The following is a 288,358-nucleotide window of genomic DNA, read 5'->3' on the forward strand; positions in this document are numbered from 1 at the left end:
GTGGTTCAGGATGAACACAGCCGGCATGCTGCACTGGAAGTAAAGGACAGGGGGAGGGAGGAACGGAGTTCTAATTCTCCCGCAGATGAAGCTACTGGAGAGAAAGCTGTAGCTTTGAATGTTGTCCAGTGTTACAATTGCGGACAGGCTGGGCATCTTCAGCGGAACTGTAAGAAGCCACGTCAGCCAAAAGGAGCGAAGGGCCGCTCAGCAAAGCCTGAGGCGTCAGGCAAAGGTCATACCAAGCCTATGGTGGAACCTGCGAAGGCTTTGATGGCGAAAGGAACCATGCCAGATGTTGGGAACGCGTTTATTATCGACACTGCAGCGACGGTTCATATGTCTCCACACAAAGAACTCTTTTCAACGTTTAAGAAGCAAAGCTTCACTGTGACACAGGCCAACGGTCAGGAGCTGGAAGCGACCGGAAAAGGGACTGTCTATCTTAAGAGTCTGAACTTGACAATAAACAATGTTTACTTGGTTCCTGAATTGAAGTTCAATCTGCTGAGTGTTTCGCAGATTGCAAAGAGAGGACTGAGACTGTCCTACGATGCTGAGAGCTGCAAGATCTACAAAGATGGAGAGTTCTTTCTTTCGGCCAGAGAGAAAGATGGACTATATTTGTTGACTTTTGCACAAAGTGATTACATGGAATGTAATTCATCTGTGTCTAACCTAGTTTCTCTTGCAGGTGTGAGCAAGAAGGTGACCGGGGTCAACAGAGCATTTCAGCGGGTGTATGCTGATGTGATTGGTCCTCTAGAACCATCTAGAGGCAATGCAAGATTTTATCTTGTGTGTGTGGATCATTTCTCTAACTATGTCTGGGTTTATGTGTTGAGAAAGCCACAGGAAGCCTTGGAGAGGTTTCAGGAGTTTTGTGACAAGGTTAAGAGTATGCATGATGCTAACATTGATTGTCTATTCACAGATGAGAAGCAGATTTTTCTTTTACAGGATTTCCAGAGGTTCCTGCAGAAGAAGGGGATCAGACACAAGATTGCTGTTTCAGCGGAAGCGTGGAACAGGGGTGTCTGTGTACGGGTGAACAGAGAATTGCAAAAGGGGATGGAAGCGCAATTGCTTAGTTCACATCTGCCACATGAGTACTGGGCCGAGTCTCTAATGTCGTTCTGTTATACGAAGATGAGAAAGGTTTCAAAAGAGTTGGGAAGTTCTCCTTTTGAGAAACTGTTCCACAGAAAACCTTCTGTTGCCCATTTCAAGGTTTTTGGGTCTCATGTGAGAACAGAAGCTCCAGGTGGAGTAAAGAATGCTAGAGGCATTTTTGTGGGGTATGAAAAGGGTCTCTACAGAGTAATTTTGTCTGAATCTGGTCAGGTGATTCTCACAAAATTTCTAGAGAGTGCTCCTGAACAGGAGAGAGTGATAGTACACACATTTCCCACTGAGGACGATTCAGATGATGATGATTTTACTGATTACAGCTGTACTGAAAGTGATGACACTGATAGCTCGGAGAGCTCAGTTGTCACAGTCATTGAGAGGAAGTCTCACACAATGGATAGGCCTTCACAACTGAAGGATGAACCACTGTTTACCATTGGAACTGGTTCTCCAAAGAGTCCTGAGACTGGACCAGTGAGCAGAGAGGATCAGCACCTCATACGTAGGTCTGAGAGAGTTACAAAGGGTCAACCACCCAAGAGGTACTCAAAAGAGTTTGCTAACTTAGCTGTTGCATGTGTTGCTGTTGTAAACAACCGAGGACAGGTTGGAGCTGTGTCTAAGTCAGAGACAAAGACACAACAGAGAGTTGCTAGCCAAGGTAATGCAGATGCACTCATTCCTTGGAAACCAGACAACCAGAGAGGTACACTGGGGAAACCAGTGGCGGGGAGTTCCAAGGGTGGAACTGAAACAACAGGGGAGTGTTATGTGTATAACAACTGTTTGTTTTCTTCTCTGGATCACGCTTTGTTTGCCGCAACACGCATTGATTCTTTTGGGGGAGGATGTTACGAAAAAGCAGCAATGCAGAAGCGAGCTCCAGGTGGCTGGAATGGTAAACAGGAAACTGATGTTATTGGATTGTACCGTGGGAACCAGGGACAGTCTGTTCAGAGCTCTGAGCACCGGATGTTAGCTCAGAGTGGCACATGACCCTGTACTGGAAGTACATGGGTGGAGTTTTTTCTCTCTCTGCAGTTGGAATCAGACTGTACAGACATGTTTTCTCTGTACTGGTGAAAGACAGGAATAAAGACATGTAAATATATTTCTGTCTGTCTCTTTCCCCCTCCCTGGGAGAGGAGGGGGAGGAATGGTGTGTTCTTCTTTCACGTTGGGAAGAATCGCCGAGGGAGACCTCCCTTGATCCTGCCGGGAGTCGCTGGCAGGGGAGGTCAATAAGGATTCAAGCCGGGCACCTGGAGGGTGGCCAAATTCCTCTGGACTAAGAGCTGGGACTGGCTCTGGTGGCTTTAAATCCGACACAAACATCAAAGGAATCACAAGTAATTTGGGTGGCCTCATGCCCTAATGGACAGAGGACAGTTCTCTATTGAAGAAGTCCTCTATTTCAAGAGTAGTCAACGTCATGATCTCTGGATGTTGTTGACCTACAATTCCCCTTCTCCCTAACCACTGACCATGCTGCTGATGGGAGCTGTAGTTCAGAAGATCTGGAGCACACCATTTTTGTTACCTCTGCTTTAAATGAAAGACTCTCTGGTCCTAGTCCAATCTAAAGAAGGAAGATCAAGAGGAGCCTTCTGCATCAGAAGTTATCATCTAGACAGCAGGCATGTAGGTCAACTGGTTACCGTTTTCCCCTTGGTGAGATGTATAAAATTATGATTTCTATAAGTGCATCTATGCATATATAACAGAATACATGAATTTATGCAAATCTACATCCTCTTTTTTTTTTTTTTTTGGTGATCCATAAGTTCCTACCAGGTACGTCGACTGAGCTCCAAGAGTCAAAGAGGTGGGTCTACGTTTAATAATAATAAAATGAAATAAACACCAGCTACAGAACTTTCTCCAAATCCCTCTGTGTGGATTCCAGGAATTTGCCAGTCATTACGCCTTGCAAATTATTTGGCACGAGTCTCGTTCTCGGTGAATTGTGCTCTTTTGTGCTCTTCGATGTTCTGTCAGCTTCCAGGAAAAGACATCTTTGATTTGGCTAGGTTTGAAACAGAGGTTTGGGCCACGCATGAAAGGATCCCATCAGAAAATTAGATATAAATCTCATTTACGTGGCAAAAAGGGCAAACCTCTCACCCGGTTAAAGAAAGGGAGAAAAGGGGAGTGCCAACAAAGCTCTTAACATTTGGCGGCTGCTATTCCTTCATTTTTATTTTATTTTAAGAGAATGTGTTGACTTCAGGCCCTTCTTCTGAAGAAAGGAACGCCAGGTAAGAGTGCCTGGCCAACACTTAACTCCCCTCTTCCCCCACCTTCCTCTTCTTCTGCTGCTGCTGTGAAAATGCAGACTTTTTGCTGCTACTGTATATTGCTAAAATAAATGGCGAAGGAAGAATCAGCTACTTAATGGCAGGCCCAGAACCTGCAAGGCCAAAAAGTATTCCTTACCCCCAACAAAACAGCCATTCTCACTTTGCACAGAGCACCCAAGAAGGTGAGAGCTCTGTAACATGAACAAAGAGGATGATTGAAATATACTCGGAATCAAGAGTGCTCTTTATTCAGCTCATAGTGGTGAGGAGGAATGGAAATTCCCCCGAAATGTCTGCTTTATATACATTATTTACACAATGGGCTGCACGTGATTGGCTAATTCCAGGATTCTGCCATGGGCCAATCAGGTTGTGGATTCACTTCCACCTGGAGCTGGATTGGGTAGCTCCTGTGGACCAATCATACTGCTGCATTGTTCTAGGACCAATCAGACTGCTGCATTTTGGATCCTATTCAACTCAGTACATAACAATGATAAAATTCATTTCCTGCCATTCCTCCCAGAGATGTCCTGGGTAAAACTAAAGGTAAAGGACCCCTGACAGTTAAGTCCAATCGCAGACGACTCTGGGGTTGCGGCACTCATCTCACTTTACAGGCCGAGGGAGCCGGCGTTTGTCCACAGACAGTTTTTCCAGGTCATGTGGCCAGCATGACTAAGCCGCTTCTGGTGCAACAGAACACCGAAACCAGAGCAGCGCATGGAAACGCTGTTTACCTTCCCTCTGCAGCGGTACCTATTTATTTACTTGTACTTTTTTTGGCATATTTTCGAACTGCTAGGTTGGCAGGAGCTGAGATTGAGCAACAGGAGCTCATGCCGTCATGAGGATTTGAACCACCAGCCTTCTGATCAGCAAGCCCAAGAGGCTCAGTGGTTTAGACCACAGTGCCACCTGCATCCCGGTGTCCAGGGTAAGGTAAAGGGACCCCTGACCATTAGGTCCAGTCGCGGACGACTCTGGAGGTGCGGTGCTCATCTCGCTTTATTGGCCGAGGGAGCCACCGTACAGCTTCTGGGTCATGTGGCCAGCATAACTATGCCACTTCTGGCAAACCAAAGCAGCACATGGAAACACCGTTTACCTTCCCACCGGAGTGGTACCTATTTATCTACTTGCACTTTGATGTGCTTTCGAACTGCTAGGTTGGCAGGAGGATGTCCAGGGTAGCAAACATCAAATCAGAAATTCTCCTGGACACCACACACATAATAGAACCAAGGGCATACTGAAGTCTATTCCTTGGCTACAATGAAGTGTTTCTTTCAGATCTAATTTCAGCAGGTGGAGGGGTTCATGAAAGGATCCTAGGGTGCAAGGAAAGGCCAACGTGAACACAAAGGTGCCATGTGGCAACAACTTGGGCAATGTGGGTGGGCGACAAAAATTTTTTCGCTCCGGGTACCACCTGACCTCACTACGTCTGTGGTGGCAGTGTTGTTTCTCAAAAGGAGTGCCCCTATAAGCTTGTGTTCTTCCATCTTGGGTCTCCAAATGTTGCAGGACTACAGCCCCCATCATCCAAGACTATTGGGGATGATGGGCCTTGCAGTCCAACAACATATGAAGAACGCTGCTCTAAGCCTTCTGCGACAGGCTTCAGAGGGTTCTTGCGTGGTCAAACACAAGCAAGTCGCTGCCTTGGCAACAGCAGAGATAAATTTGGAAAGTATACTTTTTCAACGTGAGATCTGGATCTTAGGCACTAGCACGGTGCAGAATGTCCGACCTTCTCCTGAAGTTTGTGTGAAACAAAGGCAGATGCATTATGTTTATTAATGTGTGTCTCCTCAGTAGGATCTGAAAAGCCAAGGAGACCACCTCCATGCTTGGATGACATCAGGGGTATAACCTGCAAACAATTACCGGAGTGCTTCTACCACTTTTGGCAGGAACCCAATAGCTCTATCTAAACATACAGGGTGATTTAGAGGACCTTTGTCGGACTACAAACTAACTAGACCTCACATTTTAGAAAACCATAAACATCCCAACCCTAGCTGATTCAATGCAAGCAACACTTTATTTAAGACCACAGTCATGGGCAGGAATGGCCATTATGGGGTCATCCATCTTGTCTTTTTGTATGAACAGAAGTTTCAGAACAGTTACAAATTATGCACTCACGTGCATGTAGTGTGCCTAAAAAAGAAGAAGTCATCATGTTCCATGCATCAAACACTTTGCCCACCAGAGAGATCCTCGCCCAACCCTTTTCTGCTTAAATATGGGCCCTGGCATCATCCTGATGTAGGGAATTAAGGAGACACTGAGATTCCTCTATAAGTGTGGCTGTAATGTCCCCATGGGACGCAGCTGGCGCTGTGGGTTAAACGACAGAGCCTAGGACTTGCCGATCAGAAGGTCGGCGGTTCGAATCCCCACGACAGGGTGAGCTCCCATTGCTCGGTCCCTGCTCCTGCCAACCTAGCAGTTCGAAAGCACGTCAAAGTGCAAGTAGATAAATAGGTACCGCTCCAGCGGGAAGGTAAACGGAGTTTCCGTGCGCTGCTCTGGTTCGCCAGTAGCAGCTTGGTCATGCTGGCCACATGACCTGGAAGCTGTACGCTGGCTCCCTCGGCCAATAAAGCGAGATGAGCGCCACAAACCCAGAGTCGGCCAAAACTGGACCTAATGGTCAGGGGTCCCTTTACCTTTAATATCCCCAAAGTTTCACTGTTATCCGTGCATCAGGGATGAGGAACCTTTGGCCCTCCAAATGTTGTTGGAACTACACACACAAAGTAAACCTGCATCCCAGAACCATAGCTGTCAACTCTTCCCTTTTCTTGTGAGGAATCCTATTCTGAATAAGGGAATTTCCCTTTAAAAAAGGAAAAAGTTGACAGCTATGCCCAGAACCCCTTCCAAGTTGTGAGCATCCACATCTCCTTCATTGCTTCAACCGCAACCCATAACTTAAATGTAGAGGTAAAGGACCCCTGACAGTTTCGTCCAGTCGCGAACAACTCTGGGGTTGCGGTGCTCATCTCGCTTTACAGGCCGAGGGAGCCGGCGTTTGTCCGCAGACAGTTTTTCCGGGTCATGTGGCGAGCAAGACTAAGCCACTTCTGGTGCAACGGAACACCAAAACCAGAGCAGCGCACGGAAATGCCGTTTACCTTCCCGCTGCAGCAGTATCTATTTATCTACTTGCACTGGTGTGCTTTTGAACTGCTAGGTTGGCAGGAGCTGGGACCGAGCAACGGGAGCTCACCCCGTCGCATGGATTCGAACCGCCGGCCTTCTGATCGGCAAGCCCAAGAGGCTCAGTGGTTTAGACCACAGCGCCACCCGCACCCCTAACCCATAACTTAGGGGTCGCTTTTATGCAAAAGCTGTCTGCCCCACCCACAAAACAGTGCTTGTGCCGGATCTGAATTCCGCTGAAACCTTCTGCCCCACAAATCCCGCTGAGATGCATGGGAGCTGCCATCACAGGCACATTTGCCTGGCTTGCGGAACTCAGTGGGGCTCACAATACAATTCCGTTCTTGCCTCTTCAGAAGCAAGTGTCCTCCTGAACAGTCCCCATCCATTTCAGTGGGTCATACCCTGAAGAGCATCCCAGTAGATGGAGCCTTTAATCTGTTTTCTACCCATTTCTCTTCTCCCTCCCCTCCTCCTCTTTTTCCTCCAGCAGAAAACGGCATAATGAACTAGCATTTCATTTGAATATAGTTTATTAATGACACAAAACACTAATCTATTAATCAATTGAAAAACAAGTTGGTAAAAGGAAGGAAAAGGTTTGGGGGTTTTTTTGTGCGCGCGTGCATATGCTTTATTTTATTTTAATTTTCCTTCTTTTTTATAGAAACAGGAACACACACACATCTGAAAAAAAGGGGCCCATTATCTCTACGGGTTTCTCGGCTGAAGTTAAAAATCTGAAAATGATTTCTCATTAATATGCAAAATTATTCAAATGAGGCAGTAATTAACCATCTACTCAGTAGAAAACCTTTTCATGATAATTTATGATAAACTCGGTTGCAGCTTTGATTGAGGCTGAGAAGCCAGCGTGCATACAAAAAAGCACCTGAAAAAAAAATATTTTTAAACACCTAACTTATTGCTCAGCTAATTACATGGTAACCATGTTCGCAGTTTATTTCAAAGGCAGGCCTATGGGCAAATAGAATGCGGGCGGAACATCCTTCCTAGCCTGTCCTACATTTCATCAGAGAGCTGAGTTTTCTTTTACATCTCGCTGCGCAATCTCCCTCGGCATAAAGGGAATTTGCACACGCAGGCATGGCCCTGGACTTCTGTGGCTCCCGTGGATTCCTGTTTCGCTCGTCAGGATCCAGGCAGCTCAAGCCATTTTGGTACCATGAATGGAAATGAATTCCAGCCACACATCTTATTGTATGCAAGGGAGAGGGGGCCAAGCATGTTTCTTTCTTGGGTGGGGTCCAAAATGCAAACTACAGTCAAATCTCGGTTGTCAAACGTAATCCGTTCCAGAAGGCCATCCGACTTCCAAAACGTATGGCAACCAAAAACTGAAAGCAGAAGCCTTAATAATAATAATAATAATAATAATAATAATAATAATAATAATAATAATTTTTATACCCCGCCCTCCCCAGCCAAGGCCAGGCTCAGGGCGGCTAACAAGCAATAATAAAAACAAGTTGAATGAATACAACTTAAAAACAAGATTAAAATACAACATAAAAATATTGAAACATTAAAATATTAAAATGCAGCCTCATCGCAGGAGGAGAAAGGAAAAAGAAAGAGGGGCAGGGAATCAAATTGGCTCCAAGCCAAAGGCCAGGCGGAACAACTCTGTCTTACAGGCCCTGTGGAAAGAAATCAGATCCCGCAGGGCCCTGGTCTCATGAGGCAGAGCGTTCCACCAGGCAGGAGCCAGTGTTGAAAAGGCCCTGGCACTGGTTGAGGCTAATCTAATTTCCTTAGGGCCCGGGACCTCTAGGGTGTTGCTATTTATGTTCGGCTTCTGGAAATCGTTTGAAATCCAGAGAAGTTACTTCTGGGTTTTCAGCATTTGGGAGCTGAAACGTTCCAAAATGGAGGCGTTCAGGAACCGAGTTTTGACTGTACCGTAATTCACCGCATTATGGTTGCAGATTTTATGCCTTTGTTTTCAGAAAAAAGGGGATTGTAACCATTATGTGGTGAATTACGGGGGCGGAGGTGGAGGAAGGGGTCGTGGGCAGAAGGCGGAGATGGTCGCTTGCCTGCTGCCGCTCCTTTTTTTCAAAAAAAATATTTTTATTGCTTTTTACATATATTTTCCAAATAAAACATAACATCTCTCATCTTGTGCTACATTTTGGCTACAAGCCTAGGACTTCCATCAACCACGCCTAGTGATTTTCGACCTTCATCTCTTCGTCTTGCATTTCCTTATCTTAACTATTACTTTTAATAATCCATACTTTAAAATCCATTCTCCTAATTTTTTTCTGTAATATTTCATATAGTTTACAAAAACTTCTTGTAATCCTACAAGCGTAGTCAGCTGATTACAATTGTTTATCAGATAGCCCACACATTTACTCCGATCCTTCAAGAATTTCTGGTCCCGCTGGTTTTGAATTCTCCCTGTCATCTTGTACAATTCTGTGTAGTCCATTCATTTCATCTGCCATTCCTCTTTCGTCGGCAATTCTTCCTGCTTCCATTTCTGTGCCAATAATACTCTTGCTGCCATTGTCGCATATGAAAACAGTTTTTTATCTTGCCTATTAATGTTCATTCCTACAATGCCAAGTAAAAATGCCTCTGGCTTTTTTTATAAATGTATATTTCAACATCTTTTTCATCTCATTATAAATTATTTCCCAGAAACCTTTCACCTTTTTACATTCCCAACACAGATGATACCTTCTTTTTCCGTACATTTCCTACATTTGTTACTTATTTTATACATTTTAGCTAATTCCACTGGTGTAATATACCATCTGTACATCATTTTCATAATATTTTCTTTCAAGGCATTGCGTGCAGTAAATTTTATTCCTTCTTTCTACAATTTCTCCCAGTCTTTTAACTGTATACAGTGGTACCTTCGGGTTACATACGTTTCAGGTTACATACGCTTCAGGTTACAGACTCCGCTAACCCAGAAATAATACCTTGGGTTAAGAACTGTGCTTCAGGATAAGAACAGAAATCGTGCTCTGGCGGCGCGGCGGCAGCGGGAGGCCCCATTAGCTAAAGTGGTGCTTCAGGTTAAGAACAGTTTCAGGTTAAGAACGGACCTCTGGAACGAATTAAGTACTTAACCCGAGGTACCACTGTATTATAACCAAAATCTTTGGCCCAATGTATCATAACTGACCCTGCTGCTCCTTCTTGGCTGGGATCTCCTGGGCTGTGAGTCCAAGGCTGCAACAGCAGCCGCTCAGGACAGGCAAGCCATTGGGGGCCTGGACTCAGGCTCTTGCTACTTTAGGAGCCACCAGGAGCCCCCCGTGCCGACCCCCAGCTCGCCTGGCTCTAGGAGAGGCGGCTGCACTGGACCTCCATGCCGTGCTTCCAAGAAGGGGCCAAGTCAGTCTGGGTGCTCATGGCCAAAATAGCAAGGTACGAGGGATCTTGGATCCCTTATGTTTATCCAGTGTGGCTGGAGGAGGAAAGGAAGGGGCCTGAGGCTTGGTGGAATCTCAGAAGTTGCAATGTGTCAGGTGTGGAAAGTCCTCCCCTCCCTTCACTGGGAGCCAGCGTGGTGCAGTGGTTAAGTGCGGTGGACTCGTAATCTGGTGAACCGGGTTCGCTTCCCCGCTCCTCCACATGCAGCTGCTGGGTGACCTTGGTCTAGTCATACTTCCCTGACGTCTCTCAGCCTCACTCACCTCACAGAGTGTTTGTTGTGGGGGAGGAAGGGAAAGGAGAATGTTAACCGCTTTGAGACTCCTTTGGGTAGTGATAAAGCGGGATATCAAATCCAAACTCTTCTTCTTTTCACATTGCTAAAACGACTACCAGTTAACGGTGGGGTTATTGTGACTACCAAGCAAAGCTGCCAGAACAGTTCAATACCCTATCAAAGGGATGGAGCCACTGGCATGCAATCAGTGGACTTGGGGGACTACGCTAGTGTCCTGGTAAATGAAAGCATTGAAGTATTAAATCCTGGTGCCCAAAGCCTGGGAAGCTTATGCCCGGCTTAGGAAGGGAGGCGCGATGTTTGTGTGCATTACGTCAGGACATCGCGGTGCCACTGCCTCTCTCGTAACACTGGAACTCGTCAGCATCCAACGAAGCGGAATAGTTAAAGTGTGGAACTGTTGATATTTTCACCCCCTCCCATTGCGAGAATCTCCTGATATGATATTTCAGAAAGGGGGGGGGCAGAAACTGCTCTTCGCTTCTTCCGCTCCTGCCTGACTCTGTGGGGAGTCTGTGTGTTATCTATGTAGAGATTAGATGGCTGAGTGAGAGCTATAACACTCATGCAAGCCAGTAGCTCTTTAGTTTTTAGTTTGCAGTAGCTATTAGAAATAAAAGAAAACTTATGCTTCACAGCTTTCTTCCGTGTTGTTCATACTCTGTTATGTACTGAGTTGAATTGGATCCAAAATGCAGCAGCCTGATTGGTCCTAGAACAATAGGATCCAAAATGCAGCAGTCTGATTGGTCCTAGAACAATAGGATTCAGAATGCAGCAGTCTGATTGGTCCTAGAACAATGCAGCAGTATGATTGGTCTGCAGGAGCCACCCAATCCAGCTCCAGATGGAAGTGAATCCACAACCTGATTGGCCTACAGGAGAATTCCAGAATTAGCCAATCACGTGCAGCCCACTGTGTAAATAATGTATATAAAGCAGATACTTTGAGGGGACTTTCATTCATTCCTCCTCACCACTATGAGCTGAATAAAGAGCATGAAATCCACACTCGACTCTGAGTATATTTCACTCTGCTGAGTTTGGTGCTCACAATGGACAGTTGTGGGTCCAGTGCACTTAGACCTGCTTTCCAGGAGTGGAAGGTCTCTGGAAGTGCTCCAGTTGCCTAGCCCAGTTGGGGCAGTACCAGTTACTGAGCCCAGTCGTTGTCATCAGGCATCCTGCCAGGAACTTGGCGCCCACAGGAGGCAGTGACAGCAACCAACCAAGTTGGCTTTAGTACAGGGCTCGGCAAATTCATGGAGGAGAGGGCTATTGGCTGCTAGCAACCACAATGGCTATGCTCTGCCTCCAAGGTCCGAGGCAGTAATGCTCCCAAACGCATGGAGGAGAATTGGGGGGGGAGTAGAATGAGTTGGCTTTGCCTCTTGTTATCTCTGGCGCCACCTACTGTTGGCCTCCCTGCCTTCTGTCATGGCTGCCAGCTATTCTCTACCTCCATGCTTGCAGGCCAGTATGGTTGCAGGCCATGGTTGCAGGCCATGGTTGCGAGAGCCAGTGTGGTATAGTGGTTAAGAGTGGTAGTCTCGCAATCTGGTGAACCGGGTTCGCTTCCCCGCTCCTCCACATGCAGCTGCTGGGTGACCTTGGGCTAGTCACACTTCTTTGAAGTCTCTCAGCCCCACTCACCTCACAGGGTGTTTGTTGTGGGGGAGGAAGGGAAAGGAGAATGTTAGCCACTTTGAGACTCCTTAAAGGGAGTGAAAGGCGCGATATCAAATCCAAACTCTTCCAAACTCTTCAGGCAATATGGCCTCTGAATACGAGTTTCTGTTGCACTCATGTGCAACTTCAAGTTTCCACAAGACATCTGTGGTTCTTTTAGGGAGGGTGTGTGTGTGTTGGTGTATTTTAGTTCTTTGTTGTTGTTTTCAGCTGAAAGGGAAAAGTGCATGTAAAAGGTAGGAATGAAAGACTCAGAGGTCCATGAAGCCCCTATGGGCTCATTACAGATACTAGATACCATTCTGGTATAATTATATCCTTGTGCTATGAACAATCATTCTTAATGCAATTTCTTTTCTTCTTTTTTTAAAAGAAAAATGTAAACCACTCATTGTTAAACGCATCTCCTGTTTCCCCCTAAAACTATAACTTAATTGGGCACTCTTTGACCCCAATATCAGATAAGTAAGCACATTTGGGTTTTTAAAAACCCCTTTCTTTTCTAAAGAGGATCCAGGGAGATGCCAAGGTTAATGTGTTGTGTATGTGATGTCATGAAGGATGTGCTTTCATTTGTTTTTTCCAGCGAAGAAGTTCAGGGTTGGGGATGTCCTTCTGTTAGACGCTGGGGAATTTTTAGAACTTTTAACTCTTTGTGGGAAAGGACAGAACTGGAGGTGACTTTCTCCCCCTTTTTGCCATAACAGGAAGGACGCAAGTTGTAGGTTGTAGCGACTGCTGTCGTGTTTGAATAAATATTAGTCCATGAAGAACTTTCCGTGAGTGCAGATATCAAGACCGTTGGGGAGGGAAAACAGGAAGCGATTCCAGTTTTTCTTCCCTGACTTTCAAGTTAGGCACCCAGGACAAGGATTGTTTTGTTGCCTCCATGATGACAAAGCAGTGACAAAGTTTGACCCAACTTACAGGGAGCCAGCATGGTGCTTTCCAAATTACCATTGGCCATGCTGCTTGGGGATGGTGGAATTTGGAGTCCCAACAACATCTCGAAGGCACAACTTTGTCTATCCCTGATCTAACGGCTCCTTAAAAATGTCCCTGGATGGTGAACCAGTTTTACCACCTCCTTAGACATCAACTTCCCTTGCTAAAACTGATATTAAAAGGGAGGTCTCTCAACTGGAAACAGAGTTGTCTTCCTCCCCCTCTCCTAATCTCCCACCTAAATCTACCTCCCTATAATTTAAAACCATTGTTTGTTTTCTTTTATCATGGCCTCCATCTATTAAAAGTCATTGTTATTAGGCATTTATCTTGTGTTTGTCTCTTTGGGAAAATAACCTGACGTGAACCATACAAATGGCATCCCAATTTCCATGAGCATTTTTTAAAACACTTGGCCCATTGTTTGAGCGGTGGCCTCACAACAAAACCTCGCATCGTTTCCCCTCCCACCCACCCCTAATCAGCGCGCCGTGTAATTGTTTTGTTTAGGAAAAATATTCCCCAGCTCGCCTTCTTGTTCCAAACAATTTTGCTCCTCTATGCCGCATTTGCCATCCACTGATCTAATACCTATATTTACAATCTGAATCTTTTGAAACAGACCCCATTGTTCGTCATTATTTATTATGCTTCCCATTGTTTCCAGATGGTGCAAAGGAACAATGCCTTCATTCGCTCTTCTGGAGGAAGGAGAAGGAAAAAAAGATGAACCCAAATTAATGGCAATATTGGGCCCTTCTATTTCCCCCATGAGGGAGTCGCAAAAGTTTTGCACTTCCTCCCCTTTTGTTATCTGCACGGAGTACAACAAGTTGCTTGATCAACAGCAGCACACCTGCCAGGCTAATCAGCAGATTCAAGCCTGGCTCTTGTGTTCAGTTCCAACACAATTAGGGCATCATTAGAGAAAAGGGGGTGGAATTAGGTTCAGCTTGCACTTCTATAGATGAATCTACCTTTCCCGAAACAATATGTGAAGTGGAACCCAGTCATTTAGCTGTGACTTCGACATTTCTGCGTTGTTGAACCAGATGAACCTCAGACCCTCCAAGCGTTTTGGGAGGACAGTCCTGGATTTACAGAAGCCGTCCATGTTTCTGATTGGATCCCCTCTTTATTTTCGACTCTCTGGGGCGCAGGAATTTAACCTTAATTATTTACAATTTTTGTTTAACCCGCAAGAAAGAAGGGCTTTTTCACTGGCTAGGTTCCATTCTAATCCTTCTAACCTCCTTTGGTAGGTTTGCGGGTATGGCAGAAGGAGATAGGATCTGCCCATGCAATGCCACTTGGTGGAAACTCTAGCTCACATGGTCCTTAAATGTAAAAAGTATGACGATCTCCACCAACAACTTCTAGACCTTCTATGTATTCCAACATGGAACCCAGAGACAGAGGTTATATACTTCTTATTACAGGGGAGAGACCAGGAGCTCACCAAGACAGTGGCTAAGTTACATCTTTCGGCAGGGCCTGCAAGACAGAGCTGTTCCACCAGGCCTTTAGCCAAGGCACAGCCTGACCCCCTCCTTTGGTAATCCTCACAGAACTCTAGCCCAATGGTTGCCATTAATTTGATTTTGAACTGATTTTAGAATGAATTGGTTTTAGAATGCTGTGTTACTTTTATTGTTGTTAGCCGCTCTGAGCCCAGCCTCGGCTGGAGAGGGCGGGATATAAATAAAATTTTATTATTATTTTATTAAAAACAAAAATGGAGCCCTCTCTGCCCAGTAGCAGCAGCAGTAGCACTCCTTTGTGGAGCCTGTCAGGTCCCCCCGAAGCCAGGTGGAGAGAAGCGGAGCAGGTCCCTTCAGGCCCCCAGCAGGTCAGTCCTGGGCAGCAGCCTTAGCCTGCCAGTGGAACGATGGGGGTCCCGAAAAGTCACCTTTCCCGTCACTGACCAGACCCAAACCTCCTTCGCTCCAATGAGGACGTGGCCTCCTGGGTCCTCAGACCACACACCACGGAACCATGAGTCAAACAGGACTCGCTGCTCCGATGTACGTGGTAAAGGTAAAGGGACCCCTGACCAATAGGTCCAGTCGTGACCGACTCTGGGGTTGCGGCGCTCATCTCACTTTATTGGCCGAGGGAGCTGGCATACAGATTCCGGGTCATGTGGCCCGAGTCATGTGGCAAACCAGAGCAGCGCATGGAAACGTTGTTTACCTTCCCACCGGAGCAGTACTTATTTATCTACTTGCACTTTGACATGTTTTCAAACTGCTAGGTTGGCAGGAGCAGGGACCGAGCAACGGGAGCTCACCCCATCACGGAGATTCGAACCGCCGACCTTCTGATCGGCAAGCCCAAGGCTCTGTGGTTTAACCCACTGCGCCACCCGCGTCCCGATGTACGTGGTACATGTTCATTTATAATAATAATATAATAATAATTTATTATTTATACCCCGCCCATCTGGCTGGGCTTCCCCAGCCACTCTGGGCGGCTTTCAACAAAATATTAAAATACAGTAATGCATCAAACATTAAAAGCTTCCCTAGCCTTTCCAGAAGTTTTAGAACTCACAGCAACTTTGGGGGTTTTCTTCCTTGTCAGCTGTGAAAATGTGAAATGGTTGAGGCAGAAAATATGTGAGATAGGCAAGGGAGCCTGAAGTTATCCTGCGTCTCCACCCCCCGCCCCCTTTCCTTTATTATAAAGTCATTTTTTTTCAAATCACCTTTCTGACACATTTGTCCATATTGATTAGATGCTTTTGGAATGACATTGTCTGACCTGTCGAAATCTATCAATTGCTCTTCGGCTGAAGTCTAATTCCCAGGCTTCTCCGGCATCTAACAGCAAAGTGTGGCTGTTATTCATGAAGGCGTCTCTTCTCTCTCACTCCCTCTCCCCCTTTGCTGAAAAAAGATCGATATTCATATGCATATTAAATCTGCATTAGCGTTGTTGTTCAATGTACTTCTTTAGCTGGCTGTTCCCTATAACTTCTCCCCCTCTCCTCTCCCCCCCAGCACTAAACCTATCGCTGAAAGCATTTCAGGAATACATATCTGATACTATATTCCCAAGATGTTTGGGCAAATTATTAGGAACTTGTTGCTTGTTAGGATAAATGCTTATCCCCAATGGTTTTCATTGAGTTTTCAATTGGTGCACTGCAAACTCAACTATGAAATACGTTTTTGTCCATTTAATGTCTCTCTCTTTCTCTCTCGCTTTAAAAAAACACACAAGAAAAACCCTGTTTTGTAGGGAAAGGACGCCTTAATTGTTCCCAAGACATTGGATAATCCACTTCTGATGGGGCTTAAGGTTGAACTAATAGAGAAGCAAGTTACAGCTTAGCTGCGCTGGGTTTTAATTGAGTAATGAACCAGAGTATCCTGAAGTTCAAAACTTGTCAAGATGGGCAGATCATTGCATTAGAAGTTGGAGTAAGTTTCTTAAACTAATTTTCTTCTCTTCTGTTTCTTTCTTCTCTTTCTTTCCTTTCCTTTCTTTTAAAACCAATACATTATTACCCTGGAAATAGAGAATTCTCTGAGCTGACCGAAGGCTTCCCGGCTTAACAGGAAGAAAGGGAAATGGCTAGTGCTGATTTGGAAAGGTTCAAGGGGACATCTCACATTGAGCTGGATGTTTGTCTCCCTTTTCCCCTGAAGTCCGGAGGAAGATGCGTCTTTTGAAACGAGCAAGAAAAGATCAACAAACAGATACGATAGCACCAAAGTACGAGAAAGCTCCACAATTAGGTTGTTGTTAATAATATAATAATAATAAATTTTATTTATACCCTCCCTCCCTGGCCAGAGCCAGGCTCAGGGCGACTAACACCAGTAAAATTACAGTAAAAACATAATAGGGGGGAAAAACAATTTAAAATACAGGTTAATTTAAATTGCAGCCTCATTTTAAAAGTAGCCCATAGATCAAAACCATAAGGGGAGGGAAAACATAAGGGTCAGACGGAGTCCAGACCAAAGGCCAGGCAGAACAGCTCTGTCTTGCAGGGCCTGCGGAAAGATGTCAAGTCCCGCAGGGCCCTAGTCTCTTGTGACAGAGCGTTCCACCAAGTCGGGGCCAGTACTGAAAAGGCCCCGGCCCTAGTTGAGACCAATCTAACCACCTTGAGACTTGGGACCTCCCAAATGTTGTCATTTGTGGACCTCAAGGGGCATACCAGGAGAGGCGGTCCCATAGGTACATGGGTCCTAGGCCGCATAGGGCATTAAAGGTCAAAACCAGCACCTAAAACCTGACTCTGTTCTCCACCGGGAGCCAGTGCAGTTGGTAAAGCACTGGATGAATGTGTTAGGCAGAAAGCCTCAGACAAGACATAGACCTCAATAGCCCAATGTTGGGTGTATTTGGACCACTTGGCCATTGGGGGGCGGGTAGGGCAGTGGTGTTTCCCTGACCTCCCATCTTTAGCGCCGGGAAGGAAAGCGGTCAGGTCAACACTGTCCAAAAAACCCAAAAGGATCACTGAATTAGCCCGGCAGGTATGTTGGCACTTCACCAGCTCACCCTTCTTGTTACGTACTGAACTTGGATCCTAGAACAATAGGCAGGTAGGATCCTAGAAGGCAGCAACCTGATTGGTCTGCAGGAGCCACCCAATCCTGCACCAGGAGGAAGTGAATCGGCAACCTGATTGACCTGCCGGAACAGTCCAATCAGGCTCCAGGAGGGGAGTTGAATCAGCCAATCACATGGGACCCATTGTGTAAGAGGGGTGTTCCAGGGCAAATTAGCTATGCCTTGTTGTCCATGTTAGAATTCCTGCTCCATGATTGCAATCATGGGGTTTTTGTCTTTCACATGACGGTATATGTTTTGACTCCACAGAGTGGGAAGTGATGGAGACAGGATGTTTGTGTTACTGTGTTCCGTGAAGTGGGACTATTGTCCTTTGTTCTTTCTCTCTTTGCTGTCTGATGCTAGAGAGAGAGGGAACCATGTTGCAGTGCTCCGTGTGTGTTTATATGTAAATAAAGTAGATTAGCCAAAATGCTGAGTTGTGTCACACGAGATGTGCAAACTCTGCAGATCCCTAAGTGTGCCGGTGTCGGTTGGCATCGGTCGCTGTGATGTTCGGGCTGAAGAAAGCTTTTGAAGCCCGCGAACAAGCCACCAGGAGGGAGGGAACATGCCAGTCGGGCATGTGTCTCTGCCAGGGTCCTACTCGAGTGTAGGCTGAACTCCATAGCTGTGGACTGCCCAGAAGGCCAAAGGGTCACAGGATACATTGTCCATGCTACTATATAATTACAGAGTTGGAAGGGATCTCAAAAGTCCAATCCCCTTCAATGCAGGAATCTCAGATAAAGCATCCATGACAGATGGCTGTCCATACAACGGTTGGCTTGATGCCTCTGTGTCAGGAACTGCTGCCCTATGTGGTAAGCCATGTAACTGCAAGCTCTTGGGAAAGAACTTCCCAGATCCAACCTCCTGGACTAAACATTTGCCCTTCATGGCAGGAAGCAGTATAAAGGACTTCCTTTTCCAAATGAGCACCACGGTCTACCTGAGCTCTAACGTCATAGAATTATAGAGTTGCATGTCTGGAGGATGAAGCTATCAGTGGCTAATAGCTATATTGGCCATGTTCTATGCCCACTGTCAGACACATTGTGCCTCTGAGTACCAGCTGCTTGGAACCACAAGTGGGAAGAACGCTGTTGACTCAGGTCCTACTTGTGGGCTTCCTGTGAGTTGCTCACTGTGAAAACAGGATACTGGACTAGATGGGCCTGATCCAAGAAAGCTCTTCTTATGGTCTGGTCTCACTCTTGGCTCCTGCCTTTGGGCTTGTTCTTTTGTCCTACTTCCTGATCTTGATAGCTCCATGGCAGCCCTGGAGAACCTTTGACCATCCAGTACAAATCCCACCAACCCTAGCAAGTGTGGTCAATGGTCAAGAATTATGGAAGTTGTAGTGAGAGCCAGTGTGGTGTAGTGGTTAAGAGCGGTAGACTTGTAATTTGGTGAACCGGGTTCGCTTCCCTGCTCCTCCACATGCAGCTGCTGGGTGACCTTGGGCCAGTCACACTTCTCTGAAGTCTCTAAGCCCCACTCACCTCACAGAGTGTTTGTTGTGGGGGAGGAAGGGAAAGGAGATTGTTAGCCGCTTTGAGACTCCTTTGGGTAGTGATAAAGCGGGATATCAAATCCAGACTCTTCTAGTTTAGTTACATTGGGAGGACCACAGCTGCCCTATAATCCTGATGCCAGGTTCATGCCCAACCCTCCAAGCACATTATCAGGGCAACTTTTCTTTGGAAAAAATGAACACTATTTAAGGAGTTGTCTCTGTGATCAGTTAGTTAAGGATACTGCCTCTGCCCTTGCAGAGATAAGAAGGAAAGTCATCAGGAAAGACACTTCTGAGACACCCCAGGACAATGTGGAACAAACAATGGATACTGCATGACTTCATTTGTCCAAATGGGCTTGGAGGACATCCAAAATGTTCAGGTAATCAAATGCTCCAATAAAGGTAAGTGCTATTTACACAGGGGTTACGCTGACCCTAAGGCTACGTGGGTGACACACAGTGAATTTGGATAACTAGATGCTTTGGATCTGTGGTGAGGGCTGCCAGGTCAAAATTTCAAAGATAAGCAACATTATGGAGCCATGGTGTCCTTTTGGACGAGTTCTCTGGTGCATTCTTATATCCTCCTGTGCTATTGCAGGTGTTCCTTTAGAACAGGGTTGAAGAGTCTATGGGCCTATAGATGTTTCTGAACTACAACTCCCATCATTCCTGAGTGTCAACTGGCTGGGGCTGATGGGCACTGGAGTATATATCTCCCAATCCCTGCTTTTGAAAAACGAATGTAAGCGCTGCCTGGCACTGATACCTCCTAGCGGAGTCTAATAGTTTACTTGCATTTTGACCCCCATATTTCTTCTATCTTCCACCAAAGTCAAGGTGGTGCACACTCAGACATTATCTGATATATTTATTGTTGCCATGACTGTGCTTTTTATACCCGGTTATTTATTGATCTATCATATCATCAACCCTTGCGTATAAGGCCCTCCATCCCTAGTATCACGTCCATAATTTGAGGTTGCACCACAATCTCACTTCCTCCCCCTGCCCACCCAAGGCCTCTAGTTCATGGGTAGGCAAACTAAGGTCCGGGGGCTGGATCCGGCCCAATCGCCTTCTAAATCCAGCCCGTGGATGGTCCAGGAATCAGCATGCTTTTAGAGAGTAGAATGTGTCCTTTTATTTAAAATGCATCTCTGGGTTATTTGTGGGGCATAGGAATTTGTTCATTTTTTTCTTCAAAATATAGTCCGGTCCCCACAAGGTCTGAGGGACAGTGGACCGGACCCCTTCTGAGAAAGTTTGCTGACCCCTGTGTTACGTCAGAATCATTCTACTCTCCATCAACATGATATCAGTTTTTGAAAAGCCTACGGTTGATGGGTTAATTGCCCTCTTACCCATGCACATGGCATCACTGATCTTCCTGGTGGCTGGTACAGTGGTACCTCGGGTTAAGTACTTAATTCATTCTGGAGGTCCGTTCTTAACCTGAAACTGTTTTTAACCTGAGGTACAACTTTAGCTAATGGGGCCTCCCACTGCTGCCGCACCGCTGCCACACAATTTCTGTTCTCATCCTGAAACAAAGTTCTTAACCCGAGGTACTATTTCTGGGTTAGCAGAGTCTGTAACCTGAAGCGTCTGTAACCTGAGGTACCACTGTATGGTTTTTTATTTCTCTCTCCCTTCAGAACCACATCTCCAATGCATACGCCAATCCAGTTTTACTCTGGAGTTACAGTGCAAAGGTTTTCCTGCAAGCTCTCTATATGATCTAGGTACATACTGACCAGATCGAGACCTGCTTAACTTCAGCAAGCTGGTGGCTTCATGTGACTTCAGACGGTACCCAACAGTGCCTTCCTCCCCAGTCCCTCCAGGGGTTCAAATGGGGCCTGCAAGGCTGTTTTCCCCAAACCGCATCCAGCCACCCCCAACCTGATATCATATGTGGGGAAGGCAGCAATGCCAATGCACAGCTGGCAGCCTTAAAATGTTCTTCAATTTGAGCATTGGCAAGGGGAATCACTACACAGCACTATTATGAGCCCTTTGTGGTGCTCTGAAGCCCAATCATCTGATGTCATTGTGGCGTCAGGTGACTGACAGATAATAATAATAATATTTTTTTATTTATACACCCCAGGGCTCAGGGCAGATAACAACAAATTTAAAACACTTAATTGTTGCAACAAAAAAACAACATAAAATACAGTATAAAACATGAATAACAATAAATTCAGAATTCAAAAATCAATTTAGGGGGAAAATCCATCCAATAAACATTAGATGATCACCAGGGCTAGCTGGCTAAATTAGTCCTATTTGGGCCAGCGAGGAGACCAAGGGAGAATTAGCTGTGGGATTCCAGAGCGGGTAATCTTCATATAAAGGGGAAGGGGAGGGAAGGAAGGGGAATAAAAGATCAGGCTAAGTTCAAATTGAAAGCCAGGCGGAATAGCTCTGTCTTACAGGCCCTGTGGAAGGAAGTTAAATCCTGCAGATGGGGTGCCCTTTCTGATAAGGCTAGGATCTGATGGAGATCCAGTCTGTGGAGCCGAAAAGGTTCTCCACCTCTGGTGTTGGAAAATATTGGGCCAACTGTTCTGACTCAGTGTGACGGAGCTTTCTGCCTCCAAGCGGTTTGATCCTGTTAAATTTTAATTCTGAACCAGATCACTGCAAACTTGGTCAGCATCATGACATTGGATTGGACCAGCCACTGGTTGCCGCGGTGCGAGAATCGGCCCTCATAATCCATCATCAAGTACCACTCATTGCTTCATGAAATCATCTGAGTTTTATTTCCCAGCCCTGTCAACAGTACAGTTTTGCAGACCGTCATTGCAAAGTATTAAATATGGCTGTTTCCACTGACCGTCCCTTGAATTTTACAGTGTTTTCCTGAAGGCGCATTAAAAGAAAAAGGCTCCACTAATTTAAGCTTTTTAAAGTTCCCAATGTTTATCAAAGAATGAAACTATTTGAACTCTTATTTGATTGTAAATCCTGCTTGCCGTCTTGTTGCAGATGGGGGGCATAAAATATTCCGTCTCCCACCCCCGCTCCTCCTTTTGATGGCATAAATACTTCAGTGTCCTGCTGCTAAGATATATCAATCAAATCAAAGGTTCAAAAATGGGTTATTATCCAGGTGCGGGGATGAGTGCAAAAACCAAGGCTCTCTTTCGCAGTCAATCGGTAAAGAATGCCTTCACAGTCAATAACCGGCTGCTACAAGCACCTCGTGCAGAGTTATTACTGCAGAGTTCATAAAGTGGAACACAGCACTTCTGACAGAACTGAAAGAGGCTGCATTTTTGAGCATTTTTATGCTGGCTTATATTGCAAATAAAACAACAACAAACCTATGTAAAGATTGCGTTTTTGTGGAGGACACAGGGATGTCACTGTGCAGTGCAGTCTCTCCTTTTTGTTGTTGTTGTTGTTTAGTCGTTTAGTCATGTCCGACTCTTCGTGACCCCATGGACCAGAGCACACCAGGCACTCCTGTCTTCCACCGCCTCCCGCAGTTTAGTCAAACTCATTATGGTAGCTTCGAGAACACTATCCAACCATCTCGTCCTCTGTCACCCCCTTCTCCTTGTGCCCTCCATCTTTCCCCACATCAGGGTCTTTTCCAGGGAGTCTTCTCTTCTCATGAGGTGGCCAAAGTATTGGAGTCTCAGCTTCAGGATCTGTCCTTCCAGTGAGCACTCAGGGCTGATTTCCTTCAGAATGGATAGGTTTGATCTTCTTGCAGTCCATGGGACTCTCAAGAGTCTCCTCCAGCACCATAATTCAGAAGCATCAATTCTTTGGCGATCAGCCTTCTTTATGGTCCAGCTCTCACTTCCATACATCACTACTGGGAAAACCATAGCTTTTACTATACGGACCTTTGTTGGCAAGGTGATGTCTCTGCTTTTTAAGATGCTGTCTAGGTTTGTCACAGCTTTTCTCCCAAGAAGCAGGTGTCTTTTAATTTCGTGGCTGCTGTCACCATCTGCAGTGATCGTGGAGCCCAAGAAAGTAAAATCTCTCACTGCCTCCATTTCTTCCCCTTCTATTTGCCAGGAGGTGATGGGACCAGTGGCCATGATCTTCGTTTTTTTGATGTTGAGCTTCAGACCATATTTTGCGCTCTCCTCTTTCACCCTCATTAAGAAGTTCTTTAATTCCTCCTCACTTTCTGCCATCAAGGTTGTGTCATCTGCATATCTGAGGTTGTTGATATTTCTTCCGGCAATCTTAATTCTGGCTAGGGATTCATCCAGCCCAGCCTTTCGCATACCTAGACCCAAATCATGGGGCATATTTTTTTTCAGGAGGAAATCAAGTAGGGATACAGGCGAGCATCACTTTCCGTTCCATTCTCTGTGTTCCTTGCACGCAGTGCTGCTTCCGTTCTGCTGCAGTTTGTCTTCCGCCAAAAACTACGTTGCTCGTCTCACTGCGACAAAATTATGTACTATAATAATAATAATAATAATAATAATAATAATAATAATTTATTATTTATACCCTGCCCATCTGGCTGGGTTTCTCCAGCCACTCTGGGCAGCTTCCAACAAAAGATTAAAAATACATTAAAACATCAGTCATTTAAAACTTCCCTAAACATGACCCTATGCAACTGATCGTGTAAATGACATTGTTATTCCACCTTTTCCATTTCAGTGCCAGGGAAAACCCAGTGCAAATGGGGGGGTGGTGTAATCAATTTGCATATCATTTGCCTACCGAAAGAAACAACAACAGCAAATGGTATTATTTATGCATTTTGTGTTTTTTTATATTGCATTTTGATGCCATGAACTGAGATCCCTGAAACCTACAGATGGAGAGTGGCATACAAATGTAATTTATAATTTGGATTTATTTTCATTCCAGACATAATACAAATCTGTGAACATTGGTTTGCATTTTGGTCAAAACTGTCCAACGTTCCCAGGACCAAGCCAAGGTCTCACTTAATAAGAGTTTGGGAGTTTTTTTTACTCCGGGGCATGCTGCTATCACTAGCATCCAGTAAGCCTCTTTGCTTCAAATCTACTGTTTGAGTATCAGGGCTTTTGTTTTGAATTCCTTATTATTCTACAGTCTGTTGGCCTGGTGGTAGGAGTGTGGTGGCACGGAACATTCACAAACATTCCAACTGTGCAGGGAATGTTTATGTGGGAGAGAAGGGAAAGAGCAGCCCTGGAAGAAGCGCCTAGCTGCAGGCCACTTCTTGGTGAGACAGGTATGCACACGAGTAGCTGGGCTTTCCCTGCCTCTGCTTAAAAGCACAGAGAATAGCCAGGGCAGATGGTTGGAACTACGACCTACACCTGTGCAGTCTCAACTCATGGCTCCTGATCCTGGAAACTTGACCTCCCTGGCTGTATCCCTGAACAGAGCTTTGGGGAATCTTGAAGCTCCTCTTCTAAGTCAGTTTGGTCTTGGCCCCATCTCTGGCACCTAAGGGTGTCCAGACTAATCCTTGCTCTTCTCTTGCCACTGAATTTGCGCTGTCTGTCTCCTGGAATAAAGCTTAGCTTCTTACATACCTTCCAACATTTCTCTGATGAAAATAGAGAGGTCCTATTCCATTATTATTGTTATTGTTATATTTATACCCTGCCCATCTGACTGGGTTGCCCCAACCACTCTGAATTATATTATTATTATTATTATTATTATTATTATTATTATTATTATTATTATACAATCATACCTCAGGTTGCAATCACTGCGGGTTGCGCGTTTTTGGATTACGGACACACCGAACCTGGAAGTACCGGAATGAGTTACTTCCGGGTTTCGGCACTTGTGCATGCACAAAAACACGAAATCACGCTTTGTGAATGCACAGAAGCGCCAAATCATGTCACACACGTGAGCAGACACGGCACTGCAGGTTGCGAACGCTGCGGGTTGCGAACGTGCCTCCAACAAGGATCACGTTCTCAACCCAAGGTTCCACTGTAATAATAATAATAATAATAATAATAATAATAATATATTTATACCCCTGGCAGAATCCGAGACCTGGGAGAAGAGTTGGTGGAAGAAGACTGGAAGAAATTTAAAGACTACTTGCAGAAATACTGTAAAATTAATGAATGTTAAAATGATGTTGGATTGAAAATAAGTGGTATTAGCAACAAAATTAACAAGAATATGCAAAAATGAATTGATACTGGATGAAAATACAGAGTTATGAAATGTTAAGATACAGAGTTAAGGTAAATGAAAGAGGGTAAGGATTTGCTGACTTGATTATGTAAATGGGAATACAAAAAGGGGAGGTGTGAGGAGGTCAAAGAAATAAGCAAAGGAGTTTTAAAGTTATGAAAAACGGATGTGTTTTTAATTTTTTCTTATTTTTTCTTTGTCTTTTGTATGTTGTATTTTTTACTTTTCTTTTTTCTTTTTTCATGTATTTTTTTCTTTTTTCATGTATTTCCTTTTTTATGTGTTTTTGTATTCATGTTTTTGTAAAACTTTAATAAATATTTCTTTCAAAAAATATATATATATTTATACCCCGTCCTCCTTGTGCCCTCCATCTTTCCCAACATCAGGGTCTTTTCCAGGGAGTCTTCTCTTCTCATGAGGTGGCCAAAGTATTGGAGCCTCAGCTTCAGGATCTGTCCTTCCAGCGAGCACTCAGGGCTGATTTCCTTCAGAATGGAGAGGTTTGATCTTCTTGCAGTCCATGGGACTCTCAAGAGTCTCCTCCAGCACCATAATTCAAAAGCATCAATTCTTCGGCGATCAGCCTTCTTTATGGTCCAGCTCTCACTTCCATACATCACTACTAGTAGGAAGAGACAAGTAGCAAAAGGGGAAAGAAGCATTTAGACCCAAGTTGCATACCCCCCCACCCCTCATTCTCTCTCTCCAGGAAGTGAGTGATCAATGCCCCCCACCCCAAGCGAAATCACACCGGAGAGCAAAGAAAGCTCTCTCCCTGGTGTCCTACGCATTTCGCGACCACGTGGACAGTCTCCGCCTAAAAGCCGCATTTCCTTTGCATCCTAACTGGGGTGGCGTTAAATGGGGGCCGGGGGGGGTGTGCATTTGCTTGGGAGTGTGTGGAATTCCGAGCTGCCAGCGCTGTTATCTTCGCTATCAGTTTCCTCAATAAGGCCTAGTCCGGACCCAAAAGAGCCTGTGGATAAATTGTATTTTCCAAGGGTTAATTAAGCTGTCTTGAGCTTCTGCATGAAGCGGGGGGACAAACTGGCACTTGCAGCGTTTTCTGAAACCTGCTGTCGACATTACAGTCCCTGCTGCTTTTAGCTGTATCGATCGGATGCCTGACCTGTAAAATCCTTGATGGCAGAAAAGGCTGTGCGCTTACTGGAGCTTTCCATGGAAGCTCGAGGACAGCTTGTGTAGTCAAGTACAATTACCTGTCCCTCCAGGAGAGCCAATTAGTTCACAAAGAGCTGGAGCAGAACAAATGTTTTGTGTGTGATTTTAGAATCTTTACAGGGGTGGGAGGGAAGGGGGGGAGGGGACAGATCTTTGTTCTCCCCCGTCCTTTTGTCTCTAACGTTACGATTATTGTCCAACTTGCGTGACTCTCTGCCTGCGCACGGCGCGTGTGTCTGCCGATCCCTCGCTGAGAATTTATTGAGCACACAACTATTTAGACTCAGGCCTGGCAACCATCATAACAATATCAACAACTCCTGTTACGAGTAATAACAGCAAGAATGCGATGAAATTGCTGCAAATCTCTGGAGTAAAAGAAGAAGAAGAAGAAAGAAAGAACTCAGAACCAGGGAGTAGCTTGTGATTTTCAAAGTTCTCCCACGTCTCGCAAGACATCCGCAGGCCCCTAACTTTCCCACGCTGTTGACCTGGCTATTAGGATTAGGGTATATCAATGGCTCCTTAAGGAAGGAGTCTACCCTAATGCTCTGGGTGTCCATAGTGCTATTTCAGCTGGATATTAACAGCCTAAAGTGCTTAGGTCTGATTTGCTGAGCCTAGATGTCTTAGACTTTAAGACTTAAAATGTGGGAAACTCGCCAGGGGCTTTTGCTATAGGCAACAGCCAACGTAGCTTTCTGCTGATGCCCTGAGAGCCCTTCCCTTGCTTCCTCCACTGTGGATAGAGCCTTACTTGTTAAATAGCATTGTTTAATGTACATGTAAATATAATTGTTTAATGTAATTTAATAATCCTTACTCCCAGGTCAGGCGACAGGTACAGATTGCCATAGACATGACAAGAATAGCATCCAGGTGATGTACAGGTGGTATTTGACTCCTAGTAAGTTAGCAAAGTTGGGACGTGGGTGGTGCTGTGGTCTAAACCACAGAGCGTAGGGCTTGCCGATCGGAAGGTCAGCGGTTCAAATCCCTGTGATGGGGTGAGCTTCCATTGCTCAGTCCCAGTCCCAGCTCCTGCCAACCTAGCAGTTCGAAAGCACACCAAAAAGTGCAAGTAGATTAATAGGTACCGCTCCGGCAGGAATGTAAACGGTGTTTCCGTGCACGGCTCTGGTTTGCCAGAAGCGGCTTAGTCATGCTGGCCACATGACCCGGAAAAACTGTCTGCGGACAAAGGCCACCTCCCTTGGCCAGTAAAGCGAGATGAACGCCGCAACCGCAGAGTCGTTCAACTGGACTTAACTGTCGGGGTTCTTTACCTTTCTTTCATTTTAAGTTAGCAAAAATGTATAAGACACCTTTGACAATATGTGGTGGTCATGTAAAGTAATAAAAGCATTCTGGGAAATGATATGTAAGCAGATGGAAACACGAGCAGGATTTTAATAACACTTGTAACGCAGCAAGTATTATGGACAATATGGATAGGCTCAAAATACGGATTATGAAATAATATGCAGTTGAAAACATTGACAATAACACCCAAGGATGGGATTGGGGGGGGGGAGTCTATATTCAGATAAATCTCTAAATGTGGGTATTTATTTGGTATTGTTATAACTCTACACTAGTATAATCAACTAAAATTATTATTTTTTAAATGGCATCAGGGTCTGATTCAGGATGAAAGCTACGAAGATGTATCAATGAATGAGATTCTCTGCTCCTATGAGATTGGTCATTCTGTGTGTGTGTTTGTATGAGTTTTTTTAAAAAGTGATTTGGGACCCCAAGTCATTGAGTCCTGCAGGCTCAAATCAAAGACCTAGGTAGGCCAGCATCTTGTTCTCACCGGGGTCAGCTGGGTGCCTGTGGCGGAAGCCTGGAAGCAGGACATGAGTGCAACAGCATTAACAGCCCCCATTTGTGCTCTCCAGCAACTGGTCCCAGAGGCATCCTCAGCTAAATAGCTGGTCCCAGGCTTACATGAGATTCAGAACACAGCTATCTTTGGGTCAACACACATCTCTGAAATTTGTAACAGAAGCCCACTCTTTTTATAAACGTGCACTGAAATGCAAATTTAACAGAGGGAATGTGTGCCAAAATGCATTGTTTAGGGAGAAATTGATAGATATGCATGCCCCCACCAAATGTTCTATATTAGGGGAAGGGTGTATATACAAAAATATGCAAACGCTGTAAAATTGCGTTTTGAAAAAAATACATCCACACAAAAATGGATGCAAACTAGCATTGAACAGAAAGAAGCTGGGCCTTCCTTTTTTATATATATATAATATTTTTATTAAACAATTTTTATATTAATACAAACAAAACATACATAAACAGACAACAAACAATAACAGAACAAAAAACAAGTACCATTTCATATCCTAATTTCTTAAACCTTTCTTCTTCGACTTCCTCTTGCCTCCCGTTTCTGTATTCCAAATTCTAATCAATTGTTCAGCGAATCTTCCCTTATTTTACTATAAATTTAAGCTAATCATCCTTATTCTCTTTGTCTTAACCATTACTAATAGTAACCATTTATTTTAATCCAACATCATTCTAGCTGTCATTAATTTTGTAGTATTTCTTTAAATAGTCCTTGAACTTTTTCCACTCTTCTTCCGCCGCTTCTCTTCCCTGGTTTCGGATTCTGCTCGTCATTTCTGCCAGGCCCATGTAGTCCATCACCTTCATCTGCCATTCTTCCAGTGTGGGTAGATCCTGTGTCTTCCAGTACTTCGCAATGAGTATTCTAGCTGCTGTTGTGGCATACATAAAAAAGGTTGTATCTGTCTTTAGCACCCCCTGGCCGACAATACCCAAGAGAAAGGCCTCTGGTTTCTTGGGGAAAGTATATTTAAATACCTTTTTCAGTTCATTATAAATCATTTCCCAGAATGCCTTAATCTTCGGGCACGTCCACCAGAGGTGAAAGAATGTACCTTCCTTTTCTTTACATTTCCAACATTTAAAAGCTGGGCCTTCCCAGTATCTACTAAACAGACCTTTCGTGCAATCAAAAGTTATTCAGAAAACATGCAATGTGCTCTACATACCAAGTGAGGTGTTTTTATTTCACTCATCTAACAGCAGCAAAACAGCAGCAAAAAAAAACGAAGATCATGGCCACTGGTCCCATCACCTCCTGGCAAATAGAAGGGGAAGAAATGGAGGCAGTGAGAGATTTTACTTTCTTGGGCTCCATGATCACTGCAGATGGTGACAGCAGCCACGAAATTAAAAGACGCCTGCTTCTTGGGAGAAGGGCAATGACAGGCCTAGACAGCATCTTGAGAAGTAGAGACGTCACCTTGCCAACAAAGGTCCGTATAGTTAAAGCCATGGTTTTCCCAGTAGTGATGTATGGAAGTGAGAGCTGGACCATAAAGAAGGCTGATCGCCGAAGAATTGATGCTTTTGAATTATGGTGCTGGAGAAGACTCTTGAGAGTCCCATGGACTGCAAGAAGATCAAACGCATCCATTCTGAAGGAAATCTGCCCTGAGTTCTCACTGGAAGGACAGATCGTGAAGCTGAGGCTCCAGTACTTTGGCCACCTCATGAGAAGAGAAGACTCCCTGGAGAAGACACTGATGCTGGGAAAGATGGAGGGCACAAGGAGAAGGGGGCGACAGAGGATGAGATGGTTGGATAGTGTTCTCGAAGCCACAAACATGAGTCTGACCAAACTGCGGGAGGTAGTGGAGGACAGAGGTGCCTGGCGTGCTCTGGTCCATGGGGTCATGAAGAGTCGGACACGACTAAGCGACTAAACAACAAAAACAGCAGCCCTAGGACACTCTTGAGAGTCCCATGGACTGTAAGAAGATCAAACCTATCCATTCTGAAGGAAATCAGCCCTGAGTGCTCACTGGAAGGACAGATCGTGAAGCTGAGGCTCCAATACTTTGGCCACCTCATGAGAAGAGAAGACTCCCTGGAAAAGACCCCGACGTTGGGAAAGATGGAGGGCACAAGGAGAAGGGGACGACAGAGGACGAGATGGTTGGACAGTGTTCTCGAAGCTACCAACATGAGTCTGACCAAACTGCGGGAGGCAGTGGAAGACAGGAGTGCCTGGCGTGCTCTGGTCCATGGGGTCATGAAGAGTCGGACACGACTAAACGACTAAACAACAAAAACAGCAGCCCTTCCAAGGGGGAGGCTGTGTCAGGAGTGCATGCAGGAGCCAGGGCCTGTGACCAGTAGGGCTTTGCAGGACTGGGGCCTTCGTAAGTGTGTTCTGGAGAGGCAAGAAACAGGTGAGGCCACTTGGTAACTCACTGCACCTGGTGGCAAGAGCTGGGAAGGGATATAAGGTCAGCATTTCCCTTCGGCTCTTTGCCACAGCAACACGTTTCCTGCCTTGGTGCATGTGGCTTCTTGCTTCCTGATCCTCGGGCCTCAGCTTCCTGACTCCCTGCTTCTTGCTCCTCGGACCCTTGACTTCATGGCTCCTTGCTTCTTAATCCTTGGACCCTTGACTTCGTGACTCCTTGCTTCCTGACCCTCAGACCCCTGAATTCTGGACTCTCATTCCTGCTCCCACCCCACCACCTTGCCCCCGGTCCCGACGTCCTCAGCCAGGACTTCAATCGCCTGTAGACCAGACCGTGACAGGCTGTGGCTTCACAGAGTCTCTTCGCTGGGTGTGATGGCCAGTCAGGGTTGTGAACTTTGAGTTAGGTACAACATCTCCGCTCAACAGGCCACAGCAAAATACTAAAAGAATCAGGGCTCTGGAAAACCACTTCCTGTGGGCAAATGACTTAACGAGTAAGGGGGGAAATATAGAAAGTCATTTGTTAGATGAAGTGGCGAGGAAGGTAGATACAGAACTGGAAGCAAAGTTATGGCTATGTGCAAAAATAAAAATGGTAAAAGCGTGGGAATTTTTGGATCTTCGTTTAGTGAAGGAAAGGTTTGTAAAATAAGAAGTTATGAAATTATACTGCAATCCTAAGGATGATGTTGTTGTTTAGTCGTTTAGTCGTGTCCAACTCTTTGTGACCCCATGGACCAGAGCAGGCCAGGCACTCCTGTCTTCCACTGCCTCCTGCAGTTTGGTCAAACTCATGCTGGTAGCTTCGAGAACACTATCCAACCATCTCGTCCTGTCGTCCTGTTCTCCTTGTGCCCTCCATCTTTCCCAACATCGGGGTCTTTTCCAGGGAGTCTTCTCTTCTCATGAGGTGGCCAAAGTATTGGAGCCTCAGCTTCACGATCTGTCCTTCCAGTGAGCACTCAAGGCTGATTTCCTTCAGAATGGATAGGTTTGATCTTCTTGCAGTCCATGGGACTCTCAAGAGTCTCCTCCAGCACCATAATTCAAAAGCATCAATTCTTCGGCGATCAGCCTTCTTTATGGTCCAGCTCTCACTTCCATACATCACTACTGGGAAAACCATGGCTTTAACTATACGGACCTTTGTTGGCAAGGTGACGTCTCTACTTCTCAAGATGCTGTCTAGGCCTGTCATTGCCCTTCTCCCAAGAAGCAGGCGTCTTTTAATTTCGTGGCTGCTGTCACCATCTGCAGTGATCATGGAGCCCAAGAAAGTAAAATCTCTCACTGCCTCCATTTCTTCCCCTTCTATTTGCCAGGAGGTGATGGGACCAGTGGCCATGATCTTCGGTTTTTTGATGTTGAGCTTCAGACCATATTTTGCGCTCTCCTCTTTCACCCTCATTAAGAAGTTCTTTAATTCCTCCTCACTTTCTGCCATCAAGGTTGTGTCATTTGCATATCTGAGGTTGTTGATATTTCTTCCGGCAATCTTAATTCCGGCATGGGATTCATCCAGCCCAGCCTTTCGCATGATGAATTCTGCATATAAGTTAAATAAGCAGGGAGACAGTATACAGCTTTGTCGTACTCCTTTCCCAATTTTGAACCAATCAATAACCTTCAGTTCTCCAGGTTTTGCTGGAGCTGGTAGGCGCTTTGCTTCTGCTATCAGCACAGACTTCTAAAACAAGGAAGCAAATAACGCAAAATTGCATGTTGGTAGATGCATTTGGCAGACCTACAAAATGTAAACTTCGGTAGCAAAGGATTACGGGCAACATGGTCTCTCCTCACTGCCCTGTGGCCTGGACCAGTCAGACGATGAACTTTGCTTCCTCAAAGGCCTCGGAAAGAGTGATTTGTTGTCTTTGGGCTGATTCCCCTCAGACCACCGAAGAGATCAGTGAACCAAAGCCCACGAAAGCAGATAAACATGCCCTGTCTTTTGTTCAGCATCAAGATGTAATATCCAGCAGAAAGAGACGAGGGGAATGTTTCTGTTTACATCACTTGGTTCTCCAGAGAGCAAAGCCACTGTCAAAATCAGATGGGCCATTGTGTTTTCGCATAGAAGGCTGCCTCATATTAGGTCAGGCTTCGTTTGACCATATAGCCCAGTATTTATTTTATTTTATTTTTATTTATTAAATTTGTATACATACAACATAAAAGCACAATATAAAAAAACACAAACTACAACCGCCCTATACCCGTTGACTTCAAGGCGGTTCACAACATAAAATCACAATAAATAAAACAAACTACATAATAAAAATAGCAACAAAGACAACCCAATAATTCCCCCTTCCACAACACATATTTTATTTTGTTTACTAAATTCTCATTGCTTACTCTGATGCACAGCAGCTCTCCAGGGCAGATATTGGGGACCATACAATATTATATTATTATTATTATTATTATTATTATTATTATTATTATTATTATTATTTATTCCCTGCTCAAATGGCTGGGTCTCCCTATTCTGGGTAGCTTCCAGCAAAATATAAAAACATAAGAAAACATGAAACATTAAAAAAACTTCCCTATACAGGGTTGCCTTCAGATGTCTTCTAGAAGTCTGGTAGTTTTTTTTCTCTTTACATCTGATGGGAGGGCGTTCCACAGGGCGGGTGCCACTACTGAAAAGGCCCTCTGCCTGGTTCCCTGTAACCTCACTTCTCGCAGTGAGGGAACTGCCAGAAGGCCCTCGGAGCTAGACCTCAGTGTCCAGGCAAAATGATGGGGATGGAGATGCTCTTTCAGGGATACTGGACCAAGGGAAGTTTTTAATATTTAATGCTGTATTGTTTTTAACACTCGATTGAGAGCCGCCCAGAATGGCTGGGGAAACTCAGCCAGATGGGCGGGGTATAAAGAGGTCAGCCAAGTTCATCTAAATCTTTTTAATTACCTTACACCATCGCTATATATTGCTTGGTTATGGAGAACTCATCAGTGACACTGTTCATTATTCATATATCAGAGCTACTCTCTTTCTCTCTTTGTATTTATATATATAATAATTATAATAACTTAATTATTGTGATGGGGAATATATTAAATATGACTCACTTTTACTGCAGAATCGATTTCCTCCTGACCTCTGAATACATATTGATCTCTGTGATCTTTAAATGCAGTCCAAGGATTATTATATTAATGGCATATTAATAGGAAGCAGCCCTGACCATGCAGTATTAATATATTTGTATTCTTATGCCCCATCACAATTTTTAGCCATTTTTATCTAGCTAAAAAAATGAAATGTCGTCAGTGAAGCAGCTCAGCTATTTGCAAGAGCGTCAGGTGATACCGAGGACAGTCCTAACTGTTGATTATATTCTGGGGAATAATTCATGTTCATATGTAGCTGCATAGTTCTACAGTATACTTTCTGGATGCCCTATGATCATATTATAAAGTGGTTGTGTTTGGTGCTATAAATCAAGCATTGCCAGGAATTGTTTCTTTTTGTCTTCCAATTTATTTCTTTTTTTATAATATATTTATTAAGCTTTCCATTTGGTAATGTTAAATACATCCTTCTAAAACTCATTATTTGCTCATACGAGCTATCGACTTCCCTCCATCCCACCTCATGGTTTTCATAATTCCAGTTTTACATCATAGCATCTGTAATTTTGACATCCATTTCTTTTCTGACTAGATAACAGCAGATATAAAACATTGATTAAAATGCGACTTAAGGGCCAGCTTAGCCTAGCGGTTACTTCGACTCTACATATGAAGAATCACTAATTGCTTAACGACAGTTCGATACTCTGGCCTTTTTTTAAAAAAAAAAGTGACTTAAAAATAGCATAAAAAACAACATAAATACAGCATCAATGTCAATAAAATTCAAAAATTTCATGGGTCATTTGGGGGGGGGGACTCAGTCAGTAAACATCAAATGCTCACCAGGGCTAACTGGCCAAGTTGGTCCTACTAGGGACAGCATGGAGACCAGGGAAAAGTTTAAATGTGGAGTCCTAGAAGGATTTCTTCATAGAAGAGGAAAGGGAAAAGGGAATAGAGGATCGGGCTAATTCAAATTGAAGGCCAGGCGGAATAACTCTGTCTTACAGGCCCTGCGGAAGCAGATCAAGTCCTGCGGGGCCCTAGTCTCGTGGGACAGAGGATTCCACCAGGTTGGAGCCATCACTGAAAAGGCCCTGGCCCTGGTGGAGGATAGTCTGGCTTCCTTAGGGCCCGGGACCTTTAAGCTACTGTCATACCTCATGTTACGTTTGCTTCATGACACGTTTTTTCAGGTTGCATCCCGCGGCAACCCAGAAGTACCGAAAATAGTTACTTCCGGGTTTCGCCGCTCGTGCATGTGCAGACGCGCAAAATGACGTCATGCGCATGCGCAGAAGCGGCAAATTACAACCCGCGCGTGCGCAGACGCGCCACTGCAGGTTGCCTTCCTTTCATGTTGCGAACAGGCCTCCGGAACGGATTCTGTTCGCAACCAGAGGTACCACTGTATTATTATTCATAGACCTTAGGATCCTCTGCAGGACATACTGGGAGAGGCGGTCCTGTAAGTATGAGTGGTCAGTGTGTCAACTGGCCCCAGTTGAAGAATCATAGAGTCATAGAATTGTAGAGTTAGAAGGGACCCTGAAGGAAGGGTGTCGCTGGAAGTGCGCTATGTCTCCCTGTGCCCACGGATACCCACAGGACTCCATGGGGTGCTTGCAAAGCACAAGTCCACAACACACTCACACACCCTGCACCTGTCAGAAAGGTGCCTGCTTTGCTCCTGGGTCTACGAAACGAGTGTTTTATAGCGTAGTGTTTAAAAGGATTGATTGCTGCCTATATTTATTCCGTACAAATTCTCCAACATTTCGGCTCCCTCGGAGAGAGGGGCCAGCAGAAGGCCATCCTTTGAATTCCTGTTTGTGTTATTACCGTCTAATGAATTCGGTCCTACAGCAGGTGTCAAATCATATCCGTTGTTTTGCAATCGACTCTGAATAGAAGATGTATTGCTTCTGCAAATGAATCTAATATGAATCTAATGAGCAGTAATGAGCAACTGTTTTGTCATTATTGAGGCAACCACTGTGATACTAATAAACTCTCATTTCTGCTCTTTAGAAGGAAGCAGTGGCCGGGATTTATAACGTGGCCTTAATGTCCCCGAAGCCTGAGGCAAAAGACCGAAGTGAAACCCCCTAAACTGAGCATAATTTAGTCATTTTCGATCTGGCGGCCTTCTTCCTTCACCTTATTAAAATGAAGCTGGTTTTACGCCATCTGAGTGCTCTCCGGCTTGAAGGGGGAAGATGAAGGATGATTGTCTATTAAAGGAACATAAAGTTAAAGAGATGGGCATCCTGCCTTAATTTCATTTAATGTAAATATAATAATTGTCTGCCTCCGTACTCAATGGTCCTGTCTTAGTCGTAAAGCTAACGGCGCGAGAACCCTCGAGGCCTCTCGAAGCACCCGGGGTTGTCAAAGATGGAAGTTATGGGCCAGGGCAGGAGAACCAGAGATGGTCATGCGAGCAGAGTGTGGTCCTCCTCTCCTCCCACAGTGCTGGACAGTTGGTAAGAAAACCAGACCTGGATTCAGTGCCCACAGATTGTTCCTGGTTGGCCTTGCCAAGAAAGCCAAGAAGCCATTGGCTAGAGTAGTGGTGGTAGACTTCAGACACAGGGCCCAAGATGTGGCCCTCCAGACTTCTCTGTCTGGCCCTCAGAATTCTCCCCAGGCCACACCTGCTGTCCATCAGACCCCATACTTCACTGGCCCAGCTTCACACCCTGAGTGGTTTTGTCTGCCTGTCCTTGAATATTCATAGCTCTGTCCATCACTGGCATGTGGCCCCCAAGAGGTTGTCCATGGAGAAATATGGCCCTTGACTTCATCCCTGGCTAGAGCATAAAAAGTCCATCTATAAAATGTATAAAACTGATTCTTACACGACTGAATCAGTTAAGTGCTGGAGATGCAATGAGGCTGTGGGTACTTTCTATTATATGTGGTGGACTTGTAAAAGGCTAAAAGAGTATTGGGAAATAATTTGTAATGATTTGGAAAAAAAATGTTTAAAAGTACTTCCCCCCCCCCCAAAAAAAACCCAGAGTCCTTTTTGTTGCGGATAATTCAGATGGAAATTCCCAGGTATCAAAAAAGGCTATTAATGTATGCCACTATTATGGCCCGTGTTTTTGTTAGCCCAAAAATGGAAAACGAGTAAGGTCCCAACGAAAGAAGAATGGCAACTTAAACCGATGGAATACGTGCAGCTGGCAGACTTATAGAATAAGAGAACAAGAAGAATATATGTTTAAAGAAGACTGGAAAATGTTTACTGAATATATGAGTGAACATTGTGTACATTTCAAAACATTGGCAGCATTAAGATAAATTCAACAGTGTAAATAAGTTTTGACAGATGTAAAAATAGAAAACTGAATGGTTTAGTTTATGTAAAATATGCAGGGATCTATGGCATGCAAATTGAACCATGGAAGGAGAAGAAGGGAAGTCACTGATATTTTAAGGTTGTTCAAATGACTATTCTAAAATGTAAAATAGAAAAACTTAATAAAAATTATACAAAAGAGAGAGAGGAGCCCATATAGTTCAGCATTTTGTTCTCACATATTGAGAATATATTGTATCATATGCAGTGGATGGGACCAACAGCTCTTTTTATTTTTGGCTGCCCATGGCTGCCATTTTGTGCTGTCACCTGTGGCACTTTTATATGAGTACCAGTGCCTTTACATTTGCAAACATATATAGACCAACCATCATCGAGTCATAGAACTGCAGAGCTGGAAGGGTCCCAAAGGGTCATCTAGACCCAACCCCATGCAATGCAGGAATCACAGCTAAAGAATCCCTGACGAATGGCCAACCAACCTCTGGTTAAAAATCTCCAAGAATGGAAACTCCACCACCTTCTCAGGGAATCCGTTCCACTGTCAAAAAACCCTTACCATCAGAAAGGTCTTCCTGATATTTAATCAGAATCTCCTTTCTTGTAGCTTGAACCCATTGGTTCAGGTCCCAGCCTCCAGAGGAGAAAACAAACTTGCTCTACCCTACCCTTAAGACAGGATTTATGAGCAAAAAGAAAAAGGGAAGGCTTTCCCCATTTTCCTCCCTTATTGCAGAGGAATATTTGAGGTCACTGGGAGAGTCAAAATGGCTTCAGGATTGTTCTCCTGTACTATTTCAGACACATGGTTTATATACTTATGTGTCAGGAGTGCGTGCAGGAGCCGGGCCCTGTGACCAGTAGGGCTTCATAGGACTGGGGCCTTCCTAAGTTTGTTCTGGAGATGTAAGGTGTGGCTGCACAGGTGAGGCCGCTTGGTAACTCACTGCACCTGGTGGCAAGCGCTGGGAAGGGATATAAGGTCAGCATTTTCCCTTTGGATCTTTGCCACAGCAACTAGTTTCCTGCCTTGCTGCATTTGGCTTCTTGCTTCCTGATCCTCGGACCTCGGCTTCGTGACTCCTTGCTTCTTGACCCTTGGATCCTTGACTTCATGACTCCTTGCTTCTTGACCCTCAGACCCTTGACTTCATGACTCCCTGCTTCCTGACCCTCAGACCCCTGGCTTCTGGACTTTCGTTCCTGCTCCCACCCCGGTCCCGATCTTGCCCCCGGTCCCGATGTCCTCAGCCAGGATTTCGATAGCCTGTAGCCCGGACCATGACACTTATGTGTTTGCCTTCTAAATTTCTGAATATTTTATTTATATATTTGAGACCTTAAATTCATGACACTTATGTGTTTGCCTTCTAAATTTCTGAATATTTTACTTATATATTTGAGACCTTAAATTCTTATAACAGGAGGTTGAGGAGAATCAACTAGGACACATTTCCCATGCCTTTCTCCTGACGTTGGTCATCCTACTAGGTGACCCAAGCAGCTTCTGTGCCAAAACCAGGCCTAAACCCCAATAGACAATCAGTTTCCTCAGAGAGCACCTGGATCTGGTCCGTGACCACCCACTCATGAACCTTGCCCAAGAAGAGGAGATTGGCAATTGGCTGGTAATCACTAAAGACTTTTCGAATGCAGGGAGGGGTTTTTGATGAGTGGTTTGCAGAGATGGCCGACCCCCAAATTCCAACACTCGCCTGCTCTGCTTGTTTCCAAGTATAAATAATATAAAAGATAATGCACTAATGCCATGTGTGTGTTTTTTTTAAAGAGAGAGAAGGCAGCTGGGTACCCAGCATCACAGCCTGCAAGTAATGTCCCGAGAAGAGGTTCCAATGGTTTTTCGAAAGCTAAGTGCTAGCCCTCCATCAAAAATAATATTTCTGCTTGGTAAAGAGCTTTCTCCCTGTGCAATAAAAGGAGACTTACTGTAAAGATTTGTTCGGAAGGTTGAATGATTCTGCTCAGGGTACAGCTGTTTGTTTTACTGCACTATGCACTACATACACATTTAACTACTGAACGGAGAACATATTGCTGGCATTTAAGGTATTATTATAGACACAGTGGTGTAATTATGAGCGGAGGAACCAAAGGAAGGGGGAACACGGGGAGGTATTGCAATAACTACCTCCCAATAGCATGAATTAGAGATGTGTGAATACCAAAAAAACCCCTGCCTGCCTTAGATGTTCAAATGCAGTGAAATTCCAGCACATGGGTGCACAGTCATGCGATATTGCATTTGGTTTTAGAGGTCAACAGGGAGGAAAGTGATGAGCCAAACAGCAACAAGACATAAGGACATAAGTAGATCCCTGTTGGAATAGTCCAATGGCCTGTCTAGACCAGGATCACAGGGCCAACCCGATGCCTGTGGGAAACCCACAAGCAGAGCCCAAGAGCAGACACTCCAAGTGTCCCTATTTTCCAGGGACAGCCCAAGATTTACAGAAGCCGTCCTGGTTTCTGACTTGCTCCCATAATGGCCCGCTTTTCCTTAGGACATCCCTATTCTCATCAGAGAAATGTTGGAGGGTATGAAGTTATCTGACCCCCCAAGCCAAGGAGATAAGTAACTATATAACCTTTAGAAGACATCTGAAGGCAGCCCTGTATAGGGAAGTTTTTAATGAAAATATTATGGTTTTTATTTACGTTGGAAACCATCCAGAGTGGCTGGGGCAACCCAGTCAGAGGAGTGGGGTATATACAAATAAATGCTTTGAGGAACCACAAACTCAGGATGAAAGGGAGAAATAAGGTAGGGCATGTTTTGCAAATCCTGTGATCAACTCTCACCCAAAAAACCTATGTCCCTACTGTGGAAAGATCCAGAACTGGCCTCTATAGTCACTTACAGACACTTGTGGTAGACAATCTTACTTGGCTATGAGTGATTGCCAGAGAAGAAGAAGAAATGTTGTTGTTGTTGTTGTTGTTGTTGTAGTAGTTGTTGTTGTTGTATAAAGGTAAAGGGACCCTTGACCATTAGGTCCAGTTATGACCGACTCTGGGGTTGCGGTGCTCATCTCGCTTTATTAGCTGAGGGAGCCAGCATACAGCTTCCGGGTCATGTGGCCAGCATGACTAAACTGCTTCTGATGAACCAGAGCAGCGCATGGAAACGCCGTTTACCTTCCCGCTGGAGCGGTACCTATTTATCTACTTGCACTTTGACATGCTTTTGAACTGCTAGGTTGGCAGGAGCAGGGACCGAGCAACAAGAGCTCACCCCGTTGCGGGGATTCGAACCGCCGACCTTCTGATCAGCAAGTCCTAGGCTCTGTGGTTTAACCCACAGCTCCATCCGCATCCCTTCTTGTTGTTGTATAGGACATTCCTATTTTCATCGAAGAAATGCCGGAGGATATGTAAGAGCAACCAGCCATCTTCCCGCTTCTGATGCCCAGCAATTGGTATTCCACCACGGATTATTCCAACATGGAACCACTCTACATTGCAAAGGATTCTGGGAGGGGGAGGAGTCTCGAGTTGTACAAAGTTCTGATTGCACTTGTTTGGTTTTGCTGTCGCTCTGCGCTTATGGCTGTAATAAGATTCTAAATTAAGTTGTGTAATGTTCCTTTTTAATAGGGCTGTATAAATAACCCAACAAAATTTTTAATGAGTAGAGAGGACTATCATAATCTATCATTAATTTAATTATATAGACGATTTCCCCCCACCCACCCCCATATGCTTGTATTTTGGGAGTCGGTCCGCTAGACATGTGTGGAAGCTTCTGATTTTGAACAGTGTCAACCATCATCATTAGCAGTTTTATAGATCTTTAAAACCTTTTGTGGAATAAGAGACTGGGAATACATAATTCTGAAGCAATTTTCTTTGAGGTCGGTAAAATAATAAGCTACTGGCTGGTGATGGGGAGGTTTTCAAAATAATTTATTTCAGACATCTTCGGCAGTCATTTCTACCACCAACACCCCTTCCCCTTACAGATAAATATTTTTCCTCTTTGGTTTTTAAACTCTTATCAAAAAAAGAACATATCTGAACATTTGAAGTTGATTTATATCAGTTAGTCTATTACCCCAGAAGAGGTGGGATGGGTCATATCAGCTTGCTAATATTTACAAAAAGTGGAATGGAGGGCTGTAAGAAGGGAGGAGAGCAGTAGCAAATTGGCAAGGTGGCATTGCTTAACCAGCTTCCAGCATTAACAAAATTTACTGCATAAAAATGGAATTAAATTGTATAATGAAAACAGGCAATAAATACATTTTTTTTCTTGATTTTATTATTTCATCATTTTTCAAACTGCTTTGAGGTTTTTGTATTTATTTATTTATTTTACAATCAAGTGATGTATCGATTTTATGAAACAAACAAACAAACAAACAAACATGAGATTGCACTTTCCCAGCTAGAACTTCCCCACATTGGACAATCTCAGAAATAGCAGTGGTTGTTCGCTCACAATGGACTGGCAGCTCAACCTGAGAGGTTTGGTGGACCTAGCAAGGCCAGGTGTTCCTCACCGCTGCCAGAAAGCCGCTGCCAGCCAGAGCGGTTAACACTGGTCTAAAGGTAAAGGGACCCCTGACCATTAGGTCCAGTCGTGGCCAACTCTGGGGTTGTGGCGCTCATCTTGCTTTATTGGCCAAGGGAGCCGGCGTACAGGGAGACCGAGCAACAGGAGCTCACCCCGTCGCGGGGATTCGAACCGCCGACCTTCTGATCAGCAAGCCCTAGGCTCTGTGCTTTAACCCACAGCGCCACCCACGTCCCTCACTTTTCCTTAGGATGCCCTTATTTTCACTGGAGAAATGTTGGAGGGTATGGAGTTATCCAAACCTCAAGCTGTCTGAAGGCAATCCTGTACAGTGGTACCTTGGGTTATGAACTTAATTCGTTCCGGAGGTCCGTTCTTAACCCGAAACTGTTCTTAACCTGAGACGCACTTTCGCTAATGGGACCTCTTGCTGCTGCCACACCACCGGTGTGCGATTTCCGTTCTCATCCTGGGGCAAAGTTTGCAACCCGAGGTACTACTTCCGGGTTAGCAGAGTTTGTAACCTGAAGGGTTTGTAACCTGAGGTGTTTGTAACCCGAGGTACCACTGTATAGGGAAGGGATTTTTTTAAAAAAAAGTTTTATTATGTTTTTATATACAGTGGTACCTCGGGTTACATACACTTCAGGTTACATACGATTCAGGTTACAGACTCTGCTAACCCAGAAATAATACCTCGGGTTAAGAACTTTGCTTCAGGATGAGAACTGAAATCGTGCTTCAGCGGCGTGGCAGCAGCTGGAGGCCCCATTAGCTAAAGTGGTGCTTCAGGTTAAGAACAGTTTCAGGTTAAGAACAGACCTCTGGAACGAATTAAGTACGTAACCAGAGGTACCACTGTATGTTGGAAGCCGCCCAGAGTGGCTGGGGCAACCCAGTAAGATGTGTAGGGTATAATTAGTAAAATTATAATTACGGAATGGGATGTCCCTATTTTCATTGGAGAAATATTGGAGGGTAGGTAGACGTGCACCATAAATTGGTGACCAGGTGAAGAAACAGGTGCCTCTCAGAGGTTACTGCACTACAACTTCCATCATGCTGGTTAGGGCTGATGGAAGGCAAAATTCATCAGTATCCAAAGTGCCACAGGTTAGCCAGCCCTGCTGTGGGCTAATTTCAATATCAAGTGGCCCACTTTCGGCTGTGTATACACTACACCGTTAAGGCGCATTAGAAGAGCACCCTTTCCCTCCAAGATTTCTGGCCACTGTCATTTTACCCCTCACAGAGTTACGATTCCCAGCAACCCTTAACAGATTGCAGTGCCCAAAATTCTTTGAGGGAAGGGCTTTCTATGGGGTTCCAGGATATATTCAAGATTCACGGACACTCGCTCTCCTGCACACATTGCCCTGGAGTAAGTCTAAAATGCTGTGTGAAGAAAACTGGGGTGGTGGGGGCAGGAGCACAGTTTCTGGTCGGCCCCTCTCATCGAAGCCCTGCATACCACTGGTGGTTTTACTGCTGAGATATATATACCGTATTTTTCACCCTATAGGGCACACTGGCCCATAGGACGCACCTCATTTGGGGGGGGGGAATGAATAAAGAAAATTTATTTTTCCCCCCAAGCCATGGGGCTGGGGCGGGGGAAGCCTGAGCTTCCCCCGACCCCAGCCCCCAGAATAGGCTGCTATCCGCCCCCAGAATACGCAACTCTCGCCGGGTGCACAAGGCTTGTGGACACCTGCGCGAAGCACAGGGCGTCCTCCGGAGGGCGCCCCATGCTCCGCGCTGCAGGCTGCCGCCTGCAAGCGTTGCGCGCCCGGGGGAACTCCCGCCGGGCGCGCAAGGCTTGCGGATAGCTTCCTGAAGCCTGGAGAGCGAGAGGGGTCGGTGCACACCGACGCCTCTCGCTCTCTAGGCTTCAGCGAAAGCCTGCATTCGCCCCATAGGACGCACACACATTTCCCCTTCATTTTTGGAGGAGAAAAAGTGCGTCCTATAGGGCGAAAAATACGGTATATATAAAATCCCTGTTCAGCTTCAGCAGGTTCTGAATGGCTGTGAAGGTCAATGAGCAATGGGAATTCTGTCCTTACCTGATGCACAAACTGAGGCTAGTAAGGAGATCCCAAAGCCCAGATGCCTGTAGTGGCCTTTGGGGGTCTGGTGACCACTAGAGTTGCTTCGATCTATCCAATGCTTCCATCAATGGCAAAAAAATGTATGTATGAACTGGGGTTATCATTTAAATTTATACAGTGCCTTGAATACTGTGAACAATATTGCCCTGATTCAGCATTTACATTTTTCTTTGTCGAACTGAGACACGTTGCTGCTTAGATCCTCTTCCCTTTTTTATTTTATTTCATTTTATTCTCTTGGTGGGTTTTTGTTTTTTGGTTTTTTTTTTGGTCAAAGCAAACTGTAGCTAGGGATAAAACGGATGGCTCAATTATCTTGAAATCTTGCCGTTTCACACCTTAGATCTGCAACAGCGGTTGCTAGTCGACTTGCGACTTCTCACACTGTTGCCTGGTGTGACACCCCTGTGGTATTTAACACTGACATTTCAGCACCTCCTCTCCACATCCCTCCTTTTAGTCCGAGAGTGCTTAAAATATCATCGCTAAAATTACACAAGGGGGGGGGGGGGAGAGAGGAAGGGAGAGACATAACAACCTTGTACCAAGCACATCAGCAATACAACCGAGCAAAGCATGGAGCAATTCTCCCAGAAGCTGCAGCCGAGAGAAAGTTCTCTGTGTCCAAACAGAGATCTATCCGTGCTACGGATGGTACTTTTTTTCCTCCATCCCCGGTTCTCAGAAACTTTTCAGGCAATTACTTTCCCAGGTACCAGGGGGCCTTGATCGCCCAAAGGCCACACCACTCATTTCCGTCAATGTCTGGGGCGCGTTGACACCCATTTTGAAGTCCCCGGCAAGATTTCCTCTGTCTGGCCTCTTGATTGAGATCACGTAATTGCAATAATTAAGGAAGCTCACCTCTGGATATTATCAAAGTGACCCACCCAAACCTAAGTCCATATGGTTGGAAATAGCTAATGAGTCAGTTAATGTACTATGTCTAGGAGAATGTGGGCTCCGTAAGGATGGCACAGGAGTGTAATTTACCAAGGCGGTGACTGATTAAGGGTTTATTCCCCCCCTATTTCCGCGCCACCCCCTCCCCAAGTGGACAATTGTTAACGTTCTGTGACGCGCTGCGAGTTCAAACTCCTAAGCACTTCTTTCATGTGTGTTCACACATTTGCAGAAGGAAGTGAGTGTGACTGTAAACAGCACCTGTGACCTGGGCTTTTTAAAGATGTCTCAGTTGATTAATTGATTGGCTTGTGCATAAATTTGCATATGAATACCATGATCGTTCTGAAGGGGGTGGTGGAAACGGTTGTTCATTCATTGTGTTGCTTCAGAGAAAACATCCTTGCCCGTGCGAGTGGTGAAAACATAGAAACATGCCTTGGACATGGTCATACCCTAACCCCAGAGTCGTCCGCGACTGGACCTAATGGTCAGGGGTCCCTTTACCTTTTTTAAGGAAAAGTGGGGCATTCCGGCATCAAATCAGAAACCAGGACAGCTTCTCTAAATCAGGGATGTCCCTGGAAAATAGGGAAACTTGGGAGAATCTCATATACTGCACTGTTTAAAACGCTAGATTCTAAAACACTAAGGGAGACCAGGGAGAAAAAAGCCTGAGCAGAAACCTTTTAGGCAATTGAAATATCTGGATTTATGAATAACACTGAGATTCCTTCCCCACCTCGCAGCCTTATCCTCTCTGTAGGGAGAAGCCGTAACTCAATGCAAGCAGTAGCAGTGCTGCCATCCATTCTGCGCAGACCTTTGAGGTCTGCAGCTGACATTAGTGATGACCTAAAAGCCAGCATACTTCACTGATGACTACAGATTGTCATAAAGGCATAAGCGGCGCTGGAGGTCAGAGCTATTCTTCAACAGCAAAAGGGAAAAAAGGGAAAGGACCAGTCTCTTCAGAGAGGCAAGAGCTTTGCAGTATAAAAATAGTGGTGTTGCAAACAGGAAGAGCACAGACCGCAGGGTGTGGGGTGGAAAACTACAGGATTGCCGTTTTCTCTCATTTCGGCAAATGATTGGTTTGTGCTTGGATCTGCTCCTTTTTATAAAATGATAGGCTAGGCGTTCAGCTGCTTATCTCCTATTTAAGCTAGAAGGAGGTCTGAGTATAATCGAAGGGACAGCTGCATTTTCCTGCCTTGCCGGGGGTTAGACAAGAGGATACGCAGGGTCCCTTCCAACTCCACAATTCTATGATTCTATGACGCAGGAGCTGGTTGGTGGAACCATCAGTGTTGTGCTGGGCCCGCGGGTTAACCCAAGCCACGCGGTCCAGGTATAGTCCAGAATTCAAGGATTCCACGAGGAGTCAGTCCAACTGGTCCAAGGCAGGAAACCAGGCTAGGTCAGGAACAAGGTCTCAGGCAGGTTCCAGCAAGCAGCAATGTTGCTCCCACCACCTGGGGCATGGTCCGGCAGCCTTTTATCTCTGACGGGGTAATGGGCAGTCCTGATCCCCCGGTGACTCACCTCCCTGTCTCACCCAAAGGCGAGCACTCCTCCTGCGAGTACTCAGGTCTCTCCTTCTCTCAGACCTGAGTCTCTGCAGCTTGGGAGATGTCGGTGGGTTATTAGACCCAGAGGCCACCTCAGCCTCTCCTGACCGAACTGGTAGTGGAGCAGCTGCATGTGATTGCCCAGCTGGAAGCAATGAGGTAATCCCCACATCTGGAGCCAGGGCAGGCTCAGGCCCCTGACTTGGCCCAGCTGGTGCTTGTTGCAGGGGAACCTGTGCAGACTGGGACTCTTCAGAAGCAGGCCCCAGATTCGGTTCAGATGCCGTCTGAGGCAGAGGATCCGGTGCAGACTGAGACTCCTCCGGCTCCGAGTCCGAGCCCGAGTCCCAGGCCATCACAAGTGTACAGAACTGGAAGATTCAGGACAGATAAAACATGCAGTGCATGCAGCACATGGTTAAGCTACGGAACTCTCTCCCACTAGAGGCAGTCATGGCCACCAACTTGGATGGTTTCGAAAGAGGATTAGACAAATTTGTGGAGGAGAGGGCTACCAATGGCTACTAGCTACGGTGGCTCTACTCTGGCTGCACAGTTGAATGACAGAATGCAATACCACTTGCTGGAAACAGCAGGAGAATGAGCTCTTGCGCTCAGGTTTTGCTTCCTGGTTTCTCATAGGCATCTGATTGGCCCATATCTGATCAGGATGCAGGACTATATGGACCACTAACCTGGGCCAGTAGGCCCTCCTTAAGTTCTTAATTCACTGTCATGAATTATGTTAGAAAGCTTTAGAAGACTACAGTGGCACCTCTGGTTAAGAACTTAATTCGTTCTGGAGGTCCGTTCTTAACCTGAAACTGTTCTTAACCTGAGGTACCACTTTAGCTAATGGGGCCTCCTGCTGCCGCTGGAGCATGATTTCTGTTCTCATCCTGAAGCAAAGTTCTTAACCCGAGGTACTATTTCTGGGTTAGCAGAGTCTGTAACCTGAAGCATATGTAACCCGAGGTACCACTGTATTAGATGAATTCATGGAGGATAAGGTCCGTCTCAGAAACTACAACTGATCCAGAATGCGGCTGCTAGACTGGTGACCAGGCTGCTGGAACCATATAACCCTGGTTCTAAAGGATTGACATTGGCTCCCAGCACAATTCAAAGCCCTAAACAGCCTTGGCCCTGTATACCTGAAGGAGCGTCTCCACCCCCATCGTCCAGCCCAGACACTGAGGTCCATCTCCGAGGGCCTTCTGGTGATTCCCTCACTGTGAGAAGTGAAGTTACAGGGAATCAGGCAGAGGGCCTTCTTGGTAATGGCACCCGCCCTGTGGAACACCCTCCCTTCAGATGTCAAGGAGATAAACAACTTTCCGAAGACATCTGAAGGCAGCCCTGTATTGGGAAGTGTTTAATGTTTGATGCTTGCTGTGTTTTTATTACGTTGGAAGCTGCTCATATCCTCCTCCTCATCTGGGAAAGGGGTGGGAAAGGCCCTTGGCTCAGTGACAAAAGCATCTGCTTCACATATAGCAGGATCCAGATTCAATCCCTGGCATTTGCAGGTTTGGCAGGGAGAGATTCTGTCTGAAACCCTGGAGAGTCCCTGCCTGGTAGCTGATGTCTACAGTAGGTAGAGAGCAACAGTCAATCCTTGGAATGTGTACCTAGGTCTCTGGCCAGCAAGCATTACATTCATGTCCCTTTTTAGGTTTACACTAAAATCACCCAGAATGAATGCCAGAATGTGTGAAGTGGCTCTGATTTAAAGACTCATTGACTTCCCAACAGCCCTCAGAAAGCAACAGGAAAAAGAGAAGCGAAAGCAAAGGAGCAGGAATCGCCTGATAAAGCTTCTTTCCAAGTGACTCATTTGGGTAATGATGCAATGAAAGTTAACCACTTTCTGTTCCCCACTGATTTCCGCAGGAGACTGAAGCGTCTACTAAAAACAATGGGAATTTGCGCTTAACCCTGACCGGATCATGCCCAGAGCCAATGAAATATACTCAGAGTTGAGTGTGGATTTCATGCTCTTTATTCAGCTCATAGTAGTGAGGAATGGAAGTTCCCCCAAAATATCTGCTTTATATACATTATTTACACAATGGGCCGCACTTGATTGGCTAATTCCAGGATTCTGCTATAGGCCAATCAGGTTGCAGATTCACTTCCACCTGGAGCTGGATTGGTTTGGGTGGCTCCTGTGGACCAATCATACTGCTGCATTGTTCTAGGACCAATCAGAACTACTGCATTCTGAATTCTATTGTTCTAGGACCAATCAGACTTCTGCATTTTGGATCCTATTGTTCTAGGACCAATCAGACTTCTGCAATTTGGATCCTATTGTTCTAGGATCAATCAGACTGCTGCATTTTGGATCCTATTCAACTCAGCATATAATACCCAACAGTTTTGATGAGGAGCTTCTTCTATGTGCATTCGCCATCCTATCCATGTACTCCACCCCTTTCTTTTAACTATAGGCCTTGTTATCTCAACCCCCCCCCACCTTCTTCTTTCAAAGTCATGCCTGAAACCCTGGGAAGTTCAGTGCGACTTACTTCCAAGTAAGTCTGCTTAGGATGGCAAGTATGTGATGCAGCCCTCTGGCAAAGGCTGGTGTGCACATCTGCACGGTTGATGTTTAGGGACTCTGGGAAAGAAGACAATGAACAATAAAACCCTTGCAGAAACAAAAAACTACTGCACACACGCCCCCCAAGTCAAAATAGAAACACTGGTTTGGGATAGGAGGACTGTTTGGGGCAAAGGAAATAGAGAAAGAGGCGTCAGTCGGACCTACTACTGCATAAGTCCATCTTTTCCATAAACAACGCATTGGTCTTTGGAGCTAGAGTGGGCAAACGCAACAACAGAAAGAGTTGTTTAAGGGTTCGTGTGTTGGGACTAGGGTTGGAGCGATCCAGGTTCACATTGCTGTCTTGCTATATCTTCCAACATTTATCTGATGAAAATAGGGGCGTCCCATTCCAGAATGATAATTTCACTATTCATACCCCACATATCTGACTGGGTTGCCCCAGCCACTCTGGGCAGCTTCCAACATATATGAAAACATAACAAAACATTATTAAATAACAATCATAGAATCATAGAGTTGGAAGAGACCACAAGGGCCATCGAGTCCAACCCCCTGCCAAGCAGGAAACACCATCAGAACACTCCTGACATATGGTTGTCAAGCCTCTGCTTAAAGACCTCCAAAGAAGGAGACTCCACCACACTCCTTGGCAGCAAATTCCACTGTCGAACAGCTCTTACTGTCAGGAAGTTCTTCCTAATGTTTAGGTGGAATCTTCTTTCTTGTAGTTTGGATCCATTGCTCCGTGTCCGCTTCTCTGGAGCAGCAGAAAACAACCTTTCTCCCTCCTCTATGTGACATCCTTTTATATATTTGAACATGGCTATCATATCACCCCTTAACCTCCTCTTCTCCAGGCTAAACATGCCCAGCTCCCTTAGCCGTTCCTCATAAGGCATCATTTCCAGACCTTTGACCATTCTGGTTGCCCTCCTCTGGACACGTTCCAGTTTGTCAGTGTCCTTCTTGAACTGTGGTGCCCAGAACTGGACACAGTACTCCAGGTGAGGTCTGACCAGAGCAGAATACAGTGGCACTATTACTTCCCTTGATCTAGATGCTATACTCCTATTGATGCAGCCCAGAATTGCATTGGCTTTTTTAGCTGCCGCGTCACACTGTTGGCTCATGTCAAGTTTGTGGTCAACCAAGACTCCTAGATCCTTTTCACATGTAGTGCTCTCAATAAAATAATAAAACATCTGCCTGGTTCCCTGTAGCTTCACTTCTCGCAGTGAGGGAACCGCCAGAAGGCCCTCGGCGCTGGACCTCAGTGTCTGGGCAGTCCTGACCCGGAAGCTGTATGCCGGCTCCCTCGGCCAGTAAAGTGACATGAGCGCCGCAACCAGAGTTGTCCTCGACTGGACCTAACGGTCAGGGGTCCCTTTACCTTTACCTTCTGCCTGTGCAAATGGCTTTAGATACCTAATACAGTGGTACCTTGGGTTAAGTACTTAATTCATTCTGGAGGTCTGTTCTTAACCTGAAACTGTTCTTAACCTGAAGCACCACTTTAGCTAATGGGGCCTCCTGCTGCTGCCGCGCCGCCAGAGCACGATTTCTGTTCTTATCCTGAAGCAAAGTTCTTAACCTGAAGCACTATTTCTGGGTTAGCGGAGTGTGTAACCTGAAGCGTATGTAACCTGAAGCGTATGTAACCCGAGGTACCACTGTAAAGGTAAAGGGACCCCTGACCATTAGGTCCAGTCGCGGACGACTCTGAGGTTGCAGCGCTCATCTCGCTTTACTGGCCGAGGGAGCCGGCATACAGCTTCCGGATCATGTGACCAGCATGACTAAGCCGCTTCTGGCGAACCAGAGCAGCGCACAGCAACGCCGTTTACCTTCCTGCCGGAGCGGTACCTATTTATCTACTTGCACTTTTGTGCTTTCGAACTGCTAGGTTGGCAGGAGCAGGGACCGAGCAACAGGAGCTCACCCCGTTGCAGGGATTCGAACCGCCGACCTTCTGATCGGCAAGCCCTAGGCTCTGTGGTTTAACCCACAGCACCACCCGCGTCCCTCTTAGATACTTAATAGGTCCATAAATTACCATATAGAATACATTCAACACAAAAAAAACAGCGACAATCTGTTGTTGACAAAGGACAGCTGGACATATAAAGGACCCCATAACCTTCAGTAGCTTAGAGGCCCTCATCAAACCTGAATCCGGCCCTGGGGTTGGTCTGGATGACCCTCGTGCCCCCTTTCCAACTCCGCGATCGCCCCGCGTTGCTGCTTCTCTCTCGCGCGCGCGCTGGAGCCGGGCGTTTGTTTGCTGAGGAGGCGTGTCTGCCGCCTCCGCTTCTGATAGGCTGTTCTCGGGCGGGCGGGCGCTTGGACGCTCCTCCCTTCCCCTCCCCGCCCCGCCCAGCAGCCTGCCGGCCGGGACCTCCTTGGAGTCCGTCTTCCCGGACCACGTGACGTGGCCCCTTGGCGCGGGAGCCGCGCTCTGACCGGCCGCCGTCACGCTCGGCCTCTCATTCGCCCGGCGCCTCAGGAAGGAGAGGAAGGAAAGGAAGACGATACAAAGTTTCCAGCGGGGAGAGACTTTCCCGAGCCCCGGAGCCTTCTCCCGGCGGTAGGCTGAGGACTTGGCGGCCTCTCCCAAAAGATGGGGAAGTTGGGTGGGGTCCCCCTGAAAGTTTGGGGTGACTTGGAAGTTTGAGCTAAGCCAGGGCAGGGGGGAGGCAGGACCGCAATAACACCCCCCCACACCATAGAATGGTAGCGTCGGAAGCACTGCCGAATTTACGTACAGTATTTTAAGCTAAACATAAGATATTTACAGTTACAGATAGGTAGCCGTGTTGGTCTGCCATAGTCAAAACAAATTTTTTTCCCCTTCCAGTAGCACCTTAAAGTCCAACTAATTTAGTTCTTAGTATGAGCTTTCGTGTGCATGCACACTTCTTCAGATAAGCTCATACCAAGAACTAATTTAGTTGGTCTTTAAGGTGCTACTGGAAGGAAAAAATTTTTTTGTTATAACATATTTAGCCGCCCTGAGGCCGGTCTTGGCTGGGGAGGGCGGGGTATAAATATTATTATTATTATTATTATTATTATTATTATTATTATTAAACAAGCTATAGCTTAGGGCCCCCACTCTCTTGGGGGCCCCCAAAAAAATTAAAGGGGAAAAAAATCCTGGATGTACATTTCCATATATAAGATAAGAAGCAAATAGAATAGATGAACTTGATTCACATTCGCCATGGCAACATAAAACAAGCAATATATACAAATAAAAAGTGGGTAAAAGGGGCAGTCAAATGACCAAGGTTATCGTTCAGATAGTGGCCCTTAATCTCATTGCAGCCTCGATAAGAACAAATAGAATAAAACCTACATACAGGAGCCCCCTCCCCCCCAAAAAAAATCAAAGGTAAAAAAACTGGATGTACATTTCCAAAATATAAGATAAAAAACAAAATAAAACCTACATACAGTGTTTTGTGTTGTGTAGGTTCCTATGATGTAAGTAATGGACCTGCAATCATTTTAAGCTAGAGCTTAATTATTTCACTGTTAATATACTTAATTGTGCTTCAATTCAACAATGACTTTGATAAAATACATATTTTGTTATGTGCAAATGGCTTTAGATACTTATTAGGTCCATAAATTGCCATATAGCATATATTCAACACACAAAAACAAAACAGTGACAATTTGTTGCTGACAGAGGACAGCTGGACATATAAAGGGCCCCGTTACCTTCAGTAGTTTAGGGCCTCATCAAACCTAAATCCGGCCCTGAATGGTAGCGTCGGAAGGGACCCCAGGAGTAATCTAGCCTAACCCCCCCCCCAGCAAAGTTAAAAGACTCCCCAAGGGAGGGCCAGCCAACCTCCTGGTTTAAAAAAATCTCCAGTGAGGTGCTAAAATCCAAATAGAGCAGAAAAAAGACTATTTATGTATGCAACCACAGCTGCTCGGATGTTATTGGCCTGATAAATGGAAAGAAGTCCCTGCCAGAGAAGAATAGCAGATTTAAGTTGATGGATTATGCCGAAATGGCAAAAATGACCGGAAGAATCGGAAATTTTAAGAAGGAATGGGGGGGAATTGCTAATTTATCTTAAAAACCATTCTAAGCAGTTAAAATCGTTAGTTGGATTGGACTAACACATGTAGTTTAAAGTTGAATTTTGGATATCATAGAGACGTAAAGGATTTGGATTATTATAAAGGATGCAGGAGGAAATAATCAGCAGTAAGACCCACAAAGGGGAGGCGGCATTCTTTAGAATCTTGTTTTTATGCTGTTTCTTGGATATGTGATTGTAAAACGTGAATATGAAAAATGAAATACATATTATTTTTAAAGGGGGGTGACAGAGGAACCCCCGGCAAATTGGCTGTTCCAGCTAAGAAATAGTGGACTCCGTGTTCTGCTTCTCTACCCTCCTGTCCTCAGGCTCTTTGCAAATTTAGATTTTTTTTAATAATGCAAAAAAATTGCTGAGACTTTTGGGAAGCTGGAGTGAAATATTGCAGCAGTGGAGTGGTGGTTTCAGCCAGCCAGCCCCTTCCAGGGTACTCCATTCCATTCCTCCCCATGTTTCTTCCCCTCCCTTGGGAAAACACAGATATTCTGCATCCACTGGGCATGCTCTTTCAGCTGCTTGGGTGGTTCCCTTTTGAGTTTTCTTCTCACTCCCTTTTAGGGGTGGAATTCCCTTCAAAATTTAGTCTCCTCCCTCCATAGGTTCTGCGATGCATCCCTTTTGTGCAGGAGTGGCAGTGTTCACTTGGAGAATTGAGTTTGCTAGTACTGTAGCATGTAGCTAGGTGTGGCTCATGTATTGCAAAGACTCCTGGGAGATGAGTGGGGAGATGCTTGTTTTTTAAAAAAGTGACTGCAACTGCAGTCCTGTACTCACTTAGGGCAGATTCACGCCACACATTTAAAGCACCTGACTTCCCTCAAAGAACCATGGGAACTGTAGTTCCCTCTTGGAACTACAATTCCTGAATTATTAGTTAAGGATAATTAAAAGTAATAGAAAATTAAGAAACGCAGAAGTATGATAAAGAACGGAAAATCATCAGAGGTGTCAACGGAAGTCAAAATATTGCATAAGATGTGAAGATTATGTTGTATGACTGTTGGAACTGATAGGTTAAAAAATCAATAAAAATGTAAAAAAAAATTTTTTTTTAAAAAAGGAACTACAATTCCCAGTATGCTTAGCAAACCACAGTTCCCAGGATTCCTTAGCTGAAGTCATGTGCTTTAAATGTGCATTGAATGTGCTCTAAATGCATGATGTGCTTATGTCCTTAGCTGGGAGTAAGTTTTGAAGCATTCAGCATGACATCTGAGTACATATGCATAAGTGGGTGGGATTTTTTAAAGAAAAGATGTGTTTCTTTCTCCTCTTGGTTTTAATGTATTCTGTCAGGGTTTTGTCTGTCTGTTTGGTTTGTTTTAAGTCACTTTTCAAGGTAAAGCAACTAACAAATTTAAGAAATAAAAATAAAAAAGGCAGCCTGGGCCAAATAATAAATTATGATCATACACGTATAAGCCACTTACAACACATAACAGGTGTTTACTGCATGAGCAGTAAACAGCAATAGATAACAATAGACTACAATAACAGTTCTATTAATAGTTGATAAATGTCAATGAACATTATATCAGCAAATTAACAATTCATGAATGCTCCATTAAATAAGTGTTATTGTTTGGCTCCTTAAGTGAAGGTTGCAGTTGCCAAAATGGAATTTCTAGTTGTCATTTTGGGGCAAGACTGCTCTAAAGGCTTATTTTTCAAATGATGGACTGACTGTGATTGATTCTCAGTTAAACATCTGGCTAGTTCAGATGACAGCCTTGAGCTAGGTTAAGAGCTTTGAGAACTTAAATGAGAAAAGTCACTCGATCCAGAGACAGTCCACATTTATATTGGCCCATTCCACAGGGCGGGAAAAGCAATTCGGTTCTAGAAATTCATTCCAATTGTTCAGATAAAATATAACTGATAGAATTCTACAGGAAGGGGTATTAGTGTGTGAAAACAGTCCAGATCCAATGATCTCCCCAGACAGTGGAGATGCCACGTGCCATTACGTGGTCGCAGGTGGTCCGAAAGCCAGGTGCAAAATGTGCCTGGCACCTGGCTAATTTCGAACACTGGGTAGAGTGGGGCATTCAGGAACTAATATATAGATGAAAGAACTCTTCATATGTTCCTATGTATTCCTCCTTTTCTCCCATTCAGGTGTGATGCCTCCTAAAAGGCATGGAAAAAGCAACCTCCCCACCCCTCTTCAAGAAGGGGCAATACTGAAAGACACCGAAAAAAGAGAGTGGAGACTAGGTCGTATGATTGGCCAGGGAGGATTTGGCCTAATCTACCTAGGTAATGTATAGATCATCACCTGAGTCATTGCAATGTGCTGCCTTTGCTGTTGGTGATTTCTGTGTGTTTGTGTTCCATCCTTATACAGTGGTACCTTGCAAGACGAATGCCTCGCAAGACAAAAAAACTCGCAAGACGAAAGGGTTTTTTGAGCTGCTTCGCAAGACGATTTCCCCTATGGGCTTGCTTCACAAGACGGAAACGTTTTGCAAGTTTGTTTCCTTTTTCTTAACACCGTTAATACAGTTGCGACTTGACTTCGAGGAGCAACTCATAGAACGCGGTGTGGTAGCCTTTTTTGAGGTTTTTAAAGACTTTGGTGATTTTTGAAGCTTTTCCAAAACTTTCCCGACACCGTGCTTCGCAAGACGGAAAAAATCGCAAGGCGACAAAACTCGCGGAACGAATTAATTTCGTCTTGCGAGGCACCACTGTAATTGTTAGTTCTTCAATCTCTGTGTTGGTTTCATCTCTTAACCAGTTCAATCTTGGTGTTGCTTTCAAACACAACTTTATAACCATAAGGCACAGTTTAGGGTACTTGAGAATTTTGCTGCTAAATCAGCCTTCCCATCCTGGTACCCTCCAGACATTTTGGATGACAACTTACGTTATCTCAGAGCACTGACAGTGCCTGATGGAAGCTGTAATTCAAAGAATATGGAGGACACCAGGCTGAGGATGGCCATCCTAGATTACCCTATTCCCATACAATTTTTAACCCAGCACAGATGCTGGTAATATGCAATTTCTGGGTTCTCATGACTACAACCCTAGATAGCAACACTGATGATATTCCTGACTCCTACAGCTTCAGAAACCACAATTTGACTTTCAGAGCTGACGTTAACCTTTAGGAGCAAAAGTGAATTTTTCTGGATGTTCCTCTTGGCACTGGAAGCTTAACTGGGCTACGCATGGTGTCTTCAGACACATCTCAGCTCCTGACCATCTGCTGTCCTGTTCCCGTGCCCATTCAGAAGGTGGCATGCCAGTTTCAACAGGGTCTAGATGCCAATTCCACAAGACAGCCAGTACCACAGTGCCAATTTAAAGTGAAACATATCCTTGCGGATTGTCCGTAATCCACCTAACAGCAAATTTTTCTGCATGTTCCTCTTTCTAACCCATTGGCTTGCATCCGTGCTGTTGGTTAACTGAATAAGGAACAAGGAACCTAAGAGACGGTGGCCAAATGAAATCGCTTCCACCTTGCGGGATAACGTCGGGAGTAGAAAAGGCTAAGGAGTAAACCCTGGAATGAAATCCCTAAGAAGGTTGATGGCACCTTGTACACCTCCTTGCAGCAACTCCTGCAGCCAAGCTGGTGCCTAACGTATTTCTCTGCTTTGGATCACATCAGCAAGGCCGGGAGGGGTCATCTGGGCAGCCCAGGGCCTCCATACACACTGCCCAGCCTGGGGAGGTCACTTCGGTGCTACTAATGCAGTGGTTTGACTTCACCCCCGGAGGCACACTCCATTGTCTCCCAAGACCAACAGATGCCAATAACAATAGATTGAATTTCACTTCGACATTGGCATCTGTCCGGATGCGCCCAAATAGTCATGTCACGCTGAAAGACTGACTGTTTTGTGGGGTTGAGAGATTTTGCAGCCAGGATCTGACTTGATTACATGCACGAAGGAGACAGTGAAGAAGATGGGTGCGCAGAAACATAGACCTATGAGAGAAGACATTACTAGACAATTACAGCCTTGATATCAGATAGCTCTGTCTGTATAGATCTTCTCTCAAAAGTAACATAATATTTCCCCTGAGCTCTGCAGGCCTCAAGCTTAAGTAGAACGCTTATCCACAGATTGAGCTTCAGTTAATGTCTTTCGTGCATGTTAAGACTTTCACAATCTTGTTGTTTTAGAAAGAGAAAGGTCTACTGGACCATATTTAAGTTGAGTTTGAAAACATTGCCATTTTTTAAAACTTTCTGGTTCTGAAATACCCCTTCCTAGCATGGCTATTGTGATGTTAGTGCAGTTGTTCCTCAAACTTTGGGTCCCCAGCTGTTGTTGCACTGCAACTCCCATCGTTCTTGACCACTGGACCTGCTAGCTAGGGATGATGGGAGTTGTAGTCCAACAACAGCTGGGGACCTAAGTTTGAGAAACACTCCAGTATGTAAACCTAGCAGAAGAATAATTTCTGAGGAAGACTGGTTAAAAAAACCCACCCTTCTTTCCCTGTGTATGTGCACGTACACAAATACACTTTCTTGAGGCCATCAGTGTTTGCAAAATGAGCATCTGTTGCCAAAACCTCCAGCAGCAGCAGTGAGATCAGCTGTGGACAGGAGTTGGGGAATTCTATTTAATTGCCAATAGGCATAGCTTTTTTGCTCTCCCCTAGTGTGCAAACTTTGCCTGCAAAAGCGGCTCCCTAAGATCTATGGCAGACACTTTTCTCCATTATATTCCAAGAGATGATTGCCACGAAAATGAACCGCTGTAAGTGAAAGCTGGCAGGCTCCAGCTGGCAGACCAAACCAGCAAGTTAACTTTGTCGGACTTCTGGGTGCTGTGGTGCCAGGCTGTCAGTGAGCGGGGAGGCGGAGAATGGCAATTTCCTCCAGAAATGTGCTCCAATGTTGCTGCTTGCTTATTAAAACTAATAAAAGCTGTGGGGGAGCGCCATAGCTCAGTGGCAAAGAACATGCTCTGCATGTAGAACATCCTGGGCTCAGTCTCTCTAGATAGGAGAGCAGAGGGAGACCAGTAGGAGTAGGCAGTTCAGGTTTAGGTGGGTTGAATAGCTGGTGCATATGGGTTTCGTTTGTGGAAAGGCTGTAGCTCACTAGTAGAACATCAGCTTTGCATGCAGAAGGTCGCAGGTTCAATCCCTAGGATCTCCAAGAAGTTCAGTTATGTTTGATTTCATGAAGAGTTGTTAAAGGGTTTTCATTCAGGTGAAGGAAAAAGAAACCTAGGCGTTAATGTACTGTGCAAAGGACCTGTGTTTGTACACACATGACCTCTGGCCTTGAAGTTGTTCTCCAGAGGTTGTCGGATGGGGTGACCAGCTTCTTAAGCCGTGTTGAAGGGAGGGAGGCAGCTTACACTGTAGCACCCAGCTGCTTGCAAGCTGGTTAATCACATTTCTATAGTAGAATAGGGATTTGGGTGGCGCTGTGGTCTAAACCACAGAGCCTAGGACTTGCCGATCAGAAGGTCAGCGGTTCGAAACTCCACGATGGGGTGAGCTCCCGTTGCTCGGTCCCGCCAACCTAGCAGTTCGAAAGCATGTCAAAGTGCAAGTAGATAAATAGGTACCACTCCGGCGGGAAGGTAAACTGCGTTTCCATGCACTGCTCTGGTTTGCCAGACGTGGCTTAGTCATGCTGGCCACATGACCCGGAAGCTGTACGCCGGCTCCCTCTGCCAGTAAAGCAAGATGAGCGCCGCAACCCCAGAGTCGTCCGCGACTGGACCTAACGGTCAGGGGTCCCTTTACCTTTTTATAGTAGAATCAGATTCTACTTCCGTTACCCCACCTCTCATGAGCTTGTTCTTCAGAGAAGTTTTGCACTGCAACCCCCATTAACCCCAAGCAGCATGTTCTAGCTAGGGCTGATATGATATGGTTTATGCCTTTAACATTAAGTGATGTAATCTTTAATGATTTCATCATGAAATATAATTGTAAAGAGAGAGTGTCAATTTAGCTTTAAAAGTTGGGAAAGAAAGTATGAGAAGAATAAGACAGAAAAAGTAAGAAGAGTTTCAGTTGCAGATTATTTGTCTTTTACCCTTATTTTACTGGAGAAAATGGTACAAGGTTTGAGTTTCTATTGCTCTGGCCTGCTATCTCATCTTATTCAGTGTTCTTAACCAGCTGATTTTTCCTTTTCCTTTTTTCCAGTTTTCAGTTCATAAAATGAAACTATCAGACGTAAGGTCTCATACAAAGTTATTGGTAAAGTCCAGTTAAGTTTGGTTTGTATGGAAGGTGCTAATCATTCAAAATCAATGATACTATCTTCAATTATCTTCAGTTCATTTTAATTTTATTGAAGAAATCATTATTCCTCAACAATCTGTTTTTCTTCCTTTAACGGACAAGTTTCTTCTTTATATTTCAAATAATGATTGGTTGTAAGGTTGTAATTTTGCCTTTATTAATTATAGTTAAAGGCTTTAACTCAATAGTTCTATCTCTTTCTTGATCAGTTCAGTCCCAGTTACATTTTCACAAAGATATTTTAAAGTCTCTTATTCTTAAGATAATTTAAATCAAGTCTTTAAAGTTAATTATAATTATAATATTTGCATAATGGCAGAAGCACTTAATGGTATGCAACAGTTTCATGTGAATTTGGACTTAGTCTCCAACTTCACTCAAGGACCAGTTCCTTTTTAGCATTGCCCTGAGTCCATGGTGTGGCCCTTCTGGGTGTTACTGGACCCTAAATCCCATATGCCCCGCGAAGGACCCTACAGTCTGCAAACAATAACATCTTGGAGGTCCCGGGCCTCAAGGAGGTTAGACTGGCCTCAACCAGAGCCAGGGCCTTTTCGGTCCTGGCCCCAGCCTGGTGGAACGCCCTGCCGCAAGAGACCAGGGCCCTGCGGGACTTGACATCTTTCTGCAGGGTCTGCAAGATGGAGCTGTTCCACCAGGACTTTGGTCGGGGCCCAGTCTGACCCCTCTCCTTCTAAAACACCCTATATATGAGGCCTCTCTAATGCCTCTCACCGGCTCATATAAATAGCTGAGCCTGGTGAGTACCTAAGGTTCCCAACCCCTACAGTCATAATTTGCCGGTTGACTCCTTATTTGATTTTAATCCGATTTTAAGCTATATTTCAGTCAATTGCTGAATTTTATGTTTTAATGTATTTATATTTTGATGTTAGCCACCCTGAGCCCAGTTATGGTTGGGGAGGGCGGGATGTAATTTATTATTGTTGTTGTTGTTGTTGTTGTTGTTGTTGTTATTAGGCATTTTTAAAAAAAAAAATTTTTTTTTACATTGATTTTTACATAAAATTTCCAAAAATCATACAAGATATTTTCTTACCTTATACAATGTTCTGGACTTACATCAACCACATCTGAAGATTTTTCTGTCTTTATCACTTAATCTGCATTTCATTAGTTTCACTATAACTTTTAATAGTCCTTCCCTAATAATTCTCTTCATACTTTTCTCTGCAATATTTCGCATAGTCCTCCTTACAAAACTTCTTGCAATCCTACTAGCGTAATTTGTTGATTACAATTGCTTTTCAAATAATTCACATATTTACTCAGTCCTCTGAGAATCTCTGATCCCACAGGTTTCAAATCCTTCCTGTCATCTTACCTAATTCTGCATAGTCCATTAATTTCGTCTGACATTCTTCTTTCATCGGTAATTCTTCTTGTTTCCATTTCTGTGCCAATAGTACTCTTGCTGTCGTTGTTGCATATAAAAACAGTTTATGATCCTGTCTGTTAATATCCACCCCTAGAATGCCGAGTAGAAATGCTTCTGGTTTTTTAATAAATGTATATTTCAATACCTTTTTCCATTCATATTATTATTATTATTATTTCCCCAAACCAGCATGGTCATCATCATCTGGATGGTCACAGGGTATCTCCACCCCTAGTTTAGCGGGTTAGACCACAGAGCCTAGGACTTGCCGACCAGAAGGTCGGCGGTTCAAATCCCCGCGATGGGGTGAGCTCCCGTTGCTTGGTCCCTGCTCCTGCCAACCTAGCAGTTTGAAAGCACGTCAAAGTGCAAGTAGATAAATAGGTACCACTCTGGAGGGAAGGTAAACGGCGTTTCCGGGCGCTGCTCTGGTTCTCCAGAAGTGGCTTGGTCATGCTGGCCACATGATCCGGAAGCTGTACGCCGGCTCCCTCGGCCAATAAAGCGAGATGAGGGCCGCAACTCCAGAGTCGGCCACGACTGGACCTAATGGTCAGGGGTCCCTTTACCTTTACCTTTCCAGCAGAGATCTTTAACCTTTGGCCATCAGGTTGTTCCTGAGCTCCAACTCCAATCATCCCCAGCCAGCGTGGCCAATAGTTAGGGATGATGCAGGTTGCAATATATGGAGTGCCACAGATTAGCCACCCCAACCCACAGCCTTAATGCCTCATTGCCCATCTTTGGGTGGAAAAATGGGGTACAAGTAGTGTAGTCCCCGTTCTGCTCCACAGAACCTGGAGAAGAACCACAATGGGGGCTGGGTGGGGAAGAAGACCCCAAAGTCATTTGGAAATCGATTGTTGCCCATGGCAGTTGATCATTCCTGCAGTGCAGCCGGAGCTAAATAGGGAATTTTGGCAGATTCAGTTTGTCATATTGCCACGCTGCATGGGGTGGAGAACCTTGCCCGCTTCTGCCCAGTCCTGTTCTTCCACCTAGAATTTGTGGTGACTTGGGTTCTGGTCTTTGCTCAGCCACTTGTTCAATGTTTGGCTTTGGAGCAAGTTGCTGATTTTTTTTTTTTTGCCTCATTTTCTCATCTGATGAAATGGGCGTATATAGGAATACAGTGGTGTATATAGGAATACAGTGGTGTATATAGGAATACAGTGGTACCTCAGGTTGAAGTAGCTTCAAGTTAAGTATTTTCGGGTTGTGCTCCACGGTGCGTTACTTCCGGGTTTCGCTGCTCACGCATGCGCAGACGCTCAAAATGACGTCACGCGCATGCGCCGAAGTGGCGAAACGCGACACGCACACACATAGACGTGCAGTCGCGTGTTACGTTTGCTTCAGTATGGGAACTGGGCTTCAGAACAGATCCCGTTCATATCCAGAGGTACCACTGTAACAATAATTGAAGTAATGTAGAAAACGGGTAAAGATCTACATGAGGTTCTTGTTATGCAGTAATAAGATATTTTCATTGTCGCTGTTGTTGTTATTATGTTTTTGATTTTATGATACTATTTGGGTTCTTTACCTTATTTGTGCATATTGCCCGGAGGTGTTTAGTTATTAATCTGTTTAGACAAGCATTTAAATCAATGGTGTTGTTTGTTATTATACAACACAGTCTGTATGGGACTTGTCATATTGTCTCTGTTGATGCTTAGCTTACATTCTGTTCATAGCTAGAGAGATCAATTCATCCGTAACCCACCTCTCTCTCTCTCTCTTTCCACCCCACCCACATTCTGTCCTGCAGCTTCCCCTCGCCTTGATGTTCCCGTAGAAGACAGTGCAGAGCATGTCATTAAAGTGGTAATTTTCATACCTTTTAAAAAATCAACTTCCTTGGCAAAGGGCTGTAAGTTACAGTAAGGTCCTCTCTATATGTCCTTTTCATTATGCATTTGTGATGATTTGCGCTCACGATGATGTTGGGGCGGTTATACTCGATCGTGCTTTCAGTAATGTTTGCGCCTGCAAATATCTTGGGGGTAGACAGACTGCTTTGTCTCATGCCCTGTAACTTCCTGCTGAAATCCTGTAACTTTGCATACCAGAAGAATCCCAGGGTTTGTTTGTTTGTTTTGTTCCTGGAGTGCCCCTCCAAATTGCAATAATGCAATAACACGGGGAAAGCACGACAGAACAACTAATAAAGCAGAATGATGTGTGGACAGCCCATTATAAATCCACCAGTGATGCACTGTTACTGCATTAATGACATGTTGCAGAATACTTCTGCAAACAAACCCCTGTCTGGAGGGACCTTAAGAGTGCAATGTATCTCAACAAGTGCTGAAATCTATCCTGCAGTTCCTCAATGTTGCTTTCCCTACATATGAGGCTTCTATTATTATTTTTGCCTCATTTTCAATGCAATTTCAGAATGTCCATAGGCCCTGTCCCTAACAGCACAGCATAATTTCCTGATGTACCTTCTAGTATTAATATATCCTTAAAGGTAAAGGTAAAGGGACCCCTGACCATTAGGTCCAGTCATGACCGACTCTGGGGTTGCGGCGCTCATCTCGCTTTATTGGCCGAGGGAGCCGGCGTACAGCTTCCAGGTCATGTGGCCAGCATGACTAAGCCGCTTCTGGCGAACCAGAGCAGCGCACGGAAACGCCGTTTACCTTCCCGCTGGAGCGGTACCTATTTATCTACTTGCACTTTGATGTGCTTTCGAACTGCTAGGTTGCAGGAGCAGGGACCGAGCAACGGGAGCTCACCCTGTTGCGGGGATTCGAACCGCTGACCTTCTGATTGGCAAGTCCTAGGCTCTGTGGTTTATCCCACAGCGCCACCCGCGTCCCAATATTCATCCTTACCGGAGTAATAATTCTTACTCTAGATTTACAGAATGGAGATGGCAGGTGCACCTCGGGGTGGAGGGCAGTTCCAAAACCTAGGAGCTGCCACGACGAATGCCCTCTCCTGGGCCACCCCATCACCCTGAACGGGGCACAGTGGAATTGCCAAAAGTCCCTCCTCTTCTTATCTCAACACCTGAGAGGGTTTGGAGGGAAGGAGCCCTGTGTAAACTTGCACAGGAGAACTTCCTCTTCCTTAAACTTGCACCCTCTGAATCTACTCCAGTGGGCTGGGAGGAGGTCCCCCTAGGGTAGACTTTGGGGGTACATGGGCAGAGTACAGTAAAGTCCTGCACTGGATGCAACCCCATTATCTATCCTCTTTATTCATTTTTCACAACTTTATCGCATCCTTCCTCTAAGGACATCACAGTGATATATAGGGTTCTTCACCACAACCACCAGCCTTCCCTTTTTCTTTCCAACAATCCGTGAGGTTAATTATATATAAAAAAAACAGCTTTGATGAAGCCTCCACAAAAAAACTCAACAACTCTGGTCAATTCAATGGGTAGATCACTGACAGTTTATTTATAGTTACAGAAAGGTAGCCGTGTTGGTCTGCCATAGTCAAAACAAAAAAAAATTTTCCCTTCCAGTAGCACCTTAAAGACCAACTAAGTTAGTTCTTGGTATGAGCTTTCAGTGTATCTGAAGAAGTGTGCATGCACACGAAAGCTCATACCAAGAACTAACTTAGTTGGTCTTTAAGGTGCTACTGGAAGGAAAAAAAAGTTTATTTATAGTGGGAGTAGATCGCAGTCTCTTGGAAGCTGGACATGCCTGGTCTAAAATATGTAACCGTATGAAGCTTTGTGGCCTGAGGGTTTTTAAAATTTTGGGGTGCCTCCAGCCATTGTTCAACTCTTGAGATGTTTAGCTGGTGATGTGATGTTTAGCTGGTGATATACAATGATGTTGAAAAACAGATATCGCCCAGCCCTAGTTGTGAGCGACATTCATTAACTGGATGCGTCCAATGCATTTGCTTCTTTGTTTTTTAATGCAGGAATACCTTGAAAATGGACCCTTGTTTTCTGAACTGAAATTCTACCAGCGAGCTGCAAAACAAGAGCATAGTAAGTGGAGTGGCAGACGAGTCGAAGCATTTGCGCACTTCTTACTGTGCAATAACGCTTTTCCAAATACAGAAGCGCACAGTCGTTGTCTTCCGCAAATGTGGTTGCATGTATTATTATTTCCATGCTGTTATTTTCTACTAACAGTTTCGAAACAGGTGTTCTTAACGTTATACACTTGGGATCTTTTGATGAAGGGCAGCGTATAAGTAGAATAAATAATAATAAATAAAAACCGTAAGCTCAACTATTGTTGTTTTTTTTAAAAAAAACCTTTAACAAGCAAGCGTATTTTTTAATAATAAAAGGAGACTTCTTTTTTTAAAAAAAATGTTCTTTACATTTTTGGCAGTCAAGAAGTGGATGAAGCTGAAACGATTGACATTTTTAGGAATTCCCTTCTTCTGGGGAGCTGGCCAGACTGAACATAATGGCAAAAGGTAAGGAAAGCGCATTCATGCGCATGCACACACACAATGTAAATGAATAAGAATCATTTTTGAGGGTGGGGAGTTAAGTTGTCCAATTCCTGAAAAGGAGGAGGAAGCTGTTTAGGTCAGTCGTAGACCTCATGGTTTGCAGCCTGCAGGTCCCAGCTGCTGTCCCCCTGGCCTCTCAGATTAGAAGGGTCTTGGGTAGCTCAACTACCAACTAGAGCAGTGGTGGGCAAACTTGGCCCTCCAGCTGTTTTTGGACTACAGTTCCCATCATCCCTGGCCACTGGTCCTGTTAGCTAGGGATGATGGGAGTTGTAGTCCAAAAACAGCTGGAGGGCCAAGTTTGCCCACCACTGAACTAGAGCATTAGACCAGTGATCTAATCTGCTAAAAGGCAGTTTAGTACAGTCCTAGTGCATGGACCTGTGTACACAGTCCTTCCCTTGATCTCTCGACCTGAGTCCCCGGTTTGAATTGCTGTGTGGTTTTAATAGGATTGTTTTATTGTGGCTGCTTATATTTTAATGTCTGTGTAAGGGGCTTTTATACTTTGTAGAAGCCTATTTTAACATTAAGTGGTACATAAAGAAACAAAAAGAAGAATACGTTTTGTTGCTTATATTACAAGGCAACAAACCATGACAATCTTATGCTTATGTCTCTCTGTGTGTGTTTTATATAGTTACAGATTTATGGTGATGGAAAGGTTAGGAGAGGATCTGCAAAGCATCTTTGAAAGAGGAGGACGAAAGTTCAGCAAGGGAATGGTTCTGCAGATTGGAGTCCGCATGGTGGGTATTGGGCCCTTAGCAGTGTGAAGCTTGAAGGAATTGTGTGTTGTCTAAACAGTCTCTAACAGATGCTTGTGTACTGTTAATCTGAAAGGAGCACCTGTAACGGGGAAGTTCTGCAATGTCATTGAGATGCAGATTGCTGTGCCATTTTCATAAGTTATCGTTAAAGGAATTACATATAGCTTCAGAAATATTGGCTTGTATCCAACCAAGTTCTACTCAGACCCGTTGATGTTAACCCAAGTTAGCCATGCCTGTCAACTTTAATGGGCCTTCTTTAATCAGGAGTAGCATTGAATACAACTCATTGCTTTCTTTTTCCATAGGCAGATTTAACTGAATGAAGTTGATACGAGTTACTGAGATGCATTTTCTTCATAACTTGTTGTTTATTCATTGATATTGGGGGGCTTGTGTATTGTGGTAGCTGGGGAGGCTGTACTGAGCCATAAACCTCGTACAGTGGTACCTCTGGTTACGAACTTAATTCATTTCGGAGGTCCGTTCTTAACCTGAAACCATTCTCAACCTGAGGTACCACTTTAGCTAATGGGGCCTTCCGCTGCCACCGTTGCGCAATTTCTGTTCTCATCCTGAGGTACTGCTTCCGGGTTAGCAGAGTCTGTAGCCTGAAGTGTTTGTAACCCGAGGTGTTTGTAACCTGAGGTACCACTGTAGATGGGTTTAGATCAAAATTTCAATGCTTCCCTCACCCCCACTTTCATCGCGAGTTAAGAAAATGACCTGCTTTTCCTCTTCAGCTTATTGCTTTCCGACTAAAACTGGCTGACCCACTGGCCTAATATCAGTATGACTCCTAGTTTCCTTTGTAATTTGTCTTTCCCCTCTCTCCTCCACTAGCTGGATGCTTTGGAATACATACATGAACATGAATACGTTCATGGGGACATTAAAGCAGGAAATTTGCTTTTGGGCTACAGAAATCCACATGAGGTAAGCATCATATTTTGCTTCACTGCTAAATTTGTTTTGGTGGGATGTGTGCTATAATTCATTGCTATAGTTCATGGTTTGTTTTGGTGGGGTGTGTGCTATACAGTCATACCTCTGGTTGCGAACGTGATCTGTGCGGGAGGCACATTCACAACCTGCAGCGCTCGCAGCCTGAAGTGCTGCGCATGCGCGTGATGCGATTCGGCGCTTCTGCGCATGTGCGAGCACTGGAAGTAACCCGTGCACAATTTCTGCTTCGATCCCATTCTGCATTCATTAAGAACATGATCTTTTAGTGTGGCAGCACCTGAACCTTGGAACTCCCTGCCTATGGATATCTGTCAGGCTCCTTCGCTGTACACTCTTTTTCTGGCACCTGCAGAAAACACTTTCATTTAGACAGCAAACCTACTCAGATGCTTAGAAAGCTGGTGCAAGTTTTAACCTGTTGTTAGTCTATTGTCCCTTTTAACTCTTCAGGTGTCTTAAATTATTGTTGCTCGTTTTTCTTAGTGATGGTTTTGTTATGTTATCTTTCTCCCCCTGTAAAACCGCTTTGAGGTTCTTTTATAATTTAGTGGTGTGTAAATTTTATGAAACAAATAAATAAAATTGTGACTGCAGTACAAGTAGGCAGTGCCTTTTTGTTTTAACTTAAGACAGTTTATATGGGACGCGGGTGGCGCTGTGGGTTACACCACAGAGCCTAGGACTTGCCGATCAGAAGGTTGGTGGTTCGAATCCCTGCGACGGGGTGAGCTCCCGTTGCTTGGTCCCTGCTCCTGCCAACCTAGCAGTTTGAAAGCACGTCAACGTGCAAGTAGATAAATAGGTATCGCTCCAGCGGGAAGGTAAACGGCGTTTCCGTGCGCTGCTCTGGTTTGCCAGAAGTGGCTTAGTCATGCTGGCCACATGACCCGGAAGCTGTATGCCAGCTCCCTCGGCCAATAAAGCGAGATGAGCACCGCAAGCCCAGAGTCGGCCACGACCGGACCTAATGGTCAGGGGTCCCTTTACATTTAAGACAGTTTATATATAATAATAAGAAAACATTTTAAGAGTTGAAAGTGCAGTATGCAGACGGGTTTTTAGAAATGCAGCACATGGACACTAAAGCAGTTTTGGGCGGCTCGGTTGCAGCTTTACACACACTGTGAGGACTTGCATTCAAAGTGGTCCCTGCAGCTTGAAATCCTTCGTTTGGCTCCCTATGCATGCCTTGGTCTTTGTGTCCATGCACAGGCCAGCTGGATGAGACTCCCTGTCTGCAAATGCCACTGTAGTGGATGCGAACTCCTTGCGCCCCAGGGACGAAAGCTTTGGAGAGTTCAGGTGTTGCATCTTGCAGCGCGGTTGATTGCCACTTCGCTGCTAATAATGCCGTCGTTGAGTTCTTGCAGTCCTAATTAAGTTGGCCTGCTAATACACTGCTGATCCAGATTTGTTGCTGAGCTAACAAAGCAATATATCTCGCCAGGTTTTACATGGCAGCTCTGTTGACTAAAACAATATACAGTGGTGCCTTGGTTCTCAAACGTCTTGGTACTCAAACAACTTGGAACCCAAACATTGCAAACCCGGAAATAAGTTGCAAACTTTTTTCGGAAGCCGAACAAGCTCCGTTTTGAGTGTTACACTTCTGATTTGAGTGCCACACTTCCGTTTTGAGTGTTACGCTGAGGTCTGTCTGTTTTTGGTATATATTTTGCATTTTTGTTTTTGCGGCTCTTTTTTGTGTGTGACTGTGTGGAACCCAGTTCAGCTACTGAATGATTGATTGTCTGACTGCAGTACGTTATTTATTGCTTTCATTTTATGGGTCAGTGATCTTGTTAGATAGTAAAATTCATGTTAAATTGCTGTTTTAGGGGTTGTTTTTAAAAGTCTGGGATGGATTAATCCATTTTTCATTACTTTCTATGGGAAAGTGTGCCCTGGTATTGGAACGCTTTGGTTTTCGAACGGACTTCTGGAACAGATTAAGTTTAAGAACCAAGGTACCACTGTATATGAAAGGATGAAATACATTCCATGTTTTTAATGCCTTCCCCTCAATATCTTCTTTCTATAGTTGTGATGCTTTTCTGACATTAAGTCCCCTGCTCGTGACGGTTTCTTTAGCTGTGATTCCTGCACTGCTAAGGGTGGGGATAGACAACCAAACTCTACAGTTTTATGATTCTAGGTTGTGTTTAGTATCATTTATAGGAGTTTAATTCTGACCATGATTGCTCTTTGGGATCCTTAAAGGTAAAGGTAAAGGGACCCCTGACCATTAGGTTCAGTCGTGACTGACTCTGGGGTTGCGGCGCTCATCTCGCTTTATTGTCCGAGGGAGCCGGCATACAACGTCCGGGTCATGTGGCCAGCATGACTAAGCCGCTTCTGGAGAACCAGAGCAGCACACGGAAACGCCGTTTACCTTCCCGCTGGAGCGGTACCTATTTATCTACTTGCACTTTGATGTGCTTTTGAACTGCTAGGTGGGCAGGAGCAGGGACCGAGCAACGGGAGCTCACCCCGCCGCGGGGATTCGAACCGCCGACCTTCTGATCGGCAAGTCCTAGGCTCTGTGGTTTAACCCACAGCGCCACCCTTGTCCCTTAGTTTGTGATAATTCTGTTGGGAGTTGAACCTGCTTTTGATGTTGTCGTTTAGTGCCTATATTTGCATGCACTGCCTAAAGGCTCCCAAATTCGGCAGCAGTTAAGTGCATGACTTTAGACTCTGATTTGCCAGCTTTGCCAGTTCAGACATTACACTAAACCCCAGGGTGAGGAAGGGAAAGTCCTAAGGGCCAGATTCTTTCATAGGACAACATGCTAGGGATAAGTGAGGCCAGATGCAAAAGTGCGGGAGGAAGGCAGTATGCCCCACAGTAGCCAGAGGTTTCCGTCCTGGCAGGTGAGAATCATAGAATCGTAGAATTGGAAGGGACCCTGAGGATCATCTAGTCCAACCCCCTGCAATGCAGGAGTATGTGGTTGTCCCATACAGGGATCAAACCTGCAACCTTGGTGCTATCAGCTCTGTGCTCTAACCAACTGAGCTTTCCAGTTTAGAAGCACAATGTTCAATGACACATTCCTGCCAGGCAAAACATCACTCAAAGCAGCTGGTGAGGGCTGCGGGAGAGTCCCAGGGGCCACATGGAGCTCTGCATTTGGCCCCTGGGTTTGTGGTTCCCCATCCCTGCACTAAGACATACAGTGGTACCTCTGGTTGCAAACGGGATCTGTTCCGGAGGCCCGTTCGCAACATGAAAAGAGCGCAACCTGAAGTGCCGTATCTGCGCAGGTGCGCAGCGCGCTTTGGCGCTTGTGCACATGTGCGAGCGGCAAAACCCGGAAGTAACCCTTTCCGGTACTTCCGGGTCGCCATGGGACGTAACCTGAAAGAACGTAACGTGAAGCAAACATAACATGAGGTATGACTGCAGTTAATTCCAATCCAGGTTTAAGAAAAGCTTTCTTACAATCGCCTTGAGGGCTTTTTCTTTCTTGTTTTACAGTTAAGTGGTATGTTAAATTTTTTGAAAGAACCAAGAAAGTTTGTGTTGAATTTTATTTATTTCTGCTGGAAATTTCCATTCCAGAATATCTGCTTTTATACCATATAGAAGCGTTTTATAATGATTTTTGTCTGAAATGTTCCCAGCATTATAGGCAATGCGGAGCGCACACACAGCAGCAACAATGGGGGGGTGTAAAGCAAGTAATTATTTGTTTACTCGTATGGGAGTGAGAAAGGCAAGCAAATAAAACCAGCCCTCTCCTTTTCCTTTGACCTCCTAAATGATGTGTTGGGAATTGTAAGACGATCGGAATCTGCTGACCTCCGGAAGGTCAGCTTGCTGCTGATTTCATTCACTTGCAGGGAAGCGTTAGGCCATTGAGTGAATCTTCAGGGCAAAAGAGCCTCTCTTTTTATCAATAAGCCTCTTAACGTTTTGAGGGTTGTTGCAGTGCATCAGGAGAGGGTGCTGAGCCTTCTGCCCTGGAAACAGCCTTCAAAGCTTTCCTTGGACTGCTGTGTATTTTTCAGTTCCGTGTAGCTGCTAAGGATCAGGTGTGAAGCATGTACTTTATGCCTTGAGCCATCAGATAATTACAATAAGATTTAATTGAAATCTGAATCGATGAATAAATAAAATACTTGAAACATCCACAGCAGTTGCTCATCCAGCGTTTCCTTGGAAATATTCAAGGAATGTGGTTCCTCAAATCATCTGACCTGCTGCTTTCCTTGACCAAACTGCTCTTACAGTGAGGAAGAGCTTCCTCACTTTTGACCAAAATTCTGTCTCCCTGTCTCGTTACATCTGTGACTTTTTGTCTTAAGGTTGGTGGAATCTTTCTTCTTTCAGAGTTTATTTTATGGCATCCTTTCTGTCCCGTTAAAAGTTGCTTAAACTACTTTGGAAAGTGCTCTAAAGCATGGGTAGGCAAACTAGGGCCCGGGGGCCGGATCCGGCCCAATCGCCTTCTCAATCCGGCTCGTGGACGATCCAGAAATCAGTGTGTTTTCACATGAGTAGAATGTGTCCTTTTATTTAAAATACATCATTGGGTTATTTGTGGGGCCTGCCTGGTGTTTTTACATGAGTAGAATGTGTGCTTTTATTTAAAATGCATCTCTGGGTTATTTGTGGGGCATAGGAATTCGTTCATATTTCCCCCCCCCCCACAATATAGTCCGGCCCCCCACAAGGTCTGAAGGTCAGTGGACCGGCCCCCTGCTGAAAAAGTTTGCTGTCCCTTACTCTAAGGTGTGTGTTTTCCCCCCTCTTCATTTAAGCAGTGTCAGAATTGCAGTTGGCTAGCCACAGTTCGTGATTTCCAAATAATAAAATAAAGCATATCTCTCTGTGCCTAGATGGAGGCAATATTTGGGCAAGGCTGCCTCTTACATTGCTAAGCTCAATGACAAGGGAATGCCAGCCAGTTCCACTTAAGTCGCCTCTTCCGTCACAGTGACTTGACGCATTATTGTCTTTCCAGCTCGGCTAGGTTGGATAGCAAGTAGCATGAATCTGCTAGAGGATACAGGAGGAAATAAGAGTCGGTCAACCTAACAAAACTTTATGCCTTGTCCCAGATTTCCAAACGCCGCCTCCAGTCTTTAATCTTTGTATTGCAGTTTGTACAGGTCGTCAGGTGAGAAATATAATCAGTATAATCTTTAAAAGCTGTTGCCCCTGCAGGAACAGAAAGCCGCAGTCCTAGTGACACGCTCCAAATAGGTGCAGAAAATGCAGCAGCAAGAAACAGGGTCTCCCTCCCCTTTAAGACACAGACCAGCCATCCCAAGACTGTAAATCTGCCGGGGGCACAAACAGGAGTCAGTAATTTTAATAGAATCAGCTACCAGATAGCCTGGCTGCCTTTTTCGTGTGTAGAAAAAGAGAAAAGGGAGACGGAAAAGAAAGAAGCCCATCAAGAGCAATATAATTAAATTAAGAGCAAGGTCAGGCTGGCGCTGTTAATATATATATATATTTTCCAGGGCAGGGATTTGCCTGCCAGGAAAGCACAAAACTAGTTAAAGAGTGATGCGGAAAGTAGTTTTTCCAACTTAGCAGCTTGCAAATTAATGCAGTGATTTTCTTAACGCTGGTGATGCTTCGAAGGTGTTGGTCGGGAGCACGAGGCTTAAGGGCAGTGGCTTCTTCTGCTGCTTAATATCCACTTATTATTGCCAAGCTTTTAACAGGTGCTTATTCTCTGAAGACTTTGGGCTTTTTCTTCGGTGGTGCTTTAACTCCATAATTTGTTTTTTTAACGTATCTTTTCACGTTTAGTCTAGCGCAGGGGGTGGCCTGTCCGGCAGGTGGGGAGTTGCACTCCCTTGAAAGGAGCAGGTCTGCATCTTGCAGGTGCTCCTGGATTCAGCACTGTCTCTGGAGGCTCAGGTGGCCACTGTACTCCATGCTCTGGGACGTGGGTGGTGCTGTGGGTTAAACCACAGAGCCTAGGACTTGCTGACCAGAAGGTCGGCAGTTCGAATCCCCGCGACGGGGTGAGCTCCCGTTGCTCGGTCCCTGCTCCTGCCAACCTAGCAGTTTGAAAGCATGTCAAAGTGCAAGTAGATAAATAGGTACCACTCTGGCGGGAAGGTAAACGGCATTTACGTCTGCTGCTCTGGTTTGCCAGAAGCGGCTTGGTCATGCTGGCCACATGACCCGGAAGCTGTATGCCGGCTCCCTCGGCCAGTAAAGAGAGATGAGCGCCGTAACCCCAGAGTTGGCCATGACTGGGATTAAAAGGACATTGATTCTTTAATTAGCCAAAGGCCTGGGAGAAGAGGAATGTTTTCGCCTGGTACCTCAAGTTACGTAATGAAGGTGCCAGGTGAGCCTCCCTGTTGAGATCATTCTACAAATGGAGAGCCACTTCAAAAGAAATGCCCTTTCCCATGTTGCCACCCTCTGGACCTCACATGGAGGAAACACACAAAGAAGGCCCTCAGAGGATGATTTCAGGGTCTGGGTAGGTTCATATGGGGAGAGGCGGTCTTTGAGGTATTGCGGTCCGGAGCCGTTTAAGGCTTTATCAGTCAAAAGCAGCTGTTTGAATTGGGCTAGGAAGCTAATTGGCAGCCAGTGCATTTGGGCCAGGATTGGTGTAATACGCTCACACCTTCTTGCCCCACTGAGCAACCTAGCAGCCAACTTCTGCACCAGCTGAAGTTTCCGAACCGTCTTCAGAGGCAGCTCCACGTATAACGCATTGCAGTAATCTAACCTAGAGTTTACCAAGTCAAATTGGCATGCTCTGTATGAAAGTTCATTAAACAAGTGCTCAGCAAGGCGGCTATCAGATTCTGAGAGCATAGCTGGGTTTGCTTGACACATCGCCCCAATGGGTTACCATTTTTTCCTTATTGCTGCCAGATTCAGACATGGCAAAACTGACAACCGGGGGGCCTTCTCTTTCAGGATTATTTGCGGTTCTTTCTTCGTGTGGCTGTTGGAAAACTTTCAAAAGCTTCTGTTGCAACTACAGAGAGATGTTCTCTCCTGGAGCCTTTTCGTCCCCCCGCCAGAAGGAAAAATTAGTATGTCGTATGCTTGGTGTTTGCAGAAAACTTCCCTCTTCCGTCCTTTTTCTGTAAGCACGGCTGTTCTGAACTTGTCGAAGGGCTGGCTGTTGAAAAGCACGATCTGTCGTGCCTGCGTGTGTGAGTGTGTTTAGTAAGGAGGAGACAGGGTCCCACAAGCAGCATGGAGACAGATAAAAGACATCTTGCACTTTATGATGTCTGAAGGCCCACCTGGAGAGAAGATAGCTTAGGAGCAAAACAGACAAAAATTCCTTTCTGCTCTGAAATAAGACTGGGTATGGAAGAGGCACGCAACTCAGGAAGGCGAGGGTAGCTCTTAGCAGCCCCTCGATGGACATATTTTATCCTGAGATGCCATTTGGCTTAATAAAATGCAGATCTGAGAGTCTCCTCAAGCCACCGTTTTCCTCCAGCTTAATTAGAAAGGTTATACTTTTTCCAGAGGACAAAAGCATCGTTCATTTCTCTCCTCTTGTCTTCCAGGTTTATCTTGCTGATTATGGACTCGCCTACAGATATTGTCCCGATGGGAACCACAAAGAGTATCGGGAAAATCCTAAGAAGGGCCATAATGGGACCATAGAGTTTACCAGCTTAGATGCTCACAAGGGAGTAGGTAGGTTGCGCTCTAACTCCCTCGGTCTTCCTTCACCCCTTCAAAAACATTTTGGGGGGGGGAGAAATGAGTAATTGGGCTGGTGTGAAGCGTACTTGGAGAAGCAGCAGGTTTATGGGGCTTCCTGTCCCCCTAAGTCAGTGTGGCAATCTGGAGTGCAGCAAGGGAGAAAGCATGATACAGAACAGTGGATTTTGAATAATGCTGTAAGGCGAAGAGAACTTCTTTTTTTCCTTTTTTTTTAAAGAAAGGAAATTACTGCCTTTAAGTAAACTTTGATGTCGTGCACTGTGAAGCTGTACAATCAGATCAGTAGTAGAGTGGAACTCTCTCACTCTTTTCCCCCTCACTGCTTCCAGCCTGACTTGGGAACAGGCCAAGTAATTCGTTCAGTCCGCTTTTTGCAGCAGATGAATCTGTTTTGACATCCCTGCTTGCAAATTTAGATGCGGGGAAAGGAGAATCGCGGGCATCCCCCTGGCCCTCCAGGCCTCTCTGTCTTGGCCATTGAGCCTCTCTTCAGGCCACGCCCCTCACTGGCCTTGATTGACACCATTCCTGAATAAATTTGCCTAGCTGGAGTGTGTGTCTTTAACCTCTGATGGTGATTCTTTCTTGCCGGGATGCGAGAATAGAGAGGCGGCAGAATGACTATGCATAGAAACCAGCCGACTGTATAAGGTGAAGCTTAAATTCAGGACTCGGCATTCTTTTGTCTCTGGCCCTCCAGAAGGTTATCCAGAATGGAATGTGGAAGATTCCCCCCTCATTATGTGCACCTCTAGATTTTGCAGTTCACCTTTGGTCCCTAAAAGAATGCAAAATAATAATGATAATTATGCATTTTGCTATACAGTGGTAGCTCGGGTTACATACGCTTCCGGTTAAATAAGCTTCAGGTTACATACTCCGCTAACCCAGAAATAGTACCTCGGGTTAAGAACTTTTCTTCAGGATGAGAATGGAAATTGTGCTCCGGTGGCACAGTGGCAGCAGGAGGCCCCATTAGCTAAAGTGGTACCTCAGGTTAAGAACAGTTTCAGGTTAAGAACGGACCTCCAGAACGAATTAAGTATGTAACCAGAGGTACCACTGTATAGGAAGCATGCCTACAAAATGTGTACAGTTTACCTACGGAATATTCGTGCATTCGTGCATCCACACACAAAATTGGGACTGGTCTGTAACTGAGTGCAAGCTAAATTAATTCAGCAGAGATTTAACTTTGCGGCTTCATCTGTAGCTTGTCTTTATTTTTCTACTCATATCAAAACACATAGGAACCCTCCTGCCTACATATCACCAGTTGGCCGAAGTCAGTGATCATTTTGGCCCTTTCCAACTATTTCCTGCCGTGCTCTCGGCAAGATGTCTCTCCTTGCTTCTGATTAAACTTCCCAAAGCTCATCATCTTTTCTCGTTATTTCGCAAGCTATGTGAAGTGTTAACTTTTTAAAAAATTCTTGCCCGCCCCTGCTCCCTCAAGCCCCCCCCCCCACAGTAGCCTTTCATATATCTTACTTATTTAAACTCACTTTGACGGTATTGGAAACACATTTGCAGGTAAATTACATACATAGTCCTTTTATTGGATATTGATTTCACTGCCTTGCATTCCAAGGCAGACTTAATTCAACAATTCCCTAATTAGTTAAAGTCATAACCTGTGTCTTGTATTCATTTACCATTAATTAAACCTCAGCTGTTTATTACACTGCAGTCCAAATTCAATAGCCGGCCCAAAGAGCCATAGAAAAAGAGAAAAAGGTCAATATCGAAAACATATGGCACTTGGGCGAGCCTGTCCGTCCCCCCAATGGCTGCATTGCTTGCAATCGATGGTGGTCAATGCAACACGACTTTCTTAGTTGCTATGTCAGCAAGACACAAAGTCAATTCTAATGTTATGCTAGTGTGGAAAAAATAAAAGTGATTATTGCCAAACTTTGACTACTGTTTAACTTGAGACTTTTGGGGGGGGGAGAGTAGGTGCTATTTAGGAGTTCTGTCTCAAATTCCTTCCCAATGTGCCAATAAGATTCCTCCTCTCTTTCTCCTACCAGCTTCAACCCCTCACCCCCACAAAAAACCCCTGCCTCTTCTATAAAGCTTTTAAATTTGATCTCCCCCACCCAAAGTCCATGGGTAGCAAACATGTGCTTTCCAGATGTTATCATATTGCCTTCCACAAATGCCTTGGGGCACGGAATTCAACAAAAGCAGCTAAGAAACAGTTGGGAACAAACATAGGAAGTAACATTGGATAAATTGTAAAGCAGTGCTGCTGAGTTAACACCCCTGGCAGAGACCTGTTCACGTGGCTGGAAAAGGTTGCCAGAACAGAAATGTCTTCAGTTGTTTCTGGTAAGTGTGGATAGCAGGCAGCTGTTGAATAGCGACAGGAATGCCGTTCCACAGAACAGGGGCACCCACAGTAAAGGCCCTGATCTCCTGTGGCTTCTGATCTTCAGGGAACCTTTAGGAGAATCTCTCCTGCTCTCATAGATGTTGTTGGGCTCAAATTTCCATCAGCTTCCACAAGCAGGGTCAGGGATGATGAAAGTTGGAGATAAGCAACATTTGGAGGGCTGGCTTACCCTTGCCTTAAAATAATAAAGATATTATTATTATTATTATTATTATTATTATTATTATTATTAATACAGGTCTTGTACCCCTGCCCATGTGACTTGGTTGCCCCAGCCACTCTGGGTGGCTTTGAACAGAATATAAAAGAACAACAAAACACCATACATTAAAAACTTCCCAATGCGGGGCTGCCTTCAGATGTCTTCGGAAAGTTGTCTAGTTACTTGTCTCCTTGACATCTGATGGGAAGGTGCTCCACAGGGCAGGTGCCACTACCAAGAAGGCCCTCTGCCTAGCTCCCTGTAGCTTCACTTCTCGCAGTGAGGGCCCTCAGAGCTGGACCTCAATGTTCGGACTGGGTGATGAGGGTGGAGACGCTCCTTCAGGTATACAGGGCCAAAGCTGTTTGGGGCTTTTAAGGACTTAAGTCAGTGTTGGTACATTTGCCAATATGCATACCTTGTATCAGGGGCCAGCAAACCTTTTCAGCAGGGAGCCGATTCACTGTCCCTGAGACCTTGGGGCGGACGGACAATATTTCGGGGGGGGGGGGAATTGAACAAATTCCTATGCCCCACAAATAACCCAGAGATGCATTTTAAATAAAAGGACACATTCTACTCACGTAAAAACATGCTGATTCCCAGACCGTCTGCGGGCCGGATTTAGAAGGCGATTGGGCCAGATCCGGCCCCCAGGCCTTATTTTGCCTACCCGTGCCTTCTATCCTGCTGTTAGCCTTGCCCCTGCCTTCCCTCTATCCCTCTTGTAAGCTCTTTTTAGAGAAATGCGGCACAGAAGTGAGATTACAGATATATGCCAATACTGTGTAATTTAGCTTGCAGCAGCTCTGTAGATCTTTCCCAGCTTTTTTATCTGCAAACTTTGTAGCTGGTGATAACCGGGCATCGATCCTGCATTCGAAAGATGCCTTGGACCACTGAGCTGTTGCCCGTTCTCCAAGGCTCCTCCTTCAAGCCTCATATACATTGATGGCTCTGTATAAACAATAATGTCCATACTTAAGAAAAAGTGACAGGCCTTTTCTTTCTCTCTCTTCCCTCCCACCCCACCTTCTGCCCACCAGAAGAGGGGACGTATGTGCACGTCGGCAAACGTTTGTGGTCGTTAATAGCTGCTGAACTGTTATCTTAAACTAATACTTTCTAACGAGTTTTACTTGGCACAAACAGCTATACGTTATTGCTTTTTCTATTAAAAGGACCATTGACCATGTAATGTAGAGGGCCTTGATAATTTGCCAGCACTGTTAAGACCTGCAGTCATTTAACGCTGGTCATTAGGAAAAATGAAATGGGACTCTTGCGCCTCTCTGGTGCTGAGACAATTGCACTGTTTGACCCGCTGGAAGCATTTCAGGAGGAAAGGGGCCATAATGGGCAAGCTTTTTCTGGCCCGTGCAACGGGACGAGGAGGGTGGAAATCTGTTAAGTCCACTGATGCTGTGAGACATGCGGCGACAGGCAAGCATGGCCTGTTCTGTAAAAGGCACCTGCATTAGTCTATGAAAGGAATTATCGGGTGAAAAACGGCTCCTGGACGGATGGCGTTTGAGTGCTCACTGTTTCCCTGGTTCAAGGGAATAGGGAATAGTTACTCCGCAGATGCTCAAATAGCTGAATTATGTTGTGAGTTGTAGTTGCGCAGCCTGAGTGCATTTGTGTAATGTGCTCCACCCCATGGGTTATGGGCTTTTTCTTTTTTGCATATGTGGGGGTAACTATTTTTGGCCAAGGGGAAGTGAGTTGATGAAGAGAGCAGACATTTCTGTGCTCATGAGGACTTGATCCGATGGATGGTGTGACGTTAACATATGAGAGTGCTGGAGGTGAAATAGTTAAACAGGTTACCCAATCAGAACCCGGGGGTGGAGTCAGAGGGACTATAAAATCAGCTCTGGGAGGGGCGAAGGGAGGAGTTCGTTGGGAGGTTGGTTGGAGTGGGAGTGAATTGGGATAGAGTCTGTGGGTAGGTTGAGTTAGTGTAGCGAAATAAGCTGAGTCAGGAACAGTTAGGAACTAGGAAGACAAGTAAATATCTGAGAGGTGGTTTAGTGAGTGAGAGCAGGTAGCGGAAGTTATAGGTCTGGATAGGCACCCCCTGATTGTAATTGACCGATACCGTTTATGAAACCACACGTTTGTTAAACTGCAAAAATATACAGAAGTTTATGTTCCAATTTAACCCTGACTGGACTCAGTATTGTACCAGGTAAGGCCTGGGTGGTGGCAGTGAGAAATAAAGTGGTGGCACAGGGATCAATAGACGGTGAAATGTCGAGGGACCCTGTGTGATTGCCACAGATGGATTAATAATAATAATAATTTTATTATTTATACCCCGCCCACCTGGCTGTGTTTCCCCAGCCATTCTGGGGTTCAAGTTACAAAAAAGGAGATTCTTTCCAAAGTTTCTGACAGTAAGAGCTGTTCGACAGTGGAATGGTCTCTCTTGGCAGGTGGTGGACTCTCCCTTCCTTGGAGGTTTTTAAGCAGAGGTTGGGTGGTCACCAATCATGGATGCTTCAGTTGAGATTCCTGCATTGCAGAGGGTTGGGCTGGATGACCCTCAGGGTCCCCTCCGAATGTACAATTCTAGGAGGCCTGGAACTAGGAGCGTGCATCAATCACAAGGTCTAGTTTAGACCCCCTTTTGGTGTTTTGGAAAACCGCACGCCTTAGTCCAAGGTGCTTTGTAAGTGGCCCATTTTGTCTCGAAATGCATCCAAGTCCATTTGTGATGATGATAGACTGTCATAACAAGGCTGTTTCCATTTCCCTTTCATCTCTGTCACGTGACGTGTGAAGGTCGCCTGCTACAGTGACTTGCTTGCCACAGCAGCAACACCAAAAGGGGGTTCTAAGACATAACCCTTCTTGGGTGCAGTGCCGTATCTCTGAACATGCACATGGGCTTCCCTGCCTCTGCGCCCCTTGCCTGCATTGCATCACTGGCTGCTCCTAAACCTGTGCATGTGATTTGCATATGAAAGGACCCAGATTTAATCCCTGGGATCTCTAGGGAAGTCCCCTGGAAAGCTGCTGTCAGTCAACACAGGTGAGCTAGGAGGCTCCACAGACTGGCTCTGCCACAGACTGCTTTTCTGCATTGCTACAAAATCTCCCCCCTCTGCATGCATAACTGGGGTTGTTTGTGTTCTTGTAACAGTTTCAGAAACTTCCTCTAGAGGGAAACAGTTGCTATCTGTACTTGTATTAATCCAAAATAACACCTTTTAAAACACAGCTCAAGCAAGAAAGTTAGTTTCAATTTTCAGTTACTTTTCCTCCTTTTTAAGATCAGAAGGGGACAGCTGAAAACATTGTATCTCTCTTACTCAGCTAGCTGTCAGCGGATGGTCTGTTCACAGTCAATGCGCATTTCAAAGTACGGCAGTCTTAGATTGTCCTATTTGCAGCCCGTTCCCAGGTTCTGAGCGGTGGAATTTTAGCTTCCTTCCCTCTCTCTTGCAGGTATATATAGTCCAAACTTCCCCCCCTCTTCTCCTGCTTCCAAGGGGGGGGGGTTCACTATTTTTTAATGTTGGAAAATTAGTCCTTTCCGATCGACTTTCCAAGACTTTAGCTTGCAGGCTCTTTGCTTTGATCTATTTACAAAAGCGGAAGGCGGACTTCCTGTTTGAGCCTCCCCGCTTCAGTACCAAATTAGGTCTTTTTCCCCTTTAAAAACTTCCAATTTATTCTACTCACGGGTAGTTGCTTTTAGAGTCAAATTGTCCACAGGAAAAAGTCAGCGCTTTCCGGCAACGGCTGTGCGGCTTCGCTCTGTGGAAAAAGCAGTCGATTCACAGCACCGCGCCACTCACCCCACTTCGCTCCGGAGCCCCGAAATCGGGTTTCCCCGCGAGTAGGGGAGGCGCAAAAGGTGCCCGCCGAATCCCACGTTCACAGGCTTCACCCGCCTGTGATTTTTGAAGGGTCTCCGCCTTCGCCATGGCGGCCAGACCCGGTTCCCACAGAGCAAATTCTTCCTAGTCAGAGGAATTCCGCCATTACCGATGGCACTAACCCACATGGGCTTCCCTGCCTCTGCGCCCCTTGCCTGCATTGCATCACTGGCTGCTCCTAAACCTGTGCATGTGATTTGCATATGAAAGGACCCAGATTTAATCCCTGGGATCTCTAGGGAAGTCCCCTGGAAAACTGCTGTCAGTCAACACAGGTGAGCTAGGAGGCTCCACGGACTGGCTCTGCCACAGACTGCTTTTCTGCGTTGCTACAAAATCTCCCCCCTCCGCATGCAGACTGGGGTTGTTTGTGTCTTGGTCTTAAACAGAATCACAGCCCACCTTGCGGCAGAAGTGATAAAATAGCTGTAAAGCCATAAAAATGCTATATGAGCGATAAACATTCGGCATTGGGGGCTCTTATTTCCTCCAAATTCAATTTTTTTGTGCTTGAAACCAGTGGTCTAAGCAACCGTATGATTGGCTTGGGTCTCTCTTCCCCCCACCCCAAATTTTAATCCCAGAATCTGCCCAGATCTTATGGAGCATTCGTTTTCTTTCCCGAAAACCGCGTTGTGCAAATAGTGTTGCCATCCTTGCTTGTTCCTTGATAATTAAAGAGAATTATACCTGCGTCAAGCATACCTCTTAAAAATTTGTTACATTGTTAGTAGTGTTAAAAAGTAATATTTGGATCAATGTGGCATATGGATTTTTGCAGATTTTCTACTCACTGAGGCATGCAGTCAATACCTAATTTCTCTGGAGATATACTGCGCTTAACATATCGAGCTTCTTTTAAATACTCTGGGCCCTGCACGCAGAGTGCATGAGACTGGTTTTAATTTGCCATCATTGATGAACATAAGAGGAATATGAACTGTCTGAATTAAATTTGTTCCAGTGTGTTTATTTGTAAGGGGGTGGCTGGCTTGGCTGGCTGGGGGGGTGGGGTGGGGAGGAAGAGTTCAGGTGCTGTCTCCTGTCCAATTGCTTTTAACAAGTAAATTACACAGCTGATGCTAAGAGGTTTGTTCCTTTCCTAAGAGAGGTGGAAATCTTCATCTCAATATGCTTTTTTTATTAATTCGACAAAGCGATGCTGAAGCACTTCTGCACAAGCGTTTTGCAGTGATACCGGGGCATTCTCTGGCATGGCACTTTAAATATGCAGAGAGGCTGCGGTGTGTGATGAGAGATGTGTTGTTGGACCTGAAGCCACATTCGCAGCAGAAATTTAAAGCACTGTGATACCACTTTAAACAGTTGCGGCTTCGCCCAAAGCATCCTGGGAACTGCAGGTTACGGGTTCTGAGCACTGTTAAGAGCAGGTGTAGGCAAACTCGGCCCTTCAGGTGTTTATGGGACTACAACTCCCATCATCCCTAGCTAACAGGACCAGTGGTCAGGGATGATGGGAGTTGTTGTCCCAAAGCATCTGGAAGGCCGAGTTTGCCTGTGCCTGTTTAAGAGACTCCTATTCCCCTCTCAGAGCTACAGTTCCCAGAGTCCCCCAGGAAAAGGGATGGACTGGGAAACCAGTCTGGGAGTTGTAGTTCTGTGTAGCCATCTCCTAACATCTCTCAGCACCCTTAACAAACTGTAATTCCCAGGATTCCTTAACAGTGGTTTAAAGTGGCATGCCGATTCGCCGAGCTTGTGAGACTCAACTGATAACGACAAGAAATAGAGCTTTTAAGTGGTCTTTGGGCCAGTTTCTTGCCATTAAAAGATTTAGCAGGCGCATTCCATTTCAGCTTGTAAAATGCACGCTGAAAACTTTTCAATTCCGTCTGCCCTACGCAGGCAATTAAGAGCACATCTTTCCACAACAGTTAACTGCCGTCTGTTTTTAGCTTTTTTATATGGCCTTGATTGTGTGGTTTCACGTACTGTCGCCGTAAACCGCTTTGATGTTTTAAAATGGAAAGCAGTCTAGAAATACCTTTATGAATAAGATTAATTCGGTACAGGGTTCAGATCCTCTTTTGGCCACAAACTTTGCGGCAGCATAATAATCCCAGTTAAGTGACCCGAGATTTATTAACGAGGATTTGATTTCGACGCCACTTTTCTGCCGCTAAGGAGACACAAAGTGGCTTGCAAGACCACGTAAAAAGCAAAGCAATGTAGAAGAGCAGCAAGAAAAGCACCAAGATGGCTGGTTTTGTTTGTTTTTTTTGGTTTGTTTTAAACCCAGTGCAGTGAATTTGCCATTTGTCATGGATGCTTTAGTTGAGGTTCCTGCATTGCAGGGGGTGAGGGAGTGGACTAGATGTCTCTCGAAGTCCCTTCCAACTCTACTGTTCTCTTCTTCTTCTTCTTCTTCTTTGCGATCATTTGTAGCCGAGTAAGATTGTCTTCCATAAACACGGTTTTAACAATGAGTCCGTAAGTGACTGTGGAGGCCAATTCTGGATCCACACGTCCTTCCATAGTGGGGACATTGGTTTCCGGTTGGGAGCTGATCACGGTGTGGATTTGCCAAGCGTGCCTTCCTCTTAGCACGTTTCTCACTTGCATCCTGAGTTTGAGTGTCTTCAAAGCCCATGACACCTTTGGTAAAGGCTGTTCTCCAATTGGTGCGCTTGCGGGCCAGTGTTTCCCAATTGTCAGTGTTTATACTACACTTTTTTTAGATTTGCCTTGAGACAGTCTTTAAACCTCTTTTGTTGACCACCAGCATTACACTTTCCATTTTAAAGTTTGGAATAGTGTAGTTGCTTTGGAAGATGATAAGCAGGCATACGTACAACATGACCAGTCCAACAAAGTTGATGTTGAAGAACATCAACTTCTACCATCAGCTTCAACTTCTACTATTCTGTGGTTCTGTGAAATGGATGAGACACAATGGTTTATTAGCTTGGGACATTATTATTATTATTATTATTATTATTATTATTATTATTATTTAATGGCATTTGAAATCTAGCGTGGTGCTGCAGTCTCCCACGTCCTTAATGCTGGCTAGATCCCACACTGCACCAATGATGTTTAAATGACAGAATCACATTGGGGTTGGATCTCTTAGAAAGTTCCCATGTTGACCTGGCACTGTGGCCCATTCTGCCAGAACCGCCACCTAGATCCTCCAGTTCCCCTTCACTTCAGCAGTAAGGAAGGTGAGCAGTTTTGGAAGGTGACCCTAACTCCAAAACTCTCTCTGGGAAGGTTTGAAGTGCTTTCCATACCAGACAAAACAGCTTTTTAGTATTTTATTTCCCTGGGCCATTTTAATTTCTGCGTTCACAAAGTGTTTTCATCCTGGCTGAGACATATGCTCTGTTGTTTAAACTAGCATATCTTTACGTAGTTTTTTTGCTGTGGATTTTCCATCTCTTGTGTTTTTGAAATGGTTAGCCACTTTGAGAAGTTTGGGCTGGGCGATACCTGGTTGCCAACTCTGTGATATGCCACCAGCTAAACATTGCAATACACTGATATATCACAGTGTCTGAAGTATGGATGGAGCTATGTAGAGACATGGGCTGGCTTCACAGTTTTCCTCACATAGTGATTTTTGCCATAGGACGCACGCAAACATCATGATTTGCAATATATTGCCAGGTCAAAAACTAGGAAACCGATGTCACGATATGGACTTGAGACCCCTTTTGGATGATATATCCCTAGTTTTGGCCAGATAAAGGAGGAGGATAGAATTATTTTGGCCATTGTGAGAACCACCATCCCCATTTAGCCTCCTTTCTGTCCTTGCAAAATCAACACAGCATGCATAGCAAATGTTGCTAGATGTGCCGCAATCTTAGACTGGAACTATTAGGCCTGATTCTGGCTTGGCAAAATGTAATCTTGCTTGTGACAGTGTAGGTGAAACCTGTTGAGACTAAAAGTCCTTTCGGGAATTATAGGGACAGAAGTGCCCAAACTGTATAGAAATTTATTCATGTATGCTGCTACAGCGGCAAGAATGTTACTTGCCCAAAAACGGAAAGAAGGAGGAAGTCCCAGGAAAAGAAGAATAGATACAAAAACCTGTGGAATATGCAGAAATGGCCAAAAAATAAGAAATCAAGATAACAAACTTTTTATAAAAGGATGGAAATGGTTTATTGAATATTTACAAATGAACTGTTAACAGATAAGAGCACTGGCAGGATTATTGTAATAATCTGCAGTTTTATAAGAGTATATATTTAAAGCAGATGAATAAATGAGCAAATTAAGTTAATTTGGATATGCAGGAAATATGAAGAATAAATTTAAGGAGCTGCAGAAAGAGGGGGAAGGAAGTCATGTTTTGAAATGTAAAAAAATGATTGTAAAATTGTTGAAATGTATAAAATGGAAAATCATAAAAAAGAGACTAAAAGTAGAAAACATAAGCATGCATTCTGAATGACCAGTCCCGATCAGAAACCATGTGGCTAGGTTTTGGACTAAGTCAAAACAAAAAAATTTTGGACTAAGATTACTGATCATTTGTTAAATAAAGGGCATTTGATCAGTTTTTGAGGAACTCCAGGAATCTCTCCTGCAGTTTGAAAACCTTGGAGTACATATTTCTTGTATTTTTAGCTAATATTTAACCAAAAAACCCAGCACGTCTTTCCTAACTCCTGTCCCCTTTCCTATGTATTCTTCCTTTAGAAATAAACCCAGAGTGGTTTTGAGCACCCTAGAAGAATATCTGTTGTTAAGACTGTTGCCAACATCAGGCTTCAGAGGAGCATGAATGGAGGAGGCTGCAGCTCGGGGAGGAAATCACATGAGGTCTTGAGTTCAGTTCTTGGCATCCAGGGTTAAAGAGTCCTAGCAGCAGATATTGGAAAGACCCCAGCTTGAGAGCATTGCAGAGTCTCTGCCAGTCATTGGGGACAATAGTAGGTTAAATGGGTCAAACATTGTAGTAGTTGTTTTAAAACCACCTGCCCCATGAAACTAGAACAATGGGGGTACTCCGTGCTTTGGCGGTTGTGGGTTAAATCAAAATAAAAATGAGTGCCATTTCTATTAATTATGCAAATGAAGCATGTTTGCCCTTTGAGGCTTGCAGAAGAATAATTACTCAGGATAAGGAAATGCACGCAAAGAGTTATGTGCGGCACTGAAGAACCACCACCATATCATCTCCTCCTGCCCACCTCCAAAAAAATCCCAGATCTGTTTTCTGAGGTATCACCAGGATATCAGCACACACTGAAACCTTTTATTTTTGTTTCATAGCTTTTGGTACTGGAAGCTGAGATTTTCAAGATGCCGATTATTTTATTTACCAAGAGGTTTAAAAAACAAAACAAAACAGGATGTGGTGCATAGTACCATCAAATTAAAACCCACGTTAAAGGTAAAGGTAAAGGGACCCATGACCATTAGGTCCAGTCTTGACCGACTCTGGGCTTGTGGCGCTCATCTCGCTTTATTGGCCGAGGGAGCCGGCGTTCATCTTCCGGGTCATGTGGCCAGCGTGACTAAGCCGCTTCTGGCGAACCAGAGCAGTGCACGGAAATGCTGTTTACCTTCCCGCCAGAGCGGTACCTATTTATCTACTTGCACTTTGACGTGCTTTCGAACTGCTAGGTTGGCAGGAGCAGGGATTGAGCAACGGGAGCTCACCCCGTCGCGGGGATTCGAACCACCGACCTTCTGATCGGCAAGCCCTAGGCTCTGGTTTTACCCACAGCGCCACCTGCGTCCCTAAAACCCACGTTACGCCCCTCTTAAAACGAGTGGTCAAAGTTAACCGGAGTGCAGCAATTAATAAAATGCAGATTGAAATGAAAACTTCTAAAAGTTTCCCCTTGAAAACTGAGGCTGCTGGGACCGTTCACATTTCCTGGGGGAAGGAATGTCGCAACTGCAAAGCCACATCCCCCTTTCCCATGGCCAGATTCTGCATTTGCAGGGAGGTCATTGAAGCTCTGCTGCTTCCTAGGAAACCATTAGACTACTAAACCTTGGTGTCTTCAGTTCCCACAGCCAATTGCCATCCCCCCCAATACCTCTCAGCACAGCTCTTGTTTCATTCTTCTAGAAATCATACATCGCCAACATGATTTGGCCACGGCTGTCAAACAAAAGAAAACTCTGCCCAATAGTGACGCTTCCCTAAAGCTTGCTATTCTCCTCTTAAGCCTGATCTGATTTTGCGTATGCATCGGCTATAAAATGTGCCAATTTATGGACATTTACTTAGCGCGTGCCATCTCCCCTTCCTGGACCGCTTCCACCCCACACAAATTTATTTTGCTTGGCTTAGAACGGTCACTGAAGAATTATGCCGTTAACAAGCAAAACAATTTTCAAATGCCTACTTTGCCCCCCTTCGTAGTTCTGGTTTGTCCACAGAGAAATTGAACTTAATCTGATTCTAAATGAGGGTTGGGTTTCTCCTTGGGAAAAATATAGGCCTGTAAAAGTGACGGATTATAGAGAGGAAGTGTTGGATTTTCCAGACATGAAATTATCAGAATTTTCACTTTGTTTACGACATCTTAAAAATGAAGCAACACGATCCTCAGTGAAATTTATCCTTTTTGAAATTGACAGGAAGCCCTCAGTAACACTGTCTCTGGATTTTTAACCAACCTTCCCCACCTAGTAACAGCATAATAATTTGCCAATATTTCTTTTAAAACAGTATAAATATTCTGCCCTCGCAATCTGATTTGAGGAGAAATGCAGCGAAAAAGAAATATGTGCACCTTTGTATAAAAAACTGCGTGGATTTTGATGTGGGGGTACAGATCAATGCGTTATGAAATGATTTGCTTAGAAATTGTAACTTTTTGTTATTTACTTTTAAATGAGGACCAGGTGAGTTTTATTCAAGGAAGCAGGCTGACAAATAACAGAAGGCGGCTGATAAAATGCCCTGCATTATAACTTGCTATTTGGTACTCATTCAGCTTAGTTGTCTCAAGGCATCCTTAATAATTTCCTCTCGCCCTCTCATCTTTGGCAGTTTGCATACTTATTTATTTTGTGTGTGTGTGTGCTCGCTAATGCACACAAGGACTAGAGTGAATAAAAGAATGGTGACCCTCTTCCTCTTTGCCAGGGAACAGGGAGCACAGAAAACATGCCAGCTTCCCAAATGTCTTAAACGTGCAAGTTTTAAATACATTTAAAAAACGCAAAGCAAAATGCATCGTGGGGAATCTCAATTTATTTTTTTAAAAGATTTCAAAGCAGCTTGGATATAGGTACACCGTGTGCAGAAGTGGAGGGAAATTGTGTCTCTGGGGTATTTTTCTCCTGAAGAAGAGTTGCAATAATTTAGCTACAGGATTTTAAATGGCTTAATGTTTCCTCCTGGCTTCGTGTCAAATTGCATCTTCAGTTGGGAGTAGAGGAGGAATATTTGTATGTTGTGAGCCACCCTGAGATCTATGGATGAAGGGTGGTATACAAATTTTAGTAATAATAATAATAATAATTAATAATAATAATGGCATAGAAAAATGGACTTTAAAGTTAATGGACTATTCAGGGCTGGTAAAACTAGCAGAAAATTAAGAAACCAACAGGACAGACTATTTATGAAGGAATGGAAGCCCTTTTTGGGATACCTGGAAAAAAATATCAGATGAAATCGCGAGCAGGATTTGAAATGGGAGGAGTGGAAGGAAAACGATAATATTTGAAATAAAAACATGTCTTGGGTGAAATGTTTATTAGAATGCCATTTGTGAATGGGATGGGGTTAAGAACAGCATGGAGGGAAAGGCAGGAAGTTAAAAGTTCAAAGACATTTGAAAGTTGGAATTCATATGTAAGGATTTTAAACTTTAATAAAAAACTGAAACACACACACACGTGCGTAGGTGGGGGAAGAACTGGATCATTATAATTCTGACAACTTTCATCCAGAGGATTTAGCTGTCGTTCCTCTGGGAAAAGACAAAAAAGGTACCAGAGCACCATTTTTGGAGAAAGTGGAGTGAGAATGATGAAGGAACCAACATAATTGGTTTGTGGGGCAGGAAAAGCTCTCTCTCTCTCTCTCTCTCTCTCTCTCTCTCTCTCTCTCTCTCTCTGTGTGTGTGTGTGTGTGTGTGTGTGTAGGGAGGAGTGCTGCCTGAACTCGAATGGAAATATTTTGCCCTACTGTGTTTTAATTACGGCGACTACGGCTCGAGAAACGACAACAGTATGGCAAGTGTTAAAAGACGAGGCCGGCTGGCTTTTATACAAGACGCGCCGAGCCTTTGGCTTTCGGACGCAGCCGAGGCTGGCGTAGGATGCAAACGACCCCCAGGAGGATAAAATGGCATCCAGCTAGATGGAAGGGCCTTTCATAATCCGATAGTCTAGCAGCAGTTAATATAGAGAGAACATGTTAAGAATTTATGTGCTTTCATCATATCAGAGAGAGGTGCGGGAGAGAGAAGAGGGGGATAACAGGGACGGTGGTCTCATAGAACTGGCCTTCCAAGAAGTCACCTCTTATAATTAAAAAGAGTGCTGAGGGGGTCTCTGCTGGAATTCCTGTAATGAAAGTTCATAATACAGAACCTGTTGGGTTAACAGCCGCATCCTCCGAGGGTCGTCATCCGTCTCTGGTACTCTCTTGCATCCCTCGCTAAACACGAGCTCTCCTGTTCTTAGAGCAGGATGCAAATAGGTCGAGAAAGCATTGCACCGTCAAAATAACCGAAACTGAAATTTGCACTGAAATTCAGTGCAAATGCACAATTCTTAATAATGGATTTTGTCAACGCATTCATTGCTAGTTTTCTCTCCCCTGGCTTCCCCCCTCCCTCTTTCTATTACATGGGTGCTTCCAGACTGTTGGCTGTGTTTAGCTGGGATTAAGTCGCATCCTGGCAAATTCAGTTTTCACAATCATAGTTCATTGAGAGGTCTTGCACAACATACCACCTCCTCCCCTCCCCAAAGATCGGACCTTTTGCAAGAAGTGATGCACCGAGAAGCAAAAATTGCTTGGTTGCAACATCACTTTACCGCCCATCGAAGAAATTGGGATGAATTTTTGTAAAATAGCCAATGCCATCTATTCTCCCTGAAGACAGACCTGGGTGAATGTTCCACAAACAGTATGCTTGAATGTGCCCTAAATCCAAGAGCAAGCTTCAAATATGCAGAATTCTCCTTTTGATCCCGCAATCTTTGTTTGAGAATGAAGCTTAAAACGGCCGTGGATGTCAGGGATCTCGGATTATAATGTGAGCCTGACTCTTTTCTTCCGTGCACATGACCTCTGCCCTTGGGAATAACCGTTCTGTCGTGCGATTTTCAGCTATCTGCCTGCAAATACGTGTTTCGGGTTTAATGTTGCTAGGAGAAAAGAGAGAGGGTGTGTGTGTGTTGCATGCATATGTTTAATTCAACTTGCCACTTAGGCCAGCCGCAGTTGACTGGGCCCCTTCAAACGGTTTGTGTCCGAGGCTTTGGAAATGAAAGCCAAGTTTGAATTTGGACAAGCAGTTTCGCTCGAAGAGCTAAGTGGGCTTTTATGATTTCAGCCGATGCGAGGGAACTTCCCTGCGCATCTTGCCGGAGTTCGTCTGCCCACTAGAGCGCACTGTTGCCTTGCCTTCCACCCGCAGACGCCTCTTGCTCGCTGGAGCAGGGAAGGCCATCTCTGTTTAGTCTGCTCTCGAAGGGTCTCCACATGACCAGTGTGGACCCCATGGACTTCCCGAAACATGTGTTAGCAATTTAGCAGCAGACATTTATTTCTTTGTTTTACTGCCTGGCTCTTGGAGAAAGTGTCGGTGCTGGGTTATGGGCTGTCTGGAGCATGTCAGAGGCCACGGGGATCAAGTTCATGTGACAGGCCAAGCTAAAGGGAAGGATGGAGTCTGAGGAGGTGAGGAAACTGACCCTCTCTCCTCTCCTCTCTCAGCAGCAACAAATCCTGGCCTGTCTGTGGGCCGCAGCCAAAATTTGGGGCCGTTTGGAGTTCGTGGGGCAGCTGAACAAACAGAACGCAATTCTGCCTGTTGCTCTGCTGCATCGAACTGCAGATTCAAGTTACTGCCGTTTCGATTTCTCCCCTTCCCTCCCTCACAAAAAAGGGGGACCAACTGAACATCACCCCCCCTGTCTCTTTCCATCCCCACCTTTTAAAAGTGCTCTTTTACATTCCTTCTCTCCCTCCCTTTCTCTTTCCTTTTAGCTCCATCCAGACGAGGAGACCTTGAAATTCTTGGCTTCTGCATGCTCCAGTGGATGTGTGGGAATCTGCCCTGGGAGTGGAATTTGAGGAACCCCGATGCTGTCCGGGATGCAAAAGCAAAGTAAAAACAAAAACAGAAGCATGATTTATTTAATACGTATTTTGGGGTATTCTCACCTCCCTCCAAAGCTCAGGGCAGGTTATGATGGTGAAATGGTTGCATCTGTAAAATGGGGGGAGGGAAGGATCACAGGGGCGTTTGCTTTGTGTGCAGAAGGTTCTGGGTTCGAATGCTGGCAGCTCCAGGTAAGGGAATGTCCTTTGTCTGAAACCCTGGAGGAGAGCTGTTGCCATTCAGTGCAGACAACATTGAGGGACCTGCTCCAGTGTTCCTAACTTAAAGAGATAAGTATTTCCTTCAACAATTCCACAAGTCTTAATCTCAGGATCGCGGGTTCAAAACCCACGCCGGGTAAAAAGATTCCGGCATTGCAGGGGGTTGGACTGGATGACCCTTGCGGTCCCTTTCCAACTCTACAATTCTGCAAAATAGCTCTCAAGTGGTCAGGAAACCAGAGAACAGTGGTGGCCACATTGGGTGTGCATTTCTGGAGAGTGTGGTGCGCATTCTCCCATTGCTAGACTTCCAGAAGACAAATATTAGTGCACTTCTGTTAATAAACGTACCCTCCCCACACTGCTAAACGTGCATTATCTAGAGTAACTCTTAATGTGATTTTGAGTAATTTAACTTTCAAGGAACCATGCTTAGGACTGCAACCTTATTTAATTTCCAGTATATGATTCAGTATATGAAAAGTGCCTTTTCTTTACATAACCACAGAGGTCTAGGAATGGGGAACAGCTGCGGGGGGTGAGGTCGGGGTTAAGGTATATTCCTTATTGCAGGGTGGGGAGGGTCACCTCTCTCTTGCATTGTGTATTCCAGTGGACAGCTGACCGTCTAAATGAGTTTATGATCAGAGCTGCCATTGCATGAGCCCTTTGTAGTCTTTGTAGAGAAAGGACACAAATCACCTGTAGCTGTTGCTCCACGGATATGGGCCAGTCTGTCCTGAGTCTTGCTCTGGCTAGCAGGCAGATGACAGTGATTTGTTATCAATTATTGGGGAGGAATCCGTAACTCGCCATGCATGATGTTGCAGGTTCAATTTCCAGCAGCTCCCTTCCCGCAACAACATGCAAATTGAAACACAGGCATCCCATTCTGGATCAGGCCCATCTGGTCCAGCATCCTGTTCTCAAAGTGGCCAAACAGATATTTCAGTGGGAAGCCTGCTATCAGGATCTGAATGCGACAGTGCCCTTCTCTACTTGTAATATTGCTTTCAAAAAATAATTGGTCGTCTTTTCTTTGTCTTTACTGACCCTTGTTTATATTTGTGAGACTTGTGAGTCCCATCAGGGAAAAAGGAGGGGTATAAATAAATACGTAATAAGAATAAAAATCTGGTTGGCCACTTTGAGAACAGGATCCTGAACTAGTTGCTAACGTTCTTAATTTCCAGCAATGCCCTTGCAAAAATGTGTACGTTAGACAAAATCGCATTCAGAACGAAAGGGGAACCTATGGGCACATGTGGTGGTCTTGCAAACTTGTGTGCAAATTTTGGGAAGGCGTCATGAAGGAAATTTCTGAAATAATAGGCGCACTGGTGCCTTTAAACCCAAAATTGCTTTTTTAAAATCCAACTTTGATGAGTCAAATATGGATTTAATTATGTAAACTACTTACAATCGTTGCTATTAGTAGCTGCTCGCATGACCATATCACAGGGCTGGAAGGATTTCTTGAGGCTTTTAATTTTTTTTTTTTACTTTATAGAACCAAATATTTAATGTTTATTCTCATTATTGAAAAATTGACTTATAAATTAAGAGTATCTTGAGGTGCAGATAAAGCTATGGATTTTGCCTCTGTTTGGTAGCCGTTTCTAACTTATATGACAGGCCAATCATGGGGATGGCAAGTTCCAATGAAATATGACCCTTTTTTGATATTCATAACATTTGCTTTGTATTTTTCTTTATCAGGTTGGTTTGTGTTGTAACATCTAAATCACTGTAGTCTCTTGAGAATGTACTTTGTTTTATGATGTATTGACTCTGTACTTTGGTGTGTGTGTGTGTGTGTGTTGTACTGTTTATCTTACTCTTTTATTTATTTATGTTATTTCATAATTCTTACCAGGTTGCTATTTTAACTATTATGAAGTTAAAATAGCAGTAAAAAGTCTTGATTATTTTTTTATGCATATTGGGAGAAATGCTGCCAAATTTTGGTTAGGACTATTTTTAATAATAATAATAATGCAGAAATGTCAGAAACTTGAATTTAAAATTTGGGGGGGAAACCAAGGAACTAAAACTGACAAATTTGTCAGTCTCTTCCAGCTTGTTTTTAAAAAAATGCTTTTTAAACACTTGTTTTTAAAAATGTAAAAATCTGGTGCAAGGTTAGAGCTGGAGAACTAGCTCCCTTGAAGTACGCAGTGCAAGGCTGGGCTCTGCCTATGGTTGATTTCTACATCTGCCCTCATTTGCTGAATTGACATCATTCTTCCTGAGAGTCTTTCTTTCAGACAGAATTTGATCAAGGTGTACAAATTGCCTATACAGTGGTACCTCGGGTTAAGTACTTAATTCGTTCCGGAGGTCCGTTCTTAACCTGAAACTGTTCTTAACCTGAGACACCACTTTAGCTAATGGGGCCTCCCGCTGCCGCCATTCCACCTGCTCATGATTTCTGTTCTCATCCTGAAGCAAAGTTCTTAACCCGAGGTACTGTTTCTGGGTTAGCGGAGTCTGTAACCTGAAGTGTATGTAACCTGAAGCGTATGTAATAGCCCCATTTGCAACCTGAGCAGAATGCAACCCATGTCTGTGCATCTGCGCGTCTGCGGGTCATGATTCGCTGCTTCTGCACATGCACGAGACATCATTTTGAGCGTCTGCGCATGCGCGAATGGCGAAACCCGGAAGTAACTCTTTCCGGTACTTCTGGGTCGCCACGGGACGCAACCAGAAAAGATTTAACCCGAAGCGTCTTTAACCCAAGATATGACTGGATTAATCCAAGGTATGACAAGGACACGGGTGGCGCTGTGGGTTAAACCACAGAGCCTAGGACTTGCCAATCAGAAGGTCGGCGGTTCGAATCCCCGCGACGGGGTGAGCTCCCGTTGCTCGGTCCCTGCTCCTGCCAACCTAGCAGTTCAAAAGCATGTCAAAGTACAAGTAGATAAATAGGTACCACTCTGGCGGGAAGGTAAACGGTGTTTCCGTGTGCTGCTCTGGTTCACCAGAAGAGGCTTAGTCATGCTGGCCATATGACCCGGAAGTTGTACTCTGGCTCCCTCGGCCAATAAAGCGAGATGAGCACCACAACCCCAGAGTCGGCCACGACTGGACCTAATGGTCAGGGGTCCCTTTACCTTTACCTATGACTGTATAAACCCCACTGTTTTCTCCAGCCGTGGCTGGCTGGCTGACTCGCGTGTTGCTTTCACAACAGCCCTGCAAAGATGAACAGGCTATGTCCCAGTGTAATCTAAGTCAGCTGTTCATAGCTGAATGAGGATTCGAACCCAGGTTTGCCTAGTCCCAACATGCTGTGCAGTGTATCACAGTGGCATGCTAGCTTGATTTGATGAAATTTGATCCAGCCTGCTCAATTCTGCCTTTTTTCCTTTCCTTTTCTTTTTTGTTGTTGTGGGATTTTGGCTACTTTGTTGCCGAAAGTCGGGTTTGTTTTTAAGCGTGGAATTACATACAGCCCTGCGTATGATCTTTAAGGAGGCGGAACTGGGCAAAGCAAAGAGAAATCTCTGTGAAATTTGCCTCTTTCTCTATGTGTCTCTCATATTTCCTATATGGCTACGATTTCAGCCTGTATATGAACCAGCCCAGGACATTTTAAGGGTTAAGAATCAAGGGGACCTTGTTGCCTAAAAGCAATGTTTAAAATCTGTCCATAAACTAAACTTTGGAACAAAGTATTATCTCTGCTCCACCACGGAGCAAATCATGTTAAAAGTCGTAGCTGAACAGCCCCTCTGGAAAGCAGAAGAAAGGTAGCTCACTTGTTCCATTGGCTCAAAGGGCATAGCTAGGTAGTTATAAAAATACGTACTGCTGTTCGTAGAAAAATCTCCAAGCAGTTTGCAACAAATTATGCATAAAACCACACAGTAAAACCATATAAAAAGTTAGAAATCAGAAATCAGCTAACTGTTGCAGAAAGGTGTGTTCCTAATTGCCCACAGAGGCCTGACAGAATAGAAAAGTTTCCAGAAAGCGTTTAAAAGCAGAGACGGAAAGTGGCTATTGAATCACTGTTGGCAGAGCATCCTATAATTCTGGGTCAATAACTGGGGGGTTAGTTTCTTATTGTCAAAGGAACCACGCCAACCTGGGGAACGGCCAGCGACACTCCTGCAGATGATCCCAGGGATCAAGCTCGGATATAAAGGCCATGAATATCTCTATAGCTTGATCAGGACCAAGGACTAGCAGTTAAATGGCATGAAATTAAGGAAGATCAAACCTCTCCATTCTGAAGGAAATCAGCCCTGAGTGCTCACTGGAAGGACAGATCCTGAAGCTGAGGCTCCAATACTTTGGCCACCTTATGAGAAGAGAAGACTCCCTGGAAAAGACCCTGATGTTGGGAAAGATGGAGGGCACAAGGAGAAGGGGAGGACAGAGGATGAGATGGTTGGACAGTGTTCTCGAAGCTACCAGCATGAGTTTGACCAAACTGCGGGAGGCAGTGGAAGACAGGAGTGCCTGGCGTGCTCTGGTCCAGGGGGTCACGAAGAGTCGGACACGACTAAACGACTAAACAACAACAGCCACAGTTCATGATTTCCAAATAATAAAATAAAGCATAACTCTCTTTGCCTAGATGGAGGCAATATCTGGGTAAGGCTGCCTCTTACATTGCTAAGCTCAATGACAAGGGAATGCCAGCCAGTTCCACTTAAGTCGCCTCTTCCATCACAGTGACTTGAGTCTCCTGCCCCTCGTAAGAATTATAGAGTTGGATTCGAGTCCTACCCTCTAGAGCAGGAGAAAACAAGCTTGTTCCCTCTTCCATGTGACAGTCCTTTGGATAATGGAAGAATATTTTATTGGGTGTTTTTCCCCATCATCTCTTTCGGGTGCTTTCAGGAAAGCATTTCATGAATGTAGGGAGGGGGAAGAAAACACAAACATTTAGCATTTCCCTTTTCCCCCTCGTCCTTTTCCTCCTCCACCCAGCATGCCTACTGTAATTAGCCCTGGTTAAATGCACTGCCTGTTGTCGCTCTTTTGCTCTTACTGGTGGGACTTGAGGAAGCTAATTGCTTGTGGCCCCACATAGCCGGTCGCTCGGCACACCGGCAACGCTGCGATGGAGGTGCTGCGAGTGGCGGAGGCAGCAAACTTTTAAGTAGGGCAAGTCACAACAGAGGTACACAATGGGGATAGCTGATCTGCAGAAATCAATCTGTGCATTCAGTTTGGCACTGGCTCTCTGCAGAGAGAGGGGGTGGGGGAGAGCGGGGTGAGCCTGCAGGCTGCAGATAATACAGATTGCATCTGTAAATGTTGACTTTGTACAGTATTGTTTAATATATATATTATTTCCCACCCCCCTCCTTTAGAACTTCTGATCATTAGAGTCCCTCGCAGACCACCCCTAGCGCCATTCAGCATCCGATCAATGTAATCCATCAAGCTTCTTTATTAATTCTCCAGCCAAGGATTAACCCCTTGGAGGGATGATACTTCCTTTCCCCCCTCCCCAAGACTCTGAACTAAATCCATATACACTATTGTGTGTGCGTCTTGCACTTCTTTTAATTTTTAAGAATGGGGTGGCTGAAGGAAGGGTTGCAGCTCAGTGGTACAGCACAAGATTTTATCATAGAGTTGGAAGGGAACCTCAGGATCAGCTAGTCCAACCCCCTGCAAGGCAGAAATATGCAGCTGATCAAACCTGCAACCTTGGCGTTATCAGCACCACGCTCTAACCAACTGAGCTATCCCCATGAGCAATAATGTCATCATAGAATTTCAGGTAACTGGACTGGAAAAGTCCTCTGTCAAAGGCAGGGGTAGCAAATGCTGTGTCTTAAGCATATGCCCCAAAGTTTTTAGGAAAGGTTCCCCAGAGTTGTTGGGCGCCTGGGGGGGGGGGCGGGAACCAACGCAAGCAGCAGAGGAGCACAGCCCAACAAACCAGCCGGAAGTGTCGGCATCTGAGCAAAGCCGGGCACCTCGTGATGTAAGCTGCATAATAATAATAATTTATTATTTGTACCCCGCCCATCTGGCTGGGTTTCCCCAGCCACTCTGGGCGGCTTCCAACAAAGATGAAAGATACACTAAAATGTCACATATTAAAAACTTCCCTGAACAGGGCTGCCTTCAGATGTCTTCTAAATGTCAGGTAGTTGTTTATCTCTTTGACATCTGATGGGAGGGCGTTCCATAGGGCAGGTGCCACTACCGAGAAGGCCCTCTGCCTGGTTCCCTGTAACCTCACTTCTCGCAATGAGGGAACCGCCAGAAGGCCCTTGGCGCTGGACCTCAGCGTCCGGGCAGAACGATGGGGGTGGAGACGCTCCTTCAGGTATACTGGGCCGAGGCTGTTTAGGGCTTTAAAGGTCAACACCAACACTTTGAATTGTGCTCAGAAATGTACTGTGTGGGCCTCCCCACAGGCGGGCCTCTCCATGGCCCTATGCCAATCCCAGGTGCGCAGGAGAGTGGAGGCGTCCGTCCGCCTCAGCACCTTGCTAGCTCACTTGCCCCCAAACTCGTGGCACAGAGCCTTCCGCAGCTGAAGAGCCCGCCGTGGCACTCCAACCGACGGGCTCGTCACCAGACTCAACTCAGGCCCTGGACTCTCGGCCTGGTGCCCCTGAGAGCCCGGCGCCCGAGTGCCCTGCACCCCTAGCGCCTATGGGTAAGACGGCCCTGCCTCCAGGTGTTGCCGATCTCTTAGCTCCCATCAGCCCCAACCAGCTTGTCCAGTGGTCAAGGATGAGGGGAACTGAAGGGCACCACATTCTTTTTTTTTTTTATAAAGATTTTTATTGGAGTTTTACAGAAAAGAAAGATAAAAATTCACAGAATAAAAAACCCTAGATTACAAAAAAAAGAAAGAAACACCAAAAATACAAAAAGAAAGCACAACTAATTAAGAAAAATTAAATTTAAACATAAAAAGTTAAAACCAATCCATTTTTCAAATAACCTCAATTTCATATGCTTATGTTCTTGACCTCCTCACGCCTCTCCCCTTTTGTATTCCCATTCAAATATTTAGTTCAGCAAATTCTTACCCTTTTTCAAATGTTAAACTTTATACCATAACATATACTATATCCATATTTTCAAGCATATCAATACCTATTTTTTTGCATAATCTTATTAACTTTTATCACTAATTACCACTTATTGCCAATCCAAGCACAGTTTTAGCATTCATTAATTTTATAATATTTCTGGAGATAGTCTTTGAATTTCTTCCAGTCTTCTTCCACCAACTCTTCTCCCAGGTCTCGAATTCTGCCAGTCATTTCCGCCAGTTCCATATACTCTATCAACTTCATCTGCCACTCTTCCAGGGTGGGTAGCTCTTGTGTCTTCCAATACTTTGCGATGAGAATTCTTGCCGCTGTTGTTGCATACATAAAGAAATTTCTGTCTTTCTTTGGCACCAATTGGCCCACCATGCCCAAGAGAAAGGCCTCTGGCTTCTTAAGGAATGTATATTTAAATATTTTTTTTCATTTCATTATATATCATCTCCCAGAAAGCCTTAGTCTTTGGGCATGTCCACCAAAGGTGAAAGAATGTTCCTTCACTTTCTTTGCACTTCCAACATTTATTGTCAGGCAAGTGGTAGATTTTTGCAAGCTTGACTGGTGTCATGTACCACCTGTATATCATTTTCATAATATTCTCTCTTAGGGCATTACATGCCGTAAATTTCATACCTGTGGTCCACAACCATTCCCAGTCAGCAAACATAATGTTATGACCAACATCTTGTGCCCATTTAATCATAGCAGATTTAACTGTTTCATCCTGTGTATTCCATTTTAGCAGCAAGTTATACATTCTTGAGAGTGTTTTAGTTTTGGATTCTAACAACTCAGTTTCCAATTTAGATTTTTCCACCTGGAAGCCTATTTTTTTTATCCAAGTTATAGACTTCTCTTATTTGAAAATAGTGCAGCCAATCTCGCACCTTATCTTTTAATTTCTCAAAACTCTGCAATTTCAGTTTATCTCCTTCTTGTTCCAATATTTCCCAATATTTCGGCCATTTGGCCTCCATATTGGACTTTTTCAATGCCTTTGCTTCCATTGGTGACAGCCACCTTGGGGTTTTATTCTCCAGTAAGTCTTTATATCTTAACCAGACATTAAACAATGCTTTCCTGACAATATGATTTTTAAATGCCTTATGAGCTTTAACCTTGTCGTACCACAAATATGCATGCCACCCAAAAACATTGTTAAAACCTTCTAAGTCCAAAATGTCTGTGTTTTCAAGAAGCAGCCATTCTTTCAGCCAGCAAAATGCGGCCGATTCATAATAAAGTTTCAGGTCTGGCAGGGCAAAACCACCTCTTTCTTTAACATCAGTTAATATTTTAAATTTTATTCTGGGCTTCTTGCCCTGCCAGACAAATCTAGAAATATCTCTCTGCCACTTCTTGAAACAGTCCATCTTATCCAAAATTTGCAAAGATTGAAACAGAAATAACATCCTTGGCAGTACATTCATCTTTATAGCCGCAATTCTACCCAACAAGGAAAGCTTCAAGTTTGACCATATCTCTAGATCTTTCTTCACTTCTAACCAACATTTCTCATAGTTATCTTTAAATAAGTTTAGGTTCTTAGCTGTCATATTAACCCCCAAATATTTAACTTTCTTTACTATTGTTAGGCCTGTCTCCTTCTGAAACCTATCTTTCTCAATCGGTGTTAAATTTTTCTCAAGAACTTTAGTTTTAAACTTATTCAACTTAAAACCAGCCATCTTCCCAAATTCTTGAATCACTTCCAAAACTCTTTTCGAACTAGATTCTGGCTCCTGTAATGTTAGAACTAAATCGTCTGCAAATGCTTTCAGTTTATATTGCTTAGCTCCGACCTGAATACCTTTTATCAAACGGTCCCTTCTAATCATATTCAATAATACCTCCAGGACAGTGATGAATAACAATGGGGAAATTGGGCATCCTTGTCGTGTGCCTTTCTCTATCTTAAATCCCTCTGTCACCATATTATTCACAATTAATTTAGCCTTTTGTTCTGAGTAAATTGCACTTATACCATTTTCAAACCCTTGGCCCACCCCCATCCCCTGAAGATTTTTCTTCATAAAATTCCAAGAAATATTGTCAAAGGCTTTCTCCGCATCTATAAAAATTAAAACTGCTTTAGTGTTTATATTCACTTGCAACTTCTCCAAAATGTTAATTATATTCCTCGTATTGTCCGACAAGTGTCTACCCGGGAGAAAGCCAGCTTGGTCTTTATGAATCTCTTCCAGTAGTACTTTCTTTAATCTATTTGCCAAAATGTCCGCAAATATTTTGTAATCCACATTAAGAAGGGATATGGGGCGGTAGTTCTTAAGTTGCGTCTTTTCAGACTCAGTTTTTGGTATAAGTGTAATATATGCTTCCTGCCACGACTCCGGCGCCTTTTTCCCCTCTAATATCTCATTGCACACCTCCGTTAGTGGTCGAATTAACCAATCTTTCAAAACTCTGTAGTATTTGGAGGTTAAACCGTCTGGTCCTGGAGATTTGCCCAGCTGCATATTCCGAATGGCGCCCTCCACTTCCTGTTCTGTAATTTTGTCACTCAACATTATCCTCTTTTCTTGAGAATTTTTTTGTAATCCATTTTTCCTCAGAAATTGGTCTAACTCAGTCTCTTTCTGTGGCCCTTGTGTATAAAGTTGTTTAAAAAATCTCTGGAAGCAGTTTCTAATTTCCAATGGGTTCTGTATAGTCTTTCCATTTACCTCCAAACTTGTAATAGTATTTAATTTCTGTCTTTTCTTCATCTGCCATGCAAGCAGTTTCCCACATTTGTTAGCCGATTCGAAAGACTTTTGTCTCATCTGTTTAATTTTCCATTCCACTTCCTGGTTTATCATTCTCATATATTGTACTTGATATAACTTAATTTCCCTCAGAATTTCTTGGGATTTTGGTTTCGCTCTTAATCTCTTCTCTCCTTCTTTTATTTTTTCCAAGATTTTATCTTTTTTCTCATTTTGGATTCTCTTCTTTATTGCATTCTGTTGAATCAGAAACCCCCTCATGACCGCTTTACCTGCGTCCCAGATTGTTCTTTTTTCCACCATAGTGTTTAAATTTATCTCAAAATAATCTTTCAATGTTTTTTGGGCCTTCTTAATCACCTCCTGGTCTCTAAACAGGGCGTCATTCATCCTCCATCTGAAGGAGCCGATTAGCGTTAGTTTCATCTCCATCTTTACTGCATTGTGGTCGGAGCAAGTTTTAGGGCAGATTTCCACTTTTCGAATCTTAGGTGCCAGTCCTCTAGTTATCCATATTTGATCAATTCTTGTCCATGTCATGTTGGCTTCAGAGAAGAATGTTCCCTCTCTTCCAAGGGGGTTCTTAGTTCTCCAAGTGTCAATCAGATCCATATTGTCAGTCATGAAGGGCACCACATTCTTAACCCCTGGTTTGGCAAAACGCTGCTCATCAGTCGACAGGACTAAGCTGAATTCCCCCACTGGGCAGGATCAGTGTGAGAGAGTGTCATGTACGTTGGCTGACCTCACTAGTGAAACACACTTCCTACGTTGCTGCTTGAGTTGAATATCGTCGTGGCTCTTTAGGTGCTGGTGTGCACAGCTTTATTTTTATGTCAAGGGGCTAAACTTTGAAGCAGAGCATGTGCTCTTGCTTTTCGTGAAGCATCCTGGACTTGGTTATCATTTTTTCCAACCTAAAGCAGTGCTTCCAAACCCGTTTAGCAAACAGATAGAGGTTTATTTCTCCCACTCTTACAATCTGGGGGAAAAAACATATCCTATGCAAATTAGGACCATTTGAATAACATAATTTGCCTCTGAGATTTTTAAGTTTACATCGGAACATCTTCTGATGCCCTAGAGGGTGATCTAATTTACCATGTTTCTTTTACTTGCATTTAGTAAGCAAAGTGCCAGGCTTGTCTAATGCGGTATTTGATATTGGCCTCTGTTCATTGTTACGAATGAATTTACGAAACAGGAGAAAAACTGGAAAAGAAAGATCTGGGGAAATCTCCATGCAGGCTTGCTTAGTCCACATCACTCCTCATGTTTCTAGAACCCAGGGCCATCCGATTATGCTAAATTCAGGACAAGGGAAGTTCTGTGCCACACAGCACACAGTTAAACTGGAATTGGCTGCCACAAGATGCAGTAATGCCCACTAACTTGGATAAGGTGAGACAAATACCTGAAGCTGTCAAAGGCTTCCGGCTGCAGTGGCTGTGTTCTACCTCCACCGAATGCTTCTTGCTTGAAATTGGGAGACTTATTTTGTGCTCAGGTCCTGCTTCCAAACTTTCCATACGTGTCTCGTTGGCTGCTGTGAGAACAGAATGCCGGATTCGAAAGCCCTTTGCTCTGATCCAGCAAAGGTCTTTTTTATGTTCGGTTTCAGTTCAGTACAGCGATAAGAAAAAGCTCCGCAGAGCCTCTTCAACCATTTTGTCCAAGGCTGCATGGAGTTTGGTCTCAGCCTTACAAAGACCCAACGTCCTGGGTCAGAATATCACCTGCACTCCACGCATCAGCATTAGTGACCACACGCTTAAGGTGGGAGACGATTTTGTCTCCATTGATGTAGTGCTGGACAAGCGTATTGGCAAAGCAGCTACAGCAATGGCTTGCCTCTCCAAAAGGGCATGGGAGAATGTGATGCTCACCACCAATGACATAAATTTCTGCTGGAAGCCGCCCAGATGAGCGGGGCATTATTATTATTATTATTATTATTATTATTATTATTATTATTATTATATTGTTTAGGTAACTCTGATCCCATAATTCCCAAGATAAAAGCTTCAGCTTCAGCTTCAGCTTCTTTTTCCTCTTCTTTACAAAGGTTAACTTCTTTTTCAATTCATTGTATATCATTTCCCAGTAATCCTTAACCTTATTACAAGACCACTACATATGGAAAAAGGTACCTTCTTTCCCTTTGCATTTCCAGCTCATAATTCAATTTTGATTTATACATTTGCCAATCTACTTGGTGCTTGATACCATCTGTATAATATTTTCCTATAGTTTTCTCTTAAATCATAACATGCTGTAAATTTTATGTCTGTGTTCCACAGTCTTTCCCATGCCTCCATCCAACACCTTGACTTTACCCCTGAAGGAACACTGTTCCAATGTCTCCCAAGGCAGACTGATGCCAACTGCAAAGCATTTTGGTCAACCAATGTTCCTATCATCCACACCACATATGGAAAGGCATAAGACTCTTGTATTTATCGCACTTTAGGACAGCCTTCCCCAACCTCGTGCCCTGCAGATATTTTGGACTACAGATTCCGTCTGCCTCAAATGGCATAGCCATCAACAAACAAACAAACCTGATCTGGTTTTCATGCTTACTCAAATCTGCTCTCACTATAATGTGTGAAATCTGTCATAGCCTTCCTGGCAAGCAGATGGGATAATCTAGGGCTAGGCTCTCGCCTCTCATTTCTGTTGCTCCCTCTTCTCTCTGTGCAGAATCCAGACTATACACTGGGAGTAGAAACTCAGGACAGGGGTGTCTGCTGCACGAACCAGTAAAGGTAAAGGGACCCCTGGCCATTAGGTCCAGTCGTGGCCAACTCTGGGGTTGCGGCGCTCATCTCGCTTTATTGGCCGAGGGAGCCGGCGTACAGCTTCCGGGTCATGTGGCCAGCATGACTAAGCCGCTTCTGGCAAACCAGAGCAGCGCATGGAAATGCCATTTACCTTCCCGCTGGAGTGGTACCTATTTATCTACTTGCACTTTTGGCGTGCTTTCGAACTGCTAGGTTGGCAGGAGCAGGGACCGAGCAACGGGAGCTCATCCTGTCGCATGGATTCGAACCGTGACCTTCTGATCGGCAAGTCCTAGGCTCTGTGGTTTAACCCACAGCGCCACCCGCGTCCCTTGCATGAACCAGTATCAAGTGCTAAAATGTCCCCTCTCCCCATTTTGCTCTCTGGCTGACTGATAAGGCCAGTAAGGAATGAAAGATGATTTAGGATTCTGAAATTTACATAGTGGGAACTGCTGTGTGTGTGTGTGTGTGTGTGTGTGTGCGCGCACACACACACACACACACACACACACACAGTGTCCACAAAATATACATGATGGAGCATTGGCACCCATGGCGAATTGACATTTCTGTAAACTTGTGCAGACCATTAGCAGACAAGTTGGTAAGCAAATTTTAGGAGATCCATGTTCTGAGGAGTTTTTGTGTCCCTTCGGAATGTCTTACCAAAAAGTGAAGGCCATTTGGACTTCCTAGCAAGAAATGGAACCTGCTATTGGTCCACCATCTCTTTCTTTAAAGTTTCATTTTTAATCTTTTTTTAAATTAAAGTTCCAAAAAAATGGCTATATAGTTTTTTTTAAGAAGCTAAAATCATCCTATGAACATAGGATGGGAAAAGTAATTATTTAATGTACTCATTTAGTCAATTTATATGCCGCTTAAAATCTCTTAAGTGGTTTATGGGCATTGTAAAGCTTTGCAGATGAAGATCAAATTGCAGCAAGTGCAATGAAATGTTACAAATAAAAAACAAGATGCAGTAAACACATTATTTTAAAAAAATCCAGCGTTTAAAACATTCCTTAGCGATTAGGGAAGGTGGGAGGACTTTTCCTATATCGTTTCAAGGGCAGTGGTAGCTCTGAAAACATGCTTTAAACACACACCTGTGAGTTCCAGTCAATTCCTCCCTCCTGGAGATGTGTTTTTGTGCTTGTGTATGTCCTTCAGATGTTAAAAGATGCTGTCAGGTTCTGTTCAAAATGTGGGCACCAACTTTTGCTGCAACCCTCCCTGACTCTTGTTGCTAACTGCAAAAAAAAAAAAGCATGCACAACTCTCTTTAGAAGTCCATTCGCTCACTGCCCAAGACAGCTTAATTTGGTGCTGCTTTGGAACTATTATTATTATTATTATTATTATTATTATTATTAACAACTTATCCATCTGTTGCCATTTTGCATTCACAATCTACTTTTGAGCAACAAGCACCAGCCTGGTGAACCGTGCTGAACTTTAGACGACCATTAATCTGTGGACTTGGGAGTAAAGAAAGCAAATTTATCTCAGGGCGGTGTGTGTTTGTGAGGGGATTCCTTTATTCCATTACCCTGCAAAACGTTTGGCAAGAGCTCTGGAAAGCGAAGACATGTCCTTGGCCGTAATTCTGCTCAGGCTATAGTGGTGCTTATAGTCACACGATGCATAGGGGGTTAACACAGTGGGTGGACAGGTCTCCCAAATTTCCAGCAGTCTCCAGCTTTCAAGAGGAGGCTGATCTGCTTAGCCTCCCCATCTCGTCCCTGACAACCTTCAGATTTTGCTGCCTTCTGATCTAACATTCTATGCCTCCTCACTTTTTCAGGCTCCTGGACGAACTCCCAGATTCAGTGACAAGATGGGCTCCCGCAGGAACAGACTGCAGTAAGTTGAGCCAATTGACCAATTGAAATCAACCTTCGAAGCCTGTTGTGGTTTGGAATGGTAGTGCCAGAAGGATTGCCACCTTCCAGACCAGGGGTGCGCAAGCTGTAGCCCTCCAGATGTTTCTGGACTACAACTCCCATCATTCCTGATCTCTGGCTGGGGCTGATGGGAATTGTAGTCCAGAAACATCTGATTGTGCGCCCCTGTTCCAAAGGAACCTGCTTCAATTCAAAACTACTCAAATTTAGCAGCAGCAGCAATTTCTTTGGCTCACATCGGAAGCATCTCTGAGTTGGAACAGGGAAGGAAAGGAAAGGTGTAGTCAACAGAGAATACAAGGATATTGTAGGCATCTGAGCAAAGTTTTGCATGGCAACACATTGCAAATTGTGAGCAATTTGTTTTCTTTACACCTAACTACCTTGGCTGTGGCCAGGACTTCATGAGGCTAGGCTAATATTCTAGATAAAAGGGCACTGTCTATGGACATCCAATCAAGTTGAATGTTGGAAGATTCAGGATATATTATTATTAATTAAATTCATCGAAAGATCACAGGGTGGTCTACAATATGAAAAACTCAAAAATGCATAATAAACAAAAACAATACCCCCCTTTCAGTTTAAAAGGTTGTTAACAGAGAACAACTTAAGGTCTATGTACAGAGGTTGCAATTGGGTTGAACCACAGGTACTACAGGTTACATGGAAAGGGGGAGGATGTTAGGATATAGTTCCATTCCACCTTAAAAGGGTCAGGAATGACTGTTGTGTATCACATGCCTGGGAGAAGAGGAATGCTTTTGCAACAAAGGACACCCCAGGGAGACGACTGTTGAGTTCAGATTCTGCTTGCAGGTTCCAACAGACATCTGTTTGGCCCCTGGGTGAACAGAATGCGTGGCTAGATGGTCCATTGGCCTGCTCCTATTTTGTTAGGATCTTATGCTCACAAGTGCTCTGCGTCTACCCTGAATGCTGCCTGCTTCCTTCTTTGATTTTTGTTTGAGCTACATTACTGACACAAGTCTGAAAATGAGTCTATGATGCATGCGTGTGTTACTTGAGCTTATGAAACCTAGATTGCGCTCCTAGGTACTTTGCATATCGCACATACCTCGCACCGACTCTTCTGCACTCAACAGAAAGATTAACACTACAGTCCTGTACTCAGCTCCATTACCCGGCTGGGGATTTGGTTTTTGAAGCTGTTAACAACTGCTTAAAAGCAGCAGCAGTAGTACTTTTCTACTCCGAAGTAAGTCCATTAAAGTCATTGTGCTTAGTCCCAAGAAGCTTATAGCATTACAGCCTAATCAGCTTCCCATGTTTTGGTTCGTGTTGCCAAGTTCATGTGTTAACACTAGTTTTCACGAGGTTTCACAATTGCCCGCCACCTTTCTAGCTGGTCACGCAAATGCAGTTGGGCATGGCCATCACAGAGCTGGTGACCTCCAAGTCATTTAAAAAGAAACACTTGCTAATATATGTCTGCGTATTTCAGCCAAGGAAAGATGGGGGTTTCTCAGTAGTATCTGGTTGACCATTTTGGAAAGTTTGACGTAGGCCAGAGAGGCTTTCGGTCTGATGCAGCAAAGCTCTTGTGTCCTTAAAAAAAGTCTGACCTCCAACAAATTGAATGTTGTGTTTCTATAGGTGAAATAGCCAGGTTTTTGAAAAATGCATCTGATTTAGCGTACAAGGAAAAGCCTGATTATGAAGCGCTAAAGAAAATCCTCCTAGATGGTCTGGAACACAAAGGAGTCTGCTGCAATGGGGCACTGAATTTTGCCGCTGCCAAAAGACCTCCGAATGAATGTGCTGCTAAGCACAAGAAAGTAAGTACATAGCCATTGGATTTGGTCAAGGCTGGATAAATATAACACATGTCCTGTTAAGGAATAGTTTCGTTTACAGCTAAATTTAACATGGGGAAAAGTGACGCTCGTGGAAGCAGTACGTATTTTTTTTAAAAATGCTACTTTTTGGAAGTTGAATCGCCAACAAAGGAAATATCACTATTTTTAAAAGCAACAGTAACTTAATGGGTGGAGCCAGAGATTCAGTATATAAGGATGAGTCTCCCCTTCTCTACCCAAGGAAGAAGCTGATGATGTAATATGTTAAAGTACATGTTTAAGGTTGCATCTAAAGACATAATCCCATGCAATGGGGCTTCCTCTCCCCACACACCCCTGTTCCCCCCAATATGCCCTAGAGTTTTTGGGGGAACCTCAGAACAGGTTTTTTTGTGGGGGGGGTGTGGCTGGGGCAAGGAGAGGAAGTACGCTTACAGATGTCCTTGTGCTAACAGGATGATTTGCTTGTCGATATCCAATGAAAGATTTGAGGGTTATGTTTAGAGGTTGGATGCCATCCTACAAGAGGGAAACTGTCCTAACTCCTTTTTGACTCACAGCTCTTTTCTTCCCTCCAAACCAGTGGTTCCCAACCTTTTTTTGGCCATGCCCCACCTAAGCATCTCTAAAATCCTGATGCCACCACCCCATGACATATAATTATTCAAAAAGTGAACTCCTATTCATGTGGAGGAAGCCTAAAAAGCCATTCACTATTAACAAATCATTATCGAATTGCCCCCCTTAAAAATCAAATTGCTGCCCTGTGGGGGGTATGTCCTACGTTGGGAACCACGGCTCCGAACAGTAAGACTTGTGCAAATTTCTTTGCTTCCTGTGCAGTGGGATAGTGCCAGAGCTGTTCACAAGGGACAGCTTTGGATGACAGCTGTCCCTTCAGAACGGATCAAAAGCCGAGTTGCCTTTATTGATGCAACCATTGTTCCCCTAAAATAACTTTGTTCTTTCTTTTTGCTCTGGCCTTCAAGAAGCTGCTTTCCTCAAATTTTGGCGCATGCTCGCTTTTTGAGACACACACGCTCTTCCCTTTCCGCCTCCCAGTCCTGTCAATATACAGTTAACCAACAAATAAATGCAAACCCCTTTGTTTTTAATAAACTTAGACCGGTGTAATTAGCAGTATTCACAGGGCCTGATTAGGAGCGTCGGCCGGGGATGTTAGTAGCCATATGAGCCCGCAGCCTTTGCTGACACAATATGGCAGGGTCAAGGCGGCGGTTCATTTTTAATATTCCTCGTGAACTTTGGACTGTCAGAATGGTACATGAGCCCAAAAAATGTGGGATGCAAACTAATGCAACTGATGGGCTGCGAGATGAATGGCGATTCAAATCCCGGCGCACAGATGGTTCTGATTTGCCGAGTTCTGTAGCTGCTGCAACTGAAGACATAAAATAGCCGCCTAGTCATAAATTAGCTCTTTGGAAGCCAAACCTTGGCACCAGAGCTTTACAACCTTCAATTAGTAGCGAAAGAAGTATTTGAATGACTCCAGTATTGACATCTGTAGGTCTGCATAGTAATCATTCCTAATAGAAGAGAATCTCTGTTTGAGGGGCTTTTGCATGGCTAATTAACTACCAGTGAGAATATGTAATTTTTTCATGATCTCCCGATTGTCACCTTTCTCTCATGATACAATTACATTTTATTGTAGCGAATGCCTTTGCAAACCCAATTGTCAGCACTATTTACATTGTGTAGAAAAGCAGAACAAAAGTTCATCTTTAATAAAAAGCTACTGGATTTTGATCTTGGTAATTACCAAGACTCTTTTTTCCCCCCCAGAGTTTTATAGACTTTGGTATTTTTTTTTTATCACTTTTACAACAAAGCAAAAAGCCATTTCTTTGACAGTAGTTTGCTTGCTGTTGTGGTCACCATTTAATCTATGCTAATTTGAGCGGTGGCTCTCTGTTTCTGCAATTTGTAGTTTTCTAAAGTTAATTGAAATATGTAAGTTTCTTTTTTTCCCCTTTTTCACAAAAGGCATCTGCTCTCTAAACTTCTGATGTTCGGCCAGTTTGATTTCCCCTCGCTCATTCTTAAATGTGCAGATTTAAGAACTAGTTATTACTGCCTATTACAGTCAGAACTACCTGCGTTAAATTGGGCTGTATATATTTCTGCTGCTAGATTGAAGGGGAAAGTGACTTGGGTTACCTCTTCTGCTTTAGACAACCATTTAGAACATTATAAAACAGCAGCAACAGCTGTAATTCAAAGTGCTCTCAGTAGTCCTAGGAATTTGCACAGATGTCCCTTCCCTGGGATTTTGACTTTCCCCCGAACTGTGGACCACTCCCCCTTACCAAGCCATTTTGCAAACTTTGGATATTTCCCTTCATTTCAAAACTGCTTTGCTGTGTGGTTGCTGTTTGATTTATTGATGCACAACGAATCTGGACTTAGAACTATGATGCTGATGGTATTTGTGGGTCCTAGCCAGTGGTTGCAATCCAGAAGTGTTTCTTCTTCTTCAAACACTTGACCCTCCTTTCCCAAATGTCACCTTAACAAGTCCACTGTTGGAGGCGGCACGCTTTTGAATTCCAGCTGCTGGAAGATGTTCAGATCCTGCTTGGAGTTCCCATAAGTACTTGAGGGGCCAGGATGCTAGATTAGGTGGAAACCACTGGCACAACCCAGCAGACTCTTTTTAGGTTCTTAAACTTCTGTTCACTTCAAAAGCAACTTGCCGGCCAACATTGGGAGATGCTACCCAAGAGAAAAGCTATGGTTTTCCCATTAGTGGTGTATGGAAGTGTGAGCTGGATCATAAAGAAGGCTGATCGCCAAAGAATTGATGCTTTTGAATTCTGGTGCTGGAGGAGACTCTTGAGAGTCCCATAGACTGCAAGAAGATCAAACCTCTCCATTCTAAGGAAATCAGCCCTGAGTGCTAACTGGAAGGACAGATCCTGAAGCTGAGGCTCCAATACTTTGGCCACCTCCTGAGAAGAGAAGATGCCCTGGGAAAGATGGAGGGCACAAGGAGAAGGGGACGACAGAGGATGAGAGGGTTGGACAGTGTTCTCGAAGTTAGCAGCATGAGTTTGACCAAACTGTGGGAGGCGGAGGAAGACAGGAGTGCCTGGCGTGCTCTGGTCCATGGGGTCACGAAGAGTCGGACACGACTAATCAACTAAACAACAACAACAACCCGAGAGAAACAAGCTTAACCTACCGTCTTGCCTCGATGAACTAGTTCTGTGATATGGATTTTGTGTGTTCCATTTCCTTAGGAAAAGTCAGTTTGTTGGTCCAGCACAAGCAGATTTGGCTTGCTGACGTGTAGTCACCGTTTATCATAAAGTTGTGGATTTAGGGCATCGAGACTGGTTTCCCTGTACAGGGTGCAGAGGCCAAGGGAGAGCCTTCTTGTCTCCGTCCCGAATCCTAATAATCACTGGACCTCAGGAAGGAGGCATGAAAGCTCTGACAGGGTCCTAGAGTCTTCCTGCCTCCTTCCTAAAGCCTAGTTAGCACTTGTCCAGCTTTGGGAAGGAGATGGGAGGGCTTTAGACCTCTTGTCAGAGACCGGTACCTCCCTTATCCGGCTTTGGAAGGCAGAACAAGGGCTGGGAAGCATCCAGTTTTGGACTCGCACAAAGGTCTGCCCCTGTCATAGCACATGCCAACAGGACCAGACGTTTTGGGGCTAGTTACTGCAAGTGTGGGATGTGGGTTAAACCACAGAGCCTAGGACTTGCCAATCAGAAGGTCGGCGGTTCAAATCCCCACGACGGGGTGAGCTTCCGTTGCTCGGTCCCTGCTCCTGCCAACCTAGCAGTTCGAAAGCACGTCAAAGTGCAAGTAGATAAATAGGTACCGCTCCGGTGGGAAGGTAAACGGTGTTTCCGTGTGCTGCTCTGGTTCACCAGAAGCGGCTTAGTCATGCCAGCCACATGACCTGGAAGCTGTACGCCGGCTCCCTCAGCTAATAAAGCGAGATGAGCACCGCAACCCCAGAGTTGGTCACGACTGGACCTAATGGTCAGGGGTCCCTTTACCGTTACGCTTTACTGCAAGTGTAACACAGCCATTTTGTTAAGACACGAAGGGCAGGGTGCCAGCAGGTCAACAGTTTCTCATTTCCCCTGGACAGGCTTTCTGCCCAATCAGGTGAATCATAGAATTGTAGAGTTGGAAGGGACCTTGAAGGATCATCTAGTCTCTGGCAATGCAAGAATATGCAGCTATCCCATCCGGGGATCGAACCTTCAACCTTGACGTTATCAGCACCAGGCTCTCACCAACTGAGCTATCCCGTGACAACCGGCCAGGACCCCTCATACCTGCTCTGTGTCCAGCTTCTGCTCAGGAAAACAAATAGGGGGTCATAGAAGAATATTTGGAAAAAGGACTATTCATCCCAATTATCCCAGTTCCAGGGCTCTGGAAAGATTAAGTTTTTGTACAGGCTGGGTTATGGAGAGTATCCCCTGAAACTCTACCAGGCCGCTGGACAAAGCAGTTTCTTTTCCCTTTTCCCCTCTTCCGTTTCCTCCAAAAGCGCAGAAATCTATTACGTTTTGTATTTAGCTTAAAACTTACCTTGGATATTGATGTCAAACAAGATGTTGCTGAACTTTGATTGCAAGAAAAGAGAGATCTGCAATAGTATTTGCTATTTGCAAGTGCATAACCCCATTTAAAGTCCACGAGCGACGAGTGTCAATTATCACAGCTTCTGTTCCTCAGACACAGGCAGAAGTATTTTTAATGGCCAATAACAAGGTCAGGGAGAGAACTGTGCTGTTTGCAGATGACTTGAACCTCGTCCCCATCATCCTCTGAGTTTTTCGTGGAGATTTCAAATATCCTCTTTCATTAGCATGAAATGCATATCTTGCATCATCTCAGATTTGAGAGCTGTTTCTGACTCGAGGGTATTCTAAAATATAGCGTGTTGTGAACCGTCGGCAAATAGGGAATAAAGGCAGGAAAGTCCATTTTCTGTGAAAAGCTTCAACTGCTTTTGAGTTTGAAAAGCATTGTACTTCACCCTCAATTCAGTTAACGATTGTGTAGGTGAAAATGGAGTAGCCATACAGAATACAGTGAAGGCGATAATCAGTTTGGATTCTGGGGGAGAAGGAGAGTGAATAATCTTGCATATATTGCCACATGATCAGATTAAAAATGGCTCCAAATTAGCCGGTACTGGAAGCATTTACCCGTTAATTGTTCAAAACTCCAAACTACAAAGCCAGAAATCCCAACATGTCTCTGGATGAATGGGAGACCACATACCTGATGTCAAGTACAGTAGTACCTCTGGTTACGTACTTAATTCGTTCCAGAGGTCCGTTCTTAACCTGAAACTGTTCTTAAACCGAGGTAACACATTAGCTAATGGGGCCTCTTGCTGCAGCACGAATTCTTTTTCTCATCCTGGGGCAAAGTTCTTAACCCAAGGTCCTACTTCCGCGTAGTCTGTAACCCGAAAGTGTTTGTAACCCGAGGTACCACTGTAGAGATATAATACATATGGGGAAGTGGGTGGCACTGAGGTCTAAACCACTGAGCCTCTTGGGCTTGCCGATCAGGTCGGCAGTTCGAATCTGTGCAATGGGGTTAGCTCCTATTGCTCTGTCCCAGCTCCTGCCAACCCTAGCAATTCAAAAGCACACCAGTGCAAGTAGATAAATAGGTACCACTGTGGCGGGAAGGTAAACGGCGTTTCCGTGCTCTCTGGCACTCGTCACGGTCCTCCGTGTGCCAGTAGTGTAGTCATGCTGGCCACATGACCCAGAAAACTCTATGGACAAACGACGGATCCCTCGGCCTGAAAGTGAGATGAGTGCTGCAACCCCATAGTTGCCTTTGACTGGACTTAACCATCCAGTCTTTACCTTTATAATACCTTCTTGTTGCCATTGACGCCTGTGCATTAGGAAGAAGTGGTGCAAGGGCTGCTCTGTATTCCCAGTGTGGAGCAGGCAAAGACTGAAGGATGTGATTGTAGTGGGAAAAGGCACCTAGTCACTTGGGCTGTTTAGATATTGAAATGTCTGTTGTGAAGCAGGCTATTCGTCATGATGCCAGAAGTTGTACTGATGGATGCAGGCACAGGTGTTTTTAAAGCTGGAATGCATGCGGAAGAGAGCAACCAGGATGATCAAGGGTCTGGAAACAAAGCTTTATGAGGAACAGTTTAAGGAGCTGGGCATGTTTAGCCCGGGAAAAGAGCCCACTGAGAGGAGATATGACAGCCATCTTCAAATATCTCAAGGGCTGCCACATGGAAGAGGGAACAAGCTTGCTTTCTTCTGCTTTGGAGAGTAGGACTCAAACCAATGGCTTCAAGTTACAAGAAAGGAGATTCTGACTAAACATCAGGAAGAATGTTCTGACAATAAGAGCTGTTTGACAGTGGAACAGACTCCCTTGGGACTCTCCTTCCTTGGAGGTTTTTTGGCTGGATGGGCATCTTTCATGGATGCTTTAGTTGAAATTCCTGCCTTGCAGGGGGTTGGACTAGATGACCCTCAGAGTCCCTTCCAACTCTACGACTCCATAAAAAGGGGATTGGACAAATTAACTTAGGGAAGGCCTGTCAATGGTTATTAGTCACTGTGGCTATAGACTCTACAGGTTCAGATGCAACCCCCCCCCTTTATTATCTACCCTTCACCCTAAGCTCCAGGGTATAATAAGGTAAAGGTAAAGGTACCCCTGCCCGTACGGGCCAGTCTTGACAGGCTGTAGGGTTGTGCGCCCATCTCACTCAAGAGGCCGGGGGCCAGCGCTGTCCAGAGACACTTCCGGGTCACGTGGCCAGCATCTGGCAAGCCAGCGCAGCACACGGAACGCCGTTTACCTTCCCACTGGTAAGCGGTCCCTATTTATCTACTTGCACCCGGGGGTGCTTTCGAACTGCTAGGTTGACAGGCGCTGGGACCGAGCAGCGGGAGCGCACCCCGCCGCGGGGATTCGAACCACCGACCTTTCGATCAGCAAGCCCTAGGCGCTGAGGCTTTTACCCACAGCGCCACCCGCGTCCCACAAGAATTTAAAACAAATTACAGCAGCCTTTCTCAACCTGTGGGTCCCCAGATGTTGTTGAACTACAACTCCCATCACCCCTAGCTAGCAAGGCCAGAGCTCAGGGATGATGGGAGTTGTAGTCCAACATCTGGGGACCCACAGGTTGAGAACTGTTGAATTAGTCACCATCATAGGATGGGTCAGTTCACCTTATAAGCCAGGTACAGGGAAGCTGTGCCCCTCTATATGTTGTTGGAGTACAACTCCCAGCAGCCTAGATTATTGACCGTGGTTGGTGAGGTTGATGGCAGTTAGGAGTTCAATATCATATGCAGGGCCACAGATTCCCTAGCTTTGCAGTAAGATGTATGTTGCCTTAACCTGAATATATCCTAATTTATTTGGGGGGGGGGGAGGTAAGCCTTTTCGTTGCTATTGAGATTTGGAAGCCTTTGCCTATTTTATTACAGATCACCCAGCCATCGACCAGTAGATCCCAGTCTGCCTTTTGCCCTCTCCTCCTGTGTAAGGGAATGGACATGGGGAATCCACACTTCAATAGTTGCTTGAAGAGTGCAGCTCACTCAACGTATTGCTCAGTTCACCCTATTACATGTCGTTGCTGCAAGTTAAAAAGAAAATAATCCCAGGGAGGGCAACCTAGAAATTTGACAAACGATATTCTTATCAGTGAAACAACATTTTTAATGTAAATGCAGCTTCTCGGGTGGGCAGGGGGGCTGCATGACCTTTCAGGGTGCCCCGAGAGCAAGTATATCAGTATTATGGGGAAGATGAGAAATTTGTCGCCCCATTTAGGGCAGGTCAGATCACCTCACTAATGGAATAAGTAGTGATTATTTTCTCATTCCAGGCACTGACATTAATTAGAATCACCACAATAAAAACAACTTACTTAGATATAGTTAATGCAAGCTTAATTGACAGAGACTTATTGGTTTTGCATCCAGTAAAGGTTAATAACATTCATCTAAGAGTTCTTTAAGAATCCTTGGAACAAATTTTCGCAATAAATAACGTTGCCCCTTAGGATAGCACAAGTGCAAGCACTCTGCTCAAGAGCTCAACGAAATGACTGCCCAACTCGCGGTAAATGTTGGCCGTTGCTTGTGTTGGCGGATTAGTGATGCTTTTGCTAGAAGTTGCGCAGAAGCCATTCATTTCACACACAAGCCGCAGTCAATGGAACAGATTCTGTAAAGCAGGAGTAGCAGCTGCACGAGTCACTCAACTTGTACATTTAACAGGTTGATTTGCCAAAGCCAGTGCCAAGGCAAGTTAAAGACGAGAAGGGAAAGGAGTTCGAAAGCAAGGACCTCTCCTACCGTAGAAGAGCCGCTGTGGGAATGAAAAGCAGCCAAGGACAAGACGAGCAGATGCTGGCTGGGCTGAGCAAGCAGCTTCAGAATGAAGCGGTGAGTTCTTAAAATAAATAAAATTGCTGCATTAAATTGTACCTGGCTTGTGGAAAACTCCTGCTTTTCTAGCTGTACATTCCCCCACTCCCTGCACACCTTGGAAAATATCAAGCGCAGGTGAGAAATGGCCAAACAAAGGTTACTTTTCCTGCAATGTACGTTGCTAATAATAATTTATTTATTTATTCATTCATTCATTCATACCCCGCCCATCTGGCTGGGATTCCCCAGCCACTCTGGGCGGCTTCCAACAAAACACTAAAATACAATAACCTATTAAACATTAAAAGCTTCCCTAAACAGGGCTGCCTTCAGATGTCTTCTAAAAGTTTGGTAGTTATTTTTCTCTTTGATATCTGGTGAGAAGGTGTTCCACAGGGCGGGTGCCACTACCGAGAAGGCCCTCTGCCTGGTTCCCTGCAATTTGGCTTCTCGCAGCAAGGGAACTGTCAGAAGGCCCTCAGTGCTGGACCTCAGGGTCCGGGCAAAACGATGGGGGTGGAGATGCTCCTTCAGGTATACTGGACCGAGGCTGTTTAGGGCTTTAAATGTCAGCACCAACACTTTGAATTGTGCTCGGAAACGTACTGGGAGCCAGTGTAGGTCTTTCAAGACCAGTGTTATATGGTCTCGGCATGGATGGGTGGGGGGCAGGATTTTGTTGGATGCTGTGATGCTCCACCACTTTGAAATGGTACAGGCCCTTGAGAACTTAACACATTCCCCTTTTCACAATCATTTAAACCAATATGACCAGTTAGTATAGTATAGCTTCTCATGTTCTAAATGCTAGGTCTTCTGAAATTTAGAAAGATTAATGATTGTTTTCTCCCCTGCTAACTGGGGCTGACTTGCTGTTGCCCATTAAAACCCATACCAATGCAAGTATTCTATACATACCTGGGTAAACTCTAAAAGCATTTACTATGTGCCCTGGCCCACGCATACACTGCTATGCACAGGGGAGAGAGAGGAAGGCTGAAAAGCAGCTACCACACATGAAGGCTTTGTAAGCCCAGGGGTGGCGGCACTGCTTCTGCGGGCAGCCCCCGCCCCTGAGCCCTTTTGCTCTCCACTAAAAGCGGAGCAGAATTAAGATGACCCTCAGGGACCCTAGCAACTCGACAATTCTGTTACTTCAAAGGCGTCGCCCCAAACTTGCATATACACCTGTGTCACCTTAATAGATCTTCCTATGAACTATGTTCTCCCTGAGGCAAGAAATGTGTTACTTTAAAGCCAGCTGCTGGTTGCATTCCTCCCACCCCCAAACTTCACCCTTACTCTAAAGGCTTTTACTACTGGCTAGTTCTGTTTGTTCTTCCTAGCCCGCTGAGACTGGAGGAAAGCCAGCTGGAGCCACAACCGATGTTTACAGGAGGAAGTTAGTCAAGGTGAGTGCTCAGTTTAGCAGGAAGCTTGAAACATCTGTGATGCTCATAGGCTACTAAGCCAGGTTCACAGTTCTATTAATATGTGAAGCCCTGAGCAACTTGGGCCCAAGATACCTCAAGGACCACCAGAGCCCTTCTTTCCCAGCTCAATCACTGAATTATCCAGGAGTGCTGTTAATTGTCCTGCAAGTTTCATAACCCTGACTCGTTTCAACTAGAAGTTGGCATGTAACACTGAGAAAGCTGGAGGAAATGTAAAACCATAGGGACTCAGACCTCACCTGGAGTACTGTGTCCAGTTCTGGGCACCACAGTTCAAGAAGGACACTGACAAACTGGAACGTGTCCAGAGGAGGGCAACCAAAATGGTCAAAGGCCTGGAAACGATGCCTTATGAGGAACGGCTAAGGGAGCTGGGCATGTTTAGCCTGGAGAAGAGGAGGCTAAGGGGTGATATGATAGCCATGTTCAAATATATAAAAGGATGTCACATAGAGGAGGGAGAAAGGTTGTTTTCTGCTGCTCCAGAGAAGCGGACACGGAGCAATGGATCCAAACTACAAGAAAGAAGATTCCACCTAAACATTAGGAAGAACTTCCTGACAGTAAGAGCTGTTCGACAGTGGAATTTGCTGCCAAGGAGTGTGGTGGAGTCTCCTTCTTTGGAGGTCTTTAAGCAGAGGCTTGACAAGCATATGTCAGGAGTGCTCTGATGGTGTTTCCAGCTTGGCAGGGGGTTGGACTCGATGGCCCTTGTGGTCTCTTCCAACTCTATGATTCTATGACTTATATGCTGATATAGTGGGAGTGCTGAATGTAGCAAGATTGACTGAATAGGTGTAACACCCCACACTTGCCTTGTAAAAAATTATGATGACATTCCCTTATATGGAAGTTCTGTATTTTGGCTATCATTTCTGTTGTTGGGCTGAAAGAAGTCATAGCCCAAAACTGTCAATCCATTCCTGTAAGGTGTCTCGATGCTCAGCATACAGCTTTATTTCAGAAGCTGGCTAAACAAATTCAGTCTTCAAGAGATCCAAACAAGGAGGATTACTTTGTAGGACAATGGTATGGCTTTTTGCAATGGGCTTTCTGTGAAAAGAATAACTGAGATAATGGACATAGAAAAGCTGTTATAGATTATAAATTTATCTGGTGAATTATTACACTTAGTCAATTATCTTTGTACCATGAGTTTATTATTATTATTGTACAAAAAAGTCATTTAAATATTTGTTCTTATGCAGATCTGTTGAAGATATGGATAGATTTGTTTTTTGCTTCCTTCTCAGAAACCACAACCTATCTGCAATACCTTCTGGGAAATTGAGGAAAAATCCATAGGAAATGGAGTTACATATACTGAAGCCTTTCAACCAGAATGCTTTCAGACTTCGACTAGCTCTTCTATGTGCAGCACTTTGGAGTCTGGACTTCACGAAGCATCTGGACTTCGTAAAGAATTGTACCAATACACGATGACCATCATTGTCCTCTTCTTCTTAATACTGCTTTCTGTGTATTTTCTTTGATATCATGTCTAATGTGTTGGCATTCTTAAGACTGTACATTCACATAGTTACAGGCTTCTGAAATTCCACTTCAGACTTTCTTCATAGACATTTTCAGTGTTATTGGCTGGAATGGTTTTTCAAAGCAAGGTGAGTTGTTACAAAATTAAAAATCAATAAAGTACTTGAATTTTGCTTACAGTATTTTCCAAGGTATTTATTACAAAGAATAATTCCCCCTCCCCTAATTTTTAACTCAAACAGTGGAATTGTTTCCCCCCGCTAAGTATCAAGAGACACCGATATCTGAAAGATTTAAGTATGCGCATGACAGTAACTTTGCAGCAAAGTCTCCTAAAAGAAGACAAGCTGATTTCAGTTGTATTTTGAAACCCTAACTTAATCTCATACAGAAACAGTTACAATTATCCAGCAACTACGTTGCTTTCCTTACCTTGTTACAATAGGGACATTCACCAAATATGACATTAAAACTCTGCCGACTGGAAGGAAGTCCACGCAGCCACTACAGAGAAATGCATGTTATTAGGTAAGTCCCAGGAAGACTCAAAAGAATAGGCCTCAAATACAGCAAGCTCCCTTACTATTCAAGGCCTTAAATCATGTTGCCCAGTCTCACTCTCCAGGTGGCTGCTCACAGCATGAGTTTTTGAATATCAATAATAATAATAATAATAATAATAATAATAATAATAATAATTTATTATTTGTACCCCGCCCATCTGGCTGGGTTTCCCCAGCCACTCTGAGCGGCTTCCAACAAAGATGAAAGATACACTAAAATGTCACATATTAAAAACTTCCCTGAACAGGGCTGCCTTCAGATGTCTTCTGAATGTCAGGTAGACGTTTATCGCTTTGACATCTGATGGGAGGGCGTTCCACAGGGCGGGCGCCACTACCGAGAAGGCCCTCTGCCTGGTTCCCTGTAACTTGGCCTCTCGCAGTGAGGGAACCGCCAGAAGGCCCTCGGAGCTGGACCTCAGTGTCCGGGCAGAACGATGGGGGAGGAGACGCTCCTTCAGATATACTGGACCGAGGCCGTTTAGGGCTTTAAAGGTCAGCACCAACACTTTGCATTGTGCTCGGAAACGTACTGGGAGCCAATGTAGGTCTTTCAAGACCGGTGTTATATGGTCTCGGCGGCTGCTCCCAGTCACCAGTCTAGCTGCCGCATTCTGGATTAGTTGTAGTTTCCGGGTCACCTTCAAAGGTAGCCCCACGTAGAGCGCATTGCAGTAGTCCAAGCGGGAGATAACCAGAGCATGTACCACTCTGGCGAGACAGTCTGCAGGCAGATAGGGTCACAGCCTACGTACCAGATGGAGCTGGTAAACAGCTGCCCTGGATACAGATTTGACCTGTGCCTCCATGGACAGCTATGAGTCCAAAATGACTCCCAGGCTGCGCACCTGGTCCTTCAGGGGCACAGTTACCCCATTCAGGACCAGGGAATCCTCCACACCTGCCCGCCTCCTGTCTCCCAAAAACAGTACTTCTGTCTTGTCAGGATTCAACCTCAATCTGTTAGCCGCCATCCATCCTCCAACCGCTTCCAGACACTCACACAGGACCTTCACCGCCTTCACTGGTTCTGATTTAAAAGAGAGGTAGAGCTGGGTATCATCCGCATACTGATGAACACCCAGCCCAAACCTCCTGATGATCTCTCCCAGTGGCTGCATGTAAATGTTGAAAAGCAAGGGGGAGAGGACAGAACCCTGAGGCACCCCACAAGTGAGAGCCCAGGGGTCTGAACACTCATCCCCCCCACCACTTTCTGAACACGGCCCAGGAGGAAGGAGCAAGACAGAGAAAGCAAAGCTTGGTGTAACTATTTGTCCTCATTTTTAGGAAACAAACCTGCCCCCATTGTCTGACTAGAAGATCTCCAGAAATATCTAATTCTGCCCCCAATCTATTTGCCAACTGCCAAGCTGAGCATATTTGGCCACACTTGGTCCTGGTGAGAACAAAAGCGGCTGCTTCTCCACTAATTATTGTCCCTAAAGGTAAAGGGTAAAGGGACCCCTGACCATTACATCCAGTTGTGGCCGACTCTGGGGTTGCGGCGCTCATCTCGCTTTTTTGGCCGAGGGAGCCGGCGTACAGCTTCCGGGTCATGTGGCCGCTTCTGGCAAACCAGAGCAGCGCACGGAAACGCCGTTTACCTTCCCGCCGGAGCGGTACCTATTTATCTACTTGCACTTTGACGTGTTTTCGAACTGCTAGGTTGGCAGGAGCAGGGACTGAGCAACGGGAGCTCACCCTGTCGCAGGGATTCGAACCGCCGACCTTCTGGTCGGCAAGTCCTAGGCTCTGTGGTTTAACCCACAGCACCACCCTACCAGTAAATTAATCAACAGGGATCTTTTAAGGATCCTCAACCTCCATTTTGGCACACACTACAAAAGACCAAGTATATGGTCCAGGCTATTCAGTTTTGGCACAAAACTTTACAATTTCAATTTAACCCTAACTGGAACTGTGTGATCGTTTGCATTTTCCTTTGCAGCACAACATTCCTGTGCTGTGAGTCTTAACCCAAAATTTTGAAATTTCACACATCTGTGGTGAAACATGCTTATATGCTGACTGGCATATAATGTGTGATCAAACACAACATGTAAGATTGGTTTGTATCAGGAGTATAAACAGCTTCAATGTGCTATCTACAGGCATTCTTCAGAACATTTTTTTTTTTCCGGATGTGGGCACTGGAGGCTGCAGGAAAAAATGCCTCCTGTCCAATAAAAGTACAAAAGTGCACCCGTATGATTGCACCCACCCACCAATTTTCCGTTCCATAATCCTAGAATGCTACCGTAAATTGCTCTACCTCATATAAGCAAGCTTGATGGAAAGGCTGGCCACAGCGGGGGTCGTCACAGACTTGGTCTGGAATAGTCCCATCAAGACGGTAAGCGTAGCAGATCCCGCAATCCATAGAGAAGTCCTAAAAAAACATGGAACGCAGCTTGAGCACATAGAATAAAGCATGTCAACTTGTTTCACCCATTTTAAACAATTACATTTGTGGTTGGCTTATTGTTTACAAGAGTCCATTTATGATAATTTATTAAGGACTAAACTTTAAAATTGTTATCAACTGAAGGCATCCCCCAACTGATTAGAAAATGCTTTTTTACCCTTTATTTTTAATACATTTATCCGTAGGTGGCAGGTATTATCCCTTTACTTGAGCACAGAGGGAAATGTGAAATGGTCATTTGTTAGAACAGAGGTGGCCAGTGTGTTGCACCCTCCAACTATGAGCCGGCATGGCCTGTGGTCAGGCATGATAGAAGCTGTAGTCTGCCTATTTTAAGACATCAGGATACAAGGGAAGTGTGCTTCCCTCTTCCCTTTTACTCATGCTTCGTTAATCAGATGACAATCACTCAAAGAATGACCGAAGCAATGATTACCCTGACAAGACACTGAGATTAAAGTGTTGCCTTAATGGTGCCAACCCACAAATATTAAGAATATTTCTCCAGAATGCATATTATGAGATACCAACAGATTGAAGAGCTTGGTCCTTGGTTTACCCCAGGTATTCGGTTTCAATTGGCTTTGAACTAGTGACCATCTTGCGGAAAATCGTTGGTGTGGAAATTTTCCAATTAAGAGTGAAGTATCATTACATTATCACTAGGTGTGCAATGTGTTTTGAGCTTTAATCATGTCCTTATTAAGAATAAAACTCGAATTTTCGACGATCATGCAACAACCCTTTATTGTAAATTGTATTTGGTTTCTTTTTATTGTGAACTGCACTGAGATCTACAGGTATAGGGCAGTATACAAATTTTAAACATAATAAATAAATAATAATTTATTATCTTCTTTTGTACTCTTTCATATTTCAATTTTTTCTTACTGAGACAAGGTAAACATTTTAACAAATCTTTAAAACTTATAAAGTGAAGCTTATTTTGGATGTCTTAATCACATGTATTAATGCTCCTATTATTTTGTTATGCTACAGAATTCCCTTTTGTCATGGTATTCAAAATATGAACATAATAACCACAGAGCCACTTACAGATTTTTCTAGAGCTTCTCGAGATGGAAAATCAATCTCTAAAACCTCTTTCAAATTTTGTAGTAAACTGAGTTCTGGATCCCTGAAAAGAAGGAGGAAAATAAAGTATCAACACTCCCAAAAAAGCTATGAACTAAATGTCTACAACCAAACACACTTACCACAGGTGTATGTTGCTGTTCAGCTTGACTTTCAAGGGATTTACCACTGAAAATAAAAATTATATGTGTTGTCACTACTCCCAAGAGCATTCTACGAACAGACTTCCTTCAAAGGGGACTAGAGGAGAAGGAGGGCAGCTACATTTTGTGCTGTTTTTTATTATTTATTAAATTTATTTATCACAGTTTTACTTCATAAATATGCAAAATGCACAACACAGTCATAATAAAAACAGTGACACCCCCGGGCTGCCTGATTCAGCAGAGAATGAATTCTCAATTATCAGGCATGTTTTTATTTTTCTGTGCATACCCTACTTTTCTGCATATTGGCTCACAAGGCAGCTGGATATGCAAGTCCATGCACTGCAAGGTTAGGCATGCTGCATATAACACATCATGTAACTGGGTACCCTGTATTCTGCATTGTTGATTTTAAGTAAACTTGCAATGCAAGGCACAATGTGTACAGACATTAAATGTTTAGTTATTACATCTCTGAACGGCACTTACAAGAAAGCCCAATCATAGATGCCATGGGATTTTCAGGAAGCCTGCAGAGTGCAGACCACAGGAGATATTATTTGCAGAATGAAAGAACACTCACGGAAACCCATGAAAATTTCACTGAAATTTGTCCTCCCCTTTGAATACCTTTTTTTATTACTTAATAGAGAATGGTAAAAGAACAAAAACAAATCCCTGTCCCGCCCTAAAATCAAATATTTCCAGCACATTACTAGTATTCACTGTATACTACTCTGATCTTGGGGATTAAGATCTGGATATAAATTATTTTAAACAGATATTGCCCATGGATCTATAAAGGGTGCTCTGCTTTTTTAATTTACAGTGATGCAGAGTTTGAGAGAAAGAGTCACGAGATGGCAAAGTTTGTGGATGATATTATATTATTCACTTTTTAAGTAGCTCTCCAATTTGGCTGAACAGGCTAGTAAAATGGCAAGGGCAGTTCAAACTAAGTAAGTGCAAGTCGATGCACGCTGAGGTAAAAACTCCTAATTTCACAGATATGCTGATAGGGGCTTAATAGGCAATGACTGCAGCCTCAACGAAAAAAATCAGCTCAAGGTATGCAACTGCTGTGAAAAGGCAAATTGCATTTGGTGGATGATAGGAAAGGGCCTGAAAATGAAACTGCCAATTCCATAATGACATTATACAAATATATTGACAGAACTGGAAACAACTCAGCTTTGAATAAATCTCAGGGCATATTAGTCACCAGAAACCCATCTGCCTTTGGCCAAACCTTAGTTCCCAGGCTTTTACTGCAGCTTTTTTCAATGGATTGAGAACTGACATGCAGCCCACCGAGAAGACATGGGGCACAGTATAGCTTTCTGTAGCACTGCAGCTAAATTCATCTTATAGAACAGACTGGCAATATATTAAACAGTGCAAAATTGTTTTGTAATGTATTGAATCTTCAACGTTTTTCTGAGCAACGCATGCACACACAATTTTCAAAAAATTAAGGTCAATGGTGTGAGTCTAGCTTGGTCTGCCTGAAACAAGTAGACTCAATTTAGTATAAAAGTTAACCTGCGGTAAGCATAAAGTGATATACACTGCGACAGAAAAGCTATTATGATTGACAAAATGGATTTTTAAATAGGACTCATCCTACCGTGGTCTGCTCCAAGAAAGTAACACTCTGGAAGCATGGTGGGGTGTCTGGGATCTACCTCTATATTAATTGAAATGTTGTTTCCTGGAACAGACATGTAGATGAACAGAGCTATAACTACATATAGTTTCATCCTTACTCAACTATACTTCACACACACAAAAGGAATCTGCAAGAGCAATCTTAGTTTAAGCTTTGAACCCAAGACATTGTGCCGGTCATTTCTAAAAACAATGCATCAGACCTTTTCTTCAGTTTTAACATTTGCTACTGTGAAAGTTACTAGCTTCAAATTGTTTTACCCATTTCACATGCTTTGCTTTCCCACTTCTTATTTAGAACATGTTTTTTTATTCATTAGGCTTACATTAGCTAGTTGCTTCATTGGTCAGAGGTATCGATTAAAACTACTTTTAATCAATTTTAAAAAATGCCACCAAATTATTCAAATAGCAGGTGTATTTTTTAAAAAAGTTAAATACTTTTTAATTCACGTGTTCAAAAAAAGCTATGGAAGGCAGGTAGAATCTTGAAAGAGGCATGCAACGAGTCTCCTGTGACAGCACTTGCTGTGACATTTGCATGCACCATCTAAACACCAAGGGATGGTTATGCTACTGAATTCTATGGGACTTGAAAGTTAGCCGAGGAACTTGCAATCTAAATTCTGACACATTGTGATTTGATACTGCACTGTTCGTGAAACGATGTCAGATTTAATAGCTGATATTAATCAATGTGTTCTGTTTTAAAGCCACATTTTCGCATGAAAACTAATAATTTTAAACGTCTTGCATTTCCGTTTCTGTGATCTCCATTAACCTGAAGTCAACATGAAGTTGTCCTTTTTATTCTTACCAACGGCAATCCTTCGCATTGTGGCACTCCGTGTGGGTTTTTCTGGCTCAAGTACCCAGGTCTTCTCATCAATTTCATCTAGAGCATTCCAAAACTCCTTCAATGATTCTAATGCTGCCAAGAACTGACTGTGAATGCTTAATAAGGAGCTCTGAGAGAGAAGGAAATTGTAACAAATTTTATAGATGGCACTTTACCAACAGCAATACAGAATAGCTTTTTAATAACAGCCTGTTCCAACATTTTAAAGTCTAGCATACATCCAACAGTAAAATATGTGGAAGGGGGGAGAAAAGACTGGAATTTCCCCCCAAAACACTTTAGAGTTTTGAACAGGCCACACAAATGCTGCATTTTTGAGCTAAGCTATGAGTCACCTTTCAAACTATTAAAAAAAAGGGGGGGATCCAATACAAAGTATTCCATGCTGAAAGCAGGGGAAACATGGCTTATTTCTCAAAGCTATTTTTAAAATTCATTTTTAACTCATAACAAATGGATTCAGTGGTCAATAAAAAAACAACCACCAAGAATATCTGATATTTACCTCTGAGAACATCAGGTTTGCATTGCAAGGCCTCTAACACATACAGCACAACACAATTAACATCAAGTGATTTAGAATACCAGGAAGCCTAGAAATATGCTGCAATTAAAGGAATCCCGTTACAACTGTATCCGGTATAATCTTCTGCCAATAATGTGGGGTTTGGGGGGGGGGACCTAACTAAAATGTGTGCTAAGAACCAACTGCTGACTCACATTTCAGCAGGAAGAGAGAGAGAGAGAAACTTGTGTGGTTGCTCTCTTGTTACATTTAACACACTTTTAAATTAGACTCTGGGAGACCCCAGGGTCCTTTGGCAGAATTAGCAGGGACATCTGGTAGGGCCCGTATATCACCAAATTGTATAATGTCAGAGTTTATACATGTATATATAAATTTCATTATAGTACAACAGCAAGGTATTTTAGGTGTGTGGTATTATTATTTTTAACAGAGTTATGTAGTATTCAATTCTAAAGCACCATGAACTGAAATTAAATCTTCTAAGAGTAAAGAACAAATGTGGGTCTTTTAACCATAGTGTCAAAAGGCAAAAATGAAGTTTTGGGTGTTTCAAAAAATTGCTTAGATGCCGTTTTTTGTTGTTATATGAAAAATATTGAAAAAAGGAAGGGCAGAGCTTGAGAAAGAAAATGTTGGATTTCCCCCCTACTGTTATTAAATTATATTAAAGTGAGAAAGCACTTAAGCAGAAAAGTGTGAATACTGCCAATCTCAAAATGTAACGCTTATTATCTTTAAAAGCATTTTGTTACTTTTATAATACCTGAAGTGATATAATAGTGTCAGTCACTTAACCAGATCTTAGAGCATAATATCTTCATCTTAAGTACTATTATTTCCAGTATTTTAATAATTTTCACACTGTCTTGGAATGTGATCTTTTGTGCTCTGATGACACTTAAATTAATAGCATAATTTTCTGGTACTTGCAACAGATGCTTTCCATTTTGATTTTTCACATTTCCCTACATCACATACAGATAAATCCTCTAATAATCATTTTTATCTTTATCTTTAGGGAATTCAAAGGGTTTCCAGTAGAAATAAAGAAACATCAAGGGATTAGAATCCACAGATACATTTTGAAATCCAATTAATTTTAATACTAATTGCAATTTTTCGATGATGTTCCTTAAAAGGTGGCCAAATCTTTTCTTAAAGTGATCTGCTCATCTGATCTTATTTGCATGCTTCATTGATGTTGCCAACTGACTTTCCATATGCATATCTAAATCTCTATCTGAAAATCAGCTGCATTACTTTGTCATGCAAATCATGGAGAAATTTATCATCCATTTTACACTTCAACCAGTTTATTTCTGAACATTTCCCCTTTAAGCAATTTGCATGGATTCCATTTTTATCTGTGACAAGATACTTGGTAAAGGAATAAAGAGTGACTCTGCCGCTTCGTGATTTTAGATGGACAAGTTACAGTGAAACTCTGGTATGAGCCACCGGATAGCATCGATTTGTCTCGAGAGACAATGGAAGTGTGTGTCTTCGAGGGTTAAGTCAAACTGTTGGAGAGTTACAGCTCCTGCTGTGGCTGTAGAGACCAATAGGGGAGAGAGATGTTTTGTTGCAGCTGGGGTAGATGCACAAGTCAGTGGTCATTCCTCATCTGGTCACTATTGTGGATGCATGACCTGACTGATTGTCTCCAGGTGCTGTGGTCATCTGCAAGGGATTCCCACAAAGGGGGGGGGTTAATGTTGCCAGCCTTCATGTCCCGTTTGTAGACATCTTTGTAATGAAGAGTTGGTCAGACAACAGGCCTGGTGCCTGAAGCCAGCTCTGCGGAAATCATGTCATTGGGGATCCTGCCATCTTCCTTTCTGTGCACCTGATCCAGCCTGTGTAAACGTCGCTGAGAAAGAAGTGTGAATATGCTGGGGATGTGGGCTTGGGAGAGCTCATCTTTGTTTGAGACTCTGTCCTGCAATGTGATGCTCAACATCTCTCACTTCCATAAAGCTCAACACGCAAGCCTGGTAGACCTTCATCTTGGTATTGGTTGTTACCATCACATTCTCCCAGACCCTTTCGAATGTGATGCTAATGACCAATCACCAAATACAGTATTAAAAATGACAAGCAGCACAGAGTAAGTCCCAATAGTACAAGCCAAAGGAAAATAATGCTACCAATTCCCAAACATCCAGCAGAATTTAGTTTCTCTTTTCTCACAAAATGAGCTAGTGCAACTTAAAAGCCTTTCCAGGAGCCGAGGATGTATTCTGCATACAGAATGTCATCTTTGGATTCCACCAACTGATTTATTATTATACCTGCAAATAAAGCTGACTTATACAAAATAAACCAGGGGAAATTTAGTTGCATTTTCTAAAAAAGAATATGAACAAGCAAGGACCCACAACAAAACGTTGTTAATTATCTCCAGCCCCCCAACAAGAGTGCTCTTTCGAGGACTCCAGACTGTAGCGCTGTTTGGGACTTACAGACATTCCTGGAGAGTTTGAAAGAAAAGCACATCCCATTTTTATTTTCCCCCAGCCCTCTATTAGCACAGGGAAGCAAGCATTTTAACTTCGAAAGATACATCTGCCTGTCCTTCATCACCATCTCCGGGGTACTGTAAGATGGAGCCTTTTAGGAACCAGAAGGCAAATTTGGAAATTTGAGGGTGTGTCATTGGTGCCTGGGGAAAGGGCATCTGTATCAGTCACCATCACTCAAAGACAAAAACTCTTTGCACCTCTGCTCTGTTCAGAACAGAGGGGTGGGGTGTTGGGTGTTGGATTTGGATCTCCAATCCTGGCATCTATTGAAATATTGGCATGCTTAAGGATCATGTTCGGTTTAGGAGTGGCTGAGCCAATGCAAAGAGGAACTGAGCAAAAAAAGCGAACTGCACCATTTCACTTTCAATTTTTCCTTATTTAACACTTATTTGAAATCTTTAAAACAATTAGTTTCCTGTTAATTATGTTGCTTTGAATGTGTACTTTATGTTTGGCTTTTTTCAGTGATTTGGGATTGTTTTATTCGATGTTTTAATGTGTTGTAAACAGGTTTGAATTTTTTTTCCTTAAAAGTATAAAGCAGTATAGAAATGACATTAGTAATAATGATTACAATTATAAGGCACCTAATATTTTATAAGCAAGCACTGGAGCGGCTGCTCCTTCACTACACAGTTGATGGGGCCAGGAAGAGCAATCTCCCACTGGCCCCTGGTGACCTCACTGGCGCTAGAAGCCAGAGTATATTCATACCTTAATCTCTTCTGTCCCAAGACAACTAACAGTTAGAGAAGAGTGCTGCTGTCTTACAAGGTGGAGGAAGGCTAAGTGATAGGCAGATGGCCAATACTGGGCTCAGATCATGGTGGTAAAATAAAACTCTGGAAAGATACTTAATATCTGGCTCTTTCTACACACACAGAGAGAGATTCAACAAATACCCATATTTAGAAATTAGCGCTATCCACATGTTACTCACATGTAAAGCATTTTTAGCCCTGTTCCAACCCCAGGTTTTCTACCTGAAGCAACTAGATGTTCTGTGCAGTTGTCTGCAGAGAAGTTCAAATGTGTGACCACCTCCTCACACTTTTCTTGTACTCCTGCTGTGCTATATAGCGCTAGAAGATTGCCAGCCCCACACCACTGGAAGTGTGAGTAGAAAAAGATGGAGAAAGAGAAAAAGAAAACATTGCAGGACAGTGAAAGGGGGCATTTATTTTGTTTTTAAATCTCATGGCATGCATCCTCCCCAACCCTTAACCCCCTTCAGGATACTGTCCTACTTTTGAGGGGCAGGGAGAGGTGTTTTTCAATAGACTTTCTCACATTCCTTACTTCAACTACAGACAATCAATCGACTCAAGTCTCCCTCTGACCTGGTATCTTTAGAGCGTCTCCCACGCCTCTTTTTGTCAGGTAGCTTTTGGGGTCTTTTAAAAATTCATTTTCTTTTCATTTACAAACTTATTTACTTCTGCATTCATAGCAAGTACCCGAAGCACAAAGTTTGCTTCCAAACTGATCAGTTACTTGACTAATAATTGAATTCACTATTTAGAGGAAATGATGTAGCAGAGTGTCTAAAGTTTTTGCTCTCTCCCTCTTGCTTTCTCAAGGTCCCCCCCCCCCAAAAAAAAACACTGTTATGGCTTAAGGGATGCAGTTGTTCATCCTGGCAACATTCATCTGCAAGTTTTAAACTGCATCTTGCAACATAAATACACAGATTTTAGATGCTTCAGTGATTTGCAATACGTCTTCTGGATTCCCAATTACAGAACTTAAGAGAAAGTGTTCATGATTAAAACTTAAGAAGAAATTTAAATTCCTTTCAACTAAATAATGGAGGGAAAGACTTGCTAGGCTAGGCAATATCCACTACATTGATTGGAGGATTAAGACAAAAACATGAGAAAAATGCACTGCAGTGAACAGGTTCTGACACAGCAGGGGTATGGATTGGATGACCCGCTAGGTCTCTTCTCCTAGTAATTTATGATTCTTTCAGATTTGCCTGGAAAATGGTTTCCATTTGTCATTTACTCAAGCTGAACCCCCTCTTCAGTACCCCTCCCGATTCTTCCGATATATCCACCAGTGAAAGGAAAAAAAAAAGCATCAGATCTGAAATCTTTAAAAAACTCCCCTTGTCAACCATCCAAGCCTTTGTGTGTTTTATTGATTCAATATTCCACAATTCCATTGCAGGCTTAGCAATAGAAGCTAGAAATACACCAGGCTTATTTTGAAGATCCTACATCGCATATTTTACTGGATATGTACTTTAACTAAAAATTCAGAGGAAAAGGGAGGGCTTTAATATAAGGTCCCTTGAATAATATATGCATTTAACTGCATATTTTGGCAAAAACTGAGTAGAGAGCAAATTTATCAGGCTAATTAGGAAAAAAAATAAAGTATGTATCTGAAGTAAGTAGATGTACTCGCACTTGTCATTGGGAAGCTCTTGGTTTATCTGGCACATGAAACAATGGCAGCCGCCTTGCCCTTGGTGCTGATTTCTGACTATTCTAAAATGTCTCCTCTGAGCCAGAATACACTGGCTGCTACTGATCATGCTGTGAGACACCTGCACTGGCTACTAGGCTTGTCATGACGCACAAAACCCTACCATCTTCAGCTTGACATTGTGCACGTTATAATTATTCATCCAAATGAATATGTCAGAGCAGCAGCAGCAGACCTCTCATCAGAGCACAAGAAAAATACATCAAAACATTATCAACCCAGCGGGAAGACAGGGACCATAAGGAAAATTACCCATTTTTAATACAGATGCCATAAAGCCATGTCTATTATTATATAAAAAAAGAGGTGGGGGGACAACCATCAAGCTTAAAGTCCAAAAGTACTAGAAGATGAAATAGGAAACAGCTGTTAGTGGGGGGAATCAATTATGGTACCTGAAATCTATTTACATTCCCTTTAACAAGAGTGTGCTGGTATTCTAACAGTGACACTTGCACTGTTTGAGTTAAGGGTCTTGTCAATGTTTTCATTAAGGTGACCTACAGATGTAAGAAGTAAATACCTATCAAGAACTAGCACATGCATGCTGAATACCCAAAATATCTAGAAAAAGAGGCAACCAGTCTACATATTGTTTTCCATTGCGCACAAAGAGAGAGAAAACAGTTAAGTAACCATCAACCTGGATATTTAGAATCAAGAGGCAACTTCAACTGTTTGTACTTGTGAATAATATTGGACAAGGAAAAAAATCATTTGCAGTTTTCTTATGCAGACGCAGATTGCATTACCATAAAAATCTGGCAGTTTAATGTTTTCAGTACAGTTGTTTGGTTGGCATCTGTCTGTCTTGGGAGACAATGGAAGAGTGTTTCTTTGAGGGTGAAGTCAAACTGTTGGAAGCTTGCCGTGTCTGCTGTGGCTGTAGAGACCGATACGGGAGAGGCATATTTTGTTGCAGCTGGGGCAGACATTTCCTCTCTCTGCACTCCTCCCAGACGGCATTCCTCCTCTGAATGCATGGCCCGACTGTCTTTCTCCAGGCCTTGTGGTTGTCTGCAAGGTATTCCCACACAACCGGGCTGACGTTGCTAGCCTTCATGTCATATTTGCAGACATCTTTGTAAAACACGAGTTGATCTGCCAACAGACCTAAAGCCAGCTCCCCGTAGAGCATGTCCTTGGGGATCTTGCCATCTTCCATTCTGTGGGCATGACTAAGCCAGTGCAGACATCACTGAGACGGAGTACAAACATGCTGGAAATGTGGGCTTGGGAGAGCACATTTTTGTTGGAGACTCTGTCCTACATTGCGGTGCCCAAATCTTCCTGACACAGCATATGTTGAAGGCACTGAGGCAATCAATGCAACACTTTACAAATCTGATATTCCAATATAGAATTGTAAGCATAACGGGACTTATCTCTTGAGTCTTAATGTCCTGGCTGATGGTTTCAAAGGACTTCTCTCTCTTTGTGAGTAATGAAAAACAATATGTAGACTGGTTGTCTGACTGCACAGCTCACACATGAGACAGAAATATCAGCAGGTCGGGAAAGCTCCAAGATTTGTAAAAGTACAAAAATGAAAAAAACAACAAAAACAAAACCCTAAAACATCTTAGTGAGGACAGAGCATGTTCAGTAGCCACAGAATACTGACTTTTGGGAAGAAGAAAAATTTGGAAACAGAAGGAGGGATGCAATGGAGTATCATGGATGTGAGCAGGGCTCATTGCCTAAAACATTGAACAATACAGATGCCTCAAATTATGAAAGGGTTGCACACCCTTGATAAGATAACCTACGGTGCCCAAAATGCCATCTGGGGAATTTGCAGGAGGATACTGAATATGGATGCTTTTTTCAGGCCTTTTGTAATACTTCTCCAAATTGGTGCACCCTGAACTTTCACAAACCACACAGCCATGCATGACAGAGTTTATGCTGCTCTGTAAAGCACCATGTTCTCTGACAGCACTACATTAAAAAAATAAGCAAAATAATGTTTTCAATGTGAGAAACTTTTAGAAAATTAAGTATTTTGCATTCTTGCCAGAGGGGGGCATCCCATGAACAGGACAAACTATTAATTCTATACAAATAATATATGGTACTCAAGTTTCTATATTTAACAGGAATGAAATGATTCCTAGTAACGATATTTTTTACTGGGTTAGAGTGTAGTATTTACAGCCATCATAAATACCAGCTCCCCATATAAAGAATTATATTGAATTCAAATTCAAAGATTTTCAGCACCTTTAGACATCAAAATATTTGTGAATTCATATTAGATTGCTGCTCATGGAATAACATTTTAGTATCAGGCAGTGTGTTGCACTTGCACCTAAGAAAGAAAAAAGGTGGATTTCTCAGCGAGGCTGGCAAGCCACCATGACAGAAATGGAAAAGTATGGAAATGACAATTATTTGATTTGTCTTTCAGTCTGAATTCACAAAAGCTATGCAGTCCTAAGCCCAAGGTAATTTCTGTATGTTGTATGTCTAATGCATTATGATGGTCATTTCACTATTAGAAACATCAAACTGCCTTATACTGAATCTACTATTTAGCTCATATTGTCTACACTGGCTGGCAACAGCTCTCTAGGATTTTAGACAGGAGTCTTCCCAGTCCCACCTGGAGATTCCAGAGACTGAACCTGGGACTTTTTGCATTCAAATCACACACTCATCTACTGAGCTATGTCTTTCTCTTGTTTAGCTTTCCCATATCATATCTTATTTGTGACTACTTTTGTAACGTGTTTTTTCATGCTGTAAGCTGCCTTGTGAATGGGTTGAACTGTGGAAAGGTGGGATGCATATAAAATTATGTCTGAATATATGTATGTATGTTGGCTGGAGCTTCTTATCCCCATTTTCCAGGCTCCTTATCCCCGATCTAGACAAAGGACCCCTCACTGCTCCATCCTAAGATTACCCTCTGCATCCTATGGTGGGGAACTTGTATCATCATATCTACACTCATTCAGCATGTCTTGTAATGCTTTCCTTCTGCTGGATACTGCCCATTTTCCCTTTGTTTCATATAACCCTTCCCCTTAGGTAACTGACTTAAGTGCTTGTTCTCAAGATATGCTCTTCAATCTGCCTGGAAATGCAATGTTTTCAAACTTCATCTCCAGGACCGGTTGCTTCAACCCCAGCTAGTCACCCTCTCTCTCTCTCTCTCTCTCTCTCTCTCTCTCTCTCTCTCTCTCTCTCTCCCCCCCCCCCTTGAGCCTTTGACTATTCTCCATGCTCCATGTTTGTTTTTCCTGGGTTACTCAGGGATCTTACAGGAATGACCCTTCATGTTTTATTTCCTGGTGATTTTTTGACCTTTCCTCATTTTTGAAGAGTTCTAATTTCTAAAGAACCTGGTTGCCTGCCTGGAACCACAGTTTGGGGCTCAAGGGTGACCTATGAAGGGTTGCATGCCTTTGGTCCCCTCACCATAGTAATTTCTCTGTACGAAACATAGTCTGCTTTTCAATTTTTACAGACTGTAAGTAGTGCCCGAGGAGGATGCTTAGCCACTACGGAAGGCTCAGTATCCAGTCTGATCCCTCAACCTTTGAGTCACCATGAGTCCCAAGGAAATTGCTCATTCTCCTCCTCTTGTTGGAGAAGGTAATTACTAGCATTTCAACCCTTCATATTCTTTGCGTCACCTCCATTTCCCTGATATTGCAGTCTTTTGTTCCCCCACGTGTCCCAAATGGCATAGGACAGCAGTGCGGGGGGGGGGGGGAGAGTGTATATCAGAGTTGTGATGTGAATAGTTTAAACAGTATATTCAGTTAAAGAATGGCTGTCTGTTGCACAGAATTTTTCTCATTGTCTTTCATTGTTTGCTTTGCATATTATATATTGTTTAGTTGGAAGTCACCCAGGGAATATTTATTGATAGGAAGCTATTTAAATTAAAATAATAGCAATAATAATATTCATCGTCTACAGCCTGACATGCAAGGATCTTGGGCCAGCCAATGGAATTTGAAGACTTTTCTTTGGGCAGCTGCGCTTCATTACATAACTAATGTTGCATTTGAAACAGCTCTGACTTCCCACTGGATGGATGGTGGTTAACGGATAGAGGTTGAGTCCCAAGTAGACAGAAGGTACCCCATTCTGGACAGAAACAGTATGTGGGGACTCCTGGGTCCAGAATGAGGTAACTTTGCCACTAAAGGGCCAGGTGCACAGCTCTGTATTGGGGCAACCCAGTCAGATGGTTGGGGTATAATAATAATAATAATAATAAATAATAATAATAATAATAGTTGTTGTTGTTGTTGTTATGAAGTGCAGAAAAATTGACCACTGACTCTCTGGATTTTGTCCTATTAATACTAAATACACAACTAAGTTTATTTATTTATGTAACAGGATTTATATACTGCTTAATCACACATAACCTCTAAGTTGATTACATAGAATATAAAATGTTCATTATGTTATTTTTTCCACATAAACGGAACAAAAGGAAGAGAGCTCAAGTTTATGTTAGACAAGGTCCTTGCAGAAGGCTAAGCAGGTAAGTTCGTTAACAACCGGAGAAAAGAAGGAAGGCTGCTTACCTCTGGAATCCAGGAGAGAGAGAACTGAACTGGTAAGTCCACAAGGCAATCTGGTGGTTCTGTGGGATACTGAGACAGAAGTGTGGAAGTTCAACATTTTTACACCTTATGAGTGAATTATTATTATTATTATTATTATTATTATTATTACTATTATTATTATTTCACTGTAAGCATACACATAGCTGAGGTTAGTTTAAATAAATCCGAAGTTGAAGACAAAGGTAAACAGGGCTAGCCCGTCCCTGAGACAGAGTGAGGCAGCCACCTTGGGCAGCAGAATCCAAGAGGCTCCACACAGGCGTGCTCCCTCTGGTGGAGAAGCAGCTGCAGTGGCTTCCAGTGAAATCTCACAGGATTATTGCAAGATTTCACCAGAATCTGGAAACCGAAGCTGCATAACCCCAATGAACAAGGCTTCAGCAGGGGCATCGCAGACATGGGCCACCCCTGAGAGTAAATAAAATTTGAACAAACCAGGTATTCTGGGGCTTCAAAGCAGACCTCTCTGGGAAGCACAGAATGTTAACAGGAAAAACCTTTCTGCCTTATATGCATCCTATATATAATATTTTACACAACCTCTTTCTATATGCAAAGACAAAGTAGGACATTTTCTTGTCACAAAAATCTCCTGGCCACCTGTCACGAGTAGAGCCCCAAGATGAGTTTTAAACTTAATAAACCTAACAACACTGCCATATGCATAACTAAAGTGTTCTGGAACCTATGGGAAGAAAACAAGAGGTGACTGATCCAGCATAACAGACGTTAATGCTCCAATTTCCACTGATTCCAGTGCTCACACAAACTGTACATACATACATATTTATATTATGCAAGTCCTACTGATATAAGATGGACTTGTACATGCAACTGAACGCAATATAGAAAACCAAGTTTGGCTGAAACTGAAAGAGAAGCACTGATGAAAAGACCACTACCTTTCCCCTAATCCACCTTCATAAAACTCTTGATTAAAAGGCAGAACACGAACATTTGAGGTGTTAAGAGGAAGTGAGGTTAAATATAAATACAACTTAAACCTTCCCAAATGAATCCACCCAACATTAATCCTGGATACTTGCCACCTACTACTCTGAATGTATTATCCTTCTACTTTGTTTTCTAATGCTATGGTCCCTGCTAAACTTAATTCAGTAGTAGACCACATCCAATTGGCTTTTATGGTAATGAAGTTTAGCTTCTCTATAACTTTATATCCGCTTCTGGTAATCTCTCACTGATTCTCACACCTGCTCCTCACCTATGCTACACTTACATTTATTTTTATTTCTCTGGCTACTTGGTATTCAAATTTACACTTATATTTTATTACGCTTACCATGGTTCATGTCCCCTGCTGTACTTTCCATTTTTAAAGGAAACTTTTATGGCTTGCAAAAGCTCTTATGCTTTGTCAGTTTATCATGCTCTTTTCAGTCAGTTACACTAATGACTTTTGAACAAGTCACAAAATGAAGAGGGAGTGGTTAGGGAAATGCAGCTGAAGAAGGGAAGGCATGCACCATTTTCTTCCGCCACACACCTTATCTGTAGGACAGTAGGTGTTGGGTTAAGTCAGCCCACTTCCTGACAAATGATTGACCATAGAGGACTGTTTGGGTTGAGATGTGCAGACTATTAGCTTTTCAGCCTTTACTGCATTAGAGAGAAAATATATTAGAATAGAATAGAAATGAGTCAGTGTGAAAATTAGTCTAGACTCAGTACCAGTTAGGTATACGTTTCTTAAAACGTCACACAATGGAAGGGAAAAAGGAATAACAGTAAGTATGTGATTCTAGGCATGTTTACTGAGATGATCAGTGAGATTTACACCCTGTGGTTAGGATTGCAGTTGTGCAAGAGACAAGTACTCCTTACTGTATGCTTAAGTACTCCAAATTTTCTAAACATCATATGCCTGCAATTTTGATACATTTATGGAAGACCTAAATCGTTTAAAATGTGTTTTATACCTACTAACACACACAACCCCATGCTCAAGCACACCTGCATTTATTCTCAGCCTTTTAAAGACAAAATACAATGAATTGCCCAAGAAACTAACACAATCATTCTTCTGAGTTTAAAGAACCCAATGTCAGTTAACATTCTGCTTTCCTTTTACAGGATTGACTATACCACTCTCACTTATCAAGAAAGGTGTGGGCTTGCTCTATGCTTTTAAGAATATGAGTTCTATTTATGTTTTTAACTTACTGACATAATGATGGACTCAGAAAACGAAGCCAAGTCACAATAATGTGGATCTGAATTGGGGTGGGGGGAGAGTTCACTGTAGTCTTCAATAAAACCTGGATTGTTATATATAGTAACATATTATTTTGTACTAGATATGAAAAAAGCATGGACATTTTCTTTTTTTAAAAAAAATAAATTTTATTGATTTTCCAAACAGTTATACAATTTTATCCAAAATACAACAAATTATTTCTTTTTTGAACTTCCTTCAGCGTCTCTGACAATCATCCGTATTTATAACTTTAGTTACACATTCCCTTCTTTCGTATTGCCATTATACTTCCCTTCTCCCACTATTTCATATTAACAATACTTCTCCATTTTTACAGTGCCTCTTGAAATCCCACTAGCGTTGTGTTCACACCACATATGTTTTTCAGATAGTCTACGAACTTTCCCCAGTCTTCGATGAACTTTTGGTCTTTGGTGTATCTGATTTTCCCAGTTAATTTATCCAATTCCGCATAGTCTGTCATTTTCAGTCTCCATTCTTCTATCGTCGGTATTTCCTCTTGTTTCCATTTGTGGGCCATCAAGATTCTGGCTGCCGTTACTGCATATTGGAAGAGTTTACAGTCTTTTCTTCTTATATCCTTTCCTACAATCCCTAAAAGAAAAGCCTCCGGTTTTTTTTACAAAAGTGTATCTTAACATTTTTTTCATTTCATTATATATCATTTCCCAAAAGTTTTTCACTTTCTTACATTCCCACCACACATGAAAAAACGTCCCTTCTTTTTCTTTACATTTCCAACATTTGTTACACATCTTATACATCTTTGCTAACTTTACAGGTGTGATGTACCATCTGTAAAACATTTTCATAACATTTTCTTTCAGTGTTGTACATGCAGTAAATTTTATATTCTCTTTCCACAATTTTTCCCATTCATCAAATTGAATATTATACCCAAAATATTTTGCCCACTGTATCATTACCGATTTAACCTCTTCATCTTTCGTATGCCATTCCAACAATATCTTATACATTTTTGACAGAGTTTTATTTTCATTGTTTATTATGTCTCTTTGAAAATTAGATTCTTTTTCTACATAACCCTTTTCTTTCAAATCTTTTTTGAACATTTCGTTTACTTGAAAATAATGCAGCCAATCATATACATGGTCTTTGACTTGTTCAAATGGTTTCAGTTTCCATTTTCCTCCTTCTTTAATTACCAATTCACCATATGTACTCCATTTACCTCTCATATTAATTTTCTTAACACTCATTACCTCCAGCGGAGACAACCAATGTGGGACTTTGGGCTCCAATATATTTTTGTATCTATCCCATACTTCTATTAAAGAACTCTTGAAGATGTGGTTTCCAAAGCCTTTATGAACTTTCTTCTTATCACACCATAGATACGCGTGCCAACCAAATCTGTTGTCAAAACCTTCAAGATCTAATAATTCCTTATTTTCTAATTTTATCCATTCTTTTAACCAACATAGGCATGCTGCTTCATAATATAGTTTCATATCTGGCAGGGCGAAGCCACCTCTTTCTTTTACATCCGTCAATAACTTAAATTTTATTCTTGGCTTCTTCCCCTGCCAGTTATACCTTGAAATCACTCTTTGCCATTCTTTGAAAATTCCTATACCCTTTATAATGGGTATAGTCTGAAATAAAAATAACATCTTTGGCATCTTTGGCATGGACATTTTCAACAACTATTACTAGTCAATAGTCCTTTTTCAAGGCATTCATATGGTGTCTTTTAAAATAATGCAGTGCCTACAATCAGTGCTTGAATTAGAGGATGAAAAGGGACCACAAGCCCTCCACCCTGACTTCCATTCTTGGTAGCAAATCGTGTAGCCAAATCATGCAGCCTCTTAAAAACAGAGTTTAAGGAGAGCCCCCAGACCCAACAATTCAAACATGTCAATACTTATTTGCTGAATTGCTACCCAGAATAATAAACCCAATACAGTTGCATCACTAGCAATTTTCTAACTTTGGTAAGGTGACAGGGAGTTACCTATAGGCTACTTCTTTCTCCAGATCCCAGCCCTCCTTTTTATGGTCTAGTTTCCACTGAGGAGCTAATCCATTTGTCTGGGTTATACCACTTCGGAGTCCACACAATCAATTAAATGTTAGGGAGAAGGGTTCCATCTTCTGTTCCATGTGCAGGAAATGTTTTCGTGTGGAGGAACATTCAATCACTTCACCACTCTCATAAAATCTGGTGCTGTGCGACCCAGATACAGGATTATCATTCCACAGAGATTTAGGCCTTTGGTTAGCATTTGCTAACATAAACTAGAGAATGGGGTGAACATAAATGGAACTAGAGAATGGGGTGAACATAAACTGGATTAGACCAATGGTCCATCTAATCCTACAATCTACTTCTAATGGTGCTCAACAAGAGGATTCCAGGAAGCACACAAACGGGACAGGAGGCCAGGAGGTGTTTCCTACTATTGCTCCCAGTAGCTGATATTCATAATAATAATAATAATAATAATTTATTATTTATACCCCGCCCATCTGGCTGAGTTTCCCCAGCCACTCTGGGCGGCTCCCAATCAGTGTTAAAAACAATACAGCGTTACACATTAAAAACTTCCCTGAACAGGGCTGCCTTAAGATGTCTTCTGAATGTCAGGTAATTATTTATCTCTTTGACATCTGATGGGAGGGCGTTCCACAGGGCGGGCGCCACTACCGAGAAGGCCCTCTGTCTGGTTCCCTGTAACCTCACTTCTCGCAATGAGGGAACCGCCAGAAGGCCCTCGGCGCTGGATCTCAGTGTCCGGGCTGAACGATGGGGGTGGAGACGCTCCTTCAGGTATACAGGACCGAGGCCGTTTAGGGCTTTAAAGGTCAACACCAACACTTTGAATCGTGCTCGGAAACGTACTGGGAGCCAATGCAGATCTCTCAGAACCGGTGTTATGTGGTCCCGGCGGCCACTCCCAGTCACCAGTCTAGCTGCCGCATTCTGGATTAATTGCAGTTTCCGGGTCACCTTCAAAGGTAGCCCCACGTAGAGCGCGTTGCAGTAGTCCAAGCGTGAGATAACTAGAGCATGCACCACTCTGGCGAGACAGTTTGCGGGCAGGTAGGGTCTTAGCCTGCGTACCAGGTGGAGCTGGTAGACAGCTGCCCTGGACACAGAGTTAACCTGCGCCTCCATGGACAGCTGTGAGTCCAAAATGACTCCCAGGCTGCGCACCTGGTCCTTCAGGGGCACAGTTACCCCATTCAAGACCAGGGAATCCCCCACACCAACCCGCTCCCTGTCCCCCAAAAACAGTACTTCTGTCTTGTCAGGATTCAACCTCAATCTGTTAGCCGCCATCCATCCTCCAACCGCCTCCAGGCACTCACACAGGACCTTCACTGCCTTCACTGGTTCTGATTTAAAGGAGAGGTAGAGCTGGGTGTCATCTGCATACTGATGAACACCCAGTCCAAACCCCCTGATGATCTCTCCCAGCGGCTTCATATAGATATTAAAAAGCATGGGGGAGAGGACAGAACCCTGAGGCACCCCACAAGTGAGAGCCCAGGGGTCTGAACACTCATCCCCCACCACCACTTTCTGGACACGGCCCAGGAGGAAGGAGCGGAACCACTGTATTCAGCGATATACTACCTCTGAACAGAGAGGTTTCACTTAGCCATCATGACTAATAGCTACTGATAATCTTATCCCTCATTAATATATCTAATCCCCACTTAAAGCTATCTAAGCCAATGTCCATCATTACATCTTGTGGGAACAAATTCTATAAATTAATTATGTGTTATGAGAAGAAGTGCTTTCTTTTGTCTATCTTGATTTTTCTGTCTATCCATTTCATTGTATATATAAACAGACTTCTAGTACTATAGAAGAGAAAGGGGAGAAAATTCTATCCATATTCCTTCCACCATGCATATTTTATAAACCTCCTTCAAGAATGGAAGAGAGTAGAATTCACACAGACAGGAACAGGAAGGAGAGAGAAAATAAGCCTGTAGTACTCTCCCCATCATGAGCAGATTGGTAGTATCACATCTACACCAAGAAAGGAAGGACAGAACCTTCTAACACCTATTAAGAAAAAGCAATGTATGTAGGAATACTAGAACAGCTCTACAATCATGCAGAACCCCTGCATACCTTTTAGAATACTATCAGGCAAGATCCGGCCAAAACTGAGCACTTTTCAGTACCATAAGTCCTATTGATTGAAATGGCAGAATTTAATATATACTTTGAAAAAATGGGATTTAAATAAATTTAGTTTTGGTGGACTATGCCCAAACATTTTCTGCTTGACGTTCTTTAAATAAAAAATAACATGAATGAGCATCATTGCATAGTGTATTTATTACATATATTACCAGAAATCAAATCCCTGTGTCACCAAGCACACGTTTTATATATTAATTTTCTCCCTTGGCAAGTTTAAATGCCAGACACATTTTTAAAAAGGACAAACACAATTGATCCTTTCATCACTATAATCTTGTGAAACAGAGTTGATTGATGACCACTAGGTACAACTGGCAACTTGCATAATCTGGTCACTGCACAGTAAAACTAAAATAGTTACTTCCTTTTCCAACAACATACTCACTTTAGATAAAACAAAGCTATGAAGAATTAGTGCAAAATAAATTGAATTTGCAATACTCTTGGCTTCTGCAAGAATCTGACTTAATGGGACCGCTATTTTTTGCAAGGAACATTTTAACTGATGCAGTGAAGGCTTTAGAATTTCACCCTGTAAGCTCTCATTAAACTTAAAGAAATCAGAATTTTGATTTAAAGATTTAAAGTGATTAAATTGAAGGTGCAACAGGTCTAACTCCACCAGACCCAGATGACAATCCTACCGTTGCCCTGAACCTACCAACATCTATTTACAGGATCATATTCTCTCACATAAGCCTGCTCAATTATTAAGGTAAAAATCAGGGGCTCTTCTCCAAATCCTCCCACTGTCTAAACATGAGGGAGGTGGTGACTGGAGAAATGGCCTTTTAAGTACTGGCACCTCACATGTGGAATGCCCTCCCTGGAGCGGTTTACTTTTACCAATTTGAGGTGAGTGTAATCATGTGACCTAACCTATGTATTAGTGTTCACATATATGGGAGGAACACAAATAGTGTCTCATTAAGAGTATACAATTTGTTACAAAAGGGAAATACTGACATACGGGTTGCTGCAGAAATAAGAAGTCAGTTATGCAGGTGATATTTAAATTGAACCAGAAACTTTGAGATTAAAGTTAAAAGTTGGTAGAGGTAGAAGAGCCCTAGTGCCCGCCTAGAGGATAACTTGATTGAGTCACAGAAAATAACAGATATTTGCATTTTAAAGAAGTCTCATGCTACTAAGCATAGCTGGTGAAGAGTCCCTTCTAGTGCAGACAACAGGCATTGTCTCTCTTGTCTTTTCTAACAAAATAAATTTAAAAATAAGATGAATAGTGTATATGCTGATAAAGGACCACAAGTTCAACCTTGCCATTGTTGTCTCAAGCATCTTCTTGATATGCCTTCTATGGACAACATGGAGATTTGTTACGGCATACATAGTACAACAAACAGTAAGGCTGAGCTCTTCAGTAATAGCAAGGAAATACATTCATTTACCCAGTCTTTTCAGCATGCAAGCAGGTTTTAATCTGATGATGTTTACTGGCTGCTGCTGTTTTTTTACCTGTGTGTGTGTGTTTTAAAAAAATATTCTGCCATTGTTAATTTATATTCTTTTATCTGATATTGTTATGACTGTTGCAAACCACTGCGGGAGTTTTGTTAACTAAAGAATAGCACAGAAATGTTTTAAATGAAAAGCAAACAAATAACCACATGCCAGAGCCAGCTACAGAAGAGCGCTTCGTAGGAGTCATTTAGACCCCTCTCTTTCCAAACCATCTTACAGGGGGGTGGGGGTGGGGAATCTGTAACCTGTACTCCACACACATGCCAGGGAGCCACAATTGTGGCCAAGTAATCCACTGAGCCTAGGACTTGCCGATCAGAAGGTCGGTGGTTCGAATCCCCACAACGGGGTGAGCTCCCGTTGCTCGGTCCCTGCTCCTGCCAACCTAGCAGTTCGAAAGCACATCAAAGTGCCCGTAGATAAATAGGTACCGCTCTGGCAGGAAGGTAAACGGTGTTTCCGTGCGCTGCTCTGGTTCGCCAGAAGCGGCTTAGTCATGCTGGCCACATGACCCGGAAGCTGTACACCGGCTCCTTCGGCCAGTAAAGCGAGATGAGCGCCGCAACCCCAGAGTTGGCCATGACTAGACCTAATGGTCAGGGTCCCTTTACCTAATCCATATGCAGGGAATTGTTTCTTGTTCAAGGGAATGCCACTTCTAGGTAGTTAAAACTCAACTAGGAAAACATTCAGCTAATACAAAGCCCATTATCCTTAGAGAGCTTCAAAACTGACCAATGATGAAGTGAAATGGATACATTTAAAGCCCACACCAAGCCAAAAGGATATTAAATAGTTTCTACTGGCAAAATCACTGATGTAGAATTTTTACTTTGGATATTTACTTTCTATCAGAAACTTCTACAGGTTGCAATTACAGTGGTACCTTGGGTTACATACGCTTCAGGTTACAGACTCTGCTAACCCAGAAATAGTACCTCGGGTTAAGAACTTTGCTTCAGGATGAGAACAAAAATCGTGCTCCGGCCGCCGGTGGCAGCAGGAGGCCCCATTAGCTAAAGTGGTGCTTCAGGTTAAGAACAGTTTCAGGTTAAGAACAGACCTCCGAAACGAATTAAGTACTTAACATGAGGTACCACTGTACATCACAAAGCTACCTTTCTTTAATGACTATTCTTAAATTGGCTTAAACATATATCAATTTTAATATTACTCAACAGATCAACTACTAAAAATATATCTGAGGCACAAGTCATAGAAATGTACTTCCCCATTCCCAAAACCATAAAAAACATTCATTCACCTTTGGATTTAATTTCAATGTTATTAGATGTTCCCGGCCACAGGAATCTTCTGCTTTTAACCTGATGGTACTAAAACCAGGATCTACAAAAACAACCCTGGAAGAAGAACAGAAACAAGTTCTGGTGTAATTTCATTTATGCCTTACCCCTATTAGTCTGTTACAAATATATTAATCAGAAATAATCTGTATGACAGCCATTTCTGCTGTTGCAGATTTATCACTGAAATACACCAGCCAGCTGCTTAATGCAGTCATATATCTCTGAGTTATTTACATTGTGTGTCAGGGCTCACGCTGTGGTCAGTGAGCACTATGTTTCAGTTTTCCATCACTGGAACCTTTGGCACACACAGCATGTTCTTGTCAGCCTCCACTTATCTACACATTAAACTTCCTGTCAACTATTTGATCCATTTTTGCAGTTTCTTAAAGTAGAAGACTTTTGTGCTTGGATTTCCTTCTTCAATGAACTTTTTCATTATTATTATTATTATTATTATTATTTAATATATGTTATATTTATTAATCATTTTTTACAAAATGTCTCAGACTTACAAAATATTAAAATGAAGTTATTCGATATTTAAAATACAAAACACATAATAAAACATAATATAAGTGCTCATCCATCAGCTAGCAGTCAGGCCACGATCAATGTTACATGCTCGGACTGTCCTGTTCTGGTCAACAAATTATAAATACAGATACTATAAGAAATTCAGCACAGCAATTTATATACGATTAGTAGTCTTGGTGAAAGCATTATCTTGCATTGTGGCAACAAGACCACTTTCAGATTATATGCAATTTCAATGGATAACAAGTAGCAGAAGATTTGAGTCACACTACAGATTATGCATACAGAAGTTCCACTGTAAAAGAGTCAGACAAAACAGAAACGCAAACAGAACTGGGTGCAAGAAGAAGCTTTGCTTTCAGCTGAGTTCCAAGTTACTATTAATGTTAGGAAAATAGGAAGCTGCCATATTTATATCAAGTCACAACCTTGGTCCATCTAGCTCAGTATTGTCTACAGCTGGCAGTAGCTCTCTAGGTTTGAAATAGGGCCGTCTCCCAGCTTGACCTGGAAATACCAGGGAAATACCTTAGATTTTCTGCATGAAAAAAACAGATGCTCTGACGAGTAAGCTATGGCCCTTTCCACTGCATAATTATTACAATGGCTTTATGTTGTTAAACTCTTTTTGGCAAAACAGCAAAATAAAGACACCTTTGAGCTATTTTTATGGAAAATTGGCAAAAACGGCACTGCTGACATGGGTTGCCATACGCCCGGATTTTCCTGGACCTTTTGCCAATTTCTGCCCGGACACTGCTGCCGACTGCAGTATTCCAGGAACATCTGGGAAATTCCAGACATATGGCAACCCTAGCAGAAGCAGTGTCCACCGCTTCCTCCTTCCCCATTTGTAGGGTTGTAATAAAGGAAACTGTATTCTGCATAAACTGACTAACATAGGTCCATTAATTCTGACTCCAAGTAAAAGTTAGTTGAATACAACCCACAGAGTCCATCTCCATGCAATACATAACTATTACCCCATGGTTCCAGATAAGGATTCAAGGTGTAGATCTCTGCAATAGCAAATGAAGAGGGGTGTGTGAAGGGTGGGATTCTGTGGGGGCTCTGTACCATGAGTTGTTTTTCTCTATGTCAGCCAGGTTTGTGACAAGTGATTTCTGTCCATGGGAGGGCATTAAGAAATGTTACTTGTACAGATGGATTTGGAGCTCCAGAGGTTACCCCTTACTTTCTCCTATGTGCATTTTGCTACCCACTCACTACCTTTGTGGTTCCACAGAGCTGCTTTGGAGGTTGCCACCCTTCCCCAGCCAACTGGTACAGGCAGGAAGACAAAGCCTTGTAGCTTCTGTCAGGGCACAGCATGATATACCTCCTCCAAGAATGAAGTGAGTACTCCTGTGTAACTAGGATAGCGTTTTGCATCTGTTATTCTGGAAGATCCCCTTCCTCTGTCTACCCTATAATAATCAGGGAAGAGGGAAAATAAGAGTAAAGCTCTGACTTTCTCAATTTGTCCTTTCTCAATTTCTTTTGCTTTTTAAGGAAACCAGCAAAAAAAGAATGGAGTCAAAGACTAGTTACCCTAACTGCCCTGAGGGGAATCCCAATTACATACTACATAAACTCTGTGGAAGAGACTTTCAATTGTAAACAAGATTTGACCTGTAGGTTCTTCTTAAGACCTTTTAAAAAATCTATGTTAAGAACTTAATTAAAGGATAGTTATAATAACAAAAGCTATTTAAACACAAGTTGTATTTAACCCATTAGTGAAACCTGAAAATACTATTTCTTCAGGAACAAGCATGTTAAATTTACTAAACAGTTTATTCAAGATCATAGTTATTAAACATGGCATACTTATTCCATCCCAAAGTTTCTATATCTCCGATGACACCAGAGTAATAGTGTGGAGATGGAGGCGCATGAACTTCTTGTGTGTTTTTCAAAGCAACTTCCTGTTGAAAAATATAGCATCTTATACGTTTGTCAAGTGTTAAACAACTTAGAAATATATATATACTGATTGTATACATTCAGATGAATCCCAATCCAGCTAAGGTTAGTCATGGCTAACAATGCAAATCTATATGTCTATTCAAAAGACACTCATAATTAAAATGAGTTTCCTTGTTTTCAGCAAGGCATATGGATGCAATCTTATGCACATTTACTCAGAGGTTTCGGTGTATTCGATGGAACTTACACTGAGGTAAGTGTGTGAAGGCTATGGACACTTACTTGCTAGAGTTTGATTCCTCTTACACCTCAAGCCTTGCTGGCAGGGCCTTGTCAGCACCACAGAACTGGTCCCTTCCTGCTTCTCCAGTGCTCAGCTCATGGCTTAGCCTGGTTGCTCAGGTATGCCAGCAGTGGATTCCAAGCACCTCACGGAGAGACCTGCAGCAGCAGCTGACACCACAACTCCCACAGGGCTTGCTCCAGGAGCACTGAGGAACAGACTCTGCTTGAACAGCCTCTCCAGAATAAAACTATTTCCCCCCATCAGCCTCCCCTTCCCCCCCCCCAATAACTCTTGTACTCTTTGCACCCGGAGTCTAGGAACCCCGTTTCTTTCTTCTCACCCGAATTTTGTTACTACCCAATTTGCTCTCTTTTGCTCATTATTTGTGCCTTCCGTTTCCACAAAACATGTGATGGGGACCAGGACACAGATTTTGTCTTCTGAAGTTTACAAATTATTCTCTATACAGTGATACCTTGGTTCTCAAACTTAATCCATTCTGGGAGTCCGTTCGACTCCTGAAACCATTCAAAAACCAAGGCGTGGCTTCTGCTTGGCCACAGGAGCTTCCTGCACTCAATTGGAAGCCACAGAAGCTGAGTCGGACATTCGGCTTCCGAAAATCATTCGCAAACCGGAACACTTACTTCCGGGTTTGCGGCATTCGGGAGCCGATTTGTTCGACAACTAAGCCGTTCGGGAACCAAGGTACCACTGTACATAAAAATGGTCAGATTCAAAGCATTCAAGGGGTGAGAACAGAGATGGGAACTAAGGAAAGAAAAGTATGGGAGGAGTTGGAGAATGACAATCTTCTTTGTCTCATTCCTTAATGAAAGGAAAAAGGAAGAACCAAGATAGCATATCCTTTCTCCTTTTAATATATCCTTTCTCCTTTTAACAAGAAAGAAGTGATGTGTGCCTTAACAGTAAATAAAGGAAAGTCTGGGCATTGAGGCTTCAGTTCTGTACACTTTGGAGTAAGTCCAATTGAACTCACTGTGACTTGCTTCTGAGTAGACATGTACAAGAGAGCACCATATCGTAATTGCTCATTTGATAGCACAGTGTGCGCTGTCTTCTGCATAGATCTACATTGGTTTTATACCATATTAAATTCATAATAGTTTTTTTTGTCATTATGTATTTTCTCAATTAATGAAGCCTAAAATTGCAACAATTGGAATGAGGGGGTTTGCATTTTCATTTTTATTTTTTTGAGGTTAAAAGGGGGTCCTCATACTAATAAAGGTTGGGTCCATTAAACTGCTTTTGAACCCTCTGGTAGAAATCTCTCCACATTTTTAATCAGGCATTGTCAATGCATATATGAATACAAATTTGAAGCATGCCTCAGATATTTTTTAAAAATGGGAACACTCAAACACTCTGACTAGAAGGACACCGTGAAGAGAAAGGGATACATAAAACCTATGTCTAGTGGAACTACCTATTAAAAAAATTCACAACCACTGACCAAGTTCCTTCTGGAAATATACTCCAGTATGATTCAGAAAACGAAGCTCAGAGCTATCAAAAAGTTTAATATGAGGCATCCTAAAAAATGAAGAGTAGTATGATAGAAACATCATGACAGTTTCCAACTTTATTTCCAACTACAAGTTCTAAGAGCTTATCAGGTGATAAATCTCAGCCTTTCACCTTGCCACAATCTACTGGCAGCAGAACAACAAACTGTCCACACCAAATGGATTGCAAATGATAGCCTTGCTGCATGGGTTAGCTGTGGTTTTTGTCTTTTTGAAACAGAAAAAAAAAGATCTGTGTGCTCCAGAGCTCAGGAAGGGGAGGACACACTCTTAGGGTAAAAAAGAGAAGAAAAATCATGAAATGGTAGCACTTTTGCTGGGAGAGGGAAAGAAAACATGAAATCCTTGCTGGTGTCTGCAGTTTTCTTTTTAAAAGGGTTACATGGGCACGTACGCACTTGAGTGGCACAATGAGAGAGCAATCAACCTCTAAAAGAAATTATAAGAAGTCATAAAATAGTGCAGATATGAAGGGAATTATGCTGCTCATCAGTAGACAGTCAGAAGCACTATCCAAGAGGTGCCCTCATGTAGCAGTATCATTTCGCACAGCATTTGCAGAAGAAATGCACAAAAGCGTATCATTTAACCTGCAACAAAATATTGTTGCCTGAGTGCTGGAAAAATATGATATGCTACTCAAGAAGAATCTGGATCTTCTGCAACAAGTGTATAACTGCTGCACATTCACTGTGGTAAAAATTATAGTCTAAAAAAGCCCTCAGCACTAAACATTATCAGCAAACAGGAAAAATATTTAAAGAAAAGCAAGTTCAAACAAAGTGTGTATGTACTTTCAATTGTACTTAAAATAAAGAGATCCAGCTGAAAATAGGTTTCTCCAAAATATCCAAATCCCCAGGTTCTGAAATTTAACATTTTCACAGGAATGAAAATGGTTCTTTTGAAGTTGCAACTGGATTTCACCTTGCAATGGTCGGTTCCTATTCCATTTCTGCTTGGCAAGAAACCATGGGCATGGTAAAATCAGAACAAAATAAAGCATGCCTCTCATTTTTTAGCTCTGGAATCACCTTTATGATGGATATATAGGCAATAAAGACATATTCTTACACTAGTAATACTGTGCTGCACATGACATACCCAAGAACTTAAATAGGCAGGTAAATTAATGGATGCACATTGCCTCATATTCCTCCTTTATGGCCAGCAATGAAGTTAAGAGGTAACCGTTTTCCTCCCTTCTAGTCTGAAAGATATTCAGCTAAGGTAGATTCTGCCTATTCAAACAAGCCCTATGCAGGGGTTACCAATCCAAGAAATAAACACGAGGGGCACAATGGGGATGGCCATACTAGCTATGCCTCCTCTGTCATTGTTTTTCCACTCTGTGTTTAGAAGGTTCCAAAATGTATGAGTCTCCACAAATCAAAAAGACTCTCTTCTTCAAACAGCCATCTTCCACAAATTTGAAGGTAATGAAAACAACGAAGAGGTTTGCAAATGTATGGAACATTGTTTTAACTGAGTGTTGAGTTAGACATAGACAAATAGTCCAGGGCAAAGTCAAATCAGTCAATTTTGATGCAGACTGGTTCTCACTTTTTTAAAAATTATATAAATAGAGTCATACAAGCATTCCTCCCATGAGTCACTGATCATTGTGGTTGGGGTCTAGAGAGACTTCTTAAAATTTGTGCTACTATATATATAACTGCATCTCTGTAATTAGATTTTTATACTGAATATGCTCCATGTATGGTTCTGCTATTGTTTACATGGTTATGTGTCAGTTTGTACATATCTTTATGACAACTCAATTTTTAAAAGTGGAAAAACAAAAATAACAAAGGGGATAAAATCAGCACACTCATCCCCACTGCTCCCTCTCATGTGTTGACTTCGTTGCTTTTGTAACATGACATAATATAATACAAGGCTAATAAAAGGCTACATTTGAAAAGGAGTAACTTAAAACAGTTGCATTTGGAAAACCATAGCCTAGTTTCTAACTAGTAACTTTTAAAAAGTGGTTACATAAGCAATAGTATTGGCCATTACATTGCAGATACAACACAATTCCAGAAGGATCATATGAAAAACTGCAATTGTTATGGAAGATTAGCAAATAGGGTATCTTGCTTATTATACAAGTAAGTAAAAGTAAACAGTAAGGAGACAAATTAGGATCACTAATCCTCTGTAATATAGTTCCTCACCAAAACAGTCTTCAACTCCACCATGAAACTGACTAGATCCGAAGAGTGCTGCAACCGCTGAAAAACACATTTCTTTTTGTTAATTATTTCATGTAATGCTTTATGCTAATATTATTGCATTGGCCTGTTTTTTTATCATATAGCATATGAGTGATACCGTTAAAGCAAGTGAGAAATAAAAAATGACCCCATGGCTTCAACATTTCGAGAAAAATATCATCTTTACACACAAACCCCCAAATCTCTTCTGAAGGGTTTCCAAGAAAGTCTCTCACTCAACATAGAAACATGCCTTGTAGCAAGTCAGACCATTGGTCCACCTAGCTCAGTATTGTCTGGCTGTGTCTTTCCAAGATTTCAGAGGAGTCTTCTTCCAGCCCTACCAGGAGATGCCTAGGACCTTCTATATGCAAAGCAGAGGCTCTACCACTGAGCTACAGCCCTTCCTCTTATTGTAGAAAACTTTTAGTGAAGCAGATGACTACACGACCATGACTTTGTTCCCACATTGTCCTCCCATCATCCTCAGAAGTCAGAATGCCAGAGCTCTCAAAGAAAGACTATCAGTCAACCAAGCTTGGAGCACATTCTTCTCCCTATCTACCGTATTTTTTGCACCTTAACACTCACTTTTTTCCTCCTAGAAAGTAAGGGGAAATGTCTGTGTGTGTTATGGAGGAAATGCCTACGGGTGGCATGCCTACGGATTTTCCTCCTCTAAAAACTATGTGCGTGTTATGGTCGGGTGCATGTTATAGAGCGAAAAATACGGTAATAGGAAGAGCACTCCATAAGACTTCATTGTGGGATTCAGCTTCCCCTACTCAGGGTCAGGGTCATAAGCAGACTCACTTTTGATGTGATCTGAAAATTAATTTACTTTGAAGCATTTCTACAGAAGACAACAGAGTCGCTTTAAATATATACGTACAAGCAAATGGGTTGTAGGCTACAGGCCTTCTCAAGTATTTATAACATCACTAGCTACTGGAATTCAGTAAGTTCAGCAACACATTTCACAAACATACCTGTTTTAGAATTTGCTGGTATCCATCCAACAACTTTTTCAAATACCAGCTACACTGTATCCTACAAAATATAAAATAATCCATATGAAGTAAATTAGAAGACTAACATTAAAATGAGTGCTTTCTGGTAGTTTTATGTACACGGAAAGGAAAATATAACACACACAATAACATATCCTTTATTTTAAGAAATTTTAGTTTCTTGTATGTTATGTCATCTACCATAATACATGAATTTCAAATGTATATGTTTATCAAATGTGCTCTATAAAAATGCCTAATATTCTCTGGAACAGAGTGCTGTATTATCCCATAGGAAATGCTATTTTCAATGCACTTTATTAAGGTACATGGTAACTGAAGTATGAAATATAACAAACTGTAACAGATTTTTAAACTTTCAATTAACTAATGCATTTTTTTATTATTAAGCTTCACTTTCCTCTATTAAGCTTCAAAAGAGTGGATAGTGTTAGAATCAAAGTACAGTGGTATTTCGGGTTACAGGCGCTTCAGGTTACAGACTCCGCTAACCCAGAAATAGTACCTCGGGTTAAGAACTTTGCTTCAGGATGAGAACAGAAATTGTGTGGCGGCAGTGCGGCGGCAGCGAGAGGCCCCGTTAGCTAAAGTGGTACCTCAGGTTAAGAAGTTTCAGGTTAAGAACGGCCCTCCAGAACGAATTACGTTCTTAACCCAAGGTACCACTGTAGTAGTACACTGGAAAACACATTTCTGATTGTAACATAATTTCAGAAAGCCTGATTGTCTAACCTAAATCTACCATACAGTGGTACCTCAGGTTGCATACGCTTCAGGTTGCATACGCTTCTGGTTAAAGACTCGGCTAACCCAGAAATAGTACCTTGGGTTAAGAACTTTGCTTCAGGATGAGAACAGAAATCGTGCAGCGGCGTCGCAGCGGCAGCAGGAAGCCCCATTAGCTAAAGTGGTGTTTCAGGTTAAGAACAGTTTCAGGTTAAGAACGGACCTCCGGAACGAATTAAGATCTTAACCCGAGGTACCACTGTACTTGGTGGAGGTAATTTCCAATTCTGACTCTCTGATCACAAGGTTGCAAAACTTAGCATAATTACAACAAAACATGAAGAAAACCAGTCTCCATAAAACTGAAAGTGCTGTTAGTCATTCTAAATCCTGAACAATAAAAAAGAAAAGAAAAAACATTCAGTTTATGAAAATCAATATTCATCTTCAGAGGGAAGGACCTGTATTTTTCCATGTATAAGATGCCCCCCTATTTTTTGAACCCAAAATTTAGAAATTTAGAAGTTGCTCAGCTTTCGGATGGGGGGGTCACCCTGTTGAGCTTTTCTTGGCTTTCTCCAGGGCAACAATGCTACATGCCAAGCAAAGGGGTGGAGCAGGCCCAGGATGCACTTCCCTCAGAGTTTTTGGCACAGCCACAGGGCTCCAGTTGCCACCTTATACCTTGCTCTTTTTGTGGCGCAGCTCAAAGACCTGCACCCGTGTGTGCACGCATGAGAAAGAGCACTCCATGTGGCTGGGGAAGGGGGAAAGGAGGCGGCAATGCTTACAGGGAGCTGCGCATACCTCCCATGGCAGAAGCTTTCATAGTGTTTTTTTAACCCCTGTGCATTCACCATCTGTGCATAAGAAGATCCCCAATTTTGGACTATATTTTATTTTAGCAAAAAACATAGTCTTATAGTATGCATTTTTGTGCTTTTATATTGTGAACTGTCCTGTGATTTTCAGATGAAGGCAGCACAGAAATGGAATAAATAACACAATCAAATAAATTAAAATATCTAATTAAGTAAGTATGAAAGCATACTTACTTTTAGCTCCTATGTGATCAGCACTGATGTCACATCAATCTTCATGAAGCATGTTCAAAGTGCAATTGTGTTTTCCACTACTGGATGCCACACCTCCTCCCCCGATCCCACCCACCACTACAAAGCATAGATGTTTCTATAGTAGCTATAAGGAACTGATAACATGCCTCAGTAAGACTACATCTGTTCAGGACAGGAAAACGTGCATCAATCATCATGTTATTCTAATTAAATAGCTTCATTGGTAAGGACTATAATTCAAGTTTAAAATGGCTGCTTGTCACATTATATACTACGCCAACCACAATCAGTAGTTTTTAAAAAATACTGGGGCAAAAATGCTTTCTTCTTGTCTCCGCTGAAACTATTTGCCTTTTTTGTAATTTATTTATTTGAGAGCTTCAACCGTGCTCTTAAGCAAGTAAGCAAGCAAAAAGCTCTGAGTGGTTTGGGAAGATCATACAGTGGCACCTCGGGTTACGAACTTAATTCGTTCCAGAGGTCCGTTCTTAACCAGAATCATTCTTAACCTAAGGTACCACTTTAGCTAATGGGCCCCCCCGCTGCCGCCACGCCGTGTAATTTCTGTTCTCATCCTGGGGCAAAGTTCTTAACCTGAGGTACTACTTCCAGGTTAGTGGAGTTTGTAACCTGAAGTGTTGGTAACCCAAGGTGTTGGTAACCCGAGGTACCACTGTAATAAGATAGCCCTTGACCTCAGGCGCAGTGGCATAGTGTGTGTGTGGGGGGTCACAGAGGCAGTTGCCCGGGGTGCAAAATTGTTAGGGGGTGCAAAATTTCAACCTCCAGGGCTGCCTCAATACAGCTATGCACTTCCATCATTGGGCTCGGTTGAAAATGGCTTCTCCGTGCGAACCATGAAGTGACCTCTCCAGAGAACGAAACACTTTCTTATTTCTGCAGCTGTGATCTCCTAGGTGATGTGGAAGCTGTTAGGCAGCTGAATGAGCATGCATGTTCCATCCATTTCCCTCCTTCCTACCCCCCCCCTATGGTCCTGGGCATTGGCAACCCATGCTATGCCACTGTACAATCCAAAAGATACAACACAAAAGGAAAAGGGATTAGAGAGGAAGAAAAGTTCTCGGTTACGAAGTTCTTGTAACAACTGCCATGAAAGATAGTTCAAAGAGCATGTGTTTTCATAGAACTGTAGAGTTGGAAGGGACCATGAGGGTCATCTCCTCCAACCACCAGGAATGCAGGAATCATTTGCCCAATGGTGAGGCTTGAATTCATGACCCCGAGATTAAGCATCTCATGCTCTCCCCACTGAGTAATCAGAGTGGTTGGTTCTGTCACTCATGTTGGATGATGTCACTCTCTTGCCTGTCAAGCTACTAAGGGAATGGCAGTAGAAAAGGGGAATGTTGAGGAATTCTCAGTTACTCTTGCAGAAGTTCAAACAAAGCTTCCAAAATTCTGCCAGCAAGGAGAAACTGACTGGGAGGCCTGTGCAAATGAAACCGATGGTGGTATAGGATGAGGAGAGTTTTGCATATGGGACAGGAGGACAGGATTTATTTATTTATTACAAAACCACACATACATATGAATTCTGCCTCAGGGTGTCAGGGAACTTTCCTCTGAAGGCCTCAACAAGGGTGCTGTGATATTCGGATGAAGGGCGGTATATAAATTTAATAAATAGAATAAAATAGAGTTCCATATATAAATATAAAAATTGAAATATAAAAATTAAAGAAGCACAAATATTTAGTCTTGTATGTATAAAAAGTGGGCCAGACACAACCATTTCCCTATAGAAACGACAAGTCAAATGTAACTGCTGAGCCAATAGAATAGCCCTGCTTTCCACCATTCCCTTTGCTAGAGTTTGATGGAATGGCTGCTGCCAGATGACAGCTGATGGAGGAATGAGTTGGTTTAACAGTAGAGCTGATAGTGGCTTTGCTTCTCTTCACTACTCTCTGGAGCAGAGCTTTCCAAACTGTGTGTTGTGACATGTTAGTTTGGCAGCTGCAGCGTGTAGATGTATTGTGTGAACACTACTCCCCCCAGGGCTAGAAAGGGGTTAGTTTAACCTCCGGTTTGCTAGTAAAACTGAATTACTGTATCGCGAAATGATGTATGTCTAAAACATGTGACACCAACATTAAAAGTCTGAAAAGCTCTGCTCTGGATGTTTGTGTGCACCTTGCACAGTACTATTATACTGTTTTTCATCTCAAATATAAATACCAAGGTGGTTCACAAAAAAATTGAACATTAAAATATCACAGTGCAACAAGCTTAATAAAATAAAATAAAATAGAAATATCACTCATAGAAACCAGGAACTGGTATAATAGTCATGGAAATGCCCACTTGCTGGCGGAAACACCATGATTCATGGTTCTCTCCCTTCATCCTTTTCACTCTGTTGATGTTATCCAAGGTTCAGCTCTTAGATGTGCTCAACTGATAGTTCTTCTCATGGCAGCTTTATTTTGGTTTCAAACTTCTATACTGTGCTGGTGATATTCAGTTATATCATTCACTATGAACCATAAAACTTTTAAACAGGTATATACAGTGGTGCCCCGCAAGACGAACGCCTCGCAAGACAGAAAACCCGCTAGACGAAAGGGTTTTCCGTTTTGGAGGCGCTTCGCAAAACGAATTTCCCTATGGGCTTCCTTCGCAAGACGAAAGCCCATAGGGAAATCTCCGGGACAGCGGGGAAGCGAAGCGTCTTCCCCACTGTCCTCGGACCTCTTCCGAAGGCTGGCGGTGGGGCGGAGAGACCTCCTCCTGCCGCCAGGCTTCGGATGGCTGCTCCAAAGGCTGGCGGTGGGGCGGAGAGACCTCCTCCTGCCGCCAGGCTTCGGAAGGCTCCTCCAAAGGCTGGCGGTGGGGCGGAGAGACCTCCTCCTGCCGCCAGGCTTCGGAAGGCTCCTCCGAAGGCTGGCGGTGGGGCGGAGAGACCTCCTCCTGCCGCCAGGCTTCGGAAGGCTGCTCCAAAGGCTGGCGGTGGGGCGGAGAGACCTCCTCCTGCCGCCAGGCTTCGGAAGGCTGCTCCGAAGGCTGGCGGTGGGGCGGAGAGACCTCCTCCTGCCGCCAGGCTTCGGAAGGCTGCTCCGAAGGCTGGCGGTGGGGCGGAGAGACCTCCTCCTGCCGCCAGGCTTCGGAAGGCTGCTCCAAAGGCTGGCGGTGGGGCGGAGAGACCTCCTCCTGCCGCCAGGCTTCGGAAGGCTGCTCCAAAGGCTGGCGGTGGGGCGGAGAGACCTCCTCCCGCCGCCAGGCTTCGGAAGGCTGCTCCGAAGGCTGGCGGTGGGGCAGAGAGACCTCCTCCTGCCGCCAGGCTTCGGAAGGCTCCTCCAAAGGCTGGCGGTGGGGCGGAGAGACCTTCTCCCCGCGCCAGCCTTCGGATGGCTGTCCTGAAGACTTGCGGTGGGAGGAGGGTTTTCCTTCCCACCGCCAACATTCAGAATGCTGTTCTGAATGTTGGTGGTGGGGAGGAAAAACCCTCCTCCCACCGCAAGCCCCGGGAACAGAGGAGAAGCGCTGCGCGCCTTCCCCTCTGTTCCCGTACCTGTCCTGAAGGCTTGCGGTGGGGAGAAAAGCCCTTCTCCGCACCGCCAGCCTGGCAAGCGGTCTCCATAGGGAAACCGTGCTTCGCAAGACAAAAAACTCGCAAGAAGAAAAAACTCGCGGAACGAATTAATTTCGTCTTGCGAGGCACCACTGTATGTACTTAAACTAGATTAGGCCTATAACACTCAATGGATGTAAACTGATATAATAGCTTTGAGTTGCCTGATTGCACAGAATTCAGTACTGTATCTCAAACCGGCATTTTAAGATAAAAATGCGTGAGTACTTCATTTATTGTAAACATCTAGGAAGGCATAATTAAAAAAGAGAAACAGAGCCAGTGTTTACTGACCATTCAGCTTCACTTAAAAGGTTCATAACCTTCCTCATAACCTGGGTAACCAACCGTTCCTATCAGCTTTTATTCCCATTATATTCATTGAATTGAAGCACAAATTCCATTCAACCTTTGCATCTCAAAGAACAATGCACGTTTCAGAGCACGCAATGCATGCTTTAGGTGCTGAAAAAAGAAACTGAGGGCGGTTCTTGTGTTTTATCAATAACTTCATAAGCACAGACCTTAACACATTTCTGCAAGCCAAATTAGCTTTCTGAAATTTTCTACAGCCTGGATGGCCTCAGACAGACTGAAATGATATTAGCATAATCTACAGTTGACAAGAGGGCAGGGGAGGAACCTTTTTCAACTCAAGGGTCACATTCTCTTAAGGACAACCTTCCGGGATGGCATGTCAGTAATGGGTGGATCCAGAAACTAAAGTGTGGAAAGTAACAGATTCTTACCCTTTGTGCAGTAGGCTACATTCAGCCATGTAAAAGCCAGAGGTACGTACACACACACACACACACACACTGGAATCACCTTCGGAATCACTGACTTTTTTGTAAGAAGGCTTTTCTGATACAGGAGTGTACAATAGTGCAGGTGGTGAAGGGTGTATGCCGCTGCACATTTGCAGGCATGAAACCTATGGAAACAATACTTGCACACATGTTCGATCCCTGCCCCAAGCAGAATTACTCATTTGTAAACCTTTTTACAGGATAAAGCCACAAAATCCAAATTATTCTACTGAAGAGAATTGAACAAGTTGTACCATGATAAACATAGCTCCACATAATTCAAGAAAGTGAGATAAATCTCATACTCAAGGTAAAGGGGAGGGAAAACCACACACAGAATTATCAGTCAAGCTGTGCTGGGCGCAAGTTTCTGCCTGAAATGTACGGAATATGATTTTCAATCAAAGCATGATGCAAAACCTGAGTGTCCTCAAGAGAAAAATTGTAATCGTCACACTCCCCCACCTGTCTCTAGCTGTAACATCTCTGATCTAATGGATACCAGTTCAAAATGTATGACAGCCACTTTAAATTTAAGCATGCTGCAGCTCCCAGATTATGATGATCAGTTGGTGTGAAACAATTTCTATATACAAAATCCCACTCATTTGCATGTGTCACCACAAACCCACCTAATTTGGGATCTACATGACATGCAAGTCAGTATAGTTGCCATCTGAATATATTATGAGCCATATGTTACTGGAGGTGTGTGCACCACTGCATCTCTGTCCCCCAATGGTTGGGGATGGTGCCAACTGAAGCCTCAGTACTTTACTGAATATCCACAATGCCACTTCCTTGGCTAGTTCACTTAAGACATTTCAGCTTTGTAACAGTTGCTGATTGTCCAAGTATAACCCCAATATGATTACTTTCAGACCAAATTCAACTTTACATTCTTCTGTGGTTGTTCCCTGGTCTGCAGAATCAGGAAATACTTGCTCATTTTCCTACATTTTTCCATGCTCTTCCTTGACTGGTTCCACTAAATCTTACTGGTGTCAAAGTTAATTAGCAACAATCATTTAACAACTAAAATTGCTGATACTCTGGAAATCTCTTCAAACTGTAAGAGCCATCACTACTTCTCACACAAGACATATTATTAAAAATGAAAAGGTTATCTTGCAATATAGCAAAAATATATTTTAAAAAATCATGCACCTTACCTGGCATTTTTCAACTGAAGATCCGATGGTAACAATATCCTTATGTGAAAGTCTCTGCCCTGGAAAAGTAGCATCTCATTAGGTAGAATATCTACAAATATATCAACTTAGCACAGCTGGAATGCTAAGGCATATCTAAGAATTTTTTAAAAGTAGACTTTGACCTATTTTTTTTACTATTTTTTTTCACTAGTTTACAGCTCAAAGCCTTAGGCAATGAAATAATAGAAAAAATATGGCCAAATACAAAAAAAATTGTGGCTACTGCTGGATAAGAGGTCAGTACAAGGCAGCAGGAGCAAATTGACCAACACCTAGTCATGAGGGAAACATAGTAAGAACCAGAATAAGCATACAATATTAAAAGCTGCAACAGAAGGTTGCGTACCTTTCAGAACAAGTGTGGAAAGTGATGCAGGGGAACAAGGATCACTAAAAATTGCAGCATCCCCTTCCTCCAGGGAGTCTCTGCTGGGTTGGAGTTATTTCCATGTACAGCACAGAAGCCCCTCCATTTGCAGAATGGTTTCAACACAATATAATTACATTCTCAGTGCCTTTCCACACAATTAAGGTACATTTGTTGATCTATTTATTATCTGTACTATATCAACCATCTTCTCTCAAAACCACGCTCTTGTTGTAGAGTATTTTATATCTGGGAACATGCATTACTTCCCATTGCTATTGGTTCAGAATTGGAAACAATGAGCTGAATTAGGACCTGGATGCAGTGGTGAAGTGGATGAGGGTCAACAGACTGAAGCTGAATCCTGCTAAGACAGAAGCACTGTGGTTAAGTCGTTTCCAGATTGGAGAATTGGAGAGCCTAGATGGGCTGACATTCCCACTGAAAAAAAAACACAGATATGCAGCTCAAGGATGCTCTTGGAACTATTTTTGGCCAAGTGGTCTGTGGCAAAAAGCACTTATCATCAGTTTCAGCTGCTACATCAGCTGCACCTTCTCCTAGACAGGAATAACTTGATCTCCTGTGTGAGTGTCTGAGGGCCCTGCTCCTTCCTGCCACTCACCATCTGGCCTGGGGCGGGGCCTGAAGCCTCATAAGGACTGCTGTGCTCCGCTGCCCAGGAGGACTCTCCTGTGTGAGTGTCTGAGGGCCCTGCTCCTTTCTGCCACTCATCATCTGGCCTGGGGCGGGGCCTGAAGCCTCATAAGGACTGCTGTGCTCCGCTGCCCAGGAGGACTCTCCTGTGTGTCTGAGGGCCCTGCTCTTGCCGCTTACTACCTACCTGGCCCAGGGCGGGGCCTGAAGCCTCACAGGGACTGCTGCACTCTGCTGCCCAGAAGGACTCTCCTGTGTGAGTGTTTGAGGGCCCTGCTCCTTCCTGCCACTTACCACCTGGCCCAGGGCGGGGCCTGAAGCCTCACAGGGACTGCTGCGCTCTGCTGCCCAGGAGGACTCTCCTGTGTGAGTGTCTGAGGGCCCTGCTCTTGCCGCTTACTACCTACCTGGCCCAGGGCGGGGCCTGAAGCCTAACAGAGACTGCTGCGCTCTGCTGCCCAGGAGGACTCTCCTGTGTGAGTGTCTGAGGGCCCTGCTCCTTCCTGCCACTTACCACCTGGCCCAGGGCGGGGCCTGAAGCCTCACAGGGACTGCTGCACTCTGCTGCCCAGGAGGACTCTCCTGTGTGAGTGTCTGAGGGCCCTGCTCCTTCCTGCCACTTACCACGTGGCCCAGGGCGGGGCCTGAAGCCTCACAGGGACTGCTGCGCTCTGCTGCCCAGGAGGACTCTCCTGTGCGAGTGTCTGAGGGCCCTGCTCCTTCCTGCCACTCACCACCTGGCCCAGGGTGGGGCCTGAAGCCTCACAGGGACTGCTGCGCTCTGCTGCCCAGGAGGACTCTCCTGTGTGAGTGTCTGGGGGCCCTGCTCCTTCCTGCCACTTACCACCTGGCCCAGGGCAGGGCCTGACGGGCCTCACTAGGACAGTTGCTGTTATTGCTGGAGGGGTGCAGAGTGCTTTTAAAATGTTTTAAAAGTTTTCTTTTGAATTTTTTGTATGTGGGGTGGGGGTGGGGGTGGGATGGATGTTTATTGGGCCTGGGAATTTGTTTGATTTTATGTTTTTGTAATTTTTATTGTTTTTTGTTTGTGTTGGGTTTTTTTTTTTAAGGTGTTATTTTGTTCTTAAGGGGAGGGGTCAGGGCTGCTGGGGAGTGGGTCCCAGCCCACAAAATGGCTGGGGCATGTTCCACAGGGGGGATGCACTGGGACAACCGATCTCAGTGATCACGGGTAGGAGGAGGAGTTACACTAAGACCAGACAATGTCATTACAGAGGAGGCAGGTTTAGTCATTGTCTGAGGACTATCCCTGCCTCCGGGTCTGGTCCTGACCGGATGGATACTAGAATCAGCAAGGGATACCCACATTGTTGCTGTGCAATGCCAGGTCAATGATTCATAAGACCACTGCCATCCATGACTTGATCATGGATGGAGGACTTGACCTGGCATGTGTAACAGATACTTGGTTGGATGAAGCAGATGGGCCTGTCCTTGCCGCTGCTTGTCCACCAGGTTTCTCTTACGCACAGCAACCCAGGTCATGTGGGCGGGGAGGGGGGGTTGCAGTGATTTTTAGGAAGTCATTAGTTTGCACCAAGCGTCCTAATGGGAAGACCCAGTTTTCCGAGTGCATGTTCTGGAAGTTGGGCAATAGGGGCAGTACAGGATTCCTTTTGGTGTACTGACCTCCCTGCTGCACCAAGGATTCCCTGCCCGAGCTGCTTCAGGTTGTGGCGGATGTTCTCCTGGAGACACCTAGCTTGGTTGTCCTAGGGGATTTTAACATTCATGCCGACACGACCTTACAAGGGGCCGCTCAGGACTTCGTGGAAAGCATGGCCTCCATGGGGCTGTCCCTGAATAATTCTGGCCCAACCCATAGCCGCGGACATGCCTTGGACCTGGTGTTTACCTCTATGGATGTTGGTGATCTGACACTAAGTAAAAGCGAAACGAAAGAAGTGCCATGGTCAGATCACTTCCTGGTGCCTGCAGACTGTCTCGCCAGAGTGGTACATGCTCTGGTTATCTCCCGCTTGGACTACTGCAATGCGCTCTACGTGGGGCTACCTTTGAAGGTGACCTGGAAACTACAACTAATCCAGAATGCGGCAGCTAGACTGGTGACTGGGAGCGGCCGCCGAGACCATATAACACCGGTCTTGAAAGACCTACATTGGCTCCCAGTACGTTTCCGAGCACAATTCAAAGTGTTGGTGCTGACCTTTAAAGCCCTAAACGGCCTCGGTCCAGTATATCTGAAGGAGCGTCTCCTCCCCCATCGTTCTGCCCGGACACTGAGGTCCAGCTCCGAGGGCCTTCTGGCAGTTCCCTCACTGCGAGAGGCCAAGTTACAGGGAACCAGGCAGAGGGCCTTCTCGGTAGTGGCGCCCGCCCTGTGGAACGCCCTCCCATCAGATGTCAAAGCGATAAACATCTACCTGATATTCAGAAGACATCTGAAGGCAGCCCTGTTCAGGGAAGTTTTTAATATGTGACATTTTAGTGTATCTTTCATCTTTGTTGGAAGCCGCTCAGAGTGGCTGGGGAAACCCAGCCAGATGGGCGGGGTACAAATAATAAATTATTATTATTATTATTATTATTATTATTATTATCATCATCATCATCATCACCACTGTGACACAAGCACTGGCAACCTCACGTTTGGCCTACTGTAATGTGCTCTGTGTGATACTTCCTTGGCAGTTGGTCTAGAGGCTACTGCTTATGCAGAATACTGCAGCCTGGGTGCTAAGTGGTGCTCTTTATCAGGCAACATGTCACACCAGGGCTGAGGGATCTGCTCTGGTTGCCTATAACCATCAAGGCACTTTTAAGCTTGCAGTACTTCCATATAAAGCCCTAAATAACCGTGGACGAGATTACCTGAAAAACTGCCTTCCTCTTCACTGGTAAAGGCACTACAATCACCTAATGGAACTTGGTTCATTTTGTTGTGGCCTGACAATTATCAGCATGAGGTAACAGAAAGAGGCCTTTTCATATTTCAACAGGGAGGGCATGCCATAACACTGTTGGCAGCAATAGAATGCCTTCCCTGTTGAAACAGGAGGCCCCATCAGCTTAGATAAGCAGTCCACTGAATCGAACTTCTGATTTTACAGTTTTAACTGTGGTTTTAAGTGGTTTTCTTAAACTTTTTATAGTTCAAAACTACTTAGAAATTTGTCATATAAGCGGTCTATAAATAAGTGGTTGATGTGGAAAATGCAAGTGTGCAAGTATTACAGACACTTCAAATTTTTGCACCACTGTGTGATCTTCTTTTATTTACTTCCTAACCCTAACTGCCCCATGGTTTTAAATGTTTGGGGTTAAAAACTCTTAAATTCTTTGGAAGTTGCACAAGATAACACTCTTTTTAAAGTGAAGGCGGAAGACAGAAATAGTAGCAGTTATTCTCTCTCCCTCCTGAGCCCCATATCACATTGAAGGGACATCGAATCCATTGCCAGATTGAATACTGTAGAAAAATCTTACAACGGATGAGATGTGGTTGGGAAACATTTTGCCTCTCATTGTGTGGAAAGGTCGTATCTTAATATAGCCCACATTCTTTTATCTCTCTATAATATTGAAGTGATTCAGGCAAGTCTGTTTCACTTCTCATGAAATCAATAGGAGTGTCTTTCCCCCTTTCCCTTTTTAAGTGGCTTGCATTATTCAGAATTCTTACAGGATGAGAACTCAAGCATGTACATTACAACATAGTGATGTCCACACTGTGGATCAGGAGCCAGATTTCTTAATTTGCCAAGCAGAATGAGAAACTATACTGACAGAAATGTAAAAATTCTGGAAATGTTGAAGTCATAGAGGGAAACAAATGAAAATGGGGGACTATGGAAATGTTGGTGGAAACTGAAATATATGCAAGTTGCATAATTTTCAACGTTTTTAAAATAAAATTGTACTATTTGGTATGCTTATGAAATTTAGGCTGCAAATCCTATACCTTTACAAAATGAATGCTTGCACAAGAGAAGTATTTAATTGATTAAGTTGCTGATGCCTGGAAGTTCTGGGCTAGGAGTATATAGCTCTTCTGCAATTTGAATTATAAATACTAACATTTACAGAAGACTTGGATATCTTGAAGTTTGTCTTACTTCATACTTGAAGTAGCAGACATAGTAATAGGATTGCACTATTACAGAGCAATCCTACCTATGCTTACTCAGAAGGCCCATGCTCTTTAATGGAACTTACTCCCATAAAAACATATATAGGTTTGCAGTGCCTCCTGACCATTTTATCCTCCAGCAAGGCAGGACAAGGAGCTGCTTGTTTCAGAGTATGTAGCAGGGTGCCCTGTCACAATGGATTTGAGGAGAGGTAAAAAGGTCATTTCCAAGAAAGAAGTCAGGTCAAAAGGACAGACATAGGACACTTGCTTCCAGCATATCTTAAATTAGATCCAAGTTTATCCAAAGACAAACATCACTTCAGAAGCAATCAAGGACATTTTTGCCTCTCTCATGAAAACGGAAGCACCCTTTAGGTGCAGAAATAGTAATGGGTTTGAATGACATATATATCTATAGTATATATGGAAATTATTATTCTCTAATGTTGAATTGACTTACATAAAAACCTTCATATTATACATTCTGGCTAAAATCTTAAAAGGCATTTTACTCATTGCAAATGGGTGGGGGTGTCATAATTTTTTCAGTGTTTTCCCCAATTTACACAGTTTTTCACTTGAAAAACTGGAGGAAAAAAGTCCCATGCTCAAGTTTTTTCCTAGTCTACTGTGCTTCTTCTTTAGTTGTTAAATTGGAAAAACGAATTCAATTAGAGCTGACCAATATACATGCTTGCAGTTACTGTTAGCTTTCTGGCAGGTCTTCCCTTATGTTGTTCTTAGCATTCTTACACTTTCCAGGCACTGAAGGCAAGTTTTTCTATTAGCAAGGGCAGCAAGCATACACCAAGTTTTGCTTCTTCTGACGTGCTTATGAAACCCTCCCGCTTTTCACAACCACCTGGGGAGTGAAGCTAAAAGATGCAAAGGGTTAAGGCGCATGCCTAGGATGTTAACCATGCTGGGCACTCAAGTAATACATGTAGAATCCTCACTGTTCAAGGAAGCAGCCAGCCAGCCATGCCCTCTTCTGGGATGCTATATTTCAGCACCATTCTGCATTTGCTTAGCTTTTACTGGACTGTTTTGGGGTTCTCTTCCTGCCCCCTGAAGCTTTTCTCTAGGTCTGCATACCATGGGGTTCCCTCAAGTCTTCTGACACCTTCCTCTTATACATAGGAGGTACCATTTTGACCACATTTGGATCCATTCATGGAGAATGAGTTCACTCTTACTATATAGAATTCCATGTAGACTATTCCACAAATGGGAAAACACATTAATTTGCATGGAAGCTAAAGCAGAATCTTGTTTTAATTTTCCTATGATGTGCTAGAGCTGTAGGCCACTGAATGACCTATAATTGAGCATTTGCAGGTTGCAAATATTATTTATTTATTTGATAAACTGGGTTTTTGACAAGGCAGTCAGGGAGGCTTACAATTCTCCCATCCAGTCAGCAAATGGTAAAAAATACCACAAACTCCCTCTCCCAGCACTCTTCTTCTTTTTCACAGTGCAGGTGATATTCCTTCGCCCTGTGGCAGAGGGACTGGCAGAGGCCCTGATGGTGTATTTGCCTCCCTTCCTCTCTTCACTCTCAAGAGGGCAGAATAGTGTCCATACATAGAAATAGCTATACAAGATTCTGTCATTTCTTGAACCTTGTGTGGTTCCATATGGTCTAACATTTTAACTGGAAAATCAACTAAAGTTGGTTAATAATTTCATGACTTGCATTGGTCAGGGCCTGTAGTTTGCACTCACTTTTTAGCAAGATACCAGGACTCCCCAGAGCACACATTTTGTCTTGGCTAAAGCAGTGTGAAATGTCATGGGCAGAAAGGATCTTCTTTCTAATAAGGACTAATTTCTAATCAGTTCCACTCTAGCATCTGATGAAGTAGGTAATTGCCTACAAAAGCTCATGCTGTTTCAGTAAAATAATTTCAGTTCATCTTAAAGGTGTAACTGTACTCTTTCAATTAAGTATCATAATAAGGGATGCTATTGGCCAAATTTGGGAAACAAATGAAGGTGTCAAGTCTCCCCAACACAGTTCATAAATCTCTGATCAGGGAAGTATTTTAACTAAGTTTAGAAGCAGTTATCATAGTTATTAATTATTTTCAGCATTTGTACAAAGGAACGGACATTTCAAGAAACTGTCATAATGAAGAATACAGAAACACAATTAATGTACCCCATAACCTTTACCTTCATAGTATATTGTAACTCTCACTTCTATTACATTTAAATGGCCTTTTTTATAAAATAAAAAGCAGATGTAATTCTGACCTTTTGTAAAGGTCAAATAACTATGATTCAGTGTTTCATTAAAGTACTGAAAGGTACTTTAAAAAACACCTTTAAAAAGAAAATCTCCTACAGAAAAATATGGTGCCATACGCAAATGTTGTAAATTCTAGATATAAAATAGCTTTGATAACTCTGCTTTAACTGGGGGTGAAGGGGTGTTGCTTTCTTTTTTCCCTATCTTCTCTTTGTACATTCGACAGCACTTTGTGTGCAGCCTGCTACTCCTTTGCTTAAACATAATTTCTCAAGAAAGTTCTGTTTCAGATAATACAGCTGTCAGTGCATTAACAATTTTAAGGGTGGAATCCTGTGCCTACTGAATTCAATTGCAAAGCTCACCCCAATTTTAATGCAGTTTCAAGAGATATAGTCCATTCTGCCACCTCATTCTGTTGCATCTTTCTTACAGAAGAAGGCTCTGCTCCAGTTGCCCTGATACTACAGAACAGAAAGGAAGCATACTCTAGCCTCCAACATCAGCCAGGGGGTCAAGCTCCACTGGGTCAGTTGCAGCACTTCTATCCAGTCAAAACCATCAAGAAGGTCAGCCTGGCAGCAACTGGTTAAAGAACTTATTTTGCAGCTCACTTCTTTGTTCTGGCATCCTCAGACTTGTATCCATTTCTCTCCATGCGCTTTATGAGAGAGAGAGAGTGGTGTGTGTGTGTTCTTTTTAACTGTAACCACCCTTTTGGCAGGCAAGACTACATTTTAACACTAACAGCATTGTTAACTGTGGTTATTTAAAATGTAGCTTAATGTATTTGTAAACTGCCTGGAATGGATCTGCATTCCCAAAAGGTGGAGCATAAATAACTACAATAATAACAAATAAATAAATTGAAAATTAAACAAGAGCTCTCTTCTTTCCTGCTCTAGTTATAGGAAGCCTACTTGTCCATCCAGCCCATCATTATTACCGTACTGTGAAAGTTACTAATATTTGCTTGTTAAACTGGATTGTGAGATGCAACTAATAAGGCATAGTAGTAGTACTAATGTATGTATTTATTTAAGTTATATCCCAACCTTCCTCCCAAAGGAACCTAGGGCGGCAAAAACTTCTGTTATAAAAATGCATTTTAAAATGAAATAAAAATGTATTTAAAACATTCTAAAACTGGTAAAAAACAAAAAACAATACAGCATCTAAAACAAATTTTAAAAGATAGATATGTAACCAAATCATGTGTCTGTATAGGTAGTTCCGCCCAAACAGAAAAGGTTTCTGAAGGCAGTGTACTACCTGCCTAATGTCAACAGGCAGGGAGTTCCAAAGGTGGTGCCACACTACAATCATATACAGTGGTACCTCGGGTTAAGAACATAATTCGTTCTGGAGGTCTGTTCTTAACCTGAAACTGTTCTTAACCTGAAGCACCACTTTAGCTAATGGGGCCTCCTGCTGCCGCTGCGACGCCGCTGCACAATTTCTGTTCTCATCCTGAAGCAAAGTTCTTAACCCGAGGTACTATTTCTGGATTAGCGGAGTCTTTAACCTGAAGCGTCTGTAACCTGAGGTACCACTGTATCAGATCAGGCAATTTGTTTATCTAACCTAAATGATGATTATTTCTGATTTGCATTCAGATGCTTTTTGGGGGGGGGCGCGAGCTCGTTTTGCATGAATTCCCTCAAAAAAAATTAAGTCGCTTTGCGCTGCTGTGGCAACCCCTCCCCCCAAAAAAGACTGATAAATTTAATAAGCAACAATGTCATTAAACCATAATAACAATACAGAACATTCCAGGTACCTTCAACTTTTTGAGATCCGCTTTGTAGCTGGGCACGCATGCTGGGGGCTGCTCCTATTGCACAGAATCAAACTGTAAATCTGGAAATGGGGCACAGGGGTCATCTAGCCCAACCCTGCACTGCAAGGGGTTGGACTAGATGGCCCTCGGACACCCCTTCCAATTCTGTGATTCTTCTAACGCAGGAATCCATGGCGCCCTGCCTTGGATCCGCGACCACCAAGCTGAAAAAACCAGCGGCTCTGAGGCAGAGAAATGCTTCCCCACACCTTTTATTACGAAGCCTGCTCTTCCGCCTTCCCCTCGTGCTATGCCGCGAGGGACGCGGGTTCGAATCCTCCCTCAGCCACGAAGCTCCCGGCCAACCTCGCGGGATTGTTGCATAGCTGTCAACGTTTCCTCTTTTTTTTAAGGGAAATCCCCTTATTCCGAATAGGATTCCACGCAAGAAAAGGGAAAAGTTAGCAGCTATGGATTGTTGTGAGGAGAAAAGTAGCGAGTAAGCCCCCTCTCTCTTTCCCCCCCGCCCCGAGGTCGTTCACACTACCCCTGCCACTTGCCTCCTCAGGTCAAATGGGACCTTACTCTCAGGTAAAGCTGCACGTTAAACATTTTCCCGTGTGTTGGTGGGGGGGGCGGCGTGCAGCGTCTCAGTACCTGGGCGGTGACGAAGCCCTCATAGACGCTCTTCTCCCGGTTCTGGGGCAGGAGGAGCGGGCACTCTCGCAGCAGCGACCCAACACCGGCAGCCATTATTATTATTATTATTATTATTATTACTATTATTATTACTACTGTTTCCCGCCCGCTCGCTTTTCCCTCTCCTCACGCGCAGACTTTTTTTCTTAACCGCCGCCGAACCATTCGACCACAACGCGCAGGCGCAATCTCTCTCCTCCCCTCCCTTGCTGAGGGAGGATACGGCGCGGCGCATGCGCGTGGCCCGGAGAGAGGCGACGGACAATGTCGCGCGCCCCACACCCGTTCCCTCTCAGCTCGAAAGAAAGGCCAAGAGTGGAGCGGGAGGAAGTAGGGGGCGGGTTCAGAGATGGTCACGCCCATCGCGCGCGCCGTTCTGCGTTCTGTCAGGGACGGTTGAAATCCGTTTCGTTTTGAATCCGCCCCGTGCCTCCCGCCGCTAACTGTGATTGGGCAGAACGCGCGCGCGGAGGAGAGTGGAGGGGCGGGGCTGGAGGAAAGCCACGCTTTATTTTGAGTCAGTCACCACTTGTGACAAGTTAGTTCCCGCCTGCTTTTTGGCGGGGCTGTAGTTAAATACAGTTAAATATTGGCTCGCGCTGTATTTCGGTGCAGCCTTGCAGACGTCTAATAAGAAATTACTTTTATTACTATTATTATTATACACCACCTTTTCCCCTGACAGGGACTCAAGGCTGCTTTACAGAGAAAAATGAGAACAATTAAAAACATACAGAAAAAAACAAACACTTCGAAACAAACTGGGAAAGTTAATACTATATATATGCACACACCTATGAAAAATATCAAGATAACTGCAGTAAAAACTGCAGGCCTCCTTGAATTAAGGGCAACTTATATACACAATTTACCTGAGAGTAGGTCCCATTGTATTCAGTGGGGCTTACTTCAGAGTAGGCATTCACAGGCTTGATTGTGATATGCACAAAGATAGAAATATCCAACCCCACCTACTGTGGAGGAATGGTTGATAAAATTATTGGACTTAGCTGGGACGGCGAAGTTAATGTGTTTAATTAGAGAAAAATTATTACAGTGGTACCTCGGGTTACATACGCTTCAGGTTACATACGCTTCAGGTTCCAGACTCCGCTAACCCAGAAATAGTGCTTCAGGTTAAGAACTTTGCTTCAGGATGAGAACAGAAATTGTGCTCCAGCAGCATGGCAGCAGCAGGAGGCCCCATTAGCTAAAGTGGTGCTTCAGGTTAAGAACAGTTTCAGGTTAAGAACGGAAGGGTTGCCATACGTCCGAAATTTCCCAGACATATCCAGAATACTGCAGTCGGAAGCAGTGTCCGGCCAAAAATTGCTAAAAATGTCCGGGAAAATCCGGATGTATGGCAACCCATGTCGCTTTTGGCGATTTTCCTTAAAAACGTTTCCACTGTTTGAAATATGGCAACCCTGCCGTAATCTAGATTTGGGGAATTATGTTTCTTTGCATAACTAGATTGACTAATTGGCCGGACTCTATATAAGGCAATTTATTGACCAGTTAGGCTGAGTGAGGCAGCCCACTTCAGGGAATAGATTAAAGGGCAGAAAATGACCAGGTATTTAGTTGGGGTTGGGTTTTTTTAATCAATGTGTTGGACTCAGGCACAAAGGTCTCTTAACCCACCTCCACTGCTCCCCACTTTCTGAGGTTCCATCAGGTGTTGCCTGTACATCTTTAAGCCAATTGTCATAGCTATAGGGACTAGAAACTTGCTCTTTCCATTTTAAAAAATATTTTAGGATTCACAGGGATGCTGAATTCTGTCTCCTGTAAGAATTTCTGCGCTAGCAAAGGATCAAGGAGGACGCACAGGCCTGCATGCTGCTAGCTATTCCAATGTTCAGACCTCTTTCTCTAAAAATAACATCAAGTGGCCTTGAGTTTTTCATCTGCGCACATATGCAAAACACGATCTTGGCTCCCTAGAATTATTTCTTCCTGGCAGGCGTCCAAAAGCAACCATATAAATCAGTTATCTTCTACACATAAAGTACATAGGTTCTCTAATGCCTCATTTACATCTTGAATTACAAAAAATATTCCCATTACAGACATTGACAACACCGGAAGACCAGACCAATCCATATGCTGTACTGATTTGGAAGGCCCAAAAGGATGCTGTTAATCCCTTTCAAACCTTGAAAATACTTGGAGGTTTTCCAGACTGTCCGCTGAAGTTTTTCCCCTTCAGAAATGATTGGCGGGGGTGGTCTGAATCTCTAAAATAGAGCTTTGGCTCATAATTCCTGTTTGCCTGTTCCCACCCTTCTTAAAAATTCATCCTCAGTATGATCTTTCTAAACCATCATAACTGCATCTTTTTAAAAAAGAAAAAAAGAAAAAAGCTTCCACTACTGCCTGTAAATCTCTCCGTTCTTGTGTTTTAAAAATAGATTCAGGATAGGATGTAGAACTGGGCCAAACGAAATTAATTTCAACACAGATAAATGCCAAGTTTGGCATATAGCATTGTATCCCAACGAATTTGTCTCATTAGCACAAAGGCTTCTGCCCGCACAATGGGATTTTCTTTCTCCTTTCCCTGCAGGTCTCCTGCACCTTCCAAATCTCTTTTGGTGGTTACCCCCCAGTCCTCTGGAGCAGGTGGAGGAGGCTGCAGAGAGAAGAGGGAAGTCCATTTGTACTGGAAGAATTGTCAAATAAAATCATGTGTGACACTTGGCTTGATAGCAGCCCATGTGAACAGGATTTGGGCGTATTAGTAGGCCAGAAGCCAGCAGGGTGATGTGGTTGCTATTCTTCTTCTTTGGCGATCACTCATAGCCAAGTAAGATTGTCTTCCATAAACAAGGTTTTGACAATGAGTCCATAAGTGTGAATTCTGGATCCACACATCCTTCCACAGTAGGGACATTGGTTTCTGGGCGGGAGTTGATCACGGTGTGGATTTGCCAAGCGTGTCTTCCTCTTAGCACGTTGCTCCCTTGCGTCCTCAGTTCGAGGGTCCTCAAAGTGCATGAAAGCTTTGGTAAAGGCTGTTCTCCAATTGGAGCGCTCGCAGGCAAGTGTTTCCTAATTGTTGATGTTTATACTACATTTTTTAAAAAGATTTGCCTTGAGACAGTCTTGTTGACCACCAGCATTACGCTTTCCATTTTTAAGTTCGGAATAGAGTAGCTGCTTTGGAAGACGATAATCAGGCATCCGCACAACATGACCAGTCCAATGAAGTTGATGTTGATGAATCATTGCTTTGACACTGGTGATCTTTGCTTTTTCCAGTACACTGGTATTAGTTCACCTATTAAGGCTAATGCAGTTATAGATTGCATCAACAGAAGTACAGTGGTACCTTGGCTGTCGAACGGCTTAGTTGTCGGAACAAATCAGCTCCCAAAAGCTTCAAACACGGAAGTGAGTGTTCTGGTTTGCAAACTTTTTTGGGAAGCCAAGTGGCCGACGCGGCTTCTGCAGCTTCCGATTGAGTTCAGGAAGCTTCTGTAGCCAATCAGAAGCCACGCCTTTGTTTCCGAACCGTTCCGGGATTTGAACAGACTCCCAGAATGGAGTAAGTTTGACAACCAAGGTACCACTGTTTAGCGTCCAGATCATGAAAACTAAAGGTAACACTCTATTCTGCTTTGGTCAAACCTCATTCTTGCATACTGTGTCCAGTTCAAGGGCACTGCAGTTTAAGAAACCAGAAACTGGAATGTGTGGGTGACAGAAATAATTTTATTTATTGCACTTCTGCCCCACCCTTTCTTCAGTAGAAGCCCAGGGATATAACTAAAAGGGACTAAAAGAAGGTTTCCCCACTCCAATCTATACCTAGAGAAGATGTTGAACAAGGCGCATTGTAAGTGAAATGAGTTTCTGTCTATTCATTACTTCACTTGTGTGATATAATTCTTAATAATTTTACAGTATTCCAGTAGCATATCAGCATTGTTTTTTCAACACATTTCCATTATGTAATCATTGTTTATTTTGTATATTGTGCGTGTATGTATGATAAATGTGGTTCAGATAAAATACTGGGTTGTGATTTTTGTATTTTTATGTAAAGTGCATCTTAAATATGAATAATATGAGCAGATGGATTGACCTTCCTAAATGAATAAGGTTGCTTGAATTAAATCCCATTATCATGTACAAAATATATTCTGCAGCAAAAATAAGATCCTGTGAATTGATACAATACATGATTTCACAAGGGTAGTTGTAAAAACCCAGAAAATCACATGAAAAATTCCAAATTCATAGCTTAAGAGAAAACATTTTAAGAAATGGAGCAAAACAATTTTTGATTTGTAAAGCTCTAAATGAATAAAGAAAAGTCTTTGAATGCGAAGATGATTAAAAAGACAACATCATTAGCAAAAAGATATTTACAAGTTTCCTCTCTTTCATTTTGACTGTAATTTTAATTAGTTGGACACTGGGAGGGGGAGATGAATATAAAAGCCTGCATCATGTACTTACTGTTCAAATTGCATTCCACCTTAATTTTATGCTCTTCAGTTCTTAATTTTCTCTCCTTTTTTTGTTCTACGTAATCCGGTTATCAGACTAAAGTGATTTTCTCTCATCCAGGTTTAAAATTCAGCATTCCAATCTTCAAGTTTTATTCTTTCATTTGCCAGAACTCTCCAGGTAGCTTTTGAATTCCTTTGTCTGTATATTTACGTAGGCATTTCAAAGAATCATCAATGCAGAAATAGAATCCACTTGCAAATGTTTTGTTTAGTTCTTCCCCCAGTTCTCCCTATGGCATGTGCATCCCAGGTAACTGTTTGAGCAAGGTGTAACCAAGATCATAGAATCATAGAGTTGGAAGAGACCACAAGGGCCATCGAGTCCAACCCCCTGCCAAGCATAATCATAATCTAGGGATCTAGCTTCAAATGGCTCAGGGGAGATCCCCAGTGGTCAAGGGGTGGTGGGAGCCGCAGGCCCTCAACAACTGGAGGGCCAAAGTTTCCACACCTCTAGTATAGTTAAAGCTATGGTTTTCCCAGTAGTGATGTATGGAAGTGAGAGCTGAACCATAAAGAAGGCTGATCGCTGAAGAATTGATGCTTTTGAATTATGGTGTTGGAGGAGATTCTTGAGAGTCCCATGGACTGCAAGAAGATCAAACCTATCCATTCTTAAGGAAATCAGCCCTGAGTGCTCACTGGAAGGACAGATCGTGAAGCTGAGGCTCCAGTACTTTGGCCACCTCATGAGAAGAGAAGACTCCCTGGAAAAGACCCTGATGTTGGGAAAGATGGAGGGCACATGGAGAAGAGGACGACAGAGGACAATATGGTTGGACAGTGTTCTTGAAGCTACCAGCATGAGTTTGACCAAACAGTGGGAGGCAGTGGAAGACAGGAGTGCCTGGCGTGCTCTGGTCCATGGGGTCACGAAGAGTCGGACACGACTAAACAACAACAGTGACTCTCTAGGATTTCAGACCTGGAAAGCTATCTGGAGATGCTGGATATTGAACCTAGGACCTTCTGCATGCAAAGCTCATGCTGTGCTATTGAGCTATTCCCCTTCTCAAGAAAGAGAGGAAGAAAATTTCTGGGAATCAGTAGGGAGAGAAGGCAGTGAAGGAACTCCTAGATTTGAGCTGTTCCCTGTGCTCAGCCTGCAAGTGGAGGGGAAACTGGAAGAAATGATCCCTTTCCCCTTTGTCTGATGGAAGGAGGTGAGACTGTGGCAGCATTTCAAATGATGGTGTTTTGAATGCATTTTCTCTCTCTCTGAAGATCTATTTAGGGAAAAAATGGATTGTGTGATGAAGTCCATGACCCTGCGGTGTGGTGGATTGTGTGTTCACTTTTTTAGATGTAGGAGTTTTTCTTTTTCCAGGCCTCGCTCAGCCAGAAAGCCCTTCTCAGCTGGGGGGGGTCTTGGACAGCTCAGGCTCTAAGCACAATCAACCTCCTAGGGTTGTTTTCAGGATAAATGGAAGAACTACAAAGCTGGAAACTGCTACAGAATGAAAAGAATTGCAGTTGATTCCTACTCTGAAGTAGGTCCCCACTGAGTTTAGTGGGATTTACTTCCTAGTAAGCATGCTGTCCCAATGGCTTTGTGCATACACACACACACACAGAGAGAGAGAGAGAGAGAGAGAGAGAGAGAGAGAGAGAGAGAGAGAGAAAATAAAGCCAAGCATGTTTAGACAAATTATCTTTCACATCACATTTTTTAGAACGGTTGTTAAAACACTGATGAATGAATATAGAGTAAGATGATGAGTCAGGGGTACTAAAAGGAGCAAATGGGTAGGTTCCACTAGATGCTACCATAAGTACCGAGATATTTTAGTTTATAACCCAATGTGATTAAACTGCATGAAAATTAAGCTGTGATAATGCTACAGTAAAATAAGTCTTAAAAAATAAAGAGGCTTCTAACTAAACCACAATATTAAAAAGAAGAAGAAGATACTGATGGTATATTTTGAGAAGGGCAAGCTGATAGAAAGAACCTTGGGATGGAAAGGGCTGGATTGCTAATTAGACAAAAGCACCATTGCTATTGCACTATAAGCCTATTGTTATTAGCTATATTGCTGACTTGCAAGCTGATCCATTCACACAGCCAAAGTGGAACAAACTGGGAATGTGGGTTGAGCAGAGTTCAGCACAAGCTAAAAGCAGTTATACAAAAGTCTTAGCACACAGTTGTGCAACTTGGTTGACATCTCCTGTGGCCATCGAGATCCACCCCCTGCCTTGCACTTTGGCATGTATTGTCTTGACAACTGCTGAGTATCGGGTTTGGTTCCAGCGAACTCCCAGCAGTCCTGTTTAAAGAAGCAGGAAAAGGCTAATGGCAGGCTTGGCAGCAGTAACTGTTGCTCTTCTGTAAGGCCCTGCTTTGTTGTCCTTGGTATCAAACTCTTGCCTAACTTTCTACTGCTTTTTCTTTGGCTATGTGACTAGCGAGATTTACCTGTGGGGAGCAGGCAAAGGCTCTGGTCAGCTAAACTGAGTCCTTCAGACCAAAGGACTGTGATATCTGGTGCCAGGACTAAGACACTTCTCTCGACCAGGCAAGAACTTATGGCCTAGCCCAGGCATGTCCAACTTCCAAGCAACTGCGATCAACACCCAGTACAAAAAAAAAGGCAGTGATCTACTATCGCGACCGACCTGTTGGACATGCCTGGCCTAGCCATTCCTGATGCTTCAAACAGCCTACCAATCACAAGGCGTAATGTTGCATGCCTCACCTGTATCCCCTTCTGTGAAGAGGAGTCTGGGCACACAGAGTCCAAGTCAAAGTCTGACTTTCAGCCATGAGGTTCTAGGTTCAAGCCCTAGACTTGTATGTTGCCTGCCTTTCTGGCTAGAGAACATCTCTCTCAGGCATTATAGGTTCTTCAGGGATACAATCCTGTTGGGCTGGACTCCTTGCATGGGTAGACACTGATAGACTCAACCAACAGTCTCCAGGTGCCCCTTTCAGATACACTCCTAAATTGCCTCACGGAAGTGGTTGTTGGAAGGAAGCACAGAATCCAGCATATCTACCCCAGAGCTTGGCTTGCTATAGTCTTCGGTCTGAATTCAAAATGGAAAAGCCTCTTAACATTTGGAGTCTAGACATGATCTCCTCAAAGCATTCTCAAAGGAGAGTGCTTTTCTTTCATGCACCACTTCCATTCATGTCTTCCTGGACTCTAAAAAAAACTTCTGGCTTGCTTGGTTTCATTATACAGATCAGTCTGTTCTATGACGTCATTCAGTAACATCCAATTTTACCATCTGGTCAGACTTAGCTTTTGCTTTCTCTCTCGGCTTCCATGGAGTTTTTACATGGCACATGTACTTTTCCTAGAGTGCTGGGACCTATAACTTCGTTAGTTTTTCTTTGTCCTACATCTCATGCCAATAAAAGCCATCATCCAGTTTTTGCTAGCAGTAAAATTTCCAGCTACTTTAGTAGGCAAAAATTGTCTACCCGTAACAGATCTTTTATTCAACCGTGCATTGTATTCTTTTATTAAAACTTCTAATATTTGTTTCTTTTTTAATTTAAAAAGCATGTCGCTGAGGCTTTTATTAAATAAAGTAATTGTCTTTCTTCTATACCATTAGTTTTCAGACTTGATTCCTTCACTAGTACCAAAGCTTGGCATGGCTGTAATAGTGAATATACTCCCTGAAAAGAACATGAGAAGCTGCCTTATACAAAGTCACACAATTTGTCTATCCAGCTTCATGTTGTCCACACTGACTGGCAGCAGCTTGCCACAGTTTCAGACAAGTTTTGCATGAGCTGGAGTTTGCAATGGCCTGATTCTGCAGTCTTGTGTAGGTATGACATTTGCTTAGCCACTCAGCTATACAGACCTTTATTGAACTATAGAAATATTGTTCCTCTCCTTCCCCCTAGGTAAAGGTAAAGGGACCCCTGACCATTAGGTCCAGTCATGGCCGACTCTGGGGTTGCAGCTCTCATCTCGCTTTATTGGCCGAGGGAGCCGGCGTACAGCTTCCGGGTCATGTGGCCAGCATGACTAAGCCGCTTCTGGCGAACCAGAGCAGCACACGGAAATGCCGTTTACCTTCCCGCCAGAGCGGTACACGTTTATCTACTTGCACTTTGATATGCTTTCGAACTGCTAGGTTGGCAGGAGCAGGGACCGAGCAACGGGAGCTCACCCCGTCACGGGGATTCGAACCGCCGACCTTCTGATCGGCAAGTCCTAGGCTCTGTGGTTTAACCCACAGTGCCACCCGCGTCCCAACTCCTTCCCCCTAGGAGCACTTAAAACATGACAAAACATTGTATTGCATCCAAAGTACCACTGAGTAACTCCTTGAAGAGCGGAACAACTTCTGCTTATGCTACGGGACTTTCTTCCTCCATCTTCCCATCCACACTCCCTACATTTGTTTGGGGAGTTCTCACAACTACCTGGGGCAGATTTGCCCAGGAGGAGGAAGAGAGGAGGGAAACTTCCTTTTTGCAAGCCGGAGTTATTCTACTGGTGCAATTAATTTATTTGGCTACCACCCTCTGTGAGATGGTGAGTTTCCGTGCCCACCTTACATGTCATTGGCTTCTGGTGGTGGTGTGGGTAGGGAATCTCACCATATGAGGACACCGTTGGATGTAGGAAGCACTCCTAGACCTACGGCAAGGAAGGAATGCAACTTGCCTTCAGTGACTTCCCCTTTGCCCACATACTGTTTAACCTAGATCATTTCTTCCAGATTTGCTTGTCACTGATCTTCTCCTGTAAAGACATATACAAACAGTTTGTATGGTGTGCTGGTTAGACTCAATACCCCTCATTGCACCCAGTAAATACTGGGCCCAGAATATTCTCTTAAGTTACAGGGGATCCACAGAAGACAAATCAATACAAGTACAAAAAAAACTCATAATACAACTCTGTTGTGCTGCCTACCTGAGTCATGACTCTGATAGATCAGAAAAGGGGCCAAGAAAATTAGGAGGGCCAGTGGCACAAGTTTACTGCACCAAATTATTGCTTAGTTTTTGTTTTTTTAATAAAATTTAATTTAATAATACAGACATATTGAGAATATACAAACATACATTTCATACAGTCCTTAAAAATATTCATACATACCCACACTCAATCCCACACATATTTCCTTTTCCCACCCCCATCCCTCACCCCTCACCCCATCCTTGTGTTAGACTTCCAATCTACTCAATTGCAATTTATTTCCACTTCTATTACTTTCTTTCACACACTTTTAAACCAACTTTCTGCTTCTTTTTCTGTTACACGTTGTTATCCATCTTATTTAGTATTTCAGTATTTATAACGGGACTTATTTATTCTAATAGGAGTTCTGATTTTTCAATATGATTTTACAAATATCCTTTAAACACCTTCCAGTCCTTGTCTATCTTTTCTTTGGGTGAATGGAGTGATGTGGTGGGTGCAAGGAGATTTTTGGGGGAGGTGTATATGGAGGTGTATCATAGAATCTTAGAATTTGTAGAGTTGGAGTGGACCACTGTGGTCATCAACCCCAACCCCATGCAATGCAGGAATATGGAGCTCAAACGCCTGACCCTGAGATTAAGAATCTCATGTTCTACCAACTGAACTAGATTAATTTTGTGTAGCACGAATGTACAGTATTATGTAGTGTACATATAGATGAATTATTTTGATGGCTGTATTATGTGTTTTTGTCACACAATGAAATGCTTTGATGTGATGGAACGGTGTTGCATTTTGATTAGGGACTTAGAATTGTAGAGGTGGATTATCGAGTCTGACCTCCTGAAGTGCTGGAGTATTGTGATACATGTTTATAAAAATAGAAAAAGCCTGCTGGATCAGGCCAATGGCCCATCTAGTCCAGCACCCTGTTCTCATATTGACCAACCAGATGCCTTGGGAAAGCATGCAAGTAGGATTCAAGCACAAGAGTAGTCTTCTTACATTCTTACGAACAAGTAACCTACTCCCTGGCTCTGTCCAGGGTGCTGAAGTGCCTGTCTCTGTCCACCAATGTTTTCCACTTGGTTCCTGACCCAGGACTGGCTGATGCCCCTGCCTGCATAATAACTTCACTGACCAGTAACTTGAGATCTCTTCCAGAAGCTATTTCCACCCAGCTCTCCTTATGTGCTCAACCGAGCCGTAATGGGACAACCACTTCTCCATTGAGCTTCTGTTAAGTATGGCCCTTGGGGTCAATGTGGGCTATGCTCATGGGTTTAATCTTCATCTTAGTCTGTGACTGTGCTGTACCCACGTTATACCTTCCCGCAGCTTGCAATTCCTTACATGTGGACAGGTAAGGGGAGATATAACTGCCTGAGCATAGGTATATAGGATGCCCTGAATGAGCCCAGCTGACTTCTATTCTTTAGTCACCGAGTCAGGCTATTATAAAAATAAGTAATAGCCATTTTCCATATGGCAGGTGATAGCACCTGTCTCAATTTCTCTCTCCTATATGGTAGATAATAGCATGATACCTTAGTTTAATTCATGGATGGGAAAGTTATGGCTCTCTAGTTTATGCTGGCCAGGGCTGATGAGAGTTGGAATGGTCTTTTTCAAGGAATTAGAGGAATGGTGTGAAATGCCAGCATTTGGGACCTGGGAGAGCACCTGTCAGTAATTATGTTCCACTCCATCAACGTTGATTCCCAGGTGGTTTGCAAGTGTATAGAAAAAGAGGCACAAGTTTAACATACAGCACACTAAAACAGACCAACAATTATTATTATTTTTAAAAAACCTAGTAAGCAAGCAGCAATTTTTTAAAAAAAGTCAAACAGACAGAACTTAATATCTATGCCAGCTAACAATGACTGACTGCCCGTGTTTATCTGGTGTTCTTTCTTGTCACCTCCCATTCTTAAAAATGGGAGATGTTGGAGATTGAAGCTGGGAGAGCTAAATGGACAGCTTCTGTTCTGCCATCGAGCCAAGGTCCCTCCCTCAGAGATGCTACTCTATTCTTATTGACTTTCTTGTTGGAGAACCCCTGATAAATTTTGGAGGAACCCCAGCTTTCCTCGACACATGGTTTGAAAACCATTGATCTTAAGATATTTCAGTTGCAGCACCAGAAACCTGGATCCAGAAGTTCTTGTCTCAGATTTCTTCCTTCCTCGCTGTCCTTTGGAATAAAGCAGCATTTACCCTCAAAGGGGAGGGGGAAAAAATGAAATGTGTTCAACATATGGCATCTGCGACCATTTGATATTTTAAATCTATAGTAAATGTCAGGAACAATTTTTACTGCCCTCCCTACATTACAAGCGCTTGGATCATTTGTCTTTCAAAGGACTAGTAAACCTTAATTTGCTTTAGCAGCTCTCAGTGGATTTTTATTGTTTCTTACTGCTGCCTCTCAACTCATGTAATTTGTAAAACTAAATATGAACTGCTAAACTCCATCAATTTGGTAGTATTCTTTAATATCAATTTTTACATAATTAGCCTCCAAACTGTGTTCAATTACTGCCAATTAAACTCGTGTACTTGGAAGGACAACACTCATTTCCCAGGGAGCACGGCATCTAAAACGGAAGATAGTTCTGATAAATGGGAACGGGCATCATTTTCTTCCTTTGCTCTCATTGTAGGGGCTGATTTGCTTGGACATTTCTCCACCTAATACCTGCTTCCTCCCTAACTCATCCTACATGCTTGGCAACACCATGCTCTAAATGGTCTATTGACATTAGCTTTTCAGTACACATATGCTGAGCTTCTTTAGTTTCCCCACAAGGAAATGAGAGATGGGTAAAATATAAAGGTATGATTGTGGAAAGTGGGGATGTTGTTCCAGCGATAATAGATTTCATCTTGCAGTAATTGGCAACTCTACCTCCTTATTTATCCCTCGTCTTCTAAGCATAATCAACATAAGCATCTGGGGGGTTAGATAAGTGCTCCTATATTGTAAGGCAGTAAAACTACAGGCACACACACATATACAAATTGCACCCCACCCATAAATATGCATAAAGTGATTAGTAACATTGCTGAGGCGTCATATAGATTGTGCACTATGTAAGCAGCAGATGCATTTTTTCTGGTGCAAGAGTTATCCGAAAAAGGACACATAGAACATTAACAAGAATCCAGCAAACCTTTTTTCCCATTGACTTACAAAAGTCTGTCATAATGAACAAGGCTCTCCATTCAAAGTTTCACTCAGAAACCGTCAAGTTCCTGCATACTTTGCATGCCATGGGGACAGAGTTAACAGGGTTGATGTAAAAGGTTGACGAACTTAGTTACTAAGTTCTGGGCCCATTTCAGCTCCCCAGTATATTTCCACTACATGCCATCAAATGCTCAAAGATGCTTGTTTCCTGTTCCTGCTTTAATAATGTCCCCTTCCAGGTATTTATGCCCTGTCCATTTGAAAAAGCATTCAAGGTGACCAACAAAGGCAATATTCAATAAACATGTTGTTGTTGTTTAGTCGTTTAGTCATGTCCGACTTTTCGTGACCCCATGGACCAGAGCACGCCAGGCACTCCTGTCTTCCACTGCCTCCCGCAGTTTGGTCAAACTCATGCTGGTAGCTTCGAGAACACTGTCCAACCATCTCATCCTCTGTCATCCCCTTTTCCTTGTGCCCTCCATCTTTCCCAACATCAGGGTCTTTTCCAGGGAGTCTTCTCTTCTCATGAGGTGGCCAAAGTATTGGAGCCTCAGCTTCAGGATCTGTCCTTCCAGTGAACGCTCTGGGCTGATTTCTTTCAGAATGGATAGGTTTGATCTTCTTGCAGTCCATGGGACTCTCAAGAGTCTCCTCCAGCACCAGAATTCAAAAGCATCAATTCTTTGGCGATCAGCCTTCTTTATGGTCCAGCTTTCACTTCCATATATCACTACTGGGAAAACCATAGCTTTTACTATACGGACCTATGTTCAATAAACATAGTACTACCCCCCCCCAAAAAAAAATCATCTAAAAGGAATAGCTGAGGATGTTGGAGGATTCCAGCAGAAACAGGAGTGGAAATAAATAAATAAATAAATAAATTTATATTTATACCCCGCCCTTCTCAATTTAAAAACCAAGCTCAGGGCGGCTAACAGCAAATATAAAACATTGATTAAAATGCGACTTAAAAACAGCATAGAATACAACATAAAATGCAGCATCAATATCAATAAAATTCAAAAATTCAGAGGTCATTTTTGGAAAGGAAAAAAACCCCCCCATCAGTAGACATTGAATGATCACCAGGGCTAAGTGGCCAAGTTGGTCCTACTGGGGCCAGCATGAAGACCAGGGAAGAATTTAAATGTGGGGTCCCAGAAAGGGTTTCTTCATAGAAGAGGAAAGGGAATAGAGGATCAGGCTAATTCAAATTGAAGGCCAGGCGGAATAGCTGTGTCTTACAGGCCCTGCGGAAGGAGATCAAGTCCTGCAGGAAATGTTTGCTTATTCATCCCATGTATGGAATGGACATCAATCCAGCAAATACAACTGGCCCCGTTTTGCTAGCAGAAGTTCTTAGAATAATGGGACTGTAGAGTTGGAAGGGACCCAAAGGGTCATTTATTCCAACCCCCTGCAAGGCAGGAACCACTGCTTATGAATCCCTGGCAGACGACAGTCTTACATGGGGCCAGTTAGGTGAATATGGTCCTTTGTTGTTATCTTCATTGATGTAACCCTGTGACCTTAGGATGAATGGCAAGGTATAAATCCCATTCATAAACAAGCATACTATATTGAATAGTTTTCAGTGCCAACTAAGAAGCTTCCTCTTCTGCCAGGCATTTTGATTAACAGTGGAGTGTTGGAGTCTCTTATTGGGTTGTATATCGAGACTTCTAATCTTGTTTTATTTGTTATGTGTTTATGGTGATCCAAACCAGGATCATTTGATGATAAATGACAGGGTATAAATTCAAGAAACAAATACGTACAATTACAAATCTTTTTTTTTAATCTTTTTTTTTCTTTACCAACAACCAAAACACAAACAGTGAAAACAAACAGTGAAAACCCCCAGGCGGCTGATACACTGGGTATACATAATCAATAATAACATATTCAAATCAACCATATGTACAATTCTATATCTACAATTCTAACACTCCTCCCTCCACAAGGTTTACAGTGGTACCTCAGGTTACATACACTTCAGGTTACATACGCTTCAGGTTACAGACCTGACCCAGAAATAGTGCTTCAGGTTAAGAACTTTGCTTCAGGATAAGAACAGAAATCGTGCTCCGGTGGCGCGGCGGCAGCAGGAGGCCCCATTAGCTAAAGTGGTGCTTCAGGTTAAGAACAGTTTCAGGTTAAGAATGGACCTCCGGAACGAATTAAGTACTTAACCCGAGGTACCACTGTATTTAACTTCTAACATTTTAATTGCCCCAAATTGTTCTAACCTACCCAAATACTTCAGTATTTTCTCAAACCAATCCTCCTCCTTCTCACTGACCTTAAACCCTTTCTTTTTATGTACAATTAAAAATCTAAAGCATGTTTCATTTACCAATCATGCGCTTCTCATGGGTATAAATTCAATAAACAAATACGTACATTACAAATCTAAAGCATGTTGCATTTACCAATCATGCGCTTCTCATAGATGGAATTGGCACTTTGGTGGGAGTGTGTCTATGCAAATGGAGAGGTGCCAGTTTTTTTGTGGAGAGCCACACCATAAAGATCTCATTTTAAAAATTTAATTACATTTTTTTTTTTAACAAACAGTATGGCAGTCAAAATCAGCTGGAAAGTTACTTGTGTATTGGTGAATGATACAGGGTTTACAATAAGCAGTAGCAACCCCAGCATCCCCTCTGCAGCAGGCATCAACACCGAGGGAGCCCAGAACAATCCTGCACCTGCTAAGCATAAATCCTAAGTATTGTTCATACAGGTGGACCAATTCAGTAGGATGTGCTGGGAATGAGGCTGTCAGGAACCTGGAAAAAAAAACTGACTATGAAAACCATAACTTTGATGCACAACCTAGTAATGTGTGGATGAGGAGTAGATTTCTAAACAGCTATAACATGGTGTGTCAGGCAAAAACTTAAAACAGCAGTGGTCGTTTTCACAGCGCCAGCAGAAAGAGTTTGCCATCGTGTCTAGCGATGGCAAGAGACCCAAATAATACGAACCGTAATTTCGCATTGTCTTCGTCTCCCTGTTAAATCAAGGTGCTTCCAGACTTTTTTTGTTTTTTAATTTATTTAACATAATTATTACAAAATATAAGCAAAATATTGCAAATACATACATATATATTTCAGATAAGCGCACATATATATATAAAGAACAAAAGAGAAAAGAAGGAAGAAAAGAAGAAGAAGAAGAAGAAAAGTTGGAAGAATTTCTTCCAAATTTATTCTACAAATATCTCACTAATTTTAAGCAAGATTGTATCTGTTATTCCGTATTTTCCCCATACAATCTCACACAAATATTCTAGTCAATAAGTTTTCTAAATCTTTCATAAATCTATTCTAAACACAACCAGACTGTTTTTGGATGGGATGCAGTCATATACCAAGAAATTCAGGTTGCACAATTACATCAGCCTGGGAGGTTTTGTTCAACAAAGCACCTTGTCCCAAAGATCAAAGTTTCTGTGATATGGAGAGGGATGGGAAGTACGGGATAATACTTGCTTTCCTGCAATTTTGTCTGACGTCTCTGCCGATTAGACCAAATGCTCATTAAATCTCCCTGAAAATGTATCAAGGGTTAATGCTCGGTAAACAGGTAACCTGGACGTACCTTTACAAGCAGTAATATTCTGGAAATTCTAGCAGTGCTACTAAGGTGCAGAAGCAAATGAACTCCCGGCTGAAAATGGAAGGTTACTTGACTTGTCCCTGGTGCATGAGCAATATTGCAGTTATCACTGCTGAAAACATTTCTGTTTCACTGAGCTTTCTTAGAATATTAATTTGATGCAGTATTGGACATCTGTTCTGTATTTTGGGATTTTTATTTTTTGCTATGATTCTTTTAAAAAAAATATTTATTAAAATTTTAACAATAGCAACAAGCGTTGTGTTTCCAAAATACAATGCTGTAAAATTGCCGTAAGACACCAAAATTAGAATTTCCACAGTAGTAACATACTCAATAACTGATTTGATGATAAGCCACCTGCGGTTCACTTTCTGCAAGCTTTCATTGTGAAATATCCATACCTTTTTTTTAAAAAAAGCAGCAACAACCTGTTTCTTAATCTGTAAAGCAATCGTTTTAAGAAAAGCCTTGCTCAGTCACATTAAGGGCCCATTGAGTCCAGCAGGAACGACAGTAACAAACCAAAAGAGGAACATAGGGACAGAGCCACTACTGAGAAGGTAGTGAGGTCTTCAGAACTTAACCTGGCAGTGAAAACATATATAGGAGCATAGGAAGTTGCCCTCCCATCAGACGTCAAGCAAATAACAACTATCTGACTTTTAGAAGACATCTGAAGGCAGCCCTGTTTAGGGAAGTTTTTAATGTTTGGTGTTTTATTCTGTTTACTATTCTGTTGGGAGCCTCCCAGAGTGGCTGGGGAAACCCAACCAGAAGGGTGGGGTAATAATAATAATAATAATAATAATAATAATAATAATAATAATAATTGCTTCAGATCCTTGGTCTATCTAGTTAAGTTTTTTCTACACTGGATTCTCCAGGGTTTCAAAGAGGAGACATTCCCAGTTCTACTGGATCTTCCACACTGAGCATTACTCAAGCATAGAAAGAGCTGCCCCATTCTCTGGGTCTTATTTCACACAGAGACTGTAGAGCAGAGAGATGGGGAATCTGTGGTCCTCCAAATGTTTCTGGATTACATCTCCCATCATCACTGACTACCAGACAAGCTGGTTTGGGCTTATGGGAGTTGGAGTCCAACGACATGTGGGAGGCCATAGGTTTTCCACTCTTCTGCTAACAGTGAGTTTCCCTTTTGAATTCCCCGCAGGAAGGAGATGGGGGAAAGTTTGGGACTTTGCTTGCTACGCCTGATCAGAAGCAGAAAATTTCTCAGCTGACGCCAGCTTGCGTCTTTGCAACCAGCTAGTGAGTCGGATGCTGTTTGTCAGATGGACACAATATCCTTCCCCTGTAGGTGGTCTTTGTTTCATTAGGCTTCGGATTGATGGCACCAAACAGTAATCCAAAAATGTGCAATGGGGACATCCGCCTCATTTTTCATTAACAGTGTTTCCCAAACACACTGGAAGCAAGAAGAAACCATAGATTTTGCCCGGCTTATTTTTATCCTTGAAGACACGATTGATTATCCAACATCACTGCTGGATGCTGGCTGTTCCCGTTAAGCGATGTCTAGTACATAACTAGGGGAAACGGGTGTTTGGCACAATCGAGGCACGTGAGTATATTGTGCCCAAAAAAGAAGTTGTTAGTGAAGCTGATAAAACCCTGCTTTTTCTAAAGATTAAATGAGCTTGGCAGTGGGGCTTCTTCGTATCGCTGGAAATTAGATGGTTCATCCCAGATTTGGATGTGCCATCAGCATCCAATAGTAAGTGGGAAATGAAGCTGCAATGGACTTTTCCTGCTTTCCCTCGGAAACCAACTTTTCCTTCAAAGTTTCTCTCTGCAGCACAGAAGCAAGAAGTTGTGGACCAGCATGCTTTGTGTATTTTACATCTCCGATGGTCTCACTGTGTTAGCCATAATGCCAAAGTGGGGCTGTGGTCTTCAGAGACAGCATGTGATGCTATCAAACCAGTGACCTGCATGAAATAATAATAATAATTTATTATTTATACCCCACCCATCTGGCTGGGCTTCTCCAGCCACTCTGGACGGCTTCCTAAAAATATTAAAATACTGTAATACATCAAACATTAAGAGCTTCCCTAAACAGGGCTGCCTTCAGATGTCTTCTAAAAGTCTGGTAGTTGTTTTTCTCTTTGACATCTGGTGGGAGGGCGTTCCACAGGGCGGGTGCCACTACCGAGAAGGCCCTCTGCCTGGTTCCCTGTAACTTGGCTTCTCGCAGTGAGGGAACCGCCAGAAGGCCCTTGGCGCGGGACCTCAGTCTCCAGGCAGAACGATGGGGGTGGAAACAGCAGAGAGGGACTGCCTGTAAGCCTGGGGTGGAAAACTGCCTGTTAGGATATAGTTCCGTTCCACCTTAAAAGGGTACAGGCATGACTATTGTGTGTCACATGCCTGTTTACTTCCAGCACTCTCTGGGAACTTCCGTTGTATATTGCTTTTGCATTGCTGCTGTTTTGCTGGACACGAAGGGAAGCAGACGTGTTTTTTCCCTTGTTCCTGAACTATGCTGAATAAATGCTGTAAATATGCTTACACATTTCTCTGTCCGCCACTTCTGCTGTGAGAAGATTTATTCACTCTGCTGGTAGAGCATGCACAGGTCTCTAAACGTATCTGAGGCTCGTGTCGCTGATTGGTGCTGTTCCAAGGGAGACCGGTGATCGTCTGGCTGCCGGCTGGTGGCTGGAGCCAGCTGGGGGTCTGCCTGATGCCCCCGTCTCCCCGACAGTACCCCAACACTGCCAACTTGTGGGCTGGAGGTGGACTGAGTCGCCTCCCCATCTGGTCCGCATTGTCCTCTCTCACCACTCCTCCCTGCAGCACCGCAGCAAGGAACCACCTCAGATTGGACTCAATAGGACACTTGTAAAGCCCAGCTTGCAGACTTCCTGGAGAACATCCTCTTCTCACAGTGGCCAACCACATGCCTGCGGGAAGCCCTTAAGCAGAATGTGAATGCAACAGCACATTTGTGCTCCTTACCCAGAGATATTATAGGCTTAAAAACATGACACGAGCGGTTTAAGTCTTTTCCTCGGCTGATCTGCTGCAAAGTCCCCAAGCAAAAAATCAAAGCAAAAACCCTGACATTCCAGCTGCTGAAGAGAAAAGGTCAGGTCACAACATGTTGACAAAGTCCAGCTTCTGTGAGTAAGATGGCAAAATCAGTTTGGCTTGGGGTGGTCTGGAAGTTTCCCAAGGAGTGTAAGGACTTTGTACCATGGTCAGGAAGGGTAAGGTCAGGAAGTAGGATTTCAAGATGGAAAAGCTCCCCAATATATTTTGTTTTAGATCGTTTGAAAGAACAAATATTTAATCTTTTTTTTTTTTACCCTCCCTAAACTTCGAAGAGTATGCTGGAATTCTTTCCTCTGTGGAGCTGAAAGTGGCACATATGGTTCTTCACCTCCCATTTTTCCCCCTCACAGTGACCCTGTAAGGTAGCTTAGGCTGAGAGACAGTGACTGGCCAAACATCATCTTGTGAGTTTAATAGCTAAGTGGAGATTTGAAGCCCGGCTTCCCAGGTCCATTACTCTAACCACTATGCTACACTAAACTACAAGTGGGACACGGGTGGCGCTGTGGTCTAAACCACTGAGCCTCTTGGGCTTGCCCAAGAAGGTCAGTGGTTCGAATCCCTGCGAAAGGGTGAGCTCCTGTTGCTCTGTCCCAGCTCCTGCCAACCTAGCAGTTTGAAAGCACACCAGTACAAGTAGATAAATAGGTACCGCTGCAGCGGGAAGGTAAACAGCATTTCTGTGCGCTCTGGTTTCTGTCACGGTGTTCTGTTGTGCGAGAAGTGGTTTAGTCATGACCTGGAAAGCTGTCTGTGGACAAACGCCGGCTCCCTCGGCCTGAAAGCGAGATGAGCGCTGCAACCCCATACTCACCTTTGACTGGACTTAACCATACAGGGGTCCTTTACCTTTACCTTTTTACTAAACTACACTGGCTTCCTGGACAGTTTACAGAAACAAAACAAAAAAAATGCAATTCACATTGAAGAAGATAAAAGCAAAAGTTTCATAAATCACAGAAACAAAAATACCAGCAGTACCCTCCAAATAGCAAGTAAGTAATAATTAAAAACAGGCTAAAACACAGCAGCTTAAACCATGAAAACCAGCATATAATCCAGAAAGATTTTAGGACAAAATCTGAAGTACTTGATAGATTGAGGAGGGGGGGACCTCAGATTTAGGGTTCACATGTGGCCTCCAGACCTCAGTGTCTGGCCCCTGAAACTTTTCTTAGGTTGCACTTTCTCCTTAGTTTACATCTCATCATTCTTGCTTAGCACAGTCCTTGAGTGTTGCTATCTGGGTAAAGGATGGAGAGAAGTATGTGTGTCGAAAGTTCTGGTTTCCATGTTACTGGAAGGTGGTTATTATATATATAAAAAGGAGGAGTCTCAACCATTCCTCTGAGCACAAAAAGAAGATATTCACCCAGCACCGAAAGGGCCCTAGCTTAGGTGTCAGGCAAGCCTCTCTGGGGATGCCAGTCTATCGCCGCTGCTGAAGAAGAAGAAGAAGAGTTTGGATTTGATATCCCGCCTTTCACTCCCTTTAAGGAGTCTCAAAGCAGCTAACATTCTCCTTTCCCTTCCTCCCTCACAACAAACACTCTGTGAGGTGAGTGAGGCTGAGAGACTTCATAGAAGTGTGACTGGCCCAAGGTCACCCAGCAGCTGCATGTGGAGGAGCGGAGACGCGAACCCGGTTCCCCAGATTACGAGACTACCGCTCTTAACCACTACACCGCACTGGCTCTGAAAAGGCTTTATCTATTTAATTTTATTTATTTCTACAATACATATCCCACCCTTCATCATAAAAGGAGCGGAGGGTGGGTAAAAACATTCAAAGAGTTCATTGACATAAAATCAATTAATCATCATAAGACTCGGCATCCTCCACCTTTCAGCTATCATATTCTAGTGCCTGAGCTATTTAATCAAAACGGCTGGAGAAGGGGGAATATTTTTGGATGGCACCCAAAACTAACCAAGGTTGCTGCCATTCCAACCTCTGAATGAAAATGTGTTCTGCTGTTGAGGTGCCACCACTGAGAGTGCCCTGTAGCAAGTTATGGAAGCCCAAACTTTGTTAGGTGGTGGCAAAAGCAAAGATATACCCCCTAGCCTATATGTAGTCCCAGGCAGGATAGCAGTGGATGTGGGAGAGGCAGTCCTTTAGAGATAACCTTTTAAAGAATGGCATGGGTGAAACACACAACATTCAGACATCATAAAAAATTATTGGAGTAACTGAAGGACTAAAACTTTGCTTATTTCTCCCCTGCGGGTTCCCTTACAGGGAGAAGCTGTTTTTTTCCTTTCTTTCTTCCTGTAAACTGCTGTTGCAAACCCTTATTTTTAGTTTTAAGCAAGGGGTGCCCAGGAAGGTTTTTAAAAACTGTGGAGAAAAAGACACTTTTGGTTCTTGATCTTTTTTTCTTCTCATCTCAAAGCTTCAGAAAGTCTGGCTGGAAGAACACAAGGAGCAGCGGGAAGGGTTTCTAAGACACCTTTGAGAACTCCTTCCACTCAGATCCCAGGGTGGCTAGAACAGCGAATGGAGGTGGTTCAAAAAGTCTCGGAGCCAGAAAAGGGGGTCCTTGATCTGCAGGGGTTTCAAAGGCATTTCATCAACAAATTGATCGAGGGAAAACAGCCACACATCTTTGCTTTTTCGCAGAGAAATTAACTTGGGGGGTGCCTGTGGGACAAAGGCCGATGGATTAGCCCTCTTCTGCATAAATGCCGGGCCCTTGGAGGGCATCAACATTTTACCCTGGAAGTCAACTAATTTAGCAGTCTTTCAGACATGCACGGAAGACCAGGGAAGCGGAAGGAGGAGCATCCACGTGGCAACAGCAAGGTGTTGGAGAGATTGCTTCACGTGGCGAGACCTCGCATTAAGGAGCCAAGAAGGCTTTTCTTTTTTCTTTCAAAAGCCATCTCATCTTTGAAATAAAAGAGATGGCGTATGGCCCATTTAACCTTCCAGGGAAGTTTTCCTCACCAGAAACATCTGGTGTCTCTTAAGCAGCTAGACCTGCTAGCAAAGGCCCCTCTCACTCATAAACACTCTTCTTCTCCTTTTCTAAAATTGCCTTTCTTCAGGCAAGCCCTGTTTTTGCATTTATAGAAGCGAGAGCTTTGGCCTTCCGATCCCAGGATTTTGCATAAATCGTACCTGATACAATTAGCTCACAAACTTAAGAATTCAACCAGAGATCATTTCCAGGCACCAGCCTCACGATGTTTTCTTTGCAATATTTTTTTTTGGGGGGGGGGATATATTTGCATTTCGAAAGAACGTAGGGGTTTTAATCAAGGACTTTAAATGAATTCATTGCGGAGGACAAATGTAAATCGGAGATCATCACTGGTCATTGGAACAAAACTATATTCCACATCTATTGGTTTATTGCATTTATTAGCTATCTGCTAATGTTATGTACTGAATTGAATAGGATCCAAAATGCAGCAGTCTGATTGGTCCTAGAACAATAGGATTCAGAATGCAGCAGTCTGATTGGTCCTAGAACAATAGGACCCAGAATGCAGCAATCTGATTGGTCCTAGAACAATAGGACCCAGAATGCAGCAGTCTGATTGGTCCACAGGAGCCACCCAATCCAGCTCCAGGTGGAAGTGAATCTCCAGCCTGATTGGCCTACAGGAGAATCCCGGATTTAGCCAATCACGTGGGACCCATTGTGTAAATAATGTATATAAAGCAGACATTCTGGGGGAACTTCCATTCCTCCTCACCACTATGAGCTGAATAAAGAGCATGAAATCCACTCTCGACTCCGAGTATATTTCAGCTAACTATTCAAACACACAAGATTAAGCCGACAAAACTCACCCGTCAGCAATGCAAAACCAAAAGCAGCGCTGCAAACAAAGCAAACAGTTCACTGTCAACTGAGCACCTCTCCAAATCCAAACGGCAGCTCCAAGTGACAGCTGTCAATCCTGGAGGCTGAAATCAATGCTATTAAAATATCAATGCTATTGAAAAGATATTAAAATATGTTTTTTTAAAAAAATAACATTTAAAGGACTGGCAGAATTAAAATGTACGAGAAAGAACCTAAAGTCAGCACCAGACAGGAGAGCATTCCACAGAAGGGGACCACGTCCAAGGAGCTCAGTAGCTCTTCAAAACTTAACTGTGCAGCAAAAAACTAAACGGGAACATAGTCAGATCACAGTATTGTCGACATGGGCTAGCAATTCTTCAGGGTTTCAGACAGGAGTCTCTCATAGCCATACCTGGAGAGGGGACTTTCTGCAATACAAGAGAGATGCACCACAACTGAGCTATGTCACTTCCCCATAGGGAAAGGAAACTTTTGAGTTGTGCCAGTGATACAACTCTGTGTATGGCCCCATTAGCCAGACCCGCCCATGTAACCCAGGGTCACAGGAAATTCCGACATTGTGTGCTGATGGGCAGCAGTCAAGAGGCAGAGAAGGAGAAAGGATTGCAATGATGCTTCAGACCTACATAGGTTGTCTGGGAGCAGAAGCGGATGGAAGGAGGGAGGGAGGGAGGGAGGGAAGGAAGGAAGGAAGGAAGGAAGGAAGGAAGGAAGGAAGGAAGGAAGGAAGGAAGAGATGCCAATCAGCTGGTTGGGCTGCCGGAGGAATACCAACTGATGAAGGGGAAGGCTACACCTATGTGCTGAAGAACCTTCCCAGGATGATGGACACACTCAAGCTATAGTTAAATCACACCTGTACTCTCAGGCCACCCCAAACCTCTTAGTAGGCTCTACAGTGGTACCTCGGGTTAAGAACTTAATTCGTTCTGGAGGTCTGGTCTTAACCTGAAACTGTTCTTAACCTGAGGTACCACTTTAGCTAATGGGGCCTCCCACTGCTGCACGATTTCTGTTCTCATCCTGAAGCAAAGTTCTTAACCCGAGGTACTATTTCTGGGTTAGCGGAGTCTGTAACCTGAAGCGTCTGTAACCTGAGGTACCACTGTATACGGTCCACAGGGTAGCCACCTCCATTATCAAGACTAGCTGGAATGGGAACAGTGCAGGTAAATTGATAGAACAGCTGTAGCTAGGTGTCTGTGGAGACCAGCTAGTTTCTCAGAAGAAGAAATAGTCCTCTGCAATACAGCCTGAAAGAATGACTGTCACCACCAGGTGACATGATGTCAATTGCCAATTGGCCCTCTTGTGTCACCTGACTCTCCAGGCCTGGAGGAATCTGGGTTATTATGAGCTTTCTATCTCAATCCGACTACGGATTTCTCCTCTAGCCACCAGCGAGAGCCAACACACGCCAAATATGCAGCCATCACAACCAGCCTCACATCGTTGAGTAAAGAAAGGAGGGCCTTTATTATATTTTGGAGTTTTATAAGCTGCACTTTCATAGACATATAGCGAGATGGAATGCAAGAATAAAATCAACAAAACTATCCATTAAAAACATCCGTACCACTGAAACACTTTGCCCAGTTGTAGAAGGAGAGAATTAAAACAATAGAGAATGCAATAGTTTTGCAATACCCCAAGTGGGTGGTAAAATCCCATCAATTTCATTGGCTTTGGAACGTAACCCACTAGGCAGGGAGGAAGAAAGCCAGGCAAACCATTGTTACAACAGTCACGTAAGAACTCACCAAATTGCATGGCACTGTCATTTTACTGTGGTCTGTTTAAGAAAACCAGCATTTTAATTGGAATTAGAGCTCAATTTAATTAGCAGCAGGCAAATATGTAAAGCGCAGAACAAAATTGGTTTGCATAGGAGACATTTCGGGGTGGGGGTGGAACTATTCCATTTGCTCATTTTAGTCCTGCTGCATTTATTTATACGAAGCTCCAGAAGCAGTTTCTGTTATTTGGATGTTGGCTGTAGAGTCAGTGGGCCCATTAAATTTCTGTTAAAATTTCTTTCTTTGACTCACAATAGTCGGAAGGAGTCTTTGAGGTCATCCAGTCCACCCTCTTCTTGAATCTGCAATATTTATTTCCCAAAGTGGTTTCCGATTCACATGCAGAGGATACAACAAAATACAGTTTAAAACCACACACACACATACATACCACAAATATGTCAAAACAATATTTCAAAGCATAACTGAAAACCAAATGGACAAATGCACACTAAAAGACTAATATATCTCCATGTAATAAGAATATAAGGATGTCATCATTAAAGTCTTCAAGAACATTTGTCATCCTGTTGTACATTTTGCCTAATACAAAATCCGGATGCAATCTTGCCTAATATACACCTTTTTGCAAACCATTTCCACAGATCTAATGCACTTTGAATTTTGTTTTCACTAATCTATACATTCTTACTCATTTGTTGTTGTTGTTGTTTAGTCGTTTAGTCGTGTCCGACTCTTCGTGACCCCATGGACCAGAGCACGCCAGGGACTTCTGTCTTCCACTGCCTCCCGCAGTTTAGTCAAACTCATGCTGGTAGCTTCAAGAACACTATCCAACCATCTCGTCCTCTGTTGTCCCTTCTCCTTGTGCCCTCCATCTTTCCCAACATCAGGGTCTTTTCCAGGGAGTCTTCTCTTCTCATGAGGTGGCCAAAGTATTGGAGCCTCAGCTTCAGGATCTGTCCTTCCAGTGAGCACTCAGGGCTGATTTCCTTCAGAATGGATTGGTTTGATCTTCTTGCAGTCCATGGGACTCTCAAGAGTCTCCTCCAGCACCATAATTCAAAAGCATCAATTCTTCAGCAATCAGCCTTCTTTATGGTCCAGCTCTCACTTCCATACATCACTACTGGGAAAACCATAGCTTTTACTATACGGACCTTTGTTGGCAAGGTGGTGTCTCTACTTTTAAAGATGCTGTCTAGGTTTCTTACTCATACTTTCCACTAATATGTGCTTTTTTTGCACCCATTATTTGGTTGCACAAGCATGCCACAAAATTCAGAGACACGTGGATTTCAAATGATAGCTGCCTTTCAGTATGTGAATTAATTTGGCTAGTGTGAATCAGGTCCTTCCGCATTGAAATGCTGAACCAAACCAAATTCTTCCCCCATCCCTGCTTGCCAGAAGACTGAGATTGGCCGGACCTCCTTGACCAGCGCACATCCCATGAGAAAGATGGGCTGGCAACTGTGCAATGCCTGAAATGTCCCTAAGAATGCAGCCAATAGTTTGCTGTGGCCAGAATCTGAATGTGTTAATGTGCAAGGAATCCAAGAGAGACTTATTGTTATTTTTTGCTGGTTTTGTAACTTTAGCAGCACACGTTATCGCCTTCAACACCACAGCCCCGAATATGATTTTACATTATCATGTCAGAGTGGCCAATGATAACCAGAAGTCATTTATTTCCAAAGAAACAATGGTAGCCGTATATGACAACTGGGTCTAGCTCCCTGGGATGCAACAGTGTTATTTTCTGATAACGTGGAATACAGTTGTAAATCACAATTTTGTTTTAGGCCGCAGCGGCAGAGGAGTTCGGGGGCAGGCGATGATGAGATAGGAGTTTTTGAGAGAGTGCAAAACAAACCAGGGCTTTTCATCTCATTGGATCGAGGATTAACTGTTGCCCCTTGAGTTAAATGCATGCTAAAAACTGATGAAGAACATTTCTGTCTGAGAGAAAATAAAATATTGCTTTCATAAGCAATGCAGATTCATTATAATATGTCAAAATCCACATGAATGTAATGCCTCTATTAAGCCAATGAAAACGTTACAAATCAGGGTACAGGATGCAAATTTTCCATCTGGAAGACCACAGGTTCCTCCTTCCTCATTTTGACTTTTTACATTACAGTGGTACCTCAGGTTACATACGCTTCAGGTTACATACTCTGCTAACCCAGAAATAGTGCTTCAGGTTAAGAACTTTGCTTCAGGTTGAGAACAGAAATCGTGCTCCGGCGGCGCAGCAGCAGCAGGAGGCCCCATTAGCTAAAGTGGTGCTTCAGGTTAAGAACAGTTTCAGGTTAAGTACGGACCTCCAGAATGAATTAAGTACTTAACCCGAGGTACCACTGTATATGTGTGCATGTTCATCTATGTTTCATGTAACTGGGATGATAACATTTGTTCGATCCATGTTAAAACAAGATGCAATAACAGACTGAGTAAGCACACGTTTCTATTGTAGTCATCGTGCTGTTGGGGTTTTGCTTCGGGTGGTGCTATCAAGTCCTTCAAAAGATAAATCACAACAGATGCATGGAACAATGTTTCATCAGGCTTTGTTTTGGATTTCAGTATCAATTTCTGGGTGCCTCAGGAGATTAAGGCAGAAGAAGCCCCACTCAATGGAATGAACGATGTTACTTGTTACAAAACTGTCTCTGGTATTGTTGTTGTTTAGTCGTTTAGTCGTGTCCGACTCTTTGTGACCCCATGGACCAGAGCACGCCAGGCACTCCTGTCTTCCACTGCCTCTCGCAGTTTGGCCAAACTCATGTTAGTAGCTTCGAGAACACTGTCCAACCATCTCGTCCTCTGTCGTCCCCTTCTCCTTGTGCCCTCCATCTTTCCCAACATCAGGGTCTTTTCCAGGGAGTCTTCTCTTCTCATGAGGTGGCCAAAGGACTGGAGCCTCAGCTTCAGGATCTGTCCTTCCAGTGAGCACTCAGGGCTGATTTTCTTCAGAATGGAGAGGTTTGATCTTCTGTATTACACACATGTACTAAAATGACATGGATGTTTGAGGCATCCCCACATGGCTAACTTGAGCAGGAGCCCCCAAATTCTCTTTGCATCTTATATTAGATACTGTTATGGACAATCTCTACCAAGTGGTAGTAAGAGATTCCAAGGGTCTCGGCACTTAACTAGGGTTTGTATTTTCACGGTGAAAATGAGGCACAGTGGAAACTAGTGTCCTTAAGAAATATGGTTTATTCACATATATTTACACCTGAGTTTTGTGGAGGGCAAGTTCACAGCATTTACATCCCAAGAGATGCTTCTCCTTCCAAGAGCGCAGCGATTGATTCAAAGGCATCCTAAGTGCCATAAACATCTCTCTCTGCAACAGCCAGCTCCAGTCAGCCAGCATTGATGCTGCCCTTCAGTCCTCACATGGAGTTCTGGCTACTTCCTTCTCTTTCTTCCCAGAAACCCCTGCTCTCAAAACCTCTGTGGCAAAAGGTGGCCCTCTCTTCCTGTGGTGACATCACGTCCCCTGTTACCCTGGCAACCTCCCTGTGTGCTCGTCAGAGCCTTTTGCCTGCTTGATGACTTCTATTGAGGGCCTAATTGTTTCCTCACCATTGCCAGGCTTCCTCATGAGGAAGTTAGCCGGTGTTATTTCCAGCCCTTGCTAAATTCAGGAATTTTTGAGCTTGCACAAATTCAGGAATTTATGAGTTTGCACAAAGTCTGCCTCACCCAATTCATAACAATACATTTTTTTGACAAGCTATTCTACCGCCCCACCCGAGTCATCATGAACCTCCAGACAAGTCCAGCATCCCATTGTCACAATGACCAACGAGATAGAAGAAGAAGAGTTTGGATTTGATATCCCGCTTTATCACTACCTGAAGGAGTCTCAAAGCAGCTAACATTCTCCTTTCCCTTCCTCCCCCACAACAAACACTCTGTGAGGTGAGTGGGGCTGAGAGACTTCAGAGAAGTGTGACTGGCCCAAGGTCACCCAGCAGCTGCATGTGGAGGAGTGGAGACGCGAACCCGGTTCCCCAGATTACGAGACTACCGCTCTTAACTGTCAGAATTCAAGCCTATATCAGTTGTAACTGGCAACTCTCCAGGCACCCGGCTTGATTTCCTGTTGACCTCCCTGTCTGCATTCCCCAGCAAGATTCAGGCTAGGTCGCGATAGGCGATTCTTCTCAGCATGAGAAGAACACACACCCTCTTTCCTGCCCCCCCCCCCGGCAGGGGAAAGAGATAGATAGAAACGTATTTACATGCCTTTATTTCTGTCTTTGCAGCAGTACAGAAAACATGACTGCTCTCTTCAAGCTCCAGCAGTCGAGAGACAAACACTTCCTGTGCTTCCTGTACAGGAACAAAAGGAAGAGCTCATATTACACTCTAAGCTAATTCCGGTGCTTCGCACTGTGAATTGACTGTCCCTCTGTTTCCCACGGAACAGTCCCAACATTCCATCATGTGATGCTTTCAAGCTAGCAATTCGCAGCTGCATTGCATCCATATCGTAACATTAACCACTACGCCACACTGGCTTTCTACCTTTCTTGAAACATGCAAGCAGGACTTGAACACTCTCCATTTGCAATTCCCAGCAGATGGTATTCAGCGGAGTCCTGTCTCCAGCAGTGGAGATAGAGCATAGCTATTGTGATGAGGTCTCTTTCTGGAAGTTTTGTTAGCCACTTTGGGAAGCAAGATGGTGGACTGTATGGGCCTTTGGTATGATCCACAAGAACTCTTCTTATTTTCCAATTAAGCAGCCACCAAAGCCAAGAAGAGCCTTCAGGTTCTCAGGCAGTATACCTCTGAATACTGTATGCTTGTGAAACGTAGACCACTTATATACGCCCTCTCCAGCTCCTCGAAAGATTCCATCAATGGTGTCTCCGAATTTTTTTTACACATCACTTGGGAAGACAGGCGAACTAATATCAGTGTACTGGGAGAAGCAAAGATCTGTTGAAGCAATGATTCTTCAACATCAGCTTCGTTGGACTGGTCATGTTGTGTGGATGCCTGATTATCCTTTTCCAAAGCAAATACTGTATTCTGAACTTAAAAATGGAAAGCTTAATGCTGGTGGTCAACAAAAAAGGTTTAAAGGCTCTCTCAAAATATAGTATAAATACCGACAGCTGGGAAACACTGGCCTGCGAGCTCCAATTGGAGAACAGCCTTTACCAAAGGTGTCAAGCTTTGAAGATGCTCGAACTCAGGACTCAAGGGAGAAATGTGCTAAGAGGAAGGCATGCTTGGCAAACCCTCACCGTGATCAACACCCGCCCAGAAACCAATGTCCCCACTGTGGGGACGTGTGGATCCAGAATTGGCCTCCACAGTCACGTACTGACTCACTGTTAAAATCGTGTTCATGGAAGACAATCTTACTTGGTTATGAGTGATCGCCAAAGAAGAAGACCACCTCTGAATACCCAATAAGAACACCAGAAGTGCCTGGCTGCTGGATCAGGGCAAAGAACCATCTAGCCGAGCATCCTGTTCTCACAGTGGCCGACCAGATGCCTGTGGGAAGCTCACAAGCAAAGCACTGGGGCAATAGCGCTCCCCTCTGTTGTGATTCTCATCAAGACACCATAGTTAAGGTTAATGGGTGAAAATTGGCCACAACTTTATTGATTGCAGTAAATGAGTGGTATTGCCCTAGGCATTGGTCCTAATCAACTATCCGGCTTCAGGCTGTATGCCTGAGAGGCCGGGAAGGGTTAACACCAACAGGGGGAGCCCTGCTGATGCACATCAACTAGGTACTCCCCTGGGGTCACCGCTCAGGGGCTTCAGATGGGGCCATGCCCCCAGAGTCCTTTACCCTTCACAACCGGGGGAGGTGATGGCGCTCCTCCCCCCATCCATCTACATAACAATACCCCGACCCAATAGCAAGGTCAAAGGAAAACCTTAAAGGGAGGGTGGGTGGGTCATTCCCCAGCTGATCGGTGGCAAAGAGGGAGCTCCTCTTAAGAGCGGCAAGCTACGCCCCCTGAGCCAGCCAATAGGCTGGCCAGGGGATGACGCGGCAGAGGATTCCCCCTGTATGCACAGGGCTGAGAGCCAGTCTCTGCACGGGTGCGGGGGGCGGGAATCCCGCAACCCCACCTCCTCCCTAGGGTCGGAAGTGGCTTTCTCATCAACTGGGATTCAGGGGTAACCTTGCCTCTGTCCGTGGTGCTAGAACATAGCCAACATGACTACCCTTCGATCCATTTCTTTCGGCACACCCAGTCTCAGCTTATTAGCAATTTGCTTTAAGAACCTGCTCTTCTGTTCATAAGCGGACTGGGTTCATACACTTATGGAAGCACCAAGGCAATGCTCCACAGGCTGCTGTTTCATACGTTCCCAAAGCCCAGAGTAAGCAAGAAAGATGAGAATCTGGGCTCTTTATTGATGGTTGCAAAACCTTAATGTCATCCGTGACCCTACTTGGAATCCAGCCTACAAAACAGACGAAGTTTCATAAAGAGAGAGAGAGAGAGAGAGAGAGAGAGAGAGAGAGAGAGGGAGAGAATCTCTCACCTCTCCTTTTTCAAATAAGTGCTCTGTGCTACACAACGGGCAAAATGCAGATTAAGCGTGCGCTTTGAAGTTTTAATGGGTACTCCGCCGCAGTAATAGCGAGTCCTGCCTTACTCTTGTAATAAGTCTGCGAAAGCCTGGAGCAAGAACACTTATCTAGAACTACGGTTTCGGATGCCGTTGAACTCTAGGGAAACTGCAAGCTTCAAAGGGCTTGTTCTTAATATTCTAGATCTGCTCTTCCCTTGTATGAGAGGAAGGCGGGGTCAGGGGATGTCAAATGACATCCTGCCATATCAAAGAGAACTTTTAAACACGGACTATTCAAAATAATAAGCTCCTGTAATATAACCTGCCCAGTCTTCCAGTGGGTAAAATCATACTCAGGTTTTTTTTTTGGGGGGGGATACCTTAATCTTTTTGAATAAAGTAAAGATGGAGAAACTGTTGGACTCTTAACTCGCATCAGCCACAACCAGCATGGCCAATGGTCCAGAGTTTTTGACAGTGGAATGGGCTACCTCATTGGAGGTTTTCAAGCAGAGGTTGAGCGGCCATCTGTCAGGGATTACTTAGCTGTGTTGCCTGAAGTGGGTTGGACGAGATGACCCTTGTTGTCCCTTCCAACTTTACCTTGGACTACAGCAATGCACTCTACGTGGGGCTACCTTTGAACGTGACCTGGAAACTACAACTAATCCAGAATGCGGCAGCTAGACTGGTGACTGGGAGCGGCTGCCGAGACCATATAACACTGGCCCTGAAAGAACTACATTGGCTCCCAGTACGTTTCCAAGCACAATTCAAAGTGCTGATGCTGACCTTTAAAGCCCTAAATGGCCTCGGCCCGGTGTACCTGAAGGACCGTCTCCACCCCCGTCGTTCTGCCCGGACACTGAGGTCCAGCCCCGAGGGCCTTCTGGCGGTTCCCTCACTGTGAGAAGCCAAGTTAGAGGGAACCAGACAGAGGGCCTTCTTGGTAGTGGCACCCGTCCTGTGGAATGCCCTCCCACCAGATGTCAAGGAAATAAATAACTACCTGACATTTAGAAAACATCTGAAGGCAGCCCTGTTCAGGGAAGTTTTTAATGTGTGACATTTTGATGTATTTTTAATCTTTGTTGGAAGCTGCCCAGAGTGGCTGGGGAGACCCAGCCAGATGGGTGGGGTACAGATAATCCATTATTATTATTATTATTATTATTATTATTATTATTATTATTATTATTATTATTATTTACCGAAACACAGCCATACTGAAAAATTCACACTTCTCCAAATTTAGCAATGTGGTTTTCCAGCCAAGTAATGTGTACCAAAATTCATATACTGGGATAAGGTGTTGATAAAAATGCATATAACAACCAAAAAATCCATTATTTGGAGAAAAAATGCAGAAAAATGTGCATACCAGGCAAATTTGTATACAAAGATGTCAGGAGAAATTTGCATTGAAATGCTGGCGAACTTTCATATGGGTCTCTTTAAAACACACACAAAATGATGTGGAAATATGGAGAACTTAAGCCTGGAGAAATGAAAAACTAAGAGAAACTGAAACAGACAGATTCATTCATACCCACTTTAGCGAGAATGGCACTATATATGTCATACTCTGCTTAGCTGCTATAAGCGCACCTCTTCGACATCAGACGAGACCAGCAGGGCAATCCAGAAATAGAGAAAAGTCTTCTGCCAAAACAGCTGAGTTGGGATTGATGTGCCAGTGTCAGTTTTGGGTTCCTTGTCAGAACATTTCGGAAGTGTCTGTAATGGGCCCTCCACTCCAAGGATATAGAGTGCTGCATCAATTCATAAGGGGACATTTATAGGTGTCAGCCTGGACCACCTTGGCTACTCCATAACATGATCCATCATTCTCTCCTCTTCCTGATCTTCACCAGGCTGACGTTTCTTAATCTGAGACTCTCTTTCCAAGACGTCAAACTGACTTTGAAATACTTTCATAGGATTCTCCAGTAATAAAGTGTCAAGTCACTCAGTCATTGCTTGGGTTCTTCTACTGTCAAGACTCTTGCAGCTGTAATATAGGAACTTTCATCCTGCGGCAGAAAGCTGGGCTTTATTTGAAGCTGCCTCAAATGGAACCATTGCTCCATCCATTCCAGTGCTGGAGGGGGGGTGGGGGACCATTTTTCAGCCCAGTCAGATTCCCATCCTGGCAATCTTCTGGCTGGCACATGCCTTTACTTTGGCTAGGTCACACCCCTCTTCCCAGGCCACAACCCTCATAGACTGGTCCTTGGACTGGTCATGTTGTGCAGATGCCTGATTATCGCCTTCCTAAGCAACTACTCTATTCCGAACTTAAAAATGGAAAGCGTAGTGCTGGTGGTCAACAAAAGAGGTTTAAAGACTCTCTCAAGGCAAATCTTTTTAAAAATGTAGTATAAACACCAACAACTGGGAAACACTGGCCTGCGAGCGCTCCAATTGGAGAATAGCCTTTACCAAAGGTGTCGTGGGCTTTGAAGATGCTCAAACTCAGGATGAAAGGGAGAAATGTGCTAAGAGGAAGGCACGCTTGGCAAACCCTCACTGTGATCAACTCCTGCCAGGAAATCTATGTCCCCAATGTGGAAGAACATGTGGATCCAGAATTGGCTTCCATAGTCACGGACTCACTGTTAAGGGCGTGTTCATGGAAGACAATCTTACTTGGCTACGAGTGATTGCCAAAGAAGAAGAAGAAGAAGTAGAAAAAGAAGAAGGAGGAGGAGGAGGAGGAGGAGAGACTGTGCTTCACTCCTGAATATTTTCACCGGGCTGTAATGTGTCCTGGAACTGTGATATAATCCGCCTTCCTTCCCTGGATGGAGGATAGAGAGGAGGTGTGTGGAAACCAGCCGCTTGTATCAGGGTAAAATCAACATTCATTTCTCCACTCACATTTCCCTCTGACTCTGCCCTGCACTGGCATGTGGCCTCTGGGAAGTTACCTAGACAGAAAAGTGGGCCTCAGGTTGAAAAAAGATTTCCCCTCCCTGATACAGGCTTTTTATTTCTACACAAGCACTTTGCTTTTTTACAGGACACGGGTGGCGCTGTGGGTTAAACCACAGAGCCAAGGACTTGCCGATAAGAAGGTCGGCGGTTCGAATCCCCATGACAGGGTGAGCTCCCGTTGCTCGGTCCCTGCTCCTGCCAACCTAGCAGTTTGAAAGCACGTCAAAGTGCAAGTAGATAAATAGGTACCGCTCTGGCGGGAAGGGAAACGGCGTTTCCGTGCACTGCTCTGATTCGCCAGAAGCGACTTAGTCATGCTGTACGTCGGCTCCCGTGGCCAATAAAGTGAGATGAGAGCCACAACCCCAGGGTTGGCCACGACTGGACCTAATGGTCAGGGGTCCCTTTACCTTTACCTTTACTTTTCTTTTAGCTCCAGAGCCATCCTTCGGCTGCAGCATGGACAGAAGCCCAAAGAAAGAGTCAACCTCACTCTCTTGCACAATGCCCTTCCATGCAGTTAACACTGCATCAGCGCTAATCTTCACGTTGTGCAGTGCTTCGTCAATATATGGCAAACATTTGCTTCCATGGTCCTGTTTTTTTTTTAAAAAAAGAATTAATTTCTCCTTTTTGTCTGTAGTTGCAACTCAGAACCATTCTCTCTCCCCCTCCCCAGCCACCTCCATAGATGAACTATAAAATGTTAATAGCACCATTTAGTATGCCTTTATTACAGTGCTCACCATTTTTTCTCGCCTTGATCAGCTCTTTCAAATGGCGTCATTATGTTCCAAGTTGTTTACAGCGATAAAGCCAGAATACTTTTCGATATAAGAGGAGGGACTGTACAGTTAAGCACCTGACTCTGCTGACAGGATGAGACTGACCAGCTCTTTGCCTTGATGTTGCCCAAGCGCTCTTTGCCACATGGACACCTCTGACGGAATTTTGCCAGAAGGCGCAGTGCTCCTGACTGTTTCCATGCAAGCTTATGGGGCTGGGTTGAAAGAGCCACAAAACTGAACACCAGTGCGCAGCTTAGCTCCTCGTGGCAAAACATAAAGAGTTGGTCAAGTGGGAGAAACCAGTCGCCCATAACTACTACAGAGGAAAAGCAGGTGGAAATCAAGAAGACCGGAAGTTGCCTTATACTGAGTCATATCATTGGTTCATCTAGCTCAATGTAGTTCACACTGACCGGCAGCAGTTCGTCAGGATTTCGGATGGGAGTCTTTCCCAGCCCAACCTGGGAATTGAACCTGGGACCTTGTGCAAGCAAAACATTTGGGAGCCGCCCAGAGTGGCTGGGGAAACTTAGCCAGATGGGCGGGGTATAAATAATAAATTATTATTATTATTATTATTATTATTATTATTATTATTACTCTTCCAGGCCAAACTCAGGAAGGCCCCAGTCCTGCGAGGCCCTACCAGTCACAGGGCCTGGCTCCTGCACACACTCCTGACACTGGTGTTGCCACAAAGCAGCTGCCCAGGTAACATATGAATCAGTCAAAAATTGCCAAGTACCAAGGATCTCAATGACGCCGTGCTTGTCTTCAAGAGGTCCTGTTAGGGCATCACTTCTAAACTCTGACTTCGGAAGCCCACGGGGTATCTTGTTTGCTCAATCATATTTTAGCCGAACTTTTACTGTTTTGCCTTCCAGCTCAGCATCACAAGTTTTTGTAAAGCACCGAGGATTGACTGACCTACTTCTCCCTGGTAATTGAAAGGAATTATAACTGACAATTACCAAGTGAGTATGCTGTAAACTACAAAGGCTTGGGTGGAAATTTTACTTCCCAAGTATTTTGCTAGCAAATGCAGTTTTAGGGGTGGGGGGTTCATTTTGTAAAGGGGGATGAGTGGGGAATAACAGGATTTTTCAAGAATCACAATGCGTCCTTGATGCCGGGATGAAGAATTTCAAATGCACCCGTTTTGGCAGAATACAGCTTGGATCAGTTGTTCAAATTGGAGATGTTGGGAGTTCAGATGGGAAATGTGATTCCCCATTATGCCTCTCTGTGGGGAGGAATGCACAAATTGAGCGGTGGGAGCTACTGGTAGGTGGTCCCACCTGATTACTTTCTGAGTCTTCCCAGCTCTATGATCCCTGGGAAGACAGGTGTGTACTTTGGCACGTCCCAAATTTGCATAATATGCGGCACCCCAGAATTTAGCATCAGGTTCAGCATGTCGTTTCATACTGGAATGGAATTCTCTACTGCAACATGAAGTGGTCATTGGCTAGGGATGCTTTTAATGTATGATGTATTACTGTATTTTAGTATTTTGTTGGAAGCCGCCCACAATGGCTGGGGAAGCCCAGCCCAATGGGTGGGGTATAAATAATAAATTATTATTATTATTATTATTATTATTATTATTATTATTATTATTGATTGCTAGCCAGTTGTTCACTTTTTATGAAGAATCTGGTCAACTTCACCACCATCTCGTTGCACTCTAGTGTTCTACATGGTGTTTTTTCAGCTTTTATTTTGGAGTGTGGAAGCTTTTTTAAAATGCAAAGTGGGGTCCCATTCTGTCTGGGGTGATCTGACTATTGAGGTTATTAGGGGATACTGTGCCTTCAGTTATTAGCTTCCTCCTTGTATTTTCTGCCCCTGCTATTGCTTCAAGTGGCAGCCTCACAACTGCATCTTAATTGGTAATTATTGTTTCCAACGAGACTGGTGGGGCTTTAGTTAATGATTTCCGGACCACCCCCTCTCTCTTATTTCCTTTTTGTCTATAATACTGCTGCCATGCTGAGCAGGAGGCATTATCAGGGGTAGGCAATTGTGAGGAGAAAGCTACTAACTAAATGTGCAGATTGTTCTGTCAATTTGTTGTTGTTGTTTAGTTGTTTAGTCGTGTCCGACTCTTTGTGACCCCATGGACCAGAGCACGCCACGCACCTCTGTCCTCCACTACCTCCCGCAGTTTGGTCAGACTCATGCTGGTAACCTCGAAAACACTATCCAACCATCTCGTCCTCTGTCGCCCCCTTCTCCTTGTGCCCTCCATCTTTCCCAGCATCAGTGTCTTCTCCAGGGAGTCTTCTCTTCTCATGAGGTGGCCAAAGTACTGGAGCCTCAGCTTCATGATCTGTCCTTCCAGTGAGCACTCAGGGCTGATTTCCTTAAGAATGGATGCGTTTGATCTTCTTGCAGTCCATGGGACTCTCAAGAGTCTCCTCCAGCACCAAAATTCAAAAGCATCAATTCTTCGGAGATCAGCCTTCTTTATGGTCCAGCTCTCACTTCCATACATCACTACTGGGAAAACCATGGCTTTAACTATACGGACCTTTATTGGCAAGGTGACGTCTCTACTTCTCAAGATGCTGTCTAGGCCTGTCATTGCCCTTCTCCCAAGAAGCAGGCGTCTTTTAATTGTTCTGTCAATATCCTGACCAAATTCCATTATGGGAAATGGTCAGGGTCATTGGTGTGATGATGATGATGATGATGATGATGATGATGATGATGATGATGATTTATTTATACCCCGCCCATCTGGCTGGGCTTCCCCAGCCACTCTGGGCAGCTTCCCAAAAAATATTAAAATACTGTAATACATCAAACATTAAAAGCTTCCCTAAACAGGGCTGCCTTCAATAGATGATCACTCCAGATCTTCTATTACTAGTACATGGAGTCCAGTTGGCCCCTCAGTTTCCCACAATGCTTGGGACAATGAAACAATAGAGACAATGATTAGATCAATGGCATAGAAGAACTTGAGAAAAATCAACCAAGCATGGGCTTAAGTCCATTTTTAGATCAGCTCCATGTCACTAATGGCAGCAGAAAGCTTTTCTGCCACCGTTGCATCCAGTCACGAGTTGCACTTTGCAACTTACATATATCATAGACGTGCCTGCATTCCCTTACCGTGCATAATTTTGTCTTCTTCCTTGGAAGAAGCAAAAGAAGCACTATTCCTGATGCCTAGAATTCTGCTCTCCCCATTCCCCTTGCACCATTTCCAAGGTTTTATGCATTTTCTGTTAGAATTCCTGCTCCATGATTGTAGTCATGGGATTGTTGTCTTTCACATGACGGTATATGTTTTGACTCCACAGAGTGGGAAGTGACGAAGACAGGATGCTTGTGTTACTGTGTTCCATGAAGTGGGATTATTGTCCTTTGTTTTTTCTCTTTGCTGTCTGATGCTAGAGAGAGAGGGAGCCATGTTGCAGTGCTCCGTGTGTGTTTATATGTAAATAAAGTAGATTAGCCAACATGCTGAGTTGCTGAGGTCTGTCATGCATGATGCGCAAACTCTGCGGATCCCTAAGTGTGCTGGTGTCTGTAGGCATCGGTCGCTGTGATGTTTGGGATGAAGAAAGCTTATGAAGCTCCCGAATGATCGACCAGGAGGGAAGGAACATGCCAGTCGGGCATGTGTCTCTGCCAGGGTCCTACTTGAGTGTAGGCTGAACTCCTGACATTTTCAAGGGCTTTCACATGAAAGAGGGAACAAGCTTGTTTTCACCTGCTCTGGAGGGTAGGACTTGAACCAATGGAAAGGAGAGTCTGACTAAATATCAGGAAGAACTTACTGACAGCAAGAGCTGTTCGACAGTGGAATGGTCTCCCTTGGGAGGCAGTGGAGGTTTTTAAGCAGAGCTTGGATGGCCATCTCATGGATGCTCTAGCTGAGTTTCCTGAATTGCAGGGGGTTGGACTAGATGACCCTCGGTGTCCCTTCTACAATTCTATGATTCAAACTTAAAGACAAGAAGCAACCTTTTTCTCAAAGAAGAATACCAAAGAAACAAAATGGAGCGCCCTCTCATGATTTTGTAAGGAATCAGCACCCGCCCCCTGCGGTTGCCTGGCACAATCTATGAATATGCAACACCTGGCTTGACGCCTTTAAATCCAGGAGCAGCTTTTGTGCGAGTGTTAAGTTACAGTGGTGTACAGCAAAGGAAAAAGAGCCATTCCCATAGCCCGTTGCCTGGGGATATGATGCTGGGTGCTTTTCTGGCGACTGCAGTGCACTCCAATTGACTGAAAACACGCAGGGTGACAATGCTACGCTTGCTAATAAAGCCAAGGTGTCAGATGCCACAGGCCTTTTCAAAGAACTGAACTGCTAGCACTTAAGAAGCAAGACGTGCCACGCTGACATCCAGGAGAACGGAGGTGCCCATTTATCCAAAGAAAAAAGCTATGGTGCCAAAGGATGGATGGATGGGTGGATATTTATTCATATATATTAAAAAACAACAAAGTGCAGAATCTTTTATGCAAATTGTCAGCTGCCTTATATCTCTCTGGAACAGCTTTCTCTTTCTCTTGATTCCTGATGAACACCTACAAGAACAATCTGAAGGGTGTTCCAAAACCCGGTTATGTTCCGTGACAGCCGCTTCCTTAAATTGAAAAAAAAAAGAGTATGTTAAAAATATATCTTTTTATGTAGACAAACCAGTGGCATTGTTACATTCACAAGTTTCTTTTATTCCTCATTTTAATTGATGTTGAGTAGCTTAATTTAAGGGGGGGGGACTTGTAAATCTTTTAAAAAAAGAACTGTGGAAAAATGTATATGTAACTCTTTAGCATATGAGCAAATTGAACTGACACGGAAAGAAAATAAATCTAAATTTCCAATATTCAACTGAAATGGATAAACTCATTGCTGCATTGAGAAGTCCAGTTATTTGGTTTGTGGCTTCCACAGAATCATAGAACTGTAGAGTTGGAAGGGAACCCAAAGGCCATTTAGTCCAACCCCCTGCAATGCAGGAATCACAGCTAAAGAGTCCCTGACAGATGGCCATACACCACCCCAGAATTGAGCCTTATCCTTCAGGAAGCCTAGCTGAAGAGAAGATATCAGCCTATGCCTGATAGCTCAGCTGTCTGCTCTCAAAGTGTTGTTGTTGTTGTTTAATCGTTTAGTCATGTCCAACTCTTCTTTACCCCATGGACCAGAACACATCAGGCACTCCTGTCTTCCTCTGCCTCCCACAGTCTGGTCAAACTCATGCTGGTAGCTTCGAGAACACTATCCAACCATCTCGTCCTCTGTCGTCCCCTTCTCCCTTGTGCCCTCAATCTTTCCCAACATCAGGGTCTTTTCCAGGGAGTCTTCTCTTCTCATGAGGTGGCCAAAGTATTGGAGCCTCAGCTTCACAATCTGTCCTTCCAGTGAGCACTCAGGGCTGATTTCCCTAAGAATGGATATGTTTCATCTTTCTGCAGTCCATGGGACTCTCAAGAGTCTCCTCCAGCACCATAATTCAAAAGCATCAATTCTTCGGCGATCAGCCTTCTTTATGGTCCAGCTCTCACTTCCATACATCACTAGTGGGAAAACCATAGCTTTAAGTATACAGAACTTTGTTAGCAAGGTGATGTCTCTGCTTTTTAAGATGCTGTCTAGGTTTGTCACTGCTTTTCTCCCAAGAAGGCTCTCAAAGTAGAATAACCCAAACACACACATCAGGCCAGCAACAGGGCTAAGAAGGCTTAGTTCACAGCTGAGTGCCTCAGCCAGAGATAGAGCCTAATCTGTTTTGATGGACATCTGCATTGTCCTTCAAGAGTATGCAGGCAGCACAACATCACTCACTACCCTTGAGCCAGTTTTCTGGGGGAAGTAAGAGTAAGATAATCTCACAAACAGGGTTGTTTCCCAAGTGAGATTTTCCTAATATTTTGTGTATGTGTGTGTGTGTGTGTGGACTCGGAGTGATGCTAAGCCCACAAAAAGGTTGGGAGCTACCAGGTCCAGCAAGCAGTCTTGAGCTGAAGGCGAACGCAGAGAACAAATAGACCCAGCTAGCAGGTCCAGTTCGAAACAAAACAACCTTTGCGCTAGAAAACCAGAGCAGTTCAGGACCATGGACAGATCCCAGGGAGCCTATTGCTAAGAGTCAGTCCTGCTGTTACATAGCTGATGTTCATAGAAGAAGAAGAAGAAGAAGAAGAAGAAGAAGAAGAAGAAGAAGAAGAAGAAGAAGAATTTGGACTTGATATCCCGCCTTTCACTCCCCTTAAGGAGTCTCAAAGCAGCTAACAATCTCCTACCACAACCCCCCATTTTTTAAAATTACACTTTCACACAAAACTGTACCCACAATGATTCACAATACATTGGATAAGCCAATAATAATAATAATAATAATAATAATAATGAGACGATTACTTCTCATTCTCATTCTCTATAGCAATGTGTGGCTACAGAAAACTGAGATGGAGAATCGTGACTCACACACAGACTCCTTGTTTTGCTAATACATGTACAAGCTGGGTGGTTATTTTTCATCATTGTGGTAATTTTCACTAATATGACAAGTATGTTACAGATGCGATTCTTCCGTTTAAAAACTAATACTCGCGATTAATATGTTACAATGATGAATTGCTCACTGTAATCTGTCATCATGGGGCAAAATTGACATAATTAATGTGCAGTTATTGTTATAAAATAGCAGTTTGGTAACTCAGGATAACGCAACTGCGGGCGGGGAGGGGTTTACTCCCCGGACCCCCACCACAATTGCTTTTATTTTGCCTTACAAAGGACAATGCCTTTGTGGAATCCACAATGATGGACTCACAGGAGAGTTTCTAGGGCTTTGTTGTTATTCCTAACTTGCATGAATGTATAGCTCATCCAGCCAGTTCATGCCAGGAAGAGATGCAGACTGGAAAAATGAAGAATAGATCTAAGTAGATCTAAGTAGTTCTAAGTACACAGTTGCTTAGCATTCCATGTATAACAACACACTGCTATCTCTCATAGTCGTTTGTCTGGTCACCTACACTGGGCAATAGCTAATCTCCAGATGATCAGTAAAATAAGCTTGCAAAAGCTGGCCCTATTTAAATTTCCATCCACAACTCCAGAGGATAAGGAAGCTTCCCCAAAATTGGTCCTATTGGAATTTCTATCCATGCCAATGCCCAGGTGTTGGTAGGCTAGCTTGTCTGCATGGACATCTAACCTTGGCTGACTCACTTGTAGAGCTGGTGCATATTTTTCTTCCTATTTTATTGTACTAAACTGGTCGGCATGTCCACACAGGTATTAAAAACCACAGATGGTGGGAGCTCAGTTGCCCAGGAAGAAGTTCTGTAGCCACATTCATGCCATACATTTAATGCACTGTGATACCACTTTAAACGGTCATGGCTATCCCCCAAGGAATTATGGGAGCTGTAGTTTGCTAAGGGCGCTGAGAGTTGTTAAAGGTAAAGGTAAAGGGACCCCTAACCACTAGGTCCAGTCGTGACCGACTCTGGGGTTGCGGCGCTCATCTCGCTTTATTGGCCAAGGGAGCCGGCATACAGCTTCTGGGTCATGTGGCTGGCATGACTAAGCCGCTTCTGGCGAACCAGAGCAGCGCACGGAAATACCGTTTACCTTCCCGCCGGAGCTGTACCTATTTATCTACTTGCACTTTGATGTGCTTTCGAACCGCTAGGTTGGCAGGAGCAGGGACCGAGCAACGGGAGCTCACCCCATCGCGGGGATTTGAACCGCCGACCTTCTGATCAGCAAGTCCTAGGCTCTGTGGTTTAACCCACAGCGCCACCCATGTCCCTGTTGTTAGGAGTTGTTAGGAGATCCCTATTCCTCTCACAGAGCTACAATTCACAGAGTGGTTTAACAACCAATCCCTCTTCACAGGGAACTTGGGCAATCTGCGAGGGGAACAGAGGCCTCCTAACAACTTTCAGCATCCTGACCAAGCCAAAATTCCCAGAATTCCTTGGGGGAAGCCATGACTGCTTCAAGTGGTACCACAGTGCTTTGAATATATGGTGTGACCGTGTCCTGTGTTATAGACAATGCATTTCAGTGACTGCATTAGGTACAGAAGGGGGTGATCATTCTTCAGGGAGTTGCAGCACCTCTCCTTAAGCTAAGCATTTGGGGTTTTTTTTTTTGAGAATATGCAACTGTGTACTTGTGTGTGCGTGTGCATAGGGAGATATCATTCAAGCTGTAGTGAAAGTACTAGAAAAAGAAATCTCTCTCTTCCCCCCCTCCATGTCTATCCAGGGCTACTAGTTCATGATAGATATATAGAACCTCAATGTTTAGAGGCAGTGTACCTATGAACAGAAGATGCGGATGCCTCCAGGCTGTTTGTGGATTTCCTAAAGGCACCTGATTGAGACCCAGTTTTAGAAACAGTATGCGGGGCTCATTGGGACTTCAGCCTGACCAAACAAGGCTCTCCTTATCTTCTGGTAAGCAGACATTCAACCGGTGCAGTTTTCTTTGTTGTTGTTTAGCCGTTTAGTCATGTCTGACTCTTCGTGACCCCATGGACCAGAGCACACCAGGCACTCCTGTCTTCTGCTGCCTCTTGCAGTTTGGTCAAACTCATGCTGGTAGCTTCGAGAACACTGTCCAACCATCTCGTCCTCTGTTGTCCCCTTCTCCTTGTGTCCTCAATCTTTCCTGGCATCAGGGTCTTTTACAGGGAGCCTTCTCTTCTCATGAGGTGGCCAAAGTATTGGAGCCTCAGCTTCAGGATCTGTCCTTCCAGTGAGCACTCAGGGCTGATTTCCTTCAGAATGGATAGGTTTGATCTTTTTGCAGTCCATGGGACTCTCAAGAGTCTGCTCCAGCGCCACAATTCAAAAGCATCAATTCTTCAGTGATCAGCCTTCTTTATGGTCCAGCTCTCATTTCTACATTGTTGCATTTCCATGCACTTGTGTGGGGTGTGTGTGTGTGTGTGTGTGTTGCACACTCTGAATTTCCTGATTGTTTTGCAGTTAAGCTAGAAGCCAGTCGAAAGGCCCTACATTCAAGACAACTGTGAGAGGCGAAAGGCCATACAGTGGTACCTCAGGTTACACACGCTTCAGGTTACAGACTCCGCTAACCCGGAAGTAGTACCTCAGGTTAAGAACTTTGCTGCAGGATGAGAACAGAAATTGTGTGGCAGTGGCACAGAGGCAGTAGGAGGCCCCATTAGTGAAAGTGGTACCTCAGGTTAAAAACAGTTTCAGGTTAAGAACAGACCTCCAGAACGAATTAAGTTCTTAACCCGAGGTACCACTGTATTTTACAAATCCAGTCCTATGCCAGAGTGATTCATAAATGCACAGGAAGACTGGCTTCCTGCATTGCTCTTCTTAGCTCACGTGCTGCTTTACTTGCCTTGGGAAAGTGTGCAGGTAAAGCACAGGCAGAGGTATCCCAGCCTTGCTTTTATTAATTCGCTGTGACATCCTATCCCCTGGGTCAGAGTGGAGCTGCCACCCTCCCTGATTGTTACTTGCCTTGATGGAAGATGATAGAGAGTCACGCAAGTCAATGGAAAATGAGGCATCCCCAAAATAGCAGCATCAGAAGTAAACAAGATGTGCAAAAAAATTAAGCCATGGGAGTTTTTACTCAGGGTTGCCTGTTTTCGTTTTTTAACCAGGGCTCCAGGGTCTTACTGGCTGCTTGGCACATAGGAATATCGCAGATAGATGTCTTTCATCAATGTTGAAGGAGGGAACTTACCACCTGCTGAATTTCATCCAGCTTTGAAAGTTTTCAGAAGCACTGCAAGAGCAAAAACAATGGGCCACTCTCTTTGCACGGGGAAGTTTATAACCCAGTCCTAAATATGTTTGCTCAAAAATAAGCCCTGTCGTTTTCAATGAGACTTTCTTTCCAGCGGTTTTCCCTAACTTTGATGCCTTCTAGAAGTTTTGAACTACAGATTACAACAGCAGGAGCCAATGCTGGGAAAGTCTGCTTTGAAGAAAGCTTCCTGCCCAATCCCAAATACATTTACCCAGAAGTAAATCCTATTGAGTTCGCTGTACAGTGGTACCTCTGGTTGCGAACGGGATCCATTCCGGAGGCCCGTTTGCAACATGAAAAGCCTGCAACCTGAAGCATGCGCAGGTGCGCAGCGTGATTTGGTGCTTGTGCGCATGCACGAAGCGCAATTTAGCGCTGGTATGCATGCACGAGCTGCAAAACCCGGAAGTAACCCTTTCCAGTACTTCCAGGTCGCTGCAGGACGCAACCTGAAAGAATGTAACATGAAGCAAACATAAAATGAGGTATGACTGTAACATGATTTTCTAGGAAGTTGTTAGGATGGTAAAACTTAGAAATGGAAGTGTTCGCTGATCCACGGCGATTCCTCATCACATAAAACAGATCATTGCTGTTGTTTTTAAAGCAAATATTCTCTGCAAAAGGTTGCCAGCTTTTATTCTGACAGGGCTCCTGCGCCTTTTAATAGCTGCACAGCGGGGGGGGGGGGGAATCCAGATGGAATCTACTACTAGAATTGTCATAACTTTGGCTGTAGGAATTGTGTAGTGATGGAGTTTAACTCAGTGATGGTTTGTTTTTGCAAGTTCATGGTTGCTCAGAGGGTTGCCAACTTTTCCCTCCCAGCAAGATGACTGTTCTTTTATCATCTGTATTGAGGGGAAATTTAATCAGAAGTTTTCCTGGTTTGAAGTGACAAATACGTTTCATGTCCTACTTTTTACCCATCGGGCAGGTGTTAAAGAGGCTCCAGAGCCTTGGGGAGAGGAGGGAAAACACTCTCCTAAAAGGGCTGCCAACCAACCCCTCCCAAAACACCAGGATGGGCTGCTCTTGTGCCTTTAATAGCCAGCAAAGCTATTTCATGGCATGAAATAGCAAGGCCACTCGCTAATGGCTCAACACCAAGCTGCTGCTAAAGGCACAGCTACAAGGGCTACCTGACACGCTGGCCACCCTATTGGGAGGCATATTTTTATATTTATTTATTTATTGCATTTAGGTAAAGGTAAAGGGACCCCTGACCATTAGGTCCAGTCATGGCTGACTCTGGGGTTGCAGCGCTCATCTCGCTTTATTGGCCGAGGGAGCCAGTGTACAGCTTCTGGGTCATGTGGCCAGCATGACTAAGCCGCTTCTGGCGAACCAGAGCAGCGCACGGAAATGCCGTTTACCTTCCCGCCGGAGCTGTACCTATTTATCTACTTGCACTTTGATGTGCTTTCGAATCGCTAGGTTGGCAGGAGCAGGGACCGAACAATGGGAGCTCACCCCGTTGCGGGGATTCAAACCACTGACCTTCTGATCGGCAAGTCCTAGGCTCTGTGGTTTAACCCACAGCGTTATCCCACCTTTTCCTCCAAGGAACTCAAGGTGCTGTACATGGCTCCCTCCCCCCTCTTTCTTTAATCTCCACAACAACCGTGTGAGGCAGGTTAGGCTGAGGCAGTGGCTGCCCCGAGGATTTGAACCCAGGTCTCCCAGGTGCTAGTCCACCACAGCACACTTGCTCTCAGATGCTCTTTGTACATGCACCAATGCACCCTCTTCTTCCCTATCACTCCCTTGATTTAGGGCTCAAAGAAAACCCTGCAAACGAGGATTATGAAGTTGTATCTTATTCACTTATTGCTTTACCTCCTTCCTTGCTCTCAGCCGGAATCCAGGAACCTGTAGCTATCCAAAAGTTTCTGGATTTGGTTGAGCATGAGACTCTTAAATCTCAGGGCCATGGGTCCGAGCCCCACATTTGGCAAAAGATTCTTGCATTGCACGGGGTTGGACTAGATGATCCTCATGGTCCAAACTCTACAATCTATGACTACAGTGGCCCTCATCCCAGATCATTGGGCAAGGCTGGCTTGGGCTGATGGGAGGCGAATGTCCATAGCATCCACAGCACCACAACTTAGCCACCAAAGTCTCATTCTACTCATTTTTTAAAAATAAGTTTTGTTGGTGGTGTGGGATAAAGGGAATGCAAAGAGAGGAGTGGAAAGGGTCTTCTTACAAGACAAGAGTGACCAGCAAGTGTGATTCTTTCCTGTGTATTTGGGGAAGAAGAAGAAACCGCAGCAGCAACAGCCAGGGACAAAGTGAGCGGTGAAATATTTAAATAAAGGAAGAGATTATTGCATTATATATATATAAATAATGGCGAGAAGGCGCGCGCGAGGTGGGGGGGGTGTAGAGCGGGCTAGCCAGAATGCAGAAAAGAATTAGCTAAACAAAAGAAATCATGGCGGAGCGTTCCTATTTATCGGGCGCCCTCCAAGGCTTGCGTGGATTATGGACTTTTTAACACATACCCAAATACAACTCTCTCTCTTTCTCCTGGGAGATGGTCGGGAGCGTCGCCACGGGCCAGGTAAGTGCGACACCAGCAAGGCGGGTGGGTTTTGGCGGCTGGAGGAGGAGGAAACCCCTCCCTGGCCCCCCTTCCAAAGACTCCCGTCTCCCCTCCCCTACGCCAAACTCCAGCAGCGACCCCCTAACAGCCTGTAGTCGCCCTACAGCTTGGAGAGGATTGCGCCCTCGCTTTGCGCAGCGGCGGCCGGGGCGCATTCCACTGCGCAAAGGCGCGGGATGGCGCGCCGGATGCCGCCTTCGACCTGGGGGGCGAGACCTGGGGTGGGGGCCGAGACGGTACCGAGGCCGCTTCCGGGCGGGGCTCACGTTAGGACCCCCGGAGAGGTTACAGACGCCCTTCTTTAAGTGGCTTAGACCCCCAGCCTGTCCTGAACGGCGCTCTGGAGAAAGAGGTTTTGCGCATTGGTGTGGGAGCGGGCACACTTTGGCTCTACCCCCTGGGCGGGGAAGAGGGAGAGGTCGTGGGGAACGGCGCCTCCTTGAACTCTTTAGGAGGAAAGAAAGAAAGAATGAATGAATGAGTGAATGTACACGCTCCACGGTAAACGGAAAGCTAAATATCGGCGCTAGTTTTTAGAGAAGGGGAAAATAGGCTTAAGAAATGCGCTGGATTTCCAGAAGTTTAATCTGCTAGTGCAGCAGCAGCAAAAACAACAATCCCGTGTTGACCAGAGAAGAACCAGTCAGCGCCGAGACCTGCTTTGAGTAGGAGTAGGGCAGCTCTGGGTAAAACCTCAGCACCTAGGACTTGCCGATCGCATGGTCGGCGGTTCAAATCCCCGCGGTGGGGTGCGCTCCCGCTGCTCGGTCCCAGCGCCTGCCAACCTAGCAGTTCGAAAGCACCTCCGGGTGCAAGTAGATAAATAGGGACCGCTTACCAGCGGGAAGGTAAACGGCGTTCCGTGTGCTGCGCTGGCTCGCCAGAGCAGCGATGTCACGCTGGCCACGTGACCCAGAAGTGTCTGCGGACAGCGCTGGCCCCTGGCCTCTAGAGTGAGATGAGCGCACAACCCTAGAGTCTGGCAAGACTGGCCCGAACGGGCAGGGGTACCTTTACCTTTACCTTTAGGGCAGCTCATTACTGGAGGGTCTGCAATGATAATAAATTCCTGACAGCCTCTGAGCATGTGTAGAGGGCCTCGTCGCTGAATAGAAGCACTCGCCTATTAAAAGGTTATTAAGCTGCTGAGTCCTAACCAAAGCGCAAAAGCCCACCCTTTCTCTGCATGAAAGGGCTCTGAAGTATACGGGAATGGCGTAGGTTGGGTGGAAATAGCAGAAAGGAACAAATGAAAAAACTGGAAGGAAGGGAAGGAGGTGGCGTGATGGCATGAATAGGCTACCCTCTTCTCTTCTCATTTGGGACACACCTGGAGGTTATTCTCCCTTGTATAGGAATGCAGGGAACTTTCATATGCAGAGCTAGACCTTTGGTCAGTAGCTCAGAATTATCTACAGCGGCTGGTAGTGGCTCTTCTGAGTTTCAGGCCGGGAGTCTTCCCAAAGCTTGCCTGGAGATGTCAGGGCTTAGAACAGGCATAGGCAAACTCCAGATGTTTTGGGACTACAACTCCCATCATCCCTAGCTAACAGGACCAGTGGTCAGAGATGATGGGAACTGTAGTCTCGAAACATCTGGAGGGCCGAGTTTGCCTGGCTTAGAATCATAGGATTGCACAGTTAGAAGGGACCCCAATGGTCATCTAGTCTAACACTTGCAATGCAAAAATAACAGGCTTGAACCTCCTGAGGGCCATATGCTAGTGCTTGGCAGGACTGGAGGTGAAAATGGGCAGAGGGACAAACATGAATGTTACCTTTCTACGATAGGCTAGTTTCTAACATACAGTCTGGCACACCTTGCCTCTGTCCTTCACCCACACAACCAAGAGGCATTATCAGAGAATTACAAAGACACAGTCCAACCGGGCAAAAAACATTCAGGATCTACAGCAGAACCAGGGAGGGGGTGTAACTTGCAGAGGGATAAAAATGTCTAGAGAACTATATTTGCCCACCCCAAGCTTGAGGTACAACACCCCTCTTTTAGATATCCATCAAGTATGGCATGTATCGCCAGCATATTATGAAATATTTTTGGAGACATATCTTCTGCATTTGTTGACTTCTGGTTGCAATCTTAGCAGCACCGTAAAGGTAAAGGGACCCCTGACCATTAGGTCCAGTCGTGGCCGACTCTGGGGTTGCGGCGCTCATCTCGCTTTATTGGCCAAGGGAGCCGGCATACAGCTTCTGGGTCATGTGGCCAGCATGACTAAGCTGCTTCTGGTGAACCAGAGCAGCGCACAGAAATGCTGTTTACCTATGTCTGATGCTTGGGCCAATTTCTTCCTTTTGGTATGTCTTCTTTGACCTTTGCTGTGTGATTCTAGCCAACTAGGGAGCACGGCTTTCACCTGGCAGCATTACATAGCTGATCAGATCTGGCCATGTGACAAAGTCACTGGGGGCAAATACACAGGCAGAGCAAGGTGGGTGTGGACCGCCCCGGGTGTCACGGGGGGTGACATTGCCACTCCACCCCCTGGGATGCTCACCACGGGTGGTGTGTCCCCCAGACACTTGGCATGGGCAGCGCCCCCGGGATGCGACCCTCCGGGACACTTGGCGCAGGTGTTGCACCCCGGGATGCTTGTCCCGCCTCCTGGGACACTAGCCCCACCCCCAGGTGCACGCCACTCCAGGTGCCGGAGCAGCTAGCTCCTCCACTGGGTAAATGAAGCCAGCTCCTCGATTCATTGCTCGAGTGATCCTACCCAATGGGATCACTGTGTGTCTCATTGAAAGAAGGAACACCTCTCCCTCTCCCTCTCCCTCTATCTCCATCTCCTTCTCTCTCTCTCTCTCTCAGTTCCCAAACAATCAGCAAAAGGAGGGACCCTTTTTGCTGCAGCAGAAGTGCTAACACACCATCCTGTCAGCTCAGCCCTAATGTGGCCATCAGCAGTCACCTCCAGTCGAAAAACGAAGGATTGGGCTAGGTGAGCCAATGTCCGTCTGACTCAGTACAAGTCAGCTCTGTATGTCCATGTATATTCAACCAGAGTTATCCTTCTCTTTTTTGCCCATTTCAGCCGTGAGCCTAATGCAGAAGCGCTCGCGGTTTGGTGTAAAACTCCCAGCTAATGGGAGTTAGCATGTGTAGCGAGGGAGAAGAAATAGATCTCAGGACCGTTGCAGGATTTGTCTTCACCCATGCTGCATATGTAATAGGCAGGCTCTCCCAGACTGTAAGTGGACTGTAAGGTATTATGACATGAATATATATTTTGGAGTGCTGAACAAAATGAGAATTTCATGCATTGGCAATATACTGTGACAAGTCGTATCCGGCATGACCTTGTGCTTTCAGCGGGAAGTTGAGTCGTAATGCATTCTGCAGAAAACCCCATGCACAAAATCAACAGGACGTTTTTCATTTTTATGCTGCTAATAATACTTTTCCTCATTCTGTGCCAGGTTCATAAAATCTCTTTGTTGGCATGGCCTAACTGAAATCTCCCTGATTCCTTTTATTTTATTTTTTTCTCCATACATTTGATGATGTACTCATTATTGGTTGTTGACAAGAAGGTCAATGGCACTGGATTACACCAGCTATTGCAATTCCAGGCATTAGCATTTTATCCAATCAGTACAAAGGCATTGGCTTTCAAGTTCATTGTAACCAAATTGACATATCTCTGAGGATGCGGACAAGAGATGTGTGGAGGGATGAAATTAAGCAAATGGTTCAACAGGGCAGCCTCATGCCAGTCTTCAGAAATATTGCTGAGGACATTAAAGGTAAAGGGACCCCTGACCATTAGGTCCAGTCATGGCTGACTCTGGGGTTGCAGCGCGCATCTCGCTTTATTGGCTGAGGGTCATGTGGCCAGCATGACTAAGCCACTTCTGGCGAACCAGAGCAGCACACAGAAACACCATTTACCTTCCCGCCAGAGTGGTACCTATTTATCTACTTGCACTTTGAGGTGCTTTCGAACTGCTAGGTGGGCAGGAGCAGGGACTGAGCAATGGGAGCTCACCCCATCGCGGGGATTCGAACCGCTGACCTTCTGATCGGCAAGTCCTAGGCTCTGTGGTTTAACCCACAGCGCCACCCGCGTCCCTTATACTGAGGACATTAGACATCTTCAAATACCTTCACATGGAAGAGGGAGAAAACTTGTTTCTCCTGCTCTAGAGGGTAGGATCTGAACCAAAGGCTTCAAGTTACAAGATAGGAGATTCCGACTAAACATGCAGAAAAACTTTGTGACAGTAAGAGCTGTTCAACAGTGGAACGGTCTCCCTCGGGAGGTGGTGGACTCTCCTTCCTTGGAGGTTTTCAAGCAGAGGCTGGATGGCAATCTCTCATGGATGCTTTAGCCAAGATGCCTGCATTGCAGGGGGGGGGGGTCCCTTCCAAATCTATGATTCTATGATTACCAAGGGCTGCTGCTTCCCAACAAAATGAATCCGGACTCCAGACGGAGTCCAGATCAACCCTATAGGCTTTCCCTCCTCCTCCTTTGGCAATCAGTCATAGCTGAGTCCATGAACACGGTCTTAACAGTGAGTCCATAAGTGACTGTGGAGGCCAATTCTGGATCCACACATCCTTCCACAGTGGGGACATTGGTTTCCAGGCAGGAGTTGATCACGGTGAGGGTTTGCCAAACACACCTTCCTCTTAGCTCATTTCTCCCTTTGGTCCAGAGTTTGTGCTTCTTGAAAGTCCACGACACCTTTGGTAAAGGCTGTTCTCCAATTGGAGCCCTCGCAGGCCAGTGTTTCCCAGTTGTTGGTGTTTATACTACATTTTTTTTTAGATTTGCCTTGAGAGAGCCTTTAAACCTCTTTTGTTGACCACCAGCATTACGCTTTCCATTTTTAAGTTTGGAATAGATTAGTTGCTTTGGGAGATGGTAATCAGGCATCCACACAACATGACCAGTCCAATGAAGTTGATGTTGAAGAATCATTGCTTCAACACTGGTGATCTTTGCTTCTTCCCATGTGGCATGTGACATGGTTGGCACATCTCAAGGGCTCAGGCCCTCAGTTCCTGATTCAGTGTTCTTCCCCTTGGTTGTGCTACTTACCAGAGGGCAGAGTAGCCATGACAGAGACTAAGGCCCTGGCTGTTGTCTTATATACTCATGTGTGTGATGTGTTCAGTTATATCAACACATGTGGAACAATGTAAGGGCGTTAGGGAAGTAGACAGAAGGACTAACCCCATGACCCAGAGGGAAGGAGTAGATTGAGGGAACAGATATCAGGGAGTATCTTGGCTCAGGATCTAGCTGTGATCTGCTTTAACTGTTTTTAATCTTGAATTTTAAATTGTTGCAACTCACCCTGTTGGTGAAGGGCAGGTAATAAATTTAATGATGCTGATAATCGCAACACCACACGGAGAACACAGGAGAAACATGGAGAGTAGAGTTCAGAGCTTTTAATAGCCAGACTACAGTGGTACCTCGAGTTACAGACGCTTCAGTAAAGTTTAAGAATGTGTAGAAAGCACAATGAGGTGAATCAGAAGTCAAAAGTGTGTGTGATGTTAGACGATGTGTTGTTAGTTCATGTTTACAGTGGTACCTCGGGTTACAGATGCTTCAGATTACAGAGTCCGCTAACCCACAAGTAGTACCTCGGGTTAAGAACTTTGCTTAAGGATGAGAACAGAAACCACGCTTTGTAGTGCAGCGGCAGTGGGAGGCCCCATTAGCTAAAGTGGTACCTCAGGTTAATAACAGTTTTAGGTTAAGAACAGACCTCCAGAACGAATTAAGTTCTTAACCCGAGGTACCACTGTATTTCATATAGCTCTTATCTATTCCTTGTGATGGCCAACATCACTTGGATGTCGGGGGACCATAAGGAGTGCTGTCATCCATGGGAAGCGCAGTCACCCATGGGAAATATAGTCCATGCTTGACATCCCCTTGTGGCGTGTCAAGTATTGTGAAATACCTTTGTTCTTGTTTATATAATGAATGGAGATATCCTCCTCTCTCAGGCTATGATACTTCTATTAAATTGTTTTATTGCTTTTGAGGTTGAAGTTGATCCCCTTGTTTGTGAATTGTCCTCCTCTTCCATCTTTGGGAGCAAAACCATCGACACCCTGGCCTTCCCAGCAGCAGTAATAGCAAGATGGTAGTCAAATTAGGGATGCGGGTGGCGCTGTGGGTTAAACCACGGAGCCTAGGACATGCCGATCAGAAGTTTGGCAGTTCGAATCCCCGCGATGGGGTGAGCTCCCGTTGCTCGGTCCCTGCTCCTGCCCACCTAGCAGTTCGAAAGCACCTCAAAGTGCAAGTAGATAAATAGGTACCACTCCGGCGGGAAGGTAAACGGCGTTTCCATGTGCTGCTCTGGTTCGGCAGAAGCGGCTCAGTCATGCCAGCCACATGACCCGGAAGCTGTACGCCGGCTCCCTCGGGCAATAAAGTGAGATGAGCGCGCAACCCCAGAGTCGGTCACGACTGGACCTAATGGTCAGGGGTCCCTTTACCTTTACCTAGTCATAATTAGTTGCTCTACATGATCCCAAACACTGCCGTCTGTTGGCTGTAGAACACAAAGCAAAATGTCCTTTGTCGGAGAGCTTTGCAAGCCCAAATGCTTAACCGTGGCATGACGGAGAATGCGTCTGATATACCAAGGAATTTGCACGCTTTGTGGGTTAGTACAAAACTTTGGCTCAAAGCTATTAATACATATTGAAAAAAAAGTCTGAATTCTGGTTTGTCCGCCACCCTCGCCGTCAAATTATCGCTGCCTTTTCCGCAAGCGACACATCCTCATCTCAATGTAGGAGAAACAAGTGACAAACCTCGGAATGAATTACAAGAAAGTCTCTTTCTCATTAAATCTGCACAGAATGAGGATTTACTGCATGGGCAGCAATGGGCCCTGGGGGCTTCTTGTCCATAATCCCACCTTGAACATGGCCCTGCAATTATTCTTACAAAAATGCGGACAGAGTCGTCCCCCCCCCCCCAGATTGACATGTCTGCTTCACACACAACTAATTGCAATCACAGAAAAGCAGTGCATTCCTTTTGCTTTCTCTCTCTCTTTCCTTTTTTGGCCGAATGCCCTACTTCCAACAATGCCAACTAACTTAAAACCTCTCCCCACCCCACCCCACCTCCCCTCTCAATTTCTAGCGTTGAATTGACAACATTTCCCATTGGCTTGCTTAGGCACCGTAATGTTGAGTACGTACGACGGACACCCTCGCCTCTGCTTGCTCAATCCTTCCCAGACATTAAGATATTATGACATGAATATATATTTGTGAGCTTTGCACAAAATGAAGATTTCACGCATAGGCAATATAGTGTGACTAGCGTATCTGGCATGACCTTGTGAATGCCGGCGGGGCTTCCAGAATAAACAAAGCGAGGGGGGATATGTAGAGCAGATGGTGAGATCCAGAAAAGGAATTCCAGCACTTTTCCCCTGGGAAGAGGAGAAGGACCTGGAGCTGCGCAGAGGTGCTGCTGGTCAGGTGGGATGTCCGACTGGGGCATGGAAAGGGAAATAAAACTGGAGGTTAAGTAGACAAGCAAGGTCAGTTCTCCACAGTCCAGGGACAAAAGGCAGGCAAGGGGAGGAGCAAAACTGGCCTAGGAGAGACTGGGACTGTGGAGGAATGAGGGGAAAGCATGGAGAAGCAGCAAGCAAATTGTGGAGCAGACTAATAATAATAATAATATTTATTATTTATTTCCCGCCCATCTGGCTGAGTTTCCCCAGCCACTCTGGGCGGCTCCCAATTGAGTGTTAAAAACAATGCAGCATTAAATATTAAAAACTTCCCTAAAGAGGGCTGCCTTCAGATGTCTTTTAAAAAGAAGATAGCTGCTTATTTACTTGACATCTGATGGGAGGGTGTTCCACAAGGTGGGTGCCACTACCAAAAAGGCCCTCTGTCCTGTTCCCTGTAACCTCATTTCTCGCAGTGAGGGAACTGCCATAAGGCCCCCGGCACTGGATCTCAGTGTCCAAGCTGAACGATGGGGATGGAGGCGCTCCTTCAGGTATACTGGACCAAGGCCGTTTAGGGCTTCCAAGGTCAGCACCAACACTTTGAATTGTGCTTGGAAACGTACTGAGAGCCAATGCAGATTTCTCAGGACCGATGTTATGTGGTCCCGGTGGCATTCCAGTCACCAATCTAGCTGCCGCATTCTGGTTTAATTGAAGTTTCCGGGTCACCTTCCAAAGTAGCCCCACGTAGAGCGCATTTCAGAAGTCCAAGCGGGAGATAACACAAAGCGTTGGTGTTGTGTGATATGGATGCCCTGTGGTCTAGCAGGCATCCACACATGCCCTCAGAGGCAAGAGCTCTCAACTCTCTGGTGAGCAGGGCACCCGATACTACACAGATCCCCAGAGATCTCTTCTCCACTGCAGTTTCCAAGGAGTTTCCAAGGACATTCATTTGTTTGAACAAGTTCCTCCCCTCACCCCAATTTTTTTATTTGATTTTACATATCAAGAATTACAATCATACCACAACACATCACAAAAGTACAAGATTCCCACAAATCTCTGGGCTGCCCTCCTCCCCCTCTGTGGGTCTCATTGTTAAACCTTTTCTCCTGCATCTTTTATAATAATCTATATTTTTATATCTCCACTGTTCCCATAGTTCTCGTTACATTACAAGTGTTAATCCCACAAAACAATTTTAACTGTTTACAGTGGTCCCCAAGGTAAATTGTAATCCGCCCCCCATCCCTTAAAGTTTTGGTCTTCCTGATTTCTGATCTTTTCAGTCATTTTTGCCATTTCGGCATAGTCCACCAACTTGTTCTGCCATTCTTCTCTGGTAGGGACTTTATCTTCTTTCCATCTCTGGGCTAGCAACATCTGCACAGCAGTTGTCACATACATAAACAGTCTTTTCTGTTCCCTTGGAATTTCAGCGCCAAAAATTCCTAGTAGAAAAACTTCTGGGTTTTTTTTGTAAAAGCTATTTTAAACTCATTATATATCATTTCCCAGAATGCTTTTGTTATTTTACATGTGAACCAAGTTTGAATAAGCTCCTTATTTGAGGGGCTTCTCATTCCAAATCTAGCTGAAAATAAAGAACCGTAAGGAGGGTCTTGCCCATCAAGAACTAGCACTTGTAAGCTGACTGAACAGTTCACAACCGTTCTTCCTCCCTATGGTGGACTGCATTGTGTTTCTTTCTAAAGGACAGTGATTACCTCTAGATGTGCATCAATGCATATACATTCGCATATGCAAATGTTATACAGATAGGATGCCCACTCCCAGGTGGGAGGATCTGTCAACTTCACTTTCTCTCACTTTCTCACTCTCCCATCTTTTACGTTCAGGTCTACACATTTCCATGTCAGTTTGTGCCTGTTTATCTTCTTACTCCTCATAAAAATTAATTAGCAAATTTCTAATATACACATTTGTGTGCTATTTTGCCTACTGTACACTTTTTTTTGCAAGCAATGTCCATTAGTATTGTTGTTGTTTAGTTGTTTAGTCGTGTCTGACTCTTCGTGACTCATGAGGTGGCCAAAGTATTGGAGCCTCAGCTTCAGGATCTGTCCTTCCAGTGAGCACTCCGAGCTGATTTCCTTCAGAATGGATAGGTTTGATCTTCTTGCAGTCCATGGGATATCCTGCTCTGTCCTGCGATATCTTGGACAGAGCATTGTCTCTCATTCAGAAATGCCTCGGATGTACTGAGAGTAGCACTATGGGCTGAAATTTAAGTTGCTAAATAATGCATATCTTAAACATGTTTGCCATGATGTGTTTACCCAAATAGACTGGATGGGCTCCATCCCAAGGAACTGTTGCAAGCTGAGTAAATAATACATGGAGAGAATAATGCACATTTTTTAAAAAGTCCATAATTACATATTTACATGATAGTCTGTAAATTCCATAATTACTTATTTACACAATAGACCATAGCAGCTGCTACTGTCTATTATAGCAACTCTCACGGAATGGCATTATAGATTTTTTTTTCCAAAATGCTATGAAGAAATGCAAATAAATAAATGCATACCCCACCCCCTGGTCCAATCAATCGTAAACGTATATATCACAAACACTGATGCATTATGAAGTGGGCTTCTGTGGGTACCAGAATCTCAGTTGGACGTGCATCGGAATGCAGGAAGTCATCTCTCGACATTGGGTTGCTTCCAAAAGGACATATATCTGAATGCATATCCCCACCCAAATGTAGATGGGCATGCTCACATCATTTCACAACCAACTGTGCATCCTGTTGAAAGTAATAGATGGCTTCCATATTCAGATGCTCATCCAATTTATTTTCATGATTCCTGATTACACCAGAAAGGCTACGTGTGTGTATGCAGATTGTCATATCTGGATTGGGATATGCGCCACCACTGTTCCCTGCCACAAAGGGCTTACAATCTGAAACTCAGGGCTAAACCATGGAAGACTATGCATTTATTTCTGTTAAATGCAGGATGCCAATAGGATTTTTCTCAACTGAGCACCCTGTATGTGGATTGGGCTCTCTGATCGCAAAAAGAGGACACAGATATGCTTCTGATTCACATTGTATGCAAATTTGTGGCCTTTTTTAAATTTTTTGCAGAAGGTCCCAAAATAAATTGGTCACACACACATTCTTTTATGCCTGACAGAATGTGAGCAGGTGAAGCTTTCCCCATAATTGTATTTCCGTGATAGAAAAGGCTTAACCTGATGAATTTCTGCCTGCCATACAGCTGTTAAGGGCACAAGAACCTTGCTTTCTGCCAATCCTAACTGTAAGCCAAAGCCTGGGCTGCAATCCTGTACCCATGTACCTGGGAGTAAGCTCCATGGAACACCGCAAGACTCACTTATATACGGACACAACAACAACAACAACAACAACAACAACAACAACAACAACAACAACAACAACAAAATTTATTTATACCCCACCCTCCCCAGCCAAGGCTGGGCTCAGGGTGGCTAACAACCAATAATAAAAACAAGTTGAAGGAATACAACTTAAAAACAAGAGCACGCCAGGCACTCCTGTCTTCCACTGCCTCCTCCAGTTTGGTTAAGCTCACGCTGGTAGCTTCAAGAAAACTGTCCAACCATCTTGTCCTCTGTCGTCCCCTTCTCCTTGTGCCCTCCATCTTTCCCAACATCAGGGTCTTTTCCAGGGAGTCTTCTCTTCTCAAGAGTTGGCCAAAGTATTGGAGCCTCAGCTTCAGGATCTGTCCTTCCAGTGAGCACTCAGGGCTGATTTCCTTCAGAATGGAGAGGTTTGATCTTCTTGCAGTCCATGGGACTCTCAAGAGTCTCCTCCAGCACCATAATTCAAAAGCATCAATTCTTCGGTGATCAGCCTTCTTTATGGTCCAGCTCTCACTTCCATACATCACTACTGGGAAAACCATAGCTTTCACTATACGGACCTTTGTTGGCAAGGTGATGTCTCTGCTTTTTAAGATGCTGTCTACGTTTGTCATTGCTTTTCTCCCAAGAAGCAGGCATCTTTTAATTTTGTGGCTGCTGTCACCATCTGCAGTGATCATGGAGCCCAAGAAAGTAAAATCTCTCACTGCCTCTATTTCTTCCCCTTCTATTAGCCAGGAGGTGATGGGACCAGTGGCCATGATCTTACTTTTTTTTGACGTTGAGCTTCAGACCATATTTTGCACTCTCCTCTTTCACCCTCATTAAAAGGTTCTTTAATTCCTCCTCGCTTTCTGCCATCAAGGTTGTGTCATCTGCATATCTGAGGTTGTTGATATTTCTTCCCGCAGTCTTAATTCCGGCTAGGGATTTATGCTTAAAATTCTACAAGGAAGGCTCAAGCAGTATGTGGACCGAGGATTTCGAAGGGGCAGAGGAACCAGAGACCACCAAACATAATGCATGTTAATTCTATCCTTAAGATTCTCCTTTAGTGATTTTTCTCTAAAATACACAGGTTTGTTGTTGTTGTTGTTGTTTAAAAAATGAGAGTTGCACATTTGGGGTAGTCCAAAGGATAACTGCATTCTTATCAGGGTCTTAGTCTGGGAATTGTGAATTAGGTTCCTCTTTCCATTATGCTGACCAGCTGGAATGGCTACTAAGGAGACAATTCCCAGAGAGGAGCTAAAATGATGGGAGTGGCCTGTGCTACCTGTCCTCAGATGCAGCCAGGTGAATTTGTCTGCTGATGGGCATAGTTCTGGCAGAAGAGGAAGTGGATGGCAGCTGATCCCAGCCAGCCTGATAGAATGGACTGGGTTTGAAAATGTTCTAAATAAGCACTTAAGGAAAAGTTACTTAATGTGGCTTGGGGAAGTGCAAGAGGAGATTAAGGCTGATGTCTCCTCCGTGAAGGGGAGAGAAATTAGATTTAGTTCACACCAAATGGTGAATCCACCTAATTCGCGCTTCCTGAAACGCAACCATCCTGTGAATTTTGCACCTCTCTGAATTTTGCAATGGCGTTCTGCAACAAAATAATGTACACCGAAAGAACGCATGTACGAGGGGATCGTGTGCCCACGCTAGAGAAAATAAGATCCAAAAATGCATTAGGTCAGAGGGGAAATGCCTTACAAAAAATATGTAATTACTAGGCAAAGCTGCACACAAGAATGTGTGTATTAGGCTCAATGCGTACTAAGATGCCGATGAATTTCGATGAAGACTTTTTTCAAAATGAGTACTAATTGCAAAATGAGAAACCAAATCTGACAGATTTGCTTACCCCCTAGTTCCCATACCATCCCCGGGAAAGATTAAAACCTGGGAATTTTTTAGGCTCTTGTTTTGAGGATTCCAAATTGGTAATCGGAGCCCTTATGTGACTAAAGCAGGGGTGCTTGTTTGGCCGATGAGACAATGGCATCCAATGGCAGCCATAACAGAAGGCATGTTTGTGGTCAGAACCAGTTTATTGGTCTGCAAGTGTACCTGTTAGATTTCATTTACTGCTCTTTTTATGGTAATGGAGTTTGAAGACAAAGACAGATCTGTTCCCCGCAGTGTTAACTACTCTAAGAGGGAGCATTATGGGATGTCATCTTTTGCCTTTTATAATGATAAATATTTCCGAGACAAAGCAGTGTAGGAAAACCTGCGTGTATAAATATGTCTATCCTGTCTGTTAGGATAAAGAGTAAATCTACTGTTTATTTTTACACAGAAATTGTCAAGAACTAAGTGATTTTTGACAGGTAAAGAATACCCGCACGGTGCATAATTCTTATTTTATTAGTGTGCCTTACCCTCACACACATATAGGTAGATAAATGCACACACACACACACACACACACACACACACACACACACACACAGTGCCACTGGGCACCTATCCCACCCAATAATTCACACACTTCTCTGCGAAGGTGAGGAAGGTTGTTGTTGTTTAGTCATTTAGTCATGTCCGACTCTTCGTGACCCCATGGACCAGAGCACGCCAGGCACTCCTGTCTTCCACTGCCTCCCGCAGTTTGGTCAAACTCATGTTGGTAGCTTTGAGAACACTGTGCAACCATCTTGTCCTCTGTCGTCCCCTTCTCCTTGTGCCCTCCATCTTTCCCAACATCAGGGTCTTTTCCAGGGAGTCTTCTCTTCTCACGAGGTGCCCAAAGTATTGGAGCCTCAGCTTCAGGATCTGTCCTTCCAGTGAGCACTCAGGGCTGATTTCCTTCAGAATGGATAGGTTTGATCTTCTTGCAGTTCATGGGACTCTCAAGAGTCTCCTCCAGCACCATAATTCAAAAGCATCAATTCTTCGGCGATCAGCCTTCTTTATGGTCCAGCTCTCACTTCTATACATCACTACTGGGAAAACCACAGCTTTTACTATACAGACCTTTGTTGGCAAGGTGATGTCTCTACTTTTTAAGGTAGTGACAAGGGAAATTATTGCAACATAGGAAGATGACTTATACTGAGTCAGACCATTGGTCCTCTTGCTTGGTACTGTCGATTCTGACTGAAAGCAGCTCTATAGTATTTCAGATGGGACATTTCTGGTTCTGTTTGCAAGGAAGATGCTCTAGCATAGAGCTATGATCGTTCCCAACATTCTGACCAAGGCTGATGGGAGATGTTGTTCAAAGGTTGCTGTAAACCTCTGTGCTTGACTTTGATCCTTCATCTCCTTGTTGTTGCTGTGAAATTAAGGAATTCTCCTGCCTGGTAGACAACTCAAGCCTCAAAAAACCCACCTGCAAATTCCTCTTGCTGCCTCCTCCCAAACTGCGAAACTTCTGCCAATTCCTTATGAGCAAACCTCCCTTAGGTCTGTGTGGCAGATTGTGACTTCTCTGGGAATATGATATAACTGTACCTTTCTTGACTCTCGGGGCTTCTTTTGAAACCCAACCAAGTCCCTTTTATCAGTAGAAACCAAAATATGTCAACAGCAAAATCCTGAACTTAAAACCCAAGTAGGAGAGTAGAGGATTGCAGGCTTAAATAGTTTTAAGCCTATCTCTGTGTTGTTGTCTCAATGTTCAGAGGGCGTTTGGCTCTGCCCTGCAGCTCCTCGCAACATGGCATGCATAATGTCAGGACGTTGTGCCCGCCCCCCTCAATCATCTTGAGAAGATGGCACCCCTGCCTGGCAGTTTTCCTGCCATGCACTGATCCTTCGGGTTTGGAGACAGTCTTCAGCAAGCTGGCCAAAGGCAGTTAATGGGAATGTGACTTATCAACAGGAGGCTAGTTTTCACAAAACTTTGCCCTTCCCTCTCTGCCCTCCACCCTGCAAGTTTCCCTATTTTCCAAGGACAGTCCCGGATTTACAGAAGCCACCCTGGTTTCTGATTCAATCCTGGAATGTCCTGTTTCTCCTGAGGACACCCCTATATTCATCCAAGAATTGTTAGAGGCTATGGAGTTATGTAACCCCCGAGCCAAGGAGATAAGTAGGGAAAGATTTTTTAAAAAATGTTTCATGTTTTAACATGTTTTTATATGTGTTTCTATATATGTTGCCCCTGGGGCAACCCAAACAGATGGGAGGGATATAAATAATAAGATTATTGTTATGATTATGGAATGGGACATCTCTATTTGAAGGCAGCCCTGTTTAGGGGTTTTAATGTATTTTTAATCTCTTGTTGGAAGCCGCCCCGAGTGGCTGGGGAAACTCAGCAAGATGGGTGGGGTATAAGTAATAAATTATTATTATTATTATTATTATTATTATTATTATTATTATTATTATTATTTTCATCAGAGAAATGTCGGAAGGTAGCAAGATGCATTCTCAGAGTTCCAAGACACTTTCCAGCCTAAAAGCAGGGATAGTGAGAAGAGGCGTGGCATGGGAAGCCTTCCAAGGGCCAGGGAGAGGACCGGAGGGCCACATCCAACCGGCCTACGGAACTGCCTAGATTCTAAGTGATGCCGTTTGCTTACGTTCATACTTTACTCAACAGCTAAATAATGGGCTTTGCCTTACAGCCCTCGTAACGAGTGTGGCGTCCGCTTAAAGAAACTGGAGCACGGCGGCAGAAGGATCAATTGGGCAATTGTTCTTTATAGACACAAGATATAGCTGTTTGCTAATGCAGAAAACAAAGGAGAAAAATAGTGCCAAGACAAAAGGCTTCGCGGTGCTGCTAAATAAGAGGCCATAACCGAAGAGCGGAGCTCTAAATATTTTTCTGCTAAAATTATCCAAGACCCGCCTGAGAAAATGACGTTGCCCTTTAACATGGGAAGCTATGAAGCCATATCTAGCAAGAAATCAAAGTATCATAGGAAGCTGCCTTATACTGAATCTGACCAGTGGTCCATCCAGGTCATTATTACCTACACTGACTGGCAGCAGCTGTCTTGGGTTTCAGGAAGGGGCTATACCCAGCCACATCTGGAAGTGCCTGTGATTTGACCTGGGGCCATCTGCATGCCAACAAACGCTTTATCATCCTCCACCCTTTCTTTTATTTTTTGGCAACTGAGCATCTCTTCGGAAAATCCCACCCTACTGTCAGTATTTCAGTGCATGATTCCGTTGAAATGCGTGAGCCAGTGTGGTGTAGTGGTTAAGAGTGGTAGACTCGTAATCTGGTGAACGGGGTTCGCTTCCCCGCTCCTCCACATGCAGCTGCTGGGTGACCTTGGGCTAGTCACACTTCTCTGAAGTCTCTCAGCCTCACTCACCTCTCAGAGTGTTTGTTGTGGAGGAGGAAGAGAAAAGGAGATTGTTAGCCACTTTGAGACTCCTGAAGGGGAGTGATAAAGCGGGATATCAAATCCAAACACTTCTTCTCCTCCTCCTCCTCCTCCTCCTCCTCCTCCTCCTCCTCCTCCTCTTCTTCTTCTTCTTTATCTGAATGTGATTATAACTTGCTGTGAACGTTTGCTGTTATCGATTTAATATATATATATATATATATATTAATATTTTAGATTGCCCTTTTGCTCAGAGGCCAGGGTAGGACTCGAACCAATGGCTTCAAGTTACAAGAATGGAGATTCTGACTAAACATATGGAAAACCTTTCTGACAATAAGAGCTGTTCAACAGTGGAAGAGTCTCCTTCAGGAGGTGGTGGACTCTCCTTCCTTGGAGGTTTCTAAGCAGAGGTTAGATGGCCATCTGTCATGGATGCTTTAGCTGAGAATCCTGCATTGCTGAGGGTTGGACTAGATGACCCCATGGGTCCCTTCCAACTCTACAATTCTATTATTCTATGTGGATTAAGCATAATACAGTGGTACCTTGGTTCTCGAACTTAATCCGTTCTGGAAATCTGTTCCAAAACCAAAGCATTCCAAAACCAAGACGCGCTTTCCCATAGAAAGTAATGCAAAACGGATTGATCCTTTCCAGGCTTTAAAAAACAACCCCTAAAACAGCAATTTAACGTGAATTTTGCTATCTAACGAGACCACTGACCCATTAAATGAAAGCAATAAACAATGTGCTGCAGTCACACAACCAATCAACCAGTAGCTGAACTGGGTTCCACACTTCCACACAGTCACAAAAACAAAACGAAAAAGAGCAGCAAAAACAAAAACACAAAATAAATAGCAAAAACAGACAGACCTCAAAATGGAAGCATGGCACTCAAAACGGAGCACGTTCAGCTTCCGGAAAAAGTCCGCAAAGCGGAACACTTACTTCTGGGTTTGCAGTGTTTGGGTTCCAAGTTGTGTGAGTACCAAGGCATTTGAGAACCAAGGCACCACTGTATATATTTCCTTAGATGAATAAATAAAAGTCACTCTGGGTTCTGTTGGACCTTTAGCATCAGGGAAAGCAGACCTGGAAAATAACAACTGCAAGCTAATTGAAGGGAAATGGAGGAAAAGTTGTTAGCATTTATTCTCTCCCTGGCTTATCACTGCAGCAAGATTCAAAAAGCAATTCCAAAGGAGAAGTTGCTAATGCTTTGGAACCGAAACACTGAGAAAGCTTTTCCTGTTGGGTTGTAAGCTGGCAGAAGAAGAAGAGTTTGGATTTGATATCCCGCCTTTCACTCCCTTTAAGGAGTCTCAAAGCAGTTAACATTCTCCTTTCCCTTCCTCCCCCACAACAAACACTCTGTGAGGTGAATGGGGCTGAGAGACTTCAAAGAAGTGTGACTGGCCCAAGGTCACCAAGCAGCTGCATGTGGAGGAGCAGGGATGCGAACCCGGTTCCCCAGATTACGAGACTACCGCTCTTAACCACTACACCACACTGGCTCTCACACTGGCAGACCAAAGTTAGCCATGGCTATTAATTTCAATGGGTTTACTCTGAGTAGTACTAGCCTTGACTGCAACCTGTAGGTCAAGTGATGGAGTCTGTATCTGCAATCCCATCAAGCATTCACTTTACCCCTGGTAAATGTCTGAAAAGCGCTTCTGTCTTAGCTCGGTGCTGCATAAACTGCTCAGGTACCCAAGAAGGATTCCTGGGGACTCGACTTGGGGCTGGTTGAGAAACCTCCATGGGCCAGATTGATTTCTAGGTCAACAGTTGCATACAGACAAAACAGAACGGTAGAAATGATTTCATCCAATGCTTGGAAGTAAAAGAAACAAAGGAGAAGAACGGTGCGGCTAACAGTAATAAATCTGTGACACCATGATTAGAACCAGAGGAGAACTTGGGAGCTTTTGATTCTGAACAGTAATGAAAATCTCATTTTGAACAATTTAGACAGTCAGTTATTCGGGGGGGGGGGGTGTTGCAAGAGGAAGATCCGCTACCCCCTAGCTTTGCAATCAGGGTCTAGCGTTGCTGTAGCTTTTGATGAGCCCGTTCCTAGAAATCAAGGAATTTATGAATCGTTAAAACATGCCTCTGACAATGCTCTTTCGAATGCCATTCAAGGGAGCTGCAAAGTTTAGCACCACTGCATGAATATGAATGCAGCGTGAGAAACAAGTTCCATTGCAGCCTCTCTCGCTGCTGACACACCCTCGCCTTCTCCAGCTAAATAGTGGGAGCAGGCAAGTCTTTAGCATACGTGCCGCCGGGGTGCAAAGATCCGCCCAGCACCCCCAAATTTAGTTGTGAGCGCCATTGTTGAGTCTGCCAAGCACCGCCGTTGTGAATGACATCCTTGGGGGGAAGAAGAAGAAGAAGAAGAAGAAGAAGAAGAAGAAGAAGAAGAGTTTGTATTTGATATCCCGCTTTATCACTACTCGAAGGAGTCTCAAAGCGGCTAACATTCTCTTTTCCCTTCCTCCCCCACAACAAACACTCTGTGAGGTGAGTGGGGCTGAGAGACTTCAGAGAAGTGTGACTAGCCCAAGGTCACCCAGCAGCTGCAGGTGGAGGAGCGGGGAAGCGAACCCGGTTCACCAGATTACAAGTCTACCACTCTTAACCACTACACCACACTGGCTCACGCATTTCAATGCAATCATGCACTGAAATACTGACAGTAGGCTCTAAAAACAATTGGGGGCTCCCCAAAAGTGGCTCGGCTCCTAGGAGCTGACGCATGAGTAGCACTCTCTGCTTACACCTTCTTGGGTCACCCTTTAATCATTGGGGTACGTGAGAATACAGAATTGGGCTAGTGCAATAGAGGGATATTAGGAGAAATTAGCAGTGAAACACTGTGGATTTTCACAACGTCTTAAGAAAAGTATGCATCGCAAGCTGATATTGAAATGTGGAGAACTGAATTGGCGGGGGGGGGGAGGGAAGCAGAAGATCTTCCTATCAGGGGCTTTGTGGGAAGTTAAAATGACAGCTCTCTCCCTCTCTCTCTCTCTCTCTCTCTCTCACACACACACACACACACACTGGGGAAACCTGGAACCAATTGGAGGGCATGCCACAACTTCCAGCTGTGGGGAACAGTTGTCCATCTTTCCTCCCCCATGTGGAGCCACCACCGAAAAGGTCCTGGCTTCTAATCCTGCGAAGAACCGTAAGGTAAAGGTAAAGGGTCCAGTCGTGGCCGACTGTGGGGTTGTGGCGCTCATCTCGCTTTATTTGCCAAGGGAGCCGGCATACAGCTTCCGGGTCATGTGGCCAGCATGACTAAGTCACTTCTGGTGAACTAGAGCAGTGCACGGAAATGCCGTTTACCTACTTGCACTTTGATGTGCTTTCGAACTGCTAAGTTGGCAGGAGCAGGGACCGAGCAACGAGAGCTCACCCTGTCGCGGGGATTCGAACTGCCGACCTTCTGATCGGCAAGTCCTAGGCTCTGTGGTTTAACCCACAGCGCCACCCGTGTCCTGCGAAGAACCGTAGGTGCCATAAATTTTCATCGTCCGAGAAACTCTCAGAATCAAAATGACCACACTGCCCTTCAGAATGGTTCTGAAAGTTTTGTTGGCAAGGTGAAAACACTTTCAATCATCCTTGGTCTGGAAGGTGAAAACATTTTCCATCATTCTCGTCCTATGCTGCTCTGCGCTGCCCTGGCTATAAACAGTTGTTCCTCCCCTCTGAACTTTGCTGGTAGGTGTTAATGGCCGGCACTCAAATACTTTATGAATCAAATTTCGCTTTGTGTTAGAAACTGGATTGATGAAATAAATTACTTAGGTCTTGTAGGTGAAGGTTTTAGGCCTGCAATTGTAGCTGTTACAAATTACTGCAAAGGCTTTTCTTTCTCCCTCCCTCCCTCCTTTCCCCCTCTGCATTCCACATCATCGTATTTTGCTGACATCTCTGATAACAATAATAATAAGAATAAAAGAATTCTATACAAAAATTGTTTGCTATTAATAGCGATCATTAACAACTTGATAGATTCTTGTTAAGTATATTTTGCAATACGCTTAATCAGATTAAACCCAGCACCGGGTTGTTTCTTCCAAATATTATAGGTCTTTATGAAGCTAGCAATATAAAGAATAGATTTCAACCATTTTCGGCGAAGAATTAGGTTTAGCTTAATGGATCAATTCTTTTCTTATTAAACTGAGTCTGACCACTGCCAGGTAATACATTCAGCATTGATCTTTGTCTCACCCTGCTCTCGCTTGCATTCTCTTTATGTACTTGAAAAATAAGGTGCCAGCAGTGAAAACAATGCCTTTATAATACAAATATAGAATTTTTCACTGACTGCTTTTCTGCTTATCTTTTCACTTTCTTATTAATGTCTTGTTCGGTGCTTCTAAAGAAATGTTTAAAGTGCAATTATTATTATTTTTGAAAAGAGATGTAATTAAAAGGAGGGGGAAATCATAAAGGGTTTAACGATGTGATTTATTAGAGGTTTAGCCTAACACACACACATTCTTTATTTCTCCCAAGGGCACTATTTTCCATTCTTTTTAACTTAAATGGGGGGCGGCGGGGGGAAGAGATGTTGCAAAGTTGTTTGGAAAATATCAAGGAATCGCCGGTTTTGTGGAAGCAAGTGCAAGGAAGGGAGATGGTCAACTTTGCCACTGCAATTTTGTGAAGCTTCATTGTGTGTCTGTCATTGTGTTTGTCCCAGTTCCTAACATTCCACCATACTGTTTACCATTGCTTTTTGGGGTAAAAAATGAGGGGCTGGTACTTTATTACTGCATTGCAGGTTGGGCTAGAAGACCCTTCTTGTCCCTTCTAGCTCTAGAATTCTAGAATTTTGATAAGAGTGCTATGTGCCAGTACACAAGGGCTGACATGGGCAACAAAAATAAAAGATGGGGAGTGGTCAGGGCTGGATTTAGGTTTGATGAGGCCCTAAGCTACTGAAGGTAATGGGTCCCTTTATATGTCCAGCTGTCCTTTGTCAACAACAAATTGTCACTGTTTTTTTGTGTTGAATATATGCTAATTTATGGACTTAATAGGTATTAGGTCCTTAAATAATACCTAACAGGTATTAGGACACGGCTGCATCAAGGGACGTGGGTGGCGCTGTGGTCTAAACCACTGAGACTCTTGGGCTTGCCGTTCAGAAGGTCGGCGGTTCAAATCCCTGTGACAGGGTGAGCTCCCGTTGCTCAGTCCCAGCTCCTGCCAACCTAGCAATTCGAAAGTGTGCCAAAAAAAGTGCAAGTAGATAAATAGGTACTGCTCCACGGGAAGGTAAATGGTGATTCCGTGCGCTGCTCTGGTTTCGGTGTTCCATTGCGCCAGAAGCGGCTTAGTCCGGTTGGCCACATGACCCGGAAAAACTCTCTGCGGACAAACACCAGCTCCCTTGGCCTGTAAAGCGAGATGAGCGCCGTAATCCCAAAGTTGTCTGTGACTGGAGTTAACTGTCAGGGGTACTTTACCTTTACTTTTAATAGGTATCAAAAGCCATTTGCGGGACGCGGGTGGCACTGTGGGTTAAACCACAGAGCCTAGGACTTGCTGATCAGAAGGTCGGCGGTTCGAATCCCCGTGACGGGGTGAGCTCCCGTTGCTCGGTCCATGCTCCTGCCAACCTAGCAGTTCGAAAGCATGTCAAAGTGCAAGTAGATAAATAGGTACCGCTCCGGTGGGAAGGTAAATGCCATTTCCGTGCGCTGCTCTGGTTCGCCAGAAGTGGCTTAGTTATGCTGGCCACATGACCCAGAAGCTGTACGCCGGCTCCCTCGGGCAATGAAGTGAGATGAGCACCGCAACCCCAGAGTTGGTCACGACTGGACCTAATGGTCAGGGGTCCCTTTACCTTTAAAGTCATTTGCACATTACAAAATACGTATTTTATCAAAGTAATTGTTGAATTGAAATACAATTGGAAATGTACATCCAGGTTTTTTCCCCTTTATAGTTTTTTTTGGGGCCCCCAAGAGAGTGGGGTCCTAAGCTATAGCTTGTTTAGCTTGTATGTAAATCCGGCATTGGGGATGGTACTGTGTACTCTGTTACAAAAAAGCACAGTTCTTACTATTACAGTGGTACTTCGGGTTAAGAACTTAATTCGTTCCGGCGGTCCGTTCTTAACCTGAAACTGTTCTTAACCTGAGGTACCACTTTAGCTAACGGGGCCTGCTGCTGCCGCCGCACGATTTCAGTTCTCATCCTGAAGCAACATTCTTAATCCGAGGTACTATTTCTGGGTTAGCGGAGTCTGTAACCTGAAGTGTCTGTAACCCAAGGTACCAATGTACTTCAAAGGAAGTTAATAGTACCACTCTGTTCTGCCTTGGTCAAACCACACCTGGAATATTGTGTCCAATTCCGGGCACCACAATTTAAGAAAGATGTTGACAAGCTGGAATGTGTGTAGGGGAGGGTGACCAAGATGATCAAGGATCTGGAAACCAAGACTTGTGAGGAACGGTTTGAGGGAGATGGGGATGCTTAGCCTGGAAAAGAGGACATATGATAGGCATCTTCAAATATCTTAAGGGCTGTCACAAGGAAGAGGGAACAAGCTTCTTTTCTCCTGCTCTGGAGGGTTACATTAAATGAGATTCTGACTAAACTTCAGGAAGGACTTCCTGATGTTAAGAGCTGTTTGATGGTGGAACGGTCTTCCTCGGGAGATTGTGGACTCTCCTTCCTTGGAGGTTTTTAAGCAGAAGTTGGATGGGCATCTGTCTTGAGTGCTTTAGTTGAGATTCTTGTTTTGCAGGGGGTTGAACTAGATGATGGTTGAGGTAACTTCCAACTCTATGGTTAGATGAATCATCTGACGATCACAGAGCAGGCTTGAGTCTTGTTGGCTTAGATTTCACTCTCATCTCAGTGGTATTCAATGCCTGCTTTTGCTTTGTATGGGATTCCATTCATTCTAGAAAGCAAAAAGACAGCATTGCGCAACATAGCAGGTACGATTCTTTGGCAGCATCTCAGGCCTGGGATAGATTCCCATCCGAAACTCAATGTCAGGGAACTGCCATCAGTGCCGGAGGGAGAGAGCAAGCTCCAGAGGGATTCCAGAGAGCGTCCCGGGATTGGGAGAGGCAGCCCATCTTCTGGGGAAGGGAATCAGCTTAGCTCCAGTGGAGAAGGGGGGCAGATGGGGGAATCTGAGAGGGGGTCACATGACTCCTTGCTGGGGACCAGCGGGGGGAGGAAGGGTCCTCCGCTGTCTATGCCCTCCTTGTGCAGAATGCTTCCGTGCAGGGAAAGTAGGAGGAGACTGGGCGTGAAATAACTTCTTTGTTGGAAGAAGTTTAAGAAACGCCCACTGACGGATTCTGCCAGTGATTGAGACAGCCACAGGTGAGTGGCTGTCCGGACAGAAAAGGTTCACTTAGGCAACCCAGCCAGGTGTGGGCAGCGGCTTACGCACGAGCAACCCCTAGAACCATTACACTCAATTATACACTGATTTCAGAAAGCTGTTACTATATTCTGTGCAACAATTTGCAAATGCACGTTTTTTGCTCCCCAAAATGAGAACTGCAGATATTCATCACATCCCAAGTCTTCCATGCATCTTCTTGAGCTGTTTGGTTTTTGCCTTCTCATCCCCCAGTGCTTCCCCTTCCCCGCTCCCTGTCCTTTGATCATCGTTATTATTTTGCATTTCCCCATTTTGCTCTTTTTTATTTTATTTTAATTACTCTTTTTAAGTTGCACAAGACTCTCAGGTTCACAGGACACACGGCTTAGAACTGGAGATCAATTTTAGATCTAGACGTTCTCAAGCAAATGAATGAGCTGCTCTAAATCAATAACGTATTTGTGTGTAAACAAAGGACGTAGCTTAGGCCAGATTTTTTCCCCATATTTTTTTAACTCAGCAAGTGGAACACAAATAAATGACGTTCCTCTTTGGCAAAACCAGAGGGCTTACTAACAACCTCAGCTCCCCATATATTACTTGGCAGTAAGTCCGATTGATTGCGGTGGAAAGCATTCGTTCTTAAAAACCAGAATCTCTTTTGACTTTTTGGTAGTGAATTCTTATGCACTGACTCTGAAGTAAGGTCCATTGAATGGGATGTATTCCCAAGGTAGTTTGTATAAGTCTGCAGCTCAGCAGACCCAATGTATTGTAATATTTAAGAACGTAAGTTCAAATGCACAGTGTACCTTTCACAGCACTTTGATACTACTTTAATAATAATAATAATAATAATAATTTATTATTTATACCCCGCCCATCTGGCTGGGCCTCCCCAGCCACTCTGGGCGGCTTCCATAAAAACCAAAAATACAGTAAAATATCACACGTTAAAAACTTCCCTGAACAGGGCTGCCTTAAGATGTCTTCTGAATGTCAGGTAGTTGTTTATCTCTTTGACATCTGCTGGAAGGGCGTTCCACAGGGCGGGCGCCACTACCGAGAAGGCCCTCTGCCTGGTTCCCTGTAGCTTTGCTTCTCGCAATGAGGGAACCGCCAGAAGGCCCTCGGCGCTAGACCTCAGCGTCCGGGCAGAATGATGGGGGTGGAGACGCTCCTTCAGGTATACTGGACCGAGGCCGTTTAGGGCTTTAAAGGTCAGCACCAACACTTTGAATTGTGCTCGGAAACGTACTGGGAGCCAATGTAGGTCTTTCAAGACCGGTGTTATATGGTCTCGGCGGCCGCCCCCAGTCACCAGTCTAGCTGCTGCATTCTGGATTAGTTGTAGTTTCCGAGTCACCTTCAAAGGTAGCCCCACGTAGAGCGCATTGCAGTAATCCAAGCGGGAGATAACCAGAGCATGCACCACTCTGGCGAGACAGTCCGCAGGCAGATAGGGTCTCAGCCTACGTACCAGATGGAGCTGGTAGACAGCTGCCGTAGACACAGATTTGACCTGTGCCTCCATGGACAGCTGTGAGTCCAAAATGACTCCCAGGCTGCGCACCTGGTCCTTCAGGGGCACAGTTACCCCATTCAGGACCAGGGAATCCTCCACACCTGCCCGCCTCCTGTCCCCCAAAAACAGTACTTCTGTCTTGTCAGGATTCAACCTCAATCTGTTAGCCGCCATCCATCCTCCAACCGCCTCCAGACACTCACACAGGACCTTCACCGCCCTCACTGGTTCTGATTTAAAAGAGAGGTAGAGCTGGGTATCATCCGCATACTGATGAACACCCAGCCCAAACCTCCTGATGATCTCTCCCAGCGGCTGCATGTAAATGTTGAAAAGCATGGGGGAGAGGACAGAACCCTGAGGCACCCCACAAGTGAGAGCCCAGGGGTCTGAACACTCATCCCCCACCACCACTTTCTGAACACGGCCCAGGAGGAAGGAGCGGAACCACTGTATGACAGTGCCCCCAGCTCCCAGCTTTAATAATCACGGACAATCCTGGGAATTGGTAGAACCTATTTGGTGTTTCGCAACTTTCTGACTAGTTGCAGGACCTTTGCCAGACCTAGCAGAGTAAACGCAGAATCCATGGAAGCAATTGGTGACTTGGCTGCAGACAGGATAGACGAAGCAGGAACTTGTAGTTAGGTGTTTATTATATACAGTGGACTATTTACAGGAACAGAACACGGATCTTTTGCTAGCTCTCTCTGACATGACTCACAACTCCTACACTCACTGACACAGAACTCTGAACACTGAAATACTGAACTAACACATTCCAGTTAGTAGGCCATTAATTATCACTCCCTTGAGAGAGCTTGACCAATCAGGGAGCGGTCTCCATGTCTCTGTTATCACCAGGCAGACTTACTCCTTCAGATTGCCTTCTGGCTGTCTGCCAAACCTTAATTGACTCTGTGAGAGTAGCTGCACGTACGCAGTTTCCCAACACTGTAGTAATGTTATAAGGGTGCTGGGAACTGTAGTTCTGCGAGCTCTCTGTGTCCAACACCTCTTACTGTCAGGAAGTTCTTCCTAATGTTTAGGAGATTCCGACTAAACATCAGGAAGAACTTTCTGGCAGTAAGAGCTGCTTAAAAGTGGACCGCACTACCTCGGAAGGTGGTAGGCTCTCCTTCCCTGGAGGTTTGGTTTGTTTTTTAAACTTCATTGTAAAACAATTTACATATAACAACACAGACAAACAAAGCCAATACCTCAATGACAACTACAGTGGTACCTCGGGTTAAGAACTTAATTCGTTCTGGAGGTCTGTTCTTAACCTGAAACTGTCAACATGCAGAGGGTTGGGAGGCCAGCTGGCTAGCCCCAGCTGGGTCATCTCCTTCCAGTCTTCCCGCTGCGAAGACCATCGGCCTCTGCTCTGACGTAAATCAGTGACCCAGTCTTCAGAGCCAGGGCACACCATCAGCAGAGCGAACTGCGCACACAGAATAGGCGTGAGGCTTGTGGAAGCATACTACAACTACAGATTTATTAATCATAAATCAGGACAAAGGAACATGTCGTCTCTCTCTTTCGTCTTCTCAGAGAGAACAGGAAAAGCAAAAGCTATACACGACGGAAGTTCCCAGCAAGCTGTGCTGGAATGTAAACAGACATATGACACGCAACAGTTCCACACGTCTGCTCCTTAAGATGGAATGGAAATCTCATCAGAAACTGTTCTTAACCTGAGGTACCACTTAAGCTAATGGGGCCTCCCGCTGCTGCCGCACTGCCACTGCACGATTTCTGTTCTCATCCTGAAGCAAAGCTCTTAACCCGAGGTACTATTTCTGGGTTAGCGGAGTCTGTAACCTGAAGTGTCTGTAACCCAAGGTGCCATTGTAAACATGAACTAACAACACATCGTCTAACATCACACACACTTTTGACTTCCGATTCTCCTCATTGTGCTTTCTACATATTCTTAACCTTTACTCATTTCCTGTTATATCTGTTACATATCCATAAAAAAAATTCTACATTTATAGTTTCCCTTAATATTCAAGATTCAATCTAGACCTGTCAGGAGATTTGCATTTTCACAATTTTATTTTAGATATTCTTTAAATGCCTGTTGTCATTTAAATGCCAGAGGACGAGATGGTTGGACAGTGTTCTTGAAGCTACCAACATGAGTTTGAGTAAACTGCGGGAGGCAGTGGAAGACAGGAGTGCCTGGCGTGCTCTGGTCCATGGGGTCACGAAGAGTCGGACACAACTAAATGACTAAACAACAACAACATTCTTTAAATGTTATCCATTCTTCACACACTTTCTGGTTTGAGTGTCCCCTTATTCTCTCAGTCATTTTCGCAAGTTCCAAGTATTCTATCATCTTCTATCATCTTCCCTGGAGGTTTGTAAGCAGAGGCTGGATGGCCACTTGTCATGGGTTTTGTTTTAGGCGAGATCCCTGCACAGCAGGGGGTTGGACTAGATGACCGTAGGGGTCCCTTCAAACTCTACGATTCTACGGAGTCAGCACCGTTGCCGAGGACAGCTGCATTTCGGCCTGTGTCGTGTTCTGGAGAGAAAGTGCAAAATTAGGCAGATCTGCCTTTAAATGCAGACTGGGTAAGATTTCTCTTCCATCCCCAATTGACATATATCCAGCCTTGGAAAGCATGGAGCAAGATTGTGCTTCCGTGAGCTATTTCTGTACGGTGCAACAGAACTTTGAAATCAGAGCATGGGTGCTTTCAAGCAGCTGTGGCGCCTACTGGGCCCGATGAATTTTGCCACCTGGGGCATGGCGGGAGATGGGATGGAATTTGAATTATGTAGTTTTTTTGTTAGTTTTTTTTTTACAGGATCTAGGATAATGGACCCCACCTTGAACAGAGTCTGCAGGTGTGCCTGAAATCTAATAATAATATTAATGGGTTTTCAGGGAGTTCATGTGAGAATTGTTTAATATATAATCAGTGGCTATATAAATATTTAAAGGTGTTATCACAATGCATCTCTTAATAATTGCATATTAGAGTCTTCCCCCCTTTTTTGCTCTACTTTCTCTCCCCCTCCTCCCCCCCGCTCTGCTCTTCGCTGTTTTTTAAGAGCTCCGCAAGATGGATGAACAATTTACGTTAATCCAAAAATTGCTTCTGCGATGAGAATTTAAACAGCCGCACAGCTGCAAATATACCATTAAAGAGAGATCAACAATTTAAAAACAATTACAAATCACTTAACAAAAGACATAGATAATGTTCTTAAAGGCAAACACACATTGCACATTTTTAAAAGGAGATCCATTTATTTTAACCACTTGATGTTTTTCAAAAAGGAAAATCACCGGTTGTTTCTTGGGTTCTTTTCTTTTTTTTAAAAAAAATGCCACACCTTGAGGTGTACCAACATTTTAGCAAGAATTACCCTGGATACTCTTTAAAGAAAGAGTGCTTTCAGACAAGTGTTTATTGTGGAAGCTGGGTTCTTCACAAGTTTCCTTCAACATCAATATACTAGCCATTGTTAAGGTTGCCATAAATTCAGGAATTCCTGGACATGTCCACTTTCGGGGGCGCGACATGCCCATCCAGGGGAATTTTACATTTTAAAGCAAATGACCTGGATTTGGGGGTTTTCAGGGTATCAGGTGATTGCCCTGAGAAAGCTCAACGACTGGATTTTTACCTCTTGAAATATGGCAACCCTAGATTGTCACATATTTTCTTTCTAGGTTTAATCTTGGAAAATCCAGTGAGCTATTAACAATGGTTGACAATGGCCCATTTGCTATATTAACCCCCCCCCCCCCAAATCTGGAAGCATAGTAAAAAAATTTGTGAATCACAATTATATTCCACCTCTCTTCTGAGGAGGGGAGAAGTTTTTTAGGGAAGTTTTTAATATTTAATGCTGTATTGTTTTTAACACTTGATTGGAAGCTGCCCAGAGTGGCTGGGGAAACTCAGCCAGATGGGCAGGGTATAAATAATAAATTATTATTATTATTATTATTATTATTATTATTATTACTTGGGCAGCTGTGGACCTTCAGTCTCAGCAACTGCTTCATGGGGGCAAGACCTACGGGAGATGAGTTGCTGTGCTCGTTAGTCCTAACCCTTCTTTGCATATCCCGTTTTTGCTAATAAAAAGAACTCCAAACTGCTAGGGGTGATTTAGTGCTATCTCGCTCCTGACACCACATATGATCCTGGTGTACCTTCTTATTTATTTATTTTACACTTCTAATAACTTTTTTTTATCCTTCTCCATTGAATTCGCATCAGCTCTTCTGGCTCGATCCACTATTCAAACCCTGTAGACTACCGTATTTTTTGCACCATAACACTCACTTTTTTCCTCCTAAAAAGTAAAGGGAAATGTCTGTGCGTGTTATGGAGGGAATGCCTACGGGTGGCATGCCTACGGATTTTCCTCCTCTAAAAACTACGTGCGTGTTATGGTCGGGTGCGTGTTATAGAGCGAAAAATACAGTAAGTAGTGTCTAAAAACAAAAGAGCAATTCAGCCGGTTGCGAGGTCCATCTATCTATCTAATAATCAGAGAAGTCAAGCTGATGTTCTGAAATAGTTCCCAGTGACCTGTTTAGACAAAACATAAACGAATCCTCAAGAGGCTTGTTTTCTTTTCTTTTCTTTTCTTTTCTTTTCTTTTCTTTTTTGCAGTTCACTCTTAAATTAACTAATTAATAACAAAAGCAGTGTGGAACTGATTTACAGGTAATTTAATCAGAGGAGATAATTAAAACGATTGAAATTAATAAATTATTATTTAATTACTATTAGTTAATATTGTAATTTTCAAAGCCTAAATGACGCTGATGAAAGGTTTCCTCTCGGAAATAGCAGTGAAAATTAATTAGAAATTAATTTAATTTGACTGAAACATTCTCTTAGAAGAGTCCCTGCCCCCCCTTTTTTTGCACAGTGTGTGTGTGTGCAATAAATAAACATAAGCTTGAATGCACCATCATATCTTCCTGGGGGAAATTATATCCACGTATTGCAAATGGATGGGTTTTCTGAGAAAGTGTGCACAGTTAATATTCCAGGAATCAATTTAGTATTAAGGAAAATAAAACAAGCTCAGCGGGAACTCCACTGCAATCTCACTATTTGGCTCCATGATATGGTTGAATATAATCCTTTCCTATCCTGCATTAGTGAAGCTTCTGAAAAGGAGCGCTGAGCTGGAATTGCACCCAAGGACTCCTTTCCCCCCAGATGCTCCATATGTGTGTGTGTGTGTATAATATCCTTTCTTTTCTTTTACAGTAATTCCACAACTTGTCTGTCTGTTGCCAACAAAGCTCAATGGCCATGTATGGCGTATATTAACATAGTGAGGACACGGGTGGCACTGTGGTCTAAACCGCTGAGCCTCTTGGGCTCGCTGATCAGAAGGTCAGCAGTTCAAATGACGGAGTGCTCTGTCCCAGCTCCTGCCAACCTAGCTGTTCGAAAGCACACCAGTGCAAGTAGATAAATAGTTACCGCTGTGGCGGGAAGGTAAACGGCGTTTCCATGTGCTCTGGTTTCCGTTGCGCCAGAAGCGGTTGAGTCATGCTGGCCACATGATGCAGATAGCTGTCTGTGGACAAATGCCGGCTCCCTTGGCCTGAAAGCGAGATGAGCACCACAACCCCATAGTCACCTTTGACTGGACTTAACCATCCAGGGGTCCTTTTTTTAAATATACTAATACAGTGCATTCTAATAGTTAATGGGAACATAAGGCCACAAGAAGAGATTGCTGGATCAGGCCAATGCCCCATCTTGTCCAGCATCCTCCTCTCAGATGCATTTGGGAAACCCGCAAGAAGGATTCAAGCAGAAGAGTGGTGTAGTGGATAAGAGCGGTGGACTCGTAATCTGGTGAACCGGGTTCGATTCCCCGCTCCTGGGTGACCTTGGGCTAGTCACACTTCTTTGAAGTCTCTCAGCCTCACTCACCTCACAGAGTGTTTGTTCTGGCGGAGGAAGGAAAAGAAGATTGTGAGCCGCTTTGAGACTCCTTAGGGTAGTGATAAAGCGGGATATCAAATCCAAACTCCTCCTCCTCCTCCTCCTCCTCCTCCTCCTCCTCCTCCTCCTCCTCCTCTTCTCTCCCCTCCTGTGGTTTCCATCAACAGGCATTCAGAAGCATTGCCCCCCTTCAATTGTGGATGCAGAGTGTGGCCTTCATGCCTAATAGCCATTGATAGCTTTCTCCATGGAGTTATAACCAGTCAGACCTTTTGGTTGTCTAGCAGGGCAATCCTGATGCCTGGATCTGTTTGGAGATGGTTATGACTGGGCAGAGGTGCCCCTCCATTATGTCTTCAGAAACCTCCACTGGTAGAATTCTGGCCAGAAACAGCCAGCTTTAAATCCTGAAATGGGGGCATTAGAGGGTGGAGGTGAAGCTCTCTGGAGATACTGCAGGATTGAGACTCCCTCCATGGCAGCCTAGAGCTGGCCTAAATATTCCTCTCTCTCATTGCAACCAATGGGGTGTGTGTGTTAAAATACCGTATTTTTCGCTCTATAAGACGCACCAGACCACAAGACCCACCTAGTTTTTGGAGGAGGAAAACAAGAAAAAAATTATTCTGAATCTCAGAAGCCAGAACAGCAAGAGGGATCGCTGCGCAGTGAAAGCATCAATCCCTCTTGCTGTTCTGGCTTCTGGGATAGCTGCGCAGCCTGCATTCGCTCCATAAGATGCACACACATTTCCCCTTACTTTTTAGGAGGGAAAAAGTGAGTCTTATAGAACAAAAAATACGGTATATCTATAAGTAAATAAGTAGGTCTGCCCACTTCCTCTTGCCCCAGGATTTCATTTCATTGCATTTATAATTTGTATACCGCCTTTCTCTTTGCTGTATATAAGACCGTGTGCCCTATAGCAATCGGATCCAGTACAAAAATGACGTAATTGAAGCATAACTTTGAAGTAAACAACTTCTACCGAATTAAGTAATATTCGACAATCCGTTAGAATATAATAGCACACAATGAAATTAAATATCAGCAGATAATAATTAAACAGAAACTCACTCTTAAATCATATCTAAACTATAATCCATAAAAAATAACAGCAGGTCGCAGCGCAAAAAATCACACAATACAAACTGAGAAGCAAAGATACACAATTAAAAAAATATATTTATTTTTTTAAAAAATATATCCCTAAACACCTCTTCTTTCTTCCCAGCTGCTTCTGGAAGCGGCAGGAGATCCATAATTTGTCATGCACACACAAACCAAAAGCACTTAGGATTTATCTGTAGCACAGACTCAGACTGGCAGAAGCTCCCTGGCTTTTCTCAGTATTTACTGGTGGCCAGAACCTTGTGTGGCTTTAAAAGAGGGTTATGGAGCAAGTGGATGGAGAAAAGCTTTTTCCTGCCTCTCTCATGCATGGACATCCAATGAAGATGAACGCTGGAAGATTTTGTTGGAAGAACGTTGGAAGATGAACGTTGGAAGACAGGGAAAAGAAAATACTTATTAACGCAGTGCCTAGTCTAACTATGGAACTCCTCTGCTCCCCTTGAGGCAGTGATGGCCACCCACTTGGATGGCAATAATGATGATGATGATGATGATGATAATTTATTATTTGTACCCCGCCCATCTGGCTGGGTCTCCCCAGCCACTCTGGGCGGCTTCCAACGAAGATTAAAAATACATTAAAATGTCACCCATTAAAAACTTCCCTAAACAGGGCTGCCTTCAGATGTTTTCTAAAGGTCAGATAGTTGCTTATCTCTTTGACATCTGATGGGAGGGCGTTCCACAGGGTGGGCGCCACTACCGAGAAGGCCCTCTGCCTGGTTCCCTGTAACTTGGCTTCTCACAGTGAGGGAACCGCCAGAAGCCCCTCAGCACTGGACCTCAGTGTTCGGGCTGAATGATGGGGTGGAGATGCTCCTTCAGGTATACTGGGTCAAGGCCGTTTAGGGCTTTAACGGTCAGCACCAATCCTTTGAATTGTGCTCGGAAACATACTGGGAGCCAATGTAGGTCTTTCAAGACCGGTTCTATGTGGTCTCCGCAGCCACTCCCAGTCACCAGTCAAGCCGCCACATTCTGGATTAGTTGTAGTTTCCGGGTCTTTAAATGAGGATTGGACAAATTCATGGAGGATATAACTATCATGCCATGATGACTATGAGCTGCCTCCTTGCTTGGAGGTAGCCAGTGCTTCTGAATCCCATTTGCTGGAAACTGCAGAAGGGGAGAAGGCTCTTGTGTTTGAATCCTGCTTGCAGGTTTCCCCCAGGTATCTTCTTGGCCGCTGTCAGAACAGGATGCTGGACTAGATGGACCATTGGCCTGATCCAGCCATCTCTTCTTATATGTTCTTATTAAACCACAGAGCCTAGGACTTGCTGATCAGAAGGTCAGTGGTTCGAATCCCCGTGATGGGGTGAGCTCCCGTTGTTCGGTCCCAGCTCCTGCCAACCTAGCAGTTTGAAAGCACATCAAAGTGCAAGTAGATAAATAGGTACCTCTCCAGCGGGAAGGTAAATGGTATTTCCGTGCGCTGCTCTGGTTCACCAGAAGCGGCTTAGTCATGCTGGCCAGATGACCTGGAAGCTGTACGCCGGCTCCCTCGGCCAATAAAGCGAGATGAGCGCCGCAACCCCAGAGTCGTCCGCGACTGGACCTAATGGTCAGGGGTCCCTTTACCTTTACCTTAGCACCCAGAAGGTGTCACAATGGTCACCATTGTTCTAGGTGGTCTTGGGGCTAGGGAAGGTTTTGTGGTTTTTTTCTGTGGGGGGGAGAACATCTCAGTAGCTCATAACCACCCCACCATTGTAGCTAATAAAATCCAGAAGATAATGAGCCCTATTGAATCTTGATGATGATCATGATGGGCTAAAACAAAGATCTTGATGGGGTGGGGTTGGGGGGAGCATAAAAACCCTCTCTTTTATTTCTTGGGAAACTAACAAGAGGAAAAACTTGTTTCTGAAAAATTGGATCGCAGCTGTAGTAGCAGATAAGACTGACATTCGGTTCTTCGAAAGAAGCAATCAATGTTGAATGTATCAGGTGAGTTCATTTCTCTTGCTCTGCTTTAATAGCTTATAAAGAAGATTGATTAGGTTCTTGTCTGACAGATCAATAGTGGAATGAAACTGAACTTCCCCTCTCTCTCCCCCCCCTCTCCCCGCAAACATGGATTCTCCAAATACAAGGGGATGTAGGGAGATCTGGTGGGGAGAGAAATGCCATAAACTTCAAATTAAAAATAAAAATCCTATACTAAACTAACCACGGCAACAAATAGTGTAATCACGGCAGGCTACATTCATAATAACAGAAATGAAAGCAAAGAAAAGAAAATGAAGTGTTGGCGTCTGCAGTGCCAGGTGTGGGTGACATTTTATCCCATATTTTTTCTGTGCAAAGAGCTACAGCTTCCCATAGACTTGGGGAAGGGCTCTAGCTCCATGTTAGATCAGCTGCCTTGCATGCAGAAGTTCCCAGGTTTGATCCCCAGCATCTTCAGGTAGGACTGGGATGGTCCAGTCTAGATGGTCTGACTCTACAAGATGATGATGATGATGATGATAATAATAATAATAATAATAATAATAATAATAATAATAATTTATTTATACCCCGCCCATCTGGCTGGGTTTCCCCAGACACTCTGGGCTGCTTCCAACAATACAATAACCTGTTAAACATTAAAAGCTTCCCTAAACAGGGCTGCCTTCAGATGTCTTCTAAAAGTTTGGTTGTTATTTTTCTCTTTGACATCTGATGGGAGGGCATTCCACAGGGCGGGTGCCACTACCGAGAAGGCCTTCTGCCTGGTTCCCTGTAACTTGGCTTCTCGCAGGGAGGGAACTGCCAGAAGGCTCTCGGCGCTGGACCTCAGTGTCTGGGCAGAACGATGGGAGTGGAGACGCTCCTTCAGGTATACTGGACCGAGGCCGTTTAGGGCTTATGAATGAAAATCCACCTGCATTGTATTGCGAATTTTCCATTACACATTTTTGCATACAGTGGTACTGTTAGGGAACTGCCATCGGCTCAGAGGTGAGATATAGAGGGGGAGTTGTGTTACAGGGAGCCTCCGAAAATCTTGCAAAGCAGTTCCTCTTCCGGCGAGGAGGAAAGCCCAACCTCCAGTGAAGAAGAGGTGAAAGGACCAGAGGATGCTAGAGAGAGCCTTAACACTGCACCTGAGCAAGCTGGAGAGGAGGGAAGCACACCCTTGCCATCACCCAGCATGCGCAGTAGTTTGAGGCGCAGGGAGGGGCGGAAAAGGCTTGTGGTGATGAAACTTTTATGTTGGGGGAGGTACAAAAACAGACCACTCCCGGATTCTGCTAGCGATTGAGCCAGACATGAACTTATGACGCTCTTCACTGTAAATAGTTTGCACCAAAGTAAAGCCTGTAAAAGGTCGGAGTCTTGCCTGGTTACTCTCGAGCAACCGCAACAGCATTGACAGGTACCTTGGCTCTCAAACTGAATTCATTCCGGAAGTCTGTTCCAAAACCAAAGCGTTCCAAAACCAAGGTGTGCTTTCCCATAGAAAGTAATGCAAAACAGATTAATCCGTTCCAGACTTTTTAAAACAACCCCTAAAACAGCAATTTAACACAAATTTTACTATCTAACGAGACCATTGATCCATAAAATAAAAGCAATGATCAATGTACTGTACTATAAAATAAATAAGAAAATATTGTAGATGATAAAAATTAAAATTATTTTTTTTCTTACCTGCACTGATGATAGTCATGGTTTGGATGGGGGGGCTTTTATCCATTTCCGCAGTCACACAATCCATCAATCAGTAGCAGTCATAAAAACAAATTAACTGAAAAAACCTCCAAAACAAAAACAAAAAATAAATAGCAAAAACAAAAGCGCCAAACTTAATCCATTGCGGAAGTCTGTGTGACTTCTGAAATGTTCAAAAACCAAGGCGCAGCTTCTGATTGGTGCAGGTGCCCTGCGAAGAATAGCTGACAGCCTCATCAGATGTTTGGCTTCTGAAAAACATTTGAAAACCGGAACACTTACTTCGGGGTTTTCAGCATTTGGGAATCAAGCTGTTTGAGTACCAAGGCATGTGAGAACCAAGGTACAAGTGTACTTTCTTTTCTTTCTTTCTTTTTTGCATTTCTGCAAGCAATTCCTCCCAATATGATGCATTTTCCATGCTTTTTTCACTAGAGTGTACATTTTCTGCCGAATATACACATCGGTGTACACATTCCTTGTTTGGACACCCACACAGCAGCATTTGGAGAAGTCTGGATTTCAAAGGGCGACTGCATGTCGGTTCGCATATTGGTTCAGAAAGTACAAATTGCGTAGGTTTGCGTTAAAATCGTTTAATTTAATTATCCTTCAATTTCTATATTGCCCTTCATCCGAGAGCCACCAGTTCAAACTGAGCCGAATTTCTCCCCTGTCTCCAGCAGCAAAGCATTTTGGTTTTGACCTGTCCTATTTATTACAGTGGGACACGGGTGGCGCTGTGGGTAAAACCTCAGCACCTAGGGCTTGCCGATCGCATGGTCGGTGGTTCGAATCCCCACGGCGGGGTGCGCTCCCGCCGTTCGGTCTCTGCTCCTGCCCACCTAGCAGTTCGAAAGCACCCCTAAGTGCAAGTAGATAAATAGGTACCGCTTTCTAGCGGGAAGGTAAACGGCATTTCCGTTTGCTGCGCTGGTGCCTGCTCGCAAGAGCAGCTTCGTCACGCTGGCCACGTGACCTGGAAGTGTCTCCGGACAGCGCTGGCCCCCGGCCTCTTAAGTGAGATGGGCGCACAACCCTAGAGTCGGACACGACTGGCCCGTATGGGCAGGGGTACCTTTACCTTTACCTTTATTTATTACAGTGGTACCTTGGGTTACATACGCTTCAGGTTACATACGCTTCAGGTTACAGACTCCGCTAACCCAGAAATAGTGCTTCAGGTTAAGAACTTTGCTTCAGGATGAGAACAGAAATCGTGCTCCGGCGGCGCGGCGGCAGCAGGAGGCCCCATTAGCTAAAGTGGTGCTTCAGGTTAAGAACAGTTTCAGGTTAAGAACGGACCTCCAGAATGAATTAAGTACTTAACCCGAGGTACCACTGTATTTTTATTCTTATTATTTCTGGTCCCACCATAGGTGCACAGATTCCAGGTGGATTCCCCCTCCCCCATCATCTCTCGCACAAAAGATGTACCCACCCCATACCTCCAGCTAGCAGGATGTGTGACTGGGGGTGACCCAGCGAGATGAGACGGATGCAAGTTTGTTTTGCTTTGTTTTTTTAAAGAAAAGGTCGCTTTCTGATAACCAGACACAGGAAAGCATGTGTTACGGGGAGATAAATGCCTCGAGTGCACGTTTAGATACAAGAAACAACCTGATGCTCTCTGTGGCCCGAAAAGAGTTTAATCTGAATGCAACGTGCAACGTACACCTTGCTGCGATTGCTGCATGAAAGGAACCGAAACAAAGGAATGCTCACTTTGAGAGAGGAAGAGAGCTTCCTCTCTCAAAGTGAGCAGGGAGATTCTGTGCAGCTTTAGGGCAGAAAATAAGTTTCTTTTCTTTCTTTCTTTTATAAATTTATTTATTTATTTTAAAATATATTGTTTAACAAACATTCCACCAGTTTTCACCTCTTATACAATCTTTTTGGACTTCCATCAGCACCTCTGTAGATCTTCCATATTTATAATTTCTTCTGCATTTTTTAAATTCATATTGCCTTTAATTATCATAACTAATATTATCTTTTTTGTTCAATAGTGCAAAAATATTCCCCTCACAAAACTTCCTGCAAACCTACAAATGTAATCTGGTCATCACAATTACTTTTCATATAGTCCGTAAATTTACGCCAATCTTCCGTGAATCTCTGGTCTCGCCAGTTTCGAATTCTTCCCTTTAGTTTATCTAATTCTGCATTGTCCATCAGTTTCATCCTCCAATCTTCTTTCGTCGGTAGTTCTTCTTGTTTCCAATTTTGTGCCAATAATATTCTTGCTGCCGTCATTGCGTACAAAAACAGCTTACAGTCATTTCTATTTATATCCTCCCCTACAATGCCTAATAAAAATGCTTCAGGTTTTTTAATAAATGTATATTTCAACATTTTTTTCATCTCATTATATATCATTTCCCAAAAGTTTTTCACCTTTTTACATTCCCACCACATATGGTAAAAAGTTCCTTCTTTTTCTTTACATTTCCAACATTTATTGAAAATAAGTTTCTTTTCATTCCTATGCAGCAACAGGAAGCAGTCCTCTTCATGCCAAAGGTCCCAGGTTCAGTCCCAGGAATCACCAGGTAGGGTTGAGACAGGATCCTTCCCGAAACTCCACAGAGCTGCTGCCCGTCAATGTAGACAACACTGAGTTAAATGGACCAACGGCTCAAGAAAAGACAGCTTCCGATAATTTTTGCCCCTCTGTCATAATGCTAGGACCCAGGGCCATCCGATCGCATTGAATGATGGGAAGTTCAGGACAGACAAGAGGAAATACTAAACCTCTCAGTCTAAACCACTGAGCCTCTGGGGATTGCTAGTCAGAAGGTCGGTGGTTTGAATCCCCACGGTGGGGTGAGCTCCCGTTGTTCGGTCCCAGCTCCTGCCAGCCTAGCAGTTTGAAAGCAAGCCGGTGCAAGTAGATAAATAGGTACCGCTCCAGCGGGAAGGTAAACGCCGTTTCCGTGCGCTCTGGTTTCCATCATGGTGTTTTGTTGCACCAGAAGTGGTTTAGTCCTGCTGGCCACATAACCCAGAAAGCTGTCTGTGGACAAAAGCGAGATGAGCGCCGCAACCCCATAGTCGCCTTTGATTGGACTTAACCATTCAGGGTTCCTTTACTTTTACTTTTTACCTTACTGTTCAACCATAGAACTAACTTCCACAAGGCATGACAATCACTATGGATTTTTTTAAAAAAGGATTGAGAGGAATTCGTGGAGGGATAATTTATGTTATTCATTTATTTCACAAAATTTATATGCCACTTGATTGTAAAACAAACAAACCCAACCATTTCAAAGCAGTTTATGGAAATAATAAACAATAAAATTATTAGCAAAAACAAGTAAAGCATCCAGAAAATTAAAACCAGCACTAAATCATCATCACCATAATCACCATCATTTTATTATTTGTACCCTGCCCATCTGTCTGGGTTGCCCAGCCACTCTGGGCAGCTTCCAGCATATAACTGAAAGCACTCTAAATATCTGGGTAGGGTCGTCTGAACATAATTGCTTATGGCAGAAACCAAAGAGAGCGCAGTGAAGTTTCGTGCCTGAAATCAAGAGGCAGGGAGTTCCAAAGTATGTGGTTGTTTAGTCGTTTAGTCGTGTCCGACTCTTCGTGACCCCATGGACCAGAGCACGCCAGGCACTCCTGTCTTCCGCTGCCTCCCGCAGTTTGGTCAAACTCATGCTGGTAGCTTCTCATCCTCTGTCATCCCCTTCTCCTTGTGCCCTCCATCTTTCCCAACATCAGGGTCTTTTCCAGGGAGTCTTCTCTTCTCATGAGGTGGCCAAAGTATTGGAGCCTCAGCTTCAGGATCTGTCCTTGCAGTGAGCACTCAGGGCTAATTTCCATAAGAATGGATGCGTTTGATCTTTTTGCAGTCCATGGGACTCTCAAGAGTCTCCTCCAGCACCAGAATTCAAAAGCATCAATTCTTCGGCGATCAGCCTTCTTTATGGTCCAGCTCTCACTTCCATACATCACTACTGGGAAAACCCATGGCTTTAACTATACGGACCTTTGTTGGCAAGGTGACGTCTCTGCTTTTTAAGATGCTGTCTAGGTTTGCCATCGCCTTTCTCCCAAGTCCAAAGGATAGGTGGTGCCATGCTTAAAGGTGGGTTTCTTACAGATGTGAAACGTATATTATGTGGTGTCTGTAGCAGTGCCAGAAAAGCGCCATTTTCCTGCCTTGATTCTTCAACCTTTGGTTTTAAAGTAGGTTTCAGTCCAGAATGGGATGGTACCACTTTGCCCTCTGACTTTAAATCTAGGCACAGATACATCTATATGGGACAACCACTTCTGATCTGCTTCAGCAAACTGGGGGGCCCCAAAGCTAAGTCTCCCGTGTTCATGGGACATTGACCTCCCCCCGCCCCATCCTTGCGTGCATGTAAATAGTAAATCCCCCCTCCCTTTTTAAAAAAGGTCTGCTTCTCCTCTCCTGATTTCTCCCTCTCTTTTTTCCACCCGTTCTGCAGGCTCTCAAAGCTGGCATGCCTGACACGTAATGCAGTTTGACAGTTCATTTGAAATAACTGTGCCAATAACCCTTAAAAGTGGTAATAAAATACACTTTGCTCTACTGTACAGATGATTAATACCACTACGGTAATTAAATTCCATTAGTCAGGGCGGAAGTGTGTGTGTGTGTGGGTGTGAGTGTGGAAGAGGGAGGTAGAGTTGCGGGTTCCTCGTGTGCTCCAGGAATCCTGTGCCAGGGATTCAGCAGATCTCTAGTGAGGGACTGAGAAGGCAAGGAAGACAAATAACTCCGAAAAGCCATGTTTTCCCCTCCAGTTAAAGTCCCATGGAAGTTAACATTAACTTAGGACATCTGCTTGTTTTGAGCTATTGACGCATCAGATCATTAGCAGGAAAAGCATGAATTGGTGTCTTTTTCTCGCTGTTGATGGAGAGGCCTCACAAATGGGGAGGTTTCGATGGGGAACAGAGGGAGCCAGCTTGGAACCAGCCCCTAAATTCCGCCTTCCAGAATTACGGTGAACTACATCACCTCTGACGAGAGGAAACAAAGATTTCTTTTTGCCCCCTGGCTGAATTGTTCCCCAAGATCAGAACCAACATAACTTTGCTCCCTGCTGTTTTGTAAGCTTTCAAGTCTTCAAGACAGGCATTACTGCCATAGATGAACAGTTTGCCCCCTTTCAGATGGCTGCAGTAATGACCCACTGGGGACCTGGCGCTCACAATGTATCCAGGTGCAGCAACATAAGCATTTCATTAAATATTGAAGCCGTGCTTTGGAGTTACAGTGGCAAAAGGGAAATTTGGTCTGGCTCCAAAAAAACACACACACAAAAAAACTGGGTTTCTAACACACACACACCACTTCTCTCTCTTTCAGTGTCCTCAAATACCGGAGAGCATTTGGGAATTTATTTATTTTTTTAAACAGGCACGAGTCACGTGCTCTTCCTCGTGTTCATTAGCCACAGTCTCAAAAGGTATTGTGGGCAATCAAGGTAATTCAGAACTCCACTTTACCTCTTGGTTCGTCTGGCGTCCAGATCGTAACCGTATTTTTACACGGAAGTCCTGATTTCAGTGGGGTTAGCTGAACTCTCGAGGAATTTAGAGAGAGAGAGAGAGAGAGAGAGAGAATTGCAGGTTACTCTGAAAGATAAGCACAGGTGCATGGTACATATGCAGGGCCGTCTTAAGAATATTCTACACCATGATGTAAAGATCTCTCCGGCACACACACACACACCCTGTTTCCCAGAGTTGCCAACCTTTTTACGGCGCTGCCGGCAGCTTTGCGGGGCTGGAGGAGGCAGGCAGTGGCTGGAGGGCTGCTTCAGCGCGGCGGTGGTGAGCTGATGACAGGAGGCACCACACCCAGCCTCCACCTCTTCCTTGGTGCCCGTGCTGCGGTGGCCATGGCAGGCGGAGGCCCCGGGAGTGGCGCTGCTTTCGTGCGGCATGGCAGAGTTGGGCGAGGGCAGCAAGGTTCAGCCTCTGCCTCTTCCCTGGTTCCCTCCAGAACTTGGTGCCCTGGCGCCCCGCGCCACTTGCCTCTATCGGCAAGACGGCCCTGTACATATGCACACATAAGCATCATCTGATGCTCAGGCCGTGCATGATCCTGCACTGAAAGGAAGGCAAGAATCGAAGGACCCACATACCTACTGGATCGCCTCTCCTGGTATGCCCCACGGAGGAACTTAAGATCCACAAATGACAACATTTTGGAGGTCCCAAGTCGCAAGGTGGTTAGATTGGTCTCAACTAGGATCAGGGCCTTTTCAGTACTGGACCCGACTTGGTGGAACGCTCTGTCACAAGAGACCAGGGCTCTGCGGGACTTGACATCTTTTTGCAGCACCTGCAAGACAGAGCTGTTTTAAATTGTCTCCCCTCCCCCTACTATGTTTTTACTGTAATTTTACTGGTGTTAGTCACCCTGAGCCCGGCTCTGGCCGGGGAATAAATATTATTATTATTATTATTATTATTATTATTATTATTATTATTATTATTTTAAAAGGAAAACATAGGGGTGCTCGGACTGCCTTAAGTAATTTGAAAGGCACCTTTCTGGGGAAGTCACCACAGAACTGGCCCTACTAAACATCTTCCAAGATAATAATGCCCACTCACATGACAAAGAACTCATAATACACCTACTTTCAGCAGCCAGAAACATCATAGCCAGACACTGGAGAGACCTGTCAGGAGTAAGCATGGGCCAATGGTACCAAATAGTATGGGAAACAGCCTTATTAGAAAAACTAACCCATAAACTGAAACTGACACAGGGACAAATGGAAGAAGACGCCTTCACCCTGGTATGGTTCCCTTTTATCACATACGCAGCCCCACAAGACAACGACAAAAATCCACCAACAGCATGCGAATCACTATGGCTAACCTGATTCAAAAACACCCTCCCACCCCACTCACACATGAAAACAAAGTTCACCACAGCCGGTCACAAACAAACAACCACACCCTAGGCCAACCCCAAACTCTCTCACCACCAAAGGAACACAAACAAATAGTAAAGAGAACCCACACAAGCGACGGTGACACAAAGCCCCACACATACGTTAAATAAAATAGAAACATCACCACCCAACTTGTTATGTACTGAGTTGAATAGGATCCAAACTGCAGCAGTCTGATTGGTCCTAGAACAATAGGATCCAAATGCAGCAGTCTGATTGGTCCTAGAACAATAGGATCCAAATGCAGCAGTCTGATTGGTACTAGAACAATGCAGCAGTATGATTGGTTGGCAGGAACTACCCAATCATGCTCCAGATAGAAGTGAATCCACAAGCTGATTGGCTTACAGTAGAATTCCGGAATTAGCCAATCATGTGCAGCCCATTGTGTAAATAATGTATATAAAGCAGATACTTTGAGGGGACTTTCATTCATTCCTCCTCAACACTATGAGCTGAATAAAGAGCATGAAATCACTTTGCGACTCTGAGTATATTTCACAACTCCACCCCCACTCACCATGCCCCCCTCCACCTCTTTCCCCCTTTTCTTCCTAATGTAACACTAATGTCTCAACAAATGAAGCAGATCTGTAGAAAATGTAACTTGAAAAAGGAGACATTGCGCATACTTTTGTAAACCAAGAAATCTTTAATAAAAAGAAGTGCCTGCAGACATCAAGAGATCTTCCTGCAAAATGCTGGTGCGATGACTGCCATCATCAGCGCGATGAAGGTTTTCTATAGCACCCAACATGCGCTCAGACAGGGAAGCTAAATGTGGGATTTCAGACCTCCCTCTCAGGTCCCCTTTCCCTGGTGATGGCAGGGCTGTCATTTTACCCATTTTCACCAAAAGCGCTGCCCTGCAACAGAAAAGAGAAAGACACAGTGGCATTGTTGTTGTTCAGTCCTTGCTCCTGCCCACCTAGCAGTTCGAAAGCATGCCAAAGTGCAAGTAGATAAATAGGTACCACTCCGGCGGGAAGGTAAACAGCATTTCTGTGTGCAGCTCTGGTTTCACTGGAAGCAGCTTAGTCATGCTGGCCACATGATCCAGAAAAACTGTCTGTGGACAAGCGTCGGCTCCCTCGGCCAGAAAAGCGAGATGAGCGCCGCAACCCCAAAGTCGTTCGTGACTGGACTTAACTGTCAGGGGTCCTTTATTTTTTTTTAACTGCAAGAGTGGCAGAGTTTCTGCCAATAGTATCTCTTAAAGTTGTGAATGGCACCGTTTAGTGGGAAAACACTCCAATGAAACTTTTTGTTGCTATATATCTTATATGGTTGCTTATTTGTATATATATATATATATATTTAAAATGTACAGTGGTACCTCGGGTTAAGTACTTTATTCGTTCCGGAGGCCCGTTCTTAACCTGAAACTGTTCTTAACCTGAAGCACTACTTTAGCTAATGGGGCCTCCTGCTGCTGCCACGCTGCCGGAGCACGATTTCTGTTCTCATCCTGAAGCAAAGTTCTTAACCTGAAGCACTATTTCTGGGTTAGCGGAGTCTGTAACCTGATGCGCATGTAACCTGAAGCGTATGTAACCCGAGGTACCACTGTATATGGACATTTTACGATGGTCTATATATGTAATACTGGGACGCGGGTGGCGCTGTGGGTAAAACCTCAGTGCCTAGGACTTGCCGATCGCATGGTCGGCGGTTCGAATCCCCGCGGCGGGGTGCGCTCCCGTCGTTCGGTCCCAGCGCCTGCCAACCTAGCAGTTCGAAAGCACCCCCGGGTGCAAGTAGATAAATAGGGACCACTTACCAGCGGGAAGGTAAACGGCGTTCCATGTGCTGCGCTGGCTCACCAGATGCAGCTTGTCACGCTGGCCACGTGACCCGGAAGTGTCTGCAGACAGTGCTGGCTCCCGGCCTATAGAGTGAGATGAGCGCACAACCCTAGAGTCTGGCAAGACTGGCCCGTACGGGCAGGGGTACCTTTACCTTTACCTTTATATATGTAATGCCTAATAAAAGTTTGGAGAAAGAAAAACTGCTTATATGCACTTTCATGCATTTTTGTACCCATAACTTGGTTGGAAAAGTGTGGGTTTCGAAGGATCGCTGTGTTTCGGTTCCGCTGCGTTTCGGAAACTGCGAATTGCGTGGCTTCACCTTTCAGTGTGAACAGGAAAGAATTACTCCTGCATCTCTAGAGGCTTCTGAACTGGGAGACAGCGTAGAATACGAGTCCTGTGATACCCAGCACATAATCACATTTTATTTCCAGGCAAAGAGGCAAGAAAACCCTCTCCTGTTTCTTGCTGACCTCTGTGCCACCAAGGGTACCCTCTTCTCAAAAGTACCGTATTTTTCGCCCTATAGGACACACTTTTTCCCCTCCAAAAATGAAGGTGAAATCTGGGTGCGTCCTATGGGGCGAATGCAGGCTTTCGCTGAAGCTTGGAGAGCGAGAGGGGTTGGTGCGCACTGACCCCTCTCGCTCTCCAGGCTTCAGGAAGCTATCCGCAGCCTAGGCAGCCCTGCGGGAGGTCCCGCAGGGATGTCTAGGCTGCAGATAGCAGCCTGCTTCCCGAAGCGTCGGGCGCCCTGAAAGCAGAGCGCCTGGCGCTTCGGGAACACATCCGCAGCCTAGTTCCCCGCAGGGCTCCCCACGCTGCAGATAGCAGCCTGCCGCCTGGGGGGCAGGGCGCCCTGAAGCAGAGCACCCCTCGTGCTGGGCAGATATCGGCCAGCCCCACAAGCTCGGGGGACAGCAGGGAGGCGCAGCGCCATCATCCCGCTGTTCCTCGACCTGGTTCGGTTTCCCCGACCTGCTTTTGGGGGGGAAATAAAGGAAAACTTTTTTTTCTTTATTTCCCTCCCAAAAAACTAGGTGCGTCCTATGGGACGGAGCGTCCTATGGGACGAAAAATACGGTAAGCTGTTGTTATTTTTCCCCTTGGCAAGGAGCTGGCATGGAAGGAGATGTGTTGCGTCGCTCTTAAAAAAACCCATTTTCTTGAAAATACTATAAAAGCAAATAAAAAACACACACTTTATAGTATTTCAAAGAAAGCTAAACTAAACCCCATGGCGGTTTTCCCCCTCTCTCCTTTCCATTCCTTGATTTCTCTTTTAAGGTGAATTGAGGGAGTTTCGCTGGTTTGCAAGAACGGACAGATTTGTCAATCTGCTTTGTCGATGTGTGTGGGATCCATTTATCCTGTGCAGAGTTGCTGGATCTTTTCCCCTGCAAAAAAAGTGAATAGAGAAATCTCCTAGCATATACATCATTATGTACATTCAGTCTTGCTGTACTTAGAAGAGAAACTCTGGATTCGGGTGATTCTGAAAATGGAGGGGAGTGAAGTCTGGGTCTTCCCCTCCCGTTTTGTCTCAGGGTTCATGTTTCCATCTTTGCCGTCCTTTTGCATTTCCGTGCTGCATGCCGATGAGCTGGTGCAACTTCATATTACCATGTTATTACGGATAGTATAGACCTCGTCTCCTTGAAAGTAATGGCATGTGATTGCTTTACCCCATTACTTTTCGATGCGGACCAAGCCTGTGTCATCTTTAGGGACAGAAGCCCATTGAGAGTAATAGCCGGAGACTGCCCACACTGTCACTGTGCTTTAAATTGGATCGGATTCATATCGAGCTTTAAAGGCTCAAAGCAAAAGAAAAAAGAGGCGGGAAGATAAGCCTTGTTTTTTCAACGTATAAAGTTGATCGGAAGTGGAGCTCTGTTTTAGCAAGGTGAGGGCTTGTGAAATAGAAATGGCAAAAAGAATATTTGTACTCTTTTCTTCAAGGTCCGTCTCTCATTTTAGGATTTGACCGTAACACTATTTTTAGGAAACCACTAGAACAACACTTTCCTTAGGTAGAGTACCAAAACTGGTCTTTATTTGAGTTGGGTTTGGGGAGCAACCTTCTCTTCACCGCTACACTCCTCTAAACAAAGAGATGGATTCTTAGAACCATAGAGTTCTAGTTCAACCCGCTGCAATGCAGGAATCTCAGCTAAAGCACCCATGACAGACTATATTTTGAAGGGGGAAAAAAAGAATAAATTCCTATGCCCCACAAATAACCCAGAGATGTATACCAGCTGCACTGACTCCTGGTGGAGTACAGGATCAGGTTTAAGGTGCTGGTTTTAACCTTTAAAGCCCCATATGGCCTAAGACCCTCGTACCTATGGGACTGCCTCTCCTGCTTTGTCCCACGGAGGACCTTACAGTCTTCAAATAAAAAGATTAGGTATTAGGCATTAGGTATTATTTAAGGACCTAATACCTATTAGATCGATAAATTACCATATAGCATATATTCAACACAAAAAAACCAGTGGCAATTTGTTGTTGACAAAGGACAGCTGGACATATAAAGGGCCCCATTACCTTCAGTAGCTTAGAGGGCCTCATCAAACCTGAATGCGGCCCTGTTCCTCAGTTTAAGGTGCTTGCGAAGGGTCTTGCTCTACAGGTCCGATTGCCACGAGATGTTTTTCTGGGGGCTCCTGTCTGCTCCCTACAAGCTTGGTGGTCTCGCAGCCCTTCCCTAAAAACTCTGCGGCCTCCGACTCTGTGTTGCGAACATAGGGATTCACCTGCATCCTGAAGTGGTCCAATCCTTGGAGGGCTGTATCACGTGGGCTTTGCTCCTTGTTTGTTTGTTTCCTGGATGCATAGGCCAGCCCTAAGTTCCCAAAGCAGGATTGCTTGAGGCGGTGGAAGCAGCTGGGGCATTTGCTGGGAAGCGCATGGGAATCCGCTTGGACATCACTAAGCTGCCCTTTAAACATCAGCTGTTTAATGCGGCAACCGACACCTGGGGACTGAGGCAGGCCAGCGTCAGCACACCTGATTCTCTTCCCCAAGGCTGCCTACCTGGCGTACAGCACAACTCTTATAGAAGGCGAGAGAATGACATTTCCCTGGAATGCTTAACCCATAGCTGTCAACTTACAGATTTTAAAATAAGGGACCAGCAGCCTTGAAAATAAGGGATCAGCAGCCAAAATAAGGGATCAACAATTACTTTGATAAAATACATATTTTGTTGCGTGCAAGTGGCTTTAGATACCTATTAGGTCCATAAATTACCATATAGCACAGATTCAACACACACAAAAAAACAGCAACAATTTGTTATTGACAAAGGACAGCTGGACATAGAAAGGGCCCCATTACCTTCAGTAGCTTATTTAAGGGACATCATCAATAAGGGACAGCAGCGGGACATGGTGCTGGGGTAAGGGACTGTCCCACCAAATAAGGGACGCTTGACAGCTATGGCTTAACCATCAAGCTGCCTTTTCACACCTGAACACACCTCTTTTTCAGGGCCTAACACTTTCCTCATATCTTCAGACCACATTTTCGATCCCTTACGCCAATCTTAAATCTAGCTTCTGGCCCAAAACATTCATATATTTTTAAAATAAAAGCAGTGCAATGGCAATTAGTTTTTTATTTTTGTTTTTAAAGGAGAAAGATTTCATTTATCAGAGTATGCCAAGTACATAACATTGCATCTGGAAGAGGGGAGGGACACGATCGGATATTGCACTTAGCTTAAAACAATGAAAAGCTAATTAGATACAGTGGAAATAACTCTAATGTATTAGCAATTACGTTTTAAATTATGTAGGTTGTGTAGGTTGGGTTAATATAAAAATGGGGCTTAATAGGATTGCAGCCTGACACTATTTTTCTCCCATAAAATATGGGGAATGGTTGTTTTTTAAAACAAAACAGAAAATGATTTTTCTCCGCACCCCCCACCCCCAGGAAATCTGCATTATAATGTACCCTGCTGTGAGTGATCTTACAGCTCAGGGGTAGAAAGCTCTGCTACCACTCCCTGTTATTTACAAAGGAATACTATTTCTTTAGTATTCCAGCTCTTTTGAAAAAGCACCTGTCAGCACTGAGGAATGGGGAGACATGAATTTTTACATCTAATGATGAATGTGAGGATTGGCTCGAGTCACCCCCCCCCTTCATTGCCGCTGCTCTATTATTGTGACTGAGATCATAGTAAATTTTCAGATGGTTCTTGATTCATCTTGATTGCAAAGCAATGCCCTGGGTGGTGTGCTCTCCCTACTAAAATAATAATAGTGATTATTATTTATTTTTTATCCCAACAGTCTTCCATGGGTTTGAGGGCAATGTGTGTGGCGCCTATCCCCTTTCATTCTCAACTCTACCTGCAAGGTAGATTAAAAGGAGAGGTACCGATCATCAGCATTTAAATTAAAAGGGAGCGAGGAAATAAGGGATGGGTGATGAAATCCACAAGCCCCTGACACCCCCTTCCCAGTTTTAACTAGTGATCCTGCTCGAGTTCATATTTCCTAGCTCCTAAATACAAATTTTGGTTGACATGTAATGTTGGAGAAGCTTGGGGCTTGTTCCCCTCATATTGAGCTACAACGTCCAGTGTGGTTTGACGACCTGTCCCTCTTCCCAGGGAATTCTGGGAACTGTCTTTCCATGAAAAGAAAGGGGTCTCCTCACAACTCTCCGCACCCTTGACCAACTACAGCTCCCAGAAGTCTTTGAGAGGGAAGCCACCATACCCTCTGAAGTGTAGGTGTGTTCCCACGGGGCAAGACACAGTGATAACAGCAAGGACCTTTACTGAATTAACAGAACTGGACCACAGGGGCAAACCTCTAAGCACAGCGCATGTGTGATGTTGCACACACGTGCTGTACGTAGCGACACCACACATGCACTGTATATGCAGTCACGAGCAAAGGATCCCGGCACCGTCCGTACGGCACCGAAGCGGCGTTGCCGGCAAACCTCTATGTACAGCACATGCGTCGTACGTAGCGACGCTGCACATGCGCCCTACATAGCGACACTTGCCCCGGGTGTCACTACGCCTTCCTTCGCCCCTGATAATATGGAGACTAGCACTGCCCCATGGCCGATGTGCCTACAAGCCATGCCTGCTCATTGTTTGCATGTTCCATCAGTGTGTGCATGCTGTTGTGTGTATGCAAATAACTCACCAATATGAGGAGAAGGATCGCTTCACACACTGGCTGGGGGAAAAAATAGTGTGTGTGTATGGAGCGGGCACAATGGGCAGGGTTGTGAGCTAAGATCTGGCCATTATAAGCAATAATTTAAGAACAATTTCCCCCTCTTCCGGGCCTCTGCTTTGATTCCGTAAGCTTTCGTGACCTCACCCCAATTGTACCGAAGATTTGTCATGTCCATAAAATGGCCACTTTTACAATTCAGCCACACCCACCTTTCCATGTGGTCACTGGAAGGTTGGCTGTGGGTCAGTACAGTCCAAAGATGGTTAGTCTCCGCTGAGGTAGGAGGCCAGGAGAAAAACCGTCTGCCTTATGGCCTACAAATCCAGTCAGAATGGACAGCTCTGAGCTGCATGGACCAAATGGTCTGACTTTGTATAAAGCAATTAAAAAGCTAAAGGGACCCCTGACCATTAGGTCCACTCGTGGCCGACTCTGGGGTTGCGGCGCTCATCTCGCTTTATTGGCTGAGAGAGCCGGCGTACAGCTTCCGGGTCATGTGGCCACCATGACTAAGTCACTTCTGGCGAACCAGAGCAGCGCACAGAAACGCCGTTTAACTTCCCACTGGAGCTGTACCTATTTATCTACTTGCACTTTGACGTGTTTTCGAACTGCTAGGTGGGCAGGAGCTGGGACTGAGCAATGGGAGCTCACCCCGTCGTGGGGATTTGAACAACTGACCTTCTGATTGGCAACCCCTAGGCGCTGTGGTTTAACCCACAGCGCCACCCGCGTCCCTCATAAAGCAATTACATATGTCAGAAATGGTCCTCAGAAACTTACCAGAAGAGCCTGGCAGAAATAATCGCATCCACGCCCCCATTCAGCATCTAGTAATCATGGGTCTATCCCATGGGTCAGCAAACTTTTTCAGCAGGGGGCCGGTCCACTGTCCCTCAGACCTTGTAGGGAGCTGGACTATATTTTAAAGGAAAAAAATGAACAAATTCCTATGCACCACAAATAACCCAGAGATGCATTTTAAATAAAAGCACACATTCTATTCATGCAGAAAAACCAGGCAGGCCCCCAAATAACCCAGAGATGCATTTTAAATAAAAGGACACATTCTACTCATGTAAAAACACGGCCATCTGCGGGCTGGATTTAGAAGGCGATTGGGCCGGATTCGGCCCCTAGGCCTTAGTTTGCCTACCATGGTCTATCCCATCCGTCTGTTGAGGTCAATGGTGGAGGAAGAGGAGTGCGGGGGGAGCGCACCGCCCCCGGCAGCGCGATCCCGGTAGGGTGCCATCGCAGCTACCCCCACCTGCGCTGGGTGCCACGCCCCCGCAGGCGGTGCGCCATGCCCCGAGGGCGCGCACCAGCCCCACCCCTGCCTGCTCTTCACCCCCGGTGCTGGAGCATGAAGCTCCGCCACTGCTTGAGGTTGGTTTTGTTTGGCTAACTAGTATTGATGGTCCAAACCTCTGAGCTCCGCTGCCTGCGTCGAAACGAGCGAGGCATCCTTCGTTGCGCAAGCACGCCACTTATGCGCACCCTCCGACTCGGAGCAACGGCTTCTCTATAAGTGGCTTCTCCACTTGGTGGCATCTGCAGTGTCAAAATGAATGGGCGGAACAAGAGCAGGTTGGATGGCTTGCAATTCAGGTTCTGCGTAGCTGAACGTCAACGAGAGAGTGGGAGAGAGAGAGAGAGAGAGAGAGAGAGAGAGAGAGAGAGAGAGATGGGGGGGGGAATCCCAAGTTTCTAACCCCCACCATGCACACACAATTCTTTCCACTTTCTTGTCATGGATATATTAACGAGCCGCGATGCATGCTAATTAGAAAGTTGGCTGTAACAAGAGTTCCTCTTGTGAATCCATTTAAGGACCAATTGTTTACTATCTATTTCTGTAAGTATAAAATTTTAATTACGGGAGTGACAGGAACTGTGTGTGATACAGTGCTCTGCATTCATCACTGGGAGAGGACCAGTTGCAGGAGCTGTTTGACTTTGGAGGGATCCTGACGCGCCCGCAATGCTGAGCAGCAGGTGCCCCATTAGTATGTACAGAAAAGCAATTAGGAAGCATATTGGATGAATGGGAAGTGCATTAATATTAGCGAGTGCATTTGTCAGTGGTTTTGATGCGAGACTCTCTCTTTTCTTTATGGAACATTAAGATTGTGCCTCTCATAAATTCTCCCCTTAAATTGCCATCTGTTCCCTTGTCATGCAGGAGCGAGGTGGAGAGAAAAGTTTTTTTTTTCTTGACAAAAAAAGGAAAGAAAAGAAATTCTTTTTTTAAAAAAGAAAAGAAAAGAAAAATCAAAACAAGAGAAAGCGGAAGGAGCCGCCACCAGTTGGAAGGATTGTGGGATTCACAATTGAGGCATCAGATGTGCAAAGTAATTACCTTTGAATGTGGTGTTAACTGTCGGGACAGCTACTTCCTCCCTCCCCAGCCCTCTCTTTCCGTGATTAATTTTTTCAATTGTTTAAATAAGTTTTTTCCCCGATTTAAAAAGCTATATGAAATAGTTGCCATTGGATGCCATAGCAGTTGCAAAGAGAGGAAGAAAGACAGCACAACATCTTTAGTGACTGGTTTGCCATCCTTTCTCATGAACTGAAGGGATTTCTTGTGGATTGGTGGATTTTGAAGTGCTCAGGGATTCAAGAAGGGTCTCGATGTGCTCCTACCCAGAGCGTCTCTGAGCTCTAAGCAGAAGGAGGGCACCAGCCAGCTCTAAGCAAAAGGAAAGATGCCGTACTTTTCCATCTATAAGACGCCCCCATGTATAAGATGCCCCCTATTTCTGGGGACTCAAATTTAAGGAAATGGGGAGAGATGGCACAGAGTTGTTGAGCTTTCTTGGGGGGGGGGTTGCTGAAAATGGCTCACCCGCACACGTCACAAAATCCATCGCTCTTCTGTCCCATTGCCGGCAGAAGCTGCCAATCGCCCACCCAACTCCTGGAGCGTCAGCCAATCAACACCACCCATTAACACAGCAACCAATAATACGCACAATAGCCACTGACAGACGCGGCAGCAACCAATCAAACGTCCACCCTATGCAATACCCATGTATAAGACAGCCCTCACTTTTTAGCATTTCTTAAAGAAAAAACATAGTCTTATACATGGAAAAGTACGGTAATTCATTTCTCTCGTCTTACACTTTCAAAGATTATTTTAAGTAATGTGGGGTAGGATTTCATTATTGGAGACTTCAGAGCTAGTATGATCAGCGGCAGTACAGTGGTAACTTGGTTCTCAAACTTAATCCATTCCGGAAGTCCATTCCAAAACCAAAGCGTTCCAAAACCAAGGCGTGTTTTCCTATAGAAAGTAATGCAACATGGATTAATCTGTTCCAGACTTTTAAAAACAACCCCTAAAACAGCAATTTAACATGAATTTTATTATATAACGAGACCATTGATCCATAAAATGAAAGCAATAAACAATGTACTGAAGTCACACAATCAATCAATCAATCAGTAGCTGAACTGGGTTCCACACAATCACAGAAACAAAACAAAAAAGCCACACGAAAACACAAAATCAATAGCAAAAACAGACAGACCTCAGCATAACACTCTAAACAGAAGTGTGGCACCCAAACTGGAAGCGTAACACTCAAAATGGAGCACATTCAGCTTCTGAAAAAAGTTCGCAAACCGGAACACTTACTTCTGGGTTTGCAGTGTTTGGGTTCCAAGTTGTTTGAGTACCAACGTGTTTGAGAACCAAGGTTCCACTGTACAGGGGAATCCCCACTTACACAAGTGTTCCATTCCAGCAACATGCGCACAAGTCTGTTCTTCCCCTTTCTGCCCCTGTCCCCCTTTGGTGCTGAAAACTGCACTCATGCAAGTGCTGATCACACAAAAGTGGAGAGGAGCCTGTAAATGATTCTGACTACCAGTGGCTGAAAGGGAAGCCTGGAAAAGAGAAGCTTGAGAGGAGATATGGTTGTTGTTGTTGTTGTTTAGTCGTTTAGTCATGTCCGACTCTTCGTGACCCCATGGACCAGAGCACGCCAGGCACTCCTGTCTTCCACTGCCTCCCGCAGCTTGGTCAAACTCATGCCGGTAGCTTTGAGAACACTGTCCAACCAACTCATCCTCTGTCGTCCCCTTCTCCTTGTGCCCTCCATCTTTCCAAACATCAGGGTCTTTTCCAGGGAGTCTTCTCTTCTCATGAGGTGGCCAAAGTACCGGAGCCTCAGCTTCAGGATCTGTCCTTTGGAGATATTGTAAGGTGAAGGTAAAGGTACCCCTGCCCGTACGGGCCAGTCTTGCCAGACTCTAGGGTTGTGCGCTCATCTCACTCTATAGGCCGGGAGCCAGCGCTGTCTGCAGACACTTCCGGGTCACGTGGCCAGCGTGACAAGCTGCATCTGGCGAGCCAGCACAGTACACGGAACGCCGTTTACCTTCCCGCTGGTAAGCGGTCCCTATTTATCTACTTGCACCCGGGGGTGCTTTCGAACTGCTAGGTTGGCAGGCGCTGGGACCGAATGATGGGAGCGCACCCCGCCGTGGGGATTCGAACCACCGACCTTCTGATCGGCAATTCCTAGGCACTGAGGTTTTACCCACAGCGCCACCCGCGTCCCTACATGGTATGGTATGGTAGCCATCTTCAAATCTCTGAAGGGTTGTCACATGGAGGACAGAGCAAGCTTGTTTTCTCCTGCCATGGAGAACCCATGGCTTCAAGTTACAAGAAAGAAGACTCCCACTAAACATCAGGAAAAACGGGGGGTGAAATCCCCCAAAAGGATGTTACTTTTTTTTCTGTATGCCACAACAGCTGAGAGAATATTACTAGCGAAGAATTGGAAGAAACAAGATTTACCAACTATCGAAGAATGGCAGATGAAGATGATGGACCATATGGAACATGCCAAACTGACTGGGAGACTCTGTGAGCAGAGAGAAGAGACGGTGGAAGAAGATTGGAAGAAGTTTAAAGAATATTTGAAAAAAATATGTTAATATTTAAATTTTAGAATAGCTTTGGAAGTGGATGTAGGTTGTAGGGTTAGAAGTAGAAGATAGTGTATTTTAAAATAGTATTATTTGTGAGTGAAAAAATGTGAAGATTTTTATGGTTAAAGTAAGCATGATAAAAAATGGTTAAAAATTATGATATATGTAAACTGCTAAATGTGAGGTAAGATGAAAATCAGATGGGGGGACTTGGGGAAGCTCATTTAACAATGTTTAGAAAATATAAGGATAAGACAAGAATTTGTTTGTATTGTTTGTTTTTCTGTTTGTGTTGTTTAGTTGTGAAAAAAAATTTTTGGGAGAAAAAAAATAAACATCAGGCAAAGCTTTCTGACAGCAGGAGTTTTTGACAGTGGACTCTCCTTCAATGGATGTATTTAAGCAGAGGTTGGATGGCCATCTGCAATAGATGCTTTAGTTGAGATCCCTGAATTGCAAGGGGTTGGACTAGATGACCCTTAGGGTCCCTTCCAACTGTACAATTCTGTGATTCTTGTGTTCAGGTCCTGCTTGTGGGTTTCCCACAGGCCTCTGGTTGACCTCTGTGGGAATAGGATGCTGGACTAGGTGGGCCATCAGAGCTCTTCTTATGAGACTTAGAAGCTTTTCTTATCAGAAGCAGCAAGGGGAAGTTCTTCACGATCAAAGGGGAGTTTCCCAAATGTTTTAGGGAAGGAAAGGGGAACCTCAGGCCTGGAGGTGGAATGTGGTCCTTGAGGCCTCTATCTGGCCCTTGAGACTCTTTGCAGGCCGTGGGAATGGCGCACCCAAAATACTTTGCAAAGGAGTAATGCTGTGCCATGGAATCTTGTGATGTCACACTCACACACACATTCTTTCAGTTCGTTCAACAGTGTGTAGGGCTGCCATATTTCAAACAGCTTTTTTGGCAAAGTTGCTGAGCTTTTATTAGTTCTGCCTAAAGTTGACAAAACCACCCAAAAGCAGTTTTTGAGCTATTTTTATGGAGTACAGTAGTACCTCGGGTTACATACGCTTCAGGTTACATACGCTTCAGGTTACATACGCTTCAGGTTACAGACTCCGCTAACCCAGAAATATTACCCCGGGTTAAGAGCTTTGCTTCAGGATGAAAACAGAAATCGTGCTCCGGCGGCATGGCGGCAGCAGGAGGCACCCTTAAGCTAAAGTGGTGCTTCAGGTTAAGAACAGTTTCAGGTTAAGAACAGACCTCTGGAACGAATTAAATACTTAACCTGAGGTACCACTGTACAGTCATACAGTATCTCGAGTTATGGCCGCTTCAGGTTGCATTTTTTCAGGTTGCAGACCGCCAAAACCCGGAAGTACCGGAATGGGTCACTTCCGGGTTTCAGCGGTCGCACATGCGCAGAAGCACTAAATCGCGCTTTGTGCATACGCAGAAGCGCAGGCGTAGCTTGCGAACACTGCGGGTTACGAACGTGCATCCCGCATGGATCACGTTCACAACTCGAGCGTCCAATGTATCAGCAAAAACGGAACTGCCGACATGGAGCTGCCATACATCCGGATTTCCCCATGCATTTTCTTTTACCAATTTCCGCCCAGACACTGCTGCCCACTGCAGTGTTCCAGATAGATCCATGAAATCCCGGACATATGGCAACCCTAACTGCGTGTAAGAGTTTTGACTGCGAGAGCAGCAAGTGTGTTTTTGTTATGCTACTGCCTGCTTCAGAGTCTGTGACATATCAGCTGGCCTCAGATACAAATTCATACAAATACAAAAAAAGTGCAAGTAGATAAATAGATACTGCTCCAGCGGGAAGGTAAATGGTGTTTCCGTGCACTGCTCTGGTTTGCCAGAAGCGGCTTAGTCATGCTGGCCACATGACCTGGAAAAACTGTCTGCAGACAAACGCCAGCTCCCTCGGCCTGTAAAGTGAGATGAGCGGCGCAACCCCAAAGTCGTCTGTGACTGGACGTAACTGTCAGGGGTCCTTTACCTTTACCTTTAATAGGTATCGAAAGCCATTTTCACATAACAAAATACGTATTTTATCAAAGTAATTGTTGAATTGAAACACAATTGGAAATGTACATCCAGGTTTTTTTCCCTTTATATTTTTTGGGGGGCCCCCCAAGAGAGTGGGGTCCTAAGCTATAGCTTGTTTAGCTTGTATGTAAATCTGGCACTGGGGATTGTACTCTGTACTAGTGACATCTGTTACAAAAATGCCCTGTTCTTACTATTACAGTGGTACCTTGGGTTAAGAACTTAATTCGTTCCGGAGGTCCATTCTTAACCTGAAACTGTTCTTAACCTGAGGTACCACTTTAGCTAATGGGGCCTCCTGCTGCCTCTGCGCCACTGGAGCATGATTTCTGCTCTCATCCTGAAGCAAAGTTCTTAACCCGAGTTACTATTTCTGGGTTCGCGGAGTCTGTAACCTGAAGTGTATGTAACCTGAAGGGTATGTAACCTGAGGTACCACTGTATGTTTCAGTAATGTAAGTATCGTCTGCCTCTCTTGTACAGTCAATCTGACGAGAGCAGGTGCAGCAAGTAAAAGTCATGTGTTATTTTTAAACTTTAAAAGCAAGTGTGGCGTGGTTTCCCTAGGAGAAAAGAGAATATTAGAAAGGGTCAAACAACCCTTGGCAACTTCCACACAACTCAGCAAATATAATAACCACACAGCCTGCACACCTCACTGCCCCTGCTCTGTGCACCCCTGTAGTTATCCAAACAGGCTGGAATATGTCCTTCAGTTGTGATAGTATCTCTTTAATACTTAGAAGAAGGATGGAGAATGTGCCTGGCTACTCCCAACACTGTTATGGGGCTGTTTGAAGATTGCTGGCAGGGTAATGTGGCTCTCAAGTTGGAAAAAAACACACACACACACAAACCCTATTCCTGTTTTTTAGGAATTTAGGTTTGATGAGGCGTGGGTGGCGTTGTGGGTTAAACCACTGAGCCTAGGACTTGCTTATCAGAAGGTCAGTGGTTCGAATCCCCACGACGGGGTGAGCTCCCATTGCTCAGTCCCTGCTCCTGCTAAACTAGCAGTTCAAAAGCACATCAAAGTGTAAGTAGATAAATAGGTACCACTCCAACGGAAAGGTAAACGGCGTTTCCGTGCGCTGCTCTGGTTTGCCAGAAGCAGCTTAGTCATGCTGGCCACATGACCCGGAAGTTGTATGCCGGCTCCCTCGGCCAGTAAAGCGAGATGAGCACCGCAACCCTAGAGTCGGTCACGACTGGACCTAATGGTCAGGGGTCCCTTTACCTTTACCTTTAAGCTACTGAAAGTAATGGGACCCTTTATATTGTAGCACCCTGCTTGTGGTTAACGCTTAGCTGGAATGAAATATTCAACGCAGCAATAGAGAAATTAAAATAATAATTTATTTGTCGGACAAATAAATAAGAGGCACAGTGGTATATGGTTACCAAGCTCTGGCCTGGCCTCCTGCCATTATGGCCAGCACTTATATTTCCTCAGCTCAGCCCCCTTGCTCCTCCTTTGGCTGCCTCTGTCCAATCAGCCTGGTTAAAATTCCTATTGGCTGTTTGCTAGAACCAATCATAAAAGATACACCCATTTCCTATTACCTTTTATGGGAGACAAAGAGCTATATTTCCTTCTATTTATAATTGGCAAATAAGTAGTCATATATCTTACATTTACCTCGACCAGGCACCTTAATTACCAGATAACCTTTTGCCCTAGACTAGGCGCCTTAACTAACATTTCATCTTTTGCCCTATTGCCCTATTCACTCCAAAACAGATGATGGCTAATTTTATCTGAACAGATCTTTTTGTTCATCTCCCCACACATTATCAATGAAAGATCTCCTTCTTTGGAGGTCATTAAGCAAAGGCTCGACAACCATACGTCAGGAGTGCTCCGATGGTGCTTTTCCTTGCTTGGCAGGGGTCTGGACTCAATGGCCCTCATGGTCTATTCCAACTCTTCTATGATTCTATGATTTCTTACTTTCTAAATCCTTTGCATAATTACATTTAAGCCAATATATTTCATAACATATATAGTTTTTTTTAGAAGAAAGGGAACTTAGCAAAAGCTAAGCTAAATTCTAAATTCTAAAGATTCAAAGCAGTTTCAGAGAGAAGCCTCTTCCCTAGCCAGCTGCTGTTTGTATTAGCTCTTGCCCTTTTAACCTTAGGAAGATATGGCTCAAGTTTAATGGGAGGCACAATAATTATTACTATTTGTGTTTTTGCAACCTTGATTGTATTCTATAATTTGTATGGTCAATGTGACCTTTTGCTCCTAGCCTGTAATTTCCTTTTACAACCCTGAGACACTGCTATAGATCAGGGGGGCCCTTGATCAAGAAGATAAACAGCTGCCAGAGTATGGTTTCTGCCTGGCATGAGAGATACAAACATTTACAAATATATATTTCTTTAAGGTCATTTTTAGAATACAGGAATCTGATCAAAATATAAGCCTTGATTAAAAATGCAGGCTATGATCAGATGCCTCATTCCCCCCTTTCAAGCTCAAGGACCTTCCCAAGTGTCCTTGATAGCTTGACCTTCATCATATTCCTGAGGTAAAGCTCTGTATAGGGCCATGATATGAGGTAGAGTTTCATTTGAAATCATCTTGCTAATTGTACTTCTAAAACATGAAATGATACATGGCACCATACACAAAACCATTACTACTACCGTCAAGAAAAACAAGCAAGACAATAGTATCCCTTTGAGTCCTGCGACATTTGGTAACCAGTTGGTGAGCCATCCCATATCCCATCCTTCCCATGTTTGTACTGGGACATGTGCTATATTCTCCATCTTTGTGGCCAACACACGGATTGCCTCACCATTATCAGAAATGTTAAAGCAACAGGCATTCTCTGTCAAGTTCAAGACTCCACATAGGCCTCCCTGCCTGGCAAGTACATAATCCATTCCCATTTTCAGCTGCAAAATGGCGGCTCTACTTTCATCCAACTGTTGTGCAATAAGTCTCAAACTCTGGGCCGTTGCATTGGTTACAAGTTCCACTACTGCTTGCAATCGAATTATTCTGTTTAGATTATAAATAGGATCCCGAGCCCCTTGTATGAGCTCATCAGGATTCCAGGAGGCAGGTTCATAATAGGCTATAATGCGCTCTGGTGGCCAATCATCAGTATCGCTCCAACTTTGGGTACTTCCTCCTGCTATATGAGAAATATCAGCGTTTCTTCGTGTACGCTTGGCTGAACTAGTGGGCATAATCCACATTGGTGGTAATACCCATCCCAGGAAACAAGTCCCACTCCATTTGGAAGGGAGTTTCTTGTATGCCCATTCTCCACATATCCACCACAACCATCGGGTCTGAGGTTTTTGGTATGTGGAGTGCATAAGGCGAAATATCAAAAGGGGTACAGAGTTCACAGTGCAGTATGTTAGATTGCCTTTTGCTGTCACAGTTATGTTCCACACCATTTTCCATGCATGAATAAAAGGAGGTGCACAGGGCAAGGTATTCCGAGTTCGATAGGTAGTACCGTTTGCCCAGGTTTGACTATTCTTAATATAATCCCAAGTATAGTGGCAATGAGAAGAGCCTATCATGGTAGAATCAGCTGCCTCTGATGATTTATGTACACAGAATTCCCCTTGTACAGGTATAACTAGTATTGGTTTAGTTGAGTTCCATCCGGGGAAATTCTGTACTTCTGTTTGGTGTGGCATTTCGCTTACCATACCAATGGCATTTAATGGTATTGGTAATAAGGGCATACCTCCCTCTGAATCATCTGGCCCAAGAGAGCAAACAAGACAATTGGTCCTATTTGTAACATTGGCTACCATCTCAGCTAAGCCTACCCACATATTGTGGTCATGGCGGAATCCATATGTAGCAAATTTGCTCAAATTCAAGGACCCTTCCCCTTCCCAAGGGATCAGGATTAATAATAAAATCATGTTGATGTCTAGTATATGCATTCCTTCCACAAAAGATTACCTTATTGTGATAACAAAAAAATATTAGCCCCAATATAATTCCTCCAGTGACAGAAATGGGGAACCACCAAGACCAAAACATATATCCCAAGGATCCCCAATGAGTAATATCTCTGATAATTGTTCCACAGGGGGGGGGGGCAGTCAATCATGTATAAGAGAATCTTCCCGTTCACAATCGCTGGTTCAGACGCTCCTCAAGCTTCAGGCGTGCGCAGGTCAGCCAGCTTCCAGGTTGTGGCTGCAGCAGGCCAGTCGTCTAATGTTGCCCGTGACCTAGCCCGTTCCCCGTAGGGCTAGATACAGGGGTTTTTGGAGAGAGTCAGTTTTAAAGGATTAGAGGGGTCACCTTTGCACGTCCAACTGCCTTCGGACTTCTTCAAACGGGAGTGATGAATCCAGGGGGTCACCTCAGCTACCTTCACCGCTGTTGGAGTAGAGAGCAAGATGGTGTAAGGTCCACGCCACTTAGGTGCAAGTGGATCATGTTTCCACTCTTTCACCCATACGCTATGCCAGCCTGGAACTGATGAATCGGCTCGGCAATGCTGCAAGGCGTGTGCTTGAGGGCCCACCTGTTAAGATAAACAACAACAAAAAAAAACACGGAAGAGAGACAAAAACACGGGAGAGAGATTGCACTTGTCCCTGTGTCACATGGTCTCCTATTTGTTTGAGGTCAGCTGGAATATCCTGAACAAAGGAGGGTAGCCTCCCATACAGGAGCTCAAAAGGTGACAACTTAAGTCTTTTGTGGGTGCACACTGAACACGAAACAGTGTTATGGGTAACACATCACTGCTGTGGCCAGCATTACCATCTTTTCCTTCTGCCACTTCTTCTTCTCTTGTTTCTCAGCCTCATCCCTATTCCGATAAACTCGGCGTGCAATGGCCATAATTTGGCTCATCAGCATCCCTTCCCATCCTTCTGATTTCTGAATTTTCTTACGAATGTCAGAAGCGCACTGGGCCACAAAAGTAGCAGTAATCATTCTGCTGTTTTCAGGGGCTTCAGGGTCAAAAGGAGTCCATATACAATAGGCTTCCTGCAGCCTCTCTAAAAAGTCTCCCGGACTCTCATTTGGTTTCTGTTCTACTTCTGAGACTTTAGACATATTAGTGGGCTTCTGGCATGCCCTGCGGATACCTTGCACAAGCGTCTGGCGGTAGGTGGTAAGCCTGGCCAGGTGAATTGCATTGTTTGGATCCCAATTAGGATCTTCCAAGGGAAAGTTATCCTGGAGATGACGGGCAATATTAAAAATATTTCCCATTCTGGCCTGCTCACGCAAATATATCTGTGCCTTCTCAATTATGTCTCTCCTTTCCTCAGTGGTGAACAGAGTATTCAGGAGTTGGTGACAATCTGTCCAAGTAGGACTATGAGTATTTACTATTGAAGTCACCAAGTCCATCATAGCCTGAGGTTTTTCTGCGAAAGATGGGGTGTGTGTTTTCCAATTCATCAGATCCGTAGTTGTGAATGGAATGTACTGGAGGGTCGAAGTTCGAGGTGGCCGTGGTCTGGGTTGCCCGTTAACCAGCACAGGCTCCTCAAGTGCATCAAATACTCTTCTAAGAGGGGCTACTACGTGACCTTTCTCTTCGCTTTGCTCTAGGGGCCTCAAATCATAGGGGATGGTATCTGTCCCAAGGCGTTCTTTTAGCAGCTTTATACGCCTTGCTGTATTGCTTGCTGACCGATCAAGGTCTCCCTGTAACTCCTGTAATAGTTCTCTAGGATTTGGATGTACAGGGGTTTGGGGTGGGCAATTGGTTGTTCCACTAAAGGAGACTGTAGATGGAGTTCTACTGGGACTCACAGGTGGAATAACCACTTCTGCTTGGGCTTTATTATAGGACTCCAAGGCCTCCTGAAGATATTTATCATAATCTATCAAGGAATCAAGTTCTGTGACTCCACCCCCATTATTCATTCCACTTTCTTGCCTTGGGGTTACAACTGGTGGAATGTTTGGATTAGGCTCCCTTCGATGTGGAGCATAGGGTGGAGGTGGAAGCACCTCTTCCTCTGGTCCCTCAAAAATGGGTTTGAGTTTATTTGGCAAGATTCCTTTCCTAGCTTCGGCTTTTACAGCCAATAATTTGCATCGTTGGACTTTGCATTCCCTTATCCATGGAGGATTTTTATTTAATGTGCTCAGCCAAGAATCTATATATGAAAATTGTTCTGGGCACCCTCCAGTTTCTTTGGCGATATTAGACCAAAGTTTGCTTACTAAATTTATATCAAAGGTTCCTTGAGATGGCCATTCAGTATTTTGTTTCGGCCACTCTAATTCACATAACGTTCTCAAGCGCTCTGGCGTCATTTTGACTCCATATGCCCCTGAGAAGGCTTTCTTAAAATTATTTAACATACATTCAAGAGGTGTATTTCCCCCCTTTGAACCTCCAACTCCCATTATATGGGCCTGTGAAGTATCCACTCAGTCACTCACACACTCGCCTTACTGAGAAACGAAGTAGTACCCACTCCACACTTACAGATTGTACTTTCTCACACATACAATGCACTGGATACTTCACCACACTCTACCTCCCAACCTTTCCCTTTCCCTACACCAGATCACCATCTGATGTACCCAGCCATGTAGCGTACTCAGTTTCCCCTTACTGAGACGCAGAAGTTTGATCAGGACTTCTCTTCCTCCTAATTAATTGGAGGGCCAAACCCTTTGTGCACTTACCCTTAGCTGGTTCCCAGTTTATTTCTCTGGTTCCCCCCGGTCCGTCGCCGTCGGTGGGCAGGGTATCAGACAGACGAGACTTCTGCGTTCCCCTGGAAAAATGTTCCAGTGCGCGCTGGGTAAGCAGTTAGTGGTCCTCCCTCTTGTACCCTGCCCAGTAAGGCGAAGGGGCTGCGTTCCAGCAGACCACTTATCCGAGTCACAGAGGCACCATAAAATGTAGCACCCTGCTTGTGGTTAACGCTTAGCTGGAATGAAATATTCAACGCAGCAATAGAGAAATTAAAATAATAATTTATTTGTCGGACAAATAAATAAGAGGCACAGTGGTATATGGTTACCAAGCTCTGGCCTGGCCTCCTGCCATTATGGCCAGCACTTATATTCCCTCAGCTCAGCCCCCTTGCTCCTCCTTTGGCTGCCTCTGTCCAATCAGCCTGGTTAAAATTCCTATTGGCTGTTTGCTAGAACCAATCATAAAAGATACACCCATTTCCTATTACCTTTTATGGGAGACAAAGAGCTATATTTCCTTCTATTTATAATTGGCAAATAAGTAGTCATATATCTTACATTTACCTCGACCAGGCACCTTAATTACCAGATAACCTTTTGCCCTAGACTAGGCGCCTTAACTAACATTTCATCTTTTGCCCTATTGCCCTATTCACTCCAAAACAGATGATGGCTAATTTTATCTGAACAGATCTTTTTGTTCATCTCCCCACACATTATCAATGAAAGATCTCCTTCTTTGGAGGTCATTAAGCAAAGGCTCGACAACCATACGTCAGGAGTGCTCCGATGGTGCTTTTCCTTGCTTGGCAGGGGTCTGGACTCAATGGCCCTCGTGGTCTATTCCAACTCTTCTATGATTCTATGATTTCTTACTTTCTAAATCCTTTGCATAATTACATTTAAGCCAATATATTTCATAACATATATAGTTTTTTTTAGAAGAAAGGGAACTTAGCAAAAGCTAAGCTAAATTCTAAATTCTAAAGATTCAAAGCAGTTTCAGAGAGAAGCCTCTTCCCTAGCCAGCTGCTGTTTGTATTAGCTCTTGCCCTTTTAACCTTAGGAAGATATGGCTCAAGTTTAATGGGAGGCACAATAATTATTACTATTTGTGTTTTTGCAACCTTGATTGTATTCTATAATTTGTATGGTCAATGTGACCTTTTGCTCCTAGCCTGTAATTTCCTTTTACAACCCTGAGACACTGCTATAGATCAGGGGGGCCCTTGATCAAGAAGATAAACAGCTGCCAGAGTATGGTTTCTGCCTGGCATGAGAGATACAAACATTTACAAATATATATTTCTTTAAGGTCATTTTTAGAATACAGGAATCTGATCAAAATATAAGCCTTGATTAAAAATGCAGGCTATGATCAGATGCCTCAATATGTCCAGCTGTCCTTTGTCAACAAATTGCCACTGTTCTTTTGTATTACATGAAATCAATCAGTAGGCATAAGACTCATACCCTTAGTCTATGCTGCCTGATCATCAGTCTACAAGGACTCTTTAATATTAGGTAACAGGTTTAACAGCTTCACCTATTCAATTGTGCTGCACTGCAGTCTGCAGCTGCATGCTGCATGTTGCCCTGCAACCAGTCCATGCAGAATGTAGGCACCCTATATATAGAAATGAGCAAACTGGTGATATTTTAGGGAGAAGGCTAGCAGGTGGGGCCCATTACTTATATCATAGGAGCCTACACAACACAAAACACTGTTGCTGTATGTAGGTTTTATTTTATTTGTTTATTATCTTATATTTTGGAAATGTACTTCGAGGTTTTTTTCCTTTAAATTTTTTTTGGGGGGTCCCCGAGAGAGTGGGGCCCTAAGCTATAGCTTGTTTAGCTTATACGTATATCTGGCACTGGGAGCACAGTACAGTGGTACCTCATTTTTTTAACATCTCCGTTGATGAACGTTTTGGTTTTCAAATGCCAAAAACCTGGAAGTAAATGTTTCCGTTTTGGAACACACCTTGGAAGTCAAATGGCTTCCGCTGAGTGTTTCTCAATTCTCCCAATTAGATTTGCAGACTTTGTGCCTTGGTTTTCGAATGTTTCGGAACTCGAACGGTCTTCCAGATTGGATCACGTTTGAAAACTGAGGTTCCATGGTACCTGCTTCCGTGGATGTACATGATGTACTCCTGACGAGACGCTGCATTGTGTAGAAACACTTGAGAGGTGTCTTCTTTAAAAAATAAAATAGAATAGAATAAATGAAGAGCTTGCAATTGCTGTCCTTGATGAAGGGACCCACCAAAATGCACCAGGCTGCTTCGTAAATAAAGCTTATTTTGGTGAACGCTTGAGGCAAACATCGCTCCTTTCCTTGCTAGTTTGATAAATTAGCAGAGCGAGGAAAAGGCAAAGAACACCTAACTTGGGGGCACAGATTCTTTTTCTGGGGAAAATCCTGTCCCCAAGGTGCCTGTTCTGCAGCGTCAAATTCTGCAGCATCAAATGTCTCAATGAACTTTTAAAACAGCAGGCTCAAAACCCGCCTACACAACCTGTTCATTGGCTCCTTTGTTCACTTTGCGGTCAGCAGCAAAGTCTCTGGGAGGCAGAAATGTGTGGTTCACTCGCTGCCTGGGAATGTGTGCGACATTCTCTAACATCGCCTTGGCAGAATGGAAGTCCCTGCTAGTCGTCTCCTGCCTGTGTTGCTCTAGTAACACCACAAGCTTCAGGTCACAAAGCAGGAGATTTTTGTGGTAGCACCACCCTAGCACAGACCGACCCTAGAAAGTAGCAAGTCTCAACACTACCACCACCCCCACTTTGCATGGCTCACCTATGAAGGTTTAAAGCACAGGTGTGGTAAATGGGTCCAGCTGGCAGGTCTGTCTGTTATCCCCTCCTCCAATCCCAATGGACCAAGTTTGGTATGTGGGCGGGGCTGCACACTTGTCAGCCTACTGGTCGGCATAATGTTAGGGGACCCACATAACGTATCAATGACCTGCTACACAAGGGTCTTTGCAAGACCTGACCACTTGCAGAGTGCTATGCACAGGCCTTTCTGAGACTTGATGATTACATGATTGATATTCTTGTGGAACCTTTGTACCGTCCTGATGGGTGATGGTTGTGAAGGCCAGTGCTTGGGACTTGCACGCCCATTTCCCTCCTCCATCCAGGCCAGCAAAAGAGGCACTGTCAGAATTGAGTGACACATCCCAGCCAGGCGAAAACACTTGAGGAAGGGTACAAACCTGGGCAGGTGAGAGGCGTGGCTTTGGGAAGAAGAAGAAGAAGAAGAAGAAGAAGAAGAAGAAGAAGAAGAGTTTGTATTTGATATCCCGCTTTATCACTACCCTAAGGAGTCTCAAAGCGGCTAACATTCTCCTTTCCCTTCCTCCCCCACAACAAACACTCTGTGAGGTGAGTGAGGCTGAGAGACTTCAAAGAAGTGTGACTAGCCCAAGGTCACCCAGCAGTTGTATGTGGAGGAGCAGGGAATCGAACCCGGTTCATCAGATTACGAGTCTACCGCTCTTAACCACTACACCACACTGAGAAGGGTGTGATGAAGTAGGAAGAGTAGTCTTACCTTACCAAATCCTGAGGGACAAATGGAGAGGCTTAGAAGGCTACATCTGGCCCCCGAACCTGAGGTTCCTTTCCCCTGAACAAGCTTTTTTGCTACATAACTTTTATTCATTTGCAAGCCTCCTACCCGCATGCCACACACATGTATTCATCCAGCAGTGTAAATTGTAAACCAGAAAGGACCGTACTTAACAACAACAACAACAACAGCAACATTTTATTATTTATACCCCACCCATCTGGCTGGGTTTCCCCAGCCACTCTGGGCGGCTTCCAACAGGAGATTAAAAATATATTAAAACATCAGTCATTAAAAACTTGCCTAAACAGGGCTTCTAAATGTCAGATAGTTGTTTATCACTTTGACATCTGATGGGAGGGCATTCCACAGGGCGGGCGTCACTACTGAGAAGGCCCTCTGCCTGGTTCCCTGTAGCTTTGCTTCTCGCAATGAGGGAACCGCCAAAAGGCCCTTGGCGCTGGACCTCAGCGTCCGGGCAGAACGATGGGGGTGGAGACGCTCCTTCAGGTATACTGGGCCAAGGCTGTTTAGGGCTTTAAAGGTCAGCACCAACACTTTGAATTGTGCTCAGAAATGTACTGGGAGCCAATGGAGGTCTTTCAAGATCAGTGCTATGTAGTCTCGGCGGCCACTCCCAGTCACCAGTCTAGTTGCTGCATTCTGGATTAGTTGTAGTTTCTGGGTCACCTTCAAAGGTAGCTCCACGGAGAGCGCATTGCAATAGTCCAAGTGGGAGATAACTAGAGCATGCACCACTCTGGCGAGAGGTGTCCGCGGGCAGGTAGGGTCTCAGCCTGCGTACCAGATGGAGCTGGTAAACATCTGCCCTGGACACAGATTTGACCTGCACCTCCATGGACAGTTGTGAGTCCAAAATGACTCCCAGGCTGCGCACTTGGTCCTTCAGGGGCACAGTTTCCCTATTCAGAACCAGGGAGACCTCCACACCCGGCTGCCGCCTGTCCCCCCAATACAGTACTTCTGTCTTGTCAGGATTCAACCTCAATCTGTTAGCCGCCATCCACTCCCAGTCACCAGTATAGCTGCTGCATTTTGGATTAGTTGTAGTTTTAATGTATGGGAGTTATCCGAGTAGTAGCTATTGGTCCACCTAGCTTGACTTAACTGGCAATGACTCTCCAGAGTTTCAGACAGAGTTCTCTAACCGTCCTACCTAGATATGCCAGGGATTGAACCGGAGACCTGCACCCAAAGCTCTACCACTGAGCTACAACCCTTACAAGCTAAAATGGCTATGGACTCCCTCTGTACCTGTTGTTGGAAAACAGGAGTGGAGAAAGGTCTGCTGTGCACAGGACCTTCTTGTGAGCTTCCCATGGCCATCAGTTTAGTCACTCTAAGGAGAGGGTGCCAGACTAGAGCACAGGTAATGTCCTAAACGAAGATCATGGCCACTGGTCCCATCACCTCCTGGCAAATGGAGGCAGTGAGGGATTTTACTTTCTTGGGCTCCATGATCACTGCAGATGGTGACAGCAGCCACGAAATTAAAAGACGCCTGCTTCTTGGGAGAAAAGTAATGACAAACCTAGACAGCATCTTAAAAAGCAGAGACATCACCTTGCCAACAAAGGTCTGTATAGTTAAAGCTATGGTTTCCCAGTAGTGATGTATGGAAGTGAGAGCTGGACCATAAAGAAGGCTGATCGCCGAAGAATTGATGCTGGAGGAGACTCTTGAGAGTCCCATGGACTGCAAGAAGATCAAACCGATCCATTCTGAAGGAAATCAGCCCTGAGTGCTCACTAAAAGGACAGATCCTGAAGCTGAGGCTCCAATACTTTGGCCACCTCATGAGAAGAGAGGACCCCCTGTAAAAGACCCTGATGTTGGGAAAGATGGAGGGCACAAGGAGAAGGGGACGATAGAGGATGAGATGGTTGGATAGTGTTCTCGAAGCCACCAGCATGAGTTTGACCAAACTGAGGGAGGCAGTGGAAGACAGAAGTGCCTGGCGTGCTCTGGTCCATGGGGTCATGAAGAGTCGGACACGTCTAAATGGCTAAACAACAACAACAACAAATGTCCTAAAAGCTGGTGCATAACACTGACGATCAAAGAGCTTCACGTTCAGTTAAATTCACCTGAGAATCCTGGGGAGGCCAAATGCTATGAGTTATTGTCTAAGTATCAGTTAATGGATGCCCACAGTAAAATGTTCCCTATCAAATAATGCATCCCTGAGCTACATAAAGTTCTTTATCTACTTCCCCTCCCCTCCCGCCTATGATTTCAATGTGGCTAAAGAAAATACCTAACGCTCTGGTTGTCTGGCTTCCATGGTGTTTCTTTTGTAAGTGACATTGCCTAATGTTTTTTTAATGGATCTTTAAATAATTTATCCTTAAACCTTTGTTTAATGGATTTTTTTTTAATTCCAGAGTTTGATACCTAAAGAGCCATGTCTGACAATTCATATTTTGCACTCTGACAATTCCTCCTCCCAACTCCAGTTAAATTAATAGTCGGCTTTCCGTGCTTTCAAGCTTAATTATAAGAACTCCTATTTAAGGGAAAGGTATTTATGTTGATACTTAATCGCTATTTGTGCAATGCGTGATTCACATCTCACTTTACGAGATGCATGTAGGGCTAATCCTTTTTAATATATATATATATATAGGGGGGAATATGTTTGGCAGAATACTTGATTTGATATAGCAGCAACATTTCTCGTTAAGTTTCTCGTTAAGTTCACTAGAGCTACTAGAGCTGAATGATTTTAAGGGTAACACTTTAGCAGAGGCAACTCATAGCGTTGAGGACCCTGGAGGGAATAAGAATGTCCCAGCTGGGTCAGACCAAAGGCATGTCCACTGCAACATCCTGTTTTTCATAGTGGCCAACTATGAAGGGATGAAGGGAAGCCCACACTCAGGACATTATGAAGGATGGAGCAAGCTTGTTTTCTCCTGCTCCAGAGGGTAGGACACAAACCAATGGCTTCAAGTTGCAAGAAAGGAGATTCCATCGGGTAGAACTTTCTGATGTTCAAAAGTGGAATGGTGGTGTAGTGGTTAAGAGCGGTAGTCTCGTAATCTGGTGAACCGGGTTCGCTTCCCCGCTCCTCCACATGCAGCTGCTGGGTGACCTTGGGCTAGTCACACTTCTCTGAAGTCTCTCAGCCCCACTCACCTCACAGAGTGTTTGTTGTGGGGGAGGAAGGAAAAGGAGAATGTTAGCCACTTTGAGACTCCTTCATGTAGTGATAAAGCGGGATATCAAATCCAAACTACTACTACTACTACTACTACTACTACTACTACTCTCCTTCTCCTTCTCCTTCTCCTCCTCCTCCTCCTCCTCCTCCTTCTTCTCCTCCTCCTCCTCCTCCTCCTCCTCCTCCTCCTCCTTCTTCTTCTTCCCCTCCTCCTCCTGGTTGGATGGTCATTTGGCATGTATGGTCTAGTTGAGATTCCTGCATAAGCCTCAGGGTCCCTTCCAATTATTTGATTCTAGGAGTCTGATTCATCCACAGGACAGTTCACAACATAAAAATACAAAACGAGAACCCAAAACATATAATAAAAACAGTAACAATAGCAAACACAATCTAAAAAAAAACAACCCTCCGGCAAGCATATTTAAAAGGACATAGAATGTTAATCTGCCAAAGGCCTGGTTAGAGGCAAACATTTTCGTCTCTAACTCATATAAAGATATGCAACGAAGGCGCCAGGTGGGCCACCCTAGGGAGAGCGTTCCACAAACAGGGAGGCACTGCAGAAAAGACCCATCCTCGTGTTGCCATCTTCAGAG

At 44.2% G+C, this 288,358-nt stretch overlaps 2 protein-coding genes across 6 annotated transcripts; one reads left to right on the forward strand and one right to left on the reverse strand.

The window, feature by feature from the left end:
* Positions 1-51,150: 51,150 nt before the first annotated feature.
* VRK2 (VRK serine/threonine kinase 2) lies at positions 51,151-119,190 on the forward strand. Its single transcript, XM_053383687.1, has 14 exons — positions 51,151-51,331; positions 54,984-55,124; positions 62,270-62,325; positions 64,393-64,462; positions 64,815-64,902; positions 65,582-65,690; positions 66,555-66,647; positions 74,193-74,325; positions 91,011-91,131; positions 105,709-105,767; positions 107,426-107,607; positions 115,911-116,078; positions 117,410-117,475; positions 118,771-119,190. The coding sequence occupies exons 2-14, from the start codon at positions 54,989-54,991 to the stop codon at positions 119,008-119,010; spliced, it is 1,521 nt and encodes a 506-aa protein (XP_053239662.1). The 5' UTR covers positions 51,151-51,331; positions 54,984-54,988; the 3' UTR covers positions 119,011-119,190.
* Positions 119,010-170,238, reverse strand: FANCL (FA complementation group L). 5 transcript variants are annotated; one of them, XM_053383688.1, is made up of 14 exons: positions 169,928-170,234; positions 160,057-160,115; positions 152,637-152,697; positions 151,609-151,665; positions 147,494-147,591; positions 145,084-145,180; positions 135,868-135,936; positions 125,729-125,879; positions 124,871-124,954; positions 123,220-123,265; positions 123,059-123,140; positions 121,850-121,966; positions 119,444-119,515; positions 119,010-119,116 (listed from the first exon to the last, which is right to left on the reverse strand). In XM_053383688.1, exons 1-14 carry the CDS (start codon positions 170,021-170,023, stop codon positions 119,081-119,083), a joined length of 1,125 nt encoding a protein of 374 aa, XP_053239663.1. In that variant the 5' UTR covers positions 170,024-170,234; the 3' UTR covers positions 119,010-119,080. The 5 variants fall into 5 exon arrangements, with proteins under 5 accessions (XP_053239663.1, XP_053239665.1, XP_053239666.1 ...); XM_053383690.1 differs by lacking the exon at positions 160,057-160,115; XM_053383689.1 differs by lacking the exon at positions 119,444-119,515 and having other exon boundaries at positions 119,030-119,116; positions 169,928-170,235.
* Between the last annotated feature and the right edge of the window lie 118,120 nt (positions 170,239-288,358).

This window comes from Podarcis raffonei, chromosome 3, assembly GCF_027172205.1.
Source record: "Podarcis raffonei isolate rPodRaf1 chromosome 3, rPodRaf1.pri, whole genome shotgun sequence".
Taxonomy (NCBI): domain Eukaryota; kingdom Metazoa; phylum Chordata; class Lepidosauria; order Squamata; family Lacertidae; genus Podarcis; species Podarcis raffonei.

Coding starts and splice junctions, on each gene's coding strand:
- VRK2 (XM_053383687.1), top strand. CDS start 54,989: ATGCCTCCTAAAAGGCATGGAAAAAGCAACCTCCCCACCCCTCTTCAA. Junction 64,463..64,814: donor AGCTGCAAAACAAGAGCATA/GTAAGTGGAGTG, acceptor CATTTTTGGCAG/TCAAGAAGTGGATGAAGCTG. Junction 91,132..105,708: donor GTCCGGGATGCAAAAGCAAA/GTAAAAACAAAA, acceptor TCACTTTTTCAG/GCTCCTGGACGAACTCCCAG.
- FANCL (XM_053383688.1), bottom strand. CDS start 170,023: ATGGCTGCCGGTGTTGGGTCGCTGCTGCGAGAGTGCCCGCTCCTCCTG. Junction 151,666..152,636: donor ACCAGCAAATTCTAAAACAG/GTATGTTTGTGA, acceptor TGTGTTTTTCAG/CGGTTGCAGCACTCTTCGGA. Junction 121,967..123,058: donor GAGAAGCTCTAGAAAAATCT/GTAAGTGGCTCT, acceptor ATGTTTTTTTAG/GACTTCTCTATGGATTGCGG.